This window comes from Mytilus californianus, unplaced genomic scaffold (genome assembly GCF_021869535.1).
Source record: "Mytilus californianus isolate M0D057914Y unplaced genomic scaffold, xbMytCali1.0.p SCAF_8, whole genome shotgun sequence".
Classification (NCBI taxonomy): Eukaryota; Metazoa; Mollusca; class Bivalvia; order Mytilida; family Mytilidae; genus Mytilus; species Mytilus californianus.
In genome coordinates, this window is record NW_026262734.1 from 3,827,686 (window position 1) to 4,072,084 (window position 244,399).

Genomic DNA, 244,399 nt, shown 5'->3' on the forward strand with positions numbered 1-244,399 from the left:
CTAGGTTTATCTAGGTTTATCTAGGTTTCCAAGTAAGTATCAAGACACTATGTTACAATACAGCATTAGTCAAATCGGTTGTTTACTCGATTTAATGGTAAGTATCATGGTACTAAAATGGTGACATATCTAAACTACTGACGTATCTAACAATACAACATGAGTGAAATCTGTTGTTTATTCGGTTACCTGGAAAGTAGCAAAGTACTCAGAAAACTGTCACATGTTGTAACCCGTCTTTTCTTGAATCTGTATCTTACTTGGTTTCTTGTTCAGTAGCAAAGTACCCAGGAACTGTCACATATTTTCAACCTGAATTGGTTTGCCATTTCTTGTTTATTTACTTCTTATATGATATAGACTACTCACATTAGGAAAGAATGTATGGTAACATAGAGTCGTCAAAATTCCTCGTCATAATGGATATTAGGAGTTGTTTCATCAATTCAGTTTAACTGCATCTACTTATTTACATCTATATGACATTTTTTTAAATGATCAAGTTCCACACATTGATGAATTATATATACTGAGACAAACGAGTTTGGAATGGTAGTACTTTGATGTCCCGTGAATAAATGTTTATGGGTAGATTGGAAGTAGTAAAGGTGTACTTCGAATGGCTGTTTCTTCAGACAATTCGAATACATGATTAAATTGTTGTATCAAACAACCAAATACAACTACATTCAAAAGTAAAAAGAAAAGAAAATTAGCCCAAAGGTGCAATCGAAAGTCCAATAATCATGGAAATCTTCATATCAGTTCAAAGGACGAAATTGCAAAAAGAAATAATAAAAAAACATAACATAGATACCAGAAGCTGAGCAACATGAAACCAGCTAAAACAAATCGACGGTTGTATGTATTTATTTGGGCACACTTTGCGTCCCTTAAATAGCAAAACGGTTCCTATATTGTAATAAAGCACAGTTTATCGTATTTTGATCATCTACTGTCAACTTTTAACATTATTAAAATTTATTATATATTTGTATTGATGAATGACGTGAAATGTAATATGTCACATTTAGGGAGTTTATAAGAAATATGAAAGTATTTGTGTTTTCTTGATATAAGTATATATATCTAACTATATATCTACACTAACTGTGTGTTGACATCAAAGTTGATTCCCACACTTTTTTATAAAATGCTCGGATTATCATTATTTACTAAGGCAAGTAAAATTTGACTTTCAGACAAGTGAGTGAGAGGTTTAACTGACTATAAAACCACTTGCATGACAGTCGCATCAAATTACATTATATTGACAACGATGTGTGAACAAAACAAACAGACATATTAGGTAAAAATATCATTACTAGGGGTGCAGATTATACTTCGTATGTGCTGTCCTGGTGTACTGTCGTAAATTCATGGGAGTTGTCCGTTGTTATTCTGTGGTTTGCATGTTATAATGTACTATTATATTATTTATTTTTGTTTTTCTGACCTAATTGTTCTTGTGTTTATTTGTTCTGTATTCCTGTTGTAACATTGCCATAAAAGCGGGAGGTTTGGCTAGTCATCAAACCAGGTTCAACCCACCATTTTTTACTAAAAATGTCCTGTATCAAGATAGGAATATGGTAAAAGTTATCAAAAAGTCCGTTTATATGTATGTTGGCGTTTGTTTTTATTGCAGGTCAATGTTTCTGTTGTTCCGTTGGTTTCCTCTTATATTTGATGTTTTAGTTTGTGACCCGGATTTATTTTCGTTTTATCGATGTACGAATACTGAACAGCGGTATACATCTGTTGTCTTTATCTAAGTAGCCAAAATGTTTATAGTTGTCTTGAAATGGCTTACAGAAGTTTGTATAAAGAAAAACATATGGAAGATAAGATGAGAATAAAATGTCTGACTAGCTCTGGCTCTGTTTGAACATAAAAACTGTCAACTATCATCTCTCCTGATTAATCAGTTTGAGGGTTTCTCTTTGACAGATGAACCAATGTCGAGTACCTTTGACGGTACTCTGATTATAACATTATTGAGAAATCTGACAAACGTGAATTCTCCACGTGGTGGATTTGACAAGCTGCCTACAGCCATTGAGACAACGACTGGCTCAGATTTGGCAAGGATAAAGTATTACAGGAATTACCTAGCCCATCTTGATGACGCCAATATAGTCAATGTGTTTTTCGTATCTGCTTGGGATGACATTAGTGAGGTTTGTATAATACCAAAATTAGACATTTACCACATATGTTAGCTATCCTTGTTGATACATTTTTATTGTAACCTCATTAAAATGTTGTCATGACTCATAAGCGATATTTTTCGTAGTATTTCAACAATAGGCTTGTGTCTTTACATGAATAAATCATAGAGCAATAACGATTTGAACTCCTTCGGGCAAATATTTGTAGTTTGCTCACTTTTGTTTCGATTTTAGCGTTAAATGATAGTGTTATTTTCATTTTACCTCTAAATGATACTTTACCATTGTCCAAATATAAACACAAAAGCATATAATTTTCCTAACAGTTTTCCAGTTTTTATGTAGTCTACACACGAGTCAAAATGATAAGATCTTGTAGAACTTGTGCTATCTAATGGAATTAACTGTTATTTCATGAACGTTCATGGATGTTTAACCCATGATAAAGGTATCCTGAATAAAATCAGAGCTGCAAAAAGTATTTAAAATATGAATTTGCAAAATATAGAAAGTTATGAATGGGTATGAAGTGCTGCAAATAAGCATTAATTTAAGGCACCTTTTGTTTTTGTAAGTTTTTCGTGATTAATTATCGATTAATGTTAGACACATTTTTAATTTGATTACAGACGAATTTATTATGTTTATTGTTTTTTCGTCTCAAAATGTTAGATACCATTATGTAAACTCGGCAGCGTAAACTATTTGAATAAAGCTTTATATTTCGAATGGTAGAAAAGGTGCATGTCTTGTAAATATAGATAGTAGATGTCTTATTTGCAAACGCTCGATTCTACGTCAAAGTTAATGTTAATCTAATCACGTGTCTGTCATGGCCAGGATTCGGTCGAATGACTTAGAATCTTTCAATCCTTTATGGGTGGATTTTACATATATAAATAAAATCGTATAATAAGAAAGCGAAATGAGGTTGTTAAATTTGATTTATGCCTTTTTACTTTTAGTGTTAAGTCTGTTTTTGTGGTATCCATTTTACGTGACTCTTTATGAATGATACCGTCATACATTGAACGACTAAAATTATTTTGTTTCTACCTGTGTGACGTCGAGTATGATTCTACATCAAATATAAATAAAAAAAAAGCTGTATAAATGCCAATTAGACAACTCTCCACAAGAGACCATATGACACAGAAACAGTAAACAGGCGATTCATAGTTCCGTGTTGACACATCATTGATTCTTCAAAATTATCTTTAAGTTTTATTATAGGCCATTGGCAGATTAGGTGGACTGCCTTTGAAGCAGGAATGTGATCAGTTAAAGACAAAGATACTTGATCAGAGAAATAAAGAAATCATTCTGGAAATCAAAAACTCGAAAAGTGAAATTGAGGAACTGAAGCAGTTAGTGAAGGATCACGAATCTGGTAAATACTTAGTAGATTTCCTTGCAATTTGACAAAATATATAGTTACAATGTCTGTCAGGTTCTAGAGTCGATTACCAGCGATTGCAGTCATACATATGAACTAGAATAAATGGATCTTTTTAGTTTTTGTTTCAACGTCATATTTGAACACCTGTGCCAAAGATCCCATTTCAGCTATTGCTATTTCGGATAAAAAATAAATATTTCTTTTTAAACATGTGATGACTAATCACTACGTAAATTTAATCAAATAATACATTAAGATCGTCTTTAAGAAGCATAATTGGAGCATCAATCCACCTCAGGAGCCTTTTACTCAGTGGTAGTCGTTGATAAAAGTGGGACGAAAGATATCAGAGGGACAGTCAAACTCATAAATCGAAAATAAACTGACAACGCCATGGCTAAATATGAAAAAGACAAACAAACAAGCAATAGTACACATGACACAACATAGAAAACTAAAGAATAAGCAACGCGAACCCCACCAAAAACAAGGGGTGATCTCAGGTGCTCCGGAAGGGATAACATACGGCTAATTTTGTTTTTCATTAAACTGTTTAACTACTGTTGAACTATTCTACATTTTGTCATGTAGGGGTCTTTATAGCTTACTATATGGTATGGATTTTGCTACTTGTTAGGTGACATACGTCTATAGTTTCTTACAACTGCTTCATTTTTTTCCTGTTTGATAGCTGTCTCATTAACAATTATACTGCATCTTTTCATAATCATCGACTTGACTGCTGTATTCATGTTCGTCTATTCGTACATTCACATATCAAAGAAAAAAATGAAACAAACTTTTATCAATCACCATGAACTTGTATGGTATATTGGAATAGTTAGAATAAAGATCCGTGTCGAAATTGAACATTTTAAGGTTTGTCGTTAGTTTAGTTTAAACATATTTTATTTGCTTAAATATGCAAAAGGGATGAGACACAAGTTAATCAAACTTATGAAGTCTTCTCCCATGAACAATTTATAACAATAGAATTTTTTACAAAGCATGCATGCAAACAATACATTGTATATATTGGATGTGTAAAAGATGATGTGTGATGATGTGAATGGTTGTACACAATATACATGTATATGCACTTTAGTGTGCTGTATTACACAATTAGAAACCTCTTTGACTCTTTAATAAACTCATATACATTCTTTACAATTCTTTCATTTTCATCATTAGTTAATGACGAATCACCGGAGGTTAAGATGTTCAAATTTAATAGAGAGTTCTCTGGTAACCAGTTCAGATTATTAGATAGTTTGATTCTTATATTCGTATAATTAGGACATTCAAAAAAGAAGTGAAATGAATCTTCACGCTTAGCACCACAGCTACAAGACGGATCTGAAATTATATTAACTCTGTTAAGATCATAATTCAAAAACGAGGCTGAGCATCTAAGTTGAGTCAAAATGATGTTGAGTTTACGATTGCCAAATTTATAATGTTTGGGTACTTGGGCTTTTGAATTTAGTTTAAGATTTTTTAATTCAGTTTTGAATTTACCTAAAGAGTCAATGTTGCGGGTCAGCACATTAAGGTTATTCCACAGTCGTATAGTTGATGGTATGAAGGATTCTTGGGTCAATGAAAGTCTACAAAAAGGGTATATTATATCATTCCCATTACGTAAGGGATAAACAGCTGTACTTTGGATTGTTGGTGGAATTAAATTGCAAAGATAGGCTGGTGCATTATTATGTTGAATATTATAAAATAATTGTAACTTCCTCCTTTCTCTTCGTTCAGCTAGAGTTTCCCAACCAATCTCATCATAAATAATTCTACTACTAGTAAAAATAGGAAGGCCTGTTACAATTCTGGCTGCCTCAAGCTGCAGCTGCTCTAATTTGTTACAATAACCCACACCCATATTATCCCAAACTTCACAGGCGTATTCGAGTAACGGTCTTATAAAAGTCAAGTATAGCTTTTCTAAGTTATTTCTACTTAATCTGTACTTTAGTTTCCTAAGTACATTCAAATGTTTCGATACATTTTTTATGATACTTTCCACATGAGTGTTCCATTTAGCATCTCTACTAAATGTAACACCCAAGTGTTTATGAAAATCTGTAACTTTAATATTCTTACCATTGAATATGAAATTCATTTCCGGAGTTTCAATGTATGAAAACAACATAATTTCTGTTTTTTCTGGGTTAAAGGACATCAGCCATTTCTTAGACCAATCGCTCAGCTCACTCAGGTCGTGACTGATCACTGATTTTATTTGTGACGTGTCACGACTAGAGTAGCCGAGAGATGTGTCATCTGCAAATAATCTACATAAAGATATCAAATTTTCAGCAATATCATTAATATAAATAATGAATAAGAGCGGTCCCAAAACAGAACCCTGTGGGACACCAGCTGAAATACTGCAAAGCTCTGACGACGATTGTTTAATAACAACTCGCTGTTGTCTGTTGTTCAGGTAACTTTTAAACCAATTCAATAATTTCCCGTCCACACCGTATGACTTCATTTTATATAGCAATCCTTGATGCCAAACTTTATCAAAAGCTTTAGAAAAGTCACAGAAAACGAAACAGCTAATTTCTTTATTTTCTAGTGAATTTAAAATACAGTTGTAAATTTCTAAAAGCTGGTGAACTGTTGAACATTTTGGAAGAAAACCAGACTGGTATTCATATATTAACTTATTTCTATGTAGGTGATTGAAGACATGTTTATAAACAACTCGCTCCATTATTTTCCCTACACAACTTATAAGCGATATAGGCCTATAGTTAGATGGTAGAGAACTATCTCCCTTTTTAAAAAAAGCAATTACATTTGCAGTCTTCCAGCTGGTGGGATATTTACATTGTTGTAGGGATTTATTAAATATTATTTTTAAAGGAATTGCTATTTTTTCAGGACACATTTTCAGCATTTTATGACTTATGACATCTGGACCAGATGCCTTATTAGGATCTAAAATTTTAATTATATCAACTATTTCATATTTTTCAATTACTAAATCATTTAAAATAATATTGGTTCTTGGTTCAACTTCAGGGATGGGAACACCTTCCTCCTCTAGGGAAGAAATTAGACTAAAATATTTATTCAACAGATTACATTTCTCGTCGTCTCCGTACACTACATCTTCCATACTTTCATCGTGAATAATATTATTAAGTGGTGGTAAATCACCAGAACCCTTATTGGATTTAATAAGCATTTTCATTATCTTCCAATAAGTTTTAGGGTTAGCCACGTTATTTAAGATGATATTATCCAAGCTTCTTTCAAATTTTTCTTTTGCAGCTTTTTTCAAATTATTTACTTTATTCCTCTGCTTTTTGTATTTATTAATGTCAGAATCTTTTTTAGTTTTTAAGGCGTTTTTACGAAATCGATCTCTTCTGCGGATTTCTTTCCTTAACTCGTTGTCAAACCATGATCTGTCATTGTTTCGTATATAAACATGTCGAGTTGGGATGCTCTGCCTTGCGATGTCAAGGATTTTTTGAGTAAATGTATTGCACATCTCGTCGACATCCTCAACATCAGAAAAAAGTGCATCCCAACTGACAGAATCAAGTCCGGAAGAAAATTTTTTTAAATCTGCTTTATCGTACAACCAAATTTCTCTTTTGAATGATTTGGATGCAAATCTCGGACATTCTAAAAATATTAAAGAAGCATCGTGATCACTTATTTCCGACGGTAATTTAAGTACGTCGGCAACAGAATATTTAATTGTGTCGCTGATTATTATCGGGTCTAGTAATGTGCTACTGTGTCCAGTCACCCTTGTCGGTTTATTTATTACATTTTCTAAATTAAAAAGATTCATTGTATCATATAATTTATTATTATGGATTGAAAATAAATCAGAGTTCAAATCTCCTGTTATCACAATATTCTCGCTTAGTTGGTAACTCAATCCCAGCGAATAATTAAGTCTTGTCCAATAGTCATTGTCCGTCCACTCAGGCCTATAAGTACAACAAAGAAGAAATGACTGACCTTTACCTTTAATCTCTACCCATATTGTCTCATCAATGTGGTTTTCGAGTTCACCTTTACGTACGACGGATATATCATCCTTTACATAGATGACAATGCCTCCGCCGGCACTGTTACGATCCTTTCGGATTATATTCTTTGAAAATGAGGAAAGCTGCAAATCGTCAATGTTAACACTTGGATCCAAATGAGTTTCAGTTATAGTTAATATATCAAATTCGTCAGTAAAGTTTTGGAGAAAATTAAGCTTATTTCGTAGACTACGTATGTTTATGTTACATATGGATAGTGAGGTTTCATTTATGCTAGTAGAGTCAGTTATAATATCTATATTCGGACCTGGATTAGTCTCAATATTTCCTATAATTAGGATGACATTTAAAACAAATAGTAGAAAAACAATATCTATATTCGGATTTAAGCTCTGGAGAAGTGAGAGAGAGACGACGAGTAACGAGCATCTGAAATTGGTAAGTAATATTTCTTTTAAAGAGCTATCACTAGTTCGTGAGTTAAAGCTGCCGAGTCTAAAAGTGCATCTACATAAGTTAAATAACCCGATAGCTGCCCTATATTGTTCTATACAATTACCCATTGGGTTTTATCATAGAAATCATAATACATATAATAAGGCAGCAAAACGAAATATATAAATCACAACAACCACACACATCATCACATATAACTGAGGAAAAATTCAAAAAAGACAAATAAAAGAAAAATATACAAAACAAAAGAAACAAGGTTTGGAATATGAGAGAAAGCATTTGTATTTGAAATGGGAAATGATTTACTACTTGAAGGTTTGTCGTTCCAGAGTAACAGTCAGATTTGAGTATTTGTTCACACATCTTGCAATTACTGCAGTATGCTTGGAATTGATTTCCACAACAATTAACACTGTTTTGGGGATATTTAATCCTCAGATTTATGGTTATTATATTATCGACTGTTTATATGTAATATGCTTGATCAATTTACCAGATATCTCTTGTTGGAATTGGTGAATGTTACCTGCTGTAGAAAATTATTATAAGTTTGGTTCGACTTTCTGGAGTTTAATGTTAGTTATTCTACAGAACCACCTTATTTACTTCTAAGTTGATTCATTTTACTCCTGCAATAATTCAAATCTTCGCGTGGGATTTGACATAAATCGGACTCAGTAAACTTTCTATCAAAGCTTAAATGAACTTCCATGCGGAAGAAATTCTGAAAACTGATCATGCGATGCAGAGTTTTTTTCGCCGACAAAAAGCAGAGAAGAGGAAAAGAAATGCTGATCACAATTTTGTCAGTTGATCTTTCGATCTGTCTATCTGTCTGTTAGACATTGCAAGCCTTATTAAATCTTCAATTTTCATTAGATTTTTCATGAAAAGAATAGGAAAAACGGTTTTATCTGTAGAATTTCGGATGAGTTATAAAATACGGTTATTTTGGTCATCCGAAAAAAATGAAATGTATTTCAAGGTTTTGCATCCGCAATGTATCTGAACAGTGCAATATCATTCCAGATTGAGTATTTTACATATATAAGTAAGCAATGAATGTGATTGTTAAATTTGACAGATGATTTTTTGTGCTTCTTTGTTAAATATATTTTTGTTTTTGTTCTAATTGAGATTGTGACACGGTGATAACTGCTGTACCCCTATTTTGACAATTTTACCTATTATGTTTTTGTCACGCATCGTTGTAAATATAATGGAATTTGATGCGACTGTCCTACAAGTGAGTGGTTTAGCGCTATAAATAAAGGCAACAGTAGTGTACCGCTGTTCGAAATTCGATTCAATCGATTGAGAAAAAAACAAATCCGGGTTACAAACTAAAACTGAGGGAAACACATCAAATATAAGAGGAGACCAATGACACAACAGAAACACTAAATTGCAACACACACAGAAACGAACTATAATATAACAATGGCAATTTTCCTAACTTGGTACAGGACATTTTAAGAATTAATGGTGGGTTGAACCTAATTTTGTGGCCAGCCAAACCTCCCGCTTTTTTGTCAATGTTAAATATAACATTAAAATGACAACATTACATGACAGAACTACAATACAAATAAATGGGAGAACGTACAGGACAGATAAACACACAAATAATATCTATCAAAAGCTACAAGGCTTATAATTTAAAACGCCAGATGCTCGTTTCGTCTACAAAAGACTCATCAGTGACGCTCAGATAAAAAAAGTTCAAAAGCCAAATCAACTACTAAGTTGAAGAGCATTGAGAATCAAAAGTTTCAAAAAGTTGTGCCAAATACGGCTAAGGTTGTCTGCCTGGGATAAGAAAATCCTTAGTAGTTATAAAACCAGGTTCAATCCATCATTTTCTACATTTACAAATGCCTGTACCAAGTCAGGAATATGACAGTTGTTCTCCATTCGTTTGATGTTTTATATCATTTGATTTTGCCATTTGATTAGGGACTTTAATTTTAAACTTTCCTCGGAGTTCAGTATTTTTGTGATTTTACTTTTTATGGGGACTTATGCCCTTATAAATATAAACTATTTTATGTCATCTCAAGTCTACTTTTTTTATTTGAGTTTAAGGAAAAATATGTGAGAGTTTTCATTAAGAATATGACCTCTGGACATGTGATTCATATAATAAACCTTCTGGAGGATATATTTCTCATCCGTATTCAGTGCAATTGATGACATTGGTTAATATCATTAGTTTCTGTACGAGTTGAAAAATGAGTAGATTCTCAATATTATTTGGCAGTGTGTCCCTTATAAATATAAAGGTTATGAAAGATAAACATTGTGTGTGTTCTCAGGGACATTCGATACTCATTCATTTTTAGTAATCGTCTTTCATTAGGTTTTGTGTTGCTTATTGTAAGGTTAAAATTCTTATGAGAAGCAAAAGAAATACAGTGAGTATAAAAAAAGGCAACAGTAGTATACCGCTATTCGAAATTCATAAATCGATCGAGAAAACAAAAATCTGGGTTACAAACTAAAACTGAGGGAAACACATAAAATATAAGAGGAGATCAACGACACAACAGAAACACTAAAATGCAACACACACACAGAAACGAACTATAATATAACAATAGCCATTTCTTGACTTGGTAAAGGACATGTTAAAAAAAAAATGGTGGGTTGAATCTGGTTTTCCGCTTTAATGGCATTGTTAAATATAACACTAAAATGACAACATTACATGACAGGACTACAATACAAATAAATTGAAGAACATACAGGATAGAGAAACACACAAATAAACAATACAATAGAACATTACGACAAGCTAATAGTTATTAAAGGTACCAGGCTTATGGTTAAATACGCCAGACGCGTGTTTCGTCTACATAACACTCATCAGTGACGCTCATGTCAAAGTAGCAAAGACAGCCAAACAAAGATGAAGATAATAGATGACCCAAAAGTTGTGCCAAATACGGTTAAGGGTATCTGCCTTGGATAAGAAAATCCTTTGTACTTAAAATATAACTTTTATGACAAAACTTGAATTAAATTTGGTTTTAGGCATTGAGTGTTATTCCATATGCCTGGTCATATGAGAACAAATATAAAGAAGTACAGATGAATATACAAGAAGCAAAGATTTGATTATTCATGCAGATTCAATACCAACAACCAATGTCAGACCTCGGGATCTTTAGCCGCTGGACTGTTATTGGTTCCACATGGTGTTACAGCATGCGATAATGATTGCAATGCATTATTATACATATATGATATTATTTTACAGTAATAAAGTTCATTTCAGTTTTTCCTGCGAATGTTACTTGAAATGCAATATTGTTAAGATTAATTTCTTTTATATGCAATTAACAGAAATGAAGAAATTAAGAGTTGAGCAGGAAGAAGTTATTCCAAAAAATATCAGAGGTAAATTACCGTTTAATTCAATATTCATCAATTAGGGATGTTATGACAAAGGTGTGTATAATTAAGGCATTCAACAGAAAAAGACGACTTATTAAGGTAATTGAATCAATTGAACTGCATAAATATTACAACACATGATTTACTCCTCTTACTGTACTGTTCGTCATATCTCGGTTTCAAACTAAACTTCAAATACAATACGGTTAACTTTATTGATAAGCAAATCAGTCCATTTTAGTTATCATTTGGTCTGAAATACCATCAAACAAAAATTCCGCGAAATGATTTAATTTATCGACTTTGGCAGCTAAACAATGTGACATCATATGTATGTTTCTGGAGTCAAATGTAAACACCGGGCGTTTTCAGACTTCTTGTACGCCTGACAATGTAATAAAATAAAATAAAAAGAGTATTTTTAGGTGAAACAGAGATTTTTTGTTATTAATGATTGAATAATATAATATTATAAATATTATTATATGGGGTGAAAATGAACAGCCGAAATAATATCGTGCGTATATGGATTTCACGTTTGACAAAATTTCTGTATTTGTTCTAAAGAATCGAAATAATTAATGGCAGCCATAGATTCGTTTTTATTTAACCATTGGTTGGGCATTTATATTCGATTATTTTATCCCAACCCATAGTTAAATAAAAACGATTTTAAGTCTGCAATGAATTTGTTCATAATTTACACAGAAATGTGAAAGTTAACGTTTTTATCAAAACAAAATTCTTTTCGTGACTACTAGCAATACCACCCACCATCAAACTACCAACATCTAGCATAACAGCGAACTTTACCAAACATCAACATCAACAGCAAACGTTCCAATCATCAAGATCAATGAAAAACTGCAACAAAAGCTAACAATTTAGTTAGTTGGTATATTTACAATAACTTCTAACGAAAAGTCAAAGTTCCTTCGGATATTTCAAAGCTAAGCATGCATGTCTGTTCAAAGTTCAATGTCTTTGGTGTTCATGAAGGATATATTGAAATAAGTATGATTCATGTTTAAGTGAAAATATGATTTATTTCGATAGTTGCATTCACATTATTTTTTTTTAAATTTCAGAACAGACAGATAACCAGATTGAAGAATGGAAAAAGAGTGATCAATTGTTTGTGTCTACAAGAGCCAGTGATTACGTCATCAAATGTTTACAGGATAACAGTTGTGTAACTTTAACTGGCTCAGCAGGAGTTGGAAAGTCATTTATTGCAAGACATACAGCACTTGTTTTACAGAAAGAAGGTTACACAATAATACCAGTATATTCACCATCAGACATTAGATATTATTATCAACCTGAGAAACGAACAGTCTTTATTGCTGATGATATATGTGGAAATTTCACCGCAAACCAAAATAAAATTGATAGCTGGGAACAACTGTTACCTATGATTAAAAGAATTGTTAAAGACAAATGTTGTAAGATTATTGTATCCTGTAGGTTACAAGTATATAAAGACGATACGTTTAAGATATTATCTCCTTTTAAATCTTGTGAATGTAATTTAATATCAGATAAGTTATGTCTTTCAACTAAAGAGAAAACCGATATTGCAGTCATGTATATTGGTAAAAATAGTGACAATCTCAATAACGAAGCAAAGCGTTGGGAATTCTTTCCACTTTTATGTTACCTTTATCATGAAATGAAAGATGTTGATGTTAATGACTTTTTCAGCAATCCATTTGATGAGTATAAAAAAGAGTTAGACAATCTTACCATACATGGGATTGAAGGAAAACATAAAGTTTGTAGTCTTGCTTTGTGTGTTCTGTTCAATAATAAACTTGAAGATAGATGGTTCCAGGGTAGAGTAACAGATGAACAACGACAGATTTTAGAAGATACATGTGAGGCTTGCAGGTTAAACAGAAGTACGTCAAAAGGTGAATTAAAAGAGGCACTTGATACTCTAGACGGTACATTTATCTGTAAAAAGAATGGTTTTTATTGTACTATACATGATAAATAGTTTGACTTCCTTGCTCATTACTTTGGTCAGAAAATGATTGAATGTTTCTTAGATCATGTCGATATTTATTTGATATGTAAACGTTTTGTATTGCAGACTTTATCAGATGGCTCAGAATTTTCTATTTTGATAAAAGATGATTACCTAAAAGCGTATCTAAAAAGGTTAATAAAAGACTGGTCAGCAGGGATGTTTATATTCGTTTCTTACAACAGACATTTAAAATATTCATCATTCCGACGGCATTTAATACAGTACCTTCTAAAACTTGACAAATCAAAACAAGTAACATTGGCTAATACCAAGGAATTTTTTCTATATTCCACAAAATCAGATAATTATCCACTGACAAGGGTATGTAAACTTGGTTATACAGATATGGTACGGTGGATATTACATACTGATGTAGATGTGGATCAATGCAGGGATGATAAGGTCACAGGACTGTTAGTGGCATGTCAAGAAGAACACATTGGTATAGTGGAGTTGCTGTTAGAGAATAACCCTAATGTTGATTTGTGTGACAATCATGGCTTTACACCATTGATCAGTTCATGTAAAAATGGCAACACCAGTATAGCCCAGCTATTGATTAAACATAAACCAAACATTAATGCACAGACACATGATGGTAGTAATGCCTTATTTTTTAGTGTACTGCGAGGAAACCTAGAGGTAACACAGTTACTGTTAATTAACAACGCTGACTGTAATATATGTCTCCACAGTAAAGAGTATATAAAAGATATGTTTACCAACCAATATATAGAAGATATATTTACCCACCTTGAAATAGACTTTTTGCCTATCAACACCGAAGTAAAAGATATGTTTACCGAACCTTATATGAAAGATAAATTTATCGACGATGCACATAAATCATTTCAAAAGGAAAATCAATTTATATTAGATACTCTTGTGGACGAATCGTCACCAAATGTAAAGGAATATATCAGGAAGAAAACATTAGATTATGTCATTGAAAAATCAGGCATTCATTTCAGAAAGAATTCATTAAAGTATGGCGATGAGAAATTAGGCATTCATTTCACGGAAAATTGTTCATATTATGACAAGGACAAGTCAGTATTTAATGACAGTGAGAACTTAGTCAACTTTGCCTTTAGTGTAGTAGCTGGCTCTTCTCCATTGCACATTGCCTGTTTCATGGGTAGACAGCTCTAGTCCGTTGTCTTGTAGAACATACAGCTAATATTAACTTGTCAAAAGAAGATGGAACAACACCATTATCTTATGCCTGTGAAGTCGGTCATACTGATATAGTAAAGATGTTGTTAGAAAAGAATGCTACCGTTGATCCATGTGACAATGATAGTTGTACACCACTGATCAAATCGTGTTTAAATAACCACACCAGTATAGCCCAGCTATTAATTAAATATAAAGCAGATATAAACGTCAATATGGTTCATGGTGGTAATGCTTTATTTTTTAGTGCACTGAATGGAAATGTAGAATTATTACAGTTACTTTTAGAGAACAATGCTGATTGCAATGTCTGTATTCATAGTAAAAAACGTATAACATATACACGTACTAACCATGCATGGACAACTTTGAATACGATAAAAAAAGATTTGTGTTGTTCTATTTTGAATATTTCGTCATTGGATGTACAGGAATATATCCTGAAAAAGTCTGAAAAGTCTAACAGGGAAATATCAGTAAAATATCCAAACGGTTCTTGTTCAAAATTGTCCTTTTCAGAGCAAGGGTTCTTTTACAAAGCGTCAGTCATGTATGCATTGGGTGTAGTTGCTGGTTCTTCTTCATTACACATTGCTTGTTTTATGGGTAGAACAGCTGTAGTCCGTTGCCTTCTTGAACATAAAGCTAACATAAATTTGACAAAAGAAGATGGCACAACTCCATTATCTTATGCATGTGAAGTAGGACATAATGATATAGTAAGGTTACTTTTAGATTAGAATGCTTACGTTGATCCACGTGACAATCTTGGTTTCACACCACTGATTACATCGTGTGTAAATAACGACACTAGTATAGTTCAGATATTACTGAGACATAAACCAGAAGTTAATGCCAGGACATTTGATGGTGGTAATGCTTTATATTTCAGTGCACTGAACGGAAACGTAGAAATAACTCAGTTATTGTTAGAGAACGGTGCTGACTGTAATATCTGTATCGATAGTAAAGAACTTATAATAGATAATTTAATTAAACATGCATGGATAACCTTATTGGTGGAAAAACGAAGAGTGTTTAATACTCTTGTGGATAATTCACCAATAAATGTAAGGCTTTATGTAAGGATGAAGTCAATGAGATATTTTGGCAATGACAGTTCGTTAAAATGTATCAAAGATAAATCAGTCGACTATGCTTTTGATGTAGTAGCTGGTTCCTCTCCATTACATATTGCCTGTTTCATGGGTAGGACAGATGTTGTTCGTTGTCTTCTGCACCACGATGCTCATATTAACATTGCTAAAGAAGATGGCACAACTCCATTATACTATGCTTGTGAAGTAGGACATACTGATATAGTACAGATGTTGTTAGAGAAGAATGTTAACGTTGATTTATGTGACAATAATGGCTTTACACCACTGATTAAAACATGTTTAAAAAACAACACCAGTACAGTCCAGCTATTAATTAAACATAAACCAAATATAAATGCCAGAACATTTGATGGAGGTAATGCTTTGTTTTTCAGTGCAATGCATGGAAACCTAGAAATAACAAATCTATTGTTAGAGAATGGTGCTGACTGTAATATCTGTATCAATAGTAAAGAGCATATAATAGATACACTTACCAACCATGTATGGCAAACTTTAGAGCAAGAAAAACAAGAATTGTATTATACTCTTATGAGTAATTCACAATCAAATGTAAGGGATTTTGTCAGTAAGAAATCATTAGATTATGTCTTTGAATTAGTAGCTGATTCTTCTCCATTACATATAGCATGTTTTATGGGTAGGCTAGATGTAGTCCGTTGTCTTCTGGAACATAAAGCTATTAACATTAACATGACAAAAGAAGATGGCACAACTCCATTATCATATGCGTTTAAAGTAGGGCATACTGACATCGTAATGATGTTGTTAGAGAAGAATGCTAAAATTGATTCATTTGACAACAATGGCTTTACACCGCTGATTAGATCGTGTTTCAATAACAAGACTAGTATAGTCCAGCTATTTATTAAACATAAAGCTGATATTAATGCCAGGACATTGGACGGTGGTAATGCTTTATATTTCAGTGCACTATACGGAAACCTAGAAATAACACAGTTATTGTTAGAGAACGGTGCTGACTGTTATATCTGTATCGACAGTAAAGAGCGTATAATAAATACTTTTACCAATCATGTAAAGAAATCATTAAAGCAGGTAAAAGAAAGTATACTATGTTCAATTATGTTGAACAATAGATCACACAAAATAGACGAGTTTGTCTTTAAGAAAATGGCAGATCCTATTTATAGAAAACCAGGTCTCCTGTCTAGGGATTTCGACCTGAAGAAATTAGTTGATTATGTGTTTGAATTAGTATCTGATTCTTCTCCATTACACATAGCCTGTCTTATGGGTAGGACAAATGTAGTCCGTTGTCTTCTTGAACATAAAGCTAACATTAATATGACAAAAGAGGATGGGACAACTCAATTATTTTATGCATGTGAAGTAGGGCATACTGATATAGTAAGGTTACTTTTAGAAAATAATGCTTGCGTTAATCCACGTGACAATGATGGCTTCACACCGCTGATTAAATCATGTTTAAATAACAAGACCAGGATAGTCCAGCTATTAATTAAACATAAAGCAGATATTAATGCCAGGACATTGGACGGTGGTAATGCTTTATATTTCAGTGCACTGAATGGAAACCTAGAAATAACACAGTTATTGTTAGAGAACGGTGCTGACTGTAATATCTGTATCGACAGTAAAGAGCGTATAATAAATACTTTTACCATCGATGTGAAAAAATCATTAAAGCAGAAAAAACAAGATATATTTGATATCATTTTTCTTTATTCACAACATGATGAAATGCATGTTTCTCGTGGTCTCATTATTAACTTTCAAAAATCATTCTTGCATGAAATTATTATGTCGTTCCATCATGACAGGGAAAAGTTAATAGATTATGCATTTGATGTAGTTGCTGGTTCTTCCCCATTACATATTGCCTGTTTTAGGGGTAGGATAGATGTAGTCCGATGTCTTCTTGAACATAAATCTAATATTAACATGACAAAAGAAGACGGGACAACTCCATTAGCTTATGCGTGTAAAGTAGGACATATTGAAATAGTAAAGATGTTGTTAGAGAGGAATCCTTGCGTTGATATATTTGACAATGATGGTTTTACACCACTGATTAAAGCAGGTATGAATAACAACACCAGTGTTGTCCAGTTATTAATGCAACATAAACCAGATATCAACGCCAAGGCATTACATGGTCTAAATGCTTTATTTTTTAGTGCAATGAATGGAAACCTAGAAATAGTACAGTTACTTTTAAAGAGCAATGCTGACTGTAATATATGTTGCGACAGTAAAGAGTATATAAAAGATGCATTAACTAATCACACAAATAAAACATTAAAGCAGATAAAACAAGATATATTCGATATTGTAAATAATTTATTGTCGATAGCAAACGATTACCTACGTGATGAGTCATTCCGTTATAAAGCGATAAAATATAACAGTGAAGAGTCTGTGCATAATGACAGTGAGGAGGCAATAGATCATGCCTTTGATGTAGTAGCTGGTTCTTCCCCGTTACAGATTGCCTGTTTTATGGGCAGGACAGATGTCGTCCGTTGTCTTCTGGAACATAAAGCTAACATTAACACGAAAAAAGAAGATGGAATAACTCCATTATCTTATGCATGTGAATTCGGACATACTGATATAGTAGATATATTGTTAGATCAGAATGCTAACATTAATTTATGTGACAATGATGGCTTTACACCACTGATCAAATCATGTTTAAATAACAACATCAGTACAAGTCAGCTATTAATTCAACAGAAACCAGATATTAACGCCAGGACAGTTGACGGTGCTAATGCTTTATTTTTCAGTGCACTGAATGGAAACCTTGAAATAACACAAATACTCTTACAGAACAATGCTGACTGTAACATATGTTTCTACAGTAAAGAGTGTATGATATGTACATTTAAAGACCATGCAAAGAAATCATTTGAGCAGAAAAAACAAGATATATTTGACATTTTTACGGATAATTCTTCATCAAATGTAAAACACCATGTGACAAAAAAGTCGCTATATCAATTCTGGACGAAATCATTAGATTATGTTAGAATCAGGAAGAAAGCAGTCGATTATGTCTTTGATGTAGTAGCTGGTTCTTCTCCATTACACATAGCCTGTTTTATGGGTAGGACAGGTGTAGTCCGTTGTCTTCTGGAGAATAAAGCTAACATTAACATGACAAAAGAAGATGGAACAACACCACTATCTTATGCATGTGAAGTAGGACATACTGATATATTAGAGATGTTGTTAGAAAAAAATCCTTACGTTGCTAGATGTGACAATGATGGCTTTACACCTCTGATTAAAGCATGTATGAATAACAACACCAGCGTTGTCCAGTTATTAATGCAACATAAACCAGATATCAACGCCAGGACATTACATGGTCTAAATGCTTTATTTTTTGGGGCAATGAATGGCAATCTAGAAATAGTACAGTTACTTTTAAAGAACAGTGCTGACTGTAATACATGTTTCGATAGTAAAGAGTATATAAAAGATGCATTAACTATCCACGCAAATAAAACATTAACGCAGATACAACAAGATATATTCGATATTGTAAATAATCTATTGTCGATAGCAAACGATTATGACATTGACAGAAATAGATTGTTCAAATATGGCAATGAGGAGTATGTAGATTATGACAGAAAGGAGTCAGAAGATTATGACAGAACGGAGTCAGAAGATTGTGACAGAAAGGAGTCAGTAGATTATGACAGAAAGGAGTCAGTAGATTATGACAATGAGTTCTTAGATCCTGTCTTTGATGCAGTAACTAGTTCCTCTCCGTTACACATAGCCTGTTTCATGCGAAAGAAAGATGTAGTTTGTTGTCTTTTGGAACAAAAAGCTAACATTAATATAGCAAAAGATGATGGTACTACCCCATTATTTTATGCATGTGAAGTAGGACTTAAGGATACTGTACGTTTGTTGTTAGATAAAGGTGCAGATACACAGATCTGTAGACTAGATGGGAAATCCCCTTTTGATATTGCAAGAGATAATAGGCATGAATCTGTGGTGATAATGTTGAGAAAACATTCAGAGGATCAGCAGACAATTTCTAGCTAATTTTTTTTTATTGATAGGTCGTTTTGAATTTGAAATACCCATTTACAATGTATCGTTTAAGTTTTTTTCATGATACCAGATCTTTAGTTTTGAAATTTTTGATGGTTGAAATAAAATATAAATACCAAAGAATAAAAACAAAAACACGGAGAAGACATTAGAATTCTGTAATAAATACAGAACCGCTGAATCTTAAGTTTTTTATACCCTTATATTTCCCCAAATGAGTATGTATCATAAATACACAATCTGTCTTGTTAAATTAAAAAAAAAACACATTGATTACCAGCAAATTGTTGAACTGAGCAGGGACTACCGAAGATCAGACATTATCACAAAATGTACAATAAACAACAGAATTATTAAGTGACAATCAAAGATCGTTAATCACTAAGTTGATAAAAAAACAAAAAGTTATGCAATATCAACAGCAGTACGGGTCCAACCGAATGGAGAAACATAAAAGTTAAAAAGGGACATACATATATCTAGTATTATCAATGAATAATTGTATCGTACAACAACCCTTATATATACAAACAACGTAAAAAATGACATTTGAAGATCTGACGTCACCAAAATTGCAAAACCATCAGAACGGAAATAATTAACAACAGAAGATCATTCAACACTTAAACCTGAACTGATACATGCGCACCTGACAGCGTTTATCTTGACTTTAGTTTTATGGTTTAACGGTCAATGTTTAGTTTTTGTGATAAGGTCTGTTTATGAGTCCCTATGTTACCTATTTTTGGTTGTAGAGTGAAAGCTATGTATACATATCCATGTTACAGAGTTCAATAACCTTAATGCAAAAGTTATGATTCATTTGTAATCTGTTTAGTTGTATTAACAGGTTCACAGTAACTATATGATGTAGGTCAACTGTTGTGTGTTTAATAAGAATAATTGTAAGGTGTGCAGGTCTGTCTAACAGGTCCAGTGCTCGTTCGACCATTACCTTATTTTCTTTTTCATTAATAGATATAAAGATTTATGGACTTCGTTTTTTGGAGCATACCAACAAAACATGATAATTCAATAGTTATGTGAACGAAGGGAAGATAAGAAGCACAACCGCAGTAACGAAGCGAAGCATAAGTTAATGCCTAATCACTTTATATTCTAGACATCCATAAAAGAACCATTTAATACAGAAGACCCCATATTTTGGTCCAACGTAAGAACTTCTTCTCTGTCCTGTTCCATACAAAGCACAATAATGTCTAAAAAAAAAAGTCAACGCTACAGATCAAATTATATCATATAGAAGCCATTGGTGTTCAGTAAAACTGTCGGCCTTGATTAAAAGGCATAGGTGATTCATTCAAACGCATTTTCACAAAATAATTGACAGAAAACGCTACAATTGACCTTTAAAGAACCAAAAATGTGTTGTATGTTTTTATACATTCTATATTTAGTCCTTTTTATTGTTTTAGGTTTAGTTCAATGAACATTCTTGTCATTTTCATGAGATAGTCAAGTATAAGCATTATGTTTTTTTCTTGTATTACATATATCTTGCATTTTATTTTATGTTATTAAAATTGTTGGGTTAAATATTAAGAAAAATCTAAATTTTGGTAACTGTAACTGTTGATTTATATTGATAAAAGCAAAAGTAATATGCTCAGTTTACTCTAAAACTTTTAAAATATAATTCATTCGTGTCTGAATTTTTAGTTGCTTGGTTTTTGAATGATTTTTATACGTTGTAGTCAATAATTTTGTGACAATGTATTTTGTAGTTATTTCATTTTTATTTACTTGATGCAGTGGAAGTTAATGAATATAAGATTTTAAAACAAAGTCTAAGGGATAAGTTCCACTACATGTTTTATACCGTCTCGATTTTTAGTTTTATTATTTTTGATATAGTTTTCCATACATTGTAGTTTTTCTTGATGATCCCTGTTGACAATCTGATGATGGCATACTCATACAAAAAAACAAATAATTGTGAATTTTGTCGTTAAATTTTTAAAGTATAATACCGCAAGAATTTCTTTAATATGTTTATGTTTTAAGCCGAAAACGTATCATAAGTCTCCTTTTTAACATTTAACCACAGCGTGCATAAGCGATTCTCGCGCAAATGCGGGTAATCGTGGTTAACATAATCAATGTATCGGACGTAAGTATATTTTCCTACTTTCCTTTATTTTCTGAATTTAAAATGTGTGTTTTATTTGCGATATACTTAAATTTTCAAAGATACATTTGATTCAGAATAGTAGACCGTTTAATCGGATAAACCAAATATTCTAAGTGTTATCGTAGGAATGAAATGCATGCTCCCGTAACGTTTGTTCGTACCTTTTTTTCAAACGTAAGAAAATTCTATCAGGACTGATCTGTCCTTTACCGTTTGAGTCCCCTAAAATTGAGATTGTATTTTATAAATACCTCTTATAGAAGTTTTTTTCAGATTTCAAATACATAAAGCTTAGTCCCTATAATTACATTAGAAATAATTTCGTTCGAGTTTTCTGCTCTTTGGTCGGGTTGTTGTCTCTTTGACACATTCCCCATTTCCATTCTCAGTTTTATTTCTTTCTCTTTTCGTTTTAAAATGATGAGTAGGTACAACTTTACAGAAAATTTTTATTTGTTTGGTTCAATGTCATGGACAAGTCATGGTGCAGTTTGATTATGACCGTATAATGATCATGAGTTGTATATGCCCTTTAAGTTTCTTTTACTTTTTGTTTTTGTTTTTCATTTGAAAGTAATGTTTCCCTTGACAAAGTTATTTTAGTTTCCTATTCATAGAATCTTTTTTAATTCAAATGAAAATAACATTTTGAAAGAATTGTCGTTGATTTCAAGTTTTCTGATACAGGCGGAAATATCTGTATGTTCAAGGACATATATATAATGTCTCATTCACATATACTCCATATCACTGTTTTCACATTGGTGTCTCATTTCTGTTGGTTTATATTGAATATATATGTTTTGTATGTAGCTATATCTATACATTTTTGTATGTAGCTTATTTGATATAGTTTTTGTATGCACCTATATTTGATATTTTATTTTGAATGTAGCTATATTTGATAACGTCACTATGTTAAGATGATTAGATTTTTTCATGTATATGTAATAACATTTATAAGATATGTTTCTAATGAGTGATAAATTGTTTTTTTTTTTTTTCAGTTAACACTTATATCTTCATACCAAAGTTAATATTATAATGTCATTAAAAACACTTACAGTTATTGTTCATTATTCTTGACCAGTGACATTTTAGTTGATGTATTGGAATGATTATGTTATTATAAATCTATACTTAAATTGAAGAATAATTATGATATCAAAATATTTGTCAAAACACTTTGGAAGTTAAAAGTTATGCGCGTCCTCATTTATATCTTGATGGAATATGTAAATTTCCGCAATATCTAGCATATATGTTATCTATTGACATACATTAATCCCGCCTTGTAAATTCCTTTTCCTGCAATCGTCCATCCTATTCAATTATTGTGTTGTATTAAAATTTTTTGTCATGACATTTTAATTTAAATCATTTTCAATTAATGAATGCATCTCCCTCTGAGTCGTTGTCCGTGCACGTGTCTTAATTCACTTTTGGTGTTTTGTTTTTTGGTTACAGCTTTTTAACGTTGTTTAAGGTTTTTGATTTTCAAACATTTTGGCCACTAGCATACATGTACAGATACTACTTTTCACAGTAACCATTACAATAAATACTATTGTTTATAATATCAAACACAGATGCATCAATATACATGAAATATTTGTTTCGAATTCAGATATAGTTTCATAGTATATTGCCTTTATTCTTAGCCAACTGTTATTAATGAACAAAATACATACTGTTTAGTAATCTTGAAATTTGTCTTTGATAACAAAATAGAATAATAAACTGTTATCACAGAGATATGTCTCGCTTTTTTGTAATTTTGATTATGCAAGTGCTGACATTAAAATAGCAATACTTTAACATGTTACATAAATTATGCAAATATTCAAAGTCAATGAACCATGACTGAGTTACATGGCTGATCAATATCCATGTAAAGAGACGTGCCAATGCTAATATATTGATACCAGATATCATTGACTTATTATAAGTCTCACATTTTAAACAAACGCAAACAGAAACATTTACTTGTAAACTATGTAAAAGTTTCAAAGTCAATGAACCAGGAAGAGGGGGTGGAGCTATATTATCTCCATGGAAACAATACTTACAAATGTAAATAAATTTGCATAAAAATATCACTGATTTAACATTAGCAGTTCATCTTAAAGTGATATTATCACAACCTAATACATGTAAACTAAGCAAAAGTTTCAAAATCAATAGACCATGACTGAGGGACAAGGTCAAATACTCTGCATGGAAATGAAATGAGATACAGCTTATACAACTGTATACCAATTAACTTTGGCCTACAACTAATGGCTCCTTTTGAACTGACCTAATCACAGACTAAAAGAGGGACGAAAGATACCAGAGGGACAGTCAAACTCATAGATCGAAAACAAACTGACAACGCCATGGCCAAAAATAAAAAGACAAACAGACAAATAATAGTACAGATGACACAACATAGAAAACTAAAGACTAAGCAACACGTACCCCACCAAAAACTGGGGGTGATCTCAGGTGCTCCGGAAGGGTAAGCAGATCCAGCTCCACATGTGGCACCCATTAATACATGTTAACTAAGCAAAATTTTCAAAGTCAATAGACCATGACTAAGTTGGCGGAGCCAAACAATCTCCATGGAAATGAGATATGCCAATGCTTATACATCTGCATACCAAATATAATTGACCTAATACTAGTGGTTCCCTAAAAACTGACCGAATCACAAACTGATACATGTAAAATAAGCAAAAGTTTCAAAGTCAATAGACCATGGCTGAGGGGACAGGACCATGGAAATGAGATGTGCCAATGCTTATGCAACTAAATACAAAATATGATTGACCTACCACTTGTGGTTCCACACAAATGAGACCTAATCACCATCTAACACATTATTGACGCCGCCGCCGCCAACGCCGAAAACACAAGCGAGACAAAAATGATCAAAAGACAAACTCATTAGCCCGACGTATGCCTAACCAATAAAATAAAGAAAGAAATAATTATAGCAGAGAGCAACAAACACCTACTACTTATAGGTACCTTATTTAAATCGACATCATAATTGTTGAGTTCATGTATAGATATTTAAAAAGAAAGTCGGTATTCAATTAGGTACTAATTGTGCACCCCTGGTTGACTTATTTTATATTCAGATAAAGCAGAATTCATGCAATACCTTTTGAAAGAAAAAAAAAACCCGTTAAAATGTTCTTACTTTTCACTTTCAGATTTATTGATGATGGCATGTCATTCAGTAGTCCACATTGGCAGTGAGTGTTTGCATCTCATATATATATATATTTGTAGTTAACTTGAAATTCAAGTAATAAAGCAATTCAAACGGACAGATCAACGTTATATTAAAACAATACACGAAAAACTAGTATGACAGACAGCAACCAACACAAGCCACAGGTTACTGCCTTTGGACAGGCACATATAAGCTGTGGCGGGATTTAACACGTTTGTGAGCACTAAACCCTCCCCTTAACCTCAAACGGTAGTAAAACCGCACAACATAAAACACACTGTATAATCAGACTGGTACTAAATCCTAACATCAATACTAATATAAAGATAAAAGACACAAAGTACCAACCTATGAATACTCAAATCTATCGCAACCATTTCACAGTCAATAACTATACAGTAATCATGTTTACCCAGACTAACTTGTTTGTAAGCGCTCCTCTCCTCCTAGTTTCGGACTATCATATAACCCTTCAACAGAACAAACGGAAAATTTATTAACGGTCAAACTATACATGGCGTCCGTAAAATTTTGGTAGCGATGATTTCAACTTCACAACTTGGCTTAAAATTCCCTATAAACAGCAATCCTTTATCAAGGAAATCAGGATTAAAATGCAAGCTCTGGTATATTGTATCATCTGGGAGATATATACTCCATTTGCAGTGTGCGAATAGTTCTACAGGATATCTCCAGGTAGTCTCAACAATGCAATTTTACACTAAGACATTCTCAATTTTAATAAAAAATTTCTATAAATGTAATCTTGATATTGTTGTTAATAGGCCAATTTCTCATATGTCATTGACTCTCAAGGGACGTACAAACACATACGTCGAAATAATAGATTGACAAAGCCATTGCTCAAAAAAAGACTAAAAGAGGAACAACAGTACACAAAACACAACATGTAGCTAAAGACTCAGCAACGCTTGCTTCGGAAAGGTGATCAGATTCTGCTCCACATGTGGCACCCGTTTTGTTACTCGTGTCAGTACAAACCCGGTGATAAGTCTTATTCGGTAGGTAACATTCAGGGAAAAAGGACGGGACTGTAGTTACGACAATTGGTACATATCCGTTGTCATTTGTGAAACAGATACTCCTGTTAACTGTCACCCAACTCGTGATGGTGTCCGTAAAATTAACGAAAGGATGCTTTCAACTTCACCACTTTAAACTCTGGACTTTTATCTTCCTTGTGAGAAAATTCCTATCAAGGAAAGTATGATAGGATATGCAAGCCCAAGAATATCGTACGTGAGGTATATACGTCGTATACAGGCGCTGCTGGAATGTTGCTACATAGAAATGGAAAGTTCATATTCACATATTGCATAGACACCTGTCAATTATTGAAGACTATGTTAATTCCCACTTTCCCTTCTCAAACCTTTCCATATGTTTCAGTATGTTAAATGAAAATAACACTTTATCGATTTTGTTCGTTCAAATGAACCTAGAATAACAGTCAAATGCATTCAGTACGTTTAACTGGATTACGGGAGATGGTGGTTATACGTCAATGCGACAGAAATGACAAAGACACATCCAGACACATACAATTGTCAACACTAGACGGCTGTCTGTTTAAATATCAAGCTCTTAGACTAAATCGTTCCATTTTTACACTGTTTTCAAATTCGTAATCAATACTTACCTTTTTCTATCCCTGTAGCTATATCCATCAGTTAATTTTTTTATGATATTTAAAATAAACGAGATAGGAACAGTAGTACATACATTGTTCCCCAGGGTTGTTTTAACAGTCCAGTCATGCTTAGGGTGATAACATTAGATATTTTAATACCTATTCCATGTTTTCACTTATTTCTTTATTTGACGTTTTTCCTTTCTTTTTTCTTGTATTTTTCTAAAAGAAGTATGCCTAACATCACCTGTAATCGTTTCACACCCTGGGTCACAATTGTAAAGTTGTTTAAACGTGACTTAATTTTTATATTACTGAGTCTAATAAAATCATTTAAACTTAAAATAAAAAGAGCATTCAGCATAAAATACATGGAAGTTAACCATGTGATATATATAAAGTAATGCAATTTTACACTTAATAATCTTTAGGTGTGCTTAATAGACGATTTTACACAGGAACGTTATGTACAATGAATCGATTTGCATTCAAATATATTGGACGCCTTTATTGAATAACTTAGAATACGATTTAGTCTATGAATATAGCTATAGATTGATAATTATGAACGAATCTAAGTAGTTGGAAAGCCAAATCAAATACCAAGTAGGCAATCATTAAAATCTAAAAGTTCTGAAAAGTTATACCAAATATGGTTAAGGCTATCTTTGCCTGGAGGAAGAAAAAAATTAGCATTCCAAAAAATTCAACATTTCATAAACAATCTATTTACAGAAAACTTTACAATCAAAGTGTGTTGTAATTGTATATATATGTATATATATATACACTCAAATTGAGAATGGAAATGGGGAATATGTCAAAGAGACAACAACCCGACCAAAGAGCAGACAACAGCCGAAGGCCACCAATAGGTCTTCTGCGCAGCGAGAAAATCCCGCGCCCGAAGTTGGTCCTCAGCTGGCCCCTAAATAAAATTGTGTACTAGTTCAGTGAAAATGGACGTCACACTAAACTCCAAAACATATAAATGAACTATAATTAAAAAAACATAGAAGACTAACAAAGGCCAGAGGCTCCTGACTTGGGACAGGCGCAATAATGCGGCGGGGTTAAACATGTTTTGTGAGATCTAAACCCTCTCCCTATACCTGTAGCCAATGTAGAATAAAGAAACACATATCAATACGCACAGTAAAACTTAGTTTAAAAGAAGTCCGAGTCAGATGTCAGAGTAGATAACAAAAGATACTAAGCAAATGGCAATGATACATAAATTAACAAAGGACTATTAGCAGTTACTGACATGCCAGCACCAGACCTCAATCAAACTGATTGAAAGATTATATCTTCATCATATGAAAATCAAATACAATCCCTCCCGTTAAGGGTTTAGTATCATACCATCATAAAATATATGAGAAGAACATAACCCGTATCATGCCAGCAACTGGTTTTAGAATAAATATGTTTATTTCCGATGCAAAGACCCTATGAGTGAATAAATATTATTACCACAATATGCAATCCTTAATGACCTGACAACAGTATCGTAACTATATCCTTTCCGAATAAGTCTGTTTAAAGGTTTGGTTAGCTTTTGAGGTGAATGCCGACATTTTTGTGCATTGTAAAGAATATTACCATAAAATATTGGATGTGAAATACCTGAACGTATAAGATGTCTTCATGTTGATTTATATTTTGTGTAATAATTTTTCAGTAATACATAGATTTCTTTCGTTGAAATCAAATATGTTGTTACATACACGAACGAATCGAACAAGTTGAGATATATAAACACCATAAGATGGTGACAAGGGAACGTCACCATCTAAAAATGGATGATTAACAATAGGAAATGAAAGATTATCTCTTTTATCATAAAGTTTGGTATTAAGCTTCCCGTTAAAGATATAGATATCAAGATCCAGAAAGAGCAGTGTTCATTGTTAGGATAAGCTTTATTTAAAGTCAGTTCGCGTTTATATATAGTAAATACCCTTGGAGACAAAACGTTCACCAGCTCTCACGTTTACCACACCAGACGCACGTTACGTCTACATAAGACTCATCAGTAGAGCTTGATTCAAATTATATAATGAAATTTGATGCGACTGTCATACAAGTGAGAGGTTAAGCGTTATAAAACCAGGTTCAATCCACCATTTTCTACATTTGAAAATGCCTGTACCAAGTCAGGAATATGACAGTTGTTGTCCATTCGCTTGATGTGTTTTATCATTTGATTTTGCCATTTATTAGGGACTTTCCGTTTTGAATTTTACTCGGAGTTCAGTATTTTTGTGATTTTACTTTTTAGTTGGATTACCAAATGAAATACAAAGTTGAATTGCATTGAAAACCAAAAGTTTGGAAAATTTGTATCAAATATAGCTAAGAGCGTCTACGCCTAGGGTTAGATAAACTCATCATTTAACCATCTTCATCTTTCGAATAATTCAACATTTCATCAGCAGTAAATTTACAGAAAATAAACTATCAATTATTCTTCATGTAAGCACAATAGTAATGCTGACTATCATTACTGCACAATCACCCATTAATTGGCCATTAATAGCTACCATTAAATTACCATTAAAATTTCATTAAAAAACCATTAAAAACCCCTTAAAGGTACATAATTAAGACCCATTAAATCAGTGTTCTTTATGTTAAAAACCATTAAACTACAGTTAATGGCCTTGAATTTTGACGGTATTAAACCCATTTAAAATATATATTTAATAGTCATTAATCAGGACAAAATGAAAGCCATCAAAATTCTGTTTAATGGGCATTATTTTGACAAAATAAACCCCATTAAAATATATTTCATGGCCATTACATTGTAGGTTTCAACCCATGAAATTTACAACCAAAATTGAATGCCCATTAAAACAGTTCTATTAGACACCCATTAAGAAACAATAAATTAATGGTCATTTAAAAAAATGATGGGAAATTAAAACTTAACAGCCATTATAGGTACAATATTAAGACCCATTAAATCAAAATTACCGAAATTAATGGGTATTGGCCATGTTTAATGGCTTATTTGAATAGCTGTCAAATTCCAATTAAAATAAAATAGCCTTGTATTTAATGATCCTTAAATTTCCATTAAAATTAGTTGATAGCAAACTTGTTGACCATTTTTAAAGGCTGTTAAATATCCCATATAAGTATAATGGTACCCCCTTCACCCTTCACGACGTGCAATTTCACTAGCACCTTAAACTTAAGTAGTCCATTGTTTTAATTTAATGGATACTCAATCAATGTTCATCATGGCTTACTGATGCTCGCTGTTCAGTTTCAATAATTACAAGATTTTCTTAATCTCATAATACTTGTAAGGCGTGTTAAAAGAATGTTAAGGGTTTCCCCACCTACTCTATTTTTTATACAGAAAATACCAACCCTAATTGATTTTTTTTAACATTTTTTTATATGGAAGCAGTGTTAAAACTCCAAATTTCCTCCCATATAACCAAGGTATAAAAAAATCCAAATTTTGGATTGACTGAAAAAAAATAATTTAATGCTTGGTTTGTATAGTACAAAACAAATCTTGCTTGCTACAACACTCCTCCCCCTTCCCCTTGAAAATCAAAATGGTATGTGCCTTGGCTTATGGTATTCTAACAAGATAATAGAGAAAATCTGAAAAAATTGAAATCTGACCAGCGAACATTATTAAACAGTGACTATGGTCAGCTTAAGCCTCACCCACAAAACTGAAAACTAATATTAAAAATTATATGTCAGAAATAAAGGATACATGTAAATTTCTTTTCCTTTCTGTAACTAAACTTGCTGTCTCCGTTCTTTCAACTAGAATTGCTGGATAAAGGTAACTGAAGTCTGCATGAAATCTGTTTTATATCATTACTGGCATCTAGTTTAATCAATTTATCCCCTAAAAGTACAAAAAAAATCAACAAAGAATCAATTGTTCAAGACGTTATGAAGCAATAAATTCCATAGAAACATTATTGCATATATATATATATTACATTTGAAGCCATTTGGAATTAGATTAATTACCACTCCCCCCCCCCCCCCCCCTTTTTTTTTATTGCCTGAAGGTAAAACTGGCTGCATATAATTTTCACCAAGGAATCATTCGCAAAATTCAATTTAATTTTTACATATCTGCCAGTTAAATCTGTTACAAATATGATAACAATTATTCATTGTTGTGTATAATAATAGATATCTATTTTAAGTTTATGCTGCCAGACTTTTTGGTGTTGATTTGGTCAAATTAAAACTATAAAAATTTCAATATACATCACAATCATATTTTATAATCATTATATGTTAAATTAAATTTCAAATATACTTATCTGAAAACATCTTTAGATCGGATTTTCCATTTTAAATCTCCATGGCCATCAGCCATGTCAGCGTATTCACATTTTGATGACGTAGCTGATCAGTACGTTCACATCAAAGTGTCAATATCGCCCCATATTATATCGGCCCGAAGTTGATTCGCCCCCGAAACGGTATCATAAGAAATATATCATTGGTTGTCGCATTAAAAACATTTTTCAACTTGATCAGTTTTTAAAACGTTTTCAAATAAAAAAATCTTGTATTCATCGGCATAGGGTTCATTCGATGGACTAGTGACCGCATTATCTAGGACGGTAAATTTGCCTTGGGTCGTTCTGTTCAGTACAATCACAAAATAAAAATAACACGTGGTCAAGACTTGTTTACATTTAACATATGTTGAGAAAACAACGGTTACGATGGACACTTTATCATTGATCTGATATTTTTCTAAGTTCTGTATATGCCGGACGACAATTAAAAGTAAGGCACACATGTGAACTTGGGGGAAATCAGAATTTACATCTTTGGTGAAAGGAAGACAGACTTGTTGCAGCGTACCAGTGTACCAATGTAAAAAGAAACCGAGTAAGATCTAATTAGTAAGAGGAACAAATATATCGAAGAATACATTATATTTAAAATCAGCACTTATTTATGAACAATAAACAATTAGAATGATAGTAATTCTTTATTAGACAACGATGTACAAAAAATATGCTTAAACTTCTTGTATGCGTATAATCCTCCTTTATAAGGAGCACCACCAAAAGTTATGGCGTAAAGGAGGATATTTGCAGTCTTTTTAGGCACTGATTAATGTGAGCATTTGCCCCAAGGCATTTGCCTACCCAGTTTCCAAGTCAGGCCGTGACCGGTCAAACTACCATAAATTTAACATTACCCAAAACATAATTCAATGCAATAAAATAAATCTTACAATCTCACACACTCACCTGAGATTCTGCAATCAATTGTCTGTTTATATGATATTTTTTAAAGTTCTTTTGTATTCTGGAATACGATAAGTGTGGCATATTTATTTGGAGAAATATTTAGAATTAACTTTATAAATATTGAGAAAAGAAAATGTAAGGCCACCACGCACTACTTGGAAATAGCATCGTAAGTTCACAAATTAATTATTATTTAAAGCGTTTCTCTGTCATAACATTCAAATGTGTTTAATAAAGACCATTGTTGATGTTTGGACTATATATTAAAGCATGATAAGTGCCTCTTCTGTGATAATTGATGCCACACCTAATATGAAACATTTTCAAAGCTGTGCTAATAAATATTAAAAATTAAAACATGTACGTAGTTCGGTTGCCAATTAGATAGAAAACTATAAAATCCAATATACATCAAACGCAAGTTCAAATATTTGGTACCAACTGAAATAGAGTACTAAACTACAAAATCAATAATTAAAAAAACCAATACAAATTGGCATGATCAAAAGAGTTGCCCCACCATCAAACAATAAATGGCAATCAGTGGTGAAAGCTAGAACAGACTAGACTACATAAGATTGTGTTACAATTCATGGTATGGAATATTTATGATGGTCATTAATTAATTATTGTATTAACAGGAAATAATTTAATGGCCATCAAATATTAAAGTTTGAAATTTTAATTTAATTTAATGGCCATTACATACAATTAATGGCCATTACATGTTAAAGCTTGCGACAAACAGGATGGATATTCCTTTTTCGGTCATCATATTATATGTGTTAGTAATTAATTGGCATTAAATTACCATTAATTATTTTTCATTACAAAAAATAATGGCCATGATATAATAACAGGTTTTGGTAAAGTTATAATAATGGCTATTTAATGGCATCATAACTAGATTGACCTGATTTAATGGCAATTAATTAGGATTATAATGGGTTTTTTTCAGAACCCATTAAAAATGTCATTACAAACTTTGACAGGACTTTTAATGGGTTTCTGGGATTTTAACAGGAATTTAATGGGAATTTAATGGTTTGACGTTGCAGTAGTGTATGGTATATACATGAAAATTAAATCGGCAGTTACTGGAATAAAAAAACTAGACAGTGTATTAAACATTGAATTTCTATTTATCAAATCGGCCTGCGAGTTAATTTTGTAAACTTTGCAAAACAAAATTCATTTTTGTTAAAATCTTGGTTTCACTGTTTTATGTGACTCGTCGTAATAATACCAATCCACCGGAGACTTAATGATGCAGATGTGAGCAACTAAAGGTTAACATTCAGTCTTCAACATTGAGAAAAATACAATTTCGTGGAGTGAGCCCGATATGATAAAATGTAAAATTGAATTATCACGAGAGAAAAACTACGGCATGATTTTTTTTATGTACACCATAATGTATACTAGTTCAGCAAAATCAACTCCAAAAACATACAAATTTGAAATGAAATAACAACAATAGTTTGCATTTGGAGTTCAGTATTTTTGTTATTTTACTTTTTGCAAAACACTACATTGAAAACTATAGACAGAGCACACGGAACAGCATCGAAAACTGTTCAGTTTTCATCCACTAGCAACACCTGATGTTGTTTAATTAAGGCAACAGAAGTATACTGTTTTTCAATAGTCATAAATCGATTTCGAAATAACAAATCCGGGTTATAAACTTAAATCGAGGAAACTCATCAACTATAAATGGAAAACAACGGAACAACAGAAACACTAAACTCCAACAAAAACAAACACCAACATACCTAGAAACGTACTACTTGCATTGATAACAACTGCCATATTCCTGACTTGGAACAAGACATTTTTAGAAAAAATGGTGAGTTGGCTAGCTAAACCTCCCGCTTATATGGTGATTTCAAAGATACCGCTAAAATGACAACACAACGTGACAAAACACAGTCAAATAAACGCAAGAAAACATTGTATGATTCAAAGGAATTGATTAAGAAGGCCACTCGAAACCCATTGGCAAAAGTAAATTAAGAACTCCTAACTTTACCGGAGTTTGCAATTTTTTTTATTAGAAAACAAGGTTAGTTTTTTTTAGGGCAAACGATAGTAAAGACGGATACCGATACAAACAAACAGAGATGTTCAAACACAGATATTAAAAATGTCACCCTTTATATTATAACTTGAAAAATCAATTCGAATCAATTGTCTCTTTATAGGAAGTATGACAAGAAGCCCATTTAAACTCAACATTGCTTTTAATATAACACAATATGTCATTATCTCAAACTGCTTTATTAAATTAGGAGATGTGGTCTTATTGCAAATGAGATAACCATTCACCAAAAGTTCAAATGAAGTTGATATAAGCAATTGTAGGCAACCGTACGGCCTTGAACAATAAGGAAACTTCATACCGTAAAGTCTGCTATAAAAGGCCCTGACATAAAAAATCTAAGATTTATAACAAAACTCTTTACGAATAACAAATATGACAGATAAGAACCAACTGGACCATTGTTAAGATGGGTTATTTCAATTTTGTCAATACAACGGAACGTCATGTTTAAGCAGGTCGTTTGGCTAGTTATAAAACCTGGTCTAACCCACCCTTTTCTTCGGATAGTGCATGTACCAAGTCGGGATTATACCGGTTGCTTTTCATTTGTTCCTTTGATTGATCATAATTTAGTCTAACGTGTGATTTTGTTATATTTTAGGTTGTTTAGTTCGGCATTTTTACGGTAATGTTTTTTCATTTCATCATAATGCACAAATTTAACTTGTTTTAAAATTTTAATATAGCTTGGTAATACATCCATCGAAAAGATATGTGCAACAATACTTAAAAAAAATAGTCACATACAGAGAGGGACAAATTCTACTTTGTAAAGAATCTCTCTGATTCAAACAAAAAATTCTCTGACACTGACATTATCAAGATGCTTGATTTCTTAATTGACAACATATTTGTTACGTTTGGAGGACGTGTTTTTGAACAGACTGTCGGCATTCCAATGGGAACCAGTTGTGCCCTTCTTCTTGTCGACTTGTTGTTATTATTAGGCTTACTTCATACAGGAAATTCTTAGGAAGAAAGATAAGAAGTTAGCAATATCCTTTAACTTTACTTTCCGCTATAAATATGATGTTCTCTCGCTAAATAATTCAAGATTTGGCGACTATGTTGAACGCATCTATCCCATCGAACTAGAGATAAAGGATACAACAGATACAGGTAAGTCTGCCTCATATCTTTACTTACATCTAGAAATTGACAATGAGAGTCGTTTGAAAACAAAACTTTACGACAAAAGAGATGATTTCAGCTTTCCAATAGTGAACTTTCCATTTCTTTGTAGCAACATTCCTGCAGCGCCTGCATACGGAGTATATATCTCCCAATTGATACGATATTCCAGGGCTTGTATTTCATATTATGATTTTCTTGATAGAGTGTTGCTGCTCACAAGGAAGCTATTAAACCAAGAGTTCAAAATGGTGAAAAAGAAACCATCCCTTCGTAAATTTTACGGATGCCATCACGAGTTGTTTGACCGTTATGAAATAACTGTTTCACAGATGATATCGGATATGTTCCTTATGGCGTAACTACCATCCCCTTCCCTTTTCACGAATGTGACATACCGAATTAGACTATTTACCGGGTTTGTAATAACACGAGCAACACGACGAGTGCCACATTTGGAGCAGGATCTTCTTACCCTTCCGGAGCACCTGTGATCACCCCCAGTTTTTGGTGCGGTTCATGTTGCTCAGTCTTTAGTTTTCTATGTTGTGTCTTGTGTACTATTATTTCTATGTTTGTCTTTCTTTTTTTAGCCATGGCGTTGTCAGTTTTTTTCGATCTATTTACTGTTCCTTTGGTATCTTTCGCCCTTCTTATATAAACAATATGTAATACAGCATACAAACATTATGTAATACATCATATAAACAATATGTAATACATCATACGAACCATATGTAATACATCATACAAACAACAAGATATTGTATCCCTGCTTTGTTAATATGAAATCTGATGTTGTAGCAATTGCATCTTCAACAGTGTGCATAACCCCAGTTTTTCAAGTTCTCTTGTTGAACTGTCCCAATTATCTCAAGTGTAGCAAAGATGCTACATAAATTTTGCACATTTTGTTAATGTTATCAATTTCGCCTCCCTTTCATAGTACAAGAACGTTTTTGTTTGTTTTTTAAATGATATAAACGATGATCTATGAGTTATGGCAGGAGGACCATATGAACTTATTCTAATTTTCTTAATTGAATGGACAAACAATTTTTATAACTAATAACATTGATTTCTTGTAACTACTTTTTTAGAACTATTTATTTATTAGATAACATTAATGAGCTGTGTCTGATAGGATTCGACCTTATTCAAATAATTATCTGCCATTATCAATGCATCGGTTAACTTATTTCGGGTTGAAAAAAATCTTTATGCAAAGTCTGTAACTGTTTGGAAATTGAGTTACTAAACAGAGCAGTATTAATCTTTTATTTCTTATTTGAATTTTCCAAAACCAATCAAAGTTTTATACATGTACATGTATGATCATGTATACTAGCACTTGCATAATATCTCTATCAGTCGTAGGTCATTTAGAACATGAAATTTAAAGACACTCAGTAAGCACACAACTTAATCATATTAAATCATAATGATTACGATGAGTTCATATATGATTATGGTATACATATTTTTTTACAAGTTAGATTAAAAACATATGAAAATAACTCTTTAAATTGCTTTTAAACAAATGCGATAATGTTGAAGCCAGTGTAATAAGCAACTGACACATTGATTCGATTCAAATAATTATTGCTTGTTTTAAATATATTGGAATTATTACATGCATATTTTTTGACAATGATCACCAAGTATAAAAGATGAATAATAAAACATACAATTGTATACAATGAACAAACGAAGACTAAATGTTGATTATTACAAAAAACTCCATGCATAAAGAAAATAAAAATATAGAAACTAAAACAAAAATAGGAACACCAAGATCTGGTACGAAAAGATGTAGATGGATTTAGTCCTTCAAGGTGTGTGGTAATTTAATCCTTATTTAAAGAGTTAAAAGAGTTTACTTTAGAAACATACCTTCTTAAACTTCCTGAATATTGCAGGCTTTGGATCACATAGTTTAGGTGTTCAAGCTTGCGTCTGCCTTTTGAAAATAAACTCATCATAGATACCAGGATAGAAATTTTGTTTTTACGCCAGACGCGCGTTTCGTCTACAAAAGACTCATCAGTTACGCTCGAATAAAACAACAGGCAGATGGCAAAATAGTTCGAGACATGATAGAGTAACTATGTACTTTGTGTAAGAGTAATATTGGTGATGAACTTCAATTGTTATTTAAATGTACTAATCAAAATATTGTTGATCTAAGGGAAAAGTTTCTACCAAGCTACTACAAAGTGAATCATAATTATCAAAAAATGGAAGGTTTCTCTCAATATGTATTGTACAACTGTATAAACGACTTTCTGTATTTATCAAAAACATTTCCAAAATGTTCTGAAAAGTAGGAAAACATATTGGTATATTATTGTTATATCTATATGCTATATCTATATTATTGATTCCACATGTTTACTTCGTCATGTTTATGTAATGCTATAATTAATGACTTCATGTTACACATGTATCTGTGTCTGAGTGTTCAAATACAATCTTGAATCTTGCACATCAAGAGACTGTGTCTAAAAATAAGTACTAATAATATTAAAGGTACTAATGTTTTTACACCAGATGCGAATTTCGACAATAAATGTATCTCCTGTGATACTCAAGGCCAAACATTGGAAAATCTAAAACTTATTAAAAGAATGACGAGTTTATGAATTAAAAAGGACAAAAAATATAACAAAAGCCGGTCAACAATTCAGAGCTTTGCGTGAGGGAGATTTATCTCTTAATTAATAAATATTCCCAAATTTGTATTACACAATATCTATATTATAGACGAGAAAACACTCAATTGATATAAAAATAATACCAAAAGCAGACACAAGACTATATATGCATTATGAATTTCGTATTATATATCGTATGTCACTCCAGCCTTTGTTTCTTAGAAATCTGTTTTAATTGTAATCTTCTGAATGATGAGATGGGTGATTAATCTCATTACAGTACTTATTTGTAGTCAGCAATTCGTATAACGCTTGTCTTAATTTGTATTCAATATGGTGATGTCAGATCTTCGGATTACATTTAATTTCTTTTTCGTGAATTTGGTGTTTTTGTGTTTTTTTTCGAATTTTTGGTTGATATCTGATATCTGATCTTTGTTCTTCATCTTGATACTTTTGTGTGCGCTTTTCTTCATTTGGTAATGTCCCACTTCTGGTTGCCATTTTGCTCCTTTCTTTTTGTTTTGTCTTTTTCATACTGATGCAAAAATTTCCATTTTTTTACCTCTGTAATGCCATATCTTTGTCATTTCATTACTTTGATTCTCTTCAAATGGAGGTGTCAGATCATCAGGCATCACTTCCTTTTGTGTTTATGTCTGTTATTCGATGATGTCATAATCTGGTTTTCGTTTCATCATTCTTTTTTAGTTTTTCTATTGGGCAATGTGAGATCTGCGTTATTCCCTCTTTATTTTTTATGCCCATTTGTTTGTTGTTGATTTGATACTTTTGGCAAAATACTTTCCTTTGTTTTTCTTAGATTTGAAATGTCAAAACATTGCGACTTTCTGGTTTTTTTTGTCCAGGTGTGGACGTTGGTTCTTTTTGGTTGTTTTTTTTATTTACTTCATAACGTTTGAGTCGCAGCAATCATGTCTTTTATTGAAACTACGTTAATTTTTGTGTTTTTACCCATTTGGTCATGTCAAATCTTTGCTTGTGAACTTGGTATGTTTCATGTTATTGGTTTCATTATGAAATGATATATTTTTGTCTGTCACTATAGTACTATTTGTGTTTGTACCCATTTGGTTTTGAAGTCAAATCTTGAAGTGTCCCCTTTTTTCGTTTTGTTTTTTGGTATTTCATCAAGTGATCTACGATCTATGGTTGTGTCTTTGTTACATATGTTTTTCCTACCTTTGATGTTTATGTCTAATCTTCTGTTTTCCAAATTTTCTGGTTGTTTCATATTTTGATAATGTCAGATCTTCTGTTCTTATATTTATTCTTTCTGCTGGTTTCACATTTTGATGATATCAGATCTTCTTTTCTTATTTTCATAGTTTTTGGTGGTTTCACATTTTATTCAATACCATTTAGTTGTTGATACGTTTGATTTTGTCAAATATTCTATTGTCAAATTCATACGTGTTGTCAATTCTGATTTGTTGTATTTTTTCTCTATTTGGTTATGTCTCATAATTTATTGATACTTCATTACTTTTGTTTCTTCTCCATTATGAGATGTCCGATCAACCGTTCCTTCTCATTAAACCTGTGTTTCCGCATTTGGTGAGGTCAGATCTTATGTTGAAATTTACATAGTAACCTTTGGGTTCTTTCTTAATTTGGTGATATCATTCACACTTTTGTCTAATTTTGTGTGGGTTTTTTTTTGTTCACTTGATATTATATGACCGCAAAATTGATATTTGCATTGTCCCTGCTCATTCAGCACTACTGGTAATCAATGATTTCTTGAAAATGTTTTACCAAAAAAGTCACAATCAGCTGGTGAATGAAAAAAGAGTGATACTAAATTGTTCTATAAAAGGAAAACTTTACACAACACATGACTATCTTACCGTGTCTATGGATTGTACAAACACGCTCTGTTGAATTTAGTAACTTGGAATCTAGAGACAATACAAAAAAACTTAAATGGTAGAACGTAAATGTTTTACTGGGTTATTAAAATTACACAGCCCTAATACATTTGAACAGAACCAACATTAGAATGTTTATGCTGATTGGTAATTTGCTACCATCTCCACCACACCGTGATGTCCATTATCTGTTGCGATGTTTAAAGGAGATTTCCTGTCAAGTCTACACATTTCTAAATTTGCTCCTTTATCTAACAATATACGTACGATGTCATGATGTCCTACTTCACATGCATAAAACAATGGCGTGGTGCCATCTTCTTTTGCCAAGTTGATGTTAGCACTGTGATCCAGAAGACAACGAACAATATCTGTCCTACCCATAAAACAGGCGATGTGCAATGGGGTAGAACCAGCTACTACATCAAATGCATAATCTACTGACTTCTTTCTGACATAATCTTTTAGATTTGAAGATGTGCTCTTATCAAAGCTATATAAGAATGCTTGTTTTTCTTGCTCTAATGTTATCCTTGGATGGTTAGTTAGTGTATATGCTATACACTGTTTACTATGGATACAAATATTACAGTCAGCATTGTTCTCTAACAGTAACTGAGTTATTCTTTCGTTTCCGTTCAATGCACTGAAATATAAAGCATTTCCACCATCATATGTCTGGGCATTAATGTTTGGTTTATGATCAATTAACAACTGTACTATACTGATGTTGTTCTTAATGCATGACCTTATCAATGGTGTACTGCCATCATTGTTACACAGATCAACATTAGGATTCTTCCCTAACAGCAACCTTACTATTTCAATATGTTCGTTCATACATGCCTGTATCAAGGGACTATTGCCACTTTTATCAAATAGATTTACATTAGCATCCCTCTCTAACAGCAGCCTCACAATATCAGTGTGTCCACTCTGACTTGCCATGTATAAAGGACTACAGTCAAAGTTATCACAGAGGTCAACATAAGCATCAGTCTCTAACAGCAACCTTACAATATCGGTATGTCCATTCAGACATGCCCGGTACAGAGGACTACGGCCATTATTGTTACATATATTAACTTTATGATTCTTCTCTATTATCATCTTCACAATAGCAGTATGGCCTTCATAACATGCCCAGTAAAGTGCAGTGACACCTTCATTGTCGCATAGATCAAGGTTAGGATTATTATCTAATAAAATGTTTACAATAGTAGTTTCCCCTTCCTGACATGCCATGTACATTCCAGTGACCCCATCATCCCTACACTGATCCACATCCACATCATTATGTAACAACCATTGAACCATATCAGTGAAACCAAGATAACAAGACAATATCAGTGGAGTATTACCTGATCCATAGATCCCTTTTTGTATCGCCGTATCCTTGGTACTGGCCAAAGCTACCTGTTGCGATTTGTCTAGTTGTAGTAAGTACCGTACTAACTGTTGTCTAAATGATGATACCGCCAAATTAGTGTTATCAAAAACACATGTCACCCTTCCAAACGACCAGTCCTTTATCAACCTTTCTAAGTAAGATTCTATATATTCATCTGGTATTTCAATGATGAAGTCTACATTATCCTTGTCATCTGGTGATTTTTGCCAGAGAAAACGTTCGCGTACTAAATCACTATCACCATGATCTATTAAACATTCAATCATTTTATGACCAAAGTAATGAGCAAGGAAGTCAAACAGTTTATCGTGTAAAGTCCTATAAATACCGTTCTGTGTATGTATAAATGTACCATCTAGAGTATCAAGTGCTTCTTTAAGTACTGCTTTTGGTGTATTTTTGTTCAATTTACAGGCCTCACATGTGTCTTCTATAATCTTTCGTTGTTCACTTGTAACTTTGCCACGGAACCATTTTACAATATTTTGATTATTTAATAGAACACATAATGCAAGACTGCAAACTTTATAGTTTCCTTCTTCACCATGCCTACAAAGATTGTCTAACTCATTTTTGTAAACATCAAATGGATTTTTGAAGAATTCTGTCGCATCAACGTCTCCCTTGTCATGATAAAGATAACATAAAAGTGGAAAGAATTCACACTGCTTTGCTACTTCGTTCAGACCCTCGCACCTTGTACCCATATACATGTTTGCAATTTGTATTTTCTCTTCAGATATGAGCCGTAGCTCATCTGATATTAAATTACATTCACATGATTTAAAAGGGGGTAATATATTAAATTTATCATCTTTATAGACTTGTAACCTACAAGATACAATAATCTTACAACATTTGTCTGCTATAATCGTGTTTAACAGAGGTAATAGTTGTCTCCAACTCTCAATTTGTTGTTGGTTGGCAGTGAAATTTCCACAAACATCATCAACAATGAAGACTGTGTGTTTACCAGGTTGATAATAATTTCTAATGTCTATTGGAAAATACACTGGAATTATTTTATATCCTTTCCTCTGCAAAATCAATGCTGTATGTCTTGCAATAAATGATTTTCCAACTCCTGCTGGGGCAGTTAAGGTCACACAATTGTGATTCTCTAAACATTTGATGACGTAATCACTCGCTCTCGTAGCCACAAACATATCATCTTTCTTTTGCCAGTCTTTAATTTGTTCTTTCATCTGCTCTGAAAAAAAACCCCAATAGAAATGATTGGAATACTACCAACCGTTTAATCATTCTGAAACAATACAACCATAACGTTGTGGACTAAGGACATAGAGATTGTGACCAAAATGAAGTATCTTGGTGTTATGCAGTTGTTTGCAAGTATACAAAATGACAGTTTGAACTTAATACATCCTATTCACTCTACCATGACTTGTTGATCTAGTTACCTTTAAAAATTACAATGGTCTACAATTATCAACAATACTGGAAAGGATGACAATTTCATGAATTCCAAAAGTGCTTAAATCTTCTATGTAAGATCTAGCTCCCTCCGATTAAGATTTAGTTTAAATCCTCAACTTTTTAACTCAATAGTCTTTAAGATGTCAAACTTATCATTTGACACCCTTTGACAGTACAATTGAGATAGTTTTTAGCAAATCGCCCCTATACATCGATTTTAAAATAAATAAAGAACATTTTGACAGTTTAACCTATTATGTCTGTTTGTTTTGTTCACACATCGTTTTCAATATAATGGAATTTGATGTGACTGTCATACAAGTGAGAGGTTAAGCTAGGTCTAAAACCAAGTTTAATACACATTTTTTTTACATAAGAAAATGCCTGTACCAAGTCAGGAATATGAAAGTTGCTATCCATTCGTTTGATGTGTTTGAGCTTTTGATTTTGCCATTTGATTAAGGACTTTCCTTTTTGAATTTTCCTAGGAGTTCAGTATTTTGTGATTTTATTTTTCACTTCTTAATGGTAAAACTGAACTTTGTCAGATCAAACCTAGTCTGCATAAGGCAATGTGTTATGTTCCTTTCGATTATATAACTCTTTAACATTTTGATTACGTTTTGATTTTCAAATATATTGGCCTCAATCATCAGTGAAGAGCCATGCATTGTCGAAATGTGCATCTGATTAGTACAATTGGTACCTTTCAATATGATAGTGAGGCCCATCCACAAAAAATCTAAATATTTACAGGGAATCTGGGAGCGGTAGTTTTAAAGTGAACTTCTACTCATTGTATTTTTTTCAAACTTGTATCGATTTTCGTAAAAAAATACATTTGTCTTATACAGTATTTATTCTTTTTGTCTGCAAAGTTTCATCAAAATTGGTAAAAAAGTAAAAAAGTTATGAGGTGATGAAGTTGCAGATGCAGAGCATTCCGGTTATCGATCGATTAGCGTCTCGTCGATTACGGTTTATTTATAGATTAATCTATATTAATCCTAAGCGGGTGTTTACGCTTTTGTTTTAAAACAATATTTTTCATTGGCGCTGTGCGGCGAGCCTTTTGCATTTCGACCAATGAAAACGGGTTTAACGGGAAGAATGCGGTATCAGAATTGTTTGGGATGTCGCACCAGAAAATTCGATCATGGGGTTCAGAGCTGGTAAGTTTTTTGTGATTTGCCGACTTACAACAGGCAGCACATCTTAGTGCGTTCACAGATGAAAGTAATTATTATTCCCGAAGAAAATGATGTATAACATTACAAGATTGGACAAAAATTGAAGTTGCACGAGTCAATTTAGTCGCGAGGGTGTCAGTGAATTTTCCGAAAATGGAAACCGGAAGTTGACAATCGCAATGAAAATTTATATTCGACATTGCATATTTCGCTTTATTTTGATACAAGGTTACATAGATTAGCCACAAGTACCCTCATGAGTTACAATTTCAATCAATAAATGTTTGTTCTTTGAAAATCATAAATGTTTGAAATCAGGGAGGAAAAAGGGGGAGGTTCAGGTTTACTTGAAGTTGACAGTGGCTGAATAAAAAAACAATGTTCTATCTTAACCTAGTAAACCATTAACTATTCCATACAACTGATCAATCTTCACCTATCCAGTTCAGAAAATATATTAAAATGTTTTACCTAACTACCCTACCAAATTTTTTTTCAAGTGAAATAGGAAACACTATTTATTTTGGCCTGACTGTACATGTACCGACATGTGCATGTGTATTTTCAATGAAAGATTATGAACGATTTATCCTAGAATATCAATCTCTCCTGAAAAAAAATATAGCATGCAGTTTTTATGACTATTCTTTATTTTTATCTATTTTCTTTCAGTTTACTCCCATCTGGTTTTCACCTTAACCAGCCTTACACTTGAAGACTTTGAAGATCCGATCCCGAACTGGCCAATTAAGCATCCAGAGAATTTATATGACCTCAGTAACACTGCGTCAGACGGCTCATGCTATTACTTCTCAAACCTAACTACTGGACAATTCATATGTTTAATACATACAGCAAAAAGAATTTTGAAATTTACAATTTAAAAGTTAAGAAATGAAGTTCCTCATTTGACAAATGGATTGACATTGCAACTGTTTGGCTTTCTCACTTTACAAAAACTGCATTGAATGGAAAAGCTATATGGGCGCTCTTTCACAGAAGACAAAAAAATTTTAAGGAATTGCAAAAGTGCTTCAATGCCAGAAATGATACAAAAGTTAAAGAAAAACTTATAAGTTTTCTAAATGTTCTGCCGGAAGAAAAGAAAGAATCGTTTCAAAATGAAATTACTAAAGCTAAAACAGACACATCTTCTACCTGTGACTGTGTAAACATTAAAGTGACGTCCAATGATACATGTAGTGTTGATGAAGCAAGAATTGTACATAGAAACAGACATTTAGCAAAGAATGTATCAAAACAGGCAACAATTTTAAAGTCACATAGCGCCAAGATAAATTCAATTAAGTTGCAAAATGATAATTTGAAAGCTGAACTAATCAAAAAGAAAAAAGGTTAAGTGGAGTTAGCGAGAATGTAATTTCGCAAATTAATAAATTAAAGAAAAAGAACCAAGATCTTTCAAAAAAATCAAAAGAGCTGAAATCATTAAAATTGATATCTACCCATCAACGAAAGCAGCTACTGACGATGAAAAAAGAAATTGGCCGTTTATCAAATGTTGTGAGTAAATCACTTGATCTTGCAGATGAAAAGGAAAATAAAACATCAGAAGTTGAGCAAAAATTGCATTCGGTTAATAAACTTTTAAAAAGAACTAAAAAGAAAGTATAAAGGAGAAACCAAAATATATCGGGACTGAAGTCTGAACTGCACGAAGCATACAATAAATTTGAAACAGACACAGAATCAATGAAACTGTACTACAATGGTATAGTTGAAAACCTCAAAAATCAAAATTAGCTTAATAGTGAAATGCAAAAAATGAAAATTGAAGAAATGAAAAATTTAGAAACACAATCTGGTGGAAAATATAAAGGAGAGGTCAAGTTATTATATTATGATCTTCTAACAAAAGGTGTTTCTGCAAATACAATCCAGTCGGTTGTACGTACTGTATTGGAAAATATTATGGTATATGATACTACAAAGCTTAAACTACCTAGTCGATCAACTGCGCAACGTATGGTTTCCGAGGCAGGGGAGTTGGTAAAAATCAGAACCGCATATGAATTGTCTAAAGAAAAAACAATGCTGTGTCATCAGTCTGACGGAACGACAAAAAATCTTATACACTGGGGTGCACATGCAGTAAAGCTCTTACCAAATGACGATCCAAATAATCCTAAATTTTTTACTTTAACTGTAAGTCCAGTAAGTTCAGGAAAAGCTGATGATACTGTTAAGCAACTACAAGATCAGTTAGATGAATTGAGTGGATTAGCAAATAAATTAGGGTTAGACAATGATGAGGACAGTTTTTCAATATCCCGTATTGGTGCCAGAATGTCTGATCGGGCTGCAAACGAAAAACGTGTTTCCAAACTCATTATGGAAAAAAAAAGACAATGGAAATCTATATACATTTACCTGTGTAACTCAGGTTTAAAAGAAATATATATTTACATAATTTGTATTGTGAAAAGAAAACTTTAACATATTTTTTTTAATTTGATGAATTCTGATGGAATGAATTATCTCTCCTTTTTAAGAAGTTTTCATTTATTTATTTATTTATTGAAAAAGAATTTATGAGATATAAAATAATACAAACTATCATATCAATGCTTTCATTTAAAAAAGTGATTAATAGAATTGCGATCGAATCAATATATAAATATTTTTCGAAATTTTTTGTTCAGTGTGTAATTAATTCAAGGTAAAGATATTTCAAACTCTTTGCAATTTTTTTCTTAACTTTATGTTAAATTGTAGCTTTTACTTCAAATAATACGTAGAAATAATTATCGTTAATATTTAATTTTGTTTCCCTTAATTTAGAGTTGTAGAATTTCAGAAAAAAATAAAATGCAAAAGTTGCTATTGTTTATACAAATCTTGAAATATTTATTACCTCCTTTTGCTATTATCAAAAAATTATTTTGCTAATTTAGATAAGATACAATTATTGAAATGATTTTTATTGTAAGATTCTGTTATTTGGTGATAAATATGACATAATTTTAACAATAATGTCTTATATTTTATTGAAATAAAAAAAAATTATTTGGACACATGAACTTAGTTTTTTTTAATACTTTGATATTTGTTTTTCTCACATATTTAAAATCATGTATCTTCCTTCTTTTAATTCACACAAGCATAATTTATTTTGTTTCATCAGTTTGCTTATATTTGTATAGAAAACTGTAACTTGGTGTATAATTGCTGTTTTACTTTTTTGTTGAATTAAAGTTTTAAAATGGACATTTATCACTTTTTTGCTTATTGAAAATCGCCTCTGGAGCTAATTTCAAACATTCATATATTTAAAAGTATAAAAGATGTCACCATGAAACTTTGCAGAGTTGTTCTGTGCATGCTTGCCTCTCAGATATTAAAATTTGAGCTGTTAGTTATAATAAATAAAAATGTGGTAAGGTTATGAAGTATGTCATCAAGCTGTTCTCAACAAAAGCGCTTGGGCCTCACTAAATATGATTGACATATAATGTGTCATTTGGAAAAATGTTTAGGTAAGTTTAAAATCATTACCAAAACCTCAATTTATTCGTATTTTTCAATGAAAGGAAATCATCTGTATAGCGGAAAGTAAAATTAAAGAAATAAATTTGTTGTTCCATATTTAGAGGATTTCACTGAATAATTCAACATGTAGTGACAATATTGACTGCATCTATTCCTATTAACTTGAGATCAAGAATAAAGCATATATAATAACGTCTGCCTCAAATCCTGACTCACATCTAGAAATTGACAATGAGGGCGGGTGAGAATTAAATTTTACAACAACAGAGATGATTTTAATTTTTCAATTGTGAACTCTTCCTTCCTAGGTAGCAGCATCCCAGCAGCGCCTGCCACAGAGTATATATCTCCAAATTGATACAATATTCCAGGGCTTGCATGTCCTATTATTATTTCCATGACAGAGTGTTCGTGACAATGAAGCTGAAGCAGCCAAAAAGGGTAAAGTTTTACATAGGTCATCATGGTTTGGTTGACCGTTATAGAATATCTGTGTCACATTTGAAAACGGATCTGTTTCCACCTGGTGTTATCAATCGTTCTCATCTTTTGGATTCTGACACTACCTAAAGCGATTTACTACCAGATTGTTACATGCTTGATCATCATGACGGATACAGCATGTGGACTAGATCTTCAAAAAAAAAAAAACTACTACACCTCTTTGCAGTATTTTTTGTGAGTAAGTGAAAAGTTTTTCGTCTAAATATAATTTTTAGTTTGTATGGAAGTCAGTGATATGCATTACGGGACGATTCTTCTTTGGGCGAATTAACATATCAACATTTATCATACCCATCGAGGCTTTCATTTCCTAAAACTACACAGTAACGTCCACTAATCAAAGATTTTCAATCCAAGGCCTTTAAATCTAAACAATTCATCACTCGGAGTATTATTAACTTAAATAATTCAATAATATTGCCGTGTGTTCTAGCATTTCAAAACACAAGGTATACAGTAACAACATCATTTCGCTTGGCACCAAAAAATTTTTAATATGAACATTTATTTTGAATGATAAACATAAATACAAATATTATGTTTTAGGAAGGGATAAGTCGTACTTTAAAACACTGTTTCAAACAAACATTTCTGAGACTGATTTATTAAGATGCTAGATTCTTTTGACACCTTATTCGTTACGTTTTGACGACATGTTTAAAAAACAATCATAAAATTGAGAATGAAAACGGGGAATGTGTCAAATAGACAACAACCTGACCAAAGAGCAAAAACACAAGGCCAACAAAGGGTCTTCAACACAGCGAGAAAATCCCGCATACGGGGGCGGGCTTAAGTTGGCCCCTAAACAATATTGTGTACTAGTTCAGCAAAAATGGACGTCACACTAAACTCCGAAACATATAAATGGACCAAAATTGCAAAAACATACAAGAATAGCAAAGGTCAGAGTCTCCTAACTTGGGACAGGCGCTTAATTGCGGCGGGGTTAAACATGTTTTGTGAGATCTCAACCCTCTCTCTATACCTCCATGGCATTTCTATTGAAACCAATGTGCTCCTCTATCTGCCAACTTGTTTTGTTTTTCGTATGACACAGACTGTATACAGCAGATTCTCATGAAGAATAAAAAGAAGCTTACGTAACGTATCCGAAACTGACATCCTGCTATAACGATAATATAATCTCACTAAATAATTAAATCTTTGGCGACCGTGTTGATCTCATCTATTCAAATAAACAAAAAAGGGAGCAAATCCTCATGGTTCTACGAGGGTCAACTGACGGCTGATGTTTACTAATACGTTGGTCTTTTCCAGCTGGTATTTCTAGTAATTAAGCTTCTTTCTGTTATAAAGTTCATGATCATATCAGAAAGACGCATACCGATTGGTAACAACCTAATTTACTTTATTGTTTATAGTCATTTTATTTAAGTCAATAAGTACATGGAGCATAGTTCCGGGAAGTTTTACACTCCTACCTAGGAGTCTACATGATCTGGTATTCGGAAGAAGAAAAAGAAGAACCGTCACTTAAGGATAATAACTTCTATAGGATGTCAAATGATGATATTTGCAACATGCCACAAACGACCAACCCCTAAACTATTACAGCAAAGGATTTTTTAACACACATATAGCATGGCATTCTCATTCTATACGAAGCATAATATTTTATCTACATTCCTACCGGACGTTGCTGCACAACCCGTGCAGCTAAACGGAAACCAATGATAATATTATAAGAGTTTTACTGTTTGACATAAGAAGTCAAAGGGATGAACGTATTTGTGTACCCCTGTCAACCCATCGGGTGGGATTGATGAAACAACACGAAGTGAGAGTAACTGCTAGCTCTAGAGTGAAAGGAAATTGTTTTGCCAAATAATGAGGAAGAAAAAATGAGGACACAGACTTGAAAAGCAAATAACCAAATAATTAGCTTATCGAGAAAAATGTGTCGAAAATTTCATCTGTGTACATTTAGGTTAATTAGATGAACGTTTGATTGAAACAGAGTGTAAACGCATGACAAATTAGGAAATGTGTCACTGGTCATAGGTTTCACTTATGAAACTTGATACCACAATATCAAAAGCTCTGATGTGCAGTTTTCAGACAAATATGTTGGAAATATCTATTCCTTTTACATTCATCGATGTAATGAACAGACATGAGTCTGCCAAATAGGGAGCAGATAAGTGATGGATCTTAACATGTGTCACATGGTACAGCAAACTAGTATAATGCTTGTTAGCTAAATATTTTATTAATGAGAAAATGTCACACATGTTTATCTTTGAAGTAGTTTGGTGTACTGTGTAGCGAATCCTGGTTTCCCCCTTTTTTGTATAATGTATATGATAAACAGGGGATGGGAATTAGACAGGTCTGAACATACTTACAATATATATATTGCCAATATGAGGCTTGAAACAGAAGAAGGAATTGTCCATTATGTAGTGCAATGTATACTCCCACTTGTTATAAGAGATTGACGATAAATTCATGAATAATTTAGATTATTGTACTGTGCAGTCTTTGATATGATTCGTGTCATCCTGTTCAATGTATTGGCAAACAGTAATGAGTCCCTAGAAATTTGGCAATACATCATAACAAATCAGACCAAATATCAAATAATTTCTTCAAGCATATAACCTAAGAATACGAGATAAAAAATTCCATGCACAGTCGGCGAAATAAAGTTTCAAAGTATTATCAATTCTCAAATATTAAGTGACTGCAGAAAAAATAGTTCCTTATGACTTTTGAACAGCGGTATACTACTGTTGCCTTTATTCATATTACCTTGCAGTAGTTTCATTATAAAGTTAATACGATAATAAAAAAAACAGATTGATATGCAACAGAAGTTTTAAACAGATGGATGGATATTGAGGAAGGAAAATGGTAAATTGACCAATGATTTGACTAGGTGAATGCATGATATCATCTTGTATAAGTGATATAATATCATGGAGATTTGGTTTGCAGTTGCTGTGAAATCGTAAGGGGACGCGCGAACGAACCATATTGTTTGCGTATGGGTAGACGTAAAAACTCATCACAGATATCCGGCTTGTATGTAAGTACACAAGAAGCGTGTTTCTTCTGCACAAGACTCATCTGTGGCTCTCGAATAAAAAGAGTTAAGCAGTACTTTCCCGCCTTCGTAGCATGATATAATATGTATGATAAAATACCTCTAATATGTTTTGGAATCACCTCATCTTGCTCAGCTGCTATTTGTTCTTGCACGGACTTTAGTTTTTGTTTCACTGAAAATAATAATATTAATTCCCATATTTTGCGTATTCAGAACAACTCATATAGGTTTTTTTCATGATCAGATCAAACTCGAAAATTAAAAAGTGTTACTTGCTGCTTCTACGCCATGCTTGAACCCTCCGGAGAAGATAGAGTTGCAACGATGTGTTGTGGTATGTAAGAATGTTTCCTGTAGACTATAACCTTAGGTTTGTGAGCTAGCACGTCAATATCAGCTGGCTCAGCGCGTTTAAGTCAAGTTCAAAAAAGGGTATATATATATATTTGGTTATTTCTAAATAATACTATTTAAATCTATAGCAAGCAACTACCATATTTATTTTGATCTCCGGAATCGTCAAAATATAACTCAATTTCAGAGAAGCTGTGTATAGGTGGTTGGTGAGGTTTCTTTTTCTTTTTTTTTGTTGGACAACTGACACTTCTAGAGGCAGCTTACATTTGCTCTATATTACGAAGAAATTCAAATGTATTTAACATGTTGCATAAACTCTTAAAATACACCCTGCCCATCTCATACAATCACATAAGTGAGTCCAGTAAACCCCTTAATCTGGGCAAAAACCCAAGTTTGGCATGTTAACTACATTTTTAGCTGATGTTAAACTACTGCAAGGTAAACTACATGCGGTCTAGCTGGATATCCTCGATACAAAACAAATATTATAATGTTCAATTTTAAAATTGTATGATTAAGTTAAAAGTTTTAATACAATCAATAAAGTTATTTCTCCGATGAACCATTATTGTATTATTAGCTTATTGTTGATTTTTGTTTTTTAATATTATATCTTGAAAAAATGTGAAATTAAAATGTAACATTCTGTGTTCTAAAATGACTGGAAACCTTTATTTATCATACATTGTTTTGTTTTTTAGTGATTAAGATTATTCCACAATGTTGACTACTGTACACATGGAAATTTCACTCACGTGAATTTAAATTCATATGAATCTCACTTGAAATTCACGTGAATTTCACCTCAAAAGAGTTATTAGTGAAACTCACATGAAATCAGTTAATGAGAGTTTTAAATCTCATGTGAAACTCGGGTGAATTTCACGTGAAAATCACATGATTTTTTTTTCACGTGAAATTCACGTGATATTTTAAAATAAAGTTAATCAAATAACATCTAAATTTTCAAATTTAATAAAAATCATGACAAATACCATTTTTTTTTTGTAAAGTTCCCGTGCAATTCATGTGAAAATTTGCACATGACATTTTTACCTATATGTCTGTTTGTTTTGTTCTCACATCGTTGTCAATGTAATGGAATTTGATGCGACTGTCATACAAGTGAGAGGTTTTGCTAGCTTTAAAACCAGGTTTCATCCACCATTTTTCTACATAAGAAAAAGCCTGTACCAAGTGAGGTATATGACAGTTGTTATCCATTCGTTTGATGTGTTTGAGCTTTTAATTTTGCCGTTTGATTAGGGACTTTTCCTTTAATATTTTCCTCGAAGTTTGGTATTTTTGTTATTTTACTCTTTACCTTTTGAATTCGTGCCAAGAATCAAAATTACACTATAAATAATTCATTCTCGACCTTGCGAGACCCTTATGTGTAGTCAGTGTTGTAAAAAACCTACATAATAGAAATAATACATTGACCTTTGCAATCTATAAAACAATACGATCGTATAGAGCTAACTTTGGTTCATCGTTTGTTTACTCATAAAGTACTATACAATTACCTTTTGCTTTCTCATGAACTACAATCCTATAAGAAGTTTTCATCCTCTTCACAGTGCTTTTCATTTTGGCCTTGTGACTCTCTATTGACTGTTTTAACTCGTTAATAACCTCATTTGTTTTACGTTCAAGTGTTTTACTCTTTAGTTGATCACATTCGTGCCTCATTGAATGTCCGCCTAATCTGCCGACTGCCTAAAAAATGTAAAAATGAAGCTAAGTTACAAAATGACATATGGTCAAATCAAATCAATTGTTTTACATAAAATAATTAGTTTTTTAATTGGTCATATTCGTGCTTTAAATACCCTCTACCTTAGTTTCCAACTGTTTTTTTCTTCTTTTTTTTTTCTCTTGATAAACTTTTGTAATCAAAGTGTGTGCGAGACTGAATAGTGAGAATTGTTTTCATTTTGTTATAATTTAAACTTAACATGTATAATGCTGAGTATAGCCCATTTCAGCAAGAATTCAAATTGGAGTTATCTCTTTCGTTGTAAATATTGTTTACCTGCACTTGTCTTACTTTCAAACAGACAGATTCTTACAACATGCACAACTTATGTTTTGTTTAACAAGAAAAGCACTTTGACCCCGTCGTATGCATTATTTCTGTTCTGCGAACATTAAACAAGAGCGATGTTGCAATGATTGCGCCCGTAAGGCACGTTTGATGCCTGCGCCATTGTTAAGATGTATACCACAATGTAGGTGTTTGTTGTTCTTCCCCAGCCTCACAATAAGTTTTGCAAAATTAACATGAGGAAAAGTGCTTTATCACGTGCACGATAATTCATATTTATCAGATGAAAAGTCATACTGTATTGTTAAACCACAGTGAAACACAGAATTGTTTGTCAGGTGTTGATAAATGTGTATACAAATAACCTCCTGTCATTTATGGAATATTTTTAGAAAAACAGAATCCTGTCAATTTGATTACCATTACACATATGCAATAACATACTGCATAATACTAATGTTCTATCCAGAAAACTATAGAAGGAGTTAGCTGGACAAAATATGAACCCGTATGCCCAATTTCCAATAAATGACAACGTTTAAAATCCAGTTATTTGTGGTAAAGTTTTACAGAATTAAACTCCTGACAAAATTTACATCCATATTGTATGTACTAAAATACTGAACTTTACAAAGTTCTAGCTTGAAAATTGTAAATATAGTTAACTGCACGAACCATACACCTCGCATGCATCTCATTTATCGGTTCCTGTTGGTATCTTTGATAATTGTTTTTAACTAAATACATTGTCTTTGATATGCATATGCACTAGTAGTTCACATTTTTGTTTAGGGACCAGCTGAAGCCCTTCTACGGGTGCAGGATTTTCTCACTGTGTTGAAGACCCATTGGTGGTCTTGTGCTGTTTTCTGCTCTTTGGACAGGTTGTTGTCTCTTTGAAACATTCCCCGTTTCCATTCTCAATTTTATATGATGGTTCTCATTGAATATGATTATTTTACAAGCGAAGCTATTGGATCACAAACTGTTTTCCCAGATCTAGAAATCATAGAAAATAAACTGTTCACTTAAATACGTAAACCTACTTCTAGAATGATTTTATTTAATTTCCAAGTAAGCAACAAATGTAAATGCTCATTATATCTCCGGCGATGTCAAAACTATAATTGACGTTGTAATTTCAATTGAGACGTCAATCAAGCGCAGCTCATGTTCCATTGGAATAAGAATATGGCTTTGTTTCCAGAGCAAAAGAAGAACGTCATATTAGAATTAGAAATTATCTATTTTGTCTCCCACATATTGTTTTAACTGTCCACCATTGAATCGGTTATATAGATCATACTGACAAAACGCTATAGAAACTCAGCAAAGATACCAGGCTTATAACTTAGAACTTGTTATTAACTTTTGTAATAAAGCTTATGAAAATAATGGTATTGATTATTTTTGGAGTGTTAAAAATTCTTTAGAGGTTTTAGATAAAATACATGCTTTTGATGGTCCTTTTAATTCTGTTGACAGTTATGATTTTTCTACTCTCTATACTACACTCTCACACAATCTTATCAAGAAAAAGTTTTCATATTTAATTAAATGGTCTTTTGAAAAATCTCATTACAAATTTATTTGCTGTAACTCGTTTAAAGCCTTTTTCTGTAACGAAAAAGGAAAGTATGCTAGATACACTTACTGGAAATGTGAAGATATGATTGAAGCTTTAAATGTTCTCCTGGACAACATATATGTACGTTTCGGCGATAGAATGTATCGACAGGTAGTAGGTATTCCTATGGGCACTAACTGCGCCCCTTTAAGAGCAGATTTATTCCTGTATTCCTATGAATCTCAGTTTATGACCAAACTCAGTAAAGACACGTCATTGTTACATTTGGTTGATACATTCAACAATACCTTCCGTTATCTAGATGATATTTTTTCGTTAAATAATCCAGAGTTCTCTAAATATACTACCGAAATTTACCCAATAGAACTTACTTTAACTAAATCTAACATAAACAGCAGTAGCTGTCCTTTTCTGGATTTGGACATTTCAATCTCTAAAGGAAAACTCCATACGAAAATTTACGACAAAAGAGACGATTTTTCATTCCCTATTGTTAATTTTCCTTTTTAGACGGCGATGTTCCTTTGGCTCCATCATACGGTGTATATATATCCCAACTCGTTCGTTATGCCCGTGTGTGTAGTGATGTCATAGATTTTAACGAACGTAATCAATGCATCACTGGTAAATTATTAAATCAAGGATTTCGTTACCATAAATTACGTAAAACTTTTTCTAAGTTCTTTCATAGATACAAAGATTTGATTAGTAAATTTGGCTGTACTTGTAGAAAACTGATTAAAAACGGTATTTCACATCCTAAATTTTACGGTAATATTGTACTTAAAGCGCGGAAATCACTATGTGATCCGTGTAAACTCATCGAACCTTTAAACAGGCTTATTAGTAAAGGTTATCTTACCAATGTTGTAATTAGATCTTTGAATATAGTTTACATTGGCACTAATATCGATTTTGTCATCAGCAAATTAAAACAAAACTAAATTTGTATTTTTTTCAAGTGGGATGTATAAAGACACACCCACGTTCGTTTAGATCTATAAAGAGGTTAAACTCCTAACTATCCTACTGTCTGTCGATACATTTATTTTTGGCATTGCACTAGTCATGTCTTCTTTGACTGTCCATGACGTTAAAATACTAAATCCCTGGGATGTGTTTTAGTTGATTTTAGTCTCTGATGCATGATTTTTTATTATTAATTGTTTTGGCTTTTAACTAGCTGTCAGTAACTGCGAGTACTCTCAAATCGTACTTTCTTGTTTATTTGACCTGTTGATACTAATTGTATTGCTTTTTTATTATTTAATGTTATTCAGGGTTATATCTGGTCTATATACCAGCTTTTATAAGTGTTTGGTATAACTATAAATTTTCACTTCGTACTATGAACATCAAAATTATTTATTTTGTAATAATATTTCCTTTCTCTATTGGTACTGTACACGTATACCTGACAACAAAATTATTTTCATTTACCTGTGTTTAAAGTTATTGCAAATGGATGGTATTTTTGTTCGAGCATATTGTTTTTCTTTAATTGTTTAACATTTCTTACCGATATAACATGTTACTTTTATTATTCTTCCCTTAGTTTATTTATTTTGTATTTACATTGTGTCTTAGGTCAAATTTCATTGTTCAGTGTATGTTCAATGGTGTTAATATGTCCTTTGATTGAGTTAAGCTATTTCAGTTGATATTTTATAGTGTGTCTTTCTATGTTGTGATGTTACACTATTGTTTCAGAAAAAGGGTGAAGGTTTGGTACCATTAAAACGTTTAAACCCGCTGCATTTGTTTGCACCAGTCCTAAGTCAGGAATCTGATGTTCAGTAGTTGTCGTTTGTTGATGTGGTTCATAAGTGTTCCTCGTTTCTCGTTTTTTATATAGATTAGACCGTTGGTTTTCCCGTTTGAATGGTTTTACACTAGTAATGTTTTGGGGCCCTTTATAGCTTACTGTTCGGTGTGAGCCAAGGCTCCGTGTTGAAGACCGTACTGTGACCTATAATGGTTTACTTTTATAAATTTTTACTTTGATGGAGAGTTGTCTCATTGGCACTCATACCACATCTTCTTATATCTATTATAATTTGGTGCACCAGACGTATTAAAAATGATTTGTAAGCTTACTTGGAAATTAAATAAAATCATTCTAGAAGTAAGTTTACGTATTTAAGTGAACAGTTTATTTTCTATCATTTATTGGCTTCATCAAATCGAAATAGTTGCCTTCTGAATGGGTATTATAGGTTCGCCTCAAAATACAAAAGTTCTAGATATTCCTATCAGAATCGAAAAATTTCTAGTATCCCATGCTCTTAGCTCGTTTTAACATGGGTAGGCATTATATATGTTACTATTTTACACCTCGCTTACGCTTTGTATAAATACATTGACAATTATAATGCCCAACCATTTTATAATAGAGCATGTCATGAAATAATTATTTGTAAAGTAAACTTAAAAGCGGAGGATGCAAAAGGGATATCCAAAAAAACTCGAAAGGAAATTGACAAAGTCATGGCAAAAAGAAAAAAAAACAACATACAAAACACTACATTAGAAACTATTGATTGAGAAACACGAATCCACTAAAACTCAGAGGACTAAGCAGATTCAACAAGACATTTGGCACTCGACGTGTTGTTCATGTTCAGTACAAATTTGGTGATAAGTCTCATCTTGACTCAGCGGGATACACAGTATAGTTCATAAGATTGGCCGCAAGCTAACTTTTCCCAATAGCATTGCCACACTTACCTATTACCTATATTCTGATATTGATAAAAACATAAACAAACATATTTATAGTATAGCACTAACCTCACTGACTACCTCCCAGGCAGTGTTGAAAAAAAATTTGTCTAATTTGGCGTCATGACGATGGGCCATATAGTTCCTGTAATACTTTATCCTCGCCAAATCAGAAGCAGGCGTCGTCTCAATTGCCGTAGGAAGGCAGTCAAAGCCACCATGTGGAGATTTCAAGTCTTTCAAGTTTCGCAATTAAAGTATGATCAAAGTAAGGTCAAAGGTTTCTGACTTTGGAACACCTGTTTATAAAGAAATGCATTCAAAGTTATATACAATAATGATTTTTTTTTTTATTTTCGAGGAACAATCGACAGATTTTAATGAAATAAAATTCTTTTTTTGAAAACTTCTTACTTAAATATTTTCGTTTTTCAATGGTGTTCCAAATTAAGAAAAATATAATGAATAATGACTATCTCAACAATACCAGATTCTTAAGTAACAAGTACACATAATATGGTGAATAAAACAAATTATACAATCCATGTTGTTCCGAGCATTGGTAGGGACATTTGATAAATTTTAATGTGATATAAGTCAAGGATTCCATTGTCAGTGAGATCTGTCCAAGTAAATCTCTTTAGCTTAGGATCAAAACCAATGCAGAATTAATCTATAAGTTCGTATGATATAGATTTCTTTATACAAAGTATTTGGTCAACTATTTCAGGGTTCTTTGAGGTGAAATGGAAGTAAACTCGTTTGACACATTTGTTTAACCCTTCTGTTTTATCTTTGTGACTTATTGCCACGTATATTCCAATTCAGATAACTAAATCATATCCCTTTTTCTTCGATTGTGAAATCATCGAATGAGGCTCATCACTCAATTTGTACTTGCCAAATAATCACAACTGATGCCACATGTGGTGTCGCATCTGCTTACCCTTCCGGGGCAGTCTTTTTTAGCAGGGTTCGTGTAGCTTTGTCTTAATTTTTTTTAAATAGCGTTTTGTAGACTGTTGTTCATTTTGTCGATTTTTTTATGATTTTTATTATCAGTTTATAATATTTTACGAGATCAGTATACACAACAAGATATGAAACATCTCACAGTGAAGCATGTATTTCGGTTTCCAGCTCTGTATGCATAAAAACACCAGATGGACGTAGGTTGCTCGTCCTGTAATTACTATTTGGGTTATTCATATGGCCTGATTCATTTGCTTGGGATACTAGGAGGAAGATAAACAAAACTCACAAGTCAAGCCACAAAATACAAAAGACGCTGAAAAAACAAAAAAGTTGATTTTCCAATGTTTTGACCTCGAGCTAACTGAAGATGGGACATACTTTAATAAGTATTCCCGTAAGTTTTACAAATAATTTTCATTATTTTAGAGTAAAAGCTTTAAAAATATAGAGAGAGTAAACAGGACTAACCATTTACCCTATCATGAACAGAAGGCTTAATACAGGTGAAACGATAGCCCCTTCCTAACATTTGTATAGGCACATGAAAACACTAAAATAGTACTGATACCTACTAGGAGACTTAGGAAATAAAAGATTCCAATGGTGCTCATTTATAACATGTTTTTTCTTCAGTTCCTGCAGTTTGTTATACTCTTTTTTGAGCGCTGCTTTAAAAGAGGAAGGGTGAAATTCTTTATCAAACAATGCTCGGGCTGCACGAAGAGAAATTCCTGTCAGTAACAAGCCCATTCTGGCATAGTTTTCTTCCTCTTGAGAGACAGATGTCATCTTTTTGGTTAATGTATCTGATTGTAACATCATCTGCATGGTATAATGAGTGTAACTTCACAATATTTCAAAATGTAGCACCTTTACACTAATATTCATATCAAGTTATATTCATCATAAATTAAACCATATGTATTTTACGGCAACTTAACGTCAAGTACAATATAAACATCAATCATGAACATGTTCTGTTGTATAGGTCATGCCAAAATCAAGTTCAACTTCACACTTATCTTTATATCATTGTATATCATCATGGCGTTAATATCATAGAATTCGCACTTTTTAAAAGTTGTTAATTCGTCAATTTCATGTAATTTATTTTTTAACTTATGTTTATATCACAGAAACTGCATTGATTTGTCGTTATCTCCCATTCGTGTTCATCAAATGGTAACCTCACATTCTATTGTTCTCAAGACAACCTTCTTAAATGTTGATCTTAGGGCCAGTTCAGTGATGTTTTGCCATCATGTCAATTTTATTTCTATATTAATCTCATCGCAATTATATTTATATTTTGATTTTTAAACTTATTCTTTTATATGTTGACAACATGGCAGCTCCACTTATGTTTTGATATCCTGAAACTTCAAGTATATGTTGATCTCATGGAAACGTCAAAATCACGCCTTTTCAGCAATCATCTTGAAAATAAGAATGAAAATATTCCAGAAAAAAACATTTTTATATTTGGATTTATAGCTAACTATTCGATATTGATTTTTTTCTAATTGGTGAAGACCGTACGGTGAGCAATAGTTGCATTTATCTTCGTCATTTGAACTCTGGTGGGTGGATAGGTGTCTCATTGGCAATCATACAACATCTTCTGATATTTATATTCATATGAAAATGGAATTCTCGCTCCTTCCGTTTTTCGTGCCTGTCCAATTCTGACAATATGGACAATGCATTCTTTTTTGCTTTTGTTTGTTCGGAAATCTTTTTCGGCGAAGGAACCAAGCGGTCATGGTGGTTGATGATGCTTGTCTTACTGTCCATAAGTTTAGGTAATTCAAGTAACCTTTTACATATCACTAGTTAATGTAAGGATAATCAGAACATGAAAATCAAAATGATTGTGAATCATAAAGTAATGCAATGGTTCATTTTGAGTCTGCATACCATGTAAAAGTGTGATTTCTATTAATGATAATTGTACTCGTAGTCATTATATCTTATAAACTTAAACAACAATGAGAAAATGCCTTTGAGGCAGTCGTAAACCACAATTTGATAAAAAAAACTCAAAGTTATGGCTACAGGAAAAAGCAAATAAGAACACATGAAAATGATAATAAAACCCCCATCTACAAAGCACTAAATAGAAAATGAAAGATTAAGCAGCACAATTCTCACCAAGACCTGTAGGGAGTCATTTTGTTTGTTGTTTTTTGTGCTTCGTGTCGATCCGATGAGTCGAGCACTTTCCACAATTTGTTCATTTGTTTGCTGTTGTATTTATGCCAAAGTATGGAGGATAAGTGCTTGCAAAAACGTTTAACCCCAACAATTCTATATGTGGCTATCTAGAGTCAGGATCCTGAGGTAAGTTGTAATCATGGTTGCTGTCCGTCGTAGTTCGTTTTTATCTTATTGTTTTCAATAAATCAGGGTTTTGTTTTATATTATTAGTTGTGTTTCAGTTTATTCAAACTGCAATCAATCGTAATACAGATGAAGACAATTAAAATAACCTCATACAGTATTAAAATTATTACCTTTTAGATAAAACTATTCAAAACGTAAAATCACAAAAATACTGAACTCCGAGGAAAATTCAAAATGGAAAGTCCCTAATCAAATGGCAAAATCAAAAGCCCAAACACATCAAACGAATGGATAACAACTGTCATATTCCTGACTTGGTACAAGCATTTTCTTATGTAGAAAATGGTGGATTAAACCTGGTTTTATAGCTAGCTAAACCTCTCACTTGTATGAAAGTCGCATCAACTTCCATTATATTGACAACGATGTGTGAACAAAACAAACAGACATAATAGGTAAAAATGTCACAAGTAGGGGTACAGCAGTCAACATTGTGTTATAATCTTAATCACTATAAAAACAAACAAATATGTAACAAAGAAGCATATAGACAAAGTACATTATCAAAAATGAAAGGCAAGAATACAAAATTTAAAATAGCACAATAACACAATGACGGGATGTAAGTGAATGAGTGATATAAGTTCAAATGGATCGTTTATAAAATTTAATTTTTCATACAATATTTGCATATTTGTTTGAATAAATGTATTTGCAGATGTCAAACAAACGATCTTATGTTGTACAACTGACTTTGGACCATAGTTGTCATTAAACAGCAGGTCTTCAATTATCTCTATAAATTCTAATTTTTATGAATGGTTAATGTCTTCTTGACATTTATCCTACTTGATCGTTTATCATAATACGGAAATGAAAATAATATTTAACGAATAATAAAACACAATAGAAAGAGGTGAATACATTTACAATTCAATGCAATTAACAAGTAGCATATATTATCAATTCGTTTTACTAAGGATTTACACATTTTTAATTCAATTACCGGGTTTCATCATATTGTAAATTCATACAAATATAAACAAGAGTGCACACGCTGAAATGTCTCGCCTTCTTTACTAATCATTGATATTATGTTGATAGTCCTAAATATAAAGCTTTATTACAACTGTCACATAAACTTAACATTAACCAAGTAAACTAAACATTGATCAATGAACCATGAAAATGAGGTCAAGGTCAGATGAACCATGCTAGGCAGGCATGTACAGCTAACAATTCTTCCATACAACAAATATAGTTGACCTATTGCTTATAGTTTAAGAAAAACAGACGAAAACACAAAAACTTAACACTGAGCAATGAACCTTGAAAATGAGGTCAAGGTCAAATAAAACCTGCGTGACTGACATATAGATCATAAAATATTTCCATACACCAAATATAGTTGAACTATTGCATATAGTATTAGAAAAAAAGACCAAAACTCAAAAACTTAACTTTGACCACTGAACCATGAAAATGAGGTCAAGGTAAGATGACACCTGCCAGCTAGACATGTACACCTTACAATCATTCCATACACCAAATATAGCTGACCTATTGCATGCAGTATTAGAAAGAAAGACCAAAACTCAAAAACTTAACTTTGACCACTGAACCATGAAAATGAGGTCAAGGTCAGATGACACCTGCCAGCTAGACATGTACACCTTACAATCATTCCATACACCAAATATAGTAGACCTATTGCATACAGTATAAGAAAAACAGACCAAAACACAAAAACTTAACTATAACCACTGAACCATGAAAATGAGGTCAAGGTCAGATGACACCTGCCAGTTGGACATGTACACCTTACAGTCCTTCCATACACCGAATATACTAGACCTATTGCTTATAGTATCTGAGATATGGACTTGACCACGAAAACTTAACCTTGTTCACTGATCCATGAAATGAGGTTGAGGTCAAGTGAAAACTGTCTGACGGGCATGAGGACCTTGCAAGGTACGCACATACCAAATATAGTTATCCTATTACTTATAATAAGAGAGAATTTAACATTACAAAAAATCTGAACTTTTTTTTCAAGTAGTCACTGAACCATGAAAATGAGGTCAAGGACATTGGACATGTGACTGACGGAAACTTCGTAACATGAGGCATCCATATACAAAGTATGAAGCATCCAGGTCTTCCATCTTCTAAAATATAAAGCTTTTAAGAAGTTAGCTAACGCCGCCGCCGCCGCCGCCGCCGCCGTAGCCGCCGCCGCCGCCGGATCGCTATCCCTATGTCGAGCTTTCTGCGACAAAAGTCGCAGGCTCGACAAAAATTGCATGCACACAAAACACATCTTGAATTTAAAAAGTTGATTGACGTAACGAATAAAGAAATACAATATCCGATCACGCTACTTTCTTAATGCTTCATTTATTTCAGTCAAAAACAATATTATTAAACATGATTATTTTGTGGACTAAAATAATAAGAATTAAGAGAAAAGTATATTAAAATATATATAATTCAAATTGTATGTTTCTATAATTTTGAAATTTGTACACTATGGGTCCCGAAAAAGTCTTTTTAAGATTTTTTTCGTTGTAGTTTCTTAGATGATCTTTGAGTTGAAGTTAACTTTGTGATTATCGGATTATACTACAGTTCACGATTTAAAATTTTGAAAAGATAGTCTTTATTAGAACAAAAATTAAAAGTGATTTTTTAAGATCATTTCTGTACGATATTTCTTGTTTTCCCTTTTTTACTTTATTTTTGATTTATTTTCAAATATAATTTCTTTCTATTATTTCTATATAGCAAAAAACAAAGTATTTTACAGTTAAGCAATTTACATTTATTCAATTAATAACAGTTTAATTATGTGTTTTGGCTGTCTCATTTCGAAATCAAGTAATGCAGAAATATTTGTTGATAATCTTCATTAAAATCTCCACAAAAAATAACAAAAAGCACATGCGGTTGGTTACAGATATTGTATTTCTTTTCTGTATTTATATTCAACACCAAGTAAGAATGGGTAGTAAAATAAGGGCTTATATCAGAGTTCCCTTAAAACTAGTGAAGACATGCGCAGTAAAATAGTTTTGTGCATAAACATGTAAACATAAATATCTAAAGCAAACAATGAAAAATAAAATTTTAGTATCCTGCCCAACGCATCTGAAGGAAATTACATTTTCCTTAAAGTTCCTAGTGCGCTACTGTTGCAAAGTCAGGTCTATTTGTTTGTGAAAAGCTAGTAACTATCTAATCATACCTGTGCATTTTATATCTCACTTATTTACAAGGATAAGTTTAGCTCGACCAGTGACCGTTTTGATTGGCTGCGTTTTCATTATATCCGGTATCTGAAGCTTGAACTCCTGAATCGATTAGTGTGTTTACGTCTGTAAATATACTGATTTAAAGTAATTTCGAATACATAATTATACACTTCAAAAAAGATATTTGTCAAACTTTGTTGTTTGTGTAAACGGAAGTGTTCGGACAAAAAGTCCGGACACTCATCAACACTCTATGTTAGATGTTAGAAACAAGTAAATTGTGTCCATCATGATGTTATAAAATAGTAATATCCAAACTCAAAGGTAAATTAAAAAATAGGTCAATAAGAACTGACAAAATCAAACGTTAAAATATATCAACCGACGGAACAAACGGAATGCAACCGTCTACTTTTGACTTGGTGCAGATATTTTCCGAAGAAAATGGTGGCTTTAAAGCTAGCTTAACTTCCCAATTGTTTGACAATTGTTTATAGTTCCGTTTAATGACAAATTTAAATGAATCCATCTTTTGAAGAGTAAGATAATGACATGTTAGAAGCAATGATGAATTTTATTGGGCCTCTTTTTACTTATTTCAGTGAATTTTATAAGGTAAATCAAAAAAATTCTATGTATTTTTCGTAGTTTTGTTGTTGACTTGACCACATATTTGTCATATTGTAAATACCGTTTATAATTTTTCAATGTTCCAAACAACATTCTGGTAAAAATGAGGATTTCATATTCCACAAAATTAGGTTACTATAGGTGCAGCCAAACTTTCCCAAAAATTAAATTAAAAATAAACTGCATATCTGTTTGAATACATGTGTTTGCAGATTTCAGTGAACAATGAGCTTTTGTTCTAATATAACATGCATACATTTTATTTTATTTATCATTAAAAAGCAGGGCTTCATTTTTCAGGATCAAGTAAATGTAGGCAATAACTGTTCATAGGTCGACTAGATATTGCTGTTTGCCAAACTATATTTCATCTGTTACGAAAAAGTGTGCTCCAATAACAATAGGCAAAGTTTGAACCTTTATATTTAATTTCTATGAATGGTTAATGTCTCCTTGACATTTAACCCTACTCGATCGTTTATCATAATACGGAAATACAAATAAAAGTTAACGAAAATAAAACACACTTGAAAGAGTTGCTTACATTTACAGTTCAATTCAATTCACCAGTAGCTGTGTTATCACTTTGTCATTCTAAGGAGACACACATTTTTAATTTGATTACTGGTTTTCATGAAATGTAAATTCATAGAAATAAATAAAAAAAAAACACGGACACAAAACACAAAACACATCTTGAATTTAAAATGTTGATTGATGTAACAAATAAACATGTGCAAAATCCATTCACGCTACTTTCACTATTTTCTACATAAGGAAATGCATGTACCAAGTCAGACAAATGACAGTTGATTTCCGTTCGTTTGATGTGTTTGAGCTTTTGATTTCGCAATTTTATAAGGGACTTTCCGATTTGAATTTTCCATGGAGTTCGATATTTTCGGTATTTTACTTTTTTCTTAATTCTTCATTTAATTCAGTCAAAAACAAAATTTCCATAGAGCGTGAATTGAAAACCTCCCTGTAAACAATCAGACATATATTGACAACACGAGCACATCTGAATTGAACGAACCTATTTCTCTTGATGAAACGAAACGTGCGCTGATGAGTTTAAAAAATAGCAAAGCAGTAGGAATAGGCAATTTACCTGATGAAATACTGAAAAGTGATATACTGACGAAAACCCTTCACGAACTGTTCAATGTATGTTTTAGCTATGGAATTGTTCCAGATCCTTGATGTCGAAGCATTATATGTCCTCTGCTAAAAAAAGGCAAATATTTCCGCAATCCGATGGGTTACCGAAGCATAAGTCTGATGTCAACTGTCGCGAAAACATTTAGATTGATTTTGAATGAAAGGCTAATCAGTCACCTCGAAAAAAATAACTTTCTTAGTGAGGAACAAAAAGGATTTAGGCGGCTAAGATCATGTCTGGACCATATCTTTTCACTGTATACAATATTGAGAAAAAGAAAACTGCAGAACATAGACATTTGTTTTGTGCTGTGTTGACTTCAGCAAGGCATTTGATTCAGTGAATCAAACAATACTCTGGAATAAACTTTTAGCCGTGGGTGTGTATGGAAGTATGTACAAAGTTATTATGTGTCTTTACTCAAAGCTACAAAGTGCAGTACGATTATCGCCTACGATGTTTACTGAATAGTTTTCAGTTGATTCCGGTGTCCGTCGAGGTGACAACCTCGCGCCCACTCTTTTTGAATTGTTTATTGATGAATTGGTACCACTCATTAACGGACTCTGTTGTGGAGCATTAGTTGGTGACGATATGATTAGCTGCTTGCTATACGCTGACGATCTTGTTCTTATTTCGGACACTATTAATGGATTACAAAATCAGCTGAATGCTCTGAACGATTGGACAAAGACACAATTGATGAACGTTAATACAGAAAAGACAAAAATTATGCATATTCGAAAGATTACAAAGGACAGAACTCAATTTACATTTCGACATTTGAATTTGTAACTAAATATCGCAACTTGGGACTCACATTATCCGAACATATGGATTATAATGTCTCTGTTAGTGAACTCGTAAGTGCAGGAAGTAGATCATTGGGATCATTGACATCTAAATTCTTTAACATTGGTAATATGGACTACGATATATTCACGAAAATTTATGAAAACACTGTTATTCCTGTACTTGATTATGCATCCGGGGTATGGGGAGCCAAGCAATATGACAATATCGAACGCTTACATTATAGATCTATCAGAACTTTTCTTGGTGTCATCAAAACAACACCAATTCCAGCAATATTAGCAGACATGGGATGGCATCCAGTTTTTATTCACAACCAGTGTAACTTAATCCGCTTATGGTGTCGTCTTATGAACATGCCTGGTCACAGAATTTGCCGGAAAGTGTTTGTTTGGGATCGTTAAATGTCGAGACGTTACCGCAACACATGGTTCAACAGTGTTAAAACGCTTCTGGACAAATGCAATCTTTCACACCTAACTGACAATGACTCCGACATCTCAACATGACTCATCTTAGACTCTGTGAAAAGTAAACTTGTAGCAGATTTCAAAGACAAGTGGTTTAACGAAATAAACAATATGCCAAAGTTGAGGACATATAAACACTTAAAAACCGAATTTTGTGCCGAGCCGTACGTAAAAAAAAACATTTATCAAGGACACAAAGATCTGCAATCTCTAGAATTCGTTGTGGTACTTTCTCACTAGAAGTCGAACGCGGACGCTGTAGAAACATTCGAATCGAACAACGAGTCTGTAAAATGTGTAATTCTGGGTCTATTGAAGATGAGCAACACTTCATTTTATACTGTGATCGTTACTCGGTTTTGAGAAATAAACTATTTACTGCAATATCACCAGATCCTGCTTATCCTCTACGCACAAATGAACTTCCTCCAAATGCTGCCTTAAATGAACTGTTTTCTAACAACAACAAATGTATAGCGAACTTTTTCTTGGACTGAAATTATCTAACTATTTTAATTTAAAATTTTGCGCTTTTTAATAACTTAGCCATTCGTCCAAAACTATTTTTCATTGTTTGTTGGATAACATCAAGTACCTGTACCTTATCCCGGCCTCGTTAACATTGGTAGATTATTCGACAGAAACTTAGACTAACAGAAAGCACAGGTGGTTAGTAACATATATTATATTTCCTTTCTGTATCATTACAAAACACCAAGTTAGAATGGTAGTAATACAAGGGGTTGTATCAGAGTTCACTTTAAACTAGGGGAGACATGCGCAGTAAAATAGTTATGTGCGTAAACATATAAAATTGATTTTTAAAGCCAACAACAACAAATAAAAGTTTAGTATCCTATCCAACGTATCTGAAGGAAATCTCATTATCCTCAAAGCTGGTAGTGCGCTACTGTTGCAAAGTCAGGACTATTTGTTTGTGAAAAGCTAGAAACTATCTAATCATACCTGTGCATAATGTATCTCACTCATTTACGAGGAGAAGATTAGCTGGTCCAGTGACCGTTTTGACTGGCTGCTTTTTCATTATATCAGACATCTGAAGCTTGAACTCGTCAAACAATTAATGTGTTTACGTTTGTAAATAAACTGATTTAAAGTTATTTCGAATACATATTTATACACTTCAAAAAAGATTATTGTCAAACTTTGTGACTTTTTTAAATGAAGTATTCTGACAAAAAGTCCGGAACTCTGTATTTGATGTTAAAAACAAGAAGATTGTGTTAATTTTGATGTAATGAAAAAGTATTAACAAAAATACCAAACTCTAAAGTAAATTTAAAAAAAGAGGAGGTCCATAAAAACTGACAAAATCAAACGTTAGATTATATTAACCAACGGAACAAACGGAAAGCAACCGTCAAATCCTGACTTGGTACGACTTGGTACACGTATTTTCCGAAGAAAATTGTGGTTTTATAGCTAGCTCATTTTCCCACTTGTATGACAATTTTTTATAGTTCCGTTTATTGACATATTTAAATGAATCCATCTTTAGAAGAGTAAGATAATGACATATAAGAAGCATTCATGAATTTTATTGGCCTCTTCTTGCTTATTTCAGAAGTGAATTTTATGGGGTATATCAAATAAATTCTATGTATTTTTCGTAAATTTGTTGTTGACTAGACCATATATATGTAATATTGTAAATATCGTTTATAAAATTTAAATGTTTCAAACAACATCCACGTAAAAATGTGTAAGGGTTCCGCGGAACCCATGCAGTGTCTCGCCTATTTTTGCTGTTGTCTATGTTTTCAGACGGAATGTAGGATCGCTAATTAGTCTCGCTTTTGCGACAAAAGTCGCAGGCTCAACACAAATGGGAAAAAAAAATTATTAAAAATTTTCCTCTAGATATTATCTTTTGATTGTAAGAAGCTTCTGTCCAAGTTTGGTAAAAATCCAGGATGATTTATGAATCTAATAAATGTTTTAAAAACTTTAACTGCAGGCTGTATGTAATGTTTACTGGAAGAAGTCCATTTAAAAGTAATATACGGGAAAACAGGCATTTTTACAAAATTTCCTTCTAGATACTAGCTTTTGATCATAAACAAGCTTCTGTTCAAGTTTGGTACACATACAGGATAGTTTAAGAAAGTTATTTAAGTTTTTAAAACTTTAACCACAGAGTGATTGCAGAAAAACTAAGTCCATTTATAAGTAAAACACGGATAAACAGGATTTTTTTTTACAAAATTTACTTCTGGAGTACTATCTTATGATCATAAACAAACTTCTGTCCAAGTTTCGTAGAAATCCAGGATAGTTTAAGAAAGTTATTAAAATTTTAACAAGAGTACACATGCTGAAATGTCTCGCCTTCTTTACTTACTATTGATTTTATGTTGATAGTCCTAAATATAAAGCTTTACTACAAGTCACACATAAACTTAACATGATCCAAGAAAATGAGGTCACGGTCAGATAAACCAAACGAGAAATACATGTACACAATCATTCCATACACCAAACATAGTTGACCTATTGCTTATAGTTTCTAAGAAACAGTCTTAACCAAGAAAATTTAACATTGACCAATGAACCATGAAAATGAGGTCAAGGTCAGATGAACCATGTCAGACAGACATGTACACCTTACAATCAATGTATGCATTAAATATAGTTGACCTATTGCTTATAGTATCTAAGAAACAAACTTAACCATGAAAACTTAACATTGACCAATAAACCATGAAAATGAGGTCAAGGTCAGATGATACCTGCAAGACAGACATATACACCTTACAATCCTTCCATACAACAAATATAGTTGATCTATTGCTTACAATTGAAGAAAAACAGACCAAAACACAAAAACTTAACACTGAGAAATGAACCGTGAAAATGAGGTCAAGGTCAAATAAAACCTGCGAGACTGACATGTACATCATTAAATATTTCCATACACCAAATATAGTTGACCTATTGCATATAGTATTAGAAAAAAAGACCAAAACTCAAAAACTTAACTTTGACCACTGAACCATGAAAATGAGGTCAAGGTCAGATGACACCTACCAGTTGGACATGTACACCTTACAATCATTCCATATACCAAATATAGTAGACCTACTGCTTATAGTATCTGATATATGGACTTCACCACGAAAACTTAACCTTGTTCACTGATCAATGAAATGAGGTTGAGGTCAAATGAAAATTGTCTGACAGGCATTAGGATCTTGCAAGGTACGCACATACTAAATATAGTTATTCCATTACTCATTATAAGAAAGAAATTAACATTACAAAAAATGTTGACTTTTTTTTCAAGTAGTCACTGAACCATGAAAATGAGGTCAAGGACAGTGGACATATGACAGACGGAAACTTCGTAACATAAGGCATCTATATACAAAGTATGAAACATCCAGGTCTTCTAGCTTCTAAAATATAAAGTTTTTATGAAGTTAGCTAACGCCGCCGCCGCCGGATCACTATCCCTATGTCGAGCTTTCTGCGACAAAAGTCGCAGGCTCGACAAAAACTTTAACCACAGAGTGAATATTTGTGATCGACGACGACGACGACGGAATGTAGGATCGCTATGTCTCGTTTTTGCGACGAAAGTCGCTGGCTCGACAAAAATGAGGATTTGATATTCCGTAAAACTAGGTTTCTACAGGTGCAGCCAAATTTCCCCAAAAACAAAATAAAAAAAAACTGCATATCTGTTTGAATACATGTATTTGCAGATGTCAAACAATCGATGATCTTATAGAAATAATAGTTAGCGAAAGATAAAACTCAATAGAAAGAGGTGAATACATTTACAATTCAATGCAATTAACAAGTAGTATATGTATTATCACTTCGTTTTACTAATGATTTACACATTTTTAATTTAATTACCGGGTTTCGTCATATTGTAATTTCATATAAATAAAAAAAATTACATTCACACAAAACACATTTTGAATTTAAAAAGTAGATCGACGTAACAAATAAAGAAACACAATATCTGGTCACGCTACTTTCTTAATGCTTCATTTATTTCAGTCAAAAACAATTTTTCTCCGTTCATGAATATTTTGTGGACTAAAAAAATAATAAATTAAGAGAAATGTATAATGAAATATGCATGTTTATATAATTTTGAATTTTTTATACTATGGGTACTGAAAAAAAGATTATTTTCGTGTTAATTTCTTCAATGTTCTTTGAATTGAGGCTAACTTTGTGATTATCGAATCATACTACAGTTCAAGATTTTAAATCATGAAAACATTGTCTTAATCAAAACAAATGTAAATGTGATTTTTTATAATAGATTTTAAATCATGAAAACATTGTCTTAATCAAAACAAATGTAAATGTGATTTTTTATAATCATTCTTGTATGATATTTCTTGTTTTCTCTTTTTATATAACTTTATTTTGATTTATTTTAAAAATAATTTCTTTCTAAAATATTATTTCTGTATAACAAAAATATATCATTTTGCAGTTAAGCGATATACATTTATTTCATTAATATTCTAACAGTTAAATTTTATATTTCTGAAATCAAGAAATGCAGTTATATATATTTGTTGATAATCTCCATCAAAATAATATCCAATTAAAACTGACACTAACAAAAAACACAGGCGGTTGGTTACAGATAATGTTTTTCCTTTCTGTATAATTACAAAACACCAAGTTAGATTGGTGGTGAAATAAGTGCTTCACTTAGAACGCCGTAAGAAATATGTGCGTAAACATACAAAATTGAATTTAAAGCAAACAATGAAAAATAAAATTTCAGTATCCTGTCCAACGCATATTAAAGAAATCACAGTAACCTTAAAGCTGCTAGTGCGCTGTTATTGCAAAGTTAGGCCTATTTTTTGTGAAAAGCTGGAAACTATCTAATCTTACCTGTGAATTTTGAGTCACCGTTTTGACTGGCTGCGCTTTCATGATATCCGATATCTGAAGCTTGAACTCGTCAAGCGATTAGTGTGTTTACGTCTGTAAATATACTGATTTAAAGTAATTTCGAATACACAATAATTATTCACTTCAAAAAAGATATTTGTCAAACTTTGTGTTGTAAAAAAAAGTATTATTCGGACATGAAGTTAGAACACTCATAATATTACAACCTGTACATGAACGGATGCCTTTTTAATATGCTCTTCAGTCTTATTTCCCTTTAAGTATAAAACCAGACATATATACATAATATATGTATATATGTCTCCGATACATTTCACCAAATATGGACAAAAAGTGTTGTATGATTTAATATGATCGGGCACATCCAATGCAAAAGATAAGGACGGTTAGTGAAATTTTGTAAGTTTATGTGCCATTGTTATTTTCTAAGGTGATCTTGTTTTATATCTGTGAAACTTAACATTAATAATTCATAATCAGCTATTTAACAAAAGGATGGAAAATTGGCTGATTCATATGGTATTGTTAGAAACTGAAAGTATATATTATTTTACTGTATATTTCTTTTAATAGAATAGAATAATAAATAGAAACCTAGCCCAGTTGTTTTTGTTTGGTTGTTTTTGTCGAGCCTGCGACTTTTGTCGCAAAAGCGAGACATAGCGATCCTACATTCCGTCGTCGGCGTCGTCCACAAATATTCACTCTGTGGTTAAAGTTTTTGAAATTTTAATAATTTTCTCAAACTATCCTGGATTTCTACCAAACTTGGACAGAAGCTTGTTTATGATCATAAGATAGTATCCAGAAGTAAATTTTGTAAAAAAAAAATCCTGTTTAGCAGTATTTTACTTATAAATGGACTTAGTTTTTCTGCCAGTCAACATTACATTCACTCTGTGGTTAAATTTTTAAAGTTTTAATAACTTTCTTAAAATATCCTGGATTTCTTCCAAACTTGGACAGAAGCTTGTTTATGATCATAAGATAGTATCCAGAAGTAAATTTTGTAAAAATAATCCTGTTTATCCGTATTTAACTTATAAAGGGACTTGGTGTTTATGCCAGTTAACATTACATTCACTCTGTGGTTAAAGTCTTAAAATTTTCAATAACTTTCTTTCACTATCCTGGATGTGTACCAAACTTGGACAGAAGCTTGTTTATGATCAATAGCTAGTATCTAGAAGGAAATTTTGTTAAAATTTATTTCCTGTTTTTCCGTATATTATTTATAAATGAACTTAGTTTTTTCTTCCAATTAACATTACATACAGTCTGCAGTTAAAGTTTTTAAAACATGTATTAGATTCATAAACCATCCTGGATTTTTACCAAACTTAGACAGAAGCTTCTTACAATCAAAACATAGATCTATAGGACATTTTTTATTAAATTCCCCCCCCCCCCCCCCCCCCATTTTTGCTGAACCTGCGACTTTTGTCTTCTTTATCATTTGTTTATTCAATAAATTTGTTTAAACTCTTTTATAAATCGATAGATTTGATTGCATACTGTATTCATTTTTTACAAGCATAACTTTTTTCATACATTTCAAATGTTTTATTTCATTAACTGTAAATCTATTATGTGCATTCCCCTATCACACTGAAAACATAGACAACAACAAAAGTAGGCGAGATGCTGGGTTCCGCGGAACCCTTACAAATATTTTTTTTGTGTTAGTATTTCTGTATATATATATATATATGCGTTTTGTTAATATATACTTTTTCACTTTTTTTGGTCTTTTGGAAAATGTTGTTTGTGCTGTATTTAGACCCCTCTAACAAGAAATTTGTTTTGCATGCACACGTATAAAATTGCGGTTTTTATCCAACGCAATCATAGGTTTGAACGTTGTTTTCAATTTAGACTTGTTTATATATATATATACAAGTCTAAATTGAAAACAAGGTTCAAACCTATGATTGCGTTGGATAAAAACCCCAATTTTGATACGTGTGCATGCAAAACAAATTTCTTTGTAGAAGGGTCTAAATACAGCACAAACAACATTTTCCAAAAGACCAAAAAAGTGAAAAAGTATATTTTAACAAAACGCATATATATATATATATATATATATAAATATAAAAATAAGAAGATGTGGTATCATTGCCAATGAGACAACTATCTACCAGAGGAGACTTAATGATCAAAACAACGGTAAGTCGCTGTATAAGCAAAACTCATACCGTATACCAGACAGCAACCAACAACATACACTGAATTACTGGCTCCTTGTTTTTTGGACAGACATAATCAGAATATTACAGGGTTAAATATGTTATCGAGCGCTCAACCCTCCTCCTTACCTGGGACAGTGGTGTGACAGCACAACATAACAAAACAATTCTAAAAATTAGTTGAATAAGACTTCCCTCGTCAGATCGACACAAAGCACAATAAACTAAAGACATAAAGTACCAATCTAAGACAACTGTCAGATACTGAAAAGAGAGGCGAAGAATACCAAAGTGACATTCAAACGTATAAGTCGAAAATAAACTGACAAGACCACGGCTAAAAATGAAAAAGACACAACAGTTCACTAAACACAACATAGAAAACCAAAGACTTAGCAACACGTATACCACGAAAAAATGAGGGTGATCTCAGGTGCTCAGGAAGGGTAAGCAGTAAGAAAGTTAGTTCAAAGCAAGTTATAATATAAGTGATAAATAAATCGTGTTTCCAAGACTAATATATCAATCAGTGCACATGCAATGAATTTAGTGTGAGTACACCATAAACAGTCTGATAGAAACTTGCCAAAAAATAAATATTGACAAGATGCAAGGCCACAAGTGAGCATAACTGATAAGCAATACACATTCACTTATGTTTAAATTCATTAATAACAAAATTAGAGTTTGTACTGAGAAGAAAATACTGTCTCCATTGATCGTATTACAGTGCTAAATTGATAACCTTTTTGAATAATTGTTCAAAGAACCATAAGTTTACATGGATCATATCTAAATTTACAGGATTTTTCCACATCACCATAAAGATGCATTACCCTGTTTGTAATAAATTTTTCTGCAGGTACATCTGTAGTGACAATTTTGTTTTTAATGAACATAATCTATGTATTATTAAACAATATTAAATCAGGGATTTGGTAACCACAAATTACTTTAAACATTAACTCAATTTTTTTCATAGATACAAATATTTGGGTTGTAAGTTTGGTTGCAGGCATAATGGACAAGTTTGTATAAATAAAATAAAAGTGTCCAGTGTGAAACTAAATATCTGAATCTAGGAAAGGATAGTTGAATTAGAAAATGTATGGTAGACATTACTATTGCTGTTTATATAATATTAATTTTAAATCAATTCTCTTTTGGTAAATTTCAGCATTATATCTAGAGAACTTCCCCCACCTTAGTAGCAATATACCAACTTCACCTGCATATGGGATATATATTTCCAAACTTATTCGGTATTCAAGAGCATGCAGCAACTACTCAGACTTTTAAATGTCACCAGTGTCTGAGCAGAAAGTTGATGAACCAGGGGTATGTCAAAGTCCTTTTTCTAAAAAAAAAGTTCATCGGAAGGTACAAAGACCTTGTTGATAAATATTCAGTATCAACTTCACAAATAATACACGATGGTCTTGAAGTATAGATTCTGGGTACTGACGTTGTTTGTCATCTTAATAACGTGTTATAGTATTCTTTTATTTGTCTTTATGAATATTACTTTTACCGTTTAGTCTGTTCTTTTGGTGGTATCCATTTGACGTGGCTCTGTACTTTTACATCCCATCATTGTGTTATTGTTCTATGTTAATTTTTGTATTCTTGTCTTTAATTTTTGCTAATATGCTTTTTCTGTATGCCTTTTTGTGTTTCTTGGTTACATATGACGTGGCTCTGTACTTATACATCCCGTCAGTATGTTATTGTTCTATGATAATTTCTGTATTCTTGTCTTTCGTTTTTTCTAATGTGCTTTGTCTGTGTGCCTTTTTGTTTTTCTTTCTTGTATGTGACGTGGCTCTGTACTGATACATCCTGTCATTGTGTTATTGTGTCATGGTAAATGTTTGGTTATATATCTGTTTGTTTTTATAGTGATTAAGATAACAACACAACGTTGACTGCTGTACCCCTATTTTTGACATTTTTACCTATTATGTCTGTTTGTTTTGTTCACACATCGTTGTCAATATAATGGAACTTTATACGACTGTCATACAAGTGAGAGGTTTAGCTAGCTATAAAACCAGATTTAATCCACCATTTTCTACATAAGAAAATGCCAGTACCAAGTCAGGAATATGACAGTTGTTGTCCATTCGTTTGATGTGTTTGAGCTTTTGATTTTGCCATTTGATTGGGGACTTTCCGTTTTGAGTTTTCCTCGGAGTTCAGTATTTTTGTGATTTTACTTTTTGATTGTTTAATGAAAAAATATCATTAAGGTAACAGTCAGCATTTTTGAATTTATCATTTAAAAGGAACTAAATTAATATGGTGATAATAGTGTTAAGGAAATTTTAAAATCATTCCATGCATAATTACTAAACTAAGTCCTCTGTGTAAACAAGATGTAAATTAAGGTAATCAATCATGCAACATGAATTAAACTTGTATCCAAGTTCACTAGCAAGGCAAAACAGAGATTGACCAGGATGTCAGACTTCTCCAGGAACAATTTAGTGTGTGCAAAATGTTGTCCCACAATCAAAATAAAGGTAGAATTTGGCTTTACATAGAAACCATAATAGCTAAGTATACATCAAAACATCAGTTTTTACCACCATGTTGATTTTAATTAATTAAAAGAATCTATTTCAATATATTTCATTTTCATACAAATAACAACAAGTATATATCACAACATCTATTTTTAGATGTACCAGAATTAACACTTTTATAACAATATACTTTAATAGCAAATATCACACAAGTCGGGCGTACATATATTACAAGAGTTTTGTTTCAACTTCCTACATGCTTTTTTCAAAGGAGGTCTGCAAAAGAAAATAATCTTAGTAATTGTATTTTTAATATCAGAATTTAGTACATCTTGCCAATATGAAATAGAAGATTGATTACCGGTATTAGCTGCTTCATGTCTGTGTAGGAAATCCTTGTAACTAAAACAATCAAAAGATTTTTGTAACTGAATTATAATCTGATACACAACTCTACATACAATTATCCTGACAATACATATAGAAATAATTAATGCCCAAAACATAGAAAATAATTTTTAAATTAATTTTTCAATGAGTTTTTAAGATTTTTAATGAGAAATGAAATTGTTATTCAATCTGACACAACATATTTACAAGACTAGAAATAATCTTGTGTCCTGCTTTTCTCTATACTTCATTCCTAACTAATAAATATGACATATTTAAAAAAAAAATTAAAGCGGCACCAACTTTAACGTGCACAATAACATTCAGTATGAACATATTATCAAGTTTCCAATGACAGAGGCATGGATAAATTTTTGTTTCAACAACTTTTGTGCTTGACAGATTTTATAAAAAAAAAACAGATCAAATCGATCATTCTTCACAGATAAAATACAGGACACCACCCTTCTGTAAATAAGACATAAACAAGATTTAACATTGTATCACCCCATGGAAATGAGGGACAGGAGAGAGATAATAAACATTGAAATAACATTGTAAAAAAAACAGTACTAAATAAAATGCTCTGCTGGGGCGCAGCTTGATACGTCCGCAGAGGTCGAACCCTGAACAGTTGGGGCAAGTATGGACACAACATTCAAGCTTGATACAGCACTGAATTTGGATTGTAATTAAATATTTGACACAGCACAGGTTTCTGACACAGAATGAAAGTGGTCTAAAAACTTAAAAAATTTTAATTTACCTATTCAAACCATATCATTATTATTTGCTTTTATATATAAATCAGAAATAACCAATTTAAAATGGAAAATTTTAAAGAAAAAAAAGGAAAACAAAATCCCCCCCACAAATTTTTTGAACCCCCTTATGATTCATCAACCCCAAACTCAATCCCAGCCTTCCCTTTGTGGTATGGTACCTTGCAGTACAATTTCAGAGAGATCCATAAATTTGAACACAAGTTATTGTCTGGAAACTATAAAAATGCTTGTTGTTTGGCCCCTTTTTTGGCCCCAAATACCTAAACGTTTAGGGCAATTACCCCTAAACTCAAACCCAGCTTTCCCTTTGTGATATGGAACCTTGCAGTACAATTTCATAAAGATCCATACACTTACACACAAGTTATTGTCCTGAAACTAGAAAAATGCTTGTTTTTTGCCCTTTTATGGCCCCTAATTACTAAATTTTTAAGGGAATTACCCCCAAAATCAATCCCAGCCTTCCCTTTGTGGTATGGTACCTTGCAGTACAATTTCAGAGAGATCCATACACTTGAACACAAGTTATTGTCTGGAAACTAAAAAAATGCTTATTTTTGGCCCCTTTTTGGCCCCTTATTCCTAAACTTTTTGGGCAATTACCCCCAAACTCAATTCCAGCTTTCCCTTTGTGATATGGAACCTTGTTGTACAATTTCATAAAGATCCATACACTTACACACAAGTTATTGTCATGAAACTAGAAAAATGCTTGTTTTTTGCCCCTTTTTGGCCCCTAATTCCTACAATTTGGAGGCAATTACCCCCAAAATCAATGCCAGCATTCCCTTTGTGATATGGAACCATGTGATACAATGTCAGAGATATCCATACACTTACACACAAGTTATTGTCATGAAACAAGAAAAATGCTTGTTTTTTGCCCCTTTTTGGCCCTTAATTCCTAAAATTTGGAGTCAATTACCCCCAAAATCAATCCCAGCATTCCCTTTGTGATATGGAACCTTGTGGTACAATGTCAGAGAGATCCATACACTTACACACAAGTTATGTCTGGAAGTTACAAAAATGCTTATTTTTGGCCCTTTTTGGCCCCTAATTCCTTAACTGTTGGTACCATAACCCCCAAAATCAATCCCCACCTTCCTTTTGTGGTATTGAACCTTATGGTAAAATTTCATTGAGATCCATTCACTTAAACTAAAGTTAGAGCGCAAAAACTAATGTGTCTTCGGACGACGATGACGACGACGACGCCATACCAATATACTACCACAAAAATGTTTTTGCGGTCGTATAAAAAGGTACGAGATGTATTGAAAGACTAGAAATGAGAAATTTGTACAAAATAAGTACCACTGAATATAACCAAAAAAAATGAACAAGTTTAAGGTAGGAGTACAGAAAGTCATCAAAAACATAAACAATGATTGTTTAAAACTTGATTGAAAAATAATTAAAAGGAAAATAAGACGTTCAAAATGAAAAACCTATGAATAAAAATAAGTAGGCTGATTGAGGGCATTCTTCATGATTATGTCCTTTTGGTGACAAAACCTCTCATGTGTTTGATGCTGTAGGAGTCTCAACAACTAAACTTAGGGGTTTTTCTTTTTGCTGTTGTTGAATGGGTGTGTAATCGACACATATTCTTATCACATTCATTTTTGTTACTTGTTTCAAACTTTTTTGTATTTGTGTAAAAACTAATGCTTTTGTAAAAAAAAATGAAATCAACACTTTATAAATTATGTGCGCCCGAAGCGCTTTTTCTAGATATACCTTTATCAGGAATGCTAAGAGCTGACTACTTAAAAGCTTAAGATGTATAAGAACCGAAACAGTATAAACATATATTTCTATGAAAAAAAAATGTTGTGCACATTATTAAGAGGTCAAAGTCTGAGCTTTTCAACAGAACACAAATATCTGCACCATATATCAAAATCAACCCTTTACCATATATAACAGATCTATACAGTTAATAAAGTAGAGAAACAAGATAAGTTATGTATCAATCTTACACAGATCTGCCATCAGCTTAATACAATGTACAGTAAACTCTTGTTGTCTTGAACTACTCAATTGACTCAAAACTTCATATGAGTTGAAATTTTCCTGTAGTCCTGAAGTTTGTTCTACATATAAGTATATATATTTCTACTCCCAATATGTCGAAATGGATGAGTCTAAATACAGGTATGTCAAAACATTTTTCTAGTAGGGATGACTTCAAGATAATGAGAGTCAACTGTATATCTACAATTTTCTCTCCTTCATGTGGATAAAAACTTGCTTAGGCTTTCTTTACATTTTCATTTGTAAGACTCTTATTGAATTTAGAAAACTAACCTCATGATGCACAATATTTTAAGCATAAACCTATCAATATTTGGTTTTGTTGGCAAAAGATGAAGTGCATTATATTACTGTACAAAGTATTTTTTCAAGGAAAGATAACTCTCATACAATCATCACCTAGTATGTGAGATAGCTGCTGAATAGAAATAAATAATTGAAATCTAGTGACAAATATGCTAAAAAAAATTATCAATACTTTCTATTAATAATAAATTCAGACAAAGTCATTTAAAAATACTCTATATAATCTTATATATTAAACTATCATTAAATAATTGTAAAAAATAATTTTTTTTAAAAACCCAAAATATCACACTTATTACATATCTTAAATCCACTAACTTGTAATAAATTGTGTCTATTATATTAAACTTTGATTAAAAATGAATAAAAAATTGACTACAAAATATTATGGTGAAAACTGTTGTTAATGAAAAATGTGATTACTAATGTCATTATCCCCATAAACTTGACAAAATTTTATAAAACTGTTGTCAAATTAAGAGATAAAGAAAATGTCTTACTCAAATGTTTTTTTTTCCTAAACATTTAAAAAATTATTAAACTGACAAAATTTCATTTTATTCATAGAATAATGTTAGAACCCATTATGTCAATGATATATCAATACAGAATAACTAACTGTTTTCCTTCCTCTAAATTCTGTTACTAGACTTTCGTAGTCATTCAGAAAATCAATGGAAGCAGTCATGCTTTAAAGCAGGCTGTCCTTGAAACAACAAGATATACAAATAACATATTGTCATGGCAAGTTAATATAGCACTGTTATTGTCAAAAATATAACTTCTGAACAAATATATATATATACGTATGTATGCAGCAACAGACTTTTAAAAATGCAAAAAAAGTTAACAATATATTTTGACAATGTGTATGTTTTTGACAGTGTTTACCATAATCAAGGCACTGCACGTATGTAAGTTTTATATTGGTTCTCATAATGGACTTTAATAATGACTATCATTTGTATTTTATCCAATTTAAATATATCTAATCCAATTTAAATATATCTTATCCACTATATATATCTTATCCACTATATATATCTTAATCACTTTATACTATAGATATATCTTACCCACTTTATATATATTTTATCCACAGAATCTGAATTATCTGGTCAATCAATATACAAAAAAATTCGTAAGGGTTCCGCGGAACCTTGTGTCTCGCCTACTTCTGCTGTTTATCACAGGCTCAACAAAAATGAGGAAAAAAATTAATAAAAATATTCCTCTCTATACTATCTTTTGATTGTAAGTAGCTTCTGTCCAAGTTTGGTAAAAATCCAGGATAGTTTATGAATCTAATAAATGTTTTAAATAAAAACTTAAACTGTTATGTAATGTTAACTGGAAGAAAAACTAAGTCCATTTATAAGTAAAATACGGAAAAAATGGAAAAATATTTTAACAAAATTTCCTTTTAGATACTAGCTTTTAATCATAAACAAGCTTCTGTCCAAGTTTGGTACAAATCCAGGATAGTTTAAGAAAGTTGTTAAAATTTTAAAAACTTTAACCACAGAGTGAATGTAATGTTAACTGGCAGAAAAACTAAGTCTATTTATAAGTAAAATACGAAAAAAATGGAATTTTTTTTTTACAAAATTTACTTCTGGATACTATCTTATGATCACAAACAAGCTTCTTTCCAAGTTTGGTACAAATCCAGGATAGTTTAAGAAAGTTATTAAAATTTCAAAAACTTTAACCACAGAGTGAATGTAATGTTTCCTGGCAGAAAAACTAAGTCCATTTATAAGTAAAATACGGAAAAAATGGAATTTTTTTTTTACAAAATTTACTTCTGGATACTATCTTATGATCACAAACAAGCTTCTGTCCAAGTTTGGTACAAATCCAGGATAGTTTAAGAAAGTTATTAAAATTTCAAAAACTTTAACCACAGAGTGAATGTAATGTTTCCTGGCAGAAAAACTAAGTCCATTTATAAGTAATATACGGAATAAATGGAATTTTTTTTTTACAAAATTTACTTTTGAATATTATCTTATGATCATAAACAAACTTCTGTCCAAGTTTGGTAGAAATCCAGGATAGTTTAAGAAAGTTATTAAAATTTCAAAAACTTTAACCACAGAGTGAATATTTGTGGACGCCGCCGACGACGACAACGACGCCGACGGAATGTAGGATCGCTATGTCTCGCTTTTTCCACAAAAGTCGAAGGCTCGACAAAAACTATATTAAGTATATTTAAACCAAGATAAAAGCTATTTGTAAAAAAGACAGCAAACAATCAACAGAAGTCTACAAAAATAGACATTTTTGGGTCAGAACACTGTCTTTTGCAATACATTTTTTTAAAACTATCAACAAAGCCCTATCTAATCTTAACATTCCTAGTCAAGTTCAATTCTTTGAAGGCAAAAATTTCAATTTCTTTCACTTCAGTATAAATGATTTATTGTTTCAGTCTCAGTGAGGAATTTTTATTGTGTCAATTTAAACTCTCCAACATGTTGGTAAAAAAATGTAATTTCTAAAAGGTCAAATATGAACTGATATTGTGTCAAAGAGTATATACAAGTGACAATATCAAAATGCTACAGGTTGACACAACAGATGGAGGGGTTTTAAACTTTTAAATTCATAATTACACCAATTAAAAAATTCATGAAAACAGAATGCTCATCCAACCGAGTTTTTAACATATATTGATACTTGCTTCATTACAATCAATCGTACCAATCTATCAAAACAGACCGTACAAGACCCTCATGGGTAGTCAAGGTCATCAAACAACCCTGTAGTAGTATAACAATTGAATTCAACTATGATTCTAGACAAAACATTCTCTTAACGTTACTTTGTATTCTGTTCAAGCTTTCTTTTTAAGCGCCAAACCTGATAACTTGTTTCTGAACCATAGGGATATACCCATGATACACAGTACCCAGATATGTTACCAAAAAATCAAATGCCATGAGATGGCACAATATATTTCTATATGAGATGCTATCTCTTGCTATCATTTATGCTAGTCATTAACCGAGGCGATGAACCTCGAGGTCTAACTATCCCTCCGTAATCAGTCTGTCCTGGTTGTAACACTGTGTTCCCGTGTTCTCCCACAGTGATTCTGATCTGTGAAGCACAGTTTTCCAGTTGTTTGGCATCTTTTCCAGCTGGATTATGTGATGAGGATCGTTTCAATTGTTTTTTGCCCTCTGATTTTTCAGGATGTGCTATGCAGCCACGTCGTATTATCCTGGCATTAGTTAAGACAGGTCGTAGTGATCCTGCTGCTAATAAGTCATTTAAATGTGCACCATAACCATCTGCTAAAACCTGGAATGTTATTAAATAATACTATAAACTTACAGGTCACAAAGATGGTAATGGAATATTTTTGGTGGCATATTATTTCACCTTGGCTAAAAAACCACATCATACAGAATGAAAACTAGTATTTCATACTTTCAAATAATGCACATCAAAGGTCCAGAAATCTGTAAAATAATACCAAACAATCTCGGAGATGTCTTTGGGTTGATTTGTGATGCTGTAAACAAGAAGACATGTCACCCTACCCTGACACATAACTCTTGACTCTCAACTGACCAGTCATTGCTCTTTCTCCTAAATAATGTGTGCTTAGCTGATAAGCAGTAATTACTAATTTCCTAATAAATCTTTGGTTTGACAGAAATGGGGATCAAACCTATGACATCCCACACTGTAGGCAGACAAGCTACCATGAGACCACTGACTGGTAATTATCAAATTATATTTAATATCTAACATAAGACTTACCTGTGCCTTAGCTGCATCTTTCTTGGAAGCTTTTCCAACAATAAATATCTGTGCTACTGTCAGACCTAACTCTTTATAGACATATATATCTTTACTGGAGCCATATGCTGCTCTATAAACTATCTGGGCCTAGAATAAAATACTTTATGTTAGCGCACAACTTAAATAAACTGATGCATGTATTGTTCTGTATATAACTAGAGGTTTATAAAATCATAAAATTCTACAGGTAAATTTAATTTTGGAACAAGTCCATGACCTTAACTTGTAAGAAATATACCCTTCATATTAACAGGTTATTCCATTTTTTAAAGTAGAAAGTAAGAAGGGATTTCACAAATCTCCAAAAAAACTAGTTTTTCTTTGAAAATATTTGTGTACATGAAATGAAAATCAACCATACATGACACTTGACATCCATTTTTCTTTGTCATTTTTATCATAATTCTATATTCAAACTATACTCGATATGATTTTTAATTTTATCTTTTTGTTTGACATTAAACAATGAGATTTATAGATTACAGATGGTTTTTCAAACAAGAGGATATTTCTGAGCTACAATCTCATCGAAGGGCTACAGCCCTGTGGATCACAGGAAAAATACACAAAATAGCGATAAAAAATATTATTTATACATACATCTGTTTGTAGTCCTTTCAGGTAGTTTAACTTTTGTCTAAGTGGGTCTTTAGTGATACCTTCCATGAATGCTACCATGCCGTGTGGAAAGTTATGCATTGCTAACCATGAAACAACTTTACGATGCTGCATATCTGGGCGAGCTGTGACATATATAATTAAATAACCTTGGTCCTGCCAATGTCTGAAAATATAATAAAAAATTGAAACAGAAGTTTATATGTTAAAAAAATAAAAATAAAATATCTTAAAAAATAAACTGATATCTGTTTCATATTCAATCATCTTTTTCACTATCTAATATCATCTTAATTGTCATTTGTACCTTATTTCAATTGCTCCTCTCCTTTGTACTCCCTTAGGCAAATTTGAACTTAAGATTGTTTAGGCTATCCTTCTCATGTCCCTTCCTGTATATAGATACTCAAGTAATTCACCGTTTCAGAATCTAATGCATTCTGGGTAATATTTTCAAAATTGTAGATCAAAACGTCGTGATTGGTAAAAATGTCCTAAACAATGGAAATTCAACCAATGACGTGACGTTACTTTCATTTTGGGGTACGAACAATGAGATTACCCATAGTCCTTTAGACTCTGAAACGGCCAATTATACATCTTCCTTGGCTTTCAAATTTAAGAATTTAGGTGTTCCTGATGAAGGTAAATCTAGAAAAACGCTTTAGACAAAACAAATTTCTAGCACCAGTTTTATTCAATTTTGCATCAGTTTTATTCAACTGATTAACTGACAAGTAAATTGACACTCCTCCTGAATCTTTTTCAACAAGTGATGATATATAACAGGTAAATGTGTCACCTACTGCTCACTAATGATATATAATGATACCCTCGCTTTAAGAAATCAAGAAAAATTGTTGTTGATGACAATGAATCTGAAAACATATCACATGGCAAAACATGTTCATATGAAACCTGAATAACAAATTTCAGAAATCTCTTATTTGTAGTTCCCTAGAAAAGGTCATACATGGCAAATTATATGTAAGAATATATAAGAATTTGATAAACAGGATGTTGAGTTGAGGATTGATGAATCTGAAACTGCATTACACAATAAAGATGTTCTAAAGCAGACTTATAACAAATTTCAGGAAGCTCTGATTTGCTGTTTCTGAGAAAAATGGAACTGAGTTTCATAGGATTGACAGACCGACAGACAGAGGTAAAACTGGCGAGTTTATTATTACTCTTTAAATTAAATAACGAGCGTTGATATATATCAAGCGATATTCAATTCTCATGAGTTGCTTAAACCTTATTTTCTTCTGTTAAGATTCTCTTTGTGTTAAATAAAAAATTCCACTTTGATCTAGTCTCTTGCACATATATACCAGTATTACGTCATATGCCCTGTTCCTGCATGAAACTTTATCATCAGATATTTTAAAACTTTTTGTAAGCTTCAAAATGTAATAATATTTGACAAAAAAAAAAAATTTGCAGGTGAAAAGTGTGAGTGTTTTGTATATTATTGAAGAAATCACATATCTCTGTTGCCATAGAGTAAAGGTACATGGTCTTAATGTTTGAAAGTCATCAATGACCCAATGAATAGGCAATGAAAATGTCCCAATATTGTTTCATGATGGTAAATAAGCCAATCAAATTAAGATATTTTTCGTATCACTTTTTTGTATCCCACTCTGTGCAGTGTGTTACAAGAAATATCCCTTCATTGGAGAAATAGATAACAGGCCGCAACCATCAGAGAAAGGCAATTATTAACTGACAACATCGAAAGCCCCTCCTCTAACTTTTGGATCTTCCCCTGGTATAGACAATTATTACCGGACAACATCGACAGCCCCAGCCCTCCTCTAACTTTTGGATCTTTCCCTGGTATAGACAAATATTACCTGACAACATCGACAGCACCTCCTCTAACTTTTGGATATTTCCCTGATATAGACAATTATTACCTGACAACATCGACGGCACCTCCTCTAACTTTTGGATCTTTCCCTGATATAGACAATTATTACCTGACAACATCGACGGCACCTCCTCTAACTTTTGAATCTTTCCCTGATATAGGCAATTATTACCTGACAACATCGATGGCACCTCCTCTAACTTTTGGATCTTTCCCTGGTGTAGACAATTATTACCTGACAACATCGACAACCCCTCCTCTAACTTTTGGATCTTTCCCTGATAAAGACAATTATTACCTGGCAACATCAACAGCCCCTCCTCTAACTTTTGGATCTTTCCCTGATATAGACCAATATTTACCTGACAACATCGACGGCACCTCCTCTAACTTTTGGATCTTTCCCTGATATAGACCAATATTTACCTGACAACATCGATGGCACCTCCTCTAACTTTTGGATCTTTCCCTGGTATAGACAATTATTACCTGACAACATCGACGGCATCTCCTCTAACTTTTGGATCTTTCCCTGATATAGACAATTATTACCTGACAACATCGACGGCACCTCCTCTAACTTTTGGATCTTTCCCTGATATAGAAACACTGGCAGTAAATGATCCATCTATACTGAATACAACTGTGTCAGTATTGGGTGGTAACACGGACAGGAAAAAGTCAGCAAATGTATGATCTCCTCTGGAATGAAAGAAAATAATATACATTACTGTAAATTTAGAAATTATTGCGATGTTTTTATTATTGCGAAAAATGCGACAGGGTTATAATCGCAATAATCTAAACTCGCATTTTCAAATTTTTTTATATGAATTAAACAGGATTTTTCTCAAAATCGCAAAAATTAAAATCGCATTTTAGTCCAAAATGACAAAATCGCAATAATAAATGCACACAATAATTTCTGAATTTACATTACTATTTCTTTATGTTAGGGTAATCCAGGTAACACTCAAAGAAGCATAACTCAAAAACTTTACATATATAGAAATTTTAGAAATGTACAGATTGTGTCATTAAATCATCAATCAAACAAAGTAAAAATTCGTAAGGGTTCCGCGGAACCCAGTGTCTCGCCTACTTTAGCTCTTAATTGCAGGCTCAACAAAAATGAGATGAGGATAAAATTTAATAAAAATATTCCTCTCAATACAATTTTTTTATTGTAAGAAGCTTCTGTCCAAGTTTGGTAAAAATCTAGGATAGTTTATGAATCTAATAAATGTTTTAAAAAATTTAACTGCAGACTGTATGTAATGTTAACTGGAAGAAAAACTAAGTCCATTTATAAGTAAAATATGGATAAACAAGTACAAAATTTTAATAAAAATTTCCTTCTAGATACTAGCTTTTGATCATAAACAAACTTCTGTCCATGTTTGGTACAAATCCAGGATAGTTTAAGAAAGTTAATAAAATTTTAAAAACTTTAACCACAGAGTGAATGTAATGTTTCCTGGCAGAAAAACTAAGTCCATTTATAAGTAAAATACGGAAAAACAGGATTTTTTTTTTTACAAAATTTACTTCTGGATACTATCTTATGATCATAAACAAGCTTCTGTCCAAGTTTGGTAGAAATCCAGGATAGTTTGAGAAAGTTATTAAAATTTTAAAAACCTTAACCACAGAGTGAATGTAATGTTTCTTGGCAGAAAAACTAAGTCCATTTATAAGTAAAATAAGGAAAAACAGGATTTTTTTTTTTACAAAATTTATTTCTGGATATTATCTTATGATCATAAACAAGCTTCTGTCCAAGTTTGGTAGAAATCCAGGATAGTTTGAGAAAGTTATTAAAATTTAAAAAACTTTAACCACAGAGTGAATGTAATGTTTCCTGGCAGAAAAACTAAGTCCATTTATAAGTAAAATACGGAAAAACAGGATTTTTTTTTTTACAAAATTTACTTCTGGATACTATCTTATGATCATAAACAAGCTTCTGTCCAAGTTTGGTAGAAATCCAGGATAGTTTGAGAAAGTTATTAAAATTTTAAAAACTTTAACCACAGAGTGAATGTAATGTTTCCTGGCAGAAAAACTAAGTCCATTTATAAGTAAATACAGAAAAACAGGAATTTTTTTTTTACAAAATTTACTTCTAGATACTATCTTATGATCATAAACAAGCTTCTGTCCAAGTTTGGTACAAATCCAGGATAGTTTAAGAAAGTTATTAAAATTTCAAAAACTTTAACCACAGAGTGAATATTTGTGGAAGCCGCCGACGACAACGACGACGACGCCGACGGAATGTAGGATCACTATGTCTCGCTTTTTCAACAAAAGTCGAAGGCTCGACAAAAAGCCTGAACTTATTTTTTTTTTCTTTTCCAACAATAAATATAGGCAGTGAAGAATGATTCGTTATAAAACTTCATAATTTCCTTGAGTTAACAATTCTCCTGCGGTACATCATATATATGTTGATCTTCTTGGTATTAAACAGCCCACCCCTAAAATAGACATCTAAATATTTACCAACCCTGTCCCCTAAAATAAGGCATTACACATTGTTCATGTTGAGGCCTTTTATAGCAGTATTGGTTTTTTCTTGTTGTTGAAGTACAAGTACAGTGACCTATAACTGTTAACATCCACATGATTTTGTCTCTGTTGGATAAATGTCTCATTGTCAATCATACCACATCTCCTTATTTTTATATTAAACATATACCTGACAACAACTTTTACTGGATGCATTCCCTGAGGTAACATTTTCTCTTTAGGTACAGTAAACTGTAATCGACCATGCTTGTCTGTCACAGAAGTACCGAGATATTCCCAGTCTCCTGTTGATTGGTTGTTTACATGAACATCTACCTAAAATACACAAAACTTCTGTGTTTACATGTACATCTACCTAAAATACACAAAACTTCTGTCTTTACATGAACATCTACCTAAAATACACAAAACTTCTGCCTTTACATGAACATCTACCTAAAATACACAAAAATTTTGGGTTTACAGGAACATCTACCTAAAATACACAAAACTTCTGTGTTTACATGAAGATCTATCTAAAATACACAAAACTTCTGCCTTAACATGAAAATCTATCTAAAATACACAAAACTTCTGTGTTTACATGAACATCTATCTAAATACACAAAACTTCTGTGTTTACATGAGGACCCATTGGTGGCCTTGGGCTGTTTTCTGCTCTTTGGCCGGGGTTGTCTCTTTGACACATCCCCCGTTTCCATTCTCAATTTTATCTACCTAAATACACAAAATTGCTATATTATTATACCTTAAATATATGATAAACAATTCTTTTGGGTAACACATTATCACCTGACATGGAAAAATTCAAATAATTTCCATTTAAGCATTAATAACTCTAAAAATTAACACCCAACAATGAATAACCCTTTAATTCACCGGTGAATAACCTTTTGAGCTTCTTGATTTTAACATGAGTAATCTCCCATCAAAATGATGTGACAGGTGCATGTAAACATAATTGTAACGGCCAGGTTAGAAAACCATCGAGTGACGAGGAAATAGGACTTGGACATTAATCTAGTGCCAAGGACCTTTTTAAGGGTCATCAATAATTTACATAAAGAGTCTTCCTTTGTTGCACAAATGAGAAATGCTAACTTAACTTAGAATCTAAGACACAAAATCTGAAGTAACAGCATTTTCATTAATAACATAAATTCTAATAGTTTACGAATACTACTCAAAAATTAAGGAAAAAAAATGGATGTGTGTAAATTAAATTAAAATAAAATAAATGGAGATTTTGTCCATGGGACACAGATGATGCCCCCCTTTGCATGTTACTTTATAAAGGGGAATAACTCGAGAACGGTAAAAGTGATGCCACCCAAATTCGAACTTGATCTGTATTTTGTGGTAATAAGCATTGTGTATAAGTTTCATAACATTTAGTTCAAGCAAACTAAAGTTAGAGAACAGAAACCAGTTTAGGGACATACATTACGTACGGACTGACAGATGTACGTACGGACAAGGGTAACACTTAATGCTCCCTCCAGTGACAGTGGGGGCATACAAATTCTTCTTAAAATACAAATGTTCTGACCTTTTCTCCTGACAAAGAAGTGACATCAAATGATCCATACATAAATCTAGCTGTGATCGTCTGTTCCTTCCCATCAACCACTATTACATCATTACCACGGTGATTCGCTTGTAAATTCTTAAACAAAACAGTAAATTAACCCTACATTATCATACATAAATCTAGCTGTTCCTTCCCATCAGGCTAACCTTAAAAATATGTTTGTTTGCAGTTTCCCGACTGTACCTTCAGACTGAAGGGTCGGTAGGTAGGAAAAATATTTTATTTTATCAGCCAAAAAGTTTAAACAAGCAGTTACACAAACCAAGTTTCTTGTTAAGAAAAAAAAAACCTATTTTAAAACAAAACACTGAAAACCAACATGAAATGAACAGGTATTGTCAGATAAAAAAAATCTTTTTAACTAAAACTGAAACTTTAATTCAATTTATGATATAAAATATGGTATTATTGAATACTGAAACACTTGTAAAAAAGGAATGACTAGAACTGTATTCAATGACATATATGCTTCTTGACTAGAATGTTTTCATGAGTAGAGTATTTTCATCAGAAAAATGTAGATATTGAAGATTTATAAGACAATGTATTAAAGAGTGTATTTTTAATAAAAAAAATCAGCCATTGAATCTTCCTCAATTGAAAAAAAGGGCAACTTAAAAAAGACTGTTTTCATATTTCTAACAATATTTAATTATATGCAATAAGATTATATTTTGAAAGATATGTTGATGCCAGACTTAAATGAAAACCAAAGTAAACTTACTAGTTTGGGGTGAAATCCATAGCACCCCATTAAAGTAAATGGTCTGTACTGAAATGTTTTGACTGCATAAAAAAAATTGGCAGCATAGGTCCTAAGAAGATGCTTTAATTCAATTCACACAGTGACAGGCCACAAAGTTTGGGTATATTTAATATTGTAAGAAAGAGAATAGTTGCAATGAGTGGGGCAGCCGCCTTTATCCTAAAGGAGCATACTCATTGCAATCGAAGATAGATTTAATATAGAGAGAGTATATTTATTTTTCAAGCTAATCATTCATTTACTCTACATCTTTGTGTATTTTGGGTTGCTTCTCATTGATTTGGCATGGCCGCTATCCATTTACATTTTAAATGAGTTCTTTCTCCGTACAGGCATGTTTACAGGTATCCATATATTCACGGAGGAGTGATTTAATCTTTGTCTTCTTCACAACGATTTATAGAAAATTTGACATACTTCAAACTGCTTTTTGAATTGTTTAACCAATGAAATTGGTTCCATAAAGTCGGGCTCAAAAGATTCTGTACCCGATTTGTTTGAGACAGAAAGTTGACAAAGATGAGTTATTGTGTTGGTTGTGAATATCCGCTGCATCTTCTTCAATGATATCATCAAAGACATCATTCGATGTGCCTGAATCTGTATAAACAGTTTACTATTAAACTTTTTTGTTTGTTATTTGTCTTAAAATTGACAGAAGTTGACAGCGTAAAGGACATAACTTCATGGATACCTGAAAACAATTTCAATGTGCTTTATCATTAAACGGTCACATGAACGCTTGACGGGAAGGCAAGAAAAACCGAACTTAAAACGTGTAATCGACCTAGACTTAAATCAATTCCGGAAAGGACCTGAATTTCTGGATCTCGGCAATAGAAGTTTTAAAAATAATTTCTTAAAATTTAAAGCAATAAAATTTTCACAGTCGGGGGGATTTTCAAGGGTCGGTCGGTAAACTGCAAACAAACAATATTTTAATTTAAGCCTCAACCACTTTACATCATTACCACGGTGATTGGCTTGTAAAGTCTTAAACAAAACAGATAATTAACCCTACATTATCTACAAATACTTTTTGGTTAATTCAAATAGTAACCAAAACTGAGATTGAGAAACTATAATGTGACTTACTAATATGCTTGGATTATACACTGTAAGAAGATGTATAAATTATAAATTCCCATAAGTCTAACACTACAAGAAAAGTATTCAAAGTGTAAAATATTCAGAATAAGTGATAGAATTTAACTAGAACTCTCACGAGGATACCCCACAATTTTGCAAATTGAATAATCTCCACATTGAATTGATGTAAAAAGTGCTAATTAATGAATTGTTGATCCTTGATTATAAATTATAAAAAAAATTTAAATGAAAGTTTCTTACTTTAACTTTGATAGTTGTTCTCCTTTTTAACCATTTTTCTTTAGGTTGTTTGGCTGACATCACAGAGTCTGGTAATAAACTTAGTTTCTCTGCTGCTTCATTCAATAAGACATCATGCCGCAAAACCTGAAAAAAACAGGCTCAGATGATATATCCTCCTTTGGCTATATTTGATAACTCTGAGAAACTGTCAAGCAGCATGGGTAATAGTTCACTTACTGTCAATTCATTTATTTTCGTGGAAACCAAAAAATAATCTTGGATGGAGGGAAAATTGTATTTTCAAGGATATTTGATTTTGTGGTTTTGCCAAAGTTTGCATCTCAGCCTATAGAAAATGAGTACTGTAAAGTCAGAAATTATTGCGTGCATTTATTATTGCGATTTTTGTAGAAAATTTATTATTGCGATTTCAGGAAAATCTGCATACAAATATATGTATCAGATATCAGAATGTGAGTTCTTAAAATTGTGATTCTCACCCAGTCACATTATACGCAATAATAAAAACATCGCAATAATTTCTGAATTTACAGTATTTCATTAAACATTAAAATTTGCGGTTCACTTATGCCCACAAATTCCACAATACTCCAAAGAATAATTATGAATTCACAGTATATTAAAATGAATTCTGTTGAAGTTGATGAACCCTAGTATAGCACTAACCAAAGGGAGATAACTCACCTGTCTTAAGATGAATGATGCTAAATCTGATGACTCCCAGAAACTGGCATGAAACAAGGGAGGTAATGCTGATGTAGGAAATGAATGTAGGATATCTGGACTGTATAACTCAAAGTCTATCCTCTTGTTACCCCACCACTTACTGGTTACTGTAACAGACATACAAAATAAATAAGTAATATATATCATAGAAATATAGTGCACGAGGCTTCCATTGTATAATGTGTTGAACAAAAAAAAAACATGTTGAACTGTGAGCTTATTCAAATTTATGATAACCTTCCATATGAGAATTCTGTACACAAGAAGGTGAAGAGCAATGGAAGTAAAAAGCATCACACAGTATACCATGCACTCAGACTGTTGGTTCCAAATTTCCGATTCCTAGTTTTTGAGGAAATTTAATATACAGTCATTTTGTATAAGAATATAAGTATTCAGTTAAAGAGTTGATGAGCAATGAATGTGAAAAAGCATCACAGGGTATATTGTGCTCATATAAAGCCATATAACAAATTTCAGAATCTATAATTTGTAATTTTTGAGTTAAATGTGAAGGTAGTTTCCTGGGAATGACACACGGGAGAAATAGAAAATACATTACAAGTACCTAATATGAGCTATAATTTACAATGAAGACTCTCTTCCTCAGACATATGACTTGGGGAAAACTGAAAAAGTATTCTCTTTGTTCCAGACATATGACTGGTTACCTACCATTAGCTAGAACTGTCACTGTGTTCTCTTCCATTCCAGACATATGACTGGTTACCTACCATTGGCTAGAACTGACACAATGTTCTCTCCCATTCCAGACATGTGACTGGTTACCTACCATTGGCTAAAACTGACACAGTGTTCTCTCCCATTCCAGACATGTGACTGGTTACCTAACATTGGCTAAAACTGACACAGTGTTTTCTCCCATTCCAGACATGTGACTGGTTACCTACCATTGGCTAAAACTGACACAGTGTTCTCTCACATTCCAGACATGTGACTGGTTACCTACCATTGGCTAAAACTAACACAGTGTTCTCTCCCATTCCAGACATATGACTGGTTACCTACCATTGGCCAAAACTGACACAGTGTTCTCTCCCATTCCAGACATGTGAATGATTAATACCTACCATTGGCTAAAACTGACACAGTGTTCTCTCCCATTCCAGACATGTGACTGGTTACCTACCATTGGCTAAAACTGACACAGTGTTCTCTCACATTCCAGACATGTGACTGGTTACCTACCATTGGCTAAAACTGACACAGTGTTCTCTCCCATTCCAGACATGTGACTGGTTACCTACCATTGGCTAAAACTGACACAGTGTTCTCTCCCATTCCAGACATGTGACTGGTTACCTACCATTGGCTAAAACTGACACAGTTTTCTCTCCCATTCCAGACATGTGACTGGTTACCTACCATTGGCTTAAACTGACACAGTGTTCTCTCCCATTTCAAGCCATGTGACTGGTTACCTACCACTGGCTAAAACTGACACAGTGTTCTCTCCCATTCCAGACATGTGACTGGTTACCTACCATTGGCTAAAACTGACACAGTGTTCTCTCCCATTTCAGACATGTTACTGGTTACCTACCATTGGCTAAAACTGACACAGTGTTTTCTCCCATTCCAGACATGTGACTGGTTACCTACCATTGGCTAAAACTGACACAGTGTTCTCTCCCATTCCAGACATGTGACTGGTTACCTATCATTGGCTAAAACTGACGCAGTGTTTTCTCCCATTCCAGACACATGACTAGTTACCTACCATTGGCTAAAACTGACACAGTGTTCTCTCCCATTCCAGACATATGACTGGCTACCTACCATTGGCTAAAACTGACGCAGTGTTTTCTCCCATTCCAGACACATGACTAGTTACCTACCATTGGCTAAAACTGACACAGTGTTCTCTCCCATTCCAGACATGTGACTGGTTACCTACCATTAGCTAAAACTGACACAGTGTTTTCTCCCATTCCAGACACATGACTAGTTACCTACCATTGGCTAAAACTGACACAGTGTTCTCTCCCATTCCAGACATATGACTGGTTACCTACCATTAGCTAAAACTGACACAGTGTTTTCTCCCATTCCAGACACATGACTAGTTACCTACCATTGGCTAAAACTGACACAGTGTTCTCTCCCATTCCAGACATATGACTGGTTACCTACCATTGGCTAAAACTGACACAGTGTTCTCTCCCATTCCAGACATATGACTGGTTACCTACCATTGGCTAAAACTGACACAGTGTTCTCTCCCATTCCAGACATATGACTGGTTACCTACCATTGGCTAAAACTGACACAGTGTTCTCTCCCATTCCAGACATATGACTGGTTACCTACCATTGGCTAAAACTGACACAGTGTTCTCTCCCATTCCAGACATATGACTGGTTACCTACCATTGGCTAAAACTGACACAGTGTTCTCTCCCATTCCAGACATATGACTGGTTACCTACCATTGGCTAAAACTGACACAGTGTTTTCTCCCATTCCACACACATGACTAGTTACCTACCATTGGCTAAAACTGACACAGTGTTCTCTCCCATTCCAGACATGTGACTGGTTACCTACCATTGGCTAAAACTGACACAGTGTTCTCTCCCATTCCAGACATATGACTGGTTACCTACCATTAGCTAAAACTGACACAGTGTTTTCTCCCATTCCAGACACATGACTAGTTACCTACCATTGGCTAAAACTGACACAGTGTTCTCTCCCATTCCAGACATATGACTGGTTACCTACCATTAGCTAAAACTGACACAGTGTTTTCTCCCATTCCAGACACATGACTAGTTACCTACCATTGGCTAAAACTGACACAGTGTTCTCTCCCATTCCAGACATATGACTGGTTACCTACCATTGGCTAAAACTGACACAGTGTTCTCTCCCATTCCAGACATATGACTGGTTACCTACCATTGGCTAAAACTGACACAGTGTTCTCTCCCATTCCAGACATATGACTGGTTACCTACCATTGGCCAAAACTGACACAGTATTCTCTCCCATTCCAGACATATGACTGGTTACCTACCATTGGCCAAAACTGACACAGTGTTCTCTCCCATTCCAGACATATGACTGGTTACCAACCATTGGCCAAAACTGACACAGTGTTTTCTCCCATTCCAGACACATGACTAGTTACCTACCATTGGCTAAAACTGACACAGTGTTCTCTCCCATTCCAGACATATGACTGGTTACCTACCATTGGCTAAAACTGACACAGTGTTCTCTCCCATTCCAGACATATGACTGGTTACCTACCATTGGCTAAAACTGACACAATGTTCTCTCCCATTCCAGACATATGACTGGTTACCTACCATTGGCCATAACTGACACAGTATTCTCTCCCATTCCAGACATATGACTGGTTACCTACCATTGGCCAAAACTGACACAGTGTTCTCTCCCATTCCAGACATATGACTGGTTACCAACCATTGGCCAAAACTGACACAGTGTTTTCTCCCATTCCAGACATGTGACTAGTTACCTACCATTGGCTAAAACTGACACAGTGTTCTCTCCCATTCCAGACATATGACTGGTTACCTACCATTGGCCAAAACTGACACAGTGTTCTCTCCCATTCCAGACATGTGACTGGTTACCTACCATTGGCCAAAACTGACACAGTGTTTTCTCCCATTCCAGACACATGACTAGTTACCTACCATTAGCTAAAACTGACACAGTGTTCTCTCCCATTCCAGACACGTGACTGGTTACCTACCATTGGCTAAAACTGACACAGTGTTCTCTCCCATTCCAGACATATGACTGGTTACCTACCATTAGCTAAAACTGACACAGTGTTTTCTCCCATTCCAGACACATGACTAGTTACCTACCATTGGCCAAAACTGACATAGTGTTCTTTCCCATTCCAGACATGTGACTGGTTACCTACCATTGGCCAAAACTGACACAGTGTTCTCTCCCATTCCAGACATATTACTAGCTACACTAGATATACTATTTTGTCGTTGTAAAATATGGCCACTGGAACTTTTCCTGGTTCCAAGAAACAAGGATAAATTACTCTGTACTGTTTCAACTGGAAATAAACATAGATATTAATAAAAATAGACATAGTGTTTACTCAGACCAGCCAACAATCTAAGGACACATAAGAAAGACCTCAAGAGCAGGCTCAGCACAACACTTCCTGACAATACAACCATTTTGAAAGCCCTGTTCTAGAGGTTGAAACACCAAGCCTGCTATTAAAGACCTATATATATTCTTTATTGAAAGAGCACTTTCTTTACAATTTAAACATACTTTTTTGTGTATTCATTTTCATATCACCTTCTTGGTTCATGACTACTATGATAATGATAATACCCTCACTAGTACAGCAAGAACTTTTCACCCTTGAGGAGCACGAGTTTTCTCTCAGTTAATGTGAAGTTTTTGTTGCTCAATCTTTAGTTTTCTGTGTACAGTTTTGTAGATTTTGTTTTCTGTTCATATTTTTCCGTCTGCCATTGTGTTATCCTTCTTTCTTTTCTTCGTATGAGCTTCCTATTATAAGGAACACCCCTTAGCGGGTATTATTAAAATATTCAATAGGGGGAAGAAACAGGGATAAAATATATTACATCAAGGTAAAATCCAATGGTGGTGCGCTATACATTGACAGTGAAATGTAAAAAAGAAATCATAGTAGATAAAATATACAATGATATACATGAAAATGATAAAACCAATCTACAGAAGGACATATAACCCAAATAATAAGTCATTCATTTTACCAGCAGACAGCTTTCTTAAAGTTATATAAAAAGAAAAGCACTTGTTACAGAATAGTTGGAACGATACATACAGTAACAATTTTTATAGTTCAAAGTTTTTTTTCCCTAATATTTCACTTTTCCATTGTCTATGTTACATCATCCAATTCTTACATTATCCATCCACTATTGTTTTTTTTAATTGGCCCTTTAGTATTTTCTATACCGTTAATTTGCTATGAATTAATGGTTCTAGGACTTACCAACATGTACTGGTTCCCCATCACCTAGTGGGTATTTAGAGTATCTAGAAACTTTAACAGGTGGTATGTATCTAAATGTGTTGTTTAATAAAGGTTCCAGTCTAAATGCTGATGGATCACTATTATGAAATATGTTGTAAACTTGACCACATGCTGGACTGTATGGAGAAACTGAAACAAAACATAATATATTGTTAAACATAATTCAAATACAATTCCTTTATAATGGAGATAACTGTATTGTATTTTAAGCTTGGCCTATACAAAACTTGGTTTTACTGTTGGAAATATCTGTTTACCTAGCTCTGCTAGACATCACTTTGTGACAGTAAAATATATGTTTTACATAGGCAGCTACTAATGCAATACAGTTATCTCCTAAATCTAATAGGTATGGAATGATCATTGCAATCTAGAAAGTTGACTGCTAAACAAATGTTAAATACTTTGGTACATCCTGGAGAAACTTAAACAAAACAACATATACTGTTGAAAACAAATAAGTTAATAGACTTACAAGATCTATCTTCACAACAATACATCCTACGATAAGCTAACACCAGTCCTAACGGTGATCCTAGAATGAACATGTCGGACACATCAAAGTCAAACTTTAAATATGTCCCTTCAAAATTACTGCCTGTACTAGTTCTTCTTGAAGGGTCTTTCTCATTTACATTTAGATATGATTGATGACTTGGGTGACTAGGTGGATCTCTTGTAGAACTTGTCCTTTTCATTTTGTAATCTATGGATACAATATCACTTTTGCTACACTGATTATTTACATTAGGACTATTCAATGTTAAATCTGGGTCACTGTGACTCAATTGTCTTGTTGTGTCTATGTTTGTTTTTGCACCAGATGATTCTGTTTTTGAACGTTCTCTTCTAAACGATACAGTAGAGTCTACCTCAGGAAGAGCCTCACGACTGTCATATGTACTAAGGTATCGCATACAGGAAGGATTTTGACAAAGGGCATCATACGCTAACACAGAGCTGGTACTATCAGCTATCAAAGAGACCTGTAATGATGCAAATGTCAATTATATACTGGTAATGTTAAAATACTTTCACTGTATTTACTATTCTATAAGATATTATACTAAGTCATGTAGACACCAGACGTTGAACACTGAACTCAGTTAATTATTCCAAACTTTTTTGAACTTGAGACAAGTTGATAGCTTGGCAAATTGTATACACATTAATGTTTGTCTCCTGTTAACACTAAATGTAAACCTTGAACTATTATTGTTTAAGTATATGAGTAACTTTTTTTTTTTATCTCAACCCTCCCCCTTTTAATCTTGATCAGTGGAATAACAAAAGATGCATTGTTTCATCACCAACACATTAAGTACTTTGTACCAAAGCTCTCAATTTGTTGGTTCTATACAGGGACAGATACAGGTATGGGTGGCCTGTAAACCCTAAAATTGGAACAAACATCATATTGTGACATAAAACATGTCAAATCAAAGTGCTTGCGAGCACTGAGGGTAATGATTGCATTCATTTTGGGGTAGGAACTAAAAATCATACATTACATTGTATAAAGCATTAGAAAACATTGCTATTAATTGGTTTCACTACAATAATGGACAAAGAAAGATAACTCCAATCTTAAATATTATAATGACATTATTGTTATTTTCAGAACAGATACTAGATTCATGCATGCATCATGCACTATTTATGGAATTTTCTGACAGATATGGTGTTACACATACACTTCGTTTTGTAACTTGAATATCTAAGTATATATTTAATTGATAAATTTCTTGACATGGACAGGATGTATAGAATGTTGTGCTCAATGCACTATGTTTTGTTTATCTCAAAAGTAGTGATAAAGTTTGTAAAATTGATAACTGTCAAGTCAGCCACATGATATCAATGCAATCTTTAACCAAAAAATGTTTTCCTCGCTCCATTCATTGAAATAGGGTTGCTGTCTCTATTGAATTCAACTTGCCTTGACCAATAAAATTGAGAATTGAAACAGGGAATATGTCAAACCCGACCGAAGAGCAGAAAACAGCCCAAGGCCACCAATGGGTCTTCAACACAGCGAGAAAATCTTGCACCTGGAGGCGGGCTTCAGCTGGCCCAAAAACAAAAATGTGTACTAGTTCAGTGAAATGAACGTAACACTAAACTCTGAAACATATTAATGAACCAAAATTAAAAAACCATACAAGACTAACAAAGGCCAGAGGCTCCCGACTTGGGAAAGGCGCAAAAAATGCGGCGGGGTTAAACATGTTTTGTGAGATCTCAACCCTCCCCTATACCCCTAGCCAATGTAGAATAAACAAACACACAGCAATATGCACAGTAAAACTCAGTTTAAAAGAAGTCTGAGTCTGATGTTAGAATAGGTAACAGAAGAAACTAAGCAAAATGATAATAATACATAAATTAACAAAGGACTACTAGCAGTAACTGACATGCCAGCTCCAGACCTCAATTAAACTGATTGAAAGATTATGTCTTCATCATATGAAAATGTTTATATTAAGCCTTAGATCTTTTACCTGTCCATTGAATCCTTTGCCTTCATCTGACATTAAGAATTCCTGGTACACTATATTAGCCTTAGAAACGGTTTTATTGACACACTCGTGATAATCAGGATTAGAACTAGCAAATAATGCTATTGCACCAAGGGGAACAAACTCTTGTGTCCATAATGGTCCATCCACACTGTTTGGCGTTTGAGATTCAAAGGAAAATGGTGTTATACTGCAAAAAAATTACAAATTATAACTGCTGATAAATGTTATGAGTTGATGAAATAAATTTTTATCATAAATTTTTTTATCATTATAAAAATTATCAATAATAATATTTTGCCTTTGAGTTCAAAAGAATTTGTCAGATGCCTCAAAAAATAAACATGCAATTTTAATGAATTAAGGAATCTGCAAAGTGGCATGCATTTCTATTTAATAAAGGGGAGCATAGTATCAGATTTTTGGGTTTTTTTTTGTTACCATATTGACTAATTATTAATTCTAGTCTTTTATTTCAATTTATAGACATGGATGGAGAGTTGTTTCATTGGCACTCATACGACATCTTCTTATTTCTATAAAAAAAACTGATACTAAATCATCTAACCAAAAGGTTGAACCATTATGTTTACTAACCTTGCTAATATATCCAAAACATCAGAACAAATCTGTGGACAGGGGACCAGTCTGAATGCTATGTGTCCATAAGCACCAGGGTAATGTGAACGTATTACACTTTCAAATGATGACTTCATAGTAACAAAGTCATTCCGTTTGGAGGGATGTTGGTTCTCTACATGTGTATCCACAAGACAACCTACAGAAACAAAACAGGAGAATAAACATAAATATTGTAGACAGCAAACAAAGTCATTCCTTTTGGAGGGATGTTGGTTCTCTACATGTGTATCCACAAGACAACCTATAGAAACAAAACAGGAGAATAAATCAACATATGGAACAAAACAACAAAAAGTTATCAAAAAGAGACATCTATTTCCAGTGAATGATTTACCAAAAATGAATATCTAGAAGTCTAGTTACTATTGGCATTATAATCTTATATAAAGCATCATGATAGGGTGGGGGAGGTGATGTTACAGAAAAATGATAAGTTACCTCCATGAAGCACCATAAACAATATACTAGATTTACAACTGGCTGAGTCTGGTGATGATGTGTGATAGTGTGTTTATAGGGGACAGGTGTTACAGCAATGGTAAGTTACCTCCATGAAGCACCATAAACAATACACTAGATTTACAACTGGCCTAGTCTGGTGGTGATGTGTGTGGGTGTGTTTACAGGCAGAGTGGGGTTACAGCAATGGTAATTTACCTCCATGAAGCACCATAAACAATATACTAGATTTACAACTGGCCTAGTCTGGTGGTGATGTGTGTGGGTGTGTTTACGGGGGAGTGGGGTTACTGCAATGGTAAGTTACCTCCATGAAGAACCATAAATAATATACTAGATTTACAACTGGCCTAGTCTGGTGGTGATGTGTGGGGGTGTGTTTACAGGCAGAGTGGGGTTACAGCAATGGTAAGTTACCTCCATGAAGAACCATAAATAATATACTAGATTTACAACTGGCCTAGTCTGGTGGTGATGTGTGTGGGTGTGTTTACGGGGGAGTGGGGTTACTGCAATGGTAAGTTACCTCCATGAAGAACCATAAATAATATACTAGATTTACAACTGGCCGAGTCTGGTGGTGATGTGTGTGGGTGTGTTTACAGGCAGAGTGGGGTTACAGCAATGGTAAGTTACCTCCATGAAGAACCATAAATAATATACTAGATTTACAACTGGCCTAGTCTGGTGGTGATGTGTGTGGGTGTGTTTACAGGCAGAGTGGGGTTACTGCAATGGTAAGTTACCTCCATGAAGAACCATAAACAATATACTAGATTTACAACTGGCCTAGTCTGGTGGTGATGTGTGTGGGTGTGTTTACGGGGGAGTGGGGTTACTGCAATGGTAAGTTACCTCCATGAAGAACCATAAATAATATACTAGATTTACAACTGGCCTAGTCTGGTGGTGATGTGTGTGGGTGTGTTTACAGGCAGAGTGGGGTTACAGCAATGGTAATTTACCTCCATGAAGCACCATAAACAATATACTAGATTTACAACTGGCCTAGTCTGGTGGTGATGTGTGTGGGTGTGTTTACGGGGGAGTGGGGTTACTGCAATGGTAAGTTACCTCCATGAAGAACCATAAATAATATACTAGATTTACAACTGGCCTAGTCTGGTGGTGATGTGTGGGGGTGTGTTTACAGGCAGAGTGGGGTTACAGCAATGGTAATTTACCTCCATGAAGAACCATAAATAATATACTAGATTTACAACTGGCCTAGTCTGGTGGTGATGTGTGTGGGTGTGTTTACGGGGGAGTGGGGTTACTGCAATGGTAAGTTACCTCCATGAAGAACCATAAATAATATACTAGATTTACAACTGGCCGAGTCTGGTGGTGATGTGTGTGGGTGTGTTTACAGGCAGAGTGGGGTTACAGCAATGGTAAGTTACCTCCATGAAGAACCATAAATAATATACTAGATTTACAACTGGCCGAGTCTGGTGGTGATGTGTGTGGGTGTGTTTACAGGCAGAGTGGGGTTACTGCAATGGTAAGTTACCTCCATGAAGAACCATAAATAATATACTAGATTTACAACTGGCCTAGTCTGGTGGTGATGTGTGGGGGTGTGTTTACGGGGGAGTGGGGTTACTGCAATGGTAAGTTACCTCCATGAAGAACCATAAATAATATACTAGATTTACAACTGGCCGAGTCTGGTGGTGATGTGTGTGGGTGTGTTTACGGGGGAGTGGGGTTACTGCAATGGTAAGTTACCTCCACGAAGAACCATAAATAATATACTAGATTTACAACTGGCCTAGTCTGGTGGTGATGTGTGTGGGTGTGTTTACGGGGGAGTGGGGTTACTGCAATGGTAAGTTACCTCCATGAAGAACCATAAATAATATACTAGATTTACAACTGGCCCAGTCAGGTGGTGATGTGTGGGGGTGTGTTTACGGGGGAGGGGTGTTACAGAAATGGTAAGTTACCTCCATGAAGCACCATAAATAATATACTAGATTTACAACTGGCCGAGTCAGGTGGTGATGTGTGGAGGTGTGTTTACGGGGGAGTGGTGTTACAGAAATGGTAAGCTACCTCCATGAAGCACCATAAACAATATACTAGATTTACAACTGGCCTAGTCTGGTGGTGATGTGTGTGGGTGTGTTTACGGGGGAGTGGGGTTACTGCAATGGTAAGTTACCTCCATGAAGAACCATAAATAATATACTAGATTTACAACTGGCCTAGTCTGGTGGTGATGTGTGGGGGTGTGTTTACAGGCAGAGTGGGGTTACAGCAATGGTAATTTACCTCCATGAAGAACCATAAATAATATACTAGATTTACAACTGGCCTAGTCTGGTGGTGATGTGTGTGGGTGTGTTTACGGGGGAGTGGGGTTACTGCAATGGTAAGTTACCTCCATGAAGAACCATAAATAATATACTAGATTTACAACTGGCCGAGTCTGGTGGTGATGTGTGTGGGTGTGTTTACAGGCAGAGTGGGGTTACAGCAATGGTAAGTTACCTCCATGAAGAACCATAAATAATATACTAGATTTACAACTGGCCGAGTCTGGTGGTGATGTGTGTGGGTGTGTTTACAGGCAGAGTGGGGTTACTGCAATGGTAAGTTACCTCCATGAAGAACCATAAATAATATACTAGATTTACAACTGGCCTAGTCTGGTGGTGATGTGTGGGGGTGTGTTTACGGGGGAGTGGGGTTACTGCAATGGTAAGTTACCTCCATGAAGAACCATAAATAATATACTAGATTTACAACTGGCCGAGTCTGGTGGTGATGTGTGTGGGTGTGTTTACGGGGGAGTGGGGTTACTGCAATGGTAAGTTACCTCCACGAAGAACCATAAATAATATACTAGATTTACAACTGGCCTAGTCTGGTGGTGATGTGTGTGGGTGTGTTTACGGGGGAGTGGGGTTACTGCAATGGTAAGTTACCTCCATGAAGAACCATAAATAATATACTAGATTTACAACTGGCCCAGTCAGGTGGTGATGTGTGGGGGTGTGTTTACGGGGGAGGGGTGTTACAGAAATGGTAAGTTACCTCCATGAAGCACCATAAATAATATACTAGATTTACAACTGGCCGAGTCAGGTGGTGATGTGTGGAGGTGTGTTTACGGGGGAGTGGTGTTACAGAAATGGTAAGCTACCTCCATGAAGCACCATAAACAATATACTAGATTTACAACTGGCTGAATCTGGTGGTGATGTGTGTGGGTGTGTTGATAGGTCAATGCTGTAATGTTGACGAATCTGTTCCATCCTTCTTTCTAATGGAGTATCTAAAATAAATCAATTCAGATACATTAAGCACAAAAAAAGATAACATTTACAGATATACCCTCCATATCAGATGAAGCCTCATTGGGAGCCAACAAACTTTAAAATACAAGTTGATGTTCATATAACTGTAGATATTTTCTAGTTAGTTTTTTGTTTAACTTATATGTAAATTTGTATTTAGTCTCTGCATACCTGAATTATTTAGTAAAAATGTTATTGTGTACTATAGATATCTTTGCACTATTTTTTTCTATCCAGGCAATGATTTGTGATTGAAGAGATCTTTAATACAAGAAATTGTGATGTCACATCACCCTCATGGTTTCATGGATTATGGGAAATTTTGAATTAAAATCTTACTTTCTCTAAAATGACCAAAAAAGCATTTAAACCTGGAATACCCTATCAAGAAATAATTCAGGTTTCTACCCCTCTTTTTGGAACTTCTTTAATTTTCAAGATACTGATTTTACTTTCATTGTTTATAAAATCTTTATTTTAAAAGAAACATTTCTTTAAAACAAAATCTAGAAATATTCTAATATAGGGAAAAAATAAAAAAGAAGGAAAATCTCTGAACGTGAAAAAGTAGTTTGAAAAATGATGAGAGAGCGGTTATCCATTTCAATAGATTATATGGCAATTAAATGGAGTATCCAATCTCTTGTATTGTATGTCTCTAGTGAAGTCTATCAACCCTTATTCCTTTAAAATTCCTAGCCTAGACTACAGTATAAAAAAAATTCTCTTTTTGTCATGAATTAACTCACTTTTTTACTTCTATTCCACAACATAATACACCTTATTGCTATTTGTCTGCTTTTACTAGACATCACAAAGGTTCCTGTAAAATTTTGAAGTCACAATAGAAATTGTCTGACACCACAAAGGAAAAATGATTGTTGTATATCATCAATAGTTCAAGTGTGGCAGATTCCCAAATAGCAATAAGGTCTATACATACCTGCTGGGTCAAGAGATATAGTAGACCTGGCATCAGCAAACTCATCATTCAAGGACTGTACATCTATAGGTGATGACCTCAATAACTGGGGGTCAGCACTTCTCTCATCTATAAGTATAAACATCACTTTATAAATAACTTGTATTACTGATTTAGACATTTACCAAACAATGATCAATCTATTACTGTAAGTTTCATATCTTTAATTTATAAATCAATCAAGAATTTGTGACAATAGAAAATCATGCTCCGTTCGCAGTATAACATTTCCATCTTCAATGAACCACTTAATCTGGGTCAAAATCCCAATTACCGTACTATATATTTTATAAAGCTCACATCACAGTTAACATGTGTACTAAGTTTCAAGTGACCAGAACTTCAAGTAAACTATCTTTAAAAAGCCAAAACTTTGACCTGATTTTGGATGGAAAGACAGACGATCAAACTTGATAACATAAGGACCCCTTCTATAGTAGGCAGGACATAAAACTGTTTTCATTTTTACCATTCATTGACAACTTCTAAAACATTAATAAAACCTATATATATGCCCTTACAAATTATAAACACATGACAATAGACACCTACAAAAAAATAAGTTTTACTCAGATGAAAAAAATTAAAATAAAATTTAGAGTCGGTTCTTTGTAAATTGGGAAATGGTGTTGTGTTGGCAATCTAAACTTTTGTTGTTGAAAGCAGTAATGACAGTGAATTTGCAAATTAATAAAGAAACAAGGGGAAATTCTATATATCAAGAAACATTGAAATAGAGCAAAACGTCATATAAACCAAACAACACCATTTGAATGGTTAAAAAATAGTTTATGATTATTTATTGCAAAAATTACTTTATAGGTAAGCCATATATTCTCCTGAATGGAGAGAAGCAGATCAAATTGAACGATTTAGAAACATAAAGCACCTTCCCCTGGTAAAACTGCCTAACATCAAACACAGTCTGCTAAAAGCTGAGGACACATGATTTGGCTAGATTCTATTCTTATTTTTCTTCAATTATACCAGATTTCAAGTCACCAAAATATCTTATGCTGTCTTCACAAAAGATGTATTAGTGTTATAAATAAGGCTACATACAATAATGTAGTCATGCAAATATGATAGTAATAAGCTAAATCAAAGAAGACCTAATTAGATTTCTCGTTTGAATTGTGAATTGTTTTACATTTGTCATTTCGGGGCCTTTTATAGCTTACCATGCATTATGGTTTTTGCTCATTGTTGAAGTCTGTATGGTGACCAATAATTGTTAACTTCTGTGTCATTTGGTCTCTGGTGGAGAGTTGTTTTATTGGCAATTATACCAAATCTTATTATTATTATACTAATACTTCATGTCATAATAATTATTGTGTTTAATCTTTTAATCACATATACTATAGTTTTGAATGAGAATATATGTGCTTGGGTGCTATATTAACTCCTTCTAACAAGACTGAGAATGGAAATGGGGAATGTAATACCTGTTTTGACCTATTAAGTATATATATATGCATGAGTTCAAATCCTGGTGAGGGAAGAACGATAATTTGCTTCCGCAAATTTGCAGATTTAACATGGTTGTGCTGATATTTAGAGTAATTATATATATATATTTATATACAGAAATCTATAAAAAGGACCAACCGGCAAATTTAATATGTACCGGATCGTCTAGAATAGACGATACTGCACAGGTAAGGAAAAAATTCTATAAATAAAGATTTGCACAACAGTACTAATATAAGATGGTAAGATACGAAGATGATGTAATAAAATCGTGACAAATATTTCGGCTTAACAAATAGCTTTCGTCAGTGTCAATAACTTTTACAATACTAATTGTTTGTGCATTACAAGTAGTATTGTAAAAATTATTGACACTGATGAAGGCTATTTGTTAAGCTGAAATATTTGTCAACACAATTTTATAACATCATCTTTGTATATTACCATCTTATATTAGTACCGTTGTGCAAATCTTTAGACTTATATATATATATATATATATATAATTCGTCATATACAGAATGTGTTTTCAGCCTTGTATCACCATCACTGGTGATCCGATGGATAAAATCTGTCGTAGAGTTGTCACTGGTTCAGACGTACTTATTATATATATATATATATATATATATATATATATATAGCACGTCTAGATATTATATATACTAGAGGATTTCAAAAGTCAGGTCAACACCTCATAAACGGGAAAATTTGTCAGGTCTGTTCTAATATCACATACATGTTGCTAATAATGTGTTGCTACTATTCTATAAGTGTAGGTATTATTATTAGTTATATAGTATCATCACATGTGTTAATGTCACACACTAAACTATGTTGTGAACTAAAGTTTGTTTCAAATCAAATAACTTGAAAATAAATTCAAACTTCAAACTGATGGTTGTTTTCCATTCATTGATGTGTTTGAGCTTTTGATTTTGCCATTTGATAAAGGACTTTCTGTTTTGAATTTCCTTGAAGTTCGGTATTTTTGTTATTTTACTTTTTGAAACTGAAATTAAAATTAATGCAAATGCTATTTATTTTGAGAAAATGATCACTCCATTGTATAACAAAAAGTTTTATAAATTTTGAATTTATTTCAAGTTGTTGTTTCATTCCAAGCAACAGCCATGACAAAAAATCACTTTAAACAAGTGTTATTTCTCTCATATTACTGAAAGTGTCAACTTTTTGCCTTCATTTACTTTAAGGGACCCAGCCCATACAGGGCTCAAATAACTGGCCCTACTCTTAAGCTAAACTTTTACTATATATAACTCTATCACTAGCCCTAACCCTAATCATATAACCAACCTTAAATGTTAGGCTAGCCATAACCTTACCCTTAATGAACGCTTACCCTAAAGTGCAAGGTCCCCCTTAGTAAATGAAGGCCCAACTTTTAATATTTCAAGCTGTCAACAACAGAAACAAGTTTAGAACACAACATATACTTACAAAGATCTTCAGTGGAGTTGGACAAATAAAATTCTATAAATTCCTCTGAAAACATTCAAACATAAAGTAAAGAGAAACATGCAGGAAACAAGCAAAATTCTTCTTTTTTTGTAACATTCAAACATAAGATTAAAAACATGCCATCTGCAAATGAATTATATACAATCTTCTAAAATCACCTATAGAAAGTGGATGGTTTTGAAAAGTCTGCATACTAGCCTACAGAAAATTTGTTCTTCATTGAACATATAAATTCATGGTTCAACTTTTCCCACAATAATCAACAAAAATGTTATTCAACAAATGAATCCACAGAATGGAATTATATAAATACATGAAACAGATTCCACGAAATCAATAACATGAACTCCTTAAGGATGTTCGCTACTCTGTTTTAAAATAACAAGCTTTTTAAAAGACTGTTATAAATTGATAGTATATAAATAAAGGAACTAAAAAATTAGAAAAAAATGAAGGGTCCATGTGCTTGTTTTCGAAATATAAGCCATTGAAAATTTGGCGGGAAATGATTCTCTCTAGATTTTTCATATATTTAACATTGGCACATTTTTTCTTTCCAAAACTATGAAAAAATAACAAGGATTTTATAAGATTTTCAAATATGACTTTTTAAACAATATGTAATAAAATCATGAAAAGAAAAGTAGGGGTTAGCAGGCAAAATTTTTAAAGGCACTACATGGATAAAACCAGAGGATTCCGAATATCTTGCAAAAATTCAAAACACTAGGAGGGAACATCCTTAAGGTGTCATTATTTGAGACAGTATTCTCCAAAATGAAATAAAAATAAATTGTTCATCAACAATTTAAAGTTACATCATTGATGACCATATATAAAACAAGAAGATTTGGTATGTTTGTTAATTAATGAAGCAACCATCACCAAAGACCAAATGATGTGGATGTAAGCATCTGTCCACATGAAATAAATAAATCACAAATGAACACTTTAAAGCAGTATTATTAATGATGGTGTTCTCAAAACAAAACAAAATAAATCATACATAAAATAAAAAGTTGAGGAGGACTACATTAATATGAGAGGAGCTTCACAACATTAACAGATACTACATGTATCAGAAAAACAAGAAAATAAAAGGTTGGGGAGGACTATATTAATATGAGAGGGGCTTCACAACATTAACACATGCTACATGTATAAGAAAAACTAGAAAATAAATCCTAACAAAGAGATATGGCACTGACGATAACGAAATTAAAACACCATTTTAAAACACCAGTTTACAGTAGGCAGATCTTTGTTACATCTATGTAATCAAAGTTTAGGTAACCCTTAACAGGGATCTATAACCCTTTAGAATTATCCCTGGAAAAATATAAGTGATGGAGGCTGAAGGTACATTTTTTTTTATACATTTCATCCATTCAAAAAAATAATAAATTGACAAAACCTTCAGCATCAATAGCTCATGTTGTGTAACAAAACCTTCTAGTTAATAGCATGTGCTGTAAATTACCTTCAGCATCGAAGAACTCTTCATCTGAACTGGATTCTTGTAACTTTTCTAAACTCTCAAACATTCTGGTAGTAGAAATCTCTCTAACAGAACCTGTAACATATGAATCAAGACTTTACCAAGGGTTGGCCATTTATGCTAAATATTTAGTTAATGACAGGGTAAAATATCTGCATAAAAGGGCAAACCCATGGTAAAATCAGTATAAATTTAAGCCATGAATTATTTCTATTCTGTAGGACAAATTTGACAAATCTTTTCAATCGAAATGCTCTATGTGAAGGCAAATATTTGCTGTTCCCATAATTAAACGCACTATTAATATTGACGTAAAATACAAAGCAAACTGAATTAGTGGCATAGTTTAACAATTTACAATAACGTATTGGATTGGACAAAGTCAAATGATTATCTTACTTTTATTTTAAGAAAATTGGCTTTCAACAATTTTTTATCATCGTTTGTTTGTTTCTGTGTTTTGATTCCAGTTTCACATTTATGTATTTTCCCACAAAATGCTTATATTCTGATGCAATTAATCAATGACATCATTTACACCATCTGACTTTCAGACCTGCCAACTTTTGAAAATCCCCATGGGGGATTTAGTGCGCGACCAGATCTTTAAGGGTTAACATTTTTGCGGCGTTTCTGTGTGCACTGTTATATACTCTTGAAATAGTCTCATATTTCTTCTTTTTTTTCTTTTGGTATATTGGTGATGAGCTAACAAGCCTTGATTTCTTTTATTTGCATGATTCTTGTAATTATTAATTGGCAAAATAACTTAAGAATAGAGAGAAATGGCCAAATAAAATAAAGGATAAAAAATTCGTAAGGGTTCCGCGGAACCCAGTGTCTCGCCTACTTTTGGTGTTAATCGCAGGCTCAACAAAAATGAAGAAAAAAATTAATAAAAATATTCCCCTCTATACTATGTTTTGATTGTAAGTAGCTTCTGTCCAAGTTTGGTAAAAATCCAGGATAAATTATGAATCTAATAAATGTTTTAAAAACTTAAACTGCAGAATGTATGTAATGTTGACTGGAAGAAAAACTAAGTCCATTTATAAGTAAAATACAGAAAAAATGGAACAAAATTTTATCAAAATTTCCTTCTAGATACTATCTTATGATCATAAACAAGCTTCTTTCCAAGTTTGGTATAAATCCAGGATAGTTTAAGAAAGTTATTGAAATTTCAAAAACTTTAACCACAGAGTGAATGTAATGTTTCCTGGCAGAAAAACTAAGTCCATTTATAAGTAAAATACGGAAAAATGGAATTTTTTTTTTACAAAATTTACTTCTGGATACTATCTTATGATCATAAACAAGCTTCTTTCCAAGTTTGGTAGAAATCTAGGATAGTTTAAGAAAGTTATTGAAATTTTAAAAACTTTAACCACAGAGTGAATGTAATGTTAACTGGCAGAAAAACTAAGTCCACTTATAAGTAAAATACGGAAAAAATGGAATTTTTTTTTTACAAAATTTACTTTTGAATATAATCTTATGATCATAAACAAGCTTCTGTCCAAGTTTGGTAGAAATCCAGGATAGTTTAAGAAAGTTATTAAAATTTAAAAAACTTTAACCACAGAGTGAATATTTGTGGACGCCGCCAACGACGACGACGACGACGACGACGCCGACGGAATGTAGGATCGCTATGTCTCGCTTTTTCGACAAAAGTCGAAGGCTCGACAAAAATGAAGACCCCCCTTTTCCCCCTCCAAAGACCTTTTTATCTTTCTACCATGCCTTAAAAGACCTAAACCTAAATGTCCTAAAGTTGGAAGGATGGAGACAGATCTTGAGTTAGTTATCATTATTGAGAAAATGGAAAAAAATTGAGTTATCTTTCTTGGTATTCAAAGGTGCTCCTACAGGCGGAGGCTTATACGCAGTAGATGTGAATACAATATGGCGTTGATTTTAAATCAGAACAGGACAGAAACACGTCTGATTACAAAAATTTTCACGGATTTCAAGATAAACGATGTATCATAATGAGTTCATTACAGTTTTCATTTTTCAATTAATTACGTTTTTGTCATGATACTACGGTAAACGTTGCAAATTGTGATAGTATGATAAATTGATTAAAATTGAAATGCCAACTGACTGATTCTATTTACAAATTAATTAATTTGGATGATCATTATGACCCATCCAATAAGCAGATTACCTTTAACAACAGATTATGACACCAGATGTGACCGTTGATTAACTTGGGATCATAAACTTTTTTTTGTGAGTAGATTTTGTGAAAATCAGGATTTTGACTTGTTTTATGATCCCGATATCGGGTTCAGGTTGAGGTATGAAAATCAGGATGATACCGCCAAAATCGGGATAGTTGGCAGGTCTGGACTTTAAATTAAAATTTCCAAAATTGTAATAAATTTTGTAATCAAGTTTTTGTCGATTAAAAATTGAACTTTATGTTTTATTGTCTTTGTTATAATAATGTTTTTTGGGGTTACTTTTAGAAGTATAGTTTATTTTTGAAATATAAAATTATAAATATTTGTTGCTAAACTTTTTTACTCAGTATAGAATGAATGGACATACTTCCAAATGATCTTGATTTAGAGGAAGCAGACAGAGATCTATGTTCCTTCATCACAGCGGGGGAATCTCCAGAACGAACTGTTAACTTGCTGTCCGACGAAGTGGAAACTGTGTCTTCAGACTTAGAGATGGGAATCTTTGGACGTTCATCATAAGCTGATGTGGAATTGTGTTTTAAAGTATTGCCCTGATCATCTTCTTCTTCCTCATTCTCACTGGTTACTCCCATCTTCTCAGCTAGCGCCCTCTGTGTTTCTAGTTCTAAACGTCTTATATCACTGATCTGTAACCCATACCACTCATCCTGCCAACACCAAGCTTGTCTATGTGCTCTCAACATAGTCTTTCTTAAACCTATAAATGGTAGATTCAATTCTGATCAATAAACATCAAGAATAACCATTAACGAGACAGCAACTCAATGACACAAATAACTAAAATCCATGCAGAAGTCAACATACTGATCAATATGAATAAAGGGAGATGTGGGCTGTACATCAATGAGACAGCAATCTAACAACACAACTTAGCAAAAGACATCCAGCGTTCAACAATCGACATGTGTTTATATGTTCTATTAACTTAATAATTCATTTGGCCTTTTATCTTTTGTGATTAAAGCGTCCCTGATGAGTATATTGTGGTCAAAATGTGTGTGAGGCATACAAATTATAAGCCTGGTATCTTTGATATGTCACAATTAGGTTTTGTTTCCAGGAGAAAGTCAAAATAACCCATCTTTTCGTAAACCAGGCAACCAGTCAACAGACTAACTGACACTTATTCTTGTCTTTCCTCTGCTTTAAATATTTGTCTTTGATGCTAAGTAACAATCAATCAATCAAATATACATGATATACAACAGATAAAATCTGTATACAGTAGTGTATTACGTCTATCTGTTCAATTATTCATTATAAATGTGTAGGGATTATGTCTTTATATGGAGTTAAATCAACAATCATCTATCAGACAATTATTTGACCTTGACATTACTATATCGTTTTTATGTGGTGTTAAATAAAACAATCAATATATGAAACATCAAGTTGGCCTTGATTGAGGTACTCTGTCCTCTCTGTCCAGAGGTGGCATTAATCAACAATCAATATATGAAACATTAAGTTGACCTTGATTGAGGTACTCTGTCCTTAGGTGGCATTAATCAATAATTAATCAAACAATCAATATATGAAACATTAAGTTGGCCTTGATTAATATTTACACAGAAAACAATTGTATGACCATGATAAAGATACTTTATATGCTACTTCATTTCATTTGTACTGAAATAAATATTTTCTGAACTATCAACAAACAAGAAAGTGGGTTTTGTGTACGTTACAAAATAAAAATACGGAGATATGGTATGATTGCCAATGAGACAACCATCCACCAAAGATCAAATAAAGTGGATGTAAGTAATTATAGGCAAATGTACAGCCTTCAACAATGAGAAAACCCATACAGTACAATATACTATATACAGTATAATCAGCTATAAAAGACCCCGACCTGAAAAATATGAAACAATTCAATTGAGAAAACTAAATGCCTAATTTACAACAAAACAATTCACGAAACCAACAACAACCACTGAACTACAGGGTCTTAACTTGGGACAGGCACATGAAGAATGTGGCAGGGTTAAACTAACATTTACATTATTATAAAACAAATGCACAGAACAGTATTCATTAATTGAACTGACTTATACAAATTCCTTATATTTACCCAACCGAAACCGTCCATGCAGAAACATTATTCAGGAAAATCTCATGTAAGGGAAATCATTAAATGAAATAACCGAATGTAAATAAGTTGATCTATCTTTATGTGTTTTTAAATCAACAATCAACCTATCAAACATTAATTTGAACTTAATATATTTTAAAATTTAAGTTAACAAATATATTGATTGGAAAATTTTAACAAGCTAGGATTAGTAGTTTTATAAACTTTGAAAATTAATGTATAAAGATTTATATTATCAGTATCACATAAGTCAGATTCTTATTGGCTAAATATCTATTGTTTTATGTGTAAATATTACAAATTTGCCAGATGTATTACAACAATCAAAATGTGACACATTTTTACAAATTAATCTACTACACGTATCATAATATAGCTACTCTGTCCTGAGGTGGCATAAAATAATATTCAATATATCTAACAATTAAAAATGTTTTATGATTAATATTAGATGTTTTTTTTTACCTATTAAGTATATAAATAGTTCTATCTATCTTTTACTTTTTTTATTGGTCTTTTTCATTTATAAATCTCTTAATCTTAATGTTTTATGATTAATATCAGATGTTTTTTTTTTTTTTTACCTATTTCATGTATAAATCTCTCTATCTTATTCTGCATGCCCCAATATTTGAATTCCACACGACAGAGTTTATATGCAGTCATGATAGCTTTTCCAGAGGATTGACTTTTTAACCCCTCAGAATGCTCCTTCCACCATGTATCTGTCAATGGCCCCCGTTGAGTTTTTGTAGACTTATATAACTTAGGATCCTCTTCTTTCCTATAGTCCCCACTAGATATAGGGTCTTTCACAATGTCCAGATAATCTGAAATACAATATGGCTATTTTCTATATAGTGCATAAACTCATCATAGATGTATATATTATATCACATGTTATTGAATGATATGAGCATATCAGCCCTAATACAGCTGTATTGACCCTGTAATAGATTCTCGATCAGCTGTATTGGCCCTCGACTCTTCGAGTCTCAGGTCCAATACAGCTAACCTCGAATCTATAACAGGGCCAATACAGAAACAGCCAGTTAATAACACTATATTATTGAATGCTATATTTGAAATGTCTTTGGATTCTTGTGTCCTTTGGTTAATGACTCATTTGTGTAAACCCCACATCTCCCATTATTCACTGTTAATTATAATATATAGTACTTAATTCCTTTCATACATTTTGTTCAAAAATCAAAATACAATATAATACACTTTCTTTGAGAAAGTTCTTTAAACTGCTTTATTTGGGCAAGGAGTTCAAAATATTACATTCAGGAAAAACATACTATTGTCTGATAGTCACTACTGTATATGTTAATAGTCCATATGATAAGTCCATAAGTAGGTCTATCTGATATCTGAGTAAGGGGAGCTAAGTGCAATAGTCAGTATAGCTGTTGTTAACTGTCAATAGTATGTTAATCTGAGGAGGTGGAGTTAAGGGCAATAGTCAGTACAGCTGTCGTTAACAGTCAAAAGTATGTTTATCTGAGGAGGTGGAGTTTAGGGCAATAGTCAGTACAGCTGTTGTTAACAGTCAATAGTATGTTCATCTGAGGAGGTGAAGTTTAGGGCAATAGTCAGTATAGCTGTTGCTAACAGTCAATAGTATGTTAATCTGAGGAGGTGGAGTTTAGGGCAATAGTCAGTATAGCTGTTGCTAACAGTCAATAGTATGTTAATCTGAGGAGGTGGAGTTTAGGGCAATAGTCTGTATAGCTGTTGTTAGTAGTCAATAGTATGTTCATATGAGGAGGTGGAGTTTAGGGCAATAGTCAGTATAGCTGTTGTTAACTGTCAATAGTATGTTCATCTGAGGAGGTGGAGTTTAGGGCAATAGTCTGTACAGCTGTTGTTAACAGTCAATAGTATGTTCATCTGAGATGGAGTTAAGGGCAATAGTCAGTACAGCTGTCGTTAACTGTCAATAGTATGTTCATCTGAGGAGGTGGAGTTTAGGGCAATAGTCAGTACAGTTGTTGCTAACAGTCAATAGTATGTTCATTTGAGGAGGTGGAGTTTAGGGCAATAGTCAGTACAGCTGTTGTTAACTGTCAATAGTATGTTCATCTGAGGAGGTGGAGTTTAGGGCAATAGTCTGTACAGCTGTTGTTAACAGTCAATAGTATGTTCATCTGAGGAGGTGGAGTTTAGGGCAATAGTCAGTACAGCTGTTGTTAACTGTCAATAGTATGTTCATCTGAGGAGGTGGAGTTTAGGGCAATAGTCAGTATAGCTGTTGTTAACAGTCAATAGTATGTTCATCTGAGGAGGTGGAGTTTAGGGCAATAGTCAGAACAGCTATTGCTAACAGTCAATAGTATGTTCATCTGAGGAGGTGGAGTTTAGGTCAATATTCAGAACAGCTGTTGCTAACAGTCAATAGTATGTTCATCTGAGGAGGTGGAGTTTAGGGCAATAGTCAGTACAGCTGTTGTTCACAGCCAATAGATGAATTAAGGGCAATAGTCAGTACAGCTTTTGTTAACAGTCAATAGTATGTTCATCTGAGGAGGTGGAGTTTAGGGCAATAGTCAGTACAGCTGTTGTTAACAGTCAAAAGTATGTTCATCTGAGGAGGTGGAGTTTAGGGCAATAGTCTGTATAGCTGTTGTTAACAGTCAACAGTATGTTCATCTGAGGAGTTGGAGTTTAGGGCAATAGTCAGTATAGCTGTTGTTAACAGTCAACAGTATGTTCATCTGAGGAGGTGGAGTTCAGGGCAATAGTCTGTACAGCTGTTGTTAACAGTCAATAGTATGTTAATCTGAGGAAGTGCAGTTTAGGGCAATAGTCTGTATAGCTGTTGTTAACAGTCAATAGTATGTTCATCTGAGGAGGTGGAGTTTAGGGCAATAGTCTGTACAGCTGTTGTTAACAGTCAATAGTATGTTCATCTGAGGAGGTGGAGTTTAGGGCAATAGTCAGTACAGCTGTTGTTAACAGTCAATAGTATGTTCATCTGAGGAGGTGGAGTTTAGGGCAATAGTCAGTACAGCTGTTGTTAACAGTCAAAAGTATGTTCATCTGAGGAGGTGGAGTTTAGGGCAATAGTCTGTATAGCTGTTGTTAACAGTCAACAGTATGTTCATCTGAGGAGTTGGAGTTTAGGGCAATAGTCAGTATAGCTGTTGTTAACAGTCAACAGTATGTTCATCTGAGGAGGTGGAGTTCAGGGCAATAGTCTGTACAGCTGTTGTTAACAGTCAATAGTATGTTAATCTGAGGAGGTGCAGTTTAGGGCAATAGTCTGTATAGCTGTTGTTAACAGTCAATAGTATGTTCATCTGAGGAGGTGGAGTTTAGGGCAATAGTCAGTATAGCTGTTGTTAACAGTCAATAGTATGTTCATCTGAGGAGGCGGAGTTTAGGGCAATAGTCAGTACAGCTGTTGCTAACAGTCAATAGTATGTTCATCTGAGGAGGTGGAGTTTAGGGCAATAGTCAGAACAGCTGTTGCTAAGAGTCAATAGTATGTCCATCTGAAGAGGTGGAGTTTAGGGCAATAGTCAGTACAGCTGTTGTTCACAGCCAATAGATGAATTTAGGGCAATAGTCAGTACAGCTGTTGTTTACAGTCAATAGTATGATCATCTGAGGAGGTGGAGTTTAGGGCAATAGTCAGTACAGCTGTTTTTAACAGTCAATAGTATGTTCATCTGAGGAGGTGGAGTTTAGGGCAATAGTCTGTATAGCTGTTGTTAACAGTCAATAGTATGTTCATCTGAGGAGTTGGAGTTTAGGGCAATAGTCAGTATAGCTGTTGTTAACAGTCAACAGTATGTTCATCTGAGGAGGTGGAGTTTAGGGCAATAGTCAGTACAGCTGTTGCTAACAGTCAATAGTATGTTCATCTGAGGAGGTGGAGTTTAGGGCAATAGTCTGTACAGCTGTTGTTAACAGTCAATAGTATGTTCATCTGAGGAGGTGGAGTTTAGGGCAATAGTCAGTACAGCTGTTGTTAACTGTCAATAGTATGTTCATCTGAGGAGGTGGAGTTTAGGGCAATAGTCAGTAAAGCTGTTGTTAAGTCAAAAGTATGTTCATCTGAGGAGGTGGAGTTTAGGGCAATAGTCAGTATAGCTGTTGCTAACAGTCAATAGTATGTTCATCTGAGGAGGTGGAGTTTAGGGCAATAGTCAGTACAGCTGTTGTTAACTGTCAATAGTATGTTCATCTGAGGAGGTGGAGTTTAGGGCAATAGTCAGTAAAGCTGTTGTTAAGTCAATAGTATGTTCATCTAAGGAGGTGGCGTTTAGGGCAATAGTCAGTATAGCTGTTGCTAACAGTCAATAGTATGTTCATCTGAGGAGGTGGAGTTTAGGGCAATAGTCAGTACAGCTGTTGTTCACAGCCAATAGATGAATTTAGGGCAACAGTCAGTACAGCTGTTGTTAACAGTCAATAGTATGTTCATCTGAGGATGTGGAGTTTAGGGCAATAGTCAGTACAGCTGTTGCTAACAGTCAATAGTATGTTCATCTGAGGAGGTGGAGTTTAGGGCAATAGTCAGTACAGCTGTTGTTAACAGTCAATAGTATGTTCATCTGAGGAGGTGGAGTTTAGAGCAATAGTCAGTACAGCTGTTGCTAACAGTCAATAGTATGTTCATCTGAGGAGGTGGAGTTTAGGGCAATAGTCTGTACAGCTGTTGTAACAGTCAATAGTATGTTCATCTGAGGAGGTGGAGTTTAAGGCAATAGTCAGTATAGCTGTTGTTAACAGTCAATAGTATGTTCATCTGAGGAGGTGGAGTTTAGGGCAATAGTCTGTACAGCTGTTGTTAACAGTCAATAGTATGTTCATCTGAGGAGGTGGAGTTTAGGGCAATAGTCAGTACAGCTGTTGTTAACAGTCAATAGTATGTTCATCTGAGGAGGTGGAGTTTAGGGCAATAGTCAGTACTGCTGTTGTTAACAGTTAATAGTATGTTCATCTGAGGAGGTGGAGTTTAGGGCAATAGTCAGTACAGCTGTTGTTAACAGTCAATAGTATGTTCATCTGAGGAGGTGAAGTTTAGGGCAATAGTCAGTACATCTGTTGTTAACAGTCAATAGTATGTTCATCTGAAGAGGTGGAGTTTAGGGCAATAATCAGTATAGCTGTTGTTAACAGTCAATAGTATGTTCATATATGGAGGTGGAGTTTAGCACTATAGTTTGCAGCACAGAAGTGTTTTATGGAAAGAATAATTCAATCAATCTCAAATGCACACAAAAAAAGTTAAACAAAGCTTTTCAAGAATTTAGCAATTTTTCTTCAGTTTCATGTTTAAATTCATATAATTGAAATTTTGAAATTATTTCATATTAGTTTGGTTAGAAATAAATAGTCAGAATAATAATAAGACCATGAGAAATAGTAGCCCAAGTTGAGAAAATAGTGCACGTCCCCTTTTTAAAAATAAATGTACAACTCTTGGTTGAAGACATAATGCAGGGGATGTGCACTATGTTTTCAATGTCAGAAAAAATTTTTGCACAGTCTATGCCAACACAATATCATTCTACTATAATTATACTAGTCATCATTGGAAAAAAATACATGAAGGCCCAGAACCTATTGATAGACTGAACCTACCAATAGAATGAACTAGAATATGGTTACTAATAGACCAAACCCACCAAATAACAAAAAATATGGCCACCAATAGACTAACTAAAACCTACCAATTTGTCTTTGTTTAATTTCAGATTGAGATAATTTAAACACATTTTCTTGTGTCCCTCCATCATTCAAATACTTTGTTTCTATTTCCAAAAGAAATTTCTCCACAAATGGACATCGGTATCGTGTCTTGGTGTAAGGATAGGAATTCCATGCTTCCTCCTCCACTCTCAATGCAGACTTAGGTAATATAGCTCTGAACCAACCTGAAAAATAAATATATAATCATGCTAATACTCTGTAAATTTAAAAATGTTAGTGTTGTTTTTTTGATTTTGAATCGCATTAATTAGAACTTGCATTATGAATACACAATCACAATACCTTTACCTGTGTGTATTATGTAAGAACGGTAATAACTTACATTAATTGTTTATAAAGACAGGGATGGAATCTATGAAGTTAAAAAAATTATTAGAGCTAATTTCCTAATGCTTGTAGATTAGGACTTTGGTTGGCTTGTTTGCTTGGTTTGTATGAAGGTTTGCTCAAGCATTGTAACTAAGATTGACATCTGCAAATGATATGAAATAGGCAGAGTTAAACCTGTATACATTATACTTGTAAACATTACAAGACAATGTTGGCAAGGTTTAACTCCGCCCAATCTATATTGTTTTCAGATGTCTAAATCTTAATAACAATGCTTGAGCAAACGTTTATACAAACAAATCAAGTAAGCCAACCAAAGTCTTAATCTACAAGCATTAGGAAATTAGCTCTAAAGAATTGATGATGCTACTTTTGGTTGTCGATTAACAATTTAAAAAAAGCACATTTTGGAAATTTGAGAAACTTTACAGATCATACTTTTCAGCCTTTGAACAAGTCATTGTTTTGTAGAAAAACTACAGCACAGCCTGCACTATGTTCAGCTTTTGTAAGTCGAATGAAAGCTACAATTCCTCGTAGGCTTATGATGTTCGTTGACATTTGATGTATGATGGCATGTAGATGGAGTACTTTGAGATCAGCTGACTTTGTCAGTAGTAATGGATGACTGTACTTACCACATGTACCATACATATGTTTTTATGGTATTTATAAGACTTAGTTTAAATAGTACAGTAACAGAAATTCAGAAACAATGATGTTAGCCAATGCCCAAATTATAAAACATATAATGTAGCATTAATAAGATTGGTATTTGTTTCACTACTAGTAATTCTATACATTAAACATGGTAGCACAATGCTTGCTTCCAAGGTTTGAATTACTGAGTTATATTCCAAGCGCAGCTAAGCCAAATGCACTGAATTTGATGATTTTTTTTTTATATTTGATGCTTATTTACTAAGAGCATTGCCTGAAGTCAGAAAAATGTGTTGAAGAAGTGTCACATGTCTTCTTAACACCTTCTGATATAACACATTAAAAATCCAGCTAAATGTGTCAGTCTAGTACAAAGCAATATTAATTTTGTTTTCATGAGATGATGGGAATTAATGAACAATTTTAAGGATGTACTGATATATGGTTTAAGGGTGAACATACAAATCTCAATGATTGATCTTGAAGATCCAAGGTCAAGCTAAGGTCAGAGGTAATTTATCATCTTCCATGGTATGTGACACATAGTCTTGAAGTGCTGCACCAATGTGTCAAATATCAAACGACTATTTCAAAAGATGAAAATATTATGTTCCTGACTTGAAAATGTACAAAAAATTAAGTGTTTTGACCTTTGGGTAAAAGGTCAAAGACACAAGAAGGTCATAATGATATGTGACAAATTGAATTATAGTAAATTGGTAATACAATTTTATTCAAGAAAAGAAGAAATACTCCTAAAATATATAATGAACTGGAAATTCAGAAAAAGAATTGAATTATCTAACTTGTGTAAGTACCAAACTTCTGGCTACTAGGTGCATGCTGGATAGTACTCTTGGGACTGATGGTCCACCAGCAGTAAGATGGACACCTTTAATCAGGTAGTCACTTCTACAGGAGGCTGTATGTATAGTGTTGGTAGGGATAAAATAAATATTTCTCTAATACTTTGAGGTATAAGAAGACATTTTTAGATTTACAACAAACAAGAAAGTTCATAGTCAGTGATAGGAATAATTGGGAACAGCATTACCTAAAAGCTACAAATAGCAAGTTTGTACACACTTATAACTGGTTTAACCCCACCAGATGTTGTGCCAGTCAGGTTCTCTAGACCATGTGAATGTATGTCTATTTTTGGGAGGATTTGGGTCTATATGTTTGGTCAAGTCTGTTGTAATGGCTATTTTTAGGAAGATTTGGGTCTAGATGGTTGGTCTAATGGTCTGTTGTACTGGCCAATATTTTTGGGAGGATTTGGGTCTGATGGTTGGTCTGGTCTGTTATACTGGCCAATATCTTTGGGAGGATTTGGGTCTAGGCGGTTGGTCTTATGGTCTGTTGTACTGGCCAATATTTTTGGGAAGATTTGGGTCTAGATGGTTGGTCTAATGGTCTGTTGTACTGGCCAATATTTTTGGGAGGATTTGGGTTCTAGATGGTTGGTCTAATGGTCTGTTGTACTGGCCAATATTTTTGGTATGATTTGGGTCAAGATGGTTGGACTAATCTGTTAAACTAGTCTGTTGTACTGGCCTATATTTTTTGGGTAGATTTTGGTCTAGATGGTTAGTCTGTATATATAAAAAAGAAGATGTGGTATGATTGCCAATGAGACAACTCTCCACAAGAGACCAAATGACACAGAAATTAACAACCATAGGTCACCGTACAGCCTTCAACAATGAGCAAAGCCCATACCGCACAGTCAGCTATAAAAGGCCCTGAAATGATAATGTAAAACAATTCAAACGAGAAAACTAACAGCCTAATTTATGTACAAACAAGAGTGCACACGCTGAAATGTCTCGCCTTCTTTACTAACCATTAATATTATGTTGATAGTCCCAAATGAAAGCTTTACTACAACTATTACATAAACTTAACATGATCCAAGAAAATGAAGTCAAGGTCATATAAACCAAACCAGAAATACATGTACACCTTACAATCATTCAATACACTAAATATAGTTGACCTATTGCTAATTATAGTTTCTAAGAAACAGACTTAACCAAGAAAACTAAACATTGACCAATGAATCGTGAAAATGAGGTCAAGGTCAGATGAACCATGCCAGGCAGACATGAACAGCTTACAATCCTCCCATACAACAAATATAGCTGACCTATTGCTTATAGTTTAAGAAAAACAGACTGAAACACATAAACTTAACACTGAGCAATGAACCGTGAAAATGAGGTCAAGGTCAAATAAAACCTGCAAGACTGACATGTACATCATAGAATATTTCCATACACCAAATATAGTTGACTTATTGCATATAGTATAAGAAAAAAGACAAAAATTCAAAAACTTAACTTTGACAACTGAACCATGAAAATGAGGTCAAAGTCAGATGACACCTGCAAGTTGGACATGTACACCTTACAATCATTCCATACACCAAATATAGTAGACCTATTGCATAAAGTATAAGAAAAACGGACCAAAACACAAAAACTTAACTATAACCACTGAACCATGAAAATGAGGTCAAGGTCAGATGACACCTGCCAGCTAGACCATGAAATGAGGTCGAGGTCAAGTGAAAACTGTCTGACAGGCATGAGGACCTTGCAAGGTACGCACATACCAAATATAGTTATCCTATTACTTATAATAAGAAAGAATTTAACATTTATTTACAAAAAATCTTAACTTTTTTTTCAAGTAGTCACTGAACCATGAAAATGAGGTCAAGGTCATTGAACATGTGACTGACGGAACCTTCGTAACATGAGGCATCCATATACAAGGTATGAAGCATCCAGGTCTTCCACCTTCTAAAATATAAAGCTTTTAAGAAGTTAGCTAACGCCGCCGCCGCCGCCGGATCACTATCCCTATGTCGAGCTTTCTGCGACAAAAGTCACAGCTCGACAAAAATGAAGGAAAAACAAATATGTAACACATAAACATACGACAACCACTGAATTACAGGTTCCTGACTTTGGACAGGCACAAACATACAGAATGTGGCGGGGTTAAACATGTTAGCGGGATCCCAACCCTCCCCCTAACCTGCGACAGTGGTGTAACAGTACAACATAAGAACGAACTATAAAAATCAGTTGAAAGAGGCTTAACTCATCAGATGGATAAAAATAGAAATACGTCTACAATTACAAGTGGACGTGGCCGGGTACTTGTACATCCAAACAACAAAAAGATACTAAGTACAGATCTGAGAGTACTCGCAGTTACTGACAGCTAGTTCAAAGCCACTAACAACTAATGAAAAAAATCATGCATCTAAGACTAAATTATCAATCAGTACACATCCAACATCCAATGGATTTAGTGTAAAGACGTCATTAACAGTCAGAGAAAAACATGACCTTGTGCAATGCCAAGATACAGGTATCGACAGATTGTAGATCCATGAATGTGTATATGTATATAACAATAATATTTAGTTTGCTTTTAATTTACTGATAACAAAATCAACATCAGTACCAATAAAAACAATATTTAATGATCTAATTACAGTGTTGAATTGGTAACCTTTTAGAATAAGTTTATTTAAAGGATTGATAAGTTTACCAGGATCGTTTCTAAATTTCCGGGCACGGTAAACAATATTGCCGTAAAAATGAGGATGTGCAATCCCGTTTGAAATAAGTTATCTACAGGTACAACCAAACTTCAAAACCAAATCTTTATATCTGTGGAAGAATTTAGTAAAGGTTTTAAGTAATTTGTGGTAACGAAATCCCTGGCTTAATAATTTACCAGTAATACATAGATTACGTTCGTTAAAATCAAAAATGCCACAACAGACACGGGCATAGCGAACGAGTTGTGAAATATAAACTGGTCTGTTATACTGGCTAATATCTTTGGGAAGATTTGGGTCTAGATGGTTTGTCTAATCATTTGCTAATGGTCTCTTTTACTGGCCAATATTTTTGGGAGGATTTGGGTTCTAGATGGTTGGTCTTATGGTTTGTTGTACTGGCCAATATTTTTGGAATGATTTGGGTCTAGATGGTTGGAATAGTTTGTTGTACTGGCCAATATTTTTGGGAGGATTTGGGTCTAGGTAATTGGACTAGTCTGTTGTACTGGCCAATATTTTTGGGAGGATTTGGGTCTAGGTGGTTGGTCTTATGGTCTGTTGTACTGGCCATAACATTTTGCGATTCCTGCTTTCTTTTTTTATTTAAATATTAGCAAATAACCTCAAATATAAATCATTCTAATATTGCCCTGAAGAATTTTGACCTTAAATCTTTTATGTAAATTAATAACAAAAAATATTGACTTTAGAGTCATCTGTCAACAAAACTAATCAAAAGGCCAATATATATGTATATAGATTAATATCCACAGGTTACTTTCATGCATAAACACTGTATCCATTTAATCTCTTCAAATCGAGATTGATTAGAGTTGTGTCTTTACGATGGCCAATCAATAGGATAAAGAGATTTAATATGTCATTAATGTACAAGATATGCAAGCAATAAATTAAACATGTACCGATTAACTCTGTCATATTTCAATTTTCTATTTAGAGCCTTTGACAATACAATCAATACAACCAGTCTCTGATAAAAAAAAAATCCTCATTATTTTAGATAGCAGAAAAACGGTTTTGCGTAAGCTAAAGCTGAGTGAAATCTACGTTAAAAGAACAACCATAAGATTTAGTGTTGGTAATTGTCTGTTGTCAGATTTTACATTCATTTTTCACAAATCTCATTTTTTCCTTGTCCCTTGAGAAACTGATTTAGTCAGTAAGAAAGTCAAATTATGATACAATATATATCAAAGGTATTATTATTCAGCTTCTCTTAGAATTAATTGCAATGATAGTATGCAAAGCTCTAGTTATTGAGGGAATTTGGAATTTTGGAAATTTTCACCTTAAGAGTCATAATTTTTAAATTCTTCTAGCAACATAGGTTATAAGCAGATGACTTTCTTTTGCTGTTAAAATAATCAAATAAATTCTTGCACTGGTTACTTTGTTTGCCAAAGCGTTGTGCCATATGAATGCATAGAAACATTGGGCAAATATAAAGGAGACAGTAACCCAACAGCAATCCATAATTGACGATTTCATTTCAGTGAATGAATGACTACAACTAGCATCATTTCATATTTATTTAAGGTTTGTGTTACGACTAAGTTTTAAGCAATAAAAAAGTGATATAGCACATTTCACATGAAGCATTAAGAATTGTGTAGCCGAAACATGTGCTATATCAGTGAAGTTTTCATACTTACAGTTGAAATCACTAAATATAGAATAAATATTCAATGGTGGAATGTCCTTTGAATAGTCAATATTGAAATTCTGTGACAATCATGACAATGTCATGTGTTGTATGATTTAGATAATTATTTTAAAAGGACAGTTTTCTATGACAAAATGTGCATGACCCATTTCAACGTTATGTAGTACACATGTGGATGATGAGAACAGATGAGATGGTCAAGAAGAACATAGTTTGAATTCCCAAAATATATATATATAGATTCTACCACTGCATCGAGTGTGATACGATATTTATCCACTCGAGACAGTTAAATTTTCAAATTTAACTGTCGAGAGTGGATAAATATCGTATTACACGAGATTTGGTGGTGGAATCTGTTTCTCTAATGATTTTCAAACAATACGCAGGCAAATTTATTCATTCTTTTCGAATGATCTGCAAAAAGATGTGCTCTTTCTATGTGACGTCATCAGGCATGGTCGCCTTTTTTCATGCCGTCACAATAGGAAATTCAGAGGAAAGCAAGAAAATTCGACGTCATAATCGGATTTTAACCAATGAAGAACTGAGATCAAACGAACCACACGTTGATTAAATTTTTTTTATACAATGGGTGCAGAAAGGGATAAATTGACGAAGAATTAGAGAAATATATATATACCACTGTAGTCCAAAAATTGTCATGAACATCTTCAGTTAATGAACAATATAGAGCAAAATATCTAATGGTGCCCATATAAGGAGTATGACACTTTCTGCAAATTGATACATCAGTTTGAGGTATGCTTGTTACCAGTTTTGCAAGAAAAATGCATTAGAAAGCTCGAAAGTCGTTTTCCCTGCTATCCATCTAATGAAAATGGACAGACAGACAGACAGACAGAAGGATGAGGTGATTACAATATAGCCTCACATTGAGAATAGAGGCAGGACTATATAGTAAACTTTTCAGAACCAAATAATTTTCTTTGTATGGGATAGAGTCTATGGCATAATGACTGCCAGGATTGCTGGAATATCTACTGAAACAAATATTAATTCCTGGTTTATGCATAAATGCTTTGATGAAAGAATGGAAGAAAATACAAAGAAAAACCAAAAAGCAATAAAAATATGCAGACAATCATGAAGTTTTTATTTCCAGAATATTGTTGAAACATTTGTCACTAGGCATTTACAAACTAATGTTCAATATAGTCCATATCATCCTTAGTTTGAATAGATGACTTTAGAGTCGGTGCAATTTCCCAGAAATTCCTGTGAATTTCCAATGTCACAATGCTTGTGTTATTACATCACAGTGAGAACCGATTGTTTGATGAAGTCGTGTACGCAGATTGACATAGGGTCAATCAGTGTGATTCATTCATAAAGAACAACTCGAGATTGGTGTATGATCAAGATTATTTAAATGGATACCTTTAATTCAGAATTTGAGCACTTAAATACCTTTATGTTGGTCTAATCATAATATTTAGTACATACATCTTTCTATTCATTATCTATTTTAGAGAATTGATCAAGTGTAATCCTTTTTATGACAATATATATGTCTGTTCTTTTTTTAAAAGTATAATCTATGTTCTTCATAGCAGGTTAATTATATGATTCTTCAAGATATGTGTACTATCCGATTCTGCCATGACTATACATATAAATATCCGTCTAAGGTTCATTCTTACCTGGTAAATGTGATCCTATGTGATAGATTTTATATGTGTACTGTCCGTTCCCACCAGGACCATCTGTGTAAGGCTCATTCTTACCTGGTAAATGTGATCCTATGTGATAGATTTCATATGTGTACTGTCCGTTCCCGCCAGGTCCATCTGTGTACGGTTCGTTCTTACCTGGTAAATGTGATCCTATGTGATATATTTTAAATGTGTACTGTCCATTCCCACCAGGTCCATCTGTGTACGGTTCGTTCTTACCTGGTAAATGTGATCCTATGTGATAGATTTTATATGTGTACTGTCCATTCCCACCAGGTCCATCTGTGTATGGTTCGTTCACGATAATTTCTACACCGCTACCTTCACCAGAGCTTTCATCTCGACTCTTTTTCTGAAAACAAAATTATCATGAACAAGACTATAATATTGACTGCAAATGTTTTAATAGATTACACTTCTCATTCTGTATGGGGCTAACAATCAACATGTTGAATGTGTATAAATGAATAGCTACTTTATTTTTTTTTACATTCAAGATAATAAAACTGTAATGTTATGCTAATGTGGTTCACATTTTGTCAAGTTGGTGCCATTAATAGTATGGCTGACTATATGGTATGGGTTTTGCTCATTTTTGATGTCATAATGGTGACCTATAATTGTTTAAATCCATGTTATTTCAACTTTTTTTTTTTAAAGTTGTCTCATTGGCTACTATATCACATCTCATATCTTATATAAAGTATATACCGAAATTTGTATGGCGCAGACATATAGAGATATATTCTAAAGTGATAGCTCACAAAGTAAAAGTCATCCTACTGAGATGTGGCCTTGGAACTTGAGTGGTCTAAGTAGTTCATCTACTGTATCACTAGCCTATCAACATTGAGGTTGAGCGTCAGAACCCAGCTGCACATTGGCATTTTTACTCTCATGTGAATTAAATCATTTGTCACTGCCTTGCTGACTATTGTATTACCTTAGCTGTATTAACAAAAACCTTTCAAATTTTGGGTCCTCAATGCTCTTCAAGTTCATACTTTATTTGGCCTTTTTTACTTTTCAATTTGAGCATCACCTATGAGACTGTTGTTGACAAAACTTGTGCATCTGACATACACAATTTTTAATCCTAGTATCTTAGTATAATGAGTTTATTGTACAAAAGAGCCCACAAATTGGTGAGGTTTATGTTTGATTTTCCAATCTATTTATATTTATCCTCCTACGAAGTTGTTATATGTCTCCTTGTCCATGTCTTTTAACTATTTTTTGTCATTGGGTTGCTGTCTGAGCGACGTCCTTGATGTCATAGTATACACTACATCTGTCTGACCGACGTCCTTCATGTCGTAGTATACACTACATCTGTCTGACTGACGTCCTTCATGTCATAGTATACACTACATCTGTCTGACCGACGTCCTTCATGTCATAGTTTACACTAGGTACATCTGTCTGACCGACGTCCTTGTTGTCATAGTATACACTACATCTTCTTTATTAGCATATCATATTTTCTTTATTTTCAATCAGATTTTTCCAAATGGATATTTTTAATTGATTGATTGTTGTTTGCTAAATGTCCAGTGGCAAACATTTCATGCTTGTTCCAGACGATGGATATTTTTAAACTAAGAACCTGTAGAAATGTCAACATCACCTCCAATCAGATACATCAAGCCTACTGATCTTTAATACAAAGTAATCATATTTCTAAGACTTTGTCAGCGATGATTGAACTGATTCTCGTTAAGCATGTTAAATCAGCTTATACCATGTATACAGTTACAAATGTTACGTGGGAGTCTTGGTAGCTACAAACCCTGAATATTGAAGTTTTACATGTAGTCACTACCTATATATAACATATCATTTTACCTCAGTATGTTTTTTTATAATTAAATTTATATTTGTGCTATTTCATTCTATAATCCTATCACAGACTATTTTCAAACACTATTAAAGTTTCCATATTTTCCAAACTTTTTCATACATCTTTTTCATTGCACAAAAATGACATCATTGACTGTTCATGTTACTTTGACTTTTTCGTTACTTTGACTTTTTTGTTACTTTGACTTTTTGGCATGGTAAGGTAAAATACTGAACATGCTTATATAATTAATATCATTTTAAGTCTGTTTTCAAAGTAATATATTACTTAACAAAAGCAATGTTTAAAAGAAGGGGGAAAATCTTCATGAAAAATTACATTTGTTATACAACTCAAACATAACTAATGTATAATTTGGGTCCGTTTTCATTGTCCTCATACACAGCTACTTTTGCATAGGTACTATTTCTGTACCAAAATTCTATAGTACAGGAAATCTACTTTAACTATTCAGTACTATTTTGTTACTTTAAAATTATTGTAATATTTAGGTACCTGTATTTTACAGTACTTGATTTGTACTTGAAATTTAAGTACTACAAAATTTTGGTTACACCATTACATTTTCAGCATTTTGAAAGTTTGTCTATTTTAAATCTCTTAAAGTTATGATTTTCAAACATGGAATATTGTTAGCACTGTTGGTATTACTTCTGTACCAAAAATTTCAAGTACAAATCAAGTACTGTAAAATATAGGTTCCTAAATATTACAAGAATTTTAAAGTAAAGAAATAGTACTTAATATTAAAAGCAAATTTCCAGTACTACAGATTTTCAGTACAGAAATAGTACCTATGCAAAAGTAGCAGTGTATGTGAATACTTTGGACAAGGATTTGGAGTATGGCAATATAATTTTAATTACAGGCAATCATATGCATGGGAAATTTAAACAAAAGGATCCCTGCTTGATGACTTTTAATTACATACTTACAAATAAGGCGCGCCAAAAAATGCCTTTTTTATGCATTAAATGTGCATGTATATCATGTATATGTGACTATTTTTTTCCATGTGATGTATTTAAATTTCTTTGGAAGTTGAGTTTTTTTAGTATAATTAAACACTTTATTACTGGTTATGATGACACTAGCAAATTGTTTGTCCCTTCCTAACAAACTAGTTATTACATGTACCCTCATAACCTGTCAATGTATAGCTAGCTATTACATGTACCCTCATAACCTGTCAATTTATAGCTAGCTATTACATGTACCCTCATAACCTGTCAATTTATAGCTAGCTATTACATGTACCCTCATAACCTGTCAATGTATAGCTAGCTATTACATGTACCCTCATAACCTGTCAATGTATAGCTAGCTATATATATTACATGTACACTCATAACCTGTCAATTTATAGCTAGCTATTACATGTACCCTCATAACCTGTCAATTTATAGCTAGCTATTACATGTACCCTCATAACCTGTCAATTTATAGCTAGCTATTACATGTACCCACATAACCTGTCAATTTATAGCTAGCTATTACATGTACCCTCTTAACCTGTCAATTTATAGCTAGCTATTACATGTACCCTCATAACCTGTCAATGTACCCTCATAACCTGTCAATTTATAGCTAGCTATTACATGTACCCTCATAACCTGTCAATTTATAGCTAGCTATTACATGTACCCTCATAACCTGTCAATGTACCCTCATAACCTGTCAATGTATAGCTAGCTATTACATGTACCCTCATAACCTGTCAATGTATAGCTAGCTATTACATGTACCCTCATAACCTGTCAATGTATAGCTAGCTATTACATGTACCCTCATAACCTGTCAATATATAGCTAGCTATTACATGTACCCTCATAACCTGTCAATGTATAGCTAGCTATTACATGTACCCTCATAACCTATCAATGTATAGCTAGCTATTACATGTACCCTCATAACCTGTCAATTTATAGCTATATAGTGTACATGTACCCTCATAACCTGTCAATTTATAGCTATATAGTGTACATGTACCCTCATAACCTGTCAATGTATAGCTAGCTATTACATGTACCCTCATAACCTGTCAATTTATAGCTATATAGTGTACATGTACCCTCATAACCTGTCAATTTATAGCTATATAGTGTACATGTACCCTCATAACCTGTCAATGTATAGCTAGCTATTACATGTACCCTCATAACCTGTCAATTTATAGCTATATAGTGTACATGTACCCTCATAACCTGTCAATTTATATCTAGCTATTACATGTACCCTCATAACCTGTCAATGTACCCTCATAACCTGTCAATTTATAGCTATATAGTGTACATGTATACAGGAGTACTTACTTTATATACCTTACCTATCATCATGATCATTTAGGAGTTCTACAAGAATTTACCATACCAGTCCAAAAACCATAAAAGACCCAGGGACAACAAATTGTGAAACAATTCATTAAATAACATGTTGACACAGAGACATGTCTTGCATGTCGGCAGAAAATTTAAAAATGACAATCTGCTGGACAGCAACATCTCTAATTAACTCAAAGTCACTGGACAATGACCTAGGGGGCAGGGCCTCAAAATAGTAGTCAAACTGATATGTACTAATAGTTATGCAACTTTAAAAAAAATATCATTGATCTATCACAAATAGTTCCTATCAAACTAACTTAAGCAGAAAACTTAACAAAATTGCTAATTAACTCGAAGTCACTGGACTATGACCTAGGGGCAGGGCCTCAAAATAGTCGTCAAACTGATACGCATTGATAGTAATGCAATTTTGTACAAAATATAATTGATCTATCACAATAAGTTCCTATCAAACTAACTTAAGCAACACCTATGTCTCGCTTTCCATTGCAGGCGAGAAAAGAACCCAACAGTCTGATTTATACTACATGTACAATGACAATAAAGCAACATGAGGTTTTGCCAGGAAACTTAAGGTTTCTATTACATTAATTAGTGCCATAACTCCAGAACTTAAAAAAAGATAAAATGGTCTTATGAAACTTGAATTCAATTTAGTCATCAGTAATTACAATACATGTTGATGAACATTTGAAAATCATTCGTTGATATTTCTTAAGTTATTACACAGAAAGGACATAAAATGCCATTTTCTAATCAATCTGTGACCATAACTCATTAACAGTAAAAAAAGAAAATTGTCAAAATTGATTATTTCATCCATTTTGTCATCAGTGGCAAAATATTAGAATATGAAAAGCGCTGGTTAAACATTTCATAATTATTGCCAGGAAATGACATACAACTATAGCTAACAGTGCCATTTTCTAATCAATCAAGGACCATAACACCTAAATGTCATAAGAGAAAATCTTCCATATTGAATATGAACTCACACAATTTTGTCATCAGTAACAAAATATCAAAATTTGAAAAGCATGGGTTGAACAGTTTATAAGTTATTGCATGGAAACAACTAGAGCCATTTTAACTATGCCTACCTGCTGTTCATCATGTTCAACCTAAAATCAATAACTGTTTTTCCATTGGAAAACCTGGTTAATAACAAATTATGGCAGACAACTACCAAAGACATCCACTAGATTATAGTTTCCTTGCTTATCTATAGAAAGAAAACTTGAAGATCTAAACAATATACATCTTTTGATATTTCTGTAACAAATTGTTAATGCCATTTCCTATTACATTTGTAGTTGTAAAATGCATATGTGGGTGAAGACATCAAGCATCTTAATATTGGAATAAAATTTTATAAAATGTCATGGATTTGTCTGCATTTTATCGATTGAAATGTTATTTCTTTTATATACATATTAATTAGTGCAGAGTTTCAATTAAGTGATTTCTTGGGCCATTAAACTTTAGTTTAACCAGTTTTTTTTTTTATGTATTTTTCTTGTCCCTGATTCTCAGACTCCCTTAAGGTCAAATTTACCTAGGGTGATAATTTCGCAATTTTATCTTATCGTTTAAAATTATGAAATTAGATGATTAATAACTAATTTCACATTTTACTGTCACGACTGTACATCTTGCAATCTTTTAAAATTACACATTAACTGTTAGTTAATTATGTTAATGGGATTGTTAATTTATGTTTAACACTTATGAACTAAGAACAAATAATAAAGCCTTTATAATAATAGTGTTTAGTTCTTCATTTTGGTCTATATTAACAAGCAGGAAGTTTATGAAAGAAATATTATTTTTTGAATGACATAGGATAACACTTTAATAAAGAACACATCAATGCTCTCACGGTTGCATGCTGGCCTAGAAATCGGGAGGTTATGGTTTTGATCTCATGTTAGGTCAATCCAGACTTTAAAATTTATATCTTTGGCTTTTTGGCTATAATTCTCACGGACTATTGGTCCACTAGGTTTGTGTTTTATTGTAAGGACTATAATTCTCACAGACTATTGGTCCACTAGGTTTGTGTTTTATTGTAAGGATTATAATTCTCACGGACTATTGGTCCACTAGGTTTGTGTTTTATTGTAAGGATTATAATTCTCACAGACTATTGGTCCACTAGGTTTGTGTTTAATGTAAGGATTATAATTCTAACAGACTATTGGTCCACTAGGTTTGTGTTTTATTGTAAGGATTATAATTCTAACAGACTATTGGTCCACTAGGTTTGTGTTTTATTGTAAAGACTATAATTCTCACAGACTATTGGTCCACTAGGTTTGTGTTTTATTGTAAGGACTATAATTCTCTAGGACTATTGGTCCACTAGGTTTGTGTTTTATTGTAAAGACTATAATTCTCATGGACTATTGGTCCACTAGGTTTGTGTTTTATTGTAAAGACTATAATTCTCACAGACTATTGGTCCACTAGGTTTGTGTTTTATTGTAAGGACTATAATTCTCAGACTATTGGTCCACAAGGTTTGTGTTTTATTGTAAGGACTATAATTCTCACGGACTATTGGTCCACTAGGTTTGTGTTTTATTGTAAAGACTATAATTCTCACGGACTATTGGTCCACTAGGTTTGTGTTTTATTGTAAGGACTATAATTTTCACGGACTATTGGTCTATTAGGTTTGTGTTTTATTGTAAGGACTATAATTCTCACGGACTATTGGTCTATTAGGTTTGTGTTTTATTGTAAGGACTATAATTCTCACGGACTATTGGTCCACTAGGTTTGTGTTTTATTTTAAAGACTATAATTCTCACGGACTATTGGTCCACTAGGTTTGTGTTTTATTGTAAGGACTATAATTCTCACGGACTATTGGTCCACTAGGTTTGTGTTTTATTGTAAGGACTATAATTCTCACGGACTATTGGTCCACTAGGTTTGTGTTTTATTGTAGAGACTATAATTCTCACGGACTATTGGTCTATTAGGTTTGTGTTTTATTGTAAGGACTATAATTCTCACGGACTATTGGTCTATTAGGTTTGTGTTTTATTGTAGAGACTATAATTCTCACGGACTATTGGTCCACTAGGTTTGTGAATTATTGTAAGGACTATAATTATCACGGACTATTGGTCCACTAGGTTTGTGTTTTATTGTAAGGACTATAATTCTCACGGACTATACATACTAACCTGTATCATATATAACTGTGCTATCCTGTACTCCTCAACACTCATTGGCAAAGCTATTCTATATTCTTTCACCAACATTGTGTCTGTGATCTGATTGGTCAATAAATGATCAGTCTTTGTTCTGATTGGTCAATAAATGATCAGTCTTTATCCCGATTAGTCAATGAATTATCAGTCTGTGTTCGGGTTCTAGACAAACCTAGTTGAATCCTTCACTTAGTCACACCGTCTCGTAAAAAAAAATTCAGAAATATCTTAATTGTGATTGGTTGATTCAACTTTTTTTTAGAATTATCAGTAATAAACAAATTGCTTCCATATGTATCGCATGACTTTGAAGAACTCCATACAGCTACATTTTGATGAACTTATCTGCTGACACTAAAATGAATGAATTCAACAATGGTTTCCTTATGTGAAGTATATCACTGTAGTTTCAAAAACTCATTATCCTCTTTAAAAACAATTAACATTTTGTACAAACATCATGTAATCTTTCTTTCATCTCTTCCTCCTCTGGAGAACTTTTTTCCTATCTTTTTAATCTTTTCTTTCATTTTCTATTGTTGTGATCAGTATAAAACCTGGAAGTAGAAAAATAAATTTACTTTTTATAATTTTCTCTAAAACGAGACAAAATTCATAAAGTCATCAAAGTTCCATAACTGATTAAACTATTACATTTTTTTCTATCATCTTCTACATTTGTAAACAAATAAGCAGAATTGATATCAAGGGATGCGACATTCAAATCTCCATATATTAAAGAGTAACTGACAACCCCATGGCAAAAATAAATCTACTCATATTTTATCTCCATTTATAAATGCACTCTGGAGAGTTTAACATTTATCAATAAAAATATAATAATGAAAACGATAAAACTACGTATACTGTATCAATCATTTTCTTTTGTATTTCCAATATGGTAATCAGCTGAGTTCTTTAGTCAGAAAAAAGTTACATAAAGTGTACTAAGTATATCATAAATTTCACATTAATTAATATACCTGCCATTCTATTTGTAATTTGTTATCATCTGACAACACTACATTCCTCCCCCCAAGCGACATACAGTAATTATTTCATCAAGCTTTATAGGGTTTGTTCATAATTATAGGCCAACATTTGATGTCTCTTATGGTATGGCTTAACAGGCCATACTAATGGCTTCTTTATCCCATGATACTTCACACAAATTACATTCTAAACAGGCAATTTTAACATGTAATATATCATGTATATCAATGTGAAACTTTATATTTCGATACAATTTTTACTTCCATACATAAAATACAATTTCAATCCAATTTTATTTCGACCTGTTATTGTCTGGCTATTTACAGTTGTTATACAGTATTAAGAAAATTTTCAGACCTGGATTGACCAAATTTGTAGAATGACTTCACCGGTTTTCTTTGTAATTAAGTTATTAGTGACAGATTTTTCCTTTAAAATCTAAAGTTTTTTCAATCACTTGATCCTAATCAAAGTTCAATTTTAATGTCCATATAAGTTACATACTTTAAAAGCTTAAGTGTCATCATAAATGCAAGAACCGTTGTAATATTGCCTAGAAGTCAAAGACCAGTATTATTTTTTTTTAGTCAAATTCATTATTTAACCAACTTGGTAGTAGAAAGGTGATTATGGCTGTGTGGTTATAACTAAACTCATAACCATACTGTCAAGCATTTAATTTATCTTCCTGAATTTACTTTTTCACAATTTCTTACTCAGGGGTCACACTTGTTCGCAAAGTTTTATGTTCCAGGTTTTCTTGTCCCGATTATGACCTCTCTCAAAGATTAAATTGATGCTAGAGATTATTTTTGCCATTTTAACCCTAGACATTCACAAACAAGAATGTGTCCATAGTACACGGATGCCCCACTCCAACTATCATTTTCTATGTTCAGTGGACCGTGAAATTGGGGTCAAAACTCTAATTTGACATTAAAATGAGAAAGATCATATCATAGGTAACATGTGTACTAAGTTCAAGTTGATTGGACTTCAACTTCATCAAAAACTACCTTGACCAAAAACTTTAACCTGAAGCGGGACAGACGGACGGACGGACTAACGGACGGACGAACGAACGGGCAGATGAACGAACGGACGCACAGACCGAAAAACATAATGCCCCTAGGAAGGGCATAAAAAGGATCCATCTTGATAGTTCTATATAGATAGACTCCTTTGCTGATTATTTAAAACCTTCAAGTAACTGGCACAATAAAAACAAGCACTGTTCCTTTGACGTTCATCTTACCGTGCAAGGGTTACCATCCATCCCCTCCTCTTTACGATGATGAGAGAGAGCCAGATCATAACTTTTAGCTAGCAAAGATGTTGATTTAAATGATAACTTATTTGTATTGGTTTCGAGTGCACTCCACTCAACCACCCCTTCATTTTTAATTGAAGTAAAATTTGAAAGCAAAAGAACATGAAAAACAACTGAAGTTAAAATGGATATACATGTAGTTTAATCAAACAAAGAATTTAAACGTGAACCGCATTAAAAGCTGTTGTACGTTTCATATAGAAGTGGGACAAAGTAAGAAGTTATGTGAGATTTCATCAAATTCCTGTTTGAAAACATTCTGAAAAATCCAACCAGAAAAGTCATGAAATCTGATATTGGAATTAAAGTTTCAGGCCTGAATCTAAGAAGGTTCATATTTTTATAATTATTTTCTAACAAATACAATGGAGAAGATTCCAGGGGGCAATCATAAACCATCAGTCTAATAGAAACAGACAACACCATGGCCAAACACTAAAAAATACTAGAGGCTCCAGGAGCCTGAATCGCTCACCTAGTAAAAATATACAACATAATAAAATCAACAAACTCATTTATGTTTGCCCATTTAAAGATCTTATCTCTCTGATCATTTTACCAGGATACGCTTTTCCTCTATCTATTTTGTTTTCAAGATTTTAAAGAGCAAAAAATACAAAAAATGGTTTAAAGGAGCAAATTTAACTCCTCGAGGAGTTTACTGACAATTTCAGATATGATGATATTTTTGAAGATCTTATCTTCCTGATCATTTTGATAGAGGTTCAATTTCTCTGTATCTATTGGATTTTTGAGATAAGACCCAAAAATGCAAAATATTTGGTGAAGATTGATACTTATTGGAAGCCACATCTATAAGAACCCTGATAACTTCTACCAAAGATCCCCATAGGCTATGATTCACTTTTGTTAACTGTAAAAAAACTAGGTCCATTTATCGGTAAAATGGAAAAATGAAAATAAAAATTTTCCTCTAGATACCGTCTTGGTCATTAAAACAAGCCTCTGTCTAAATTTCATAAAATTCCATGAAGGTTTGACAAAAAGTTATTTTTGATGTCTATAAAAAAACTTTTAACCACAGACTGAACCTAACTGTCGAAAAAATCAATGAATGCTTTAAATCCTTAATGAGGTCAGCTGATCATTGTTGCTTTAAAAGTTTCACTCTACCTTTTATAGTTCTCAAGATAATAGAAATAATAATGGAAACCTCAATTTCTTTTTTTTAATTTGCAGGTTTGAACTTATTTTTAACAAGATGTTAGCTGTCAGACCTATGCCAATTATATAGACTCCTAGCATGATCCTTGTAGTACTCTATTTTGTATTCATGTAAACAACTTAGTGTTATCCAATCCAAACAAATGCCTACTCCAAAAACTAACATAAAATTTCATCAGAGATTATGACATTTCTCAATGGTCAACTTGCAACAATTAACTGTTCATCACTTAAATTAATAAAAAATAATAAAACTAGAGGCTCTAAAGAGCCTGTGTCGCTCACCTTGGTCTATGTGCATATTCAACAAAGGACACTCTCCAACATTATAGACGAGAATAGAATTCATGACAAAAATCTCTGTTTTGTTGATTTTGTATTGCTGATCATTTAGTCTGTTTAGTTTCTCTCTATCTTCTTTAATTTTTTGCTCAAAACACATAAGAGGGTTAAAAATTAAGGGCAATCACTCCTTTAAAAAGTGACAGTCTACTAACTTTATCAGCAAAATTTAATTGTTAGTAGATCTTACCTTGCTGCTAATTTTAGTGATTTAAAGTGTATACTTAATTTATCTATTATAATTTTTATCATATAAGGCAAAACGCAAAAAAAAAGGGTGAAAATCGTCATTAATGGGCAATAACTCCAATAAGGAGTCGTAGGACAATTTTCTCTATTTTGTCTTAATTGTTGTCCATGACTTGCTGATCATTTTTGCTTATTTAAGTTTCTATCTATCTATTATAATTTTTAGGCAAAAACGCAAAAAATTGGTAAAAATCGTCATCAAAGGGCAAAAACTGTAATAAGGCGGTGACTGACAATTTCAACAATGCAGACTTATTTGTAGAAATTGTCTTGCTGATCATTTTTGTAATTTAAAGTTTCTCTCTATCTTTTATAGTTTTCAAGATAATAGGCAAAACTGAAAAAAAAGTTAAAATTTGTCATTTAAGGACAATAACTCATAAAAGAAATCGTCTGACAGTTTTGAAGTAAATGGACAATTGGTAGAGCTCAACATTCTGAACATTTCTGTCCTTGTCAGATTTTCTCTATTCATGACTGCTTTCAAAATAGTAGACAATACTTTTTACCCATATGTTCTATTTTTTAGCCATGGTTAAACTTGGCCTATTAGTTTCAGAGGAGAAGATTTTTGGAAAAGATTACAAAACTTTACGAAAAATTGTGAAAAATTGCCTTTAAAGGGTAATAACTCCTTAAGGGGTCAATTGACAATTTTGGTCATGTTTGACTTATTTGTAGATCTTACTTTGCTGAACATTTTTGCTGTTTACAGTTTATCTCTATCTATTATAATATTCAAGATAATAACCAAAAACTGCAAAATTTCCTTAAAATTACCAATTCAGGGGCAGCAACCAAACAAGGGGTTGTCTGATGCGTCTGAAAAGTACAGGGCAGATAGATCTTGACCTGATGAACAATTTTACCATGTGTCAGATTTGCTCTAAATGCTTTGGTTTCAGAGATATAAGCCAAAATCTACATTTTACCCCTATGTTCTATTTTTAGCCATGGGGGCCATCTTGGTTGGCGGGCAGGATCATCAGACAAATTTTTTAAACTAGATACCTTAATGATGATTGTGGCCAAGTTTGGTTAAATTTGGCCCAGTAGTTTCAGAAGAGAAGATTTTTGTAAAAGTTAACAGACGACGACTATAACGGACGACGGATGCCAAGTGATGAGAAAAGCTCACTTGGCCCTTTGGGCCAGGTGAGCTATAACTAGATGTGTCGGAATGATACCAATGGCCCCGCTCGCAGAAAAAGGTTGAAGCCATTTTTAGGAGTGGAAATTTTCAAAGTCCAATGTCTGTAATTTGGGCAAAAATCAGTGGAGCAGAACCAAAGGTAAACTTGATCTGTAACTCATCATAGTAGACTCACATACTAAAAAAATTTAAATGTCCCATGCATTTACAGATACAAGATCGTAATCGTGTATTAAGAGTAAATGGATACTTGTATGTTAAATCTTATTATCCCAATTGTAAGAGTACATACAATGGATAAACCATTAAATTAATTTATTTTAAGGTTGTCTGAAATTATAACTCATTAGCTGTATTTAATTATTGAAGTTTAATAACATTGAGAAAACTAATAAAGAAATATAACCTAATCATAAATAGATAAACCAAAATTATTCGACCTTACAATAAATATTCATTATATATATTATCAAAATTCTATAAATCTGACAAGAACCACCTGACTAATACAAGAAAGGTTTCTTCACTTCTTTTAGGTAAAGTGTAAAGTCCTGACAGGAATGGACTGGACTCTTTGAATCGACCAATGGACTTATCTTAAATAATAAAGATAATCAATTAATTTTCTTTTTAATTTAAGTGCTTTCCAGTCAAGTCTTAACATTCCAGCCCAGTCCATTGGTGAAATCCACGAGTCCAGTCCAGTCCAGTCCAGAGTTAACACTTTCCCCTTCTCTTTACTTAACAATTGTTTTAATTGTAGATTTTATTATTTTTTAGAAATGCATTAAGTAGTAGGTATGGAACCATGCTACTTAAACTGTAGTTTATAGTTGATTAATGTCAACATCACTCTACTGGAATTAACATGGTACATTAAAACTGCAGGTACACGTATTAATATGGAATGCAATGCAGTTGTACCTATATATGTACAAGGAAATAGTCTGTACCTAAATCTAGATGCTTCTTAAGCTTTGATCACTCAACTAGCAAAACTAGCTGTCAGTAACTGTGAGTACTCTCAGATCTGTTAGTGTTTTTTTGTTGTGGGGATGTATAAGTACCCGTCCACATCTACTCTATGTTTTTGTTAGATGTATTTCTATTTGTATCCATCTGATGAGTTAAGCCTTTTTCAACTGATTTTTATAGTTTGTTCTTATGTTGTACTGACACATCACTGTCCCAGATTTATTAGGTGAGGGTTGGCACCTTCAAACGAGTTAAACCCCGCCACATTCTGTATGTGGTTGTCCCAAGTCAGGAGCCTGTAATTCAGTGGTTATCGTTTGTTGCTGTGTAACATATTTGTTTTTCGTTCATTATTTTATACATAAATTAGGCCATTAGTTTTCTCTTTTGAATTGTTTTACATTTATCATTTCAGGGCCTTTTATAGCTGACTATGCAGTATGGGCTTTGCTCATTGTTGAAGGCCGTACAGTGACCTACAGTTGTTAATTTCTGTGTCATATGGTCTCTTTTGAAGAGTTGTCTCATTGGCAATCATACCACATCTTCTTATTTTCATATTCTCGTATTTTTTTCCTCTGTTTTTGCAATCAATTTTATTTTATTTTGTTATGGCTTCAATGATAATTTTCCCTATTGTCCTAATATAATCCCAAGAATTTAGTAAAGCAGTATATATAAGGTATAGAAATATCTGGATTGCTATCACCCCAATACAAGCCAAAAATAGACAAAACATCATTGGCAATCATACCACATCACCCTGTTTTTATATTAGTTGTTATATTTACAATCATACAAAATATGCACCAATTGTGAAATGTGAAATAAGAACTCATTTAACTTTACTGCCTTAAAAAATCTTGATACCATTCTGTTACAGTACAAAGAAAATGTCAGTGTACACAAATTTATGTTTGCAATTTTACATAAACTGAAACCATTCTTTATTTGTATTTCATTTTTAATTGCCTTCTCTAAATTTCCATGAAAGTGACAAAACCTTACCTTCTCAAATAAAAAAAAAACCAAAAGAAAACGTTCAAAGTCCAATATGAATAATCTTGCAGTGTAATCGTGTAAAGATAATTTAAAATATTTTACATGTTTACATACCACACATCATTTTAGAAATGTAAGCAAACTATAAATGGGGTTGAGAAATCTGTACATAGTTTAAATAATAACAATGTTGGTTTGAAAAACATGTTTTATCCAGTATTATCTATAGGTAACAAAAACATTACTTTAATTAAAAAATGGGATTTAAATCATTCAGTAATTAAAATCAAATAACATACATGTATATCCAAACTATCTCATTTACTTTTGACAAGCATTATATATACCTGGTAAATATGTTTGCATATTTATTTCTATTTGAATATTCAAAGACGATGGATGATAAGACAGCAACCAAACAAACAGAAAAAACATAACAATGTTCTGTCGCTTTTATTTTTGATTACTGTGTACATGGAGAAATTTTTGCCATGCTTTAATTGCAAGAGAGTAGGTTTCGCTAAAATAAAAACTAGTCCATTTTATATTTGTATACAGTATTTCTTGAAATCGCAATAATTAATCGCAATAATTAATAACACATTTTAATCAATTGTTCAACAATCGCCATATAAATGCACTCAAAAATTCCTGAATTTACAGCAATTTATTAAAGTTGAATAATGAAATTACACAAATATTTTCCACAATGTTAAAGTTTGATTTATAATACAAACACCATTACTCCGCATTTTAAGGAGATTTAAATATTTTAACATTAAGTTTTTATTTACATTCTATGACTAGTAGAAAAGTGATTTACACCAAAATGAACTTATATACAGGAAATGTGCCGTGTTTTTTCCCCAAGATATCTAACATCCAAGTACCTAACTTTGATAGTATATCCTTTTTGCTCGAACCAATTTTTTTAAGAGATACAAAGAAAAAAGTTGTAACCTTAAAGTACCACATGAAGCAAGGATACTCAAAATTTTATTGAAGATCTAAAAATAATTTGGAAAATTTTCCTGCAAGTTAAATAAATACAGGAAACAAGAGTTCAGTGATCCCCTGACCTCCACTTATTATTGTACATGTAATAAAATGTAGTCCTAAACAGTTATCTGCATTTGAGAGGTACAGCTGTTATCAAACATGTCAAACAACACAATAAAACAAAAAATCCATCATTTAGAAACTTTTTAAGCCTTTTCTGCTGAAGATAAGCTGTTTGGTGTCATTATATATACATACACACATTACAGTTAGAGATTTAACAAAAGATGGATAATTTTCCAAAAGCTGACATAAAAAGAGGGATGATACCTTCTAAAGTAAAAATTGGAATGTTACAGGGTCATGTAATTAAGCAGAAAATAATCACTGACCTGAACCTTTCTTCAGTTTAACAATGAATCCATTCAAACTATTTATAATCTTTGAAAAAAAAAAGTTATCCTTCTAAACAAATATCTTAAATATAAATAAATTAACACATTTCCACACTCTAAACTCTGACATTTTACCAAAATAAATACTATAATAAGCACAAAACTTGGAATTTTGAACTTTGACATTTAGAAATAGACATATATCTGTTAGTTTTTGTAAGATCAATGAAACAACACAAGATTTTAGTCAGGAAACCACATACTGGAATAACAAAAAAAAAAAAACTGCCGTTGATTAGGTCAGAGAATGAATAATGGTGTTATGGAGGGGAAGATAGACAGTTCAAAGACAAAATAAGTGATGTGAGAAAATGTTATAAGTTAATCAGACAACATCAACACAGTAATGGAAAAATAAATGGTTTCTCTACAAAAAACACTTAATAGCTTTGATAGAAATCTTTTAGCTATTTGATTTGACATAATTACCTCCTTCATTGAATGTTTATATGTTATAATTTTAGAAATTTTACCTTTATCTTAATATTTTCCATGTATCCATAAAAATGTCACCTAATCTTGATATTCTAAATACCTTGGAAAATTTGTCCTTGTCCAATTATTTCATGTATCTAAAAAAATTCTATCTAATCTTTTCAAATCTAAATATTATTGTCTTTTTATAATCTACCTTTCACATATTCACCTATTTTAGATATTTTTAGAAGTTATACCTAATCCTTAATTATTATAAGTTTTAAGTTTTGACCACAGTTCTGTTAGATCCATTAGAGCTTACTTAAATAATGATATTTCAAATATCTTTAGAATTCTACATAATCCAGATATCTTTTTATGTCATCAGAGATTCTACCGATATCTTTTTATGTCATCAGAGATTCTACTGATATCTTTTTATGTCATCAGAGATTCTACCTATATCTTTTCATGTCATCAGAGATTCTATCGATATCTTTTTATGTCATCAGAGATTCTACCGATATTTTTTTATGTCATCAGAGATTCTACCGGTATCTTTTTATGTCATCAGAGATTCTACCGATATCTTTTTATGTCATCAGAGATTCGACTGATATCTTTTTATGTCATCAGAGATTCTACTGATATTTTTTTATGTCATCAGAGATTCTACCGGTATCTTTTTATGTCATCAGAGATTCTACTGATATCTTTTTATGTCATCAGAGATTCGACTGATATCTATTTATGTCATCAGAGATTCAACTGATATCTTTTTATGTCATCAGAGATTCTACCGATATCTTTTTATGTCATCAGAGATTCTACCGATATCTTTTTATGTCATCAGAGATTCTACCGATATCTTTCTATGTCATCAGAGATTCTACCGATATCTTTGACATGTTAGATGCTACATAATCAAATATTAATAGGGCTATTTTTTCCTTTTTTGTAAATTTCCTTTTTTTCAAAAACCTGCAAATGTATCCTATATAGAATAAGGAGATGTGGTATGATTGCCAAAGGGACAACTTTCCAACAGAGTCCAAATGATGTGGATTTAATTAAGGAACTAGTATTTATATCTTGTAATTAATCAGCCAAATCCTCTAACAATCTGAAATTAACCTTTCTGTAAATTTTGGCATACATGTGTATCAATATCATCTTCAAAATACAAACTACATCTTCATGATCTTCAAAACAATATCCATCCTCAAATCATAAGCTACATTATATATCATAAATAAATACATTAACACTGATAATCTATCAAAAAGTTAACAGAAACTATTTTAAGATCTCAAAAGAATTTATTGTATCTATGTGTATGTGATGTATGTGATCTGTGGAATTTAGACAAAGAAATTGTAAAGAAACATGTCTCTTGTTTATGTGTTGTTTGATTGCTGTCTCGTTGACGACTCCATTTATTCATATCTGTGTTAAGTACTCTGGCAGAAAATATAAACAACATGTACCTGTGTTAACCTGTTGTACTTGTAATAAGAACACAACTGTTGATTACTAAATGATTAAAACAAGCACCTGTTGATTACTAAATGATTAAAACAAGCACCTGTTGATTACCAAATGATTAAAACAAGTACCTGTTAATCACTCTCTAGTAAGTGAATTATTTCATTGTTAACAATAAAAATCATTCAACACTTCTGCCATCTCACCAACTCTTTTTGACTTTGATGAGCTTTTCTATTTAATATTTGACCAGACCATCCAAAAATCAGTACCTAATTAGTCAGAATCTTTTTAGTAGAGAGGTTCATGAGAAATCCTGCATTGCTCAACTAGCTTCTAAACTTGGAGTGTTCACGTTGTTACTGTGCATTTCACTTTCACATCAAATATTGTTGATAGGTAGAGTTGAGAGTAAGCCTACACATACAACTTGTTGAACCCGAAATATTTAGTGCCGGTGAAAACTTACTAGAGAACAAGACAGTGTACCATGTAACAGTACAACTTACTAGAGAACAAGACAGTGAACCATGTAACAGTACAACTTACTAGAGGACAAGACAGTGTACCATGTAACAGTACAACTTACTAGAGAACAAGACAGTGAACCATGTAACAGTACAACTTACTAGAGAACAAGACAGTGTACCATGTTACAGTACAACTTACTAGAGAACAAGACAGTGAACCATGTAACAGTATAACTTACTAGAGAACAAGACAGTGAACCATGTAACAGTATAACTTACTAGAGAACAAGACAGTGTACCATGTAACAGTACAACTTACTAGAGAACAAGACAGTGCACCATGTAACAGTATAACTTACTAGAGAACAAGACAGTGAACCATGTAACAGTACAACTTACTAGAGAACAAGACAGTGTACCATGTTACAGTACAACTTACTAGAGAACAAGACAGTGAACCATGTAACAGTATAACTTACTAGAGAACAAGACAGTGAACCATGTAACAGTATAACTTACTAGAGAACAAGACAGTGTACCATGTAACAGTACAACTTACTAGAGAACAAGACAGTGCACCATGTAACAGTATAACTTACTAGAGAACAAGACAGTGTACAACATGTAACAGTATAACTTACCAGAGAACAAGACAGTGTACAACATGTAACAGTATAACTTACTAGAGAACAAGACAGTGTACAACATGTAACAGTTTAACTTACTAGAGAACAAAACAGTGAACCATGTAACAGTACAACTTACTAGAGAACAAGACAGTGTACAACATGTAACAGTATAACTTACTAGAGGACAAGACAGTGTACAATGTAATAGTACAACTTACTAGAGAAAAAGACAGTGTACCATGTAACAGTACAACTTACTAGAGAACAAGACAGTGTACCATGTAACAGTATAACTTACTAGAGAACAAGACAGTGCACCATGTAACAGTACAACTTAATAGAGAACAAGACAGTGTACCATGTAACAGTACAACTTACTAGAGAACAAGACAGTGTACAATATAATAGTACAACTTACTAGAGAACAAGACAGTATATCATGTAACAGTATAACTTACTAGAAAACAAGACAGTATTCCATGTTACAGTACACCTTACTAGAGATCAAGACAGTGTACCATGTTACAGTACAACTTACTAGAGAACAAGACAGTGTACCATGTAACAGTACAACTTACTAGAGAACAAGACAGTGTACCATGTAGCAGTTTAACTTACTAGAGAACAAGACAGTGAACCATGTAACAGTACAACTTACTAGAGAACAAGACAGTGTACCATGTAACAGTATAACTTAATAGAGAACAAGACAGTGTACTTGTAACAGTACAACTTAATAGAGAACAAGACAGTGTACCATGTAACAGTACAGTTTACTAGAGAACAAGACAGTGTACCATGTTACAGTACAACTTACTAGAGAACAAGACAGTGTACCATGTAACAGTACAACTTACTAGAGGACAAGACAGTGTACCATGTTACAGTATAACTTACTAGAGAACAAGACAGTGTACCATGTAACAGTACAACTTACTAGAGAACAAGACAGTGTACCATGTAACAGTATAACTTACTAGAGAACAAGACAGTGTACCATGTAACAGTACAGTTTACTAGAGAACAAGACAGTGTACCATGTAACAGTATAACTTACTAGAGAACAAGACAGTGTACCATGTAACAGTACAACTTACTAGAGAACAAGACAGTATATCATGTAACAGTATAACTTACTAGAAAACAAGACAGTATTCCATGTTACAGTACAACTTAATAGAGAACAAGACAGTGTACTTGTAACAGTACAACTTAATAGAGAACAAGACAGTGTACCATGTAACAGTACAACTTACTAGAGGACAAGACAGTGTACCATGTTACAGTACAACTTACTAGAGGACAAGACAGTGTACCATGTAACAGTACAACTTACTAGAGGACAAGACAGTGTACCATGTTACAGTACAACTTACTAGAGGACAAGACAGTGTACAATGTTATGGTTCAACTTACTAGAGAACAAGACAGTGTACAATGTAATAGTACAACTTACTAGAGAAAAAGACAGTGAACCATGTAACAGTACAACTTACTAGAGAACAAGACAGTGTACCATGTAACAGTATAACTTACTAGAGAACAAGACAGTGTACCATGTAACAGTATAACTTACTAGAGAACAAGACAGTGAACCATGTAACAGTACAACTTACTAGAGAACAAGACAGTGTACTTGTAACAGTACAACTTAATAGAGAACAAGACAGTGTACCATGTAACAGTACAACTTACTAGAGGACAAGACAGTGTACAATGTAACAGTAAATGTACTAGAGAACAAGACAGTGAACCATGTAACAGTACAACTTACTAGAGAACAAGACAGTGTACCATGTAAAAGTACAACTTACTAGAGAACAAGACAGTGTACCATGTAACAGTATAACTTACTAGAAAACAAGACAGTGAACCATGTATCAGTACAACTTACTAGAGAACAAGACAGTGTACCATGTAACAGTATAACTTACTAGAGAACAAGACAGTGTACCATGTAACAGTACAACGTACTAGAGAACAAGACAGTGAACCATGTAACAGTACAACTTACTAGAGAACAAGACAGTGTACCATGTAACAGTACAACTTACTAGAGAACAAGACAGTGAACCATGTAACAGTACAACTTACTAGAGAACAAGACAGTGAACCATGTAACAGTACAACTTACTAGAAAACAAGACAGTGTACAACATGTAACAGTAAAACTTACTAGAGAACAAGACAGTGAACCATGTAACAGTACAACTTACTAGAGAACAAGACAGTGAACCATGTAACAGTACAACTTACTAGAAAACAAGACAGTGTACAATGTTACAGTATAACTTACTAAAGAACAAGACAGTGTACCATGTTACAGTACAACTTACTAGAGAACAAGACAGTGTGCCATGTAACAGTATAACTTACTAGAGAACAAGACAGTGTACCATGTAACAGTACAACTTACTAGAGAACAAGACAGTTAACCATGTAACAGTACAACTTACTAGAGAACAAGACAGTGTACCATGTAACAGTACAACTTACTAGAGAACAAGACAGTGAACAACATGTAACAGTACAACTTACTAGAAAACAAGACAGTATACCATGTAACAGTACAACTTACTAGAGAACAAGACAGTGTACCATGTAACAGTACAACTTACTAGAGAACAAGACAGTGTACAATGTAACAGTATAACTTACTAGAGAACAAGACAGTATTCCATGTTACAGTACAACTTAATAGAGAACAAGACAGTGTACCATGTAACAGTACAACTTACTAGAGAACAAGACAGTGTTCCATGTAACAGTACAACTTACTAGAGGACAAGACAGTGTACCATGTTACAGTATAACTTACTAGAGAACAAGACAGTGTACAATGTAACAGTATAACTTACTAGAGAACAAGACAGAGTACCATGTAACAGTACAACTTACTAGAGAACAAGACAGTGTACCCATTAACAGTACAACTTACTAGAGAACAAGACAGTGTACAATGTAACAGTATAACTTACTAGAGAACAAGACAGTATTCCATGTTACAGTACAACTTAATAGAGAACAAGACAGTGTACCATGTAACAGTACAACTTACTAGAAAACAAGACAGTGTACCATGTAACAGTACAACTTACTAGAGGACAAGACAGTGTACCATGTAACTGTACAACTTACTAGAAAACAAGACAGTTAACCATGTAACAGTACAACTTACTAGAGAACAAGACAGTATTCCATGTTACAGTACACCTTACTAGAGAACAAGAAAGTGTACCATGTAACAGTACACCTTACTAGAGAACAAGAAAGTGTACCATGTAACAGTACAACTTACTAGAGAACAAGAGAGTGTACCATGTTACAGTTCAACTTACTAGAGATCAAGACATTGTACCATGTAACAGTACACCTTACTAGAGAACAAGACAGTGTACCATGTAACAGTACACCTTACTAGAGAACAAGAAAGTGTACCATGTAACAGTACAACTTACTAGAGAACAAGAGAGTGTACCATGTTACAGTTCAACTTACTAGAGATCAAGACATTGTACCATGTAACAATACAACTTACTAGAGAACAAGAAAGAGTACCATGTAACAGTACACCTTACTAGAGAACAAGAAAGTGTACCATGTAACAGTACACCTTACTAGAGAACAAGAAAGTGTACCATGTAACAGTACAACTTACTAGAGAACAAGAGAGTGTACCATGTTACAGTTCAACTTACTAGAGATCAAGACATTGTACCATGTAACAGTACACCTTACTAGAGAACAAGACAGTGTACCATGTAACAGTACAACTTACTAGAGATCAAGACAGTGTACCATGTAACAGTACAACTTACTAGAGATCAAGACAGTGTACCATGTAACAGTACAACTTACTAGAGAACAAGACAGTGTACAATGTAACAGTTCAACTTACTAGAGATCAAGATAGTGTACCATGTAACAGTACAACTTACTAGAGAACAAGACAGTGTACAATGTAACAGTATAACTTACTAGAGAACAAGACAGTATTCCATGTTACAGTACAACTTAATAGAGAACAAGACAGTGTACCATGTAACAGTACAACTTACTAGAAAACAAGACAGTGTACCATGTAACAGTACAACTTACTAGAGGACAAGACAGTGTACCATGTAACTGTACAACTTACTAGAAAACAAGACAGTGTACCATGTAACAGTACAACTTACTAGAGAACAAGACAGTGCACCATGTAACAGTATAACTTACTAGAAAACAAGACAGTGTACCATGTAACAGTACAACTTACTAGAGAACAAGACAGTGTACCATGTAACAGTACAACTTACCAGAGAACAAGACAGTGTACCATGTAACAGTACAACTTACTAGAGAACAAGACAGTGCACCATGTAACAGTATAACTTACTAGAAAACAAGACAGTGTACCATGTAACATTACAACTTACTAGAGGACAAGACAGTGCACCATGTAACAGTACAACTTACTAGAGGACAAGACAGTGCACCATGTAATAGTACAATTTACTAGAAAACAAGACAGTGTACCATGTAACAGTACAACTTACTAGAAAACAAAACAGTGTACCATGTTACAGTACAACTTACTAGAGAACAAGACAGTATTCCATGTAACAGTACAACTTACTAGTTTAGAACAAGACAGTGAACCATGTAACAGTATAACTTACTAGAAAAAAAAGACAGTGTACCATATAACAGTCAAATCTACAAGAGAACAAAACAGTGAACCATGTAACAGTACAACTTACTAAAAAACAAGACAGTGTACAATATAACAGTACAACTTACTAGAGAACAAGACAGTGAGCCATGTCACAGTACAACTTACTAGAAAACAAGACAGTGTACCATGTAACAGTACAACTTAATAGAGAACAAGACAGTGTACAATATAATAGTACAACTTACTAGAAAACAAGACAGTGAACCATGTAACAGTATAACTTACTAGAGAACAAGACAGTGTACCATGTAACAGTACAACTTACTAGAGAACAAGACAGTGTACCATGTAACAGTACAACTTACTAGAAAACAAGACAGTGAACCATGTAATAGTACAACTTACTAGAGAACAAGACAGTGAACCATGTAATAGTACAACTTACTAGAAAACAAGACAGTGAACCATGTAACAGTACAACTTACTAGAAAACAAAACAGTGTACCATGTAACAGTACAACTTACTAGAAAACAAAACAGTGTACCATGTAACAGTACAACTTACTAGAGAACAAGACAGTGTACCATGTAACAGTACAACTTACTAGAGAACAAGACAGTGCACCATGTAACAGTACAACTTACTAGAAAACAAAACAGTGTACCATGTAACAGTACAACTTACTAGAAAACAAGACAGTGAACCATGTAATAGTACAACTTACTAGAGAACAAGACAGTGTAACATGTAACAATACAACTTACTAGAGAACAAGAAAGAGTACCATGTAACAGTACACCTTACTAGAGAACAAGAAAGTGTACCATGTAACAGTACACCTTACTAGAGAACAAGAAAGTGTACCATGTAACAGTACACCTTATAAGGGAACAAGACAGTGTACCATGTAATAGTATAACTTACTAGAAAACAAGACAGTGTACCATGTAACAGTACACCTTACTAGAGAACAAGAACGTGTACTATGTTACAGTACAACTTACTAGAGATCAAGACAGTGTACCATGTAACAGTATAACTTACCAGAGAACAAAACAATAAACCATGTTACAGTACAACTTACTAGAGAACAAGACAGTGTACCATGTAACAGTATAACTTACCAGAGAACAAAACAATAAACCATGTTACAGTACAACTTACTAGAGAACAAGACAGTGTACCATGTAACAGTATAACTTACCAGAGAACAAAACAATAAACCGTGTTACATTACAACTTACTAGAGAACAAGACAATATACCATGTTGCAGTACAACTTCCTAGCGAACAAGACAGTATTCCATGTTACAGTACAACTTACTAGAGAACAAGACAGTGTACCATGTAACAGTATAACTAACTAGAGAACAAAACAATAAACCATGTTACATTACAACTTACTAGAGAACAAGACAATATACCATGTTGCAGTACAACTTCCTAGCGAACAAGACAGTATTCCATGTTACAGTACACCTTACTAGAGATCAAGACATTGTACCATGTTACAGTACAACTTACTAGACAACAAGATAGTGTACCATGTTACAGTACAACTTACTAGAGAACAAGAGTGTACCATGTTACAGTACAACTTACTAGAGGACAAGACAGTGTACCATGTTACAGTACAACTTACTAGAGGACAAGACAGTGTACAATGTTATGGTTCAACTTACTAGAGAACAAGACAGTGTACGATGTAACAGTACAACTTACTAGAGAACAAGACAGTGTACCATGTAACAGTATAACTTACTAGAGAACAAGACAGTGTACCATGTAACAGTACAACTTACTAGAGAACAAGACAGTGTACCATGTAACAGTACACCTTACTAGAGAACAAGAAAGTGTACCATGTAACAGTACAACTTACTAGAGAACAAGAGAGTGTACCATGTAACAGTATAACTTACCAGAGAACAAGACAGAGTACCACGTAACAGTACAACTTACTAGAGAACAAGACAGTGTACCATGTAACAGTACAACTTACTAGAGAACAAGACAGTGTACCATGTAACAGTATAACTTACTAGAGAACAAGACAGTGTATCATGTAACAGTATAACTTACTAGAGAACAAGACAGTGTTCCATGTAACAGTATAACTTCCTAGAGAACAAAACAATAAACCATGTTACATTACAACTTACTAGAGAACAAGAAAGTGTACTATGTTACAGTACAACTTACTAGAGATCAAGACAGTGCACCATGTAACAGTATAACTTACTAGAGAACAAGACAGTAGTCCATGCTACAGTATAACTTACCAGAGAACAAAACAATAAACCATGTTACATTACAACTTACTAGAGAACAAGACAATATACCATGTTGCAGTACAACTTCCTAGCGAACAAGACAGTATTCCATGTTACAGTACACCTTACTAGAGATCAAGACATTGTACCATGTAACAGTACACCTTACTAGAGAACAAGACAGTGTACCATGTAATAGTATAACTTACTAGAAAACAAGACAGTGTACCATGTAACAGTACACCTTACTAGAGAACAAGAAAGTGTACTATGTTACAGTACAACTTACTAGAGAACAAGACAATATTCCATGTTACAGTACACCTTACTAGCGAACAAGACAGTATTCCATGTTACAGTACACCTTACTAGGAACAAGACAGTGTACCATGTAATAGTATAACTTACTAGAAAACAAGACATTGTACCATGTTACAGTACAACTTACTAGAGAACAAGACAGTGTACCATGTAACAGTATAACTTACCAGAGAACAAAACAATAAACCATGTTACAGTACACCTTACTAGAGAACAAGACAGTGTACCATGTTACAGTACAACTTACTAGAGAACAAGACAGTTTTCCATGTAACAGTATAACTTACTAGAGAACAAGACAGTGTACCATGTAACAGTATAACTTACCAGAGAACAAAACAATAAACCATGTTACAGTACACCTTACTAGAGAACAAGACAGTGTACCATGTTACAGTACAACTTACTAGAGAACAAGACAGTATTCCATGTAACAGTATAACTTACTAGAGAACAAGACAGTGTACCATGTTACAGTACAACTTACTAGAGAACAAGACAGTGTACCATGTAACAGTATAACTTACCAGAGAACAAAACAATAAACCATGTTACATTACAACTTACTAGAGAACAAGACAATATACCATGTTGCAGTACAACTTCCTAGCGAACAAGACAGTATTCCATGTTACAGTACAACTTACTAGAGAACAAGACAGTGTACCATGTAACAGTATAACTTACTAGAGAACAAAACAATAAACCATGTTACATTACAACTTACTAGAGAACAAGACAATATACCATGTTGCAGTACAACTTCCTAGCGAACAAGACAGTATTCCATGTTACAGTACAACTTACTAGAGAACAAGACAGTGTACCATGTAACAGTATAACTTACTAGAGAACAAAACAATAAACCATGTTATATTACAACTTACTAGAGAACAAAACAATAAACCATGTAACAGTACAACTTACTAGAAAACAAGACAGTGTACCATGTAACAGTACACCTTACTAGAGAACAAGACAGTGTACCATGTAACAGTATAACTTACTAGAGAACAAGACAGTGTATCATGTAACAGTATAACTTACTAGAGAACAAGACAGTGTACCATGTAACAGTACAACTTACTAGAGATCAAGACAGTGCACCATGTAACAGTATAACTTACTAGAGAACAAGACAGTATTCCATGCTACAGTATAACTTACCAGAGAACAAAACAATAAACCATGTTACATTACAACTTACTAGAAAACAAGACAATATACCATGTTGCAGTACAACTTCCTAGCGAACAAGACAGTATTCCATGTTACAGTACACCTTACTAGAGATCAAGACATTGTACCATGTAACAGTACACCTTACTAGAGAACAAGAAAGTGTACTATGTAACAGTACAACTTACTAGAATACAAGACAATATTCCATGTTACAGTACACCTTACTAGCGAACAAGACAGTATTCCGTGTTACAGTACACCTTACTAGGAACAAGACAGTGTACCATGTAATAGTATAACTTACTAGAAAACAAGACATTGTACCATGTTACAGTACAACTTACTAGAGAACAAGACAGTGTACCATGTAACAGTATAACTTACCAGAGAACAAAACAATAAACCATGTTACAGTACACCTTACTAGAGAACAAGACAGTGTACCATGTAACAGTACACCTTACTAGAGAACAAGACAGTGTACCATGTTACAGTACAACTTACTAGAGAACAAGACAGTATTCCATGTAACAGTATAACTTACTAGAGAACAATACAGTGTACCATGTAACAGTACAACTTAATTACTAGAGAACAAGACAGTGTACCATGTAACAATACAACTTCCTAGAGAACAAGACAGTGTACCATGTAACAATACAACTTCCTAGAGAACAAGACAGTGTACCATGTAACAATACAACTTCCTAGCGAACAAGACAGTATTCCATGTTACAGTACACCTTACTAGAGATCAAGACATTGTACCATGTAACAGTACACCTTACTAGAGATCAAGACATTGTACCATGTTACAGTACACCTTACTAGATATCAAGACATTGTACCATGTTACAGTACAACTTGCTAGAAAAAAAATCAGTACAGCTACCGGTAATTATAAAATAAGACAATATACTAAAAGTTATAATAACTAAGCTGTCAGCAAGAACATGAATCAAGAAGTAAAGTACTTAACTTATCAATAAGACATTGTTTGACAGAACTGCCACCTTACCAGGATTTATGGCAAATTTTCCCCATGTAGAGGCACTAGAGCTCAGAGGTGCTCAGATAATCTTAAAATTCTCCAATGTTTTATAAACAAAATATCTAAAAACAGGCATTGCAAGGAATTAAAATGGTATTTAGGTACACATATATCTATATACCTATTTGAAACCATAGCATATTAAAATATTATATTTATAAGAGATGCATAAGTATGTACTTGGAGTGCTTAATATCCCCAACGGAGGTACTGAGAAGTTGACAGGTCACCGTGCGGATGGAGTATGACGTAAAAGGTCAATGAATTTGACATTAATAACAGAATGTACTTGGAAAAGAACAGCTGCTTTGAAAACATGACAAAACACAAAATAAATTATTATTCTTTGAAATTCCCCATTCTCATTTAATGTAGATAGTAAAAATCAATGACATTAGAAAAATGTAAACAAACAGGAAAAAATGTTATACATTACCAAACAGATTGTTGTTTACTTCTCACAATATTTATTATCCATAAAACAACAGATTTAACACTATACTTTATATATAGAAATTAAACTAATTGTAAGTACGGCAATGGAATTGTAGAATATATGTAGACACAAGCATTATCATACGGTGATATTTAAACTTAGATCAATACTACAAGATCTATCTACGAGATGTGGGGAATACACTGCAGTTATTGATCTAAAACGTTCAATGATGAGAAAACCTCCACAGAAAAATCTCTGTCAGAATTAATTAATTTGTGTTAATTAATTCACAGTCAGTGATAGAATTATTATATTTATAAATGGAACTGTAAAACAAATAGACCTATATGTTCATTTCCGTAATGAATGAAATACCAGTCAGAATTGTGTTGGACAAACAAGCAAGGACAATAACAATAAAACAGAGAACCAGTTCAAGGCTAACAAGCACATATTTTTTCCTCTAATTGAGAAAATATTTCATGTTTTTTCTTTCAATAACAGATGAGATATAACAATTTAAGCTCTACTTGTTCAGGGAAAGTCAGGCAATATTCCTATCCTGCTGAATTAAACAAAGTTCTCATTGGACAGGAGAAAAAGTGTGGGGAAAATAATTAGAAATTCAACATTTCACAATATATATATATATATATAGGAATAGTCAGTAATTTCATAGTTTGTACTTACAAAAATAATGTCACGTCATTGGTTGATTTGTTTTGTTTGTGGTGTATTAACCAATCACAACACTTTGAAATACACTTTTAAAAATATTACCCAGAATGCAGCTTAGATTCAGAAAAGGGGAATTCAAAGGTAATTTGGTTCAGGTGTTAGTAAATATCTGCCTGTTTTGTGTATTTTGTGATTTTGTGCTCATGGGTTGCCGTCCAATTGAAATATACCTCACATTTCTGTTAAAAAAGTGTACTGATCAGAATACAATTAGCAAATTGTTGTACGATTCGCTAGGTAAACTCAATTTGCGACAGTAAAAACTACGTTTTACGAAGGCCAAGCTTAAAATACAATACAGTTATCTCCATTCTAATTTAATTTCCATTTAATAAATATTTTGGCTAAAAAATGCCATAAATGAAAAAGTCTGCGAAACTGTTGCATTGTCTTTGGTATCTAAGCATTGTGACGTCATATGTATACTCCTGATGTCAAACATAAACACTAGACGTATTTATACTTTATGTACGCTTCTAAATGGTTTCAATGTTGACAAAAAGAAGATTTTGAGGCACAAAATGTGACTTTCTTGTTTATTATTTGAGAAATTACATACCAAAAATAAATCGGAATTCAATGCCTGACCCCCCTTTGGTGGGAAAAATTTGGTTGATTATTTAGGGAATCACTGAAGCATGACTAAGTAGGCCCCCTCTTATGGCAGTCAGTGGGCCCCTCCTTTTGAAAATTTCTGGATCCGCCAATGCCATTAGGACCATAGGATAAGTCATTAATCGTATAACTACTACTGAAGACTGTTACTTAAAAAACATTTATTTGAACTGCAATAATGAGTACAAACCTGAAATTTCTTATTTCTAATGACCTGGAAAATTAACTACTCTGTTGTGGTAGAGTTAATTAATAACAAGTAAACTATAGTTGTACCAAGGATTGATACACAAAGTCATAAAAATGGAAGAAAGGGTTCCCATGGTAATGAATTTATTTTGTACAGCTTTCCTAGGTTTTGTATGTCCAGAACTTTCTGAATAAAAGTATAAAACATTCATGGGCATTCTGTCTTATTAGTCATATTGTTGTCTATACAATATCTCCATTAATTTAGGGACATCGGTGGCCGAGTGATCTCAGTAGTAGAACTACTGTATCACTAGCCTGTCAACGCTGAGGTTGAGAGTTTGAATCCAGCATGTGGCAGGTGTGCTCAACTTCAATCTTAATTGACTAGCCTACCAAAGGTTGTGGTTCTCTCTGGGCACTCCAGCTTCCTCTACCAATAAAAACTGACCGCCAAGAAATAGCACAATAGTGCTGAAAGTGGCATTAAACTCCAATTAATCAATCGATCCTTTAATTTATAATTTGTGGTTGCAAATGTTAAATTCTATTCTAAATTGTATTAACAAAAAGCCAATTGAGGCCACATAACCTTAGATTTACAGGTGAACCTGTTTTCCATGACTTCTGCCTCCGCAATTAAAGCAAATCTTGATAAAACAACACATTAAAATAGTTGTTTGTATTGAACTTTTGTATGTACTCAAAAATATTACCTTTCAATCATTTGATCTGAAAGCAAAACCAGTAATAAATAAAAAGATAAAACAAATCTGTAAAGGTTGCACTTTGTAAATACAGCTGTTTCATAAACCACACCTCTTTTGGGGAGAAATTTAATATTCATAGATATTTTGTTTGTTTACCTACTGGTTCCCAGATATGACCTTTATGCTTCATCTCATAGAGTCAAAACTTGAGAATGTTACCAGTATAAATACACATGGATAGCGGCCAAATTGAATTCTGTGGAAGGCCCAAAGTGAAGGGAGGGGTAGTACAGAATTTGAGTATAAGTTTATACTCTTGGAAGTTTGAGGCATATAAATGTTGAAAATATGCCACACAGCCCTATGTTTTGACCTCTGAAAAAAATTGTAGTAAATATAAACTTTCCATTCTAGGATATAACTTTTTACGAAACTTCCTAGTAAAAGTGGAACAGTTTTAGCCGTAAAAGGAGTTCCTATGGGAAATTGCATTGTCTATATAATTTACAGAAGTGCGACCTATAATGACAACTTTGTCATGTGGAATGCAACAATTCAGGCAAACATACATTCTCTTTTGAATTGTTTTTCATTTGTCATTTCGGGGCCTTTAATAGCTTACTACATTGTATGTGGTTTGGGTTTTGCTCATTGTTGAAGGCCATACAGTGACATATAGTTGTAACTTCTATGTCATTTGGTCTCTGGTGGAGAGTTGTCTTATTGCCAATCATACCCAACTCTTCTTATTTTTATAAACATTTAAATGCCTTCATGAAAAGAAGATGTGGGATATATATGGGAATGAGATAGACACCTAACAGTAAAGAAATCACAAAAAGCACCTGCATTTCAATATATGGTGTTATACGAGTGAGAAGTGTCTGTACCATAATGAAGTCTGAGCTGGTATTATTAGTCTAGCTTCCATACATGTCGGCCACATTCACTATTTACAAAGTGGATTGGCAGATTTTAATGGGGAAACCCAAGTTTTATTTATTCTGTAACATAGGTTTCATTTAAAACAGAATGAAGCCATATCTGTTAGACAAATTAGAACTGATTAAGTGTTTGACTGATTGTTTAATGTCCAGTGGCAAACATTTCATGCATATTCAGTATGATTTGACTTTTTACCTTTACTATAAGTATACATTGGTTTAATCTTAAACTGATAACATCCTTACTGTAATTATTTTCTCTGTACATTAACAGTAAAATCATTAATTACATAACTATGTAACAATTGACAAGAGAAAGGTACAATAAGTGTTTTCTTCTGCAGAATGATATTTTCATACCTACATTATTTTGAAGTAATTACTTTACTGATAGGTGCCAAGCTTAGATTATTAATACAATCATATTCTTAATTGAGCAGCAATGAAATACCTTCATCTGTCTTCGTCTATAGTGTTGCTATGATTACAAAATCATTCCTTGTTTTACATAAATGTTTTATTAACATGATAAACATAAAAAAAATGGATTTTATTTTTACAACTCAAATATCATCTGTTAATTGTCACTACATCTTTTGTAATTTAGTCAGGGGTAATACTTTTACAAGTGTTTTTCTATTTCTCGTATGTCATAACTACAATACTCTTCCCTTTTCACGAATGTGACCTACCGAATTAGAATATTTACCGGATTTGTAATAACATAAGCAACACGACGGGTGCCACATGTGGAGCAGAATCTGCTTACCCTTCAGGAGCACCTGAGATCACCCCCAGTTTTTGGTGGGGTTCGTGTTGCTTAGTCTTTAGTTTTCTATGTTGTGTCATCTGTACTATTATTTGTCTGTTTGTCTTTTTATTTTTGGCCATGGTGTTGTCAGTTTGTTTTCGATCTATGAGTTTGACTGTCCCTCTGGTATTTTCTCCCTCTTTTATACAGGTTAATATTTTTGGAGGTATGTTTATATTCCATTTAACATTATAAAATAGTAAATAAATGATGCCCAAGCTGGCATATAACGTTATAAAGGGACGTAACTAGAGAACTGTAATAGTGACGCCACCCAAATTCGAACATGATCTGTGTTTTATGGTAATAAGCATTGCGTATAAGTTTCATAACATTTGGTTGAGGCAACTAAAGATAGAGAACCGAAACGAAAAATTCAGCAATTTTTATGTTTATAAAGGGACATAACTCAAGAATGGTAAAAGTGTTGCCACAAAATTTCCTACTTAATCTGTATTATGTAGTAATAAGCATTGTGTATAAGTTTCATAACATTTGGTTGAGGCAAACTAAAGTTAGAGAACAGAAACAACAAATTCAGCAATTTATCCATTTATAAAGGGGCATAACTCAAGAACAGTCATGACAGTAAAAATGACGCCACTCAAATAGAACTTGATCTGTGTTTTGTGGTAATAAGCTTTGTGTATAAGTTTCATGACATTTGGTCAATGGAAACTAAAGTTAGAGAACGGAAACCAATTACGGGATGTATGGACGGACAGACAACCTTAATGCCCCCTCTGCTACGGCTGGGGCATAAAAATTCATATTTTCTTCTATTCTTAATTTCTTTTGACTACATTGCTGTAAATGAATGTTTAATTGTCTGCCATTAATAGTTGTCTTCATGTATAATTTCATGGACGATGAAATCTCCTTTGTCTATCATCTTCAAAACACTGCTCATTAACCAGCCTCCAGAGAGTAATTTTTGAAGGCCTTGCAGTTACTTAACATCTGTGCCAGATTTTTTTGTTTAGTTCTAGAGATGAAATAATGAACTCTAAAAAATATTAGCAAACAAGAATGTGGCAGAAAAAAATTGTTTAGGTATGGTTTGACCTACCAGTACCAAAATTTGAGAATTTAAGTAGTTGTAAAAAAAAACAATTGCCAGTTTTGGAGAAGATTAGGGGGAGAATATTCAAATCTAGAAATGAAAATTAAAATCTTACAATTTTTATAAATAGGAGATATATATTGAAGGTATGGTGTCTTAGATCTTTTACAGTCAGTAATCTTCAGCTTGTCATTAGAACAGAACCATCCTTTGTCATCACTATAAAACATTTACAATATATATATAATAAAAGTAAAATCTGTTCCTACCTTCACTTATACTTTTTCTTCCCTGTGACTGTAATATAAAATGACAAAAATCAGTAATTAAGCGAAAGGCTGATTGATTTTTATCTTGATGTATGATACAATAGCATGATTACTGGGAGTCAGCTGACAGGTAAGAACCTCAGGTAATCAAACTTTTGTCTAAATACAATCAATAAAATTCAATAATGAAATGAAGAGTAAATTAAAAAATAGAAATACTTAGGAATTTGGACAATTCTTTACTGATTTTTAATTGAAAGTTGTTAAAATGAACACATCCTAATGCAAGATGTGTTACATTCATAAAAGGAGGGGATAACAGTTTTGTTTAGCTGTAAAAACTGCATCCTTTGCTTTAATTTTGTGGTCTTCAGTTAGTACATGTATATATGAGCATCCTAAATAGGTTACCAGATAATGAGATATTATTTGGGAAATATGGTTTATACAAAGATGTTAATGAGTAAAACATATTTGAGGCATAAAAAGGTTATAGCTGATATTTATTTTTACAATAGCTATACAAAATAGTTATTTGGGGATCAATTGTGTTGTGTGACAATGTTGTGACATCACAAATGACACTGGTAACTGAATTGAGAAGACTTTGTTATTATCCTGGGTATTTTTTATCAAAATAAATTACAATATTATTTTGAAAGGATTTTTAAAGAAAAGATTAGTCATATCTTTATTTATTTCAAGCACCAATAATGATTGGGGGCTCTTGTCAAACATACTCTTCATCTTTAATTAATCATAAAACTAATACTTAACTTTCATGACTTTCAAGAATCATTAAGTGTATATCACATACAAGGTTTCCTTGCATAGTTTTTGCTAAAGTATGTGTTTAAAAGAACAACTGTACAATGCATGAATTGTAATTCATTTCATTTTTGGCATGATGGCTTAGTTTCTGGTTAAATGGAAAAATACAAAGGACTTATCATTAGAGGTTCCCCTAATCACAAACTTTAACAAATTGTTGAAGCCGACGACCTAAGCTGGAGAGACCATACTGTACCCATGGTACCTAGTCTAGCTTATTACTTCATCTGAGGTACCTCTTACAATCAAAGTGATTGAAATCACTGATGGAAAGACAAGAAGAAGACATAAGCTGGAGAGACCATACTGTACCTAGTCTAGCTTATTACTTCATCTGAGGTACCTCTTATGATCAAAGTGATTGAAATCACTGATGGAAAGCCAAGAAGAGATGAGTACATTATTTCTCAAATCATGCATACTGTATTCACAGGTATCATTGTGAACAAAAAAAAAACTTGATATATCACTATTGCAAGTTCAATTGGCTTTTTATTCAAGAAAACCTAGAGGTATTGAGTATTATTGGAACTTATGATAAATGTTTTGAACTTAGAAAACAATCAGATAGTACAGATATGTCAATGTCATGTACGTAACCTGTTAAGAATATTTGCCTGTTAATATTTTATATATAATCTGTTTTATTACTACTTTTTTGTACACATACATGTATGCTGGTCTGGCAGTGGCTTAAGATCTAATAATTCTTATATGATTTGCATATTAGGGAATACGTTGATATGATTGGTCGAGAGGACTTCCGGTAGTTGTTCTTGACATTGTTTATTTTTCGATTGACGACGTTGACCAAAGTTCTTTTCGTAACCAATGTAAACAAGATGGCGGCGATAATAACACAATCCTGCTCGATGTTAACAAAATGTATTTTCACTTCGCGTTAATCATTAATTTAAATAATAAACACTTTTGAATGACAATAAGAGTTTTTGCAGTTTATTTATTATCAGATAGCAAGTTTCATGGAGTACATAATTTTGCGTTAACCAACAAATATATTCATGCGCCAGGCCAATTCAATGACACAAATATACAATTTACGTGTGATAGAGGTTACGAGTGTGGGAAAATGAATTCCTTATCTCCATTTTTAAAGAATTATAAGGATTAAACGCTTTTTTAAAGGAATTCATTGGTGTATAAACTAGACTAAGTCACTCACAAACATATCATAAAGTCCTTCGGACTTTTATTTGTTTGTGAGTGAATTGGTCGAGTTTATACACCAATAAATTCCTTTAAAAAGGCGTTTAATCCTATAATAAATTGCTTCGCTGAGCACAGCTGGATACGACCACAGAGGTCCAACCCTGAACAGTTGGGGCAAAAATGGACACAATAATCGCCGTTGATCAGGTCTGAATTTGGATTGTAATTAAATATCTGACACAAAATAGGTTTCTGACACAGAATAACTGTAGTCAAAGAACTTAGAATTTATAATATGATTTGAATTTATATTCAATTTATGCTTTTATGCAATACACTATGCTGTTGCATATTGACCCCCTCTCCCACATTTTTTTGGCAAAAAAAAATAATATTTGAAGAAATTTTCTTTTTAATTTCTTAAATCTGAAATGATAAAAAATTGTCCCCCCCCCCCGAAAATTTCATATTTCCCCTCCCCCTCCCCCCCCCAAAATTTTGTTTTTCAAACACCCCCCCCCCCCCCCCCCCCCTTTTCCCTTTTTCAAAAAAAAATTCTTTCCCTCAAGATAAGGTCATAATCTCAATTCAAATTTCTAATGGAGTTTGCAACCATAATTACCCATTAAAATACATCATAAAAGTTTTAAAATAGAAAATGACATACATATACAAGGCTAAAATTAATATTAATTACTGTAACATTTAAAAATAAATTGACAGCTAATCACCTCAAGACAATACATCATTTCTTATACATAATTTACAAGCAATATTAAATGTGATTGGATTACCTCCCTTACACTGCTTTAAAATTGTCCATTAACCAGGAAACCCTTGTTTTTCCCATTTTTTTTTGCCCCTAATTCCTAAATGGTTTGAGCCATAACCCCCCAAGTCAATCCTAACCATCCCTTTGTGGTATGGAAACTTGTGGTATAATTTCAGAGAGATTCATACACTTAAACACAAGTTATTGTCTGGAAACTACAAAAATGCTTATTTGGGCCCCTTTTTTTGCCCCTTATTCCTAAACTGTTGGGACCATAATCCCCAAAATCAATCCCGATCTTCCTTTTGTGGTTATAAACCTTGTGTTTAAATTTCATAGATATCTATTTATTTATACTAAAGTAATTGTCCGGAAACCAACTGTCTTCGGACGACAACGACGACGACAACGTGATACCAATATAAGACCACAAAAATGTTTTGCGGTCGTATAAAAAATTAAGTTGATTATATTCCTATTTGAATATTCATAAACTGTTAACACAGAGAAATGTCTCGCCTATTTGTTATTTTGATAATGCAAATGTTGAAACTAAAATAGCAATACATTATTAATATGTAAGTTATGCAAATATTCAAAGTCTATAGACCATGACTGAAGGTACAGGGCTAAACAATCTCCATGGAAATGAGATGTGCCAATATTAATACAACTGTATACCAAATACCACTGAAATCTCATAAGTCGTTCCCTTTAAACAAACACAAACATTAACTTGTAAACTATGTAAAACTTTCAAAGTCGATGAACCATAATGAGGGTGTGGGGTTATATAATCTCTATGGAAATGAAACTTGCAAATGCCAATACATTTGCATACCAAATATCATTGACTTAACATTAGTGGTTCATCTTAAACTGACCTAATCACAAACTAATACATGTAAACGAAGCAAAAGTTTCAAAGTCAATAGACCATGACTGAGGGGGCTGGGCCAAATAATCTCCATGGAAATGAGATATGCCAATGCTTATACAACTGCATACCAAATATCATTGACCTACCACTAGTGGTTCCCCATAAACTGACCTAATCACAAACTAATACATGTAAACTAAGTAAAGTTTAAAAGTCAATAGACCATGAATGAGGGGTGGGGCCAAATAATCTCTGTGGTAGTGAGATGTGCCAATGCTAATACAACTGCATACCAAATATCATTGACCTATATATAGCTACCACTAGTGGTTCCCCATAAACTGACCTAATCACAAACTAATACATGTAAACAAAGCAAAAGTTTCAAAGTCAATAGACCATGACAAGGGGGCGGGGCCAAATAATCTCCATGGAAATGAGATATGCCAATGCTTATACAACTGCATACCAAATATCATTGACCTACCACTAGTGGTTCCCCATAAACTTACCTAATCACAAACTAATACATTTAAACTAAGTAAAGTTTAAAAGTCAATAGACCATGACTGAGGGGTGGGGCCAAATAATCTCCGTGGTAATGAGATGTGCCAATGCTAATACAACTGCATACCAAATATCATTGACCTTCCACTAGTGGTTCACCATAAACTAGTCCTAATCACAAACTAATACAAATATTGACAACGCCGCCGCCGACACAGGAAACAGCATACCTATGTCTCACTTTTTGACTCCGTCAAGGCGAGACAAAAACTATCTGTAATTGCTTACATCCACTTTATTTGAACTTTGGTGGATAGTTGTCTCATTAGCAATCATAACTCATCTCCTTATTTTTATATCTGTGTCTCTCAATTATAAAAAATCTTTGCGATAAATTACTTTGCTCTTCATAGGTTCTTTAATTGGAATAAAAATATCTTTATCTGTATCTTATACCAGTATGACGTCATATGTCCTGTTCCAACGCCAAACTTTAACATCAGACATTCTAACACTTTTTGGAGGCTTCAGAATGCAATAAAATTTGACAAAAATAAGTGTTTTGTTTATTATTGAAGAAATCACATATCTCTATTGCCATGAAGGAAATGTACCTTTCAAAGTCCTAAATGGCCTAACAAATAGCCAATGGAAATAACTCAATATCATTTCAGGATGCTGGACATGCTGGATAAGCTAATCAAAGGAACCCATTTTTCGTGTGCAACGAGAAATGTCTCTTCATGCAATAAATAGATAACAGGTCACAACCATTAGAGAATAAATCATTTGTAAATATATTGATACAATCCACAATTTGTGTTTGTGGAGTAACAGTAACAACTGCACACTATTTATTAAAATGCAAAAGATACAATGTACCTCATCAAAGACTCATAGATACATGTAACCTAGGAATTCCTATCAGAATTTCCCCAAATATTTTACTTTTTGGCTCTGATAGACTAACAGTATATCAAATAACTTATCATGGTGTAAACAAAAAGTAAATATCATGTCAATATCTTCAAGCATGACTAAAAACAGTGTGGAAAACTGATTATATGAGTGAAAAAAACATTAGATATGGTTAATAGTTCTCTAAAATTAGATATGATGTAATACAGTGTATATCTATTTTCAAATTATAATCAAATATAATTAATAGTTCCAAATATTTTTTCTTTCATTTGTCACAAACTAATATAGATTTGTAACTTATCTATAAAATGTCAACAACATTTATCTACACAATGTAATGTATTGAAATATATACATTAATAAAAATAGATTATTATCTAATTAAAGGATTTCTCTTCATAAATTTTTCTGTATATATATATATCATGTATATAGCATTCAGAAAATTAGTTTATACTAAATAACAAACAAACCTGCTAAAAAATTCTTCAAACAATATAACAATGAATGTCTTTTAAAAAATGAGTTATCTCCCTTTGTACAGAAATATGGTTTAACATACATGTAGTACTCTAACATTAGATATGGTCCATAACACTGGACTAAATTATCAGACCTGAACAAAAATTCGAACTTGATCTGTAACTTGTCATGGTAAAACAATATACCAAATATCAAATCAATATCTTCAAGCATTAAGAAAAAAAGTGTGGAAAGCTGATTTGCCGGACTGACAGAAGGACGGACAGACAGACAGATGGACGGACGGACGGACGGACGGACGGACGGACAGACAGACAGACGGACGGACGGACGGACGGACGGACGGACGGACGGACGGACGGACGGACGGACGGACGGACAGACAGACAGACAGACAGACAGACAGACAGACAGACAGACAGACAGACAGACAGACAGACAGACAGACAGACAGACAGACAGACAGACAGACAGACGGACGGAGTGCAAACCTAAAGTCCCCTTCGACTTCGTCAGTAGGGACTAAAAAAACATTTACCCCATTAAAAGTAAATGGTCTGTACTGAAATGTTTTGTCTGCATAAAAAATTGGCAGCATAGCTCCTAGCTAAGAATTCACACAGCCCACACACAGTTTGAGTATATTTAATATTGTAAGAGAGAGAATAATTGCAATGAGTGGGACAGCCCCCCTTATCCTAAAGGAGCATACTCATTGCAATCGAAGATAGATTTGATACAGAGAGAATATATTTATTTCTCAAGCCAACCATTAATTTTCTCTACATCTTTGTGTAGTTTGTGTGGCTTCTTATTGATTTAACATTTCAAATGCGTCCTTCCACCGTACAGGCGTGTTTACAAATTACAGGTATCCATGAAGTCACGGAGGAGTGGTTTCATCTTTGTCGTCTTCACGACAATTTAAAGAAAATATGGCATACTTCAGGCTGCTGTCGAATTGTTGAACCACTGATATTGGTTCCATAAAATCAGTCTCAAAAGATTCTGTATCCGATTTGTTTGAGACAGAAACGGTTATCGTGTTGGTTTTATCATCGTCAATGATATCATTGAAGACATCATTCCGTGTGCAATTCTGCCTGAATCAGTATAAACAGTTTACTACGAAACTTTTCTGTGTATTAGTTGTCTTAAAATTGAAAGAAGACGACAGAATAAAGTACTCCTCCATGACTTCGTGGATACCTGTAAACAATCTCCATGTGCTTTACCATTAAAAGGTCCAATGAACGATTGACAGGAAGGGAAGAAAAACCGAACTTCAAACATGTAATTAACCTAGACTTGGAATCAATTCCGGAAACGGCCCGAAATTCCGGATCGAGTCAATAGAAGTATTAAAAATAATTTCTTCAAATTAAAAACACTAAAATGTTCACAGTCGGGGGATTTTCGAAGGTCGGTCGGTAAACTGCAAACAAACAATATTTTAATTTAAGCCCCATGTATCATAAGCATTATTTTGAAAATCAGGATGCACATAAAATTAAATAAGCAGAACATGTTGAACGAGGCACCTGTCTTGCACGACTGAAGGTCAAATCAAAAAGTAAGAAAACGTTGAACGTGAAATAAACAACGGCGATCACGTTGTACGAAAATAACCCTTTACCATCCCCAGTAGTGGCAGTACTGCAGTAGTGTATTGGTAGTCCAAATAATTATGACGTTTTGCAAGGCTATTTTAATTTTTTTCTGTGATGTTTATTTATATTTAAATTATGATATTTGTAGGAACATGCAAGGATTTAAACACCCTTACAAAAATATCCTTGCATCACAGAAAAAAATTAAAATAGCTTTGCATAATTATTTGGTCTAGCATATAGAATATTTTTATTTCCCAAATTATAGGGCCCATAAAGGGCATAAAATCAGTTACAATTGATTGACATAATAACTGATAATTACACCAATAAACATCACAGTGTACATGTAAATGTATATTCATCTGGTCATGCTGGTGTTGTCGGGTACGCAAGTGCGTAATGTTAGTATTTGGAAATTTGCATTATTTTACATAATTATATTGCGTATCCAATGGTCCATTCCACGACTATGTGTCTTATTAAGATCTCATAATTACCTGATATAATGGTCAATTTGTTTGAATGAAGATGTCAACTAACTTTCATGAATTACAAATCAGGAAATGTCGCTTACAACATTGAAAAGAACAAAATATGTATTCCGTCCCGCAAATTGTTGGAGAACTTATTATGGTTAGACGATGATATTATGTCCCCAAAAATACACGGATGATGCCAGAAATAAGTTTTGTACAAGCCGCGCAAACTTGAAATAAGACGTATTAGCAAAAATTCCATCCGGTAAAAAATCTAGATCTGCTTAAATGACGTCATTACTCTTACTGTGACGAAAGAAAGCAATACTTTTTTCAGTAAATATCTAAAAATAAAAAAATATTCTTTTTCAAACAATTTTCAAAATGTTTTTGTATGGAGTTTGGTGCTAAATTTTTACTATTTTGAAGTCATTTTGATACAAAATTATCATGAGATTTTAAATGTTTTTGTAAATTCATCGAAAGACGTCATTATAAATGATATAATAATAGACAATTTACAACTGTATATCATATATACATGTTTCGATCTTTAATCGAGTATTAAAATGCAAAGTTTAGTTCTTAATCATGTTAATATTTTAAAGCATAGATATAGTAAATAAGGATGATCTGCTAACAAATAAGCATATCACTGCCACTACCCAGCTTAAAGCCTCTTCCGAACATTTGAAAGTCCCTACTATGTACTGGTTACCATAATTGCACAAAAAACCATTTAAATTCCGTTTCATCTCCGCATCTAGTAAGTGTTCTACTACCAATCTATCAGTGCTTCTAACTACCTCCCTTACTACTATCAAAGAACTTATTAACTTTTGTAATAAAGCTTATGAAAATAATGGTATTAATTATTTTCGGAGTGTTAAAAATTCTTTAGAGGTTTTAGATAAAATACATGCTTTTGATGGTCCTTTTAATTCTGTTGACAGTTATGATTTTTCTACTCTCTATACTACACTTCCACACAATCTTATCAAGAAAAAGTTTTCATATTTAATTAAATGGTCTTTTGAAAAATCTCATTACAAATTTATTTGCTGTAACTCATTTAAAGCTTTTTCCTGTAACGAAAAAGGAAAGTATGCTAGATACACTTACTGGAAATGTGAAGATATGATTGAAGCTTTAAATTTTCTCCTGGACAACATATATGTACGTCTCGGCGATGAAGTGTATCGACAAGTAGTAGGTATTCCTATGGGCACTAACTGCGCCCCATTAATAGCAGATTTATTCATGTATTGCTATGAATCTCAGTTTATGACCAAATTCAGTAAAGACAAGTCATTGTTACATTTGGTTGATACATTCAACAACACCTTCCGTTATCTAGATGATATTTTTTCGTTAAATAATCCAGAGTTCTCTAAATATACTACCGAAATTTACCCAATAGAACTTACTTTAACTAAATCTAACATAAACAGCAGTAGTTGTCCTTTTCTGGATTTGGACATTTCAATCTCTAAAGGAAAACTCCATACGAAAATTTACGCCAAAAGAGACGATTTTTCATTCCCTATTGTTAATTTTCCTTTTTTAGACGGCGATGTTCCTTTGGCTCCATCATACGGTGTTTATATATCCCAACTCGTTCGTTATGCATGAGGCTGTAATAATTTGGGGGTTACACTAAAGACCTGAAAATGGACCTGAAAAGACCTGAATAGACCTGAAGATATACGACTCAACTTTTTAAAATTACAATAACTTTTTTACTTTTCAATAGATTTTCTTCAAGTTAGAATTTTGTGAAAGGTAAAGAACCACACTTTATTGAAAATAAGAATTTTCAAAAAAAAAAACAAATTGTTGATGCCAAAACCTGGACCTGAACGGAGAAATGAAAAGACCTAAAGGGACCTGAAAATCTATGGTCGGACTTATTAAAGCTTCAATTACTCTTTAAATATTCAATGGATTTCCTTCAACTTAAAATATTTGTAAAATGAAAAATATAACATTTTATCAAAATTTAAAATCAAATTATAAAAAATATGTTTTGGGTGCTAAACTTGGACCTGAACGGAGACTTTAAAATCTGAAGACCTGAAAATCTACTAAAATATATTTTTTTCAAAGAATTTTCTTGAAGTGTAGATTTTGTTAAAGTATGAATTGAATATTTTATCAAAACAAAAACAACATTAACGAAAAATTTTAATTTGGTGACAGTTCTTGGACCTGAATAAACCCGAAAATAGACTTGTTTTGGAAGGCCGTGCGGTACCGTATAGTTGTTAACTTCTAAGAGGTGCGCATTTTATTATTTAGTCTCTTGTGGAGATTTGTCTCATTGGTATCAAACCACATCTTCTTTTTTTTCTAATATTTTATCAAAATGAAAACAAATAGGTTTATCAAAACTGAAGGGAGATATCAATAGGATAATCAAAACTGATACAAGTCAAAAGGACGAAAGATACCAAAGGATAATCAAACCTCACATATTATGTACATAAGTCGAAGAGACACGAGATACCAAAGAATACCATAGACACATATACCACTAATTATTTGATGTATTGTTAAATTTGTGACAATTCAACTTTTCAATTCTTTATTTACACTCAGACACAAAATATGTGTTACATGAGGACAAATTACAAATCAAATGCAATAAATGACAGAATAGACAGGAAACTAATAACAAAAGTGTACTTTCTAAAGATCATAAAACTTGCAAGATACATGCATCTTTCTAAATGAAGGTAGATAGTTTCTTGATAAATATAGCTAAATTATGCAATAGCTGACAGTGACACAATGACAGCATCTTTTGCATTTTCAGTACAGATGGATATGTTGTATAATATTTCGGTATATATTTCTTCCGAAGTTCAGTAATAGTACTATTATTACATACATATAAATAATGATATACATCACCAATACATTCATTACATAAGGTACATATGCGATCGGTTCTAGCGATGTCAGTGTACCATCTGCCATGTTCCATAGGAATTTTAAGATTGCATGTTCTCAATTTTGAAATCCAGATTATTTTATCCTCTGGAAGACGTAGTAAATAATTTTCAAGACCAAACTGAGTTTTAAATAACTTATAATATTCGCCACGAGACGAGTTATTGATATTACTGAACCACTTTTGAAGAAACTGATCTTGAAGAATCTGTTTTCTAACAAGTTTGGTAGTTGAATAATCAAAGTATTGGTTGATAAACATATAACCTAATCCTGAGTTGTCAAATATAGATTTTACAAATGACACCCATTTAAATTCACAAATACCATCAGTATGTAATTTGAAAATAAGCTTAATTATACATAGATCTACAAAGTTTTTTTTTATTTTTAGCCATTCTAATCCAAAACGATAACATTCTTAATTTTACTTTAATTTCTAGTGGAAACCTCCCTAATTCTCTATATACCATAACATTTGGAGTACTTGATCTCACATTTAAAATTCTCTTGCAAAATTGCAGATGAACTTTTTCAATTATATCAATGTGACCGAGCAGTGTTTAGTTCGTGTAACAAGATTAAATGATAATCTAATTAACAGATTAAAATGAAATGTTTATTTAGACTAACGATGGCTGGATGAAGTCATCTATATGTCAGATGTGCGTGTAGTTGCTGGATGATGCCGTCTTGCGCTTTCGGTAGTTTCTTGGTTAACGTTGCGTTGTTTCTTTGATAGGGTTATGAAGTTTAATGAAAATCACTATTTCCTCAGCAGTTTTCAGCAGTCTGTGACTCTTTGGTTTTCAAAGGGTATTACTGGACGTCATCAAAAGGTATTACTGGACGTCATCAAAAGGTATTACTGGACGTCAGTCAGAAAACCCTGATGCGGCGTAAAGAAATCGCCAATCAATCAATAAATTCAGCAAACCATTAGCTGTTTTTGAATACGTGCAGAAGGGATACCAATGGCGTGATTAAAACCAAGAGTCGAAGAAAAAGAGGCAACTTGGATTTAAGAAAAAGAAGTCGTGATATGTCGGCACTCTTAGACCTGCTCCGATTTTGTCGACTATTGGCAGGACTGTTTCCGAAACCGCGATAGCCATCATTAGCATATCAGCATAATTTAGTTTATATCTAAAGGGAACAGTTCCTGTCACCACACTATCGGATATACTTTCTCACCTCGTCCATGCAGGTTTAAAAGATATCGTCTTTGGTTTTAATTCAGTCACCACCCCTCCTCCGATTGGTTTATTTTTAATATATGATTGCCACTCAGTTTTATTGTTGTTTAAACATTTTTATTTGTTTATTATTTTACTTTTGTATATTTGTGTTTTCTTTGTTTGTTTTTGTTTGTTTGTATATTTGTGTTTTCTTTGTTTGTTTTTGTTTTGTTTTTTTTATATTTGTTTTTTTGTTTTTTACATGTGGGTCAAACTAATTTTGATACAAGTGGAATCAACATAACTCATGGTTTAGGGCCCCAAACCTAATTTCATCTTCCAAAAGATGTCCTAAGGGACATAAAAAAATACTTTGCTCTCAGTCAATATCCAGTTTAAAAGAAAACTAACGACCTAATTTAAAAGAAAATAATTTACGAAAAACATATATGACAGAGAGGAGCCAACGACAACCACTGAACTACATGCTCCTGACTTGGGACGACAACCACTGAACTACAGGCTCCTGACTTGGGACGACAACCACTGAACTACAGGCTCCTGAATTGGGGCGTGCACATAAAGAATATGGCGGCGCTCAACCCTCCCCTAACCTGGGACAATGGTTTTACTATAATGATGCAAAAATGAGTGATATTTCAAGATAATATTTACTAATAAATTATGAATAAAGTTTTGTTGGATAATGGAAAAATGCACAGAAGTTAAAGAGAATATTTATCAATAAAAAGTTGACCAAGGAATGGACGTAAATAAAACAAATTTAAAAAAGCTTAATTTATTTATAGAACAATTTCCTAAAAATATCCATGTAAGGGGCGCATTGCATTTGCGCCAATGTTTACACAATCCAACCTTTCATTTGCGCCTCAAGGTTATATATCATTTGCGCCAAAAATAAAAACTGCATTTGCGCCATTTTACAGGTAGCATATAACGGAAAAGTTTAAAATATTCTTTGTTACATCGTGAATAAGATTTTGTTTAGAGTATTCCCCCTGGATAAGTAAGTTCATGCTCATTTTGTACTGTTACCTATAATTGCTTTCATCCACTTCATTTGAAGTTTGGTGGATAGTTGTCTCGTTGGCAATCATACCACATCCCCTTGTTTTTATATAGAGGAAATAAGTCTGTAACTTTTTATGACCACACATATAGGTTATAAAATGTATATGAGTATGAGGCGCCGTTTTACTATTTATTCCTTATTTTCTGATATCAAAAAATATTTCTTGATATCAAAAAATTGAATTCCTGATATCAGAAAATATTTTTTGATATCAAAAAATATTTCTTGATATCAGGAATTAAATTTTTTGATATAAAAAAATTCCCTTTTATGATATCAAGAATTTAATTTCTTGATATCAGAAAATAATATTTATTTCTTGATATCAGAAATTCGATGTTTTTATATCAAAAAATAGATTTTCTGATATCAAATAATACTGACAATTTTTTGATATCAAGAAATACATTTTCTGATATCAAAAAATGATTTTGTGATATCAAAATACCATCCATGAGCCCAATAAAGGCAACAGTAGTATACAGCTGTTCGAAACTCATAAATCGATAGAGATAAGAACAAATCCGGGTTACAAACTAAAACTGAGGGAAACGCATCAAATATAAGAGGTGAACAACGACACAACAAAAACACAACATTAAAATGTAACACACACAGAAACGAACTATAATATAACAATGGCCATTTTCCTGACTTGGTACAGGACATTTTAAGGAAAAAAATCAGGAAATATCTGAAATAATGTTCCAGGTAGACCAATTGTTTTATAATGTGGAGTTCCTCTACATGATATTGGTCATTATATTGATGACATAGTGTCCCTTGTTACAAAAACAAAATGCTTATACACTGCAAGTTTTATAAACATGATTTAGACTTCAAAGTCTCCAGAAAACTGCTATTTAATAACAATAATTGAAGCAAAAAAACCTGTACACTAATCTTCAGTTTGACGAAACTGAACGAGTACTGAATTACCTCGATCCAACTAATTACGAAATTCGAGTCCCATGAACTAAAAAACAATATATTGAAGATTTTTGAAATTATTCTAAAATATAACATATTTACTTTTGCGTCGAACAATCCGAGGGGCCCAATCAGAATTTACTAAATACTGGGAAATGTTTTACAAAGCTTTGAAACAAATTAATACTGATGTGTTCAAGATGTAGATACGATGGCTGGATGATATATTCAGGTTCAACTGACGTAATACACGATCTTTTCGCCTTATATATCTAATAGAATGCATACCCACCTAAATTTTACATACCAATTTTCTCACAAACTGAAATGTAACTTTCTTGTCAGTCGTTTTAATACAACAATTAAGACAAACGCTTCCAAAAGGAAGGTATTTTAGAAATGAAAACGTACATCAAACCTACTGAAACTTTTCAATACTTCACAGAAAAAGCTCATATAAAATAAATGTATTTAAAGGATTTATACAAGGCGCGGTACATAAGAAATACTAGCAGTCTTTCAAAACACGTCTCGTAAAAAAAATACAAGACATGCATTTTTTTTTATTTATTATTGGCTTTGAACTAGCTGTCAGTAACTGAGAGTACTCTGACAGCTGTACTTAGTGTCTTTTTGTTGTTGTTACCTTGCCACGTCCGGTCTGTGTTTTTGATAGCTGTTTTCTTCTTTATATTGAGCTGATGAGTAAAGCCCTTTTCAACTGATTTTTATAGTTTGTTCTTATACTATGTTGTGATGGAACAAGTTAGGGGGAGGGTTGAGCGCTCAAACATGTTTAACTCCGCAACATTCTTTATGTGTCTGTCCCAAGTCAGGAGCCTGTAGTTCAGTAATTGTCGTTGGTTCATGTCTGTCATATTTGTTTGTCGTAAATTGTTTTGTTATAAATTATGCCGTTAGCTTTCTAAATTGAATTGTTTCATATTTTCATGTCGGGGCCTTTTATAGCGGACTATACGGTATGGGGTTTTCTCATTGTCGAAGGCCGTACGGTTGACTATAATTTCTTACATCCACTTCATTTGAGGTTTGGTGGATAGTTGTCTCATTGGCAATCATACCACATCTCCTTATTTTTATACTAAACAGAACTAACTAACATACTAAATCCGCAACATAAACGGGAAAAAAACTAAAAACAAGATTACCAACACTGGGGCTTAATTTCACAAAAACCTGGCTGCACACATCTGTTTCAGAGGTAACCAATTATTGCTAATAAAAGTAGCGGGAACTTACAACTGTTGACTATAAACCTTAAAATAACTAATATGTGAAACACAAACACACAAAACTTCTTATGACTGATGAAGCCGAACTCTGAGATATTTTTTCCTTAAACACGACCGAAACACCAGACCTAATGTTAGGGCTCATGGGTAAGCTAGGGACAGGGAGCAATCATTCATATTTTTCTTATTTACTGATATCAGAAAATAAGGAATAAATAGTAAAACGGCGCCTCATATATGAGTACATCCGAGCCGTTGCTCTACACGTCTTGTGTCAGAACAAACGTTAAGTTTTACTCCAGTGTATAGTGCTTTCTTTTAGGTTTTATGATCACGTTAATCTATAAAAGAACTGTGATTTAACATTATTATGAAAATTCTCTTATTTAGAACGTGTCAGTGTATAGTGCTTCCATTATGGTTACGATGACTGATTTCGGAGGAATATGTTCTATAAGTTGTTATTAAAAGTCTCTTTTGAATAAAACTATTTTTTATACTATTTAAGGAATGACTGTAATATTGTTTCTGTCTATGAAGAAATAACATCAAAAATGTGGTGCACATTACGCGGGTTATTTTAAAGTGTGCACAACATTTTTTATGTTATTTCGAATAGACAGAAAAAATATTACAGTCATTTCTTATAATTTAATTCTAAATTCCATTTTAAACCGGAGTAAACCATAAAAAAAACGTTGATGACGTCACGGTCACATGACAAAATTATGTCTATGAGCTGATAAACAAAACAACGTCAGCCAATCAGAAGACGCGTTACATCCAAAATTAAGTTATTTACTTGTATTATTGGTGCAATTGAAATGTTTAATTTTGGCGCAAATGAAATATGGTTTGTGGCGCAAATGAAATGCCAATTGGCGCAAAAGCAAAGCACCGAATGTAAGCGTTTTATCATTTTAAGGGCATACGATATAGTTTTGATCCCATAATGAAAATTTGATGAACATTTGCAAATAGGCTATTTTTTACCTGATTAAATCAAATATGTAATAAAAAATATACCTTCATGTGCTACTTTTTGAGTAAAAATAGTTCGAAATTTCAGATATTTGCTCAAAATTCGAATTTGTGGACGTATTTTTCCTTCCGACAGAAATGCATAACTTTTTTTGTTTTAAAAGATAAACACAAGCTGTTTTTTGTTAAATTATTTGTAATTTCTGTTTTATATAAGTATCCTATAAATTTATGAAATCTTTTGTTTAGAAGTAACTCAAATTTATCAACTGTTCATGAATGTAGAAAAAAAACGTCATTTTTTGCTGTATATTTATCAAATTTAAAAAAAATTGCATTATTGACTTTTTCGTGAAAATTGGTACAAATAATCTTCATACGTAATCAAACCGAATGTCATTTTAAAAAAGAGGGGTCCATGAACTCGTTTTCAAGTTAAATCAGTTTGAATGATAAAAATTAGTCGAAAAATACATCTTTTCCCGATATGTCAAAGTTTGACGTCGCCAAAATAACATTTTACGTTAGCAACGTCATAACCTCCCCTGTAACTGTATCGTATGCCCTTAAATTGTTATTTTCGAGACGTCAAACTTTTTTTTTTCTTTTTTGGAGGTTAGTAAATATTTCACTGTTATTTAGTTGTTTGCTATATAAATTTAGGGAATTAAAAGGTGTTTTCCAGTAAAGTAATTTTTATTCATATTCACAATAAAATCGTGATATAGATTAAATAAATTGTAGGCAAAGTTTGAAATAATATTAAATTAAATGCTTTAAATAAAAGTCCTTAACTTATAAAAAAAAAGGTATTTAACTTATTCGTTTAGATAACTTTTGAAAATACAATTCTTATTTTGATACTTGAATAAATGTTATAAGTAAACCAATTAAGGGGAGATAACAAATGACATGACTGTTCATTTATGGCGCGTATACTATTGTCGGGTTCTGTATTATTGTTCGATTAATATCGCGGAATATTTGGTGTATAACTATGTTGGAAAAATAATGTAATTTGTATTGTAACTGTTGTAAATATATGATTAGACTGTGAACCAGAATAAAAATGTAGTAAGCAGACTGGATTGTCTTTTAAGGTCCCGTTGACATGCCGAGTCCAAGCTATAGTTCCCAAACAATGTAACATCAATGTGAGCAGTTCCCCGCAAAAGAATTAATTAACAATAACATGAAACAAAGACTACAACACGAATTCCAAAGACGTGACAAAGTTCCCGCATAATATTACAGCACACCATAAGAAGAAATTTTAAGTTGTCCTTCAAATATTACCTATTGGCTTGAAATACTGACCACCAATTCGCTATACTTCATAATACATTATGAAGCCGCCCCCCCCCAAAAAAAAAATCAATGGCCGTCCCCTTACAAATTATAAGACTCTTTTCGTTGGCGATTATAACTTGATCATGTTAAAACACATACATCTGTTTATAGTTGTTGAAGTCTATTCATTGACCTTTTGAATTTACTTAGTTTATTTGTGTCGTTTGGTTGCTGTTGAGTTATTCCCAGAGTATCCTTTTATTAGTAACACGTGGACTTATTCCCAGAGTATCCTTTTATAAATAACACGTGTTTTAGGGTTTGTTCTCTCAAAACGAACACTACATTATTTGTTGTTTGAATATTTTTTATGCTTTTTGTAATTGTAGCGAAAATATTTCTTATACTTCAATCTATTCTGTACTGCTTGTAATTAATGTAACGAAAATATTTCTTACTTTCATTATCGTGTTAGGCAACGTTTTTATTTGGTAGTCTGGGACAATCAATCAAAGTCTTCATAAGTCATTTCCAAAACGAAACCATTAATTGCATATTTAATCATAAAAACAGAAATTTTAATAGCAATGACCTGTCGAGACATAATTACAAAGTGAAAATGCAGTTTGTTCGTATAATTGAATGTTGTGCTGTTACACCACTTACATCACAGTACCAGGTAACGGGAGCATTTTTAACCCCGGTCGCCACATTCTTTATGCACCTGTCTCAAATCAGGATCCTATAATATAGTGGTTGTCGTTTGTTGATGTATATCATATTCATTTTGCGTTTGTTTTATACATAATCAGATCGTAAGTTTTCTCGTTTGAATTTTTTAACATTTTTTTCATTTCATAGCCTTTTATACCTTGCTATGCGGTATGGGTTTTGCTCATTATTAGAGGCCGTACGGTGACCAATATAATTGCTTATATCCACTTCGTTTGGTCTCCGGTGGAAAGTTATCTCATTGGCAAGCATATCATATCTTCTTATTTTTATATATTCACTGCGGTTTTTACGTTCATTTGTACATATCTATAGATCGATTTCACTAGTTTTTAATTCATTAATTGAATCTCTTTAAGTATAAATTTCACATAAATCTTTTCAATTTTCAAAGGCAGTTCAGCTTTAATTTCCCAAAATTCCGAAATACTACCCATTTGCGTACACTTCGCTATAACGCAACCGCTTTGATATTTCATCTACATCAAGATTCACCATTCCCATGAAGATGGCATTGCTTGTCACAGGTGTACGTTCCACCAAATTCTAGTGCTGAAAGCTTTATAATTTGTGAATCAATTTTCTTTAAAGATAAAAACTCCCTTTTAAACACTGTGATGTTAATAATTGCGTCGTAGCTTTCAATGCATGCTTGTCTAAAACCGGTTATTTCAGGACCATACAGGCAGTCGCTAAATGTAGACAAATCTGCTGAAGCTGATAGATGAATTTCATGCAATAAACCGTACACATTTATTTTAAACCATCCAACACAGCCATTATGAGTAGCGGAAAACTTTGCATTCCCAGGGCGATAATTCAAATTGAGATTTTTAGCAATATTACGATATCCAATTAAATATTGTGTGGTTGTAATTTCTCCTAAGGATACTAGTCCTCCTGAGAGAGCAAATGATATATTATCGTGAGAGGAAACACCTTGTGACCATATCCAGCCTTTGGGAAAGGAATTCCCCCAATTTTTCTCCATATGAACAACGCCATTTGTTCCCTCAATTCGTTGTCCTGTTTGTACGTTCAATAGTTCATACCAAATGACACGTGATCTCAGACTAAATACAAACCAGTGAAGTGGAATGAAGGGAAGTTTATCAATCCAGCCTTCGGGTCCTTCTCCGTCAGGTCCCCAAGGTACAGGGGGTCCAATTCTGCCTCTAAAAATGTAATTTCCAAAATCAAAGTGAAATGTTGTAATGTTATTAGTTTGTGTAAATAGACCGAACGGAGTTTGCCATGTGAAATGAGGCGGACTTTTATCATCTGGATTTTTAATAACAGGACCGTTCCGGACTGTCACATTAAGATCCTTTGCCAGACAAACAACGTTGCTAGAGTATAGCTTATATGTATTATTGTTGGTGCAATGACTCCTGTGTAATAACGAAGCCAGAACTTTGGGATAGGAGGAATTTGTTGACGGAATAGACAAGACATGACCAAATAACAATCCATAGCTATTATTTGTACCGAAATCAATTAGTCTCATGTACCAGCCTTCAAAGAAAGGTCCAACAGATGGGTAAACGTGCGGATCAAACTGGTTCGATACAGATACTGACATCAGATTGAAACATATAGCCCAAATTAAAATCTCCATTTTTTTCAGTCAGTTTTCCTATAGTATACTTCTATTACTAACAGGTAATTTCCATGATCTGAAAGAAAATAAAATAATTTTTTTTTCGTTTGCAGAATTATTTTTACAATTTATATATTTTTAAACATTCGAATATTTCTAAACAACCAAAATTCGCAAAGTGGAACCTTGTGTCTCGCTTGCGATTTTTTGCTGCTTGCGGTGTAATGTTGACTGTCAAAAACGTTTAACAACAGACTGAACCTAAACGTTGACGACGCCAACGTCGACGACGGAATGTAGGATCGCTAAGTCTCGATGATATGAGTATGAATTTGTCAGCAATAATATTTTATTGTCAGTGGAGCTAGCTATATAAATCATGCTGGAACGGATTGAGAAGGGGCTTTTGCTTTATATAAAATAGTGCAGCCCTTCTTTCTGATAAAATCCTGGATCCACCAAGGTTATACAGTAGACAACATGTGTAACTTTGGTACTGTTGAAAATAGTAGTAACTCAACTTTAGTAAACATTTATAAAATTGAGAATGGAAATGGGAAATGTGTCAAAGAGACAACAACCCGATCAAAGAGCAGAAAACAGCCCAAGGCCACCAATGGGTTTTCAACACAGCGAGAAAATCCCGCACCCGGAGGCGGGCTTCAGGCGACCCCTAAACAAAAATGTGTACTTGTTCAGTGAAAATGGACGTCACACTAAACTCCGAAACATATAAATGAACTAAAATTAAAAACATACAAGACTAGCAAAGGCCAGAGGCTCCTGACTTGGGACAGGCGCAAAAATGTGGCGGGGTTATAAACATGTTTTGTGAGATCTCAACCCTCCCCCTATACCTCTAGCCAATGTAGAATAAACAAACACACAGCAATACGCACAGTAAAACTCAGTTTAAAAGAAGTCCGAGTCCGATGTCATAAAAGGTAACAGAAGAAACTAAGCAAAATGACGATACATAAATTTACAAAGGACTACTAGCAGTTACTCACATGCCATCTCCCGACCTCAATTAAACTGATTGAAAGATTATGTTTTCATCATATGAAAATCAAGCAAAGCACAATCCCTCCCGTTAGGGGTTTAGTATCATACCATCATAAAATATATGAGAAGAACATAACCCGTATCATGCCAACAACTGGTTTTAGAATAAATGTGTTTATTTCCGATGTAAAGACCATATTGGTGAATCAATATTAATTCCAAAACATGCCATCTTTAATGACCTGACAACAGTATCGTAACTATATCCCTTCTGAATAAGTCTGTTTTAAAGTTTTGTTAGCTTTTGAGGTGAATGACGACATTTTTGTGCTTTTTATAGAATATTACCATAAAAGATTGGATGTGAAATACCTGATCGTATAAGATGTCTGCATGTTGATTTATATTTACGAATGATATCCTTGTACCGATGATAAAATTTAGTAAATGTTTTGACTGGTTTGTGATACCGAAAACCCTGTTGTAATAACTTTTCAGTAACAATATGTTTGTTTTCTCTTATATTTAAATATGGCATGAGAATATCGGTAGCCAGTACTTTTGCACTGTTGACTTATTTCGTAGGTAGATAAAACTTTTGTTCATATGTTTCCTGCAACAAGTTTGGCTCCGTAAAAGGTCTGTTACAAGGCAAAATGTTTGCCCTTTTCCAACACATATATATATACCATCATTTTCCACATTGTCCGCCCTTAATCCCAGTCTAATTGGGCGCCCGCAAACATGTTTAACAACGCCACATTCGTTTGTTTGTTCTAAGTCAGGAGCATGTAATTCAGTGGTGGTCGTTTGTTGCTGTATATCATATTTGTTTTTCGTGTATTGTTCTGCACATAAATATTTGGTCTTCTTGTTTGAATTGTGATTACATTTGTTATCCTCGGGACTTTTTATAGCTTATTTAAATTAATTCAGTAAGACGACCAATGGTGGCACCAGGAAAGGCCTGAGTTGTACACCCATCTATTCCACTAACATATTTAGGTATAGACGCCGAAACAATGGTCGCCCTTTTTTCTAAGAAAATCCCTATAAAATTATAACAAAACATCAGAAATATGTGCCGTCATCCTTTTTGCTATTGAAATCTTATCGTCTAATGAAAATTTTAAATATCTCTTGTAAGCATCGCTTTTCCAATCCCCATATAATTGAATTAATTCAGTAGGTACTTCGGCTTCAAAGGCCCAACTAGCACCGCCTCGCCTAAAACTGTGCGTAGAATATGAAGACGCATCTAGACCAATCTCAGTAATTAACTGTTTCAATATTATCTGAAATTGTCTATAAGTAACAGGAACACATAATTTATTCTTGATAAAACAATAAGCTGGACTCTTATCAGAAGTACAAACTAAAGACTTCATATTCAAAAATGCTTGAACGGGACACAATGGAGAATCTGGTATTGAGACTAGAGGTATCAATAATTCTCTCTCACCAAACTGAATTGTTTTTGACCATTTAACACTTATCAATAATATCGAAAAGGATACTATTTCTGCAAAGCTGCTTATTATGATCAAAAGTAGAAACAGAATCTGGAACCAAATTATATTTTCTAAACATAAGAAAAAAAGCATGTAAAAATAAACATCATATAGTAGCATCATGCGCACTATTCATATCTAGCTTATTATAAATTTCAAGCAAAATGTGAGGAGTAACTGGCAAGGCCTGTTTTAGACAATGTCCCTTAATTCTGCATAAACCTCTCATTACTAATCTCAAATGAAAAGCTTCAAACTGTGGATATTCTAAATCTAACAGTAAATGCAAATATTTTACTGAACTTATATAATTCTTGATAGAGTCAACAGATTTAAAACTTCTACTAAGAAACTGTGCATATAATGTCAAAACCTGAACTGTAGCAGGAACAGGATAAGTTCAGAATATATTCAAAACATAAAATATGATTCTAACTGAGTTTTTTTATTTTTATAAGTACTCTCCGCAAAAGCAAGTTTAGCAGAATCTTTACATTGAAACCGCAGAACCTCTAACTCTGTAAAATAAATTGCAAATTATTAAAAAATGAAAAATATGACTTAAGAACTGATACCTCTTCGTATCTATCTGCTGGAATAGATGAATTAAATAAATCTCTGTATTTATGATTACAGTGCCATCGAGACAAATAGTCAGCAAGTCTATTTTCTACACCTAAAATATGTCTGGCTCGAACTTCAAACTGAAAACTCGTTTGTACAAAACAAAGCTCTCTCAAACAAGTTTGCATAAAAGTATCCTTAGATGAACCTGAATTAATGACCTGAACAGACGCCTCATTATCACAAAAGATCAGAATTTTTTTTCCGTAAATTGTTTTACCCCAAATTTTAACAGCAATTACAATAGCAAATAACTCCAAACAATTAATATGCAATTAATCTTTTGTGATATGAGAAGGAAATACTGCATGAAAATACTGATTTGAAGTAATAGCTCCATCCCCTTCTTAACGAGCATCGCTTGAAAAAATCTCATCTGGAGAAGACCAATCTTCAAGAGACATCATAGAAATACCATTATAACTCGACAGAAACCTATGCCACCAAAGTAAGTCCTTCTGTACCTCCACTGGAATCTTTCTATATATCTTGTGTCCCCTGCCTACGACATTTGAAGGGAATGCACTACGAAGCCAGTTCAACAAACGACTAACAAATAATCTACCGGGTCGTAACACAGGTGGACACAAAATGAAGTGTGCCAAGTATTGACTGTAACTCTCTTAAAGAAGCCTTTTTCTAATTTCAACGTAATATCAAATTCAATAAAATGCTTCGCTGGGGCGCAGCTGGGGCGCAGCTTGATACGATCGCAGAGGTCGAACCCTGAACAGTTGGGGCAAGTATGGACACAACATTCAAGCTTGATACAGCTCTGAATTTGGATTGTTATTAAATATTTGACACAGCATAGGTTTCTGACACAGAAAGAATGTGGTCTAAGAACTTGATTTTTTTTAATTTACCTATTATGGTCCAATGTCCAAAATCAAAATACATGGTTAGATTCAGCATATCAAAGAACCCCATATATTCAATTTTTGTTAAAATCAAACAAAGTTTAATTTTGGACCCCAACTTGGACAAACTTGAAAACTGGGCCCATAATCAAAAAATTAAACACATGTTTAGATTCAGCATATCAAAGAACCCCAAGAATTCAATTTTTGCTAAAATCAAACTAAGTTTAATTTTGGACCCTTTGGACCTTAAAGGGAAACTTCGCAAAAAAATTAAAAATTGATATTATGTTCATTCTGTATAAAAAAGCACAAATTCATAAATATTAAAGTTTTATTCTGCTATATAAGAGATCACCATCGATTTTAAATTTAGAGTATCAATTCTCTGCATGCGGCCATTTTGACATCTTCTCGGTTTAGAAACCACGATATATCTATAAACCACAAAGGACCAAAACCAGCAGTAACCTAACGTAGTCGTAATTGCGTGTCGATATCGTGTCAAGCGTACAGTTGTTTTATCCGACAAGAAAAGCATAAACAGTTTCCCGGGTAACAAAAATGATTATAATAGACATGGTTGTGCAACCTTTCCTAACTAACATGATACGGAAAATGTAATTATTTTTTCTAAATAACTATGGTCTGTCGTATTTACACTGTTTTTTTTACCAAGGATTTGTATTTGTTACTATACAAATCCTTGTTTTTACTAAGTTTTGAAACAAGAAATGTATATGGGAATTAGTTAAAAAGTCAAAGCTCAAAGTCATAAATAAGTGTCCCGTGTATAATTGTTTTCGAAAATCTAATTTGTTCATAATTCTTTTATGTAATAAACTTTTATGTTATAAACCAAGGCTCCGTGTTGAAGACCGTACTTTGACCTATAATGGTTTACTTTTATAAATTGACAATTTGTGACTTGGATGGAGAGTTGTCTCATTAGCACTCATACCACATTTTCTTATATCTAATTATTTAAATAAATTCAGACCTTCCCTTATCTGATCACCAGCGTGGCTAAAGGAATTATTCCCAGAGGTATTGTGAGGTGACACGTCCAGGTATTCATGCGATTTCCTGTCAGGCTTAAAAACTCTTATTACACAAATACATAAAGCAAGTTCATGCATCCCTTCATTTTTAAGGGTATTGATCAGTGTACACGGCCGATAACTTGTAACTTTCCATTTTGAAACTATCAGGTGTAATATACATCTTTGTCTTGCGTGTCCGATAGTGATATACTAGTCATTACTAAACACATACGCTTGTTTATAAATAACATTTCTGGTGTAAAGAATGATATTTATGAAAATCTGAATAATTCCAAAAAAAGATTTGATAAAATTTTTCCAAGGGTAAATTGTGGAAATGTAAGTATATACTCGTTGTCAATAATGATGGACATTTTGAAACATACAAATATTGATTTAACAAAAATGTACGCACTTCTCGATCATTGGTTAATACGCCTAGATAGAAAGTTACGGAACTATAGATAGTCGCAATTAAAAATATATACATGTTTTTGAATATAACAGAGAAACATCCAGAACCAATTTGATTTAAATACAGGTTGATATCTTACTTGCTTTGGTTCATCGAAGTTATGGACATAGTAAAATCACAGATTTATATTTCATTTAGATTGTTCTCAAACAGTTAAAGAAATTCGTCATCACCACAATTGATGAGTATAATGTATAATGATGTGAACATGGTTCTAAAAGTACATTATGCTAACTTTCCTGTTCCGACATGCATGTAAAATATGAATGTAGGACAGAAAGTCACAGGACAAAAAGTCACGGACAAAAAGTCACGGACGAAAAGTCACAGGACAAAAAGTCACAATTCAGTTTTGAGATTATTTTTCTCTGAACAAGAAAACACTAATTTTAAAAATAAATTTTTGATTTTTTCTTGAACTATAATATATGAAGCAACTTTGTAATTAAAATTTATTCAATAAATATCAATGATGATCAAATAATTGTTATGATAGCAAAATGTCAAAGTGGTTTGGCACTTAAATGGCTTCATGGTGCCAAGAAATATATCATTTGCATGATTAAAATTTAATAATTTTTCATTTATCAAGGCTTATGAACAATTTCCTAAACTTAAAAATGAATAAATGTAAAAAAAGAAATTATTTGAAGATCTTTCTCTTATATATTCAAACAATTGTCAACAAATTATTTGTGACTTTTTGTCCTGTGACATTTTGTCCTATCCAATTTGTGACTTTATGTCCTGTGACTTTTTGTCCTGTGACTTTCTGTCCGTTTACCGTAAAATATATGCCACTGGACGTACACTAATGATCCCCAAAAAATCTACTTGAAGAAATAAAGAAACTTCACTCCGGATAGACTGATAGTATTTGTATTAACGTCTGATTAGCTAGATGGTTGATTAATTTATTTAGTTGGCTTGTGGGGGGAATAAACTATTCCCAAATATTGCACTTATGCATAAAATATTAAATGAGAGTAATATGAGAGAAAATATAAATACGAAAAGTCGCATATCTGGTAAAAGAAAGTCTCACTGGCAACTATAGAATTTCACGTACAATTGTCATTCTTAATCGAAATAACGGACAGTCATTAAAATACATGCATGTACACTTTGACAAAAAGGGGTGCCGCAGTTGCATATTATTCATCATAAATCTATTTCAAGTATATACTTTCCTGTCATTCTTATAAGTTAACGCAGAGACATGTAACTATACATCTCTAGTTAACGACAATCAACCATATAAATATTTGAATCTGATGTGACTTACCGTTCATCTCTTTCTTTTTTTTTCTTCTTTTTTTTTTTATTTGGGCAGGTACACAAACATTGTAATGTTAGATATACTGTTCCCAGGTTGGGAGTGGGGCGGTGGTTGGAGGTAAAGTATATTGAAAGTTTCAAAATAAGAACGTTGTATTTATGAATTTACATGAATAATTCTGATCTAGGACGTTGGTTTCTTTTTTTTTTAGTTCAGTGATTTAAATTGAGAGAAAAAAATCTAGTCAGAATTTAAATCGTACCGGCAATTTCCACCTAAGACTCCTCTAAAATCATGAATGGTCACGCTTCACAATCATCAGAATTTTCTTTGCATTGGTACATTCTGTATCGGTAGTGATTTACCTTGACATTTCCGGGTATAACAGAGCTACTTGTATATTACCTGTATGTGGTTAGGTGACGTCCCATGAGGTCTTACGTATACAGGTTCACATTGGTTTCTGATAAGGTTTTATGACATTCACACATCTGCATGTTCTGTATACCAAATTCTTATCTTATTTTCAGACCAAACGAGGATGTGAATATTTTCCAGGAAAAATATTGAGTATCAAAGTAAATTAATTTCGGGATTTTTTTCTTTCTTCGTATTAAATCACAGAAATTTAAAGAATATACTGCTTGTCCGCTTGAGGTGTATTCTTGTCAGTTAAGACTGACATATATGTCTCTGGTATAGAGTGGGTTTATGAATGAATGATAAGTCTTTCAAAGGTACAAGATATAAAGCACATTGAAAATTGATTCCGCCGGTCTGTCTCCATTCAAAAAAGGAAAGTTGACGTTATATTGATTCTGTTATTTTTTTTAAACATCGTTGGTCAAATAGCTAAAGTATGTATACGTTGTGAGATTTTAAATATTTTAATAAGGGCATTCCCGATTATGTAAATGTAGATCGCTGTGGACGGACCAAGCTATATTAATCATGTAACCACGATAATGTTCGCTAAACATTGAAATATTCCAGGTTAATACCCATGATAATTTGAAAAAAGTAAGTACAGTGTTTGGTTTATACGCTCGTTTTCGTGGGCCATTTTTATTTATAAAATTATTTAATTGAAAGTAATACAGAATTTCGATGTTACAACAAAATACTCACCTATCTATTATAAAATTAAGCTTACGCAAAATATAAAAGATATATATAACGGCGATTCAGGTATTTGCCACCATATTCCTCCCCAAATAATTAATGTTTTTATCATTCATACGAAATGTTGTTCACACCTGTAACGATGAACCGTGTTGGCTAAAATTCACTGAGTGAAGATCAAAAGAATAGAATTACAGAATGCTAATCTTTTAATTACCTTGAATTTAACCACGCATTCAACAGGTAGTCACTAAGTGTCACAGTACAATACACATTGTATTTACACAGTACTAGTGAAAAATGTTTGCTAGACTGAAGTAAAAGCCTTCAGTTGAGAATACAAACATGCATTTTTAAAACAGTATCAGTTATATATGTTTGTTCAAAATATCCGTCGGAAAAAAAATTCATAAAAATATATTCTATTGTATGATTTACTTTTATTACTATAATCATATCAGAAATCCTTTAAATATAAATCGTACATTTTAATTTTGAAAGTTGCACGGCTGATCACTTTACTTTCTCAATTATTAGTTGGTTAATAGCTACACCAAAAGTCGTCGATGCGCTTTAAATCGCGTTATTAGATGATTAACGAACAAGATTTACAATGAGATTTATTCACTCCCGGCATGCAAAAAGACTTAAACTACGTCACATAAGTCAGGAAGTTCGAATAAATTAAATTATTAATTCCCAATTTTCTTCTTTATTAGTGTTCATATCCAGATAAAACTTGGTGAATATGTTTTTTATGGTATTATGAACATAATAAGATGAAAAGTAAAAAATCGCGAATTTTCCCTTTAATGTAGACCAATTTAAAAAACGGGACTTAAAATTAAAAATCTAAATACACGGTTAGATTTGGAATATCAAAGAACCCCAATAATTCAATTTTTGATGAAATCAAACAAAGTTTAATTTTGGACCCTTTTGACCTCAATATGAACCAATTTGATAGCGGGGCCCACAAATAAAAAATCTAAATTCATGGTAAGATTCAGCATATCAAAGAACCCCATATATTCATTTTTTGTTGAAATCAAAAAAAGTTTAATTTTGGACCCCAACTTGGACCAACTTGAAAACTGGGCCCATAATCAAAAATCTAAACACATGTTTAGATTCAGCATATCAAAGAACCCCAAGAATTCAATTTTTGTTAAAATCAAACTAAGTTTAATTTTGGACCCTTTGGACCTCAATGAAGACCAATTTAGAAAACGGGACCCAAATTAAAAATCTAAAAACACGGTTAGATTTGGCATATCGAAGAACCCCAATAATTCAATTTTTGATGAAATCAAACAAAGTTTAATTTTGGACCCTTTTGACCTCAATATGAACCAATTTGATAGCGGGGCCCACAAATAAAAAATCTAAATACATGGTTAGATTCAGCATATCAAAGAACCTCATATATTCAATTTTTGTTGAAATCAAACAAAGTTTAATTTTGGACCCCAATTTGGACCAACTTGAAAACTGGGCCCATAATCAAAAATCTAAATACATGTTTAGATTCAGCATATCAAAGAACCCCATATATTCAATTTTTGTTGAAATCAAACAAAGTGTAAATACTGGACCCTATCTTGGACCAACTTGAAAACTGGGCCCATAATCAAAAATCTAAACACATGTTTAGATTCAGCATATCAAAGAACCCCAAGAATTCAATTTTTGTTAAAATCAAACTAAGTTTAATTTTGGACCCTTTGGACCTTAATGTAGACCAATTTAAAAAACAGGACCCAAAATTAAAAATCTAAATACACGGTTAGATTTGGAATATCAAAGAACCCCAATAATTCAATTTTAGATGAAATCAAACAAAGTTTAATTTTGGACCCTTTTGACCTCAATATGAACCAATTTGATAACGGGGTCCACAAATAAAAAATCTAAATACATGGTTAGATTCAGCATATCAAAGAACCCCATATATTCAATTTTTGCTAAAATCAAACAAAGTTTAATTTTGGACCCTTTGGACCTTAATGTAGACCAATTTGAAAACTGGACCCAAAATTAAAAATCTAAATACACTGTTAGATTCGGCATAACAAATAAATAAATGTGATCAAAGATTTTACAAATCTAATGCGCCATACTGTGCAATTAAAGATTACTTCTTGAAATTTTTCAATATTTGAAATTTGAAAAAAAAAAATATTTGAAGAATAATTCTTTTTAATTTCTGAAATCTGAAATGAGAAAAAATGACCCCCCACAATTTCTTTTTATCCCCCCCCCCCCCCTTTTTTTTCCCCCAAAAATTCTTTCCCTCAAGATATGGTCATAATCTCAATTCAAATTTCCAATGGAGTTGGCAACCATAATTACCCATTTAAATTTACCATAGTGCTAACTTAATCTATTTTATAATAGAATTAAAAATATAGTGTCAAATCTTTCATATGGATTTTTTTGTAATTTGCAGATATTTTTACTGGTCTTCCTTTATAAATATGCATTTCTTTAAACATAATTTAAAAGCAGTGTAAGGGAAGTAACCAAAACGTTGTATTTGGATTACCTCCCTTACACTGTTTTAAATTATCTTTATTGTTCATTAACCATTACTTTATACATAATTTAAAAGCAGTGTCAGGGAGATAATTTCAATGATGTATTTGATTTATCTCCCTTACACTGCTTTAAATTATGTTTTGTACTAAAGTATTTGTCCATTAACCAGGACAACCTTGTTTTTCCCCCTTTTTTGCCCCTAATTCCTAAACGGTTTGAGCCATAACCCCCCAAAGCAAATCCTAACCATCCCTTTGTGGTATGGAAACTTGTAGTATAATTTCAGAGAGATCCATACACCGTTCCACAGTTATTGTCTGGAAACTAGAAAATGCTTATTTTTGGCCCTTTTTTGGCCCCTAATTCCTTAACTGTTGGTATCATAACCCCCAAAATCAATCCCAACCTTCCTTTTGCGGTATTTAACCTTATGGTCAAATTTCAAAAAGATCGATTCACTTTAACTAAAGTTAGAGTGCGAAAACCAATGTGTCTTCGGACGACGACGCCGGACGACGACGACTACGACGACGCCAACGTCATACCAATATACGACCACAAAATTTTTTTGCGGTCGTATAAAAAGTAAAGAAAATACTTTGCAATAGTATAAATAAACAATTAACAACAAAGGAAATGTTTATATCCAATAAAAAGAGCGAAATAATCTAGTGAGTAAATTTAATGCAAGAGTATATACTAACAAAAATCTAGTTTGAACCAGTGTGGTCACTGAGGTGTAAAAATATAAGTTTCACTGCTTTGCTAATTAAATAATTTAAATCTTAAGTTATCAAATACTTACAACTTCTCGTCCAATAATATTGCTTGAATTTGCCTTCTAATTTTCATTAGAATATAACAAAGTGCTCTCGACCAATGAAATTGTAGGATTGGATGCCTCTTAATTGTGAAGAATGAATGTAAATCATGTTCTTAGTAAGGGATAATATATAGTACACACTATACTAATATATGGCAAAAATATCTCAAACACAATTTTACAATTGCCGATCGCCCACAAGACTAGGAGGTCGCCGGATTTTATTATAATCTATTCTTAATACACATACTAATTTTATGCAAATAATATCTATATACATATAAACAATATTCAGGCTTTCAATACGAATTGAAAAAATTTACTCTGTCATAAACGAACCCGCCAGCCAGGAAAAACCAACAACCAAGTTACCTTAGTCGATATGGAAACCTGTGTCCAAACCCTAATGCTCGGAAGATCGTCTCGAGAGGTGTACGTTGGACAGTACTGAAAATTGGCTTATGTTTACATAAACAAAATACAACAAAATGTATACTGTTAAGCAATATACCTATATATAGTACAAAACAAGAAAGATTCAAACAATAATGAACCAACATTATATCTGAACTTGACCAGTTCGAAGTTGGCGAGAGAATGGTCTAATTGGGAAATTAACCCGCGAAAAATGACCACTCACGTGATACTACAATTAATATCACGTGTCCATACATATATATGAAAGAACCGTTAGTACAATAATTTTCTTCTATACTTCGAAACGCAGAAAATTATAATTATTTGGGTCTATTTACAGTTCAAAACAAAGAGTTTCTATAAATGAGTTACAACTGCCCCGAAGGACATTTATCAGATTGGAAGGATTTATCACACAGTGATTGAAACTGACTAAAAGTTGAATTGTGAAACAAACAAAAATCTCAAATTAAGTTGAAGTTTACTGGTGCAGTAAAATTTGTACCGTGAATGTTATTATGAAAATATTAATAACTTCAAATTACTAAAAAAAAATTAAACAATACCAAAACAAAGCAAAAAAAGAAAAAAAATCTTTCAGATAAAAAAATAACCTAAATCTTTAGCTTTCCAAAACTTTGATTACTTGATCAGTGGTTGGGAAGAATAGTTATTTCCAATATTCCGATAAAAAAAAACAGGAATTTAATTTTGAACATATTAAAAACTTTTAAAGGCAGTATTTTTTAACATTTTTGAACATTTCCCTGAAATATTATTTGATGTAAAAAGCCGGACCAAAATATTGGCTGTGAAATAAAATTTAGTTGTAACTCAAATGTATTAATTGATTTAAACTGTAAATAAAAAAAGGATAATTCCTCACTAAAATATTACATGATTTACATTCATACTCACAATCAAGAAACATATCCAATTCCTACCTTTTCTTCTACTGTTGTGTCACCTAATATCTATAACGCTTTTTAAAAAAAATATTTCCCAAATGATATGAAAGTCCTTACATCACTAAAACTAATCCATAAATGACATGCCCAAAAAGGATGTCATGCATCAATTATAAACATTGCACTAACAATGAAACTAATTCTTGAATAGATCATTTGAGCCTTGAGCACTTTACAATATTCTAAGTTTGTAAGAGAATGATAATCCCTTACTTCATGATAAGTACTCGCTAACGCTCGTACTTAATCATGAAGAAAGGGATTATCATTCTCTTACATATACTAGTACATACTTTTCCGTGTACTAAGTAACTATGCATGAATGACCACAAGGGTAAGATTTCATTGTATCGTAACCAAGATATGAAAACAAAAATTGCCGCTGGCTTTTTTGAAATAAAATACTGTGTTTCAAATTAAATTAAATAGTTTGAAATTAGTTTTCACATTGATTTTTAAATATCCTGCTATTAAAATCTTTGGATCTAAAAAATGTTTTTGACAATTGCAAGTTTTTTTTCATTTAAATAAAGAGTAACAAATATGGTTCTTTATACCTTGATTAGAGTACAGCGCTATCTTAAAATTGTAATAATTTATCGTCCATGCAATTACTTTGTACACAAAAAAAAGTGTGTACTATGATTTATTGTGAAGGGAAATTAAGGCAACTTGGTGCTTTTATTAACTTTCTTGGGGAAATTGATTGCTTGATTATTGGTTGCTTAATGTCCAGTGGCAAATATTTCATGCGTCTTGAATTGAAAAACCATGATAATGTCTGAAGAGAATGTACCACCTATATATATATATATGTGAAGCCTAGGTGGTCGTGTGGTCTAGCGCGTCGGATACAGTGTAGGCGATTTGGTGTCACGATATCTCAGTAGCATGAGTTCGAATCCCGGCGAGGGAGGAACAAAAAATTTGCGAAAGCAAATTTACAGATCTAACATTGTTGGGCTGATGTTTAGACGAGTTGTATATATGTAACACTCCCAAACGTGTCCATCCCCCCAAACGTGTCCGATTCCCCCAAACGTGTCCATTCTCCCCAAACGTGTCCATTCTCCCCAAACGTGTCCGTTATATTCAATATTGCCCAAACGTGTCTGATTTCATAACCCCCAAACGTGTCCGATAATTGTTATTCGCCAAAACGTGTCCACTGTTAAACGCTAGAACGTCTCACGTCTTTTAGCGCTAATACATGTACAAATGACATCAATAACATTTACGGCAATTCTATGATGGGGGACACAGTTGATGATGTGGTCTTTTATTATCAGTAGTTTGTTCAATGCCGGTTGTTAATGATTATCATAATTGCAAATTTAATCTGTAACATATGAATTAACTTTTGAATGAAATTGCTTATTGTCCAGTTGCAAGTATTTCATGCATACATGTATGTAGAGCAAACATACAAATAATTTTAGTACAGTTGAATTAATCGTTTACTAAATGAATTATTTTGTACTATTAAACTCCGATATATGCCTTTTTATATCATTCCTGTCGGCGAATATTACACGGCGGGCTTTCAATTATAGAATTGACTTCCCTTTTTTCAACAGTTCTGATACGAACTGGTTTTCAGGCCTTTTTTTAATTTTAGGTTTCGAGCATCACTAAAGACACACAAACAAGAGACATAACGACCAGTAACAAATATTTCATGCATTATTTGAACGACATCATGTTAACAAAAAATACTGTAGATAGGTTTTATTATCATACAGGGAATTTAGGATTGGGCCTAAATTTTTACGGTTATTCGGGATTAACACTAGTTGGGATTTTAATCTAAAAAAATTTGAGAGCGAGTAAAGACCGATTTTTTTTATGACTTCAGTAAGAAACTACACAAATCTCCGTTATGTAATAGAGGCCGCTTTAAATAAAAGTTGCGGAAATTTAAAAAAAATGTTGCCTTCCAAAATACAACTAATGGCACCATGAAAGAGTGAATTGCTACAAAGGTTTTTAAAATGCGCAAAGAAAGGGTAATTCTCCCTACACCAGGTATCTGATTTAATATCTACAATTTAACTGAGCATGGCTGCTTACATAGCCGAACGGTCGCCACCGCTTTTACCAAGGTTATAGTGACGTTTTAAAAAAAGACCTGAAAGTAATTTATTTCTATTTTATAATGAAATAATAAAATGAGTATACGTTAATGAAAAAACAATAACCAAATAACCTATGTATTTATAATATGGACACGAATGATAGTTCCAGTAAAAGAAAAATATAAAGCTTGATATGGACACGTTTTGGGGATTGGGCACGTTTGGGTGTTCATTAAAAAATGGACACGTTTGGGCGTTTATACAAACGACACGCTTTCGCGCCCTTTTACATTTAGACATGTTTTGCAGTTCAGTGACGTCATGTGGACACGTTTGGGGGAATCGGACACGTTTGGGGGGAAGGACACGATTCTGAGTGTTACATATATACATATATACATATTCTGATAAATCTTTTAGTTTTTACTTTGAAAAAAAAAAAACACAAAAAAACACAAAACCTATAATCTCTGATCTATTGGTAGTTGTTTTTTAATGCTATCCGCTAGACTATCTATGGGGACAAACTATCTATATCTTTCAAGTAATTTCAATTTATTATACCTTAAGGTAGATAGGGTGTCTTCCTCCATCTTGGATTTTGAAATACCAGAAAACAATCGGTCTAGATCTTTAATAAAATAAGAAAATAAGCCCCGTGACCCAGTCTTTTTATTTTTTTTTTAAAAAGCATGATATAAACTACATTTTGGCAAATTATTAAAAAATTCTATGGATTATAATTAAGACACCCCATCTACCTTAACTTTACTGTGAATTTGAAAGGTGTTTTCAAAACATGTAAAGCTTCCGCTGCAATTCAATTATTGTCTGCTTTTGGTCAATTCATTTTGTCATCTTACCATGTAAAGAAGTACATGTATAGTAAAATACCGCTTTATATCAATATACATACTTACACTAGCAGCTATCATCTTTTCATTCTGGAGTCACTTTTGGGGCCTTTTGAAATCACATATCTTACAATGATACTAGTGAGTAGATTTACAAAACATAAAATTCGTTAATGAGCTCTGTTTTACAAACATCTGTGATACAAGTAGTCAGCCAAAATAAACTATCAATAAACCAATTAAAAGATTACTCGAGTTGTAAATATGTGCTAAATTGGATAGTCTATGGAAAGTTAGCACATACTTACAACTTCTCGTCCAATCAAATTGCGTATATTTGCCTTCTAATTTTCATAGTACATACTTTTCCTGTGTACTAAGTAACTACGCATGAATGACCACAAGGGTAAGATTTCCATGTATCGTAATCAAGATATTTAAAACAAAAATTGCCACTGGCTATTTTGAAATAAAATGCTGTATTCCAAATTAAATTAAATAGTTTGTAATTAGTTTTCACGTTGATTTTTAAATATCCTGCTATTAAAATCTTTGGATCTAAAAAATGTTTTTGACAATTGCAAATTTTATCATTTAAATAAAAGGTAATACATATGGTTCTTTATACCTTGATTATAGTACAAAGATATCTTAAAATTTTGATAATGTATCATCCATGCAATTGCTTTGTACACAGAAAAGTGTGTACTATGAAACCTTGTGAAGGATAATTAAAGCAACTTGGTGATAATTTTTTAAACTTTCTTAAGGAAGGTGATCTATTTCGTCATGAATTGATTGATTTATTGATTATTGGTTGCTTAATGTCCAATGGCAAATATTTCATGCATGTTCAGGACGATGTCATGAATTGAAAACTGACTGTGATTATGTCTGAAGATAATGTGCCACCTATATATATATATAAACATATTCTGATAAATCTTTTAGTTTTACTGTGAAATTAAAAAATGTTTTCAAAACATGTAAACTTCTTCTTCTTTCGGTTTTCAGTAGTCCTTCAATATCTGAAGATTATATACTGTTTTGCGCTGCGTGGCCTATATATATATTTACAAAAACACAAAAATAATTGAAAGTGAATTTGGAGTGCGTAAGAATTTTAAGGTTCATCATAACAAATGGACAAATATGGCCGTATTTTCACCTCAAAAACTACTCTGTGTACAGACTTACCTGAGCAGTTTGGAAAGTTTTAAGGCCTGGCATCCACTAGATATATAAAAGTTAAATGTATTTTGTATATCAGAAAGGTAAAATCTTTTTTGGATTTTAATGGGCATTTTTTTTCATTCCTGCAGAAGGTGTAAAAATAAACTAAGTTGGGATACAACTTTGAGATGCTCCCTCTCAGGTAACAACTGGTTTGTATTGTATTGATTGTACTTGATTGGCATGGACAATAGATATCTACACATCTATAGGTGAGTTAAAGGTAGTAACTGAGTGGACAGTATCAAATGCAATTCAGGTGTTTGTTTATTTTTACACCTTCTGCAGGAAGGAAAAAAAAATGCCCATCAAAATCCAAAAACGATTTTATCTTTCTGAAACACAAAATGCATTTAACTTTTATATATCTAGTGGATGCCAGACCTTAAAACTTTCCAAACTGCACAGGTAAGTCTGTACACAGAGTAGTTTTTGATGTGAAAATACGGCCATATTTGTCCATTTGTTATGATGAACCTTAAATTGTGATTAAAAATATATGCTTCCACTGCAATTTAATTATTGCCTGCTTTTGGTCAATTAATCTGCATCTTACCATGTAAGAAGAACATGTATAGTAAAACACCGCTTTATATCAGTATACATACTTACACCAGCAGCTACCATCTTTTCATTCTGGAGTGAAGGGTCTTTTGAAATCACATATTTTACAATGATACTAGTGAGTAGATTTACAAAACTTCGTTAATGAGCTCCGTTTTACAAACACCTGTGATACAAGTAGTCAGCCAAAATAAACTATCAATAGACCAATTAAAAGATTACTCGAGTTGTAAATATGTGCTAAATTGGATAGTCTATGTATATGTAAGAGTATGATAATCCCTTTCTTCATGAATAAGTACGAGCGTTAGCGAGTACTTATCATTTAGAATATAGCAAAGTGCTCTCGACCAATGAAATTGCAGGATTTGGTGTTTCTTATTTGTGAAGAATGACTGAAATCATGTTCTTAGTAAGGGATTATCCTATTGTTTAGGCCTACTTACATTTCAAAACAAAGAGTTTCTATAAATGAGTTACAAATGCCCCGAAGCACAGTTATCAGCTTGAAAGAATTTGGAATTAAAACTGACTAAAAGTTGAATTTTGAAACAAACAAAAAAATCAAAGGTAGATGAAGTTTATTGGTGCAGTAACATTGGTACCGTTAACGTTATTATGAGAATATTAATAACTTCAAATTACTAAAACAAAATAACCAAGATCAAAGCAATGCAATGCAAAAAAAAAAGAAGCAAAAACAAGTATTAAAATTAAATAAAACCTAAATCTTTAGCGCCTACTCTTTCAAAAACTCAGATTACTGGATCCGCGGTTGGTGAGAATAGTAATTTCCAATATTCTGATAAAAATCTAAAAAAAGGAATTTAGTTTAACTTTTGAATATATTTTAAACTATTTTAAAGGCATTGTATTTGAACATTTCCATGACATAATGAAGTAGTATTTGCTTAAAGGACTGGACTAAAAAATTGGCTGTAAAATAAAATTTATTTGTAACTCAAATTTTGAATTTATTGATTTGAAATGGAAATAAACAAAAAGAAAATTCCTCGCTAAAATATTACATGATTTACATTCATACTCACAATCAGGAAACATTTCTTACCATTTCATTGTACTGGTGTGTCATCTAATGTATAAAACATAATCTATTATATTTTCCAAAATTATAAGAAGGTCCTTACATCACTAAAGCTAATCCATAAATGAAATCATGCCTAAAAAGGAAGTCATGCATTAATTACAAACATTGCACTGACAATGAAACTTATTCTTAAATACAACCAATCAAGAGATCATTTAAGCCTTGAGCACTTTACAATATTGTCAATCACGTGACAAGTGATAGTAGACAGTCGTATTTTCTCTGTCAACTTAAGGTTCATCATAACAAATGGACAAATATGGCCGTATTTTCACATCAAAAACTACTCTGTGTACAGACTTACCTGTGCAGTTTGGAAAGTTTTAAGGTCTGGCATCCACTAGATATATAAAAGTTAAATGCATTTTGTGTTTCAGAAAGATAAAATCGTTTTTGGATTTTGATGGGCATTTTTTTTTCCTTCCTGCAGAAGGTGTAAAAATAAACAAACACCTGAATTGCATTTGATACTGTCCACTCAGTTACTACCTTTAACTCACCTATAGATGTGTAGATATCTATTGTCCATGCCAATCAAGTACAATCAATACAATACAAACCAGTTGTTACCTGAGAGGGAGCATCTCAAAGTTGTATCCCAACTTAGTTTATTTTTACACCTTCTGCAGGAATGAAAAAAAATGCCCATTAAAATCCAAAAAAGATTTTACCTTTCTGATATACAAAATACATTTAACTTTTATATATCTAGTGGATGCCAGGCCTTAAAACTTTCCAAACTGCTCAGGTAAGTCTGTACACAGAGTAGTTTTTGAGGTGAAAATACGGCCATATTTGTCCATTTGTTATGATGAACCTTAAAGTGATTTTTACTGTATTTACTGATTTTATTGACTCAAATTTTAGTCAACAAGTAACTCTATACATTGTTTAGTGGAAATACGGTTAACTGAGAATTTTAATTTGCAAAATAACTGGATGTATTACACGATGGATGAATTTGCTAATTATCGTTTGTGTACAAATGGCGCCGGTCAGTACGTAAACAACTTGATGACGAGTAATGGACATGTGCCTGTAAGTACTTTTAACTATAACATTGCTTCACCTAGCGAGAGAAAACGTCAATCAGATCAAATGGCTGAACATTACACCGAATCTGATAATACAAACAAGAAAAGTAGATGTGATTTGAGCTACTCGAGTGCACCCTCGGCGATTGATAGCGAAAATTCCCAAAATAGACTTGAATCTTTAATTCTTCAATTGTCGGCAAATTTTACATCTATGAGTAAAAGCTTAGAAAAAAGAATTGATGACCTCGAAACTAACATGGAGGAAAAAATATCAGTAAAAGTGTCCGAAAGAATTTCAACAATGATAGACAACAAATTGAAGGAAAAGATAGATGAAGTAAAAACTGAGGTAAAGAATGAACTTGGTGTTACGAAAAGTCAAATTAACAGTTTAGAAAAAAAGGTATCAGATAAAGACACTAACAGTTCACGCCAAAGTAATACCAGAAACAGATTCATTATCAAAAATTTATCGTTTGACGAGCGAGAGCTAACTGAAGATGAACTGACAAAACATAAAGTTAAAGGTTTGTTACGAGATGGATTGGGTTTAGCTAATGTTGATATAAAAAGTGTACACAGAAAAGAAAGCAGGGGTGTTTATCCTGGTATAGTGGTTGTTGAAACGAGCAACATGGAAAACAAAAAGGAAGTCTTGAAAAATAAATCGAAACTTAAAAGCAATAGACAATTTGAGAAAGTGTATAAAGAAAATGATATGCCGTTAGAAACGAGGAACTTCCAAAATGCGATGAGGACCGTTTTGAAAGAAATGGGAAAAGACAAAGACTACAAATTTGCAGGAAGTCGACTCTTAGCCAAGCGCACATAGGATGCAGTGCGGCTTGGGGTATGGAACTGCAGGGTATGGTCTACAAAATCGAACGAAAATTCAATTTTCCGGGAAAAAGGTTTAAATTACATTAACTGTGATATAATTGGAATATGTGAAACATTTTTACGTGGAAATGAACGTATGCACGTTGATGGTTTTAGATTTTATGGAAATAATAGGAAAGCATTGCATAAACGTGCCACCCGCGGCTCAGCAGGAGTAGGGGCATTTGTGAAAAACAATATAGCGGATATGTTTGATATAATTGTTTTAGATGAAGAGGAAGAGGGAGTATTATGGCTGGAGTTTTCAGCTAAGCTAGCAAAACTACGCTTTTGTGTTGCAATATGTTATTTGCCACCAGCAGATTCATGTAGACCTGTAGATTCGGACGTATTTTTTCGAAATCTATTACATCAGTTATACTCTTATCAACACAAAGGGAAAATATTTATTTGTGGCGATTTTAACTCTCGTGTAGGATCAAACTCCGATTATATTGAAGGTGTTGATCTAGTTAAACCAAGGAATTTTATTGATCATACAGAAAATCATCATGGAGATGTGTTTATAAATTTTCTAAGTGATGTCAATTTCGGCATGCTAAATGGGCGATTTAATGATAACCAATTTACCTGTATTTCTACAACTGGAAAATCTGTAGTAGATTATATATGTGTTCCTTACGAAGATATGGAAAATATTGAAGATTTCAAAATAGTTCCAATGTCAGATATAATTAATAATATTTCTTACATTCCTGATAGTATTCCTGATCACTCAGTATTATATTGTGATGTGAATTTATCTACAAATTTAAAAATGAATATAGATATGAATAAAAGCGAGAATAATTCTAGATATAAGCATAATGTGTCATCTGTGCCAAATGATTTCTTGCTAAATGAGGATATATTTCATAAAGTACTGGAAGCTATTCAGAAAATAGAAAATTATATTGAATTATCAAGTGATGTTCAAAATGCCTACGACGAATTCCAATCTTTAATTAAATGTGAAATGGACAACAAGTTACCTGTTTATAATAGTTCAAGTGGGGACAAACGAAAGAAGTCACGTTTTAAACCTTATTGGAATGATATTCTAGCTCGGCAATGGAGTAAAGTGTGTGAAACTGAAAAGAAGTGGTTACAATACACTGGATCAACATCATTAAAGCAAAAATATAAAAAAGAATACAGTTCAGAAAGAAAAACTTTTGACCGTCTTAACCGAAAATTTAAAAAGGAAATATCAAGCCAATGAACGCCATATACTTGAAAGTAAATTGTGTGAAATCAATCAGCGTGATTTTTGGAAATCTATTGGTAAATTGGGTATTGCCAACGAACGTAAACCGTGTATTCCAATGGCAATTGTTGACGAGAACGGTTCAATTAATACAAACAGAAGTGATGTTATGAATAAGTGGAAGACCGATTTTCATTCATTATTTAAGCGAAAAACCGGTGCCGAAACGGAACTTGATTCTGGATACTTTAATACTGAAATTGATGTATCTACACTTAATGCATCTATTTCCAGAGCAGAGGTTCTCGATGCAGTCATACGTGCCAAGTCACGGAAAGCTACAGGAATTGACGACATCCCGGCAGAAGTATTAAAGAATGACACAGCTATTGACTTGTTACACCAAATTATTATGGGCTGCTTCAATCTCGGCAAAGTTCCAATTCAGTGGAAAAGTGGTATTATAAACCCAATTTTTAAACACGGATCCGATGACAATAGAAACCCGCTCAATTACAGGGGAATAACTTTGATTTCGGTGCCTTGTAAAATGTATTGTAACATTTTAAATTATCGTTTAAGTAAATGGCTTGAAGATAACAACATTTTATGTGACGAACAAAATGGATTTCGACGTGGCAGAAGCTGTGAGGAACATATACATTCGCTTTACTCAATCATAAATGATCGTAAAACATCAAGAAAATCTACGTTTACATGTTTCGTTGACATGAGAAAAGCCTTTGATACGGTTGAGCATAGTTTTTTATGGTATAAACAGAGTTGGAAATTATAGCACGCCCGACCGCCCGAGACGGCCTATTTTACGATCGGGCAGTCAAAAATTAAATCTCAACAGTCCGGTGGACGGTCTATTTTTTGCAGGTGGTTGGGATTACCTTTTTCTATTTTTGGAATGAGTTCTCAGTATTACCCCATTCATAACAGCACGTAAGAATCATGACTGCCAATTAACCTTTTACTACCACGTGTTTCCACGCGATTTCTGCAGGGAACATGGTGATACCTGTTGTTTGTAAGATCCGCACTCATTGGCTACTTGGTATCGAATCGTCCAATCGCGATAGCGTTTATTAAATAAAAAATAAATATTAGAGGAAATCAAAAGTACAAATTTGTTTTGGTAAACTCATGTCTTTACGACAGTACTTGGGCCTTTCGTCGCCGAAAAAGCGAACTGCTGTTGACTCAACAGGAAAAAATAAATTGTACGATCAGTCTAAGAGGAAGCGGACAATTGTTCCTTGTTGGAAAACGGAGTTCGAGTGGTTGAGTTTCAAATATTGTGTAAATGATTTATAATAAAATTATAAATGAAACCAAAATTTTATTTTTATTTGCTTAAAAGTAATTTTGTGGAACAAAGGTACAAACAAAGGCATGCTGAATTACACTGAAGACAAACTAACACCCCCAGTGCCCACCCCAAATTCTAAAAATTAAATCACACTTGCTTCTGAACAAATGGTCATTAGGCTTAGCAGTGTCTGCTTAAATGTGCACTTGTAAGTCTTGTTGCAGTGTGTATTTACAAAAGCAGTCATAAGTCATTTTCATCACAAAAAATCCTAAAGTTAATCTAATAATACTTCTAGTCATTAAAACATCTCAAAATACAAAAACATAATTTAGAATCTTGAAGGAAAATGGGTTTGATTTTTATTGCATTAATTTTCAGGGCTGGTAAATTTTGATCAGGACAGGTAATTTTTTTATGCAGCCAGCCCTGTGGTCTGGTAGACATTTCCAGTGAGTTTCCTACCCTGGTATAAACTGCAACGTGCAGGAGTTAGGGGAAAGTTTTTATTCGCAATTCAGTCACTGTATGAGGATGTTAACTGTACCGTTCGTGTAAATAATGACCTTACCCAGTGGTTCAACGTTGAAGCCGGAGTAAAACAGGGATGTATCCTTTCACCGACATTGTTTTCTCTTTACATAAATGACTTAGCGGACCGCATCAATGCGTTAGACTGTGGAGTGAAGGTTGACGATTTTTATTTAAGTATTTTATTATATGCAGACGACATAGCTTTGATCGCACCCGACGAAAATAGTTTACAACGAATGCTAGATGTCGTATCGGACTGGTGCGCTACATGGAAACTTTCAATTAACATTAACAAAACTAAAATCGTACATTTCCGAAATCAATCTATTGCAAGGTCAGATCGGATTTTCAATTGTTCAGGTAATAACATTGATTACTGTGAATCCTACAAATACTTAGGTGTCTGGATGGACGAGTACTTGACATTAAAAAACATGTAACGGAACTATCAAAAGCGGCTAGTCGTGCCCTCGGAGCGTTAATGACAAAGGCGTCTATGTTAGGTGGAATGACATATAAGGTTTACACTAAACTGTATACATCATTGGTAGAGCCAGTTCTTCTTTATGGTAGTGGTATTTGGGGTACTAAATCGTTTAGTGCTATATCGACAATTCAGAACAGGGCCTGTAAATTCTTTTTGTCCGTCGGAAAACGAACGTCTAATTTAGCGTCACGCGGCGATATGGGCTGGACGTCGTGCTTTACAAAACAGCGAATTAACTACTGTAGGCTGTTGTGTAGACTTTTACGCTCTGATCAACATAGAAACTGTAATAAAATACTAAAATGGACTTCAAGGCATAGAAAAGGCTGGGCTTTCCAAGTGCACAAAACTGTTGATTTGCTAAATGTGCGAGATCTTATGTATAACTTATCTGTATCTACAAAAGCTGTTATGCGTACAATTAGCGATAAATTAACTGTATTAGATAACACGGAATGGCACGGGGAAGTTTTTAATGATCGACGTAACTCACAGAACGGAAACAAATTAAGAACTTATAGGCAATACAAACAATGTGTCAAAACCGAACACTACGTCCGTCTGAACATTTTCAAAAGTGAGCGACGTACAATGGCTCTGTTTCGCTCCGGTTCACTTCCACTTGCGTGTGAGACGGGAAGATACTCCAGGCCGCCTACACCCATTGCACACAGAAAATGTGTGTTGTGTGAAACTAACAGCGTTGAAACAGAAAAACACTTTCTAATGGAATGCTCATTATATGACGATCTTCGATACAATCTTTTTAATAAAATTGAGAATGGAAATAGGGAATGTGTCAAAGAGACAACAACCCGACCACAGAACAGACAACAGCAGAAGGCCACCAACAGGTCTTCAATGCAGCGAGAAATTCCCGCACCCGGAGGCGTCCTTCAGCTGGCCCCTAAACAAATATATATACTAGTTCAGTGATAATGAACGCCATACTAAACTCCAAATTGTACACAAGAAACTAAAATTAAAAATAATACAAGACTAACAAAGGCTAGAGGCTCCTGACTTGGGACAGGCGCAAAAATGCGGCGGGGTTAAACATGTTTATGAGATCTCAACCCTCCCCCTATACCTCTAGCCAATGTAGAAAAGTAAACGCATAACAATACGCACATTAAAATTCAGTTCAAGAGAAGTCCGAGTCTGATGTCAGAAGATGTAACCAAAGAAAATAAACAAAATGACAATAATACATAAATAACAACAGACTACTAGCAGTTAACTGACATGCCAGCTCCAGACTTCAATTAAACTGATTGAAAGATTATGTCTTCATCATATGAAAATCAGGCACAATCCTTCCCGTTAGAGGTTTAGTATCATACCATCATAACATATATGAGAAGAACATAACCCGTGTCATGCCAACAACTGGTTTTTAAATAAATGTGTTTAGTGCCGATGCAAAGACCCTATAAGTGAATCAATATTAACGCCAAAATATGCAATCTTTAATGACCTGACAACAGTATCGTAACTATATCCCTTCTTAATAAGTCTATTTAAAGGTTTTGTTAGTTTCAGAGGTGAATACTGACATTTTTGTGCTTTATAAAGAATAATTCCATAAAAAATTGGATGTGAAATACCTGAACGTATAAGAAGTCTGCATGTTGAGCTATATTTACGAATGATGTCCTTATACCGATGATAAAATTTAGTAAATGTTTTGACTAGTTTGTGATATCGAAAACCCTGGTGTAATAATTTTTCAGTAATACATAAATTTCTCTCGTTAAAATCTAAAACATTGTTACATACACGAGCGAATCGTACAAGTTGAGATATATAAACACCGTAAGATGGTGACAAGGGAACGTCACCATCTAAAAATGGATAATTAACGATAGGAAATGAAAAATCATCTCTTTTATCATATATTTTAGTATTAAGCTTTCCGTTAATGATATAGATATCAAGATCGAGGAAAGGGCAGTGGTCATTGTTAGTATTAGCTTTATTTAAAGTAAGTTCAACAGGATAAATTTCTTTAGTATACATACTGAAGTCGTCATTATTGAGAGCCAAAATATCATCCAAATATCTAAAAGTATTATTAAATTTGTGTATCAGATGTTATTTCGATGGGTCTTTACTGATTTTTGTCATAAATTGTAACTCATAGCAATACAAAAAAAGGTCCGCAATAAGTGGTGCACAGTTAGTCCCCATTGGAATTCCGATAACCTGACGATATACGGAATCTCCAAAGCGAACAAAAATGTTATCTAGTAAAAATTCAAGGGCAAAAATAGTATCAAAGCATGTCCAATTGACATAGTTTTTTGGTTTATTGCTACTAAAAAATGACCTAAAAGAGTTTGAACATATATATTCACATTCTGACTTTTTAAATGAATGCTCAAAATTTATTGAAGACTTTCAAGATTTTAATACAAACAGAAAATTTATTGAAATTATGAATTGTACCAATATCCAGTATTATTTTTGCAAATGTTTACATAAATTTTATTTGCGTAGAAAATTATTTTTACAGTAATATTTTCCTATAATCAATTTTTAATGCTTTTATTTATAAGATGTTTACCCAAATGTGATCATTTTATAATATATCATATTTCATAGTTAATATATATCTTTTTTAATCCAATTTTTTTTTTATATTTTAAGTGACCTGTCCCATTTTGAGTATAACTTTTATGAGATTATATATAAGTTCAAACAGTATATTTTTGTATATATTTTGGTTTTAAGGATCAGTGTCTCATAAGTCATTTTTTGGCTGGATATTGATTGTTGTTTGTGTGTATTTGAATATTATGTGAATGCCTTGTCTCAATCAATATGTGACACTATAATAAACAATTTTATTCTTATTCTAATATTAAGTATTAATTCTAAGTTTGTAAGAGAATGATAATCCCTTACTTCATGATAAGTACTCGCTATCGCTCGTACTTAATCATGAAGAAAGGGATTATCATTCTCTTACAAACTTAGAATATTGTAAAGTGCTCAAGGCTCAAATGATCTATCAATTAGTTTCATTGTCAGTGCAATGTTTATAATTGATGCATGACTTCCTTTTTCGGCATGTCATTTATGGATTAGTTTTAGTGATGTGAGGACTTTCTTAACATTTGGGAAATATTTAAAAAAAAATGCGTTATAGATATTAGGTGACACAACAGTAGAAAGAAAAGGTAGGAATTGTATGTTTCCTGATTGTGAGTATGAATGTTAATCATGTAATATTTTAGTGAGGAATTATCCTTTTTTTATTTACAGTTTAAATCAATTAATACATTTGAGTTACAACTAAATTTTATTTCACAGCCAATAATTTGATCCGGCTTTTTACATCAAATACTGTTTCATTATGTCAGGGAAATGTTAAAAAATAATGCCCTTAAAAGTTTTTAATATGTTCAAAACTAAATTTCTGGGTTTTTTTTTATCGGAATACATGTATTGGAAATAACTATTCTCCCCAACCGCTGATCAAGTAATCAAAGTTTTGGAAAGCTAAAGATTTAGGTTATTTTTTATCTGAAAGATTTTTTTCCTTTTTTTTTTGCATTGCTTTGGTATTGTTTAATTTTATAGTAATTTGAAGTTATTAATATTTTCATAATAACATTCACGGTACCAATTTTACTGCACCAGTGAACAACTTATTTTGAGATTTTTGTTTGTTTCACAATTCAACTTTTAGTCAGTTTCAATCTCTCTGTGATAAATCCTTTCAATCTGATAAATGTGCTTCAGGGCAGTTGTAACTCATTTATAGAAACTCTTTGTTTTGAACTGTAAATAGACCCAAATAATAGGATAATCCCTTACTAAGAACATGATTTACATTCATTCTTCACAATTAAGAGGCATCCAATCCTACAATTTCATTGGTCGAGAGTACTTTGCTATATTCTAAGAAAAGGTATATACTACGAAATTAAGAGCTCGGGTCAAGCCCCTCGCTCTAAATTTCATAGTATATACCTTTCCATAGACTATATAAACCTAGATTTCAACTGTATATCATATTTGTTTTTCGTTTATTGTTCTGTACATAAATATTTGGTCTTCTTGTTTGAATTGTATTACATTTGTTATCTTCGGGGCTTTTTATTATAGCTTGCTATGCGGTATGGGTTTTGCTCATTGTTGAAGGCTGTACGGTGACCTGTAGTTCATTTGGTCTCTCCGGGTGGATAGTCATCTCATTGGAAATCATACCATGTATTCAAATTTTTATAATGAGTACGATCCGTCTTCAACGGGCTCTGGTGTTTTGAAATTTTTGAACACCTTTTGCAATGTAATGTTGAGTAGATTCTTCCGAAAATGCCGTCTGGCTTTTTTGAAATTTTTTTTTCCTTTAGACTACAACAAATGAGATCAAAATTTGGTAAAATGAGCGATTAATCATATCTTATTTTGGGATATAATAAAGAAAATAAAGAAATTTGATGGTTATTTATTCCATCCATTGTTAATCCTTCAATGTGTGACAACGATGTTGTTACGGGAATGTTTGACACAGTGCAACAGGTCCTGTTATTGAAACATAGATGCCGAAATGAAAGACAGTGACCGACGACTGGTCCCCTGTCTATGAAATACAAACCCACTGGCGAAACTAACTCACAGACTGGTAGAGCGAATACAAACGATGAGTTTCAGTATGGATTTTTATTTTCACTTCAAATGAACCAGAGACATATATACGTCTCTGAATGAACGTATGATGTCAGTGCAAAAGGCCGACTCTGACTGAAGACTAACCTCAGTCGACAAATTATAAAGAATTAGATAGTCAATGTTAACAGATTGCCAAAGAATTAAGATTACATAATAATAAAGTTGACAAAATGATTTAACAAACATACAATTAGCACTTAAAAAAAAGAAACAATAGGCGATGATTGAAAAACGGATTAATGTCATTGTAATCAAACGTACTGAATAAGAACTGATAAACGGATATTGAAAAGAATTATCCATGTACGCTATAAACATGCATTAACGGATTAAAAAAAGAAATGAATTGAATAGTAGCATAAATTAACATAATCCCTTGTAGAGTTTTTCACACAATTTTAGATTAAAAAGGAAGATGTAACCACGAAAAATTAAAATAGCCTTTCATAATTATTTGGACTAAACCCTAATATGGAATATGTCTCGCCTATTCCCTCTCAAATTTTCAACAGAAAAAAAAAACTGTTTTTTTACTTTCCTTTTTGAAACAAATATTTTTTTCTCAATTGAGTATTTTAAAATCAAACCATATATCAACCCCCTCCCAACTTGAAAAAAATAAGAAAAAAGAAAATAAGAAAGGGATTTGTGTAAACAAGGTATTTAATCAGAAAGTTTTCTTATATACAGTATATAAATGTTATTTTCATTTTGGTGCAAACAATGAAAAAATACAAGTAATATCGTGTATACCGATGTTTTCCACACAAAAAAATAGAACACGAAAACTGTCACGATGAAGAAAATCGTTCAAGGTCACATCGGACACACCCCCATGTTTCTCTGTGGAATGTTGGGTTACATTCTGAGATAACGATGATCAGGAAAAATAAACAGGAAACCAGTAAGTGCCAAAGTTTTGATCTGTATTGTGTTCATTTCATGATCAATTGTTCGGTGCGTTTCGTTGGAAAAATAAGCAATAACCACACTATATCCAATATTAAGGAAGGATATTAACTCAGTAAAGGAATTTTGTAGAGATAAACAGAATCATCTGATTGAACCGCACAATAAAAATATCACGTGTCAACGAGTAAATCAACACGTTAGTATAAATGTAAAATTCGGTCATTTACCTAAAAACAGAAAACACTGCTGGTAAGAAGATATCATGTTATCTTGTTTGGTGTGTTTGTTTATTGATGTTGATAAAATATAGTTAAAAACCTATAGAAATTTAACAACATGCGAATAACTAGTAATGTCATAAATTAATATTGAACTTTCAAGTGTTTCGTTTCAGTAATTATCCAAAATGAAAATATATATTGTCAGACTGGGAATTTTCAGACGAAAATGTAAATAAAGGGGGATAACAGCCTTTACAGTCAAAATACTTACATATTCTGTATTCCATGATATTTCTTAACACTCAATAAACACAAATTTACATACACAACAGTACTAGTGCTCTGAGGACTCTTGGGGTGATGACCTACATTTCCTTTTCACACATCATTGCACATGTAAACAGAACTTGATAAAAACAAAATCTGACATTTAAATTATTTAAATCTTTGCACAGTACTTAAAAAATATTTATAAGTATTCAACAATTTCAGTTCAATTTCCAGTCTGCAAAATAATCTAAATTTTCTATTTCGTTCAGTACTCTGTAATGTTGGTTCCATCACCTTTAGAAAAATCTTACATTTTATTTTAGGAGTATTATTTTAAAACTGAGGCGAGAAGAGGGGAATAACTCTACATATAACATTTGTTGATCTATGCAACTTGTGTATTACCTCAGGCTGAGATTATTGAAGCTTAAAAAAAAGCCTTTGTCAGTGGCGGATCCAAAAGGGGGGGGGGGTCCGGAAGTTGGAACCCCCCTTTTTTTTTGGATGAATAATGCATTTGAATGGGGACATATAGTTCAAACGGATTCTTGTGCTTTAGACTGATTTCATAAGTGATTTTCCTTTGAAATACCGGCAAATTCATAATTTTTCCTGGACAGGAAGTACAACTAGCTGTGTTAACTGTCAAATTAAGTGACCCATTAATTGCATGGCTTCACTTGACAGCTTTGTTATCAAACACACTGTTAATTAACACCAATTACCTTAGCTTAAGGTCACAAATAATTTGTCTATTTCAAAGTTGTTTGACAATAAATTTGAGTTACTTCCCTTTTTTTGTCACCTTTCACAATATACTCCTTAATTTTATGGGTTTTTTTTGTAAAAAGATTAAAACTAATTCAAATTGAATGCAAATACGTATCAGAATATTACTTTCTTTTATTTTTCTACCTTCATGACCTTAGAACAATTAAAAAATTATTTTGAAAATTAAATTTTTTATCTAGATACTTCCTTTAAATGCTTAATTTTTTTTTACTATATTCCAATATCAACAAACCTTGAGACTGCATTATACCGACCGTGCAAGACCCTCATGGGTAGTAAAAAAACCACACTCATCACAATGTGACTGTACATTATGACCATACTGGAAATCAAGTAGCCTGAGAATTCATATAAAACAATGAATGAAACAAGAAGAGGGGGTATGGCTTGGTTTGAAGTGACAAAGTATAACACATCAACATTTCAATGGCTTATTATGCAATGAAAAAATAAAATTAAAGTTTTAAATTATTTTCAGTTAGTACTTCACCATGTGAACATATTTTGGAAACTGTTCGATTTGAAATATAAAGAAATGTCTCCTAAATACTTAAATTCAGCTGAAAAAAAGTTTGTTTTGACCTGAGATTTTCTTCTTCAATGCAGGTCATGACAAGCATTTTTATTTTCATAGGTTGACAGGTATGATGTCACACAGATTAGGGGTTTGTTATGCCTTAAATTTTAACCACGACTAATATCAATGATGTGATGTCATTCAGATTAGGGGTTTGATACAGCCTTTGCAACCATGACTATTCTAATATCAATGATGTGATGTCATTCAGATTAGGGGTTTGATGCAGCCTTTGCAACCATGGCTAATATCCATGATATCATATCCATGACATGATATCATTCAGATTAGGGGTTTAATACAGCCATTGCAACCATGGCTAATATCCATGATATCATATCCATGACATGATGTCATTCAGATTAGGGTTTGATAAAGTCATTACAACCATGGCTCATATCTATGACATGGGATATATGTCAATCAGATTACGGGTGTGATAAAGTCTTGGCCCGAGAACAGTGTTATTTGGTAGTGCATTTCTTTTAGACAATAAATTCAAATTAAAAAAATCGGACCTGCTCTAGCTTAAAAAGATTTTTACAGTGTAGTGTACTACTTTTGGGACAAATAATATCAGAATTATAGAAAAGTCTACCAGCTCTAACTCAAAATATGGACAATTCTTTGTTAAGGGGTCTATAATTCAGTTTGACAGCTGCATACATGTACATACTAATTTTTTACCTTTTTTAACTGGACCAAATCACTACTTTACATATAACATAAAAATTCATCACTCAACTTTTTTTAACATGTAATTTCATCCCCTACTTAATATTTCATGCATAAACATGATAAAATATAAAGAAACAAATTTGGAGAGTGTATGAACAAAATTTGCAAGTTATACACTGTCCACACCAGGGACTATATTTGTAGACAATGAAAATCAAAGGACGATAACTGTGTCCTCAGACCTAATATTTGCAACCATGGCTATTATCCACGACATGATTTCATATTAAAAATTAGAAGTGTCACAAAGCCTTTGTAACCATGACTAATATCGATGACAGGATGTCATTCAGACTAGGGGTTTGATAAAGCCTTTGCAACATATTAATATATTTTATATATATCATGACTATAGCTTATAGAGCAGGATTCCCATTGATTTTGTTACACAAACAACTACTAAATATATACTAATTATAAATATATATGTACATATATATCTCCTGAAACAGGATACTTTTTGTTTCTTTTGTTTATTTTGAGAGTAGTATTATAGATACAGTTAATTATATATTATACAATGGCAACAGTCTAATAATCATAGTCATGATAGTGACAGATTACAGTTAGTATTCACAACTTGTATGTATACATTGTATATTTTTACCATTAAAAGCTTTTAACTATTTGCTGCTTTTGTAAATTATATACATGTAAGATGCATTTTAATCATGATATTAAATATTTACAGCTACATATATGTAAGAAGTACTTTGTTTACATATATTCGAACATTGAATGATTTCAGATCATTGGATAAGACAGTAGAACCAAGTAAATGAGAACCACCTCTTCAAGACCTTCTGGGTTCCAGTGTACAGATTCTGATGATATCAGTAAGTCAAACTAACTTAGATATCTGTAAGTCTACCTACTATTGTCAAACTAGTTAAGATATCAGTAAGTCTACCTGCTATTATCAAACTAACTTAGATATCTGTAAGTCTACTTACTATTGTCAAACTAACTTAGATATCAGCAAGTCTACAGGTACTATAGTCAAACTTAGATATCAGTAAGTCTACCTGCTATTGTCAAACTAACTTAGATATCTGTAAGTCTACTTACCATTGTCAAACTAACTTAGATATCAGCAAGTCTACAGGTACTATAGTAAAACAAAACTTAGATATCAGTAGGGCTACCTACTATTGTCAAACTAATTAAGATATCAGTAAGTCTACCTGCTATTGTCAAACTGACTTAGATATCTGTAAGTCTACTTACTATTGTCAAACTAACTTAGATATCAGCAAGTCTACAGGTACTATAGTAAAACAAAACTTAGATATCAGTTGGTCTACATACATTGTACTATTGTCAAACTAATTAAGATATCAGTAAGTCTACCTACTTTTGTCAATTAGATATCAGAAAGTCTACCTATCATTGTCAAACAAAACTTAGACATTCAAACACTTATATCAAATTTACTATACATAGTGTCTATTTCTCCAGACATTCTAACACTACCATCAAATTTACTATACCTACATGAAGTGTCTATTTCTACAGACATTCTAACACTACCATGACATTTACTATACCTAGTGTCTATTTCTCCAGACATTCTAACACTACTATCAAGTTTACTATACCTAGTGTCTATTTCTACAGACATGACAGACATTCTAACACTACCATCAAATTTACTATACCTACATGTAGTGTCTATTTCTACAGACATTCTAACACTACCATGACATTTACTATACCTAGTGTCTATTTCTCCAGACATTCTAACACTACCATCAAATTTACAATACCTAGTGTCTATTTCTACAGACACTCTAACACTACCATCATATTTACTATACCTAGTGTCTATTTCTACAGACATTCTAACACTACCATCAAATTTACTATACCTAATGTCTATTTCTACAGACATTCTAACACTACCATCAAATTTCTTTGTAACATGTTTGAAAAAAAAAAATTCTAAAATTTTATTGTTATGGGATGGACAACTGTATGTTTACCAACATGAAAACAGTAAGGATTGTTCATTGATAAAAATAATATCTACTTCATTGATAAATCTGGTATTATCTTAGTACATGTACTTATAAAAGTCAAATGATGTCATGTGGGTACTGTCTGATTGGAGTCAAGGTCATATGTGTTTTATCTGAATAAAGTTGTTATAGTTTATAAAAAGCTATATGTATAGAGTCATATTACTTGTTGAGAAATTGAAGAATTTTAAAAATGACTAGGACAAGTTTTCTTAACGGGGATACAGGAGGTAAATACTTTATTGAGTTTGCTACATGTGTGTGTGTGTGTGTTTACTTTGTTTTGTTGATTTGAATCTTGTACTTGTACATGTACATGTGATATATATATATAACTACATTCTGTCTAACATTGCATCAGAAAGTTAACCCCTATGAATTGTAGTAAACAGTCACCATACATATATATATATATATATATATATATACATGTATATTAAATTAATGTTAGAATTATTCTTAAATTTATACAACAGTAACACATGCTACAATATAGAGATAGGATAAGATTTTGGTGTGTACGTGGCGGGGGGGGGATTAGGTTTTTGGTGTGTATGTGGGGATGAGGGTGCAAGTTTTTGTTGTGTATGTGGAGAGGAGGGATTAAATTTTTGGGATGTATGTGTGGAGGAAGGTTTAAGTGTTTGGTGTGTATGAGGGGAGATGGGAATAAGATTTTGGAGTGGGTATTGGAAGGAGGGTTTAAGTTTTTGGGGATGTATGTGTAGTAAAGGGATTAAGATTTTAGGGTGTACGTGGGGTGGAGGGTTTAAGTTTTTGGTACATATGCATGTGTGGAGGAGGGATTAAGATTTTGGAGTGGGTATTGCAAGGAGGGTTTAAGTTTTTGGGGATGTATGTGAAGTAAGGGGCTGAAGATTTTGGGGTGTATGTGAAGTAAAGGGTTTTAGATTTTGGGGTGTATGTGGGGTGGAGGGTTTAAGTTTTTGGTTTTTGGTGTGTATGTGGGTTGGAAGGTTAAAGGTATTGGAAGAAGGGTTTAAGTTTTCAGGGATGTATGTGTGGAGGAGGGTTTAAGTGTATGGTTTGCATGTGGGGAGGAGGGATTAAAATTTGGGTGTACGTGAAGTGGAGGGTTTAAGGTTTTGGAGTAGGTATTGGGGGGAGGGTTTAAGTTTTTGGTGTGCATGTGGGGAGGAGAGATTAAAATTTGGGTGTAAATGTGAGGTGGAGGGTTTGGAGTGGTTATTGGGAGGAGGGTTAAAGTTTTTGGTTAATATGTGCCAATGTTATACACATGTTTGATACACAGACATTTACCAAGCAATGGATACATGTTTTATTTGACTTACCAGACTGTTTACACCACACTCAAATGGAAAACAATTGAGGTCAAAGTTATATTGATTTAATGACTGACCACCTTATTTGTTGACACATTTGATTATCCTTGTCCTAGGTTTATCAGTTGTGTGATCAGTATGACCATATATTATTACACATGTATAACAAAGTCAATCAATTAAACAAATATTAATAATCAAGTGTGAACTACAAAATTTCACAACCATCACATTTTTAAAATCCTTCATATCCTTATAAAACTGCCTTTTTGTACATTTGATTCACATGTACATGATGTATTTCTTTTAATTTTGGCCTTTTTAACCTTATTTGATTCGAGCGTCACTAATGAGTCTTTTGTAGATGAAACGCGCGTCTGGCGTAAATACAAAATTTCAATCCTGGTATCTATGATGAGTTTATTTAAAGGTTATTGGACGGGTCATTATTTTTAGCTCACCTGGCCCAAAGGGCCAAGTGAGCTTTTCTCATCACTTGGCGTCCGTCGTCCGTAAACTTTTACAAAAATCTTCTCCTCTGAAACTACTGGGCCAAATTTGACCAAACTTGTCCACAATCATCAATAGGGTATCTAGTTTAAAAAATGTGTCTGGTGACCCGGCCAACTAACCAAGATGGCCGCCATGGCTAAAAATAGAACATAGGGGTAAAATGTAGATTTTGGCTTATATCTCTGAAACCAAAGCATTTAGAGCAAATCTGACATGGGGTAAAATTGTTTATCAGGTCAAGATCTATCTGCCCTGAAATTTTCAGATGAATCTGAAAACCTGTTGTTGGGTTGCTGCCCCTGAATTGGTAATTTTAAGGGAATTTTGCAGTTTTTGGTTATTGTCTTGAATATTATTATAGAAAGAGATAAACTGTAAACAGCAATAATGTTCAGCAAAGTAAGATCTACAAATAAGTCAACATGACCAAAATGGTCAGTTGACCCCTTAAGGAGTTATTGCCCTTTATAGTCAATTTTTAACCATTTTTCGTAAATTTTTGTAACCTTTTGCAAAAATCTTCTCCTCTGAAACTTCTAAGACAAATTTAACCAAACTTGTCCACAATCATCATTAGGATATCTAGTTTAAAAAATGTGTCCGATGACCCGCCCGCGAACCAAGATGGCCGACATGGCTAAAAAATAGTTCATAGGGTAAAATGCAGTTTTTGGCTCATATCTCTGAAACCAAAGCATTTAGAGCAAATCTGACAAGAATAAAATTGTTCATAGGTCAAGATCTATCTGCCCTGAAATTTTCAGACCAATCAGGCAACACGTTGTTGGGTTGATGCCCCTGAATTGGTAATTTTAGGAAAATTTTGCAGCTTTTGGTTATTATCTTGAATATTATTATAGATAGAGATAAACTGTAAACAGCAATAATGTACAGTAAAGTAAGATCTACAAATAAGTCAACATGACCAAAATTGTCAATTGACCCCTTAAGGAGTTATTGCCCTTTATAGTCAATTTTTTATAATTTTCATAAATTTTTGTAAATTTTTACAAAATATTTTCCACTGTAACTACTGGGCCAAGATCATTATAGATAGAGATAATTGTAAGCAGCAAGAATGTTCAGTAAAGTAAGATCTACAAACATATCACCATCACCAAAACACAATTTTGTCATGAATCCATCTGTGTCCTTTGTTTAATATGCACATAGACCAAGGTGAGCGACACAGGCTCTTTAGAGCCTCTAGTTTTAGTTATGTATGCATTCATCTGACCATCCTGAATCAGATTAAAATTTTGTGTTAAGGTTGTGATCACATCAACTTCAAACTTAGAACACATAATCGTTATCATGATTATGATTTAACCTCTTTTAAAGAACAGATGCCAAGATTATGTGGTTCACTGACATGTTAATGTGATTGTGTTAATGGGGCATGTATTACATCACTAATATAAATAGAATATAATACATGTGATACTTTAGGTAAGGAAGGTGACATTGTATCTTTTTATAGGTTTGTCTAAACTTGTTTTCAAAGGTTCATTCACATTAGTATACAGGTGTACATTAAACTTTATATCTCCATAAGAAATTTGTTTAAAATATTTATTATTTATCCGAATTTTAATTAGAACAGGCTATTATTTGAACTTGGAATTATTTTTAATTATGGAATTTGCAAAATTTCTTGTGCTTGAAATTTTTAATAAATTCCATGTTTATTTGGTATTATAATGTTTGAGCGGTTCATAACACTTTCCATACAATGCATTTTGTATAGATAGTGTTGTGCGCGGCATAGTACATTCTATTGAAAATGTACTATCTTCTTTGTAATAGAAAGTGTTGTGCGCAGCACAGAAAATTAAAGTACAGAATAAACATGGAATTTATTAAAAATTTCAAGCACAAGAAATTATGCAAATTCCATAATTAATAATAAGTTTAAATAATAGCCTGTTTTAGACATTTTTTTTTAGAAAGTACAAGTAAGGTTGAATTAAAGCTGGTTTCTTCCTCTACTTAGATACCTCTACCATACTTGTCATTCTTATCTGAATTCTATACAAATAAAATGATAACAATACATAAAAAAGACAGAACCTCATTGACATTACAAGCCCAACAAGGCCATCATTATCCATATGACATCTGAATACATTTGTCATGAAATCGAAGTTCCTTCATAATATAAGTTTAAAATGGAAGAAATATTCTGTAATATTATTTCCTCTGGAACAAATATTACAGTATTTGTTACTGACGGAATAAAGATTATAGAGTATTTGTTCCAACAGGAACAGATATTATGGCATTGTTTATAACAAAGTTTCCAGTGAATCTTCTATTAGTCAGAACAAATATACATTAATATATATTAGTTTGTATACACTAAATGATTCATATAAGATAATTTTATTGCAATCAGCATGTGAGAAAATACTATAGGATAGAGAATGGAAACGGGAAATGTGTCAAAGAGACCAAAACCCGATCAAAGAATGCAAAAAAAACAGCCAAAGGCCACCATGGGTCTTCAACACAGGGAGAAAATCCCTGCACCTGGAGTCAGGCTTCATCTGACCCCTAAACAATAATGTATACTAGTTCAGCGAAAAGAACGCCAGACTAAACCTCGAAACATACAAAATTAAAAGAAGGCACAAGAGTAACAAAGGCAAGAAGTTCCTGACTTGGGACAGGTGCAAAAATGCAGAGGGTTGAACATAATTTTATGAGACCCTCCCCCTTTACATATATGTAAACAGCATCAATAACAATGTCATATAAGTGGTATTAGGGACAGTACATGAATAAATCAGAAAGCCAAAACATAATACCTATTAGACATAACAAATTAATTAATCAATTGTGACAGCTGTAGTTTCCAACTTTCATTTCAAAAACATCAAATTTTAACACCAAAGATCTTGAACTTGTTCTACTAACCATGCTAACTAAATATGTGATAAAAAAAAATTGACTTATCAGGCCTGGACCACAAATAAAGGAAAAATCTTATAGCCAAATGTCTTTGAGCTGGACAATGTGGTCTGACTGTATTAAATAAAATAACAAACAATGCAGGTGATGAGGCAGACATATTGATCATGTTTATTTCTTTAAGTTTTAGAACGTCTTAAGCAGAATACAGATGACGAGGCAGACACATTGATCATGTTTATTTCTTTAAGTTTTAGAACGTCTTAAGCAGAATACAGATGACGAGGCAGACATATTGATCATGTTTATTTCTTTAAGTTTTAGAACGTCTTAAGCAGAATACAGATGACGAGGCAGACACATTGATCATGTTTATTTCTTTAAGTTTTAGAACGTCTTAAGCAGAATACAGATGACGAGGCAGACACATTGATCATGTTTATTTCTTTAAGTTTTAGAACGTCTTAAGCAGAATACAGATGACGAGGCAGACACATTGATCATGTTTATTTCTTTAAGTTTTAGAACGTCTTAAGCAGAATACAGATGACGAGGCAGACACATTGATCATGTTTATTTCTTTAAGTTTTAGAACGTCTTAAGCAGAATACAGATGACGAGGCAGACACATTGATCATGTTTATTTCTTTAAGTTTTAGAACGTCTTCAGCAGAATACAGATGACGAGGCAGACACATTGATCATGTTTATTTCTTTAAGTTTTAGAACGTCTTAAGCAGAATACAGATGATGAGGCAGACACATTGATCATGTTTATTTCTTTAAGTTTTAGAACGTCTTAAGCAGAATACAGATGACGAGGCAGACACATTGATCATGTTTATTTCTTTAAGTTTTAGAACGTCTTAAGCAGAATACAGATGACGAGGCAGACACATTGATCATGTTTATTTCTTTAAGTTTTAGAACGTCTTAAGCAGAATACAGATGACGAGGCAGACACATTGATCATGTTTATTTCTTTAAGTTTTAGAATGTCTTAAGCAGAATACAGATGATGAGGCAGACACATTGATCATGTTTATTTCTTTAAGTTTTAGAACGTCTTAAGCAGAATACAGATGACGAGGCAGACACATTGATCATGTTTATTTCTTTAAGTTTTAGAACGTCTCAAGCAGAATACAGATGATGAGGCAGACACATTGATCATGTTTATTTCTTTAAGTTTTAGAACGTCTTAAGCAGAATACAGATGACGAGGCAGACACATTGATCATGTTTATTTCTTTAAGTTTTAGAACGTCTTCAGCAGAATACAGATGACGAGGCAGACACATTGATCATGTTGATTTCTTTAAGTTTTAGAACGTCTTAAGCAGAATACAGATGACGAGGCAGACATATTGATCATGTTTATTTCTTTAAGTTTTAGAACGTCTTAAGCAGAATACAGATGACGAGGCAGACACATTGATCATGTTGATTTCTTTAAGTTTTAGAACGTCTTAAGCAGAATACAGATGACGAGGCAGACACATTGAACATGTTTATTTCTTTAAGTTTTAGAACGTCTTAAGCAGAATACAGATGACGAGGCAGACACATTGATCATGTTTATTTCTTTAAGTTTTAGAATGTCTTAAGCAGAATACAGATGACGAGGCAGACACATTGAACATGTTTATTTCTTTAAGTTTTGAAATGTCTTAAGCAGAATACAGATGATGAGGCAGACATATTGATCATGTTTATTTCTTTAAGTTTTAGAACGTCTTAAGCAGAATACAGATGACGAGGCAGACACATTGATCATGTTTATTTCTTTAAGTTTTAGAACGTCTTAAGCAGAATACAGATGACGAGGCAGACACATTGATCATGTTTATTTCTTTAAGTTTTAGAACGTCTTAAGCAGAATACAGATGATGAGGCAGACACATTGATCATGTTTATTTCTTTAAGTTTTAGAACGTCTTAAGCAGAATACAGATGATGAGGCAGACACATTGATCATGTTTATTTCTTTAAGTTTTAGAACGTCTTAAGCAGAATACAGATGATGAGGCAGACACATTGATCATGTTTATTTCTTTAAGTTTTAGAACGTCTTAAGCAGAATACAGATGACGAGGCAGACACATTGATCATGTTTATTTCTTTAAGTTTTAGAACGTCTTAAGCAGAATACAGATGACGAGGCAGACACATTGATCATGTTTATTTCTTTAAGTTTTAGAACGTCTTAAGCAGAATACAGATGACGAGGCAGACACATTGATCATGTTTATTTCTTTAAGTTTTAGAACGTCTTAAGCAGAATACAGATGATGAGGCAGACACATTGATCATGTTTATTTCTTTAAGTTTTAGAACGTCTTCAGCAGAATACAGATGACGAGGCAGACACATTGATCATGTTGATTTCTTTAAGTTTTAGAACGTCTTAAGCAGAATACAGATGATGAGGCAGACACATTGAACATGTTTATTTCTTTAAGTTTTAGAACGTCTTCAGCAGAATACAGATGACGAGGCAGACATATTGATCATGTTTATTTCTTTAAGTTTTAGAACGTCTTAAGCAGAATACAGATGACGAGGCAGACACATTGATCATGTTTATTTCTTTAAGTTTTAGAACGTCTTCAGCAGAATACAGATGACGAGGCAGACACATTGATCATGTTGATTTCTTTAAGTTTTAGAACGTCTTAAGCAGAATACAGATGACGAGGCAGACACATTGAACATGTTTATTTCTTTAAGTTTTAGAACGTCTTCAGCAGAATACAGATGACGAGGCAGACATATTGATCATGTTTATTTCTTTAAGTTTTAGAACGTCTTAAGCAGAATACAGATGACGAGGCAGACACATTGATCATGTTTATTTTAAATTTCAGAACGTCTCAAGCAGACCGATGTTCAGTTACATCCTATTACATTACCTATAACCCACAGAACAACCAGGTCACCATCAGGTGCCAAGACTTGTGCATGGTCACCAGATAATTCTTATTTTGCTTGGCCATGTGGAGGAAAGGTTGAACTGGTACCCTGGGATAACAGAGAAAATAAGATGTGAGTGTGATTAATACATATATATATAGTTCAAAGGAAGTATGAAAAATTAGGTTATGATGACCTAGCTTTAGTAGTATACATCCTAGAGTGTTGTTCTATGATAAATAGTTGTCACTGTGGCATCAATACCGCATCTCATCATTTTAATGTTATGTGTCAGTGGGACATGATCTCAACAAAAAACACAAAAATAAAAAAAATATGACTTGCATACAGCTGATATTTTACAATACCAATAGACAAAAAAACATGAGAATAGGTTAATATATATCTTGCAAGCAAATAGATACACACAATTTGCACTTCCTTTATGTGATTATCTCTTTGGAAGAGGATTGTACACTTTTACTTTATATTTTTTTATCGAAACAGATCGAAACAGACAAGATTGTGAATAATTTCAACATTGAACTGAATTATTTGTTATTTCATTTTTGTTGAACAAAAAAAAAAGTTCATTCTAAAAAACATAAATTGATAGTGAATAATTAGCATACTGCGGATATTTTCAAATATAATACATATAAATAAAACCAAATGTGCGGTATACATCAATTAATGAAACTGCAACTCAACAACACAATCAACCAAACATGCCAAAAGACCTTTAGATGTCAAAATACAATCTTCAGCAATGCTTATGTGCCTGTACCTTACTGTGGGTTCATTTGTATTCGTTGGATGTCAATTTTCGTGGATTTCGTGGGTACAGGGGAATCACAAATTTAAAAAATCAACAAAATACAAATTTTCTTTATGAATGTATGCAGTTTTTGGCAAAACCACGAAATGAAATTGCATGTTTGCCCCAAACCACGAAAATTGGTACCCACGAAAATAAATGAATCCACAGTATATATATAGCTCTAGATTGCCTTCAGTGAATAAATCAGACCAAGGCTCTAGAGTGAATAAATCAGACTGAGGCTCTAGAGTGAATAAATCAGACTGAGGCTCTAGAGTGAATAGATCAGACTGAGGCTCTAGAGTGAATAGATCAGACTGAGGCTCTAGAGTGAATAAATCAGACCAAGGCTCTAGAGTGAATAAATCAGACCGAGGCTTTAGAGTGAATAAATCAGACCAAGGCTTTAGAGTGAATAAATCAGACCAAGGCTCTAGAGTGAATAAATCAGACCAAGGCTCTAGAGTGAATAAATCAGACAGAGGCTTTAGAGTGAATAAATCAGACCAAGGCTCTAGAGTGAATAAACCGAGGCTCTAGAGTGAATAAATCAGACAGAATATATCAAAGATCTGCCATCTACACCAAATTCTCCAAATACAGAAAAACGTGAAGTTATGACAGTAAACAACCACTTAAAAGGTTGCTGTCTTGGGACAGGCTCTACGACATGTGACAGGGCTAAACGAGGTTCTTGAGATCTTAATTCTTCCCTTGGACTCTAAAGTTTTAAAAGTATTCCTCTAATTGTTAAAACATTTAATGTGGTTTTATATAATTTTGTTTTTTTCCACAGAGTGTTAAATGAGGACATATTATTATATGAAGAAGCAGAAAATGTAACGTTACATTCAGATGGAAATTTACAGCACCAGTATGAACAGAGACCAACCAGAATTTTAGATGGCGTTGAAGTTGTTTGGTCCGTTGCCTTTGGTTCTGGTTCTACAAAGGAAGATAATGCTTTGACATGGAGACATTTGAAAGTGGACAAGGGTCTGCTACTAGCTACTGGTCATCAGAATGGTAACATAAAAGTTTGGGACTGTAATACAGGTAATTAACTTGTGTATTTTACAGGAAAACAACTTGTATATTTTATCAGTAAATCAATTTTGAATCTTAAATACAGTAGGAAAAAGCTTCTGTATTCCAATATTAATTATAACCAGAGAATTATAATGTAGCTTACAAACAAAATAAGGAGTTGTGGTATGATTGTAAATGTGACAACTATCCATCAGAATTCAAATGAAGTGGATGTAAGCAATTCTAGGCAACCATACAACCTTCAACAAAAGTCAAAGAATAAAAGCCACACTGTATAGTGTAAAGACCACAATTACACTTTTGAAGTCTTGCAGTATTTATTATTTCTCTATGTATTCTGTAAATGAGAGTGTTATCACCTTCATTAAACCTGTGTGTACTGTTTATTGCTATTGTTATCATCACTAGTAAGAGTGATTTAAAAACCCTGTATGTACATGATGTACTGTTTATTGCTATTCAGTATTGTTATCACTAGTAAGAGTGATTTAAAACCCTTTATGTACTGTGTATTGCAATTTTTATGATCACCAAGTTATTTTTCATCTTGTGTGTACTGCATATTGAAATCTTTATCATCATTTGCAAGAGTTATTTTAAACATTGTGTGTACTGTAAACTGTAATCTTTATCATTGCAGGGAAACTACTTCTCATGCTAAAAGACCATAAAGATATTGTTAAAAGTTTAAACTTTGCTCCAGATGGAAGTCTTATCCTCTTGTCAGGGTCCAGAGATGGAACTATTAAATTTTGGGACCTTAATGATGACGGAAATATGTATAAATCACTCAGAGGCAATACTAAATGGGTGTATGATACTAAATGGTCACCCAAATGTGATATGATTGCTAGTGTTGGCAGCGGAAAAACTGTAAGTTACACGTCAGTCAAGTTTCAGGGGAGATATATATTAGCGCAATAATGAACGCTCAACATAATGTTTTACTCATTTGGTTTATGATGACGTCCTTATAACAGAATCTGATCTCATGATTTCAAATCGGAAATTTTGTAAATGCACAGAGTTACCCATCAAATCAGATACAAAAATATCATTTGTCGTTTTGAAACAGACAAAAAAAAAAATTCACAATTTTTGTTATTTCCCTCTGCATTTAGAATTTACCTGGATACTACTTTATACTTTTGTGAATGTAAGAAAGTGATTTTCCTGTAAAATACAAGGCAACAATTGGGGAAACACACTTTCAGGAAGTATTTTCAAGTTTTCTCTAAAGTAAGCATGGTATCACATTCAATTGTAATGCCTTAAAATAGAAAAGTTCTAAAAATGTGTTATAATATGAAATATATAGTAAAAAAATTTCATGCACTGAACCAAAAAATAAATGATAAATACAATATTTGATTATGTTTGTATAAATGCTATATTTGCTTGTGTTTTTTAATTTATCTAGTATTCAGTCATAACATGTTTTAAAAAGCAGTCAATTCATTTTCCCATATTTTTATATTTTTCAGGTGATACTATGGGATTTGTTGAATAATTATACTCCATCTCATCTACATGGACATTACCATGATGTTATTGGATGTTGTTTCTCACCAGATGGCGCCTTATTAGCTACTGCATCTTTTGATACCAGGGTTATATTATGGGATGTATATACTGGACAGTCACTTCAAGAACTTTGGTAGGTGTTCTCTGGGAACAGTATATCTAACGGGAAATGAATCTGATAGGCTTTTCAGTATAAAATTGATAAAATCTCGGACTCCACGAGACTTCGCGAGATTTATGGATTTTGGTGGCGTCTGACTGAAAAACTATCGGAACTGCTCAATAAATTAACCACATAATTCTAATCGTAAAAAAATACAAGTTTTATCATAAAGTAGATATATTTTATCATATAAAATGACCAAAATAAATGTGATTTATTTGATGTGAAGTGTTTTATAATGTTTTTGAATTTGGGAAGGCAATCGGCGCCATTTTTTTATTACCCTGTTTGCATTCTGTACCATTCTGTGATAAAATGAATGCGATTATAACAAATTTGAGGTGACAGAATACGAGTTTGATACACTGGCATCACTGTAAAACTAGTTTGAATAACATTTTTTTGAAAATGTCAGAAATTATTAGGATAATAGCTAGTACGTTTTTAACACATGTCCGTTTCCGTATCGTTTCTTTATTACCTATAACCCGACGATAAAATCGGCTACAATTAGGTAGTGTCAAGTCCCGTCAATATATATGTTCCTGGTGTTCTTTATAATTTTTTGTTTTTAAATTGAATGAGTTATTTTAAAATTTCCAAATTTGATATATTTGTTATGGCAGGATATAAGAGCCATTATCTGGCCAATAGTAACATCTTTGTAAAACACATCCTCTAGCAAAAAATATTTTTGAGTAACCTTAAATTATTGACTTATATCAAGATTTTAATGACAAGATCTCAAAATAAGGCTCTTTTGGCTCTTTTTGCACGCTACTTATCAAGACTAATTGATTTCTATGGAAAAGAAATGAAACTGGTGACCCCATAATATTTGCATATCATTACAAACGAAATGTTATCAGCTTTGATATATGTTTCCCAGCTTTTTACATACATTCTATACATTCATGACATTTAAAGACCTATTTTACAAATTTTAAATTGGCTGTATCTCTGGAAGTATAAATGTTACATCTACCTTTTCATACAAAAGTTCGGCAAAATCTGAAATATTGCCAAATTATATAGTTTGCCTTTAAAAGCAAATGAATTATACCCTATGAAATTTAGATACATTTAACATTAAACCAAGAATGTTTGGCAGAAGTGTATTTGCAATGTATTAAAGAAAATATTTATAAATATAAGGGAAGCAAGACAAAAGAATTTGATACATTTCCCTTGGAAAAAAAATATGGAGGATAGACAAAAAACTATTAGAGCTGTACCAGAATTTAATGCATGGGGGCATTGGATGCACTTTGAGACCCGACCACTCATGAAATTAAAATTTCGTTTTACTTATAATTTTCCAAATTCTAAGGAAAATACAACCACCCATATTTAATTAATTTGACTGCCTCCTATCCCCCCACCAGATATATTTGGAACAGCCCTAACTAAAAGACTAAGTTGAAAATGTGAGGAGATGAAATTGTTTAAACAAATATCATGGTACTAGCTATTTACAATGATTCCCTGTAGATTTTTTATAAAATATTTATGTTTGACTATTTCTGATTACAGCCACATGTATCCTCCTCCACGACCAATATTTGCAGCTGGAGCGAATGAATTTTACATTCGAGGAATCTCATTTCATCCACATGGCCAGATGGTTCTTACCATTAACGATGATGGGTAAGACACTTGTATATTGTATAATTTGAACAAAAGGGGACATCAATATACGTCAATAGGAAAAATCCATTGATAAAAAAAATACTATAAACTAAAGATGGCTTTTTGTTTTTAATATAGATCTGAAAATTTCTTGCAGAGATCAAAGAATTGACTGTCAAGCACACACAATATATAAATCTTAATTTGTCTCAATGAAAAATGCTAATGAATATAAAAATAAGGAGATGTGGTAGGATTGCCAATGAGACAATTATCCACCAGAGTTCATTGTGATATAAAAATAATGAGATTTGGTATGATTGCCAATGAGACAACTATCCACCAGAGTTCATTGTGATATAAAAATAATGAGATTTGGTATGATTGCCAATGAGACAACTATCCATCAGAGTTCATTGTGATATAACAATAAGGAGATGTGATAGGATTGCCAATGAGACAACTATCCATCAGAGTTCATTGTGATATAACAATAAGGAGATGTAATAGGATTGCCAATGAGGCAACTATCCATCAGAGTTCATTGTGATATAACAATAAGGAGATGTGATAGGATTGCCAATGAGACAACTATCCATCAGAGTTCATTGTGATATAACAATAAGGAGATGTAATAGGATTGCCAATGAGATAACTATCCATCAGAGTTCATTGTGATATAACAATAAGGAGATGTAATAGGATTGCCAATGAGGCAACTATCCATCAGAGTTCATTGTGATATAACAATAAGGAGATGTGATAGGATTGCCAATGAGACAACTATCCATCAGAGTTCATTGTGATATAACAATAAGGAGATGTAATAGGATTGCCAATGAGATAACTATCCATCAGAGTTCATTGTGATATAACAATAAGGAGATGTAATAGGATTGCCAATGAGACAACTATCCATCAGAGTTCATTGTGATATAACAATAAGGAGATGTAATAGGATTGCCAATGAGATAACTATCCATCAGAGTTCATTGTGATATAACAATAAGGAGATGTAATAGGATTGCCAATGAGGCAACTATCCATCAGAGTTCATTGTGATATAACAATAAGGAGATGTAATAGGATTGCCAATGAGGCAACTATCCATCAGAGTTCATTGTGATATAACAATAAGGAGATGTGATAGGATTGCCAATGAGACAACTATCCATCAGAGTTCATTGTGATATAACAATAAGGAGATGTAATAGGATTGCCAATGAGACAACTATCCATCAGAGTTCATTGTGATATAACAATAAGGAGATGTAATAGGATTGCCAATGAGACAACTATCCACCAAAATTTAATGTGGATGTAAGCAATTATAGGACTACTATTTGTTGGTAGAAGCCAACTCTGAATTTTAAATTCTTAACGAAATATAATGTCTCATTTGCTTGGAAAGAATATCAATTATTTTAAACCAGAAGAATAGACCAAAATGTTTTAGGGACGTGTGTTGTTGGGACATAAAAGAATTTATAACAATTATCTGTGTAAATGTTTTAGGTACGTGCGATGTTGGGACTTAGAAGAAGATGACAACGACCCATCATACGTTGTTGAGCAAGCGAATGCTCTGTACTGTACGTTCTCACCAAAAGGTCAAAGAATCTCAGTCGGGTAGGTTTACATTAAAGTTTTCATATTTACGGGTTTTGGAAATATACATTTGTATTTTATTCAGAAATTGTTTTATTTTTTTTTTTAATAAAAAATGTATAGTTAACAGTTGAGTGATGAATATGAAGATGATTTTTTCTCTGTAGAATTCAGTTTACCTATAGAAATGTCATTAAATTTGCTTCACAGAAATGATCAAATTGCCATGGAAACTACAGAAATTTTACCTGGAAAGCCATTTTTGGTTTGATAATGTTTGGTAATTCAACAATATTTGGTATGCAATTGCCAATAATACATATTAATTCGTTTTCCATAGAGATTGTTATCACTTTCTAGTTGGTGTACATTATTTTTGTTGCACAAAACGATTGATTGTTGTTTGCTTAATCTCCAGAGTGAAATATTTCATGCATATTCAGGACATATGTGCAAAATGAACCAAAGTTATACACATACACATACATTTTGTATTCAGCATCAACTATCACATACATATTAAATGAAATCCAAATCCCCCATTATTTGTGCTTATTTCTAGCTTTGTAATATTATTAAAAAAAAATCTGTTTTGGATATTTTGTTGTCGTAAAACTGAATTCTACAAAGAAGATAAAAATATGCATATGATTATCTTATTTTGAATTGAATTATTGACTTTTGTAATTCTATTTAGATTATCAAAAAACCTATGACAGCTATGATTGCCATCACTTATACATCCATCATCAGTATTATATAATTTTGTCTTTCATTCATTGCTGCATCAATGTGTATCATTAAATAGGGAGGGATGTGGTATGTTGGTTTCATTCAATCTAAATTAGGTGATAGATAAAAGACCCTTCTTTATATTTCAATAAGCTTAAGATACTGTGGATTCATTTATTTTCGTGGATAGAGAAAAAAAAAAACTTTGTGGTATACGTAAATTCGTGGATCACTATTTCCAAAAAAAATGTTTCAGATACATAAATTCGTGGATCTGTGTTTGAATAATGATAAAACAAAAGATAGAAATTCATTCATCGCACGATCATTGTAGGTTTAAGTGTTGATTTAAAACTTTGATTACAAGCATGGACAAAGGCAACTAATTATTTGCTTGTTTTACAATTATAATTTCTTGTCAAACTTTTATAAGGTATTCAAAGCCCTTTGATGTACAACTGATTGAAAGCTATTTACCATAATCACGACATAATAAGCAGTCATTAGAAATGGTCAAAATTTAGAAACACGCTTATAATTGATCTAACATTTTGTTGGATAAGTTTTTTTTCGAAAAAAAATATAATTTTTGTCCAGAATAAATAAAAATACTTGTTTAAATGACAATTTGTCGGAATATTGTTTGTGTCCTACATTTTCCCTTTCAAATTTCATTACGAAAATATGTTGTTTTGTCAAGAATTAAGTAAACAAAAATGCTTAAGCAGCAGTTAACGGAAATTTTATTTGAAAAATCTTAATCTATCTTATAAAAAGCTTGTCAATTATTTTTGTTAAAGTCAAAATGTGTGAAATTTAATGTTCCTGTCATAAACAGTATTACCTGCAATGACCCGTATTTAATCCTATTGATTTTTAATAACAAATCAACCAAATTATGACATGGTAATTTACAACTTGCAGTTACTTCCATGAACGATTTTAATCCATTTTACAATTAAATTCTCACTGATATTCTAAGGATTTTATTATTTATTTTAACCAAAATACTTTTATATTTTATTTCAAAAACATGTTTTATGTTACCATGTTTATTGCAAGTCATCACTATACTAAAATTGCAAGACATAACCGGAAATAAACATCCGATTCAATCCACATTTCTCGTGATAATTCCTCGTTGAAGTTTTAAATTCGTGGTTTGCTGTGACCCACAAAACCCACGAATAAAAATGAATCCACATGTACCGTATTGTGTAATTTTGTTGAAATTTTAATGATAAATTGCCTCTTAAATTAAAGTTATTCTACTTCCTTTAGACCTGAAGGTCAAAGGTCATGTGTTATACTAATTGTTTGTTCTGCAGAAAGACCCAGTAGAATGTGGGAGAGTGAGGAAAGCTGGAAGAAAGTAAACCTTTCTTTTCCAGCATCATCACAAAGGTTCAGGTTGGTGTAAACAACTGATTTATCTATGCCATCATTTGATATCCATTGTAAATAGTATTATTGTATTTATAAAGGGAGTTAACTCCAACCATACAGCTAGACTGTCATTTTACTCTGCAATTTACCACTGTAAGTTTGAAATGTAAAATTATGAAATATTTATTGAGCATTCAAGTAAAATATCCTGGATCTTTCTTCTATTATGAATGGATTGTGATATTCAAATTATTTTTAACATGGCAAATTCATTTCCATGTCATGTATGTCGTCCAATTATAAGAAATGTCAATTTCTTTATTTCTTTAACAAGAAACATAGAGATATTGAATAGAAATTTAAAGAACATTGAATGGAAATTAAAAGAACATTGAATGGAAATTAAAAGAACATCTGAATGGAAATTAAAAGAACATTGAATGGAAATTAAAAAAACATTGAATGGAAATTAAAAGAACATTGAATTTAAATTGAAAGAACTGAGCATAGACTATGTTGAAATATAAAGATGTCTTTTGCAATTGGGATATTCAGTTGCGGTCTCATTGAAAAGAATATCCTTAATCACCTTTTACCAAATATTCTCTTACCTTTGTTGGAAGTTGTAGAATGCAAGACATAGGGATGCTTATCCTGCAGCAACAGCTACAGGGTTTACTATTTGTATAAAGTTCATAATTCAGAAGCTAAAAGACCTGGATGCTAAAATGAGTAAACAAAGATTTGTATGCAATAAAAAATCATTAGTCCACTTAAGACAGACAACATGTGCCTGTCACAAGTCAGGAGCCTGTACTTCAGTGGATGTCAATTGTTGCTGTATATTTCATATTTATTATTGGTTTATTGTCTCCCATGTGACACTTTGTCGGGGACATAGATATACCGGGCTTCTGTCCGTTCATGTGTCTGTCTGTCCCAATGCTCTCACATGTACAATTCTTGCCAGATTTTTATAAAACTTATATCATAGGTTTATATCAGAAATGTCTCATAAAATTTCGAAAATCAGTGCCAATCAACTATTTTTAAGAGAGTTATGCCCCATGGAAATATTAATTATGGAAAATGTCATTATTAGCTCTCTCATGTGTACAATTCTTGCCAAATTTATATGAAACTTATATAAAAGGTTTATATCAGGAATGTCTTGGACAAGTTCGAAAATCAGTGACCCGTCCGTCTGTCTGTCCATCTGTCTGTCTGCCCGCTGTCCATCCGTCTAAATATACTACTGCAACAGTTTAATTTGTCATCGCAACTCCTCTGAATCCACACAACAGAATTTCATGAAACTTTGTAGATAATAAGGACATAATATGTTAATTTGCATATCCACATTAAATTTTTATCAGTTGACTTTTGTTGGAGTTATGAGTCTTTGAACTTTGATATTTTGTTTGCCCATTGACAATGTGGGAGCGTGGGGTATGTGAGTGTGCTCACAGAGGTTCTTTAATTTTTAAAAGAATTATGCACATTGGAAATATTAATCATATGGAAAATTGCATTGTAAGCATTTTCACATGAACAAATTTTTGCCCAATTTTTATTAAATTTATATCATTTATGACAAAATGAAAAATATATTATCTCTTAATCATAAAAAGGACTGTGCAAAAGTTTTATAAAATTCTATAAAGGTTTAACAAAGTTAATGATGTTTATAAAACTTTAGCCAGAGACTGTTTCTTAAATTAATGTTATCTGCAAAATAAAACTAAGTCATTTTATCAGTTAGCATGGTTAAATACAGAAAAGTTAAAAAAAATGTATATTCAAAATTTTGCTGTGAATACTGTCTTTTGATCATTATAATTAAAGCTTCTGTTCAAGATTAATAAAATTCCATGACGGTTTGACAAAGTTATCAATGTCTGAAAAACTTAAACCTTAGACTATATCTCAATGTTAACTGCAAAAGACTAAGTCCTATTATCAGTAAAATATGGAAAAATGAAAACAAATATTTTCAAATTTTTGCCATGGATACTGTCTTTTGGTCATAAAGTAGCTTCTGTCCAACTTTCATACAATTCCATGAGAAGAGAGAAAAAATAGGAGCAAAAAATATGAAAGGGACATTCAAACTCATAAGTCGAAAATAAACTGACAATGCCATGGCGAAAAAAGAAAAAGACAAAAAGACAAACAACAGTATAGAAAACACAACATAGAAAACTAAAGACTGAGCAACATGAACATTTGACAAGGGAGTAGGGGCATTAAGGCCTGGTTTTGGCTTAGGAAATTAAATGTTTGACAACTATTCCAAATTGGCACATAATGTTTGGAAATGCATAGAGTCAAGAAATATAAACGAAAAACATGAGATTGTTTATCTGATGACGTCACAATTACGTCATTATGTACCATTTAAAAAAAAATGATGAAAAATACAGAATTTATGCAGTTTTCCATTGTTATTTCAATTATGGAAACACCGTGTGCAGCCAAGAAACAACAAAATAATTTAAGAGAAGCTTTACTATAACTATTGACATAATCTCACCAAATATAAAGTTGTTTCTTGGATGCGCACATACTTGGCCAATCTAAAATATACTTAGAATTTGACGAAAAACAAGGAAAATCAAGAAATTTTACAAAATATACAAATTTAGTCATGGTTTGTTGACATAGTAACTCGTTAAATGTGAAATTGTTTTCTATTTTTTTTAATACCTTGTACCTGAGTCTAGTTAGGACGGTTTCAAGAATATGTATGATAACTTTTAAATTTGCAGTAATGTTTGGGCCAAATAAGGGCCTCATTGCCCATACTCCTTTATGGATGTCTGATGAACTTAATCCCAGATTTTACTTTAATGTTAACTGCAAAAATACAAAGTTGATTTATCAGTAATTTTCTGTCGAAGTTTTATAAAATTCCATGAAGTTTCGACAAAGAAAACAATGTCTGAAAATCTTAGACTGTATCTTAATGTTAGCTATGAAAAAAAAATATGTCTATTAATTATTTATCAGTTAAATTTGAAACAATGAAGATTTCTTTTTACAAAATTTAACTTGGGATACTGTCTTTAGAACATTAAAAGCTTCTGTCCAAGTTTCATGAAACTCCATGAGGTTTTGACAAAGTTATTGATGTCTGAAAAAAAATTTAATCATAGACTGACCCTAAATGTTGACGCTGTTGCTGGGTAAATATTATATTAAATCTTATTCATTTTCATATTCTTATTTAAACAATTACAGTCTTTTGTATTGATTAAATAGAGTTTTTGGTGGACAAAAGAATCAATATTGTCCTCTAACTATGACCTGGGTTGATATATTGTTACTTCACCTGGCAGAAAGGTTCTTTGAGCTATTGTAATCACCTTGTGTCAGTCTGTCAATCATCAATTGTCAGTATGTCTTCAGTTAAAAATGTGACAAGAATAATATATGGAAGGTCCTTGATGAAAAAAATAATTTTATCCTATATAAACATGACTGCCAGAACAATCATTTATTCTGATTGGCTAATTCATTTCCTTGGAAACTATAAGGTACAGGTAAACTTTTTTGAAACTTTCAGGGATTAATGATTGAAAAACCTTTTATACACAAACCTCTTTAAAGATGACAATTCTCTGAAACTACTAATTGAAATATTGGGAAACTTTAGAGGAATTATAATTTGAAGGCCCTCTTCAAATTATTTTCCTTTAATGATGATCAGGTGGCACACAACCTAAAACTGTCTTGCATATACTTATCAGGAATGATGTTTGATGGTTCTCTACAAATGTTTGTTATTTCGTTCTGATGATATGAAAATTGGTGGGTAGAATTCACTGTTGATTCTGATTGGCTAATTTAAAAAAAAAATCTTTTCCTCAGATTCTGAAATGTTGTAAAAAGTAATGGGATTAAAAAAAAAAGAAGCCATTTAAAGCTTAATTTTTCAAAAGTTATTGCTAAAATTTCTAAATCTTTAAGGAATATTAGTCAATGTTCCAGGTAAGCCATACCGGCACCCTTAGGCCTCTATTTTTATTTGTATTCCTTTAAAACTTATATTGGCAACTACAAAAGACTGTGGGTTGTTTAAAAAGATAAAAATCTAGCAGCATACATTTATACCTACATAATATTGAAAGAATTTTTTTTTATGAGAATTGTCTCTCAACCATATTTCTTTTTCTTCACAGGGATAAAGATGGAACGATCAGATTTTATCAGACTCCACCAAAAGTATCTCGTCTTCAACATCTCTGTCGAATGGTCGTAAGGAATCATGTCAAATCAACAAAAATTGACTTCCTACGCCTACCATGTAGAATAAAAGAATATTTGAAGTATCACAATTTCACGAAGACTGGATAATGCAGTAGTTGAAAGTGAAATGGACTATTTATAGTGTTAGTTTTCCACTTCCTATTCAGAAAAAAAGAATCTCTGATTTACTCTGGAGGGCAGCTAGATGATTGGGAAACTATTATGATACAGACTTAAAACAGAACAGACCAACTTAATGTTTTTCTTGGAACATGAAAAACTTATAAATTTGGTGCATTGAAACTGATATATGGCTATGTCTGGTTCATCAAAGTTATAATTAAGTGACTTTCTTTTTATGGTGTGTAGATTTATTATACTTCAATCAGTCTTATCATAGAATGATATGTTTAAATACCTGTCAGTTGTGAAGTTTAATGGTTGATGAAGAATTCTATGTATTGGAATGAGATTATTTTATCATATTTCTTTATTTGAAATATTGATAAAGGTCGGGTATCTTATAACTAAAATTTTACTTACCTATCAAGTTTTGCTTTGGGAAATGGATGCAAATTATTATTGCATAATTAGCTAAAAACCTGTATCAGTATATTTATGATGACCTTATGTTTGCCAAAACGTTTATATATATATACGCAAAGTGCCTTTCTTTAATTTCCCATTAGTTTTTCTTCAAAATCTTTTTAAAAAATCCTTTTTAAAGGTGCCTGCTACATACCTGCCTTAATCTGCACCTGGTAACTGGTACTATATAATAGGTAAACAAAACCATGAATACAGTGTAACCAGTTTTAATCAAACCTCTTTGAGACTTATGATTTTGTGTGGATTAAATAGAAATTTGGTTTACATAAGTCACTAAACAATATGGACAATGATCTGATACAGGAATTTAGTCTTAAAAGGCTACCAGTTTAAAAGACTATTTTGGCAACTTTTGCAATACAACATCAATTCAAAAAGTTTATGCTGTTTAAACTTCATATTATAATGTTTTGATGGTTTTTTTTGGTAAGTTTAAAATATTTTTTGATAATTTGGAAATCAAGGGACCAAAAAATAGGCTTCATCATACCTTTTCCTTTGAACAGGGATTTCTCTCTTTTTTTTTAATTATCATTATCATAGTTAAGAAAACAAATCATAAATGCCCTCTTCTACATATTATCCCCAATAAACATAATACAATCCACAATATTACACAAATATATTTAATGAAGGATTTTTTTTTAATTTTAAATGTAACAAACAGGTCTACACATACAGTGTCCAGAGTTTATTTCCAATTTTATCATGTGATTCTTCTAATCATTAAAACTGTAAAGTCGAAAAGTAATAAATGTAAGATAGTTATATATATATATTGCTTTCTAATACAAACATTTTTATGCCCCCGCCGTAGCGGAGGGGGCATTAAGTTTTACCCTTGTCCGTCTGTACGTACGTCCCGAAATTGGTTTCCGTTCTCTAACTTGCGTTTGCCTCAACCAAATGTTATGAAACTTATACACAATGCTTATTACCACAAAACACAGATCAAGTTTGAATTTTGGTGGCGTCACTTTAACGGATCTAGAGTTATGCCCCTTTATAAAAGGAAATATTGCAAAATTTTTAGTTTCCGTTCTCTAACTTAAGTTTGCCTCAACCAAATGTTATGAAACTTATACACAATGCTTATTACCACAAAACACAGATCAAGTTTGAATTTTGGTGGCGTCACTTTAACCGATCTAGAGTTATGCCCCTTTATAAAAGGAAATATTGCAAAATGTTTAGTTTCCGTTCTCTAACTTAAGTTTGCCTCAACCAAATGTTATGAAACTTATACACAATGCTTATTACCACAAAACACAGATCAAGTTTGAATTTTGGTGGCATCACTTTAACCGATCTAGAGTTATGCCTCTTTATAAATAGAAAAATTGCAAAATTTTTATTTTCTTCTAAATATCAAGTTTATAATATATTTTTAAAATTGGAGTTATCTTCCTTTGACCATGATTATAGTTGAATCAACTACAATCAATGCTTTATACAATGCAATGTTTAATTTTGACTTCCACTGATAAAACACAGATCAAGTTGAATTTGGGTAGTGTCACTTTAACCATTATTGAGTTATGCCCCTTTATAAATCGAAAGATTGCAAAATTTTAATTTCCATTCTGTAACTGAAGTTTTCCCCAGCCAAACATTATGAAACCTATTCACAATATTCATTACCACAAAACTCAGTAAAGATCAAGTACAATTTTTTTGTTTCCGTTCTCTAACTTGAGTTTGCCTCAACCAAATGTTATGAAACTTATACACAATGCTTATTACTACATAATACAGATTAAGTACGAAATTAGGTGGCAACACTTTTATCATTCTAGAGTTATGTCCTTTTATAAACATAAAAATTGCTGAATTTTTTAGTTTGTCTCAAACAAATGTTGTAAAACTTATACACACTCACGTTAGAGTTATGCGTGTTTACAAATAGAAAAATTGCTGAATTTTTAGTTTCTGTTCTCTACTTAAGTTAGCCTCAACCAAATGTTATGAGACTTACACACAATGCTTATTACCACAAAACTCAGATCAAGTTCAAATTTGGGTAGCGTCACTTTTTCCGTTCTTCAGTTATGTCCCTTTATAACTATATGATATGCAAGCGGGGGCATCATCTGTGTCCACATGTGGACACTATCCACATTTATTTAAAATACAGTACTAGTGTATCATATAGCACAATCATTAAAAATATTCAAATGCCAAAGGTTACATGTATGAAGGGAAATGTAGGGTTTTAAAAGTCTTGATTTGAAAGTATAAAGTCATTAAGAACGGAATGATTTTTATGGCAGCTCACAGCTCATGAGAAAGGCATATCAGTAAGAAATAGAATATTCTCTTAACCACATATATTGAAGTATAGAGTTGTTTCCCCTGAGAATGAAGTTTCCCCCATCTCCGTATTCAGATATTTGGAGGTATTGTTAATTAACAGAGGCACATTAGCAGCTCTAAAACTTCCTCAATCCTTTATTTTATAAGTTATTTGTTCTGTTTATTTTTTTATATATGATTGTTTTTTTTAATTATGTCATTTCGTTTACTAAGTTTTTTTGCCTGTGTACATTTTTTTTTATACATATGTATAAATGTAAATAACGGTACTTGTACAGCTATGTGATTAAAGAACTTAATACTCTACAATGTCTTACTTGTCATTACTGTATTCTGTCATGTCAGGAAAAACAATGTCTTACTTGTCATTACTGTATTCTGTCATGTCGGGAAAAACAATGTCTTACTTATCATTACTGTATTCTGTCATGTCGGGAAAAACAAGAACTGCCAGCTATTGTTCCCTTATGATACCCTAGATATAAGTATTCGGTAAACAGGAAGTTGTTGAGCAATGAAAATGAAAATTCGTCATATGGTAAAGAGTGTTCACATAAAGTATGACACTAAATTTCAGGAAGTTCTGATTTGTAGTTTCTTGATGAAAATTTCATACAATGCTGTTATAATAAAGAAGTTGATGTCCAATGGAAGTGATAATACATTACATCAAATTTCATTGGACAAAAGAGAGACAATTTAAGTGGTATATCCTATTGGACATATTTAAATAAATAGAAAGTTAGACTCATAAAATAATGTAATATCAAGCATAAAATTTTTAAATTAATGAGGATAAATTACACAGAATAAATTGAATAAAATGAGATTTTGGGTCCTTGGGATGTAATTTCAGTAAGACAACTACAAAAAAACAATATATCCAGAGATCACATGACGATTGACAAGTTTCCATACGGTAGCGACAACCTGAGCATAAATTAATTTTTCTAAGTACTAAGGATTTTCTACCCTGATGTAATGATTACCAGAAGAGAAAGTAGATTGTAGCCTTGTAAGGTCAATATAAAGGAAGAATGGACACATGATCTGCACTGTAATTAGATTGACTTCACTGAGAAAAACTTGTTTCACTAGTGGAATAGTGCGACTGGAAATTTGAGATGATATCAATAAACAGTCTTATCAACCGTTAAGATTCCAGACAAAATTTAACTTATTCACAAGAGTGCACATATCTGCTTTACTGACCATTGATTTTATGTTGAAAGTCTTAAAGATGAAGGCTTTACTAAAAGTATCACATAAACTTAACATTTTTAAAGATCTATGAGAATGAGGTCAAGGTCAGATAAATCCTGTCAGACAGACATATACACCTTACATTTTTTTTAAACACCAAATATAGTTGACCTATTACTAATGGTAATTGAAAAACAGACCAAAACACAAAAACTTAATGAGGTCAAGGTCAGATAAATCCTATCAGACAGACATACACCTTACAATTTTTTTAAACACCAAATATAGTTGACCTATTACTAATGGTAATTGAAAAACTGACCAAAACACAAAAACTTAACATTGATAGGGTCAAGGTCAGATTATACCTGCCAAACAGACATGTTCACCTTACAGTTATTCCATACACCAAATAAAGCTGCCCTATTACTATTAGTATTTGAAAAATAGACCAAAACACAAAAACTTAACATTGACCAATGAACCATGAAAATGAGGTCAAGGTTAGATGATACCTGCCTGACAGTTATGTACACCTTACAGTTATTCCATACATCAAATATATTTGACCTATTGCGTATAGTACTTGAAAAACAGACCAAAACACAAAAACTTAACATTGAGCAATGAACCATGAAAATGACGTCAAGGTCAGATGAAACCTGTCAGTCTGACATGTACCTGTTACAATCATTCCATTTACCACATTAAGTTGACCTACTGCTTATAGTATTTGAGAAATGGACCTAATCACGTAACTTTTATTATTGGTCATTGATCCATGAAATGAGATCGAGGTCAGGTTAATCCTGTCTGGTGGACATGTAGACGTTGCAAGGAACCCATATTCCAAATATAGATATCCTATTACTCGTAATACGTAAGAAATTCACATGACAAACAAGAGTGCACACGCTGAAATGTTTCGCCTTCTTTACTAACCATTGATATGTTAATAGTCCTAAATATAAAGCTTTACTACAACTATGACATACATATGTAAACTTTACATGATCCAAGAAAATGAGGTCAAGGTCATATAAACCAAATGAGAAATACATGTACACCTTACAATCATTCAATACACTTAATATAGTTGACCTATTGCTTATAGTTTCTAAGAAACAGACTTAACCAAGAAAACTAAACATTGACCAATGAACCATGAAAATGAGGTCAAGGTCAGATGAACCAAGCAAGGCAGACATGTACAGCTTACAATCCTTCCATACAACAAATATAGTTGACCTATTGCTTATAGTTTAAGAAAAACAGACCAAAACACAAAAACTTAACACAGCAATGAACCGTGAAAATGAGGTCAAGGTCAAATAAAACCTGCAAGACTGAAATGTACACCTTACAATCATTCCATACACCAAATATAGTAGACCTATTGCATACAGTATAAGAAAATTCGTAAGGGTTCCGCGGAACCCAGTGTCTCGCCTACTTTTGCTGTTAATCGCAGGCTCAACAAAAATGAGGAAAAAAAAAATAACAATATTCCTTTCGATACTATCTTTTGATTGTAAGAAGCTTCTGTCCAAGTTTGGTAAAAATCCAGGATAGTTTATGAATCTAATAAATGTTTTAAATCTTTAACTGCAGACTGTATGTAATGTTAACTGGAAGAAAAACAGTCCATTTATAAGTAAAATACGGATAGACAGGTACAAAATTTTAACAAAATTTCCTTCTAGATACTAGCTTTTGATCATAAACTAGCTTCTGACCAAGTTTGGTAGAAATCCAGGATAGTTTAAGAAAGTTATTAAAATTTTAAAAACTTTAACGACAGAGTGAATGTAATGTTTCCTGGCAGAAAAACTAAGTCCATTTATAAGTAAATTACGGAAAAACAGGATATTTTTTTTACAAAATTTACTTCTGGATACTATCTTATGACCATAAACAAGCTTCTGTCCAAGTTTGGTAGAAATCAAGGATAGTTTAAGAAAGTTATTCAGAGTGAATATTTGTGGACGCCAAAATGTAGGATCGCTATGTCTCGCTTTTTCGACAAAAGTCG

At 32.8% G+C, this 244,399-nt stretch overlaps 6 protein-coding genes across 12 annotated transcripts; 3 read left to right on the forward strand and 3 right to left on the reverse strand.

Annotated features, from left to right (window-relative positions):
- Positions 1-15,743: 15,743 nt before the first annotated feature.
- Positions 15,744-17,328, forward strand: LOC127711842 (putative ankyrin repeat protein RF_0381). Its single transcript, XM_052218005.1, has 2 exons — positions 15,744-16,938; positions 17,321-17,328. Exons 1-2 carry the CDS (start codon positions 15,744-15,746, stop codon positions 17,326-17,328), a joined length of 1,203 nt encoding a protein of 400 aa, XP_052073965.1.
- A 192-nt stretch (positions 17,329-17,520) lies between these two features.
- Positions 17,521-21,313, forward strand: LOC127712261 (ankyrin-1-like). The gene has a single exon (XM_052218622.1). The coding sequence runs from the start codon at positions 17,562-17,564 to the stop codon at positions 19,827-19,829; it is 2,268 nt and encodes a 755-aa protein (XP_052074582.1). The 5' UTR covers positions 17,521-17,561; the 3' UTR covers positions 19,830-21,313.
- A 15,311-nt stretch (positions 21,314-36,624) lies between these two features.
- Positions 36,625-64,432, reverse strand: LOC127712259 (ankyrin repeat and KH domain-containing protein mask-1-like). The gene is made up of 6 exons (XM_052218605.1): positions 64,316-64,432; positions 59,298-60,161; positions 57,820-58,049; positions 52,921-53,113; positions 51,132-51,206; positions 36,625-42,530 (listed from the first exon to the last, which is right to left on the reverse strand). Exons 3-6 carry the CDS (start codon positions 57,886-57,888, stop codon positions 40,045-40,047), a joined length of 2,823 nt encoding a protein of 940 aa, XP_052074565.1. The 5' UTR covers positions 57,889-58,049; positions 59,298-60,161; positions 64,316-64,432; the 3' UTR covers positions 36,625-40,044.
- An 18,312-nt stretch (positions 64,433-82,744) lies between these two features.
- On the reverse strand, positions 82,745-171,359 carry LOC127712256 (protein retinal degeneration B-like). Of its 4 annotated transcripts, XM_052218594.1 has the most exons (24): positions 171,286-171,359; positions 163,612-163,639; positions 136,638-137,221; positions 129,457-129,589; positions 121,244-121,447; positions 116,141-116,386; positions 113,802-114,155; positions 111,225-111,317; positions 109,724-109,768; positions 106,751-106,858; positions 105,654-105,785; positions 101,999-102,179; positions 101,384-101,591; positions 99,358-99,868; positions 98,841-99,011; positions 97,752-97,898; positions 93,786-93,934; positions 93,099-93,224; positions 90,941-91,057; positions 89,561-89,706; positions 87,412-87,561; positions 84,963-85,146; positions 84,321-84,449; positions 82,745-83,855 (listed from the first exon to the last, which is right to left on the reverse strand). In XM_052218594.1, the coding sequence occupies exons 3-24, from the start codon at positions 136,713-136,715 to the stop codon at positions 83,523-83,525; spliced, it is 3,945 nt and encodes a 1,314-aa protein (XP_052074554.1). In that variant the 5' UTR covers positions 136,716-137,221; positions 163,612-163,639; positions 171,286-171,359; the 3' UTR covers positions 82,745-83,522. The 4 variants fall into 4 exon arrangements, with proteins under 4 accessions (XP_052074554.1, XP_052074556.1, XP_052074555.1 ...); XM_052218596.1 differs by lacking the exon at positions 109,724-109,768 and having other exon boundaries at positions 171,286-171,352; XM_052218595.1 differs by lacking the exons at positions 163,612-163,639; positions 171,286-171,359 and adding an exon at positions 158,270-158,406.
- LOC127712273 (WD repeat and SOCS box-containing protein 1-like) lies at positions 100,409-241,473 on the forward strand. Of its 4 annotated transcripts, XR_007987012.1 has the most exons (10): positions 213,023-213,075; positions 216,173-216,260; positions 225,037-225,214; positions 226,699-226,958; positions 227,593-227,825; positions 228,437-228,609; positions 230,173-230,286; positions 231,784-231,897; positions 233,937-234,018; positions 238,176-238,320. XR_007987012.1 is itself a non-coding variant. In XM_052218654.1 (9 exons), exons 2-9 carry the CDS (start codon positions 216,203-216,205, stop codon positions 238,348-238,350), a joined length of 1,305 nt encoding a protein of 434 aa, XP_052074614.1. In that variant the 5' UTR covers positions 100,409-100,421; positions 216,172-216,202; the 3' UTR covers positions 238,351-241,473. The 4 variants fall into 4 exon arrangements, 3 of the variants coding, with proteins under 3 accessions (XP_052074614.1, XP_052074612.1, XP_052074613.1); XM_052218654.1 differs by lacking the exons at positions 213,023-213,075; positions 233,937-234,018 and adding an exon at positions 100,409-100,421 and having other exon boundaries at positions 216,172-216,260; positions 238,176-241,473; XM_052218652.1 differs by lacking the exon at positions 233,937-234,018 and having other exon boundaries at positions 238,176-241,473.
- Positions 181,990-213,558, reverse strand: LOC127712275 (uncharacterized). The gene is made up of 2 exons (XM_052218658.1): positions 213,319-213,558; positions 181,990-183,349 (listed from the first exon to the last, which is right to left on the reverse strand). Exon 2 carries the CDS (start codon positions 183,289-183,291, stop codon positions 182,158-182,160), a length of 1,134 nt encoding a protein of 377 aa, XP_052074618.1. The 5' UTR covers positions 183,292-183,349; positions 213,319-213,558; the 3' UTR covers positions 181,990-182,157.
- Positions 241,474-244,399: the final 2,926 nt, after the last annotated feature.

Excerpts from the sequence above, each read along its gene's own strand:
- LOC127711842 (XM_052218005.1), top strand. The coding sequence starts at position 15,744 with ATGAAGTCAATGAGATATTTTGGCAATGACAGTTCGTTAAAATGTATC.
- LOC127712261 (XM_052218622.1), top strand. The coding sequence starts at position 17,562 with ATGTCGTTCCATCATGACAGGGAAAAGTTAATAGATTATGCATTTGAT.
- LOC127712259 (XM_052218605.1), bottom strand. The coding sequence starts at position 57,888 with ATGGCCCATCGTCATGACGCCAAATTAGACAAATTTTTTTTCAACACT. Across the intron at positions 51,207-52,920 it reads AGTTCATGAGAAAGCAAAAG|TGAAACAAAAACTAAAGTCC; the intron begins GTAATTGTATAG and ends TATTATTTTCAG. Across the intron at positions 42,531-51,131 it reads GATTCCAAAACATATTAGAG|AGCAGATGAAAGAACAAATT; the intron begins GTATTTTATCAT and ends GTTTTTTTTCAG.
- LOC127712256 (XM_052218594.1), bottom strand. The coding sequence starts at position 136,715 with ATGTTGGTGAAAGAATATAGAATAGCTTTGCCAATGAGTGTTGAGGAG. Across the intron at positions 99,869-101,383 it reads GCAAAGGATTCAATGGACAG|GTCTCTTTGATAGCTGATAG; the intron begins GTAAAAGATCTA and ends GCATCATTACAG. Across the intron at positions 87,562-89,560 it reads CCAGTAAAAGTTGTTGTCAG|AGGAGATCATACATTTGCTG; the intron begins GTATATGTTTAA and ends CTTTCATTCCAG.
- LOC127712275 (XM_052218658.1), bottom strand. The coding sequence starts at position 183,291 with ATGGAGATTTTAATTTGGGCTATATGTTTCAATCTGATGTCAGTATCT.
- LOC127712273 (XM_052218654.1), top strand. The coding sequence starts at position 216,203 with ATGAGAACCACCTCTTCAAGACCTTCTGGGTTCCAGTGTACAGATTCT. Across the intron at positions 225,215-226,698 it reads GATAACAGAGAAAATAAGAT|AGTGTTAAATGAGGACATAT; the intron begins GTGAGTGTGATT and ends TTTTTTCCACAG. Across the intron at positions 228,610-230,172 it reads CAGTCACTTCAAGAACTTTG|CCACATGTATCCTCCTCCAC; the intron begins GTAGGTGTTCTC and ends TTCTGATTACAG.